This window comes from Ictidomys tridecemlineatus, chromosome 6 (genome assembly GCF_052094955.1).
Source record: "Ictidomys tridecemlineatus isolate mIctTri1 chromosome 6, mIctTri1.hap1, whole genome shotgun sequence".
Taxonomy (NCBI): Eukaryota; Metazoa; Chordata; class Mammalia; order Rodentia; family Sciuridae; genus Ictidomys; species Ictidomys tridecemlineatus.
The window spans coordinates 117,589,908-117,878,265 of NC_135482.1; the positions used below are offsets into that span (position 1 = coordinate 117,589,908).

General features: G+C 36.8%; 3 protein-coding genes and 2 long non-coding RNA genes across 59 annotated transcripts; 3 read left to right on the plus strand and 2 right to left on the minus strand.

Moving 5' to 3' along the window:
* Positions 1-7,528: 7,528 nt before the first annotated feature.
* LOC110597405 (uncharacterized) lies at positions 7,529-28,747 on the minus strand. 2 transcript variants are annotated; one of them, XR_013423254.1, is made up of 4 exons: positions 28,610-28,747; positions 28,366-28,438; positions 26,225-26,295; positions 7,529-7,864 (listed from the first exon to the last, which is right to left on the minus strand). It is a non-coding gene; the product is annotated as an uncharacterized LOC110597405 (long non-coding RNA). The 2 variants fall into 2 exon arrangements; XR_013423255.1 differs by lacking the exon at positions 7,529-7,864 and adding an exon at positions 22,834-23,223.
* On the plus strand, positions 14,602-18,580 carry LOC144365001 (uncharacterized). Its single transcript, XR_013423256.1, has 3 exons — positions 14,602-16,336; positions 17,723-17,790; positions 18,206-18,580. It is a non-coding gene; the product is annotated as an uncharacterized LOC144365001 (long non-coding RNA).
* Positions 28,748-51,190: 22,443 nt separating the features above from the next.
* LOC120888398 (phospholipid-transporting ATPase IB-like) lies at positions 51,191-202,542 on the plus strand. 50 transcript variants are annotated; one of them, XM_078015632.1, is made up of 24 exons: positions 51,826-52,280; positions 52,651-52,719; positions 53,312-53,381; positions 53,972-54,041; positions 54,412-54,481; positions 55,074-55,143; positions 76,954-77,019; positions 94,814-94,865; positions 98,397-98,487; positions 104,415-104,722; positions 141,281-141,380; positions 144,450-144,548; positions 145,663-145,708; positions 155,827-155,862; positions 158,750-158,823; positions 162,127-162,196; positions 173,320-173,447; positions 177,100-177,211; positions 177,561-177,726; positions 185,167-185,294; positions 186,385-186,462; positions 188,729-188,751; positions 189,051-189,111; positions 197,330-202,542. In XM_078015632.1, the coding sequence occupies exons 15-23, from the start codon at positions 158,804-158,806 to the stop codon at positions 189,079-189,081; spliced, it is 756 nt and encodes a 251-aa protein (XP_077871758.1). In that variant the 5' UTR covers positions 51,826-52,280; positions 52,651-52,719; positions 53,312-53,381; positions 53,972-54,041; positions 54,412-54,481; positions 55,074-55,143; positions 76,954-77,019; positions 94,814-94,865; positions 98,397-98,487; positions 104,415-104,722; positions 141,281-141,380; positions 144,450-144,548; positions 145,663-145,708; positions 155,827-155,862; positions 158,750-158,803; the 3' UTR covers positions 189,082-189,111; positions 197,330-202,542. The 50 variants fall into 50 exon arrangements, with proteins under 50 accessions (XP_077871720.1, XP_077871758.1, XP_077871760.1 ...); XM_078015634.1 differs by having other exon boundaries at positions 202,255-202,542; XM_078015635.1 differs by lacking the exon at positions 197,330-202,542 and adding an exon at positions 190,280-190,297.
* Positions 197,364-207,938, plus strand: LOC144365004 (phospholipid-transporting ATPase IB-like). Of its 2 annotated transcripts, XM_078015639.1 has the most exons (8): positions 197,364-197,442; positions 199,162-199,192; positions 199,904-200,000; positions 200,377-200,437; positions 201,442-201,547; positions 202,135-202,217; positions 203,759-203,808; positions 204,260-207,938. In XM_078015639.1, exons 1-8 carry the CDS (start codon positions 197,401-197,403, stop codon positions 204,330-204,332), a joined length of 543 nt encoding a protein of 180 aa, XP_077871765.1. In that variant the 5' UTR covers positions 197,364-197,400; the 3' UTR covers positions 204,333-207,938. The 2 variants fall into 2 exon arrangements, with proteins under 2 accessions (XP_077871765.1, XP_077871766.1); XM_078015640.1 differs by lacking the exons at positions 197,364-197,442; positions 199,904-200,000 and having other exon boundaries at positions 199,069-199,192.
* A 505-nt stretch (positions 207,939-208,443) lies between these two features.
* LOC110597375 (ankyrin repeat domain-containing protein 26) lies at positions 208,444-236,595 on the minus strand. 4 transcript variants are annotated; one of them, XM_078015585.1, is made up of 13 exons: positions 236,519-236,595; positions 233,816-233,985; positions 229,368-229,401; positions 228,945-229,068; positions 224,092-224,314; positions 221,807-221,990; positions 218,936-219,871; positions 217,243-217,395; positions 216,158-216,430; positions 215,317-215,441; positions 213,704-213,929; positions 211,268-211,314; positions 208,444-210,185 (listed from the first exon to the last, which is right to left on the minus strand). In XM_078015585.1, the coding sequence occupies exons 2-12, from the start codon at positions 233,947-233,949 to the stop codon at positions 211,282-211,284; spliced, it is 2,445 nt and encodes an 814-aa protein (XP_077871711.1). In that variant the 5' UTR covers positions 233,950-233,985; positions 236,519-236,595; the 3' UTR covers positions 208,444-210,185; positions 211,268-211,281. The 4 variants fall into 4 exon arrangements, with proteins under 4 accessions (XP_077871711.1, XP_077871712.1, XP_077871710.1 ...); XM_078015586.1 differs by lacking the exons at positions 208,444-210,185; positions 211,268-211,314 and having other exon boundaries at positions 213,218-213,929; positions 233,849-233,985; XM_078015584.1 differs by lacking the exons at positions 208,444-210,185; positions 211,268-211,314 and having other exon boundaries at positions 213,218-213,929.
* Positions 236,596-288,358: the final 51,763 nt, after the last annotated feature.

Consider the following 288,358-nt stretch of genomic DNA (forward strand, 5'->3'; position numbering starts at 1 on the left):
AACATTCTTCTTTACCCAACATTTTATTGTGCAAAAATTGAAACCTACTAGAAAGATGTTCAATAAACTTCCAGCTGTTCATATCTATTAATCTCATATTTTTTTAGGAGGGTGCTTGGGATTGAACTCAGGACCTTGTGCATGTGAGGCAAGCACTCTACCAACTGAGCTATATCCCCAGCCCCATTCATCTCATTTTTTATGCATTTCAAGGTAACTTACAGTTTGCTCCTGAACACTTCAGTGTACATATCATTATATTAGGGTTTAATGTTTTTATTTAATATGTTTTAGTAAAACATACTTCAGAGTAAAATGAACACATCTTCATATATACCATTCAGTGAATGTTAGCAGTGCATAGTTACATAATGCAAATTGAGATGCACAGTATTACTGTGGCCTCAGCAAACTCCTTCATACCCTTTTGAAGCTGATTCTCCATTTCCAGTGTCAGGACAACCGACTGAATTTTTTTACTATAGATTAATTTAGCCTGCTTTAGATTTTCATATAGAGGAAAAAGTGGCATGTACTCTTTTGCATTTGGATGCTTTGAATGATAATGTTTTTGATATTCATGTTTTACTTGTATAAATAGTTATAATTTTTATCACTTAGTCATGTTCTAGTGTAGGAACACAATGGGTTTATCTGTTCTCTTGGGTAAGATTTATATAAGTCTTTTCTGGACCTCCCCATCATATATCTTGGATAAATATATTATACCATGTAATTGTCACATTTTTTTTCAAAAAAGTGAAATGTGACCATTATGTGAAGCTTTCAAAAAAATTGTGCTAGAATTACTTTAAAATGATTTATTACTTCACAATTTTTGGCGCAAGATTAGGATACAAAGAATACTTATAAATACATGTTAATGCAGTGGTAATGATTATGATGTGAAATACAGTATTAACAGTGAAATTGCTTGTTGTGTTGGGTGTTATGTTGAATTTTATAACAACTAGATTTTTTTCCCCTATTGTATACTATCAGTGTTGCTCCACATCTATAAATGTGGTTTGTGTGTTTGGGGGGAGGGGGGAGGGTCTGCTTGAGGTTCACTGAACTGTAATCTGTAAATCAGTGTGTCTTACATAAAATTTAGGAAATATTTAGACTTTTTAAATTCAAATTTGTGTCCCATTCTTTCTGTCCTCTCCTTATATTCCTGTTTTATGTTTGTTAAACCTTTTGATATTGGCTCAAGTACTTGAGGCACTTTCAATTTAACTGTTTTCTCTCTTTTCTGCAGATTGGGTAATTTTTATTAATATTTCTTTAGGCTCACTGACTATTATCTACAATTTAGTCCTTTTTTTAATGGTGCTGGGGATTGAACCCAGGGCCTTGTGCATGCAGGGCAAGCTCTCCACCAACTGAACTATATCTCTAGCCCTACAATTTGATTTTAAGCACATCTAGTAAATTTGTTATTTCAAACATTGTTCTTTTTCTACTCTAGGATTTCTTATTGGTTCTTCTTTTTTTTAATAGTTCTCTGCTGAGATTTCCTACTTGTTCATTTATTATAAACTTATTTTCCTTTACATCTTTCAGCACAGGCTAGCTCTTTTAAAATTATTGCCTGATAATTCCAACATTTGGTCATTTTTAGGTTCAATATGTTTATTGGTTCTTCTCTTGAGTGCATACCTAGTAGTTTGGGGCTATATTTAGAATTTAGATGAATTTTACAGCCTCTTGATTCTGTTATATTCCTTTGAAACATGCTCATTTTACTTTAAGGAAGTCAGTTAACATGGCCAGAATTAAGCACTGACCACTTTGTCCTTATACACTCTGCTAGGGATAGCAGCAGAAAGTTTTCAACTACTTTTAGTTTTAAACTGCTAGGATTTGGCCTTGGAAGAGTGGTACACAGAACTTTTGGATCCCCCCTAATGGTTCTCTTTTCTGAGGTCCTCTATCACTTTATATCTGCTCTAGTCCCTCCAAACTTGGTCCTGTTTATTTTTGGATGTTTGTTTTGTTGTTAGTTTTTAAGCCAGCAAAATGTGGGTTAAGCCAGAAAGACTGAAGATTTTCTATTCAAGCTTAGCCATCTTGCTTGGCAGAATGAGATTTGCCTTCAGTCAAAAAGCAACCTAAATCTGGAAACACACCCAAAGATTTTCCTTCTTCCAAGCATCAACTCCCCTCCAGTGTCTATTTTTACTTCTATTTAATAATACCACTAATAGTTATGAAGTATATTTTGTTCAGTTTATAACTGTAGAGAGTTGGTTTGGAATAGATTAGACCTCAGTCCCAGAAAGCTCATTTCATATATAGTGTATGCAAAGTTTACTTTTAATTGTAAATTTTAAAATGCAGGCTGGTGTTGAATACAAATCATAAAAGATAACTAGCAGTTTAATTTTTCTACCAGGTGATCTTGTTTCTGCAAGGACCCCAAATAAAGCTTATAAGATCTTTATTAAGTGGTATCCAAGGGTAGCATGGTGAACTGTGAAACACTTGCTGTTTGTATCTCCTTATTTCTGTGAATCAGAATGTTTTCTGAGACATGCAAGTAAAACCATGTATGTTAATAATTAGAGAGTTGACACATTTTTTAAAAGTGTCAGCTTTAACTCCAGTCTCAATTTTTATGTTCACTGAATAATCATTAATATTTTCACTGAGTGCTATAAATTTAGATTCAGGAACATAAGTTATACAAATAAAATACTTCCCTTTTTTTCTTTTTCTTTTCTTTTGAAACTGTTAGGGCATGGAACTCAGAACCATGCATGTTAGGTAGGTGCTCTAACACTGAGCTACACTATCCTCACCCCTAAAATACTTAAATTTTCTTATTAGAGTTAATTTGCAAAAAGGGTTCCACTACCTAAAAGCTTGAAATGCACTATGTGATGTCCTTGCTACATGATTCTTTTAGCTTTAGAGTAGAAAAAATTCACATGGTTACAGAACCTCATACTATATAAATTTGTATTCTGAAAAGAGTGCTAACAGATGTGTCAAAGCTTGAGATGCTATGTTTAATTTGGAGTGTATGGGTAACTTGTAAAGGGATCCCAATAGGGAATTCAGGGCTAAAGAGATTTTCCTTCAAAGCATTCTCTTCCCCTCCTCCCCCTTCCTCACAGCTGACAACATATTTGCCAAACACAATAGGGCTGTCCTGTGAATATTTGCATACGTAGCCTTTTAAGTTCCCCACTGTATTTTCCTGGTGCACCTGGGATTTGAATAATTAGCTTCAAATACAGCACTATGATTAGCTAGGGATGGTAGGTTGATAGATGATTTACCATGAGGAAAAATGAAGAAACTATTCCAGTTGAGAGTGGTACTTACCACAAAGTGGACATTTAAAGTATTTAATATTCTAAGATGTGCTTCAGCTGTGCTGGCCTAAAACCAATTCAAATAGAAGCCAAATAGTTTAAGCATATGTTACATACATGTCCTAAAAGTGTGAATGCCTTTGTCATTACAAGAAGTGCCATTTGTGATGTATGTGACAGTGGCTCAGAATGCACCTTTAACCCTTTGAAAATCCAGATATGAGGATCTTGATCATTCACCCTCAGCTCATTTCAAAGACTTGGGCATTGATTTGGTGCAATTTAGTTTTAGTGAGATGTGTGCCGAGGTCTAGGTCAGAAAGTAGCACAGTGAATCACCCTAGACAATTTGCCATCAAGGGCTCCTGGATTGTTCCCCATCTGGGGGCACCCATGTTGTTGGCAACCATTCTGTATCAATGCAGTTCACTGTGTTGCATTTGAATGAGGTCACAGCTCTAGCAACCCTGTGTCCCTCTTTTCCCCATTTCTGAGTGGCTCACCATGTCACTCTATAAGCCCCCCTCCACCTGCACATCACTCATTATACAGGCTCCATCCTCACTCTGGCCAGTGGTCCTTATGGTCTCTGCACATCACCATGGCTCATGCCATCCTTCAACTCTCCTGAGTTATCAGTGTGTGGCACCATATTCTCTCCTCCCAAGCCTTCCATTTCTATTCTGGTGCAACTTTGGGGGTACAGAAACCCTAGAAAATAACTAAAGGACCAAACCTTCCCTGAAGTGATTATAATGTTGTGTTTGAGCTGAGATGCTGCTGAATACCAGGGAAGGAGCCAGGTCCTCTTTGATGCTAAGCTGAAACTTGAGTTTTCTCCAAGGCTGGTTTCCACAATCCCTACATTAAAATTACCTGGGATATGGGTTAAAATGCAGAATTCTGAGCCCCATCTCAAAATTATTAGTCAAAACCTTGCACATGGGACCTGGGCAGTCACAGTGTATCCACTACCCCAGAGTGATACTTATTAGGTGCTCTGAAGTTCAAGAGACTCTGCTGTTCAATAATAGGAGCCCAAGGGTGCCACCAGTGGTGACCTGAGATGTGGGTCAGATGACTGATGGTGGCACATGGACTTGGGGCTGGTCCAGCATCCCCACTCCCCCTGGGTCCATCAGACTGTCCAGAGCTCTGCTTCCTGCTTGGTGGAAGACAGGGCCTTCCCCACATGGTTGAGCTAATGACTTGTTCATTTTCACCTTCAGACCTCAGGTGCAGGGGTGCAGAACTGCCATTCTAATGCCACATCTGGTTTTCCAATTTAATACTTTTCAAAACAACTCATGCTTATCATGTGTTTTGGGGTTTTTTGTTTTGTTTTGTTTTGGGGTTTTTTTGTTGTTTGTTTTGTTTTTGATGAGTCTTGGCTTCACAAAACACATGGGAGAATTCATGGTCCTTTTCTTAATTAATTTTGTGCAGCTATTACGAGATACCCGAGATGGGGTATTTATCAAGAACAGAAAACGTACTGGCTTACAGTTTTAGGGGCCACAAAGTCCAAAATTAGAGTGCAGACATTTGGCGAACACCTACTTGCTGCATCATCCCATGGTGGAAGGCAGAAGGACAAAGGGATGATGAGAGATTTAAAAAGGGCCTGAACTTTTTGTTTATTATCTTTTGTAATAAACCAGCTCCTACAATAATGAGATCACTGCCATTATGGATAACATGGATAACAGCAATAATCCGTTCATTCTGCCCTCATAGCTTACTCACCTCTCAACACTATTCTATTGGAGATTACATTTCCAACACAAGCTCTTTGGGGAATACATTTCAAACCATAGCATAACTGTTGCTTAACCTTGCACCCCCAAAGGGAATAACAATGGATCTGATGGTACCTATGACTATTGTTTTCATGGCTGTGGGGTGAAGTGGGAGTGGAGGTGGAGAAGTGACCAGGACATCTCGCTCCATCCTTCACTTTAACTCCATATTTGAATGTTATATCCCCCATACTGATGTACTGGTCAGTACTTAGTGGTAAACAACAGAATCCACTCTCACTTCCTACCAGTCAGTGGTACCCTTCAGAGCTAAGATAAGGGCCCACTCTGGCAGGGATCCCAACACGTCCTCAGGCTGCATAACCACCTAAAGTCCATGTGTGTCCAGAGGGTCTTGCCTAGGGTGGGTCTAACACTAACATCTTGTTGATCCTTGACCAGGAGAGTATCTATGTGTCTTTCCCAGTCTCTCCACTCCTGAGGAACATTTTACACAAAGAGCTTTGATGCATCTTCTGAAATCTGTCATTGGCTACTCCCATCATGAGTATCAGATGGGTCTGTGAGTGTCAAGGTGCCAGCTGTAGATGAAGACTGAGACTGTGCTCCACCTACTACATCCAGTCAAACACATTCCACAATCCAGGGCTGTAGAGGAAAATGATGCAGGAAACAAATCACAGCAGGAATAAGGAGGCAACCCCATTAGTATCAGACTTAGTATCTAGAATGTTGTAATCACTAGACAATTGTATTGAAATTAGATAATACAAAAAATCTACAATGAAGAATTTCATTAGTTATATGGACCTGTTGTTCTAAATAACACAAAGTTTTTTTTTTTTTTTAGGCCAGACAAAAACACATCATGGCTATATGGATTTCAGAAGAGACACATTAAAATAGGTAAGAAACAGAAAATTTTATATAAAGAAATTCAAAAGATGTAGCATGAAAACACCAAAAGCAAACTAATGTTGCTGTATTAATATTAGAAATATTATTCTTTAAGATGAAATGCATAATCAATACTATCATCAAGAGCAACACTTTATAAAATAAAGGGTTTAACTTTCCAGGAAGACATAAGAATGCTTAAATTAGGTACAGAAAACAACATAGCTTAAAAATAGGTAAAGGAAAATTTTAGAGACTGAAATGACGAAAAGAACAAGATCACGGTTGTTCTGGGAGATTTTAACATTCTTTTCTCACATATTGGTAAAAGAAAGAGATTTTAAAATTAATAAGAATATAGAAAGTGTGAACAACAATTAGCCAAATTATCCTAAAAATCATGTAGAGCATTGCACACTCAATAACTGTGAAACATACCATCTTATTGAGGACTCAGTGACACATTGATGATATGCTGAAGTATCCAAAATTTCAAAGTATTAAAATCAAACAGGGGAAATTTTTCACCTCAATATAATTGTGCTAAAATTACCAATAAACAGATAAACAGAAACGTTCATTTATTTGAAAATTAAGTAGTATTTTTCAGGGCAACAGAGAAATCATAATGGAAATTAGTAAATACTTAAAAATTAATTATGATGAAATATTTTGTGCCAAACCTTTAGATCTCAGCTAGTCATGCTTGGAAAAAAATTTGATAACCTTGAAAGCTTAAATCAGAAAAGAATAAAGACTGTAAATCAATGAGCTGAGTCTCTCTAAAGAGATTTAAAAATGAACAGGAAAAGAAAGCCAAAGAAAGCAGAAGATGAAACCCAGAATAAAAGCTAAAACTAATGACTTAGAAAAGTAAACATACCAAAGAAGATCAAGAATCCAAAGACCAACTATCTGAGAAGACTAATAAAACACACAATTACCTGGAAAGACTGCTAAAGAAAAAAGAGAAAAAAAGGAAGGAAGGAACACAAATGTAAGGAATTATGGGGGAGAATTTTTGCTAAACATCTTACCATCATTAAAAAACTAATATTCAAACCATGCCAATGCATTTGAAAATTTAGGTGCAATGAATAAAGTGGGATTCACAGTGTGGGTTCTGCATTTTGTGTAGACTGAGATCATAACTTGTTATGTACCATATTGTTCATTTCATAGTATACTCTGGAACTGGATCTTGGCAATGCCAAAGTGATGGGTTTTACATAGAGAACGATCTTGGTGCAAACTTCAAATTATAAGATGGACATAGTCACTGACTGACAAAATTCTCAGGAAGTTTAGAGGAATCTTTTCTGCCATTTAAGGCCTTATTGGCAACATCTGCCTTTTCCTGACATGGGGCGCTGGGAAGGTGGACCTATCTAAACTCAGTTTATAGAAGGAGGGAAATTGCCTAGAATGAGGCAAATTCAACCTGGGCATTGAAATTGAAATTGAAATTGCCTAAAATGAGGCAAATTCAACATGAGGCACATATTCCTAGAGACAAGGGCTTTAGCTTTTTTTTTTTTTTTTTTTTTTTTTTTTTTTTAGAGAGAGAGAGAGAGAGAGAGAGAGAGAGAGAGAGAATTTTTAATATTTATTTTTTAGTTCTCGGCGGACACAACATCTTTGTTGGTATGTGGTGCTGAGGATCGAACCTGGGCCGCACGCAAGCGCGCTACTGCTTGAGCCACACAAGGGCTTTAGCTTTACCTTCAGACTATTTAGCAGCACAGTCCCCCTCATGGTGGTGGCTTCAGATTTTTCCAGAAGGTAGCCTCCTATGCAATGCCAGCTTGCAGAGTACTTGACTTAAAGACTGGGTAGTGTTTCTCCAAAGGGCAGGTCATGCTGGGGCAATGAACTCTTTCAGTTCTGCAAAAATCAAATATTCAAAACAGTCGCTGAGATTTCATCCTGACAGTCATGAGCATCCTTTTTGTCCTGGACTCATCTCCAACAGACCAGGTGCTTTGGTGGGAGTGGAGGAGGCACTTGCTTGGTAGGGCTGCTGGTTGGAGCCCCAGATAGTTTCAAATTGCTCTTTCCTTATCTGATGTTTTCAGAAATGCAGCAGACCATGTCCTAGCAGTCTTAGTCCATGTGGGCTGCCACTGGCAAGGCTGTAGGAACAGAGCTGCTGAAGCATTTTGAGGTGCATATATTATTACCACATGCCACAGATGCCTGACCTGAGCTACCATATGTAATGTTTGGCCTGCTGGGTTTCTGTTTTGCTTTGTTCCCATCCCTTCTTTTTATACCATAGTCCCCTCTTTTATTTCCCTCTAGTTATGCTCCACCTGACTATATTTAACAACTAGTCGGTCCATGCAGACCAGAATAGACTGATTAAGTTAGGGCTCTCACAATCAAATCATTTTAGCTCCAAATATTCGTACATCAACAGGAGTTTGTGTGGGGGGGGGGGGGGTGGGGGGGGTGGGTGGGTGTGCGTGTGCGTGTGTGGCGGGGAGGAATCCTCATATCCAAACCATAATAGATTGTTCTCTGATTGTCCAATTCCTGGTTCTGAATAGTTTATAAAAGGAAGGCAATATTCCAGACTGCAGAAATCTGATAAAAAGGGGCAGACAGGAATATTTATTTAGGACTGATTGGTTTTCATATCAAAGGCATGATCACAGGTAAATTATTTCTTTTTCTAGGAATTCATAAACCATGTGAAGGGCAATTTTGCTTCCTAAGAACACAATATTCCAATGTCAAAGTATCATCAAATATTGACGTAAAATATGACAACCACTATTAAGATGATATTTGTAAGACATTCTGATTTTATTCTTTATTCCTCAAATGACCAATGATTTGAACATTTCATGTATTTTTTGCATTTGTATATGTTATTAAGTGAAGTCTATTCAAACACTTCACCCTCTTTAAGTTTGCTTGCCTTGTTATTTCATTGAATGCATTCTTTATGTGCTATAGGCTAAAGTTCTTTATGAGCTATGGGTTTTTTAAAAATTATTTTTAGTTATAGTTGGGAATAATATCTTTATTTTATTTGTTTATTTGTATGTAGTGCTGAAGATCAAACCTAGCAATTCACACGTGCTAGGTGAGTGCTCTACCTCTGAGCCACAAACCCAGCCCAGAGCTCTATGTTTTAAAAATTCATATATAACATGCTTTTCTAATTTGAACAGCAGTTTACTTTTCTTTTTCGTTTTTATAAATTACAATTTATTATTTTTCTCTGATTAATGCTCTTTATGTTGTGTTTCAGAAATCATTGCCAACCCACACACTTTCTATCTTGTTCTAAAAGTTTATGTGGTTTTCCTTTGTGTCATGTTCTAAAAGTTATATAATTTATGACATTACATGAAGTCTCCCATTGAAATTGTCTAACATTTTTACATTGTGTACAATGTGGACGAGGTCCCCCTGCCCCATGTATATTCCTGTATTCTTTTCTCCGTAAAAGTACTTTAACTTTTTTTTTTTTTTTTTGGTAATCAATTGGCCATATAAATGTGGGTCTACTCTGTACTCTCAATGTTTTCCACTACATTGATTTATGTGTCTTTATGGAAATAGGGTTGTTTTGATCAGTATAAACTAACAACATATTGGGAAGCATAAGTCCTTTTTTCTTCATATTTTTTCACACTTGTCCCCCAAATTCCTTGCATTTGCACACAGACTTTAGAATTTGTAGATTTCTACATAAAATCCTCAGGATATTATGCAGAAAAAAGGGATATCTGAAGTCTATTGCAGAATGAGGAAGGTATGACTCACAGCAATAAAAGAAGTGTCTGCTAGTTCCAGCAGCCAAGTGGCAAAGACTGCAGTGCTGCCTGCTCCGTGGGCCACCTGGGGTGCTCCTCTCTGCTGGGAGGGAGAGTTGGGGGTGGGGATAGGTCTTGTGGACACCCATCATCTGGCAGCTTTTGCCCACTGGCCGCCAGGCGAGGCCCTCCCGCTGGAGGACCCCATGGCAGCGGCCTGTGGGGACCCAGACTCTGCGTGCGGCTTGGTCTCCAGACCCTATCTGTCCCCTCAGGAAGGACTTCGTGTGGTGAGGAAGGTGGCAGGGGCTGCCCAGGAGCCCTTGGAGCCCGTGGAGCCCGCACATCCGGGCCCTGCGCGACCTTGCTGGGCCCACAACCGCGAGTAAAGGCCTTCAGGGTCCCGGAAGGTGAGGAAGCCCTGGTCCAGGGCACTGGGTCTCGGTTCTACCCAAAGAGAAAAGGTGGAGGGACTCGCCATATGTGCCACCTGCAAGGGTCCCCTGCCCTGTGGAAGGCTTCCTGCCCACTTGTTGAAGGCCCTGCCTCTAAACATCAGCAAAACAAAAGAAAAGAAACCCACCTCTGCCCTCAACTCCCCGCCTTCTAGGAGAAGAGGACAAAGGGAACATGGAGCCTGAGAGGAAGGTCTTGTCCAGACCGCGGGTGGGTGAGTCCTCTGACAACGCTGGGCACGCAGGGGCACATTGGAGTCCTTACCGAGAATATCCAGTGTTCTAGACGCTCAGAAGTGTACAGAGTATGTTAATAGTAGAGCATTTTATAGATAAAAAAAGACATTTGATCATGAATATGGCATTTATTCAACATATTTAGGCATTTGTTTTATCTGAGGAACATTTTATGGTTTTTCTTACATAAATCATTCATGTTTTATAAATGCATTCCCCGTATATTATTATAAAAGGTGTTTCTTATTTTAGTTTGTGAATTTCATTGCTACTCAAGAAGAATAAAATTATTTTATGTATATGGATCACACATCTTTCGATATTATGAATTGCACGTAGATTTTATAACTTTTTGTAGGATGCTAAAAATTTTATACTGAGTCAATTATGTTTTGTCTGTTTTAAAACTTATTTGCCTTTATTATTGTGTTTTTGGCTAATCCCTACAGCAGAGATGTTGGATAGAAGTAGGGTAGATAGCTTTGCTTTGTTTCTGAGCTTAAGGGGAAATTGTCTATTCCTTCACCACAAAATGTTGTGTTATGTTCTCTTGAGGCACAATATGGTTCAAAAGTTTCCAAGTTTTGTATGCCAAGAGTTTTAAATATGACTTGACATGAGATTTTTGTCATTATATTGCCTTCATGGAGATTATTTCTTGGTTTCTTTTCATAAACATCTTAATATTGTGAAGTACTTTGACAGATTTTCAAATGTTAAATCAACTTTCCATTCCAGGCTAAATTCCCAGCTGTTCTGGTGCATTATTTGTACACATTGTTACGATAGGCTTTCCAAAATTATATGAAGAATTTTGCATTCATTTTCATTTGGGTGTTGATCTGCATATTTCTTACATTGTTTTATAGACATTATGATAAACATGATAATTATGATTTCAGATTTGAGAGTTTTTCAGATCTCTATAATTTTCTGGAAATGTTTGCATGGAATTCTGATATATTTTTCTTTAAGTGTGATTTTTACCAATGAAACTATCTCAGCTTCCTAAAAAAATGCCTTTGAAGTACCATTACATATTGCAATGTAATTCCAAACTTTTATGTTCCAGATCATAATCCTGTATCAGATTAATCCCTTGCCATGTTATTTCTGTTGCATCTTAATAGACTGTGATATTTATTTCACAAAATAACTCCATTTACTCTCACCTTGGTCATCAAATGCAACTTTGATATTTGTTTCCATTGTGCGTGTGTGTGTGTGTGTGTGTGTGTGTGTGTATTTTTCCCACATTTGTTATTGGTGCATTATAGTGATGGGATTTGTTATGTAATTGTGCATGCATACAGTATAATTTGAACATTAGCATTCCCCAGTATTTCTCTTTTCCCTCCTCACCTTCCTTCCCTGCTCCCTTTCTTTTGACTCTATTGATCTTCCTTTGATTCTCACCATATTCCTGCACAACACCCCACCCTTGCTTTTCTTTTTCTTTTGCTTCAATAGCTTCCACATTTGAAAGAAAACTTGAAGTACTGAGTTTGGCTTATTTCTTTTAACATAATAGTCTCAACCTACCCATTTTCTTGCAAATAACATACATTTTGTTTTTCTTTATGGCTGAATGAATCTCCATTTTGTGTGTGTGTGTGTGTATCACTTTTTTTTCTTAGTAGGATCATTGTTTTCTTTTTTCTTATTGATTTTATTTTTTTAAATACACGACAGCGGAATGTATTACAATTTTATTACACAGATAAAACACAATTTTTTCATATATTTGTATATAAATTATGTTCACGCTAACTCATGTTTTTATAATATACTTTTTTGCATTACAATTCTTATTACACATATATACCACAATTTTTGGTATTTCTGTATATAAAGTAGGTTGACACCCAATTTGTGTCTTTATACATGAACTTTGGATAATGATGTCCATCACATTCCACCATCCTTGCTAATTCCCTGCCTCCTCCCTTTCCCTCCCACCCCTTTTCCTCATCTAGAATTCATCTATTCCTCCCATGTTCCCTCTCCCTACCCCCACCATGAGTCAGCCTCCTTATATCAGAGAAAACATTCAACATTTGTTTTTTGGGGGGGTTGGCTAACTTCACTTAGCATTATCTTCTCCAATGCCATCCATTTACCTGCAAATGATTTTTTTATTGCTGAGTAATATTCCATTGTGTATATATGCAACATTTTTTTTATCCATTCATCTACTGAAGGGCATCTAGGTTGGATCCACATTTTAGCTATTGTGAATTGTGCTGCTATAAACATTGATGTGGTTGTGTCCCTGTAGTATGCTGTTTTTAAATCCTTTGGTAAAGTCAAAGGAGAGGGATAGTTGGGTCAAATGGTGGTTCCATTCCCATATTTCCAAGGAATATCCATACTACTTTCCAATTGGCTGCACCAATTTGCAGCAATGTATGAGTGTACTTTTCCCCCCACATCCTTGCCAACATTTACTGTTGTTTGTCTTCATAATAGCTGCCATTCTGACTGGAGTGAGATAATATCTTGGAGTGATTTTGATTTGCATTTCTCTGATTGCTAAAGATGGTGAGCCTTTTTCATATATTTGTTGATCGATTGTATATCCTTTTCTGTGAAGTGTCTGTTCAAGTCCTTGGCCTATTTGTTGATTGGGTTATTTATTTATTATTATTATTTTTGGTGCTTAGCTTTTTGTATTCAATATATACCCTAGAGATTTGTGCTCTATCTGATGTGTGAGGGGTAAAGATTTGCTCCCAGGAAGTTTCTTTTCCTGAGAAGAAACTTTTTAGTTTGATTCCATCCCATTTATTGATTCTTGGTTTTAATTCTTGCACTATAGGAGTCTTATTAAGGAAGTTGGGGCCTAATCTCACATGATGAAGATTAAGGCCTACTTTTTCTTATTTAGACGCAGAGTCTCTGGTTTAATTCCTATATCCTTGATCCATTTTGAGTTAAGTTTTGTGCATGGGGAGAGATATGGGTTTAATTTCATTTTGTTGCATATGGACTTCCAGTTTTCATAGCACCATTTGTTGAAGATGCTTTCTTTTTTCCAATGCATGTTTTTGGCATCTTTGTCTAATGTAAGATAATTGTAATTTTGTGGGTTAGTCTCTGTGTCCTCTATTCTGTACCTGGTCTACCAGTCTGTCTTGCTGCCAATACAATGCTGTTTTTGTTACTATTGCTCTGTAGTATAGTTTAAAGTCTACTATAGTGATCCCACTTAGAGCAGGATAAACAAGAGGGCAGAAAGGAAGTGAGGGTCAAAGATTTTCCCTGGTGTTCTTATTTGCGAAGCTGGAGAAGTAAAACTTAACAATTGTGGAAATGGAGAAAAGGAAAAAGAGATTGAGAATTTAGGGCCAAATAATTAGGAAGCCATATGGAAAGAAAGGAGCATGAAGTCTACGTTAAAAGTACATCAAGTGAAGTCAGCCAATCCCAAAGGAACAAATACCAAAGGAACAAATGACCAATGTGATTCTACAATATGCATACTGAGAAAAATGAGAAATTATATCCCATCTATGTATGATATAGTAAAGTATATAAGTGCATTCTATTGTCATGTATAACTAATTAAAACAAATTTTTTTTAAAAAAATGTACATCAAGAGGGTAGAGAGTTTAAGGAAGTCAGAATAGTTCCAAATTCTTTTATCTGTCAAGTAAGTTAAGAACCAAAATTACCCCTGTGATTTACTGACCAAGAAGACAGTCTCTGGGTGAAGGCAGTTTCAGTGGGGTGGTACAGATGGAAACCAGACTGCTGTGGGAGGAAGATGAAGAGCGGAATATAATATACACATACAAATATATGTGTATGACCTGTCATCCATCATCAAAACATATGCTAATCTCTATTTGCCTATAGGTTTAAATTGAATGATTCAATATATAATGTGAACTAATTTAAATTATACAATTAGAAGATGAATAGGATTATCATCATTTAATATTTTAGTGAACACTTTTAAATAAAGCTGGATCATGAAAATAATAATATTCAATGTCAAAGAATCATTGTATTACTGTTTTACATTTTAAAAATATTTTAGGTAAATATTATTTTGTCAATTAAAACATTATAGAATACAATACTGCTTAAAAGAGGAAGTCTTTCCCCACTGCTTACATTTTCCATGTTATGTATTTTTTATAAATAGGATAATTATTTCCAGGTTCCCATTTAACTCTCAAGGTGTCTGGAATGTGTCTTGTCTTGGCTTTTGTCTTATTGTTGTGGTGCTAAGTATTTTTTTAGAATAGGATTTGTATAATGAGGGTTAACATTAATGGAACAGCAGAGCTCTCTCATCATGTGCAATAACTTCTGGCCTTATAAAACAAAAAAGCTTTCACTATTTAAAAATATCATCTATGATAGAATGAATGATGTCCTTGTATGATTATGCTCTCAACCATCTTTCAGGTGATTTATTTATTCATTAATTCATTTATCACATAACACTTAGCATCATCTGAGTCTTTTAGGTGCCAGGCACTGTTTAGATGCTAGGAGAGGCATCAAAACAACATATAAAATCCCTTACTTTTGTAGTCTCCAGATTTCTAAATCACAAATAAGATCCCTAACTCTAGATTCTGCAAGGATGCCTTGAATATTCAACTTGAATATTCTGTATTACTCTGATTTCTCTCCTTTGTGTTGTTAAACTATGCCTGCTAACTTGGATTCAGCTGGGAAGGAATTCCGACATCTGAGCTCCAGTGAGGACACTACTCTGCTGTGGCGGGCCCCAGGCTCCTTGCTGGGGTGTCTTAATGGGGGGGTGTGACTGGACTAAGTCTGTTTGGTTTCAGTTCCCTGTCGCGGTAGGCGCGTGGTCTCCAGCCGCCCAGTATCACAGGCCGCTGGCGGGTGATCGGTCGCCTGTGGGCAGCGTTCTCCTACCGCCCAGTTATGCAGGCAGTGGGTGAACTGTCGCCAGCGGGCCTGCGGTTTCCAGCCGCCCACTCGCCAGGATGTTGCCTCTAGTCTCCTGGTTTCTCCTGCTAGTCTTGGTTTCTCCTGTTTTGTTGTTGCAATATGTCGGAGAGTGGTGGTGGATACTTCAGCTTTCCAAGATGGTGGCCGCTGATTGCCTTGGTGGAGTGTCAGCTGTTTTGATGTTGTAATCTGTTTTGATGTTGCAATCTGTCAGAGATTGGCGGTGTATACTTCAGCTTTCCCAGATGGTGGCCGCTGACTGCCTCCGTGGAGTGTCCTCTGTGGGGGATGGGACTGTACCGCTTCCTTCCCCTTCTGAAATCCCCTACTCAGTCCAAGGGTCAGTGTGGGCTTGGCTGGCAGGATTCCACCTAATGGCAGTCACTAATCTCCCTGCTTGCTAATTAATCGCTTCTCTGCGGCGCCACGCCTTCTGTAGCCGCTGGGCAGGCCGCGCGAATCAGTCGGCCTGGATCTCCGGGGTCCTGCTGTTGGCTGTTGGGATCCCCCGCACTCTATCACTTTGATTTTTTCTGCTTGCCCCTCCCCCAGCGCTGGCTAGCCAGGTTTCCTTTTGGCTGCTGCTGGGAGGAGGGGTTGGAAGTCAGGTGTCTCTAGTTTCCCCCTAGCCTTTATGCAGGCTCACTCTGATACTCCCTCCCCCGGAAAGCCTAGGAGAGATTTTATGCGAATTCCCCGACGTCTGGGGGGTGAGCTGAGTGACACACACCTGTTTTGATGTTGCAATCTGTCGGAGAGTGGCGGTGGTTACTTCAGCTTTCCCAGACGGTGGCTGCTGACTGCCTCCATAGAGTGTCCGCTGTGGGGGATGGGATTGTACTGCTTCCTTCCCCTTCTGAAATCCCCTACTCAGCCCAAGGGTCAATATGGGCTTGGCTGGCGGGATTCCACCTAATGGCTATAATGTAGATTTTTAAGAAAAATTCCATCACATCAGAAGGTAGCTTTATTTATATGTATTTTTTAACAATTTTTACCTTATTCCTTCCTGTGTGTGTGTGTGTGTGTGTGTGTATTGTGTGTGAGAGAGAGAGAGAGAGAGAGAGAGAGAGAGAGAGAGAGATATGCTGGCTGTTCTGATTATTTGTATAATAATCAAATTATTATATAATTTGATAATTATTTGTATAATAATCAAATTATTATATAATTTGATATATATTATACGTTATATAATAATTTGATACATATTGTATCATATATTATATATATATATATACACATTTGTCTTGTGTTCTCTCATATTTAGAACACACACACACATACATTTGTCTTGTGTTCTCTCATATTTAGCATTTTTAATGTAATTCTCTTTTGCTAGCATTGCCTTGTGAAGGTACAGATTTATTAGATTGTTTGATATTCTATTATTTTCATGTGTATATTTTACTTATTTCTCTCCCAATATTATCTTCTACTCTTGGCCAAATTCTAATATTCTCTCTCCCTCTCTCCAACACCATGATTTTTCTATTTTTCTCATTCCTCTGAATAAACATTGCCTGCTACTGCTCTTCTGCATTCTCTTTTTTCACTTTATAAAATTGTGGTCTATTCTAACTTCCCATCAAATTTACTTTTTCCCTAATTAATTGCATTTTTACCATTGTTCAAAACTAAATGGTTTAGATAGCATCTGCTCATACTACTATCTGCTTTTTTAACGAACTGAAAACAAGAGTTTATCATCAATATATTTCTTTTTTTATTTGTTCTTATTAGTTATACATGACAGTAGAATGTATTTTCATATATTATACATACATGGAGCATAACCTCTCATTCTTCTGGTTGTACATTATGTAGATTTACATTGGTCATGTAATCATATATGCACATAAGAATGTAATGAATGTCTGATTCATTCTACTATCTTTCTGTTCCCATCCCTCCTCCCTTTACTTCATTCCCATTTGTCTAATCCAAAGTACTTCAATTCTTCCCTACCCACCCACCCACCCTTATTGTGAGTTAGCATCTGCATATCAGAGAGAACATTTGGCCTTTGGTTTTGGGGGATTAGCTTATTTCCCTTAGAATGATAGTCTTCTGTTCCATCCATTATCAGCAGATGCCACAATTTTACTTCTCTTATTGCTGATTAGTATTCTATTATGTGTGTGTGTGTGTGTGTGTGTGTGTGTGTGTATTTTTCTTTATCCATTCATCTGTTGAATGGCACCTAGGCTGCTTCCATAGATTAGCTATTGTGAATTGAGCTGCAATAAATATTAATGTGTCTACATCACTGTAGTATGATGAGTTTAAATTTGGGGGTATCTACTGAGGAATGAGATAACTATAACAAATGATGATTCCATTTCAGGTTTGTTGAGGAATCTCCCTACTGCTTTCCAGAGGTTGTACCAATTTTCAGTCCCACCAGGAATGTATGTGAGTACTTTTCCCCTCACATTCTCACCAATCTTTATTGTTATTTGTATTCTTGACAATTGCCATTCTGACTGGAGTGAGATGAAATCTCAGTGTAGTTTTAATTTGAGTTTCATTAACTGATAGAAATATTGAATAGTTTTTATATATCTATTGATCAATCATATTTCTTCTTATTTAAGTGCCTGTTCAGTACATTTGGCCATTTATTAATTAGATTCTTTGTTTATTTTGTGTTAATATTATTTGAGAATTTAGTATATCTTGGAGATTAATGCTCTATCTGAGATTCAGGTGGCAAAGACTTTCTCCAATTCTGTAGGCTATCTCTTCAAATTCTTGTTTCCTTTGCTATGAAGAAGCATTTTAATTTGATTCTAATCAATTTGTTAATTCTTGATTTTAATTCTTGCAGTTTAGGAGTCTTGTTAAGGAAGTCAGTTCCTAAGCCGACATGATGTATATTTGGGCCTACATTTTCTTCTATTAGGCTCAGAGTTTCTGGTCTAATGCTCAAGTTCTTGATCCACTTACAGGTGAGTTTTATGCAGAGTGAGAGATAGAAATTTAATTTCATTTTGTTACACATGGATTTCCAGTTTTCCCAGCACCATTTGTTGAAAAGACTATTTTTTCTCCACTGCATGCCTTTCTCTAAAATAAGATAATTGTATTTATGTGGAATTGTCTATGTGTATTTTATTCTGTACCAGAGGTCTGCATGTCTATTTTGGTGCTAACACCATACCATTTTTATTACTATACACCTGTAGTATAATTCAAGGTCTGATATTGTGATGTCTCCTGTTTCACTTTTATTGCTAAAGATTGCTTTATCTATTCTGAGTTTATTATTTTTCTAAATAAATTTCATGACTTCTTTTTTTTCTATTTCTATGAAGAATGTCCTTAGGATTTAAATAAGAATTACATTAAATCCATATAGTCCTTTTGTTATTAGGACCATTTTACAATGTTAATTCTACCTATCCAAAAACAGCAGATCTTTCCATCATCTAAGGTCTTTTTAAATTTCTTTATTTAGTGTTCTTTAGTTTTCATTGTAGAAACCTTTCACTTCATTCGATTGATTCATAACAAAACTTTACAGAGAAGACAAAACTTTACAGAGAAGAAATATCAGTCTCAAGAAATTGAAAGAAAGGGGACACTCCCTTTATATTGGGGAGTTATACTAGCTTCAATTTTTATGAAGCTAGTATAACCTTGATACCAAAATCAGACAAAGATGATCAAGAGAAGAAAACTACAGAATATTATCCCTGATGAACATACGTGAAGAAGTTCTAAATAACATTGTCAAACTACATTCAAAAACACATCAAGAAGATACTACACCATGATCAACTGAGTTTCATTCCAGGGAAGCAAGGCTGGGTAAACATACATGAATCAATAAATGTGATGTATCACGTAAGCAAAATTGAGAACAAAAATCATGTGATTATCTCAACAGATGCAAAAAAGACCTTCAATAAAATTCAACACCCATTCATATTACAAAAAGTGGGAGAAGCTACAGATCAAAGGAAGTTACCTCATCACCATAAAGGCCATTATGACAAACCCAAAGCCAACATCATACCAAAAGGTGAAAAGCAAAAAAGACTTCCACTAAACTTAGGAACAAGAAAAAACTATCCACTCCCACCATTATTATTCATTATACTCCTTTAAAAATGAACCAAAGCAATCAGGCTGGAAAATGAAATCAAGGGATATGAATAGGAAAAGAAGTCAAATTATCTCTGTTTACTGACAATATGATCCTATTCTCTCATTATGATCCTATACCTAGAGGGTCCAAAATATTCCACCAAAAGACTTCTAGAGCTTAAAAATGAATTTAGCAAAGTAGCAGGATACAAGTTAAATATCCATGAATGAATAGCTTTCCTATACCTCAAAAATAATTCATTTCAGAGAAAAGAAATCAGAAAGACAATCCCATTTGCAATCCCAATATCAAATCAAATAAAAACATACTTGGAAATTAATCTAAATAAGTAGGATTATAGCTCTACAATAAAAATGATATAACACTGAAAAAAACTGAAGACCTTAAAGATGAAAATTCAGCCCATGTTTGTGGATAGGCAGAATTAATATTGCCAAAATGGCCATATTACCAAAACAATATACAGATTTAATGCAATCTCCATCAATGATAACAATGATATTCTTCAAAGAGTTAAAAAAATTATTAAATTTATTTGTAAGAATAGGAGACTCAGAATAACCAAAGCAATACTAAGCAACGAAAGTGAAGCAAGAGGTATCATTACACACAATATAAACTTATACTACAAAGTTGTAGTAATAAAAACAGCATGGTATTGGCACCAAAAGAGGCATGAAGAACAATGCAATAACAGGGTCACAGAAAAACCCAGAAACCTCCACCATGTGACATTTGACCAAGATGACGAAAATATATCTTGGAACAAAGACACCCTTTTAACAAATGATGCTAGAAAATGGGACAGTTGTATATAATAAAAGTAAAATTAGAACTCTGTATTTCACTCTGTACAAAACTCAAATTGAAATGTATCAAAGACCTAGTATTTAGACAAGAAACTATTGTAATGGCTAGATGAAAACAGGAGTATCACTCAATCACAGAGGAGCTGACACCAAAATCCTTTACATGAGCCATAGAGCACAAGAAATAAAACAAAAATCAATAAGTGGTATGGTATTAAACTAAAAAGTTTCTGCACTGCTTTGTAAACAATTAAGAGCATGAAGACAGAACTAAAAATGGGATTAAATCTTGGAAAACTACTTTTTCCAATAGGATATTAATATCTACAATATACAAATCTACAAATAATGAAAAATCAACAGCACACACACATACACACAAAAAATCAAAATTAATAAATGGGTAAAATAACTAAACAGTAACTTCTCAATAGAAAAAAAACACAAAAGACCAATATATTATGAAGAAATATTTGACATCTCTAGCAATCAAGAAAATGCAAATCAAAATTATGCTAAGATTTCATCTGACTCCAAACAGTCAAGAATAAAACATCTATAAATGCTGGTGAGGTTGTGCCAAGAAAGGAACATGTGGACATTTTTGGTATGGCTGCAGACTAATACACTCTCAAAAGCAGTTTGAAGATTCCTCAACAAACTAGGGATGAACACACCATAAGACACAGCTAAAAGATCTAAAATCTGCATATAACAGTGATACAGCCACATCTATGTTGATAGCAGCACAATTTACAATACCTGAATTATGCAATCAACCAAGATGCCCATCAATAGATAAATGGATTAAGAAACTGTGACACACACACACACACACACACACACACACACACACACACACTGGAGCTCTACTTAGCCATTTAAAAGGATGAAATTATGGTATTTATTGACAAATACATAGAAATGGAGACTATTATATGAAGTGAATTTAGCCAATATCAGAAACTCAAATGTTTTCATTCATATGGAAAGCTAGAGTAAATTAATGGAAAGAAATAGGTAAAGGAATGATCACACAAAGGACCAACCACATAAAAATTCATGGGCAAGTGCAAAAAAGTCTAGTAGAATAGAGGAAGGACAATGGGAGAGAGAAGGGAGATTGGGAAGAAAAAAAGGGCATCATGAACTGAAATCAATTTCCAGAAAAGGGGGAGCATATTGGAATGAACTCAACTACTATGTAAAAGTATAAACCTCTAATAAAAAAAATGACCAAATTGAATGCTCGGGCCATGAGAAAAGAGTGTAGCTAGAGATGAATAATATAAAACTCTTACTCAATATTATTATTCAATGAAATTTTAACAGAAAATCTCTTTTGCCATGAAAACATGGTGAACATCAAGACACAAGAGGCATTTAGAATCCCCAATGGACATAATCAAATAAGGAACTCTCCATTCTGTGTTTCAGATGAAATTCCAAAACTCAGAGCAAAGAGAGATTTTAAAATTCAAGGGAGAAGGACCAACTGGCTTATAAATGATAAGGCATCAGTGTAACTCTAAAGGATTGGAGCACCTGCAATGATATATTTCAAGCCCTAAAAGTGAAATATTGCCAGCCTACATGGCTATATGCATTGAAGTTATCCTTCAGATTCAAAGATCAAATAAAGGCCTTCCAAGACAAAAATGAACTAAAACATTTTGACAATCAAGCCAGTGTTCACAAGATGCTCAAAGGAAAATTCCATACATTAGATTAAAATCCACGAGAAGAGCAAGGGAAAGCATACAGTAGATAAGCAAATTTAAATTAAAAGCAAATCCTATATTAGAAATTAAATGAAAGAATTCAGTAAATTCTTCAATTATAAGACATATGAAATATAAGAAATGTTGAATTAATAAAAATAATCCAACTATTCTGCAAGAAGTATGCCTGATTGGTAAAGACATTCATAGAATAAAAGTGAAAGGATAGAAAATGAAATTACATCCAAGTGGAAGCCAAAGGAAATAAGAGTAGCTATTCTCATATTTCAAATTTTATTCTTTAAGAAGTAATTGTCTGGAGGTCAAAAAAATGAATATTGATAAAGGGAACAATCCAATAAGAAGATAAATGACAGTATATATTCATGCCTGAATGACAGTACACAAAATGTCATTTAAAAAAGAAAACAAAAAACTTATTCTACCTAATGTAACAGGTCCTAAGTGGGCTTGACTTCAATACAGGACTTTCACCTATGTCTACATCATATGGACAAATATCACCAAAGTTCCGCAAATTCTGTTTTTCCTCAAAATGAAGAGATTTAACAGATGTGTACAGAATATTTTATCTGACAATAGCAGATACACATTGTACTCAGCAGCACATAGAACCATCAGTTCAGTAAATCATATATCTAGGACACAAAACAAGTCATAGCAAATTCAAAAAATTAAGATAATGCCCTCCATCTCCTAATATCATAATGAAATGAAATTAGATATCAAAATAATAGAAAACTCCAGAAACATGTGGAGAATAAAAAATATACTTTTGCATGATGCCCAGAGATTTAAAAGCACAAGGAAACAATATGGCATCCCAGAATCATTGGAATAAAGGAAAAACAGCTCTTCTTATCTCATTTTTTCCTTTTAATTTCTTGGTTTTTCTCTCCATATCACTTTTTGTTCTCATTTTAATGCCATTATCTTATTTTTATTAATTTTCCCCTCATTTCTTCCTTTCTGCTCCATCTTACCACTTTTTTCACCTATTTTTCTGAGTTTAGTTAATTTAACTGTCACTGTTGCCTTATTTTTCATCCATGCAGTCTGTGGTTTCCCATTTCTTCTCTTTAGTTATTGGAGTCTTAGAGATGCTTTTAACTAAGCATGCAATTATTAGTTGAAGTTTATTTTCCTTCTAGTTTGTTGCTCTTGCTGGTTATTATTCTTTCCTCTGAAAGAGATGATGATGGGTAAACCTACCTCTTTGGTCATGCCCATTTAGGGTTTGACACTGAGATATAGCCTTTGCCCAGGGTCAGTGCACAGAGAAAGCAGTTCTCCAAAAAGACCCACATATAACAATGAAGAAGAAATACATCCAAATGCATGCATAAACCTTCGGATAGTAATACTGAGTATAAGGGAAAACAGGACAATAACACCCCTCCCAAATGTTATAATTCCCCAATAACTGCACCCACACTTTTACATTCTAATATCCACAAAAGAGGTTGGATAAAGCATGGTTCATAATTTTTAGTGATTTCTGATATAGTACAGAAATAAACTGGGAAGTTATCTTTAGTGCTCTAACAGCAAATGTCCCATCCTGGGAGGCAATCCCCTTAAAAGGGACTGGCTATTCTTCTTTCTTTCTTTTTGTCTTTCTTCCACATTTTTCTGGTGCATTATAGTCACATATACTGATGGAATATGTTCTTACATATTCATACAATGCACACAATGTACTAATATAATTTGCCCAATATCACTCCCTAGGAATTGCCCCATTCATCCCCACCCCTCCATTCCTTGGTCCTTTTCCTCTAGTAATCTCCCTTTGATTTTCATGACATCAGCCTTCACCTTTCTTTTCCTTTTTCTCTCTAGCTACTTCATGTAAATAAAAAAATGCCCCTCAGCCCTCTGAGATTGACTTATTTTGCTAATATAATGGTCTCCATTGCATCCATTTTACTGTAAATGAAATAATTTCAGTTTTCTTGATGACTGAATAAAACTACATTTTGTGTATATCCATCACATTTACTTTAACAATTCATCCATTGGCAGACACCTAGGCTGCTACTATGGTGTAACTATTGTGAACTGTGCTGATATAAATATGGGTATCCATGTATTATCATAATATGATAACTTTTTTAATTTAGAAGAAAAACCAAGGAGTGGTACAGCTGTATATTGGTGATTCTAAGCCTAATCTTTGGAAGAGCCTCCATACTGATTTCCATAATTGTTGTAGTGATTTATAATTTATAATTTATAATCCCATCAAAAGTGTGAAGTATTCCATTTCCTCAACATCCTCTGCAGCATTGTTTATTATTTTTTATTCATGATAGATGCCATTCTGACTGGTGTAAAATAAAATTTCAGTTCTTTGATTTGCATTTCCCTAATTGCTAATGATGTACATTTTTTTTCAAATGTTTGTTGGCCATTTTTATTTCTTCTCTTGAGAAGTGCCTGTTCATTTGCCAATATATGAATTGGGTTATTATATTTTTTGGTGTATCTATTCTAGATAATGCTCTGTCAGAAGTATACCTAGCCAAGATTTTCTCCCATTCTGTAGTTTCTCTCTTCACATTCCCTTGGTTTCCTTTTCTGTGCAGAAATTGGATGCCATCCCATTGATAAACTCTTGGATCATTTCCTGAGCTTTAGTGGTCTTAGTTGCCTGTGCCTTTATGTTGGAGTGTTGGCCCAATGTTTTCTTCTAGGAGTTGCATAGGTTCTGTTCTAATTCCTAAGTCTTTGATCAACTTTGAAATTATTTTTGTGCAAGGTAAGACAAGGATTTAATTTTACTCTTCTATATATGGATAACCAGTTGTCTCAGCACCATTTGTGAAAAAGGCTTTCTTTTCTCCAGTGTATGTTTTTGGCATCTTTGTCAAAGAACAGGTGACAAAGAATAGATGTCTTCTATTCTGTACCATAGATCTAGGTGTCTATTTCATGCCTGTATCATGCAGCTTTGTTACTATAGCTCTGTAGTATAATTTGAAATCAGGTTTTATAATCCCTCCAGCGTCACTGTTTTGTCTTTGAATTACTTTGGCTCTTCTGGGTTTATTATTCTTCCAAATCAATTTTAGAACTATTGTTTCCTAGTTCTGTGAAAAATATCACTGGCATTTTTGATGGAGATTGCATTGAATCTGTATATTTCTATTGGTAGTATGGGCCTTTTAATAATATTAATTCTACTTATCCATACAAATGGAAGGTCTTTCCACCTTTTGAGGTCTTCTTCAATTACTTGATTCAATGTGTTCCACAATTTTCATGTGGAAGTCATTCACTTCCTTGTTTAGAAATATCCCTAAGGGACTGGGGCTGTGGGTCAGTGGTAGGGCCCTTGCCTAGCATATGTGAGGCAGTGGGTTCAATTCTCAGTACCACATATAAATAAATAAATTAAATTAAATCCATCAACAACTAAAATAAAAATACTTTAAAAAAAGAAACAACCCTAGGTATCTTTTAAAGATATTGTGAAAAAATGTTTTTTCTAATTGCTTTCTCAGAAGATTCATTTTTGGTATATGGGAAAGCGGACTGATTTTTTTCATGTGCATTATGGAACCTGCTACTTTGCCAAATTTGTTCATTATCTCTAGAAGTTTTTCATGGAGTTTGTTGGATCTTCTAGGTCAAGTACCATATCTTCTACAAACAGTGATATTTTGATTTCTTCCTTTCCTATTTATTTGCTCTCTTACCTAATTGCTCAGGCAGCTATTTTCCTCTAATGAGTCAGTTTCCTACTTTGAAAAAAAATCACTGAAGACAAGGCACAATGAAATCTTTGACCACGATATTACAGGCTGGTAATACTAAAATTTTCAGCCAGAAAAAATGACCACCTTTTAACATGAATGCATTCAGTGGCCCTTGCTGTTAAATTTGTTCCTAATTTCAACCAGTTATTAGTTGATCATTTAAGGAGATTATCAAAATAGAAGCACAAACAATCAAAATATTTTTTGCCTCAATCCCAAGCATAAAATTGATCTATAGGCACCATGAATTCTTAAATTATTTGTAGATTCACAACCAGTTTGAATGCTTTTGGCTTATGAAATAATAAATGATCTTTCCATTCTAACATTCATTTGAAAGGTAATTTCATTTAGCCTATTCTTCATTATCAAAGCAAGGAAAAATACAGGAAGTCAGGTATGTAAACTTAAATGTTTACATACCTTTGGCTGCTGGATTTGGGTACCAAGAATTTTTCTCCCATCCTCTGGAGTCACTTGTAAATATGGTTTTCCTGACAAATATATAGATATACTTAAATGACTTAGAGAGTTATAAAGAGGGATCCTCTAGCAAAATAAAAATAAATATCTCTAACAATAATCTATTTATATTCTCCCAAATATGCATTTAAATTAATTTTGACTTTTAGGTGACTATCTTATAATTTTTGTTCTGATTGTGAGGGGTTGGGTGAGGCCCTGAAAATGAACCCAAAGCTTGGCAAATATTCTGCAATTGACTTTCATCCCTAGGTCTTTTATATTATTTGGAGACACCATCTCTGGAAAATGCTCAGGCTGGCTTGAAATATGCCATCCTCCTATAGATAGGATAGATTAAAGATATGCTTCAGTATGCCCAGCTAATATTGACTCCTCTAAAAAAATATCTATACTAACCCAAAATTTCAGAAACCTCTTGGGCTAGATGTTACCAGGTTCAATGCACACAAGTATCTCAAAGATTCACCACTCAAGATAAATGCAAAGTCCTCAGAAACAAAATTTATAGTTCCACAGAAACATGATAATTCATACTGTTCACTATGTTCTACCTTAGAATAAGTAGCTTTCAAACAACCCCTCTTTCACTACTGGTGATTTCCAAAATGACTGATATTATTACACCTTTGTTAATAATGCCCTGTCCCTTATCTATGAAATGTTTTTTCTTTTATTCTAACAAATTTCTTTTCTGCATTTGGGACTCACTGTCCTATATGAAGTCTTCCTTAACTCTCACTAATGACATAGGCTGGTGTTTTCTCTTTATTTTATATCTATTACACTTAATGAAGCTGTTCTAAAAAATAAAATATTTAAGATTTAAATATAAGATTTAATGGTTTCATTTCACTTTACTCAAAAGTACCATGACTAATATTATAGGATAGTGCTCTAACTTGGTGCCTATGAAGATACTTTGCCCAAGTCTGTAATCCTGAGTTGCTAGGAGATTCTTTTCTTATAAATAGATTGATATTTTTTACTTGTTCTTTTGAGTTATTCTTGTATTGACCTAAGCAGAATAAGCCAATCCCCAAAACCCAAAAGTCAAATGTTCTCTCTGATATGTGGATGTTAACACACAACAAGGGATTGAAGTAAACTAGAAGTTCAGTAGATTCGAAAAGAGGGAGCAGGAATAGTAGAATTAATCTACATTACTTTCCTATGTATGTAGGCTGATGTTTCCTTCCTCGGTCTTTTTTAGTACTTGACCAATTTTTCTACTGATTCTTTGCAACTCATACTGTAAATTCTTCATTTACAGGTATTACCCCATTGCTCCTAGATTGGAAGGAACAATTTTATCTCCAATCTTATTTACTTGACCAGATATTTGATTGAGATCCTGGTATATGCTAGTATGGACAAAAGGCTTCACATGTGATAGCTTTTCTGTAGGTAGGGCCTAAGCTCTGTATTAAGCCAGGACAGGAAATGGAGAGGGCAGGAAAGACAGTTGCAAGAGAGAAAGTAAAATATTCAATGGCATCTTTATTTGTCAAAAAAATATGGGGTTTGGGGACAGGGGTTGTGGCTCAGTTGTAAAGCACTTGCCTGGCATGTGGGAAACACTGGTTTTAATCCTCAGTACCACATAAAAATAAATAAATAAATAAATAAAGTATACAATTTGATTCTTTTTTAAAAAAAAAATTATGGGGATTGATGAGGAGTAATGACAGATGACTAAAAAGACAGAGGAAAGAGTTAAATATATGCAGGCAGAATTTATATCATGAAAAATTTCTAGTTAACTTTAAAATACTTGGACCCCATGTTGTATGAAGTGATTCTTGTTCATATTTGCACTGTAACTAGATGACCTACAAATGTCACCAGCGGGATGTATGTGAGGTGCACATGCATAAATGGTGATGAATAATTAGAAGGCAACAACACAAAATAAAGATGATGAAGACTTGAATTGAGGGAATATTTCCAGACACATAGAAGATACAAAATATTCAGCCAGTATACAATGAAGTTTTTAAATGAATTAAAATATACAGACTGCTGGCATGTCAAATGTTTTTGTATACATCTTTACAGAGAAATTGTATTGCAAAATTTACCTGATTTGAGTGTCTTTGCTTCTTTCATTGGTACTGATTGATTTGTAGGAGTATTAATTATTTTCTTGAAAGCCTAAATGAGTTTGGAAAAATATATTAAGTAAATACTTATTGTATTTCATGCATTATTTGGCAATATTTCAAGTTGAGTTTTAGTGTATAGAATATTCCACAGTCTCCATGTTTTGGGGGCAGCTCTTACACTATATCCAGGTTCACAAAGCCAATATTGAATGTGATTTACCTCTGCTTCTGAAAATGGTCCTGTAACACATCCTGGTAGGCATACAGGAGGGTACTTCACAGTAAAGACTCCAGGCTTTTCAGACTAGAATTGAGAAGAAATAAGTAGAACTGTAGTTGCTAGCCAGAAAACCCAAAAGACTGATCAATTCTAAAGACAGAAGTTGTGGAAACAAATTTCTACATTTTAATTATATCAGAATTCTACATTTAATTACATCAATATTTCCTGTGTAAGAAATGTTGTTGGTTTTGGATTTTTGTAGTTTTTTTAAAACTCAGTTGGTTAGAGCTTGGTGCTGATAATGCCAAGATCGCGGGTTCGTTCTTCATACGGGCCACCAAAATGCCAAGGTCTCGGCTTGGCACCAGAATCACGAGCCACCACACACCTTTGTAGGTTCAAACAGCAATTCTTTATTCCCGCTCTCACACCGCCTCCACACAGGTCCAGGGGCAATCGCTTTCTGCTGTCTGCCGGCACAATTCACCTACTCCACAAGGCTATCTCCAAATCCCATTTTTATCTCAGGAGAACTCAAGGGGAACAAGCAGCAGGAACACCCTAATCCCAGCAATAATCTTCAACCTCCAACTTCCCTAAAACCCATTATCTTAAACTGGCAATGCCTTAAACTCAAGGAGCCTGTTACTTCCTCAAACCTGATCAGCTCTAAACCCGGATCTGCCTTGGTCCTTGAGCAAGGTCACCTTATTAAAGCATGCATGCAATGTCCCATTGAATGTCCTCTAACCAGCATGGGGTACACTTGGCAAGGAAATTTTGATGCGTCATTCCTACTTGGTAATGGCCCTCAGCAACTGTAGTTGCTAGCCAGAAAACCCAAAAACCTGATCAATTCTAAAGACAGAAGTTGTGGAAACAAATTTCTACATTTTAATCACATCAGAATTCTACATTTAATTACATCAATATTTCCTGTGTAAGAAATGTTGTTGGTTTTGGATTTTTGTAGTTTTTTTAAAAAGTTTTTTCTCATATTTATGCTTTAATATGTATAATTTATATAATCTTTATATTGTTTTAATGGGGTTTTCTATGTACTTGTTTTTGTATCTCTCATTTTTATTTGCATCATTTCTCATTTTCACTTTTCACCCTCATTTTCCTTCTGTAGATTTTCCCTTCCACCACTTTTTGATTTATTTTTATATATTTTTTTGCTTTTTTTGTCTATTTCTGTATTAATTTTGGAATCACTAATACCTTTCTTTTGCATTTTACATTATTACTTCCCACTTCACGTTGCTTAGATAATTTAGAGACATCATCTCAAACATATTTTTGTTATAAATTTACATGTTCTTTGCTTCCAAGTTGTGGCTCTTACTGGTGTCAAACTTTCCTATGAAATTGTTTTGAATGAATGATCCTAGCACTTTTCTCTTGTTGAGTTGGAGCTTTGAAAATGAGACATATCCTCTGCTCAGAACATATCAACAAATGAAATCTCAATTAAATGACCCACATTGGATAGCAGAAGGGAAATCTAGCCAAATGCATGCATTATCCTCAACATACTAATATAAGTAATATGAGAGAGCCACATAATAAGTAACCATCAAAAGTTCCAAATTTCCCAATAACTCAATTCACATACCAAGATTGACAAGCATGCTGAAGAAATAATTTATTGTAAAAATATTTAAGTGAGAAAACTTAGAAATAAATTAATGAAGATGATAGAAATTTTGAAAGAACATTATAGTAATGAGATAACAGTTTCCTGGAAAAAAATTTTTGGAAATGATAAGTTCATTAAATCAAAGAAAAATCTGTGTAGACAGTACCACCAATGTACTACATCAGGAAGAAAAAAAGAATGTTAAGGCTTGAAGACATGATACATTAGTAAACTTTCAGATACTAATAAAAATAAGAAACTTGGCAATGTCAAAAGATCAACTTGAAATTACAAGATGTCAGAGTAGGAAAGTCTGCTTTCTACGCTACTCTGTTGCAATAAAACCAAAGCAGCTGATATACAGCTTCTCAGTGTGGTGGTTTAAAAGGGATTTCACTGGGATTTAATATCAGGCAACAGAGAAGCTTGGAGAATTGGAAGTTTGGATACAGGAAAAAAAAAAGAAGAAAGCTCACCACTGTTGATAGTAGCTTCTGATCACCTGAGCAGACCCACCACTTGTTTTGGTATAGAGAAATCAGAGATCAAAACATTGCCTGAACTTACTTAAACTAGGAGATTGCAAACCCTGCAGGTTTTTTTACAATTACAATTGGGTGTGAAATAAGTGAGTGCTCTATCCTGACTGGCCATGCAGTGCTCAGGCAGGAATCCTTTAGGGGCCAGCATGCATGCCATGACATCTGCAGAATTCCAGAGATCAGAAACACACACAAACACAGCCACAGTATTTGCAGGTGCCTAGGCAAAGTCTGACCTATGTGAGTGAAATGGGCATGGAGTGACTGTGCCTGGAGTTGGAAGGGTGAAGGGAAGCCTTGCTGTCCCGTGGCTCACATGAGCATCTGAAGTGGTCTGGAAGTGGCAGTTGGTGAAGGGAATATCCAAAGGAACTATACCTGGGATGGCTGAGTTCCTGGGCAAAAGTGAGTGCAGGAACAGCACCCTTTCCCCACAATTGGATGTCTTGGGAGGCACCTAAGAACCAAACCCACAGAAGCAATTGGATAAAGTCTAGTCCTAGGGGCAGGTCAACCTAGCCACTCCAAATAAGGTAACCCAATTAAAGCTGAGGGCTAAACACAACACAGCATCATAGGGCAGGTTTCCCCTTGCAGAATGTGCTGAAGAAGCAGTGCCCAGGGGGTGCATAGATTTTGTATGGAGGGTCAAAACACAAACCCATCGTACATAGTAACCCACCCCACCTTTTAGTGCTGAAAATGCAAACTGAGTCTCATATCAAAAAGATTCAATCTTTGACCACGGAACTCATAAATCAGAGAGCAACACAATAATAGGAAGGAATTAAAATCCCCCAATTCTTGTTCTCTTTATTAGTACTTTACTTAAAAATAATTGGTAATAAGAACTAATGAACACAGATATTGACTATCCATTCCAGGCAAGTATTTTAACTACTACTACTTCAGTGTCCCCTCCATCTAAAATAAGATATCGAGTTTTTTGAAATACCTATATATTTTCTAACATTTTTCTTATCCCTATTCTCTCTCTCTCTCTCTCTCTCTCTCTCTCTCTCTCTCTCTCTCTCTCTCTCTCTTTGTGTGTGTGTGTGTGTGTATGTGTGTGTGTGTGTGTGTGTGTGTGTGTGTGTGTGTGTGAGACAGAGAGAGAGAGAGAGAGAACAAGACAGAGAGAAAGAAAGAAATGTGGCTATCCTGATTATTTCAAGGTCATATATACATACACTATTTGTCTTGTTCTCTCTCATATTCAGCCTTTTTCAATGTAGTTATCTTTTTCAAACATTGTCTTGGGAAGGTTAAGGTTCATTGTATTTTATATTTTGGTTGGATTTTCCATTATTTTAATGTGCTTACTTTACTCATTTGTTTTTCAATATTATCTTCTCCTACCATTAGCTGAATTCAAACAATCTCCCCCTTTCTTAATACCATGCTTCTTCTAATTATTTCCCTCCCTCAATATAAGTATCACCTGCTACTGTTCTACATTCTCTTTGTTCACTTTGTGGATATTGTACTCTGTTCTAATTTCCCAACCACATTTCCTTCACTTCTAATTTACTGTATATTTACTATTGCTCAGAACTACATGGTTTATATAACTCTGCCTCCACTAATTGCTTTAAATCAAGTACTAATTCATGGTTAGTGTTTTTACTACTGCTCCCAATTGCTGAACACACCATTCCTGTTTATTAGTGACAGTTAGTGTTGGAAACATCATAGTAGGATCTATGTGTTTACTTCAATACTGTTTGTTGTTTCCAATAGTTGTTATTATAGTTTATTTTTTCCCATTCTATGAGGTATTGCAAACCTAGAACAAGACGAAACCCCACAGGTTAGAGATTCTGCTGCATTTAGAAATAAACATTTTATCCATTACTCCAATTCAAAGAAGAGAGGAAACAAAAAGCTCCAAATCACCAATAATGACCCAAGGAGGAAAAACTGGAGAGAAAACTCAGGTCACACCGCTTGGCATTTATTTACTCATACATCAAAAAATAGAGACAGGTCCTAGAATGGGTAGATAACTACACACAAATGGACATGCACAAAAAAAAATGGTATAAGAATCCACTTCAAAGGTGTTCAAGACCAAGAGCCCTGAAAACATGAGAAAGCAGGCAATCAAAGCCCACCCTAAAATCCACAATCCCCCAACTAAGGAAACCCACTTATATTGAGTTTGACAAAAACCCAGAGAGTGATTATAAAAACTGATTATCAAAATGTTCAATGAACTAGATATCTAAGTAAAAAAGTAAGAGAGTCATTATAGGAGATGAAAGACCATTGTAATAATGAAATAGAAGTACCAAAAAAAGGAGAAATCCTAGAAATAAAATACAATCCACAAATTACAAATTCACTTGAAGGTATTATTAACAAAACAGATGGTGTAGAAAATAGAACTTTAATTTGAAGTCAGAACTTCAGGCATTAAATACAGGCTATATAATCTTGAATACACAGAAGGTAGTAAAGGGAAAATAATTATACAGCATGACCAGAATATACAAGAAACATTAGGAAAGAATATAAGAACATGGAGATAGAAACTAAGGGCATAAAGAATATTTTGAATGAGATATTTACAAAAAATTTATCCCATACCAAGACTTAGATGGACAAACACATATAAGAGGTTTACAGGAACCCAAATAGGCTCAGCCACATGAGAAGCTCATTGAGACACATCATAATCAAAATGCCTAACCTAACATAAAGGAAAAAAAATACTAAAAGCCACAGGAGACAAACATTAGGTTACATTTAGAGGCAGACCAATAAGATTCACTTCTGTTTTCACTCTGAGGCACTAAAATTATGGAGGGCCTGAAGTGAGTCATTCCAAAGCCTAAAAGAAAACAACTGCCATACAAGGTTACTATACCAGGAAAGCTCAGTTTCAAATTTAAGGTGGAAATAAAAACATTACACAACAAAAATAAACTAAAAGAACTCATGTGTACCAAAACAACACTACAAAGAATACTCAAACATAAACTATATACACAGGAACTAAAGAAACACTTCCCGAAGCCTGCAAACCAAGGAAGTTCAACAGAAGAATAATTCACTAAGTGACAATCATGACAGCATAGAATAAAGAGGGAAAAAGGCAGGAAAACACAAACACATATTCATATTAACAATGAATCTTAAGGTTGTTTCAACTCCCCAATTAAAAGCACAGATTATTAGAATGGATCAAAAAACAAATCCAACTATATATGTTTATAAGAGACTCATAAGCAAACAGGCTGAAGGTAAAAGGAGAGCAAAAAAATTTCACTCACAAATATAATCTATTTAACAAAGTAGATTCGAAGCAAAAATTAATATAAGAGACAAAGAAGGCCATTATAGCCTGGTGAAGGAAACAATGTAACAGAAAAATATAACCACAGTAAACACTGATGCTCCAAATGTCAATTCACCCCATTATATGGAAAAAATACACCACAATGTTAAATTCCACATAGATCCCAACAGAAACATGTAGATTTCTATACATGTTTATAATAGACATGTCATCCAATTAAAAAAATCAACAAGGATATCTCCAACCTGACCAACACTATAAATCAAAAAGACTTACCAGACATCTAATAGTGCACCCCCAAACAGCTGAATTTAACGCCTTCTCAGCTGTGCATGAAACTTTCTATAAAATAGATCATATTCTATGCCACAAATAAAATTTTAGCAAATATTATTTTAAAATGACAATTCCAATGAATCCTATCAATTCCTAATGGAATGAAGCTACATATAAATATTAAGAACCATATAAACTCATCCCAAATGAACAATGCTCACTTAAATGAATAAGGGATAAAAGAAGAAATGACAACATAAATCAAGAAATTTTTAGAAACAAACAAATAGAGAGACACAACATATCAAAATCTCTGGAGAAGTATGGAAGCATTTCTAAGAGGCAAATTTATAGCACTGGAGCCTATATCCAAATTGGAGGGGATAGGGTTGTGGCTCAGTGGTAGAGTGCTTGCCTAGCATGTGAGGCACTGGGTTTGATTCTCAGCACTGCATACAAAAGTATAGGTTAATTGAAAACTAAATATATATTAAGACTATTAAAAATAGATTCTCAAATAAACAAAACAAAATCACCAAACCCATAGCAAAACTAATCAAAAGAAAGACTAAAAAGAAGCAAACTGACAAAAATCAGAGGTAAAGGGAAACATCACCACACAGAGTCTAAATCCAAAGGATATCAGAGATTATTTTGAAAATTTATACTCCAATCAAATAGTAAACCTGGAAAATATGCACAAGTTTCTAAACACATATAACTGGCCATATTGAACCAGATAAAGAAATCCTAAGCAGAACAATATCAAGTAATGAAATTGATACAGCAATTAAAAGCATTCCAAAAAAGAAAAGCCCTAGATGTGATGGATTCACAGCTGACCTCTATAAGAAGTTTACAGATGAAATAATATCAGTTTTTCTCAAGGTATTCCATGAAATCTTAAGAAAGGGGACAACCTAATACTTTTTATGAGGCTAGTATATGTAACTTTAAAGCAAAAACCAAAGATGATCAAGGGAAGAAAATTATAGACCAGTATCACTGATGAACATAGATGGAAAAATTCTAAATAATATATCAGCAAACCAAATTCAAAAACATATCAAGAACATACTACCACATGATCAACTGAGTTTCATTTCAGGAATGCAAGCCTGGTAAAACTACATGAACCAATAACTGATTCTTTACTTAAGCAGAACAACAAAAAAATCACATGATCATCTCAATAGCCACATAAGAGATCTTCAATAAAATCCAACACCCATAATATAAATGAGGGAGAAGCTGTAGATCGAAGAAACTTACCTCAACATCATAAAGGCCATTATGACAAACCCTAAACCAACATCATAGCAAATGATGTAAAACTAAAAGCACTTCCAATAAATTCAGGAACAAGACAAAGCTGTCCCCTCCCACCACTCCTATTCAATATACTCCTTGAAACATTATCAAAGCAATCAGGCAAGAAAAGGAACTCAAATGGTTATAAATAGGAAAAGAAGAAGTCAAACTATCTCTGTTACTGACAATATGATCCTATGCTCACATTATGATCCTATATCTATAGGTCCAAAATATTCCACCAGAAGAATTCTAGAGCATATATATGAATTTAGCAAAGTAGCCTGATACAAGATCAAATGAATAGCTTTCCTATACTCCTATGGGGATTCAATAAAGGAAGAAAATAGAAAAACTATCCCATTTGCAACAACCTCAAATAAAATTTAAAAAACCATACTTTTAAATTAACCTAAAGGAGTGTTATAGCTCTACAATGAAAATTATAGAACACTTAAGAAAAATTAAAGAGGACCTTAGAAGATGAAAAGACATCACATGTTCTTGGATAATCAGCATTAATATTGTCAATATGGTCATATTACCAAAAGCAATATATAGATTTAATACAATCTCCAACAAAACATCAATGACGTTCTTCACAGAATTAGAAGAAAAACAATTCTTGAATTCATTTGTAAGAAGAGTCCCAAAATAGCCAAAGTAATAATAAACAAGAATAGTGAAGCAGGAGGCATCACAATACCAAATATAAAATTATACTACAGAGTTGTAGTAGTAAAAGCAGCATGGTATTGGCACCGAAAGAGGTATGAAGACCAATGGAATAGAAGACACAAAGAAAAACTCACAAACCTATATGGTCTGATATATGGGAAAGATGACAAAAATATATCTTGATGCTGGGAAAATGGGATAGCTGTATGTAGAAAAAATGAAATTAGAACTCTATTATTCACCCTGCACAAAACTCAAATTGAAATGGATCAAAGATGTAGGAATTAGACTAGAAACCTTACAATGGCTGGAAGAAAACATAGGAGCATCACTCCATCATAGAGGTACTGACACCATCTTCATTTACAAGAGCCACAGAGCACAAAAAATGAAACCAAAATCAATAAGTGGCTTCAAATAAAAAGCTTCTGCACTGCTAAGTAAACAAAAGCATTAAGAGAGAACTACAAATGGGATTAAATCTTGGAAATCTGCTCCTCCAATAGGAGAATAACATCCACAATATAGAAATAATTCAAAAATCTTAACTCCACAAAAACAAATAGCAAAACCAATAAATAGGCAAAAGAACTAAACAGAAACTTCTCTATAGAAAAATATAAAAGGCCAATAAATTATGAATAGATGTTTAATATCTCTAGCAATCAAGGCAATGCAAACTACATTAAGATTTCATCTCACTCCACTCAGAATGGCAATAATCAAGAATCCAAAGAGCTATAAATTCTGGCAAGAATAGGGGGAGAAAGGAACACTTGTACTACAGACTAATAAACCACTCTGAAAAAAAAAAGATTGGAGATTCCTCAATAAAACTAGGGATGCATCCCATGATATGGCCCAGCTATCTCATTCCTGGGTATTTTCCCAAAAGATCTATAATCAGTATACTACAGAAACATAGCCACATCAATATTAATAGCAATACAATTCACAATACCTGAAATATGGAATCAACACAGATGCCCATCAATACATGAAGAGGTTAAGACATGGTAAGACACACACACACACACACACACACACACACACACACATATGTATGTATATATATATATATATATGTATATATATATATATATATATATACACACACACACACACACACACACTCACACAAAATGAAGTTCTATTCAGCCATTTTAAAGAATGAAATTATAGTATTTATTGAGAAATGGATGGAAATGGAGAATATAGTACTGAGTAAAATTAGCCAAACTCAAAAACTCAAATGTCAGATGTTGTCTTGCAAAATCAAGAGTAAATTAAAGGAAAGAGATGGGGAGGATAAGATTAAATAAAGGACCAATTAAATGCAAATTCGTAGGCCAGCACAAGGAAATCTAATAGAATAGAGGAAAGAGAATTGGAGAGAGAAGGGAGAATTAAAGGGAAAAGGGGACATTATGAATTGAAATTATTTTCCATACATATATGAGTTTATTGGGATGAACCTAACGACTATGTATAACCATAAAAGTCTAATAAAAAAATGATCAAGGGGCTTTGGTTGTGGCTCAGCAGTAGAGTGCTTGCCTAGCAGGTGCAAGGGCCTCTGTTTGATCCTCAACACTAAATAAAAATAAATACATAAAAAAACAAAGGTATGTGTACAACTAAAAGAAATAAATATTGAAAAAAATGACCAAAGTCAAGTCTCAGATTGTGCTTAAGTACTGCAGACAGAGATGAATAACAGAGAACACTTATTCAATGAACTTATATTATTATTCAGTGAACTTTTCAGAGAAAATTTCTTTCATCATGGAAACATGGTGAACATCAAAACACAGGAGACATTTAGAGTCTAAATAGATATAAACAAAAGAGGAATTCTGCATTTATATTTTACTTAAAATGCCAAAACTAAGAGCAAAGAGAGAAAAAACAAGACACCTATAAATGATAAGGCACCGGTATAAATCTAAAGGCTAGGAGCACCTGCAATGACATATTTTAAGTCCTGAAAGTGAAATATTGCCAGCCTAGATGGCGATATGCCTCAGAGTTATCCTTCAAATTCAAAGATGAAATAAAGACCTTCCAAGACAAAAATAAACTAAAACATCATGTCAATCAAGCCAGTTTTTCACAAGATGCTCAAAGAAAAATTCCACACATGAGATTAAAATCCACAAAGACAGCATAGGAAAGCATACAATAGTTAAGCAAATTTAAGTTAGAAGCAAAATCTATATTAGAAATAAAAAAAGAAAGCAGCACTCATCTGTATATTAACACTAATTCTCCAATTATAAGACCTATCCAAAATATAAGAAATGTTGAATTAATAAAAAAATGAATCCACTATTCTGTAGGAGTATGCTTGACTGGAAAATACATTCAGAGAATAAAAGTAAAAGGATAGAAAATGAAAACACATGGAAATGGAAGCCAAAAACAAAGAAGAGTACCTATTTCCAGATTTGAAATAAATGACTTTCAGCAGCAATTATCTGGACATCAAAAAGGATGAACAAAGTTAGCAGAGTAACAGTATACAAAGTCATTATACAAAAAAAAAAAAATAATAAGGTTTTCAATAGCAATAGCAAACCTGATGGGAATGTAATCAGTATAACAACTCATTTAAATAGCTTAATAAATACCTAGGAATAAATCTAACCAAGGAGGTGAAAGACCTCGTCAACAAAAATTTAAAAATATTGAAAAAAAATACTGAAGAAGAAACTAGAAGCTAACAAGTTATCACATATACATAGGAAGACAGAATTCATACTGTAAAAGTGATCACATTACCAAGAATAATCTACAGATTCCATGTAACTTATATAAAAACTTAAATAATAGCTTTGCACAACTGGAAAAAGTATTACTAATACACATGAAAGAAGAAAAGACCCATATTAGCTAAAGTGAATGAGGAATAAAACCAATGATTGAGACACCACAATGCCCAATTTCAAAACGTAATCCAGAGCCATAGTAAGGAAAACAGCATGGTACTGGCATAAAGACAGTCCTATACAAAATGAAATAGAATAAAAGACACAGAGACAAATCTACACAACTACAGTCATCTCATTTATGACAATAGTACCAAAAACATAAACTGAAGAATAGAAAGATTCTTTAGAAAATGGTTGTGGGTGAACAAGCAATAAGTATAAAACTAGATCCCTATCTCTAACATTGTACAAGAGACAATTTAAAAGGAATCAAAGACAGATATAAGACCAAAAGCTTTGCAACTAAAAAAGTACAGAAAAATAATAACAACATTTTAGGAAATAGGCATAGGCACTGACTTCTTGAATGGCTCAGGAAATAACAGCAACAATAGATGAGTGGGCCTGCATGAAATCAAAAAATCTTCTGCAAGGCTAGTCAAACAACTGCAGTATAAAGAGATGGTCTTCAGATGGGAGAAAGTCTTTGCCAGTTATTCTTCTAACAGAGGACTAATATCCTGAATAAAAAACTCAAAATTCTTAACACCTGACACACAAATTTCCCATTCAACAAGTGGGCAAATAAAAGGAAAAAATAGTTCTTAGAAAAAGAGGTACAAATCTCCAACACCATATGAAAAAAAAATGTTTAACATCTTTACCCATCAAAGAAAGGTAAATCAAAACAGCATTGAGATTTCATCTTACACCAGTCAGAAAGCAAATAATAAATACTGGGGAGGTTGTGGGGAGAAAAAACACTTATAAATTTTTGGTGGGAACGTAAAGTACTATATCCCCTAGGTAAATCATTATGGAGGTTACTCAAAAAACAAGTAAAACTAGAACTGCTGTATGAGGGTTGAGAGGTGGGAGGGAAAGGGAGAGAGAAGGGAAATAGCATGGAAATGGAACGAGACCCTCGGGTTTATACAAAATTACATACAAGAGGAAGTGAGGGGAAAGGGAAAAATAATACAAAGGGGAGGAATGAATTGCAGTAGTGGGGGTAGAGAGAGAAGAGGGGAGGGGAGGGGAGGGGAGGGGGGATAGTAGAGGATAGGAAAGGCAGCGGAAGGGCAAAATAATTTTTGTTTCTTGAACCGAAAAGGTCTCTAATAACCCAAGATAAAGTAGAAAAATACTTTCCTGTATCTTTTCTATCAAAGAGTAAGCTGGGTTCTTCAACATGGATTCTATCTACTAAAAAGAGCCCATTGCTTCCTTTTATCCACAAACAGCACAGGGAGTTCCCTGAAATATTTGAATTGTTTGAAAGTTGAATGTGCACAAGTCAAAGAATGTAAATATATTTGTTATTGGAAATACCTTTGCCATACAGAGTGAAATATAAAATATAATTCTTTTTCCTATATAGGTCTTGCCTCATTTAGATCCATGTAAACTATCAAGCACTTCAAAATCTTCATGGGCACTCAAATGATCAAGAGAAAAGATTGCCAGAAAAGTAGAGTACTCAAAGTCATACCTCTGTTCTCCTAAGTACAGCCTAAATATCTTCCTTCCTATGGGTATACACTCTCAGATCCCTCTTCTTTAGGACTTAGTGGTAGTATCCAACCTTTAAATCTACATCCTTTGAAGATGTAAATACCTGAGAGATGGCTGGGCACAATTGACACAATATTGGAGCTCATTTTCCATGTTCCTAAATGGTGTCTCAGTCACTGGTGTCAGCATAAGCATGTTAACAAGTACCCAACTGAAGCTCTATGATGGCTTTGCCAACCAGTCATTTCTGAGCCCTAACCTTCATGTGCATAGGAAGTCATCAATGAGTTGGGAAAAAAAGGTGAAAGGTGGACATCTGCTCTGTGCCATAGATCCATGTAGGTTAGCAACTTCAAGTCCCCTGGTGCTTGATTGTTTCTAAGCCACCCTCATATTCCAATGTGCTCTGGAGACTCTGCCCAGTGGCTCAAATTATTTTAACCTCTTTCATCAAAAACCTTGAAGTTTGTCAGTTCCTCCAATTAAACAAACAAGAAATTGATGACTTATTCAGGATGCTCTTTGATCTCCTATTTAATATGCCTTTTTAGATAGCTCCCAATATCCTGTGTCATTAATCTTTGTTTTGTCTTTATCAAATTGGTCATAAATTTCAATATTCTGATCACTTTTCCAAAATTCTCATTCCTACCCATCACAGTGCCATTGTTTTTCAAATTTGCCCTTCCTCTGTTAGTTCCATTATGATTCTCTACTACTTGATTCACTTCTTAATTCCATTTTTAACTTCTTCACTTAGGTTCCTAAATTTGCTCCCCCATTCAACTAAAGAATGATAATAGGGGCTTAGGATGTGGCTCAGGTGGTAGCTCGCTTGCGTGGCATGCATGAGGCACTTGGGTTGAATCCTCAGCACCAAATAAAAATACATTAAAGATTAAAAAATAATGATAATAAGGAAGAGGACTGGTTTAAAATTAGGGAACCTGAGTTCAAAGCTCATTGCTTCCATGTTCTGTATCAGAAAAGTCTTCTTAATATCTTTCAAGTTTCAGGTTCATCATCATAACCACCACTTGGCCAGTATTTTAAAAACATTTTGAAGGATTATAGAATACTTGGGTTAGTTGCTAGAATGTCTTAAATCTTTAACTTATTTCTGCTTTTTATTGGCTCTATAAGGGAAAAAATGAGTTTTTAGATGAAAAATGTTTTTGAAAAATATCAAACAACAAAAGAGTAGAAAAGAAAGGAAAAAATTCAAGAAAAGATTACAAGCATAGGAAAAAAAAGCTAAAAAAAGTCTTTATAGAACAAACAAATTGAAGAACCATCAAATTAGGAGAATTAAAAAAAACAATTAAAATAACCTCTAAATTGATACTCAAATTAATTTATATATACTATTCTACACATAGTTATTCTTCACATCTAGTAAAATAATTCCTCTCTGCCTTGCCTAATCTTTCTTATGAAAAACCCATTGTCTTATAACCACAACTATGTAAGATTTTCCCTAATATTTTTGATGTAAAAAAAAGGTACTGGTTAGCAGAAAAACTGTCTATCAGAAGAAACTCTTGGATAAGCAGGTTTCTCAGTTAAAATATAGTCAGAAATAACACATAAGTACCTATGACTTTCTGAATTGATCTGATACTGCATGGGCTCCCTTTTGTCCAGCAAGGAGGTCCAAAGAACATGGTAGAGGACAATGTGGCTATGGAGTAACTAATCAAGACCTCCAGATAAACCAGGAAACAGGTCTGATTTTATTGTGCAGTTACCATGTATATATACTCAGGTAGTAGCTTGGCAGATTATAGGCAGCCACCAATACAATTTCTTGCTAACTGTCCTTATAGCAACCAATTGAGGAGCAGTCCATGGAGCAAACGCTAGGACTGCAACACACAGCCTCACGCCCAGGGCTGTGCCTACAGGGTAAGTGGTTTTCCACTGGCACACCTAGCACCAGGTTTTCCACTCAGACACCCTTAATGTATACCATGTATGCAGTACTCCATGCACTTGTCCTTATATCATACATGTATCTTGAGTGTAGGCTGCATAGAAGCCTAGGCAGTGGGGCAGGAAAATGGCATTGTCAGCCAGACAGGCTGACTGTCAGTCTCAGACCAGCTATTGTTAATGAAAGGATCATGGGCTATTTAGGCAACAACTCTGAATGACAGTTGCTTAATTAGTAAATAATGTGTTATAATAACACAAATACTTTCAAATCTATTGTTATGACTATATTAAGTGATAAATATCTAATATGTTGTCTAGTCTAGACAAAAGCATTCAGAAATAGTAGTTTTTTTTTTAAAAATTTTTATTCCTGAATGTAGTTAACATATAAATTTTTAAAACCTATCTTACCCTGTTAGGGTGTCTTCTGTAGAACTTTCACTCCTATTAAATAAAGATAAAATACATATTTAATCAATTGTATAAAATATAAAATGTTAAAAGTATATGACTGATGCTTTGTGATGAAGTATTTCTTTGGGGCCATACATGGAGATGATTCTAGAATAAATATTCATGATACTGATGATAGATAATTAGTGCATTAAGAACTCTTATATCCCCTTCTCTGTATTTATCTAATGCAAGGACAAAGAATGAGATTCATCATAATTTGATATTAAAATGTAAAATACTATGTCCCATGATCATAATTCTAATGGGAAAGATGTAAAACTGACAGAAATTATCATTAGTTGAATTGGTAGTATTAAGCTGACAATATCAAACAAATCTCATGAGTTTTCTGGGCTAAAAGCAGTTAAGAACAATTATAAGAGAGTATGATTATTTTGTTATGACATGAAATTTATAATGAAATACTCTTTCATAAGGAAGCTAGATGTGTAGGAAGCATCCTTTGGGGCATGGCAAAAATTGGGCAACAGACCAGGGACTGGTATGCTTACAAAGATATTATAGCTTAAAGTTGAGAAGAGCTCAGTAGAAATCAATATACTTACCCTCACTAATGATGTTCTAATGAAGATACTAATCTCTTAGTTCCAGCTACTTTCTTGTGTGTAGTGCAAACAAGGCCTTACCACTAGAAAGATGATACCCTTGAGAGCTCAAACATGATTTGGACTAGACACCATGTCTGGGCTAGACACCATATCATATATTTATCACTTGATATAGTCATAACAACTATATCACTCTCATAGAGAAGTTTAAAAAGAAGCACCAGGGAGTTAGCAGCAAGTTGCCAAGGAGTAATAGCTGATATGAAAAAGTATTTAAATACAATTATTAAGTTACTTGAGCTTACAGAATGTGCCAACTCCTAGTAGGAGAAAAAAATCATTTTCCACTTCATGTAAGATAAGAAACAAAACAAAAGGCAATATGATTGTCTTCGTATTTACCATGGCAGAAAATCTACTGATAAAGAAGGTTGGGGATGGAGATCAGTGGTACTGTGCTTGCATAGCATGCATAAACCCTGGATTTAATTTTTTTTAAATTACTTCTTCACATCTTCATGAGTCTCTGATAAATGATTTCAAAGATACTGCAGTAGATGAAATGACAGAAAAATAATTTTTAAAAATGCCAAAAATAATGATTGAATTCAAAAAGAATACGAATAAATAATTGCATAAATTAAGAAATTTACTGCAGGATACAAAAGAGCAATTTAATGAACAGAGATTCTGTATAAATACAGAGAAGGGGATATAAGAGTTCTTAATGCACTAATTATCTATCATCAAGCAAAATATTGAAAATAAAAGCTAAATAGCTCAAATAAAAAATTCAGCTAATGTAACACCCATAGACTAGACCAAGTATAGGTTGATAAAATTTCAAGTTCAGGTAGTAGCAAACCTCAAGAAATAAAAAGGAGAATGAACAGAACATCCAAACCCCTCGGATATTTTTAAAGACTAAACTTTATGACTCATAAAGACCACGCAATGGAGGTACAGGCTATAGGCATTACAAAACTGTTCAGTGAAATAACACCAAAAATTTTTCCAAATTTGGGAAAAGGTATGAAAACCCAGGTACAGGAAGCATTTAGAACCCCAAGTGTACTTAACCAGAAAAGAATGACTGTTTTTTCTATAACATAAAATTGACAAATACAAATCAAGAATTAATATTGAAAGCTATGAGAGAGAAGAATCAAAGCACTTATAAAGTAAACCCATCAAATGAGCAGCAGGTTTCTCAACAGAAACATTGAAGGAAATCCCTGAAGAAATAAACAAAGAAAAAAATTTGTAAGTCGATGGAAATGGGAGTCATAATGTTAAGCAGGATATTAGGAATACAAAGCCAAGGATTTCATGTTCTCCCTCATATGTGGATTATGAAAAACAATAATATCCTGAAAAATAGAAAAGATATTACTAGAGAAGGGAAAGGGGAGTTGAGGAGGGGGAGTGAGGGAAAATAAAGTGGGAACTAGGGAGGATGGATAAGATTCAAGTAAGATGTGCATATATGGATGTCAGAGTGAAATCCAATAATTTGTGCAAATAAGCAGTCAATATCTGTAGTTAAAAAGAATATGTCTTTTTAGAACAAATCTAAAATGCTATAATGTTACTAAAGAAACACAACACACCAATTTAAAAATCTTTCTTTTATGTATAGGAAAAACTATAAATCCATAAAACATCTTATATAAAACATATATTATATTTACAGTCAAAACTACTAATGTAAATCCATAAAACATCTTACATAAAATATATATTTACAGAGTTAAAACTATTAATGTAAATTTTTGAGCTAACACTGTTTCAGATTATAAACTTCCAATAATTAATTTCTTAAATAAGGTATTCAAAAATATTTAAAACAAATTTTAAAAATATGAATGCAATTTACAATTTGACTTTTTCACTGCTCCTTTGTTACCCAAACATTTTTTATTCTTACTTATTTAGTAAGGTAGAAACAACAAGAGAGTTCACTATCAGAATTCTTACCTTCTTTGGTATTTTTCCTCATCTTATGTTTTCCTTATGTACAGTCAAACATTATTTTCCTGTTGCCATGTATAGAAAAGTAACACAATTAGTATTTTAATACTGAATGAAAAATGTTAAATAGATTAACTTGAGAGAATTTTAGACATCATAAGAACTAACAACAGAATTTTATCCCATGTATTTCAAATTTGTGAGCTCTGTAAACATCCAATAACCATACAATTATTTGTATGGTTTTATGTTTTCATTTTGTTTTGTATTGTTTTTGAGCTGAGGTTTCACCATGGTGGTGCGAAGGCTGGTCTTGAACTCCTGGGCTCAAGTGATCCTCCTGCCCCAGGCTCCCAAGTATCTGCAGTTAAGGTGCATGCCACTGCACTCAAAGGCTTGTAATGAAGAAGAAAAAAGAAAGGTGAAAAAATTATGCATTAAGGACAATACTGCTCAATACATTAACTAGAGTAGCTTGACATAAAGAAAAATGTCCTGAATTCAGATCCTCTCTGTGTAAACAATAGCTCTTTGATCTTGCACAAATCATTTCTCTTGGACTCAAGTCTCCTTCTAAAAAATAAGACCATACTTCATTAGTTTACCAGGTTGTTATGAAGATTTAAGGAGATAATATTAAAACATGCTAAGAAAAATAGTAATGAAGTAATTAGTTCTTTAATCCTGAATAATTCTGGAAAGCCAATTGAAACTCAAAGTATATGTTATCATAGGATTTAATATTAAGGTTATTGGAAAATACTATTAGGTTTTTATTTTGGATATTGACTGTATTCTTTTTTAGGCCTTATAATTCAGAGAAAATCAGCATTGGGATAATTTAAAAATCCAATTTATTTATGAATATTTTATATCCTTAAATTACATAATATAATTTTCCCTGTTACGAAACTAAGCAATTGCACCCAGGGCAGAAAATTAACAAATGCCAAAACTGACTTGGCCTGCTACTATTCCTTCTCTATCAAGTCAAATGGAACCAGCAGATCTCTGTGAGAATGATGCTTAGTCTCCATGTTCATCTTCAGCTGACTTGGATGACAAAATCCTATTTTATACACAGATATTGATGTGTCAGTATGGGGCTTAACTGTCAGATATCTCAATTCTCTTAGATCTTAGGATGCTGCTTTTAATGACTTCCCAGTGAGGCAGAACTTGAAAATATTCTGAAGCCTTCAGGAAAATGGGCAAGTAATTTGAGAAATTTTCATCAAAATTGAAGAAAAATCACTAGAGATGCCAATTAAAGTCATCACACTTCCCCCTCGGAAACAGTAATATGAGACCTCCCCCTGTCAAAGAAAGGTGCTTTTGGGTAATGAGGATAATGAGGCTTTTGGGTACTGATCTGTTAGCAAACATGAAAGGAAACTGATCCCTTCCTATGACATTATTTAAAGTATCTGATAGTTTTTAAATGATTCCAACTAATATTTGCAGAAAAGACAAAGAATGACTCACCCTGAAGGTTTTGGCTAACACATGTGCTCTATGTAAGAATTTAAGTGGAGGACATGGTGTGCTTGCTCACTATGTGTGTGACTAAAGCTAGATGGCTCACATGCCAAAGCAGAATGCAGCTGCTTTGAGAATCATAAGTGAGTGTAGCCGCACATGCATATGTGAACTTCAAAAACAACTGTAACTTTCAAAGCTACATTGTTCCATGAGGACTTAGAGACAGTGATCAGTCAGGACAACTGGGTAGTAAAAGTTAACCATTGCCACACTGCAAGACCATTTCTAATAGCAACACTGCAGCAATACAATTGACAGAAATGACAGAAATGAATAATGATTTTAAAGTCCCTTATTTTCCCTTTTAGCTGTGTAGTAAAAGAGAACTGTCTTCCTTGAACTTAAAGAATTCACAGACCCTGGGGATATTCAAGAAGGGTAGTGAAAAAGCTAGCTCCCAGAGGAAAGTAAGGAGTTTTTTTTTTTTTTTACTAAGCTGAGCATTTAAAAATGCAAATACCTAATAAGAAAAATCATAGTTGCCATAGTGGACATTATATTTGGAATGAAGTGGATAAGGCTGGGATCTATAAGGATAAACGTTTTAAAGTTCTAAGATATGGGCTGGAGGTGTATCTCAGTGGGAGAGGTCATGGTTGAGGACCTGGGTTCAATCCCCAACACCACAACACCAGCAGAAAAAGAAAAAGAAAGTCCTGTGAGATATCCTGCACTAATCACTACTGCTAATTAGCCTAGACTTCTAATGGCTGGTGAAGGGACTCAGTCACTGTCATTCCTAACATATTTGAACTATGAACACTCAAAGGATATATAAGATGATAGTTGTGCTTATTTTCAACCTCCACTTAATGTTGATTAGTACTTTAATTAAAACACATGTTGCAGCCACTAGCAACAGAATAACATAATGCAGTCCCTCCATCCACATCTTCCGCAAAGACATCAATACCTCCTTCAATAAGAAGCTTGATTATATCTGGTGATTCATACCTCACTGCAAGCGTGAGGGCTGTTCTAAAATAATGGAAAAATATTTGTTATTAGGTACTTTAAGAACTAATTTTATGTATCTAATCAATTTAATATCTTGCTTTACATATCTTAACAGACATGAGCATCTTGGGGGATCATCTGTGCAAATCATCTCTCAGTCTAAATAGAAAAAAAAGACAAAGAGGAAACTTCTTGTCCCAATAGGGAATTGCATGGTAGAAGTTATAAACATAAAATCACTTGATGGACAATAACTGTGATGAGGCTATTTATCTGAAGTACATAAAAGATTTCAAAAGAAGAATGCCCCATTTCTTCCTCAGTCTGATATAATATAACTCATAGTCAGCTTAAAAGTCAAGCAAACAAAGGCTGTGAGCAGGCTTAAAACAATTGCTATAATAATAATGGTGATAATCAGTCATTATTAATTCAGTTAATAACAATGAAAATAAGCATTTGGTAAGGACTAAAATCAATGTTTATGTTTCATCTTACAACCATTCTTCAAGCATGTTTTGAATGAAAAGAATTTTTTCATATCAGGAAATATATTTAGTGATAAGTAATGTTTCCAAACTGTCACACTTTGTAACTAGGAAAGCTGGAAATGCAACACAGTCATTTGTGAATTTAAAGCCTATCTCCTTTCTCATCACTACAAACCTATTTCTTCATTAAAGAAAATGTATATGCCATTAAAGTTGTTTTTCTTCCCTCAGCCCCAGCCAATTAGAATTAAAAGCATCAGGGCTGGGGTTGTAGCTCAATGGTAGAGAACTTGCCTAGCACACGTGAGACACTGAGTTCAATCCTCAGCACCACTGAAAAATAAATACATAAAATAAAGTTATTGTGTCCATCTACAACTAAACAATGTATTTTTAAAAGAAAGAAATCATGCAAATAAAAACTACTCTAAGATTTTATCTCACTCCAGTCAGAATGGCGGTTGTGAAGAAGACAAGCAACAATAAGTGTTGGCAAAAATGTGGGGAAAAATGTACACTCATACATTGATGGTGGGACTGAAAATTGGTGCAGCCAATCTGGAAAGCAGTATGGACACTCCTTAGAAAACTTGGAATGTGACCACATTTGGACCCAGCTATCCCATTCCTCAGTCTATACCCTAAAGACTTAAAATAGCAAACTATAGTGACACAGCCACTTCAATGTTTATAGCAGCACAATTCACAATTGCTAAACCGTGGAAGCAACTTAGATTCCCTTCAATAGATAAGTGGATGAAGAAACTGTGGTACATATATACAATGGAATATTACAATTGAAAGAGAATAAAATTATGGTATTTAGAGGTAAATGGATGGAGTTGGAGAATATCATGCTAAAGGAAATAAGCCAATCTCAAAAAAACAGGGACTAAATATTTTCCCTGATAAGTGGATGCTAATCCATATGGAGGGAGCAGGGGGTGAGTAGAGGAACCTTGGATTGGGAAAAGGGGGGAATGAGGAGATAAAGGCAGGAAATACAGTGGAATGAGGTGGGTATCATTACATGTACATTTGCACAAATGGTGTGACCCTACTTCATGAACAACCAGAGAAGTGAAAAATTCTGCTCCATTTGTATATAATGAATTGAAGAGATTTCTACTGCTATGCACAACTGTTTAGAACTAATATAAAGTCCTGAAAACGGGAAGAAAAACAACAAAATATATTAGAAAATGGACATCTAGCAACAGAAATTAATGCTGAATTAGGAATAAGTTAACATCAATATTCTTCAAAAAAAGCAATTTAGAGTCATCCAAAAGGAAAAAAAATCATCAAAGTGTATTTATGCTCAATACAACCTTTTAAAGGAAACGTATAAGAAATAGAAGTTAAAATTACAATAGAGAGGTTAAGAAATACATTATTCAATCAAAAAATGACAAAAATCCATATTTATTTAAAACTTTTGTTGTTTTAGTCAGCTTTTTAACAACTGTGACTAAAGGACAAATTGTGGATGTGTAACCGACGGGATTCTGCAATCTGCATTTGGGGTAAAATTGGGAGTTCATAACCCACTTCAATCTAATGTATGAAATATGGTATGTCAAGAGCTTTGTAATGTTGTGAACAACCAATAAAAAAAATTAAAAAAAATGGTAAAATAAAAAACAGCACAATTGTAGAAGAGAAAACATTTATTCAAGGGCTCATTGGAGTCAGAGGTCTTAGTCCATAGAATCCAGCTCCATATCCAGGGGCTCAAGGTGAGGCTGAATATCATGGTCTGAGAGTGTGGCAGAGGGAAGCAGCTCACATCCTGATCATGGTGATCAGGAAGCAGAGGGAGAGAGAGAGATCTGCACTTGCTAGACGCAAACATATATTCTAAAACCAAGGCCCCAATTCCCACCTCCTCCAGCCACACCCTTTGACACCTCAGACACTTCAGTTACCAGTCAGTTAATCAGTTAATCCCTGTCACGGGATTAATTCATTGATTGGGTTAAGACTCTCACAGCCCAATTATTTCTCCTCTGAACCTTCTTGCATTGTCACACAGGTAAGCTTTTGGGGGATACCTCATATCCAAACCATAACACATGTGAACAAAAAAATCAACTATCAACTAATCAACGTGCATGTGCATGCACCTGCACAGGAGTGCCACGGGATCTGTCTAACCATTAGCACTGACTTGCTCCTGCAAGACCCACCTCATGAGCTCCAGTCAGCGCGGGCTCTTTGGCCCACTTAGAAGGTGTAGGTGGAGTCCCAGAGTCAGCAATGCTGGAAGAGGAAGTACAGTCTGGCGCAACTGAGGGTTCCATAGATAACTAGAGAAGGAGAGCTGGCCAGGAGATCCCAAGCACAGCTTGCCGCTTGGCACAGAAGGGGGCGCTTGGCAGCCACAGCGCAGCGGGACGATGGAGCTAGGGGCAAAGCTCTGGTGGCAGCAGTGGGACAGTGGACCGGTGAGTGCGGGCTGCAGCCGGCTGGACTCCCTGGTCCGGGCTGCCCTTTGCTTCAAGGCTCCCGGCCAGGCAGCCTCTTGGGGAGGGGCGGGCGCGGGGTCGGGCCCGCATCGGCCCCAGAGCAGCGAAGTTGCAGTATCACGCCACGCGCGCTCCAGCGGGGCGGCGGGACGACCCAGCTAGGGGCACAGCTCTGGTGCCTGCAGTGGGACCCTGGACCGGTGAGTGTGGGCTGCAGCCGGCTGGACTCCCTGGTCCGGGATGCCCTTTGCTTCCAGGCTCCAGGCCAGGCAGCCTCTTGGGGAGGGGCGGGCGCGGGGTCGAGCCCCTAGCGGCCCTGGGTCCAGTGAAGTTGCTGCATCCTGCCGCCCGCACCAGCCAGGCAGCGGGACTTCGGAGCTAGGGGCACAGCTCAGGTGCCGGCGGTGGGACCCTGGACCGGTGAGTGAGGGCTGCGGCCGGCTGGACTCCCTGGTCCGGGCTGCCCTTTGCTTCCAGGCTCCGGGCCAGGCAGCCTCTTGGGGAGGGGCGGGCGCGGGGTCCGGCCCCAAGCGGCCCAGGGTGCAGTGAAGTTGCAGCATCCCGCTGCGCGCGCTCCAGCGGGGCGGAGGGACGACCTAGCTATGGGCGCAGCTCTGGTGCCTGCGGTGGGACCCTGGACCCCTGAGTGCGGGCTGCGGCCGGCTGGACTCCCTGGTCCGGGCTGCCCTTTGCTTCCAGGCTCCAGGCCAGGCAGCCTCTTGGGGAGGGGCTGGCGCGGGGTCAGACCCCAGCGGCCAGGGGTCTAGTGAAGTCGCTGCATCACGCCCCGCGCGCTTCAGCCGGGCGGCGGGACGACCTAGCTAGGGGCGCAGCTCTGGTGCCTGCGGTGGGACCCTGGACCCGTGAGTGCGGACTGCGGCCGGCTGGACTCCCTGGTCCGGGCTGCCCTTTGCTTCCAGGATCCAGGCCAGGCAGCCTCTTGGGGAGGGGCCGGCGCAGGGTCCGGCCCCAAGCTGCCTGCCTGCAGTGAAGTTGCAGCATTCCACCGCGCTTGCTCCAGCGGGGCAGCAGGACGACCCGAGATAGGGGCCCAGCTTTGGTGCCAGGGTGGGACCCTGGACCGGTGAGTGCGGGCTGCGGCCAGCTGGACTTCCTGGTCCAGGCTGCCCTTTGCTTACAGGCTCTGGGCCAGGCAGCCTATTGCGGAGGGGCGGGCGCGGGGTCGGGCCCCTGGCGGCCTGGGGTCCAGTTAAGTTGCTGCATCCCGCCACGTGCTCCAGCGGGTAGGCTGGACGACCCAGCTAGGGGCACAGCTCTGGTGCTGGCAGTGGGACTGTGGACCGGTGAGTGCGGGCTGTGGCCGGCTGGACTCCCTGGTCCGGCCTGCCCTTTGCTTCCAGGCTCCTGGCCAGGCAGCCTCTTGGGGAGGGGCGGGCGCGGCGTCAGGCCCATGGCCGCCCAGGGTCCAGTGAAGTTGCTGCATCCCATTGCAGGCTCCAGCCAGGAAGCGAGATGATGAGATAGGGGCGCAGCTCTGGTGCTGGCAGTGGGACCCTGGACCGGTGAGTGAGGGCTGCAGCCGGCTGGACTCCCTGGTCCGGGATGCCCTTTTCTTCCAGGCTTCAGACCAGGCAGCCTCTTGGGGAGGGGCGGGCGCGGGGTCGGGCCCCCAGCGGCCTGGGGTCCAGTAAAGTCGCTGTGTCCTGCCGCGCGCGCTCCAGCTGGGCGACGGGAAGTGGGAGCTAGGGGCCCAGCTCTGGTGCCGGCGGTGGGACCTTGGACCGGTGAGTGCGGGATGCGGCCGGCTGGACTCCCTGGTCCAGGCTGCCCTTTGCTTCCAGGGTCCAGGCCAGGCAGCCTGTTGGGGAGGGGCGGGCGCGGGGTCGGGCCCCTGGCGGCCTGGGGTCCAGTTAAGTTGCTGCATCATGCCACGTGCTGCAGCGGGTAGGCGGGACAACCCAGCTAGGGGCTCAGCTCTGGTGCTGGCGGTGGGACTGTGGACCGGTGAGTGTGGGCTGTGGCCGGCTGGACTCCCTGGTCCGGGCTGCCCTTTGCTTCCAGGCTCCTGGCCAGGCAGCCTCATGGGGAGGGGCGGGCGCGGTGTTGGGCTCATGGAGGGCCTGGGTCCAGTGAAGTTGCTGCATCCCTTTGCAGGCTCCAGCCAGGAAGAGGGATGACTGAGACAGGGGCGCAGCTCTGGTGCCGGTGGTGGGACCCTGGACCGGTGAGTGCGGGCTGTGGCTGGCTGGACTCCCTGGTCCAGGCTGCCCTTTTCTTCCAGGTTTCAGGCCAGGCAGCCTCTTGGGGAGGGGCGGACGCGGGGTCGGGCCCCCAGCGGCCCGGGGTCAGTAAAGTCGCTGTGTCCTGCCGTGCGCGCTCCAGCTGGGCGGCGGGAAGTGGGAGCTAGGGGCCCAGCTCTGGTGCCGGCGGTGGGACCCTGGACCGGTGAGTGCGGGATGCGGCCGGCTGGACTCCCTGGTCCAGGCTGCCCTTTGCTTCCAGGGTCCAGGCCAGGCAGCCTATTGGGGAGGGGCGGGCGCGGGGTCGGGCCCCTGGCTGCTTGGAGTCCAGTTAAGTTGCTGCATCATGCCACGTGCTGCAGCGGGTAGGCGGGACAACCCAGCTAGGGGCGCAGCTCTGGTGCTGGCAGTGGGACTGTGGACCGGTGAGTGTGGGCTGTGGCCGGCTGGACTCCCTGGTCCAGCCTGCCCTTTGCTTCCAGGCTCCTGGCCAGGCAGCCTCTTGGGGAGGGGCCGGCGCGGCGTCAGGCCCATGGCAACCCAGGTCCAGTGAAGTTGCTGCATCCCTTTGCAGGCTCCAGCCAGGAAGCGAGATGACTGAGATAGGGGCTCAGCTCTGGTGCTGGCAGTGGGACCCTGGACCGGTGAGTGAGGGCTGCAGCCGGCTGGACTCCCTGGTCCGGGATGCCCTTTTCTTCCAGGCTTCAGGCCAGGCAGCCTCTTGGGGAGGGGCGGGCGCGGGGTCAGGCCCCCGGCGGCCTGGGGTCCAGTTAAGTTGCTGCATCCCGCCACGTGCTCCAGCGGGTAGGCTGGACAACCCAGCTAGGGGCACAGCTCTGGTGCTGGCAGTGGGACTGTGGACCGGTGAGTGCGGGCTGTGGCCGGCTGGATTCCCTGGTCCGGCCTGCCCTTTGCTTCCAGGCTCCTGGCCAGGCAGCCTCTTGGGGAGGGGCCGGCGCGGCGTTGGGCCCATGGCCGCTGGGGGTCCAGTGAAGTTGCTGCATCCCATTGCAGGCTCCAGCCAGGAAGCGAGATGACTGAGATAGGGGCGCAGCTCTGGTGCTGGCAGTGGGACCCTGGACAGGTGAGTGAGGGCTGCAGCTGGCTGGACTCCCTGGTCCGGATGCCCTTTTCTTCCAGGCTTCAGACCAGGCAGCCTCTTGCGGAGGGGCGGGCGCGGGGTCGGGCCCCCAGCGGCCCAGGGTCCAGTGAAGTCTCAGCATCCTGCAGCTTGAGCTCCAGCCAGGCAGCAAGAAGTCGGAGCTAGGGGCCCAGCTCTGGTGCTGGTGCTGGGACCCTGGACCAGTAGTGCAGGCTGCGGCCAGCTGGACTCCCTGGTCTGGGATGCCCTTTGCTTCCAGGGTCCTGGCCAGGCAGCCTATTGTGGAGGGGGGGGGGGCGCAGGGTCGGGCCCCTGGCGGCCTGGGGTCCAGTTAAGTTGCTGCATCATGCCATGTGCTCCAGGGGGTAGGTGGGACGACCCAGCTAGGGGCTCAGCTCTGGTGCTGGCGGTGGGACTGTGGACCAGTGAGTATGGCTGTGGCCGGCTGGACTCCCTGGTCCGGGCTGCCCTTTGCTTCCAGGCTCCTGGCCAGGCAGCCTCTTGGGGAGGGGCGGGCGCGGTGTTGGGCTCATGGTGGACCTGGGTCCAGTGAAGTTGCTGCATCCCTTTGCAGGCTCCAGCCAGGAAGAGGGATGACTGAGTTAGGGGCGCAGCTCTGGTGCTGGTGGTGGGACCCTGGACTGGTGAGTGCGGGCTGTGGCTGGCTGGACTCCCTGGTCCAGGCTGCCCTTTGCTTCCAGGCTCTGGGCCAGGCATCCTATTGGGGAGGGGCGGGCGAGGGGTCTGGCCTGAGCGCCTGGGGTCCAGTTAAGTTGCTGAATCCCGCTGAGTGCCGCGTGCTCCATCTGGGGGGCAGGACATCAGAGCTAGGGGCAGAGCTGTGGTGCCAGCTGTGGGACCCTGGACCTGTGAGTGCGGGCTGTGGTTGGCTGGACTCCCTGGTCCGGTATGCCCTTTGCTTCCAGGCTCCAGGCCAGGCAGCCTATTGGGGAGGGGCGTGCGCGGGGTTGGGCCCCCAGCGGCCTGAGGTGCAGTGAAGTTGCCCCATCCTGCTGCATGTGCTCTAGCCAGGGGGCAGGAGGTTTGAGCTAGGGGCACAGCTCTGGTGCCAAGGGTGGGACCCTGGACCCATGAGTTTGGGCTGCAGCCTGCTGGACTCCCTGGTCGGGGCTGCCCTTTTCTTCCAGGCTCCAGGCCAGGCAGCCTCTTGGGGAGGGTTAATTTTTAATTTGGTTGTTTACTTTCAGCAATGAATCTGAGTTTTCAAATACTGAAAATTAGAAAGGCTTGTTTTTGCATTGGTGCTCTTAAAATCAAATACAGAATAGAAAGTGACAATTTTGACTGTCAAGGAGAGGCTAGCCATTTTATATATTTTGCTTTTAAACGTTAGGTTTATCTAAAACTGTTCAAAGGCCTGCGACTCTATCAAAAACTGAGTTCAAACTGTTAGAATTGACTTATTTTTCTGTCACTTCTAGGATAAATTCTATTGAATTCCTGTTGTTTCTTTTTGTATACCCTTTACCAAACTTTCCTTTTCTAGCACTTGAACAAAGCTGTGATTGTTAGAGGACAAAGCTGGTTTGACCTTTCCCAAAGGCACTTTTCTGTGTGTTGTCTTTGTTTTTTCTTCTCCCAGGATTCTAATGACTTCCTTATAGTATTCATTTGTCTTTACTTTTAAAGGATCATTGGAATTTATATTTTTGAAAGTTGTGTCTTTTCAAATGTTTAAAGCTCACTAGGTTGGAAAGTTTGGCTGACTTTTTTTTTTTTTTAATTTACGGCCTGAACCTGTATTTTGTGTTCACTTAAACAGTGAGAAGTTTGTTCTAGATCTCTATGTAAAAATTACTCTTAAGTTTCCAGTTGATTATGTGAAGTTGCTTGATAGCATTGTTTTATCTGTTTGCTTAAAATGTCTGACCTAATTGTTGATGTGCTACACTAACTGCAAAAATTCTGAAAATAAAGGTAGACACAGTTTGCTAAGTGGTCATGGGAACATAGTAGCCCCAGTTCATCATCAGTGTGTCTCTGTACACATTTTCCATAGAAACTTTCATGTGGCAAGTAATCTTTTGGCTCTTGGGATCCATATTTAAACTACTAAAAGAATTATTTGTACTCATGGGCCAGAATTTAGGGTTTACTTTATATTTCAGGAACTTTTATAACTTATGTTTTACCCCTGGGAGTAGCTCAGTATTGCTATATAGAACTTAAATTGGTCATCCTCTCTTCTCAGTTCCTTTTCTTTTTAATTCTTAAACTTTTTATTTATTTATTTATTTATTTTTGCTTTGTTTGGATGTTTGGAATCAAATGCTGCTTAGTCTGCATTTTTCAGGACTCGTCCTTTACCTATGACTTAATTTAATCTGGCAATTGAAACATATTTTACACAGTAATACATAAATAATGCAAATAAACTTAACATTGATAAAGAGAGATGTGGGGTGAACACATCAGTTTTCTTTCCCCTTCTTATTGTCACCCTAATCCTGTATGTTTTTTCAGCAGTAATTCTACTATGAGGTGTACCCTTCCAGATATTTTTCAAAAACTTTTTTTCTTTAAAAACCATGTAGTGAATGCCTAACTAAATACTGGGCACTATTTTAATCACTGATGTTCTACAAATAAGAGATGAGAGCATTCAAGATATTCATAACCTACCTCAGTTACTGAACAGTGTGATATGTACCACGATAGAGTCCATAATGAGTGAGGGACTGGTGAGCCTCATGTGAATGACCTAATCCATCCATTCACTTGTTTTAAGCCTTTGGTACACCTTAATAGTTTGTCATATGTGCTAGGGATACAGTGATGAATAGGACAAACATCTCTGTTGGTCCCTGATGGGCTTGCTGTTCCAGCTCTCAGACAGTCTAACCATTGTTAGCAGTGCTGGCTCTGAAATGGTCCAGCTATGTAAACTGTGAGGAGAACCACAGATCTGAGCTTAGGAATTGCTCAGAGATACAAGAAAGACCTCCCAGAGGAAGTGTATGAAAAGAAATTAGTGAAAGTCTGGATTCAGGAAAAAGTGTACAATGGACTGGTCAGGGAGGTGGCACCTTGGAGCAACTGAAAACAGCACAGATTTAGTGTGGTGGTTCAAGGGCCAAAAAGTGGCAAGAAGTGAGACAGGAGAAAACACTAGAATCAAACCATGGAGGTGATTCCTGTTATATAGAGTTTGGACTCATCTATGGGGAGTAGGGGATAGTTGAGGAATTCTGAGCCAAAAAAGGACAAGGTAGATTTGCCCTTTGGGCAATGAATTAGAAGGGGGAAGGCTAGAAGGAGGGATTTGAGAGGGTAGGGTGGTTGGGACTTGGTGCTTGTTTGAGTGTGTGTGTTGGGGGGCGGCAGGGGAGCTGGGAGAGGAAGGCTTTTAGGGCAATGCCTGGTTGTCATTGGGTATTTGGGTACTGAGATGGAGACAGCAGTATTTGAGGGGAGAAGGTAATTAAGTTGCAGGCCTATGGTACATAGAGTGCTGAGTTAACTACATTAGGGAATCTAGATATTTGCAGATCTTTGTGCAAGAGAATTCTGCAGAATCTAGATATCTGCAGATCTTAGTACAGAATTGAGAATTATTAGCACCATAGTTCCCAGACTGACTGAAGTGCTGTATTGAGCTCACAGGGGACAGAGATATATTTTAAATTGTTGAGAAAAATGCAGTGATACTTATATCCATCCAATTCTGTGAAAACTACTATCTGAAGTTAATTTCTCTCAACTAGATCATACTCCATTCCTTTTAATGGCCTTATTTCTGTAAAGAGGGGTTTGTGGTTTTTGAACCATGTACAAATCAGCAGGGAACAGGAAATGTAGGAGGGAGTATCCAACCTGACTCCAAAATTTTAAAAATTGGGATGGGATTGTGGCTCAGCTGTTGAGTGCTAGCCTGGCATGTGTGCGGCCCTGGGTTAGACCCTCAGCGCCACATTAAAAAAAATAAATAAAATAAAGGTATTGTGTCCAACTACAACTAAAATAAGTAAATGAATGAATGAATGAATGAATAAATATTTAAAAAAAGATTTGAGAAATTGTGCAGTGCTCAAGAGATGCACCTGTACCATTAATAAATACTTACCATTATTTAAGAATGAAATAAAAATTCATTTGTTCTCTCAGTTTAAGTGTACTTTTTCCAAATGGTCACTAAATTTTTATGACATAAATATTTTAAGTTGTTAATGCTTTTGTGATTCAATAGACATTCCTTTTGACTCCAAGACACCCAGGATGCAGTGCACAGAGAAAAAGTAGATAGGTTATTCAAGGAATATGTATAGAGTAAAAAAAGGAATGGGACAGAATGTTGTTTGAGGAACTCTTGTGTTTGAAAGACAGGCACACTGAGGAGGAGGAGGTACTCTAGGGAACCTAACCCAGGAGGGAGTGGTTGGCAGCCAGGAGGTCCTTGCTAATGTTGGAATGCCAAGGGCAACTTGGTAATGGGAACTGTAGCCAGAGGACTAGTTTGGTTTAATAGTGAGTGGGTTTGGGTCAGTAGTGAGTGCGAGTCAGTCAGGGTGTGGAGACAGCTTTGCTCAAGAAATTTGGTGGTGGTAGTTAATGGTGGTTACCGGAAGGGTGGGTAAAGGGGGAGCCTACTTTTTTGTTTTTACATGAAAGGCTTTGAGCATGTTTGAATGTCAGTAGTAAGGAACCAAGAGGTAAAAGGTGTTGGAAAGGGATTCCTCTAGACAGCAACTTAAAGGTTTCCATTGGATTTAGCCCTGAGATATAATTAGTGATCTTGGTGAGAGGTGTTGAGGAGCTTGTTCTATGAATTGAGAGAAGGAGGTTAAAGGAAGGAAGTCTGTCAGGGCAGGCAGTTTATTCTAAAACTTGATGATGAAGAAGAAGGGCATTAACTAGAGCGGGCATCTGGTGCAGGGTTATTTTTTTAAAAAAGCAGTGCCTTTATTAAAAACATTTTAAGAACAGTTTTTTATTTCTTTCTCAAGAAAGAAGAACTGTTGTCTTAGAACTGTTTGGTCCTTCTCAGGGTTCCTCTGGCCTGGCCTGACCTTTCCCTGAATGTGCATGCTCCTTTAGGTCATGTTGTCCTTGTGTGTTCCAGTTTCTTTTTGCTATTCTCTTCTTCTGAAGAATACTATTTGACATCAGCGTCAACACCTTTTCAATGCTGCCTTTATTTGTTTTGTATCAGGACCAGTCCTCCTGTGTTGGTAGATGGTTCTAGATGAGCATATTTTCCATACTCATATTTCACTTTTCCACTTTGAAGGTAGCCTTACTCTTCCTTCTCTTTCCATGGACTTTTGCAGGTTAGCGTTTTCTTTCTTTGGTGTGTCTGTCTCTCTCTCTCTCTCTGAAAATTTAGACATACCAAACATCCCAAAATGTTTTCTCCTCCTTTGGGTTGAACTTCTAGGCCTTGGCTTTGATCTAAGTATTTGGGATAATTTCTCAACTTAGTGCTTTTGGGAATTTCTCCTGGTGCCTGTTTTTAGGGTACCCCCCAGCCTCCTGGAGTGGTGGTCTTGAAATTGATCAAAAGATCTCTTGTGTTATGTATTCTTGATTTCATCTTTTATTTTACTTTATTTATTTTAGTTTTAAAAAAATCTTTATTTTTTTTGGTGTGTTATAATTATATATAATAGTGGGATTGGTTGTGCCTTTTATGTACATGCACAAAAGTTAATCAGTCTTATTCCCCAATAACTCCACATTCCCTCCTTTCTTTTCCTTATCGCCTAACTCTATTAATTTCCCTCATTATTTTTTAAAATTAGTTCCTTGTAATTATATATAAAAGCAGGATTAATTGTGGTCTATTTGTGGACATAGTATAATTTGGTAGATTTTGTTCCCCAATATTTCATCATGTCCTCTCTTCCCTCCTTCTCTTTTCTCTGTCTCCCTTCTATTTTCATAAGATCTCCCCAACCCTACCCTTTCCATCTTGCTTTCACATATGAGAGGAAACATTAGATCCTTGACAGATTTCTTTGTCTGCTTTATTTTTCTTAGTGCGATGTTCTCCATTTCCATCCATTTACCAGCAGATGACATAATTAACATTCTTCTTTATGGCTGTTCATGTACCACGTTTTCATTGTTCATTCATCTGTTGGTGGATACCTAGTTTGGTTGCACTCCTTGGCTATTGTGAATGTTTTCATTTAGTTTGTTAGTCATCTTTCTTTCCATTGCTGTGACAAATATCTCAGGTAATTAATTTATAAAGAGAAAAAGGTTATTTGGGCTGACAATGTTTGAGGTTTCAGTCCATGATCAATTGGGCCCATTGCTTTTGTGTCTCTGACAAGACAACACATCATAGCAGGAACACATGGTGGAGCAAAAGTGGTCCCCTCATGGCTGGGATGCAAAGGGGAGAAATAAAAAGAGATTAAGGACCCTTTGAAGGCATATCCTTAACGACCTAAAACCTTCCATTATGCTTTATTGCTCAGAAGGTTCCACTGTTTTCCAGTAGCAGCATTCTGGAAATGCATGGATTTTTTTGGGGGGGTGGTGGTACCCAGGATTGAATCCAGGTGCGCTTAACCACTGAGCCACATTGCTAGCTCCTTTTTTTGTATTTTATTTAGAGGGTCTCACTGAGTTGCTTAGGACCTCACTAAGTTGCTGGGCTGGCTTTGAACTTGTGATTCTCCCTGCTTCAGCTTCCCAAGCCACTGGGATTACAGGGGTGCACCATCGCACCTGGCTTCATGTGTAATTTTTGGGGAACATTCCAGAACTAAACTATATCAGTCAGTCCATAAATATATGAATGCCTACTGTGTCTCAGACACTGTTCTAGTTTCTGGTAATAAGAATGTTTCACACAATCAAGCTTCTGCTCTCAGAAAGCTTGACAGGTTGACTATCCCTTATCCAAAATGCTTGGGACCAGAAGTGTTTTGGATTTTGAAATATATATACATAAAGAGTTCTCTTGGGGATAAGACCCAAGTCTACACAGAAAATTCATTTGTTTTATATATATCTTATGTACATAGCCTTAAGGTAACATTATACAATATTTTAAATAAATTTGTGTGCAAATTTAGAATCCATATGGCCGTGTTTTATCAGCTAAGTTTCATGATGGAGAATTTTCTACTTGTGGCCTCATGTTGATGAGGGATGCTGGACCTGTATTCTGATGAACCAAAAAACGGGATAGGTGGTCTTGCTAATTAGTTTAGCCTCCTGGGGGCAGGAACCAGATAGCAGGATGCCTCCTACTTATCAGTGCTTTGTGTTTTTTTTTTTTTTTCCCTGTTTGTCTGATAACCTCTTCTACATTGTAATCGTGTAAAGAAAGACCTTTATTTAGGTCTTCACCTTGGTTCACAGTGATAATACTCAGTGCCTTTCCTTGGCCATCTTTCCACAATCTTTGCTATCTTTGGATCTTGAATACCTCAGTTTTCTAGCAGTTGAAACCCTGCTGGATTTATGCTGAAGATTTTATTGCCTTGCTGCAGCAGTTCCATTTTGGTTCATCTCACAGCGTCTTCATTGAGGGCTGTAATCCATTTTGTGTACACAAACAGCTCAGTGAAATTATGTTGCAGTGTGAAAGCATGGATGCCATTAACTGTGAACTAGAATCCAGGTGGCCATGTATTATCAGCCAAGGGGATGAAATGATCTTCTTTGCACACAGTAGACACCCAACAATTTTTTTATTGATTGAAAATATCATCTATTTTACTTATGATTATATATCAGGACATTATTATGACTGTTTAATTTACAAAATCTTGTCTTTGTTCCCTACTAATAATCACAGTTATCTTTCAGCCCCATCAAAAATATACACATGACAAGGTTTTTTTTTTTTTTTTTTTCCTGTTTTGTTATGTAATCCTGTGTTAGAATAATTCCTAAACAGGGTTTAGCTCTGAACTGGCCTTGTAACCCTTTGCTGGGCCACATTCTATCTGGAGTTTAAAGTTCATGTTCATGGAGAAGCTCATGGATTTAAGTTGATTCTTTTGATGTATGACATTAACATTGAGGGATGATGATACTCAGCAGAAAGGGGGTAAAGAGATGGCAGTTTATGCTTTATGTTTGTATCCTTCAAGATAGGCCGTTAAACAGCTTAGAATGAGGGGGAAGAGCCTGATTTCCTATCTCTTCAAAAGCAAGAGCTTACTTTTTGGAGGGAAGATTGTAATTTTTCAATATAGAATTCACATCCATTTTCAGTATAAATAGACAAATGCATTGTATGTTATTAAGAACCCAGTAGAAATTAACATCATATCTCCATTCTTGGTTTTCCATAGAATTTGTCTCCATTTTTGTACATCTTTTAGATTTAAGTACTTTGGTTTTTGATTTAAAAATCAGAAATACACAGAAATCCCCTAGTTCCCTAGTTACCTGTTCTCAGATTTTAATTACACAGTGCAAACAATGTTTTTTCACAAAGCTTCAATACAGTTGAATTGTTCTTTGAGATATCCCAGAGAGAAAGATTATTAAAATGTTACTCCTTTTTAAAAGTTGGCAGTGCAATTTATAGTAGTTGCAAGATTTATCAATGATAATGATGTTCATACCTGAGCTGTAATTAAAATTTTCATAGCTTTTCTGCTGTTTGCCCCTTATGTTACGTAAGCCTAATTAGTTGACATGTCCAGTTCCCTCTGTGCACCCGCCCGCTCCCAGCCAAAAATAAAAATGTGGAAACCACAGAACTTCAAGACCTTCAGGACATCATCTGAAACAATTGTATAGGGATTAGGTACTGAAGGGTTTAGGAAAGCTGTGTTACAGGAAGCTACAATTATGGTTACTTTCTCTTAAGACCGGAGTTTAAAAGTTTGTGGTTTTATTTCTTAGGCTGTATGTTTTCTAATGATTGTCAAACTTAAGTTTGACAAAATATATTGTCCTGCATTTTGATATTTACTCAGCATTCTTTCCCTGTTTTGGAAAGTGTAATGACTTAGGTCAGCATATGATAATTGAAAGTTACAAATAAAGTTTTGTTTAAATGTAATATATATGTATTTATCCAGATGTTTATTGTCTGAGATGATTATGATTTTATTGACCATAATCAGTGAAGCCTTGGCTCTCTTGTCTTTGATTAAGTGAAGACCTGATTTTGCTTATAGGAAGTACTCATGGTAATAAAAAGGCTAAATACAAATAGTGAGACTCAGAAGTATGTGAGGCAAGCATGTGGCCCCGGGTTCCATCCACAGTAGAACAAAACATTAAACAAAGTATATGAAAACCAGGAATAAAAACAGACCTCTAGTTCTAACAAGATTCAAGTCTTCATGCCATTGTCTAGATTCAAGGACTGTTTCTGCAACTGCAAGATTACAGTGACTTGGCAGAAGAAATCTTAGTTGCTCACTTCTGTGAGGTACACATCAGGATCCTCCTGGGATGGGCCTCTCTCTATATGGCTTCTGTAGTCAGCCTTTTTCCACCTTGTGACTCAGCCTTCTATAAGGACTGGGAACCTGCTGGTGGTTGGGGAAAGAGTAGAGTCTTGTGGGAGGTTTTTATAGGTTGGCACACATCATCTCTTTTCCCATCAGCTGTGCTAAGGTATTTCCTCATTTAATCTACTTTATACTAGAAATGTAGTATAGCTGTGAATCTCCTGAGAAGAGAGGTCATAAGTATGGTGGCAGTCTCTTCCCCAGGCTGACATGGAACTTGACTGAGTATCCTAGTGGACATAGTGAAAGGGAATCATCCTCAGCTTTATCCTACAGCTTTCACCATCCATAAAAAACACATTAGTTTCCTTTCCTAAATGTTCCCTGATTTTGCACTGTAGTTTGGTATCAGTTAAATTCAGAGATGTAGCATAGTAGATGATGTACTCAGTGACATTCTTAATAGCACATAGAGCAGTGGGTTTTTTTAAATTGATTTAAAAAAAATGACAGCGAAATGCATTATAATTCTTATCACATGTATATAGCACAATTTTTCATATCTCTGGTTGGATATAAAGTATGTTGACACCAATTCATGTCTTTATACATGTACTTTGAATGATGATATCTATCACATTCCACCATCCTTGCTAATCCCCTGCTCCATCCCTTCCCCTCGCACCCCTCTTCCCTATCTAGAATTCATCTATTCCTTCCATGTTCCCCCTCCCTACCCCACTATGAGTCAGCCTCCTTCTATCAGAGAAAACATTCGACATTTGTTTTTGGGGGATTGGCTAACTCCACTTAGCATTCTCTTATCCAACGCCATTCATTTATCTGCAAAAGCCATGATTTTATTCTGTTTTATTCCTGAGTAAAATTCCATTGTGTATATATGCCATCTTTTTTATCCATTCATCCACTGAAGGGCATCTAGGTTGGCTCCACAGTTTAGCTATTGTGAATTGTGCTGCTATAATCATTGATGTGGCTGTGTCCGTGCAGTATGTATGCTGTTTTTAAGTCTTTTGGGTAAAAAACCGATAGCTGGGTTAAATGGTGGTTCTATTCCCAGTTTTCCAAGTAATCTTCATACTAAGGCAGTGGTTTTTGTAAGGCTTATTATTGTAATGTTCTTAAATGAAGTAAAAAATGCAACTTAATTAAAGATGGTTATGCAGAGGGTTAAACAAACCTGGCTTATATACCTAATAGTGGAAAGAATGAATACATTGCATATCCTTCAGTCTTTCAGCAATTGACCTCAAATTGATTTTTGGTGGAAGATGTATGCAAGGGTGATGTTATTATTTCTGATGAGCTCAGAGTACTGGTGTTTTGTGTTGTTAATTAAAGGTAGCTTTAGAGACCAAAGAGGAGTGGTTGATTAACTTGAAGTCAGTATGCTGTGTATCAGGCCTGTTCTAGAGCAGAGGTTGGCAAACTAAAGCCTATGGGCCATACCTAATTTTTTGCTTGATTTTTGTACGAAAACTGTTCAAATACAGATATTCCTGTTTGTTTATGTACTGTGTGTGGCTGTTTCAAGGCTCCAGGGAAGAGGTGAGTAGTGGAGATGGAGACCTAATTCATCAAATATAAACTATTTACTATCGATTCCTTACAGTGAAAATTTCTGGCTGTTGATTTGGAGGCAGATTTGTTTTGTTTTGTTTTTTCCTTTTCTTATAGGACTCACATTCTCTAGTGGGGCATAAAGGTAGTAAACAACATCTAAGTATGTATAGTAGTAATAACTATAAGGAACTTAAAGCAAGTGAGGGCAGAGAATGTCATAGACTGCTAGTTTTGACAGAATGGTCAGTAAAGGCCTCTGTGAGATGAACTTTAAGCAAAGACATGAATGAAGGTGAAGGAATGAGCTACCAAACATTTTGGGAAAGAGCCTTGTGGGGGAGTATACCTTTCAGGTGCTTGAGTAGCAGCAGGGAGGGCAGTGTGAATATGAGGGTTGAATAATGTCAGGTAGTACTAGGGGCCAGATCATGTAGGGCCAGATAGACTATGATGACAATTTGGATTTTACTCAGAATCAGATGAAGGCCATTGCAGGGTTTTGATCAAGGAAAGGATATCATTTGATTTTGATTATAAAGCATCACCAGGACTGTTGTATAGAGGATGGATTGCAGGGGGGCAAGACTAGAAGGAGGATGTGTACCTGTGAGGCATGGCTAGATGCTGTGGCCATCTGGATGAATCACACATTCCTGTCTTCCAGGGGCTTGTTGGTGTAATAGCATAGTAAAGAGATTATTGTAATGTTCTGCCCTTTGTGGAGAAGCAAAAGTTATCTTGAAAGTGTGACTGATCTAAATTGGGAGACAATGCCTCATTGAGAACTTGGAGGGTGCCACTTAAGGCTGATTCTGTACCTGAGTTTTGAGATTCTTATTTGCATATAAGCATTTGCCCCAACTATTTGACTGTGAGAATAGGTACTCAGCCAGATCCTGGAAGATTCTGCTAGAGCAGAGATGGTAGTCTTTTAGGTCAGGTGTCAGTGCCTGTGGTGGCTCTGCGGAGCATGAGGAGAGTGATTCTGAAGCAGTGTCTCAGCTCAGTAGGATATAATTGCACAGATACTAATGGAAAGGATGAAATTTACACTACTTGCCAGAGAGCAGGACCAAGGTACCTTTTGATTTGGAAAAATCGGTATCACAGGGCTATAGAAAAGTCATGGTAATTTGTCTGTGGAATGTAGAACATTGCTGCTTTCCCCATGTACCCAGGTGGTAGGAATTAGTTGCAAAATGTACCTCAGTAATTAAACAAATTGATGTGGTATCTGGAGTTATGGATATGGCCCAATTAAACTCTGGAGAATGTTTATAAAAGTGATTTTATTTTTGAGATAGATGTTATTTAACCATTTTTGATAATAATAATTTGAAACAATTGCTGGCATTTTTATAAGTGTAGAGGAAGGAGGTCTATTACCTTTCTCATCTCTAATAGGAAGTCCAAACCACCTAGAAAGACTTTTCGAGATTATAATCTAGGTTTCAAAAAGAAGTGGGGAGAGAAAATAAAATCACAATTACTCAGGGAGATTTTTATTTTATTTTGTTTTACACTGTCTCTGATAGAACAAAATTTAGTAAAGACTTGAATGCCACAATTAAAAAGCTTGCCTGCACTGTCTAGATGCTTCACTTAACAACTGTGACTATACATTAACATGGACATTAACCTAAGCTATCAGCTTCTTGGGGCAAGCAAGTTTCAGTATATTAGAAACTATTGAAATAAAATAGTGTTCTCTAAATTAAACTAATTAAGCTAAAATCAATAGCAAAAGGTACCTAGAAAATATTTTCTAAATAACCCATGGTGCAAGAAGATATTACAGTGGGAATTAGAAAATTTGTTTGGTTAGAATTCATATGAAAACATTCTGTATCAGTGTTTGTGGGGTGGAGGTGAAGTCATGCTAGGAGGTAAGTTCATATCATTAAATGCAAATGTTAAGAAGGAGAAAATCATAAACATTTTTAGTGATCTAAGCATTAGTCATAAGAAGTTAGAAAAGAGCAGCAAATTAAATCCAGGGGAAGGAGATGGACATTAACAAAAGGAGAAATTAGTAAACTAGAAAACAGATGTGTAATAGAGAACAACTATGGGGCTATTCATTCTTTTGAAAAGACTGATGACTTTAATACATTTGGTGAGATTAAGGAATTTCAAAAAGACAGAAGGGCCAAATAACTAATACCAGTGGTGAAAAAAGGGAAAGTCACAAAAGATCTTTTAGGTAGTAAAAGGTTTTTAAGAAGGTGTATGAACATTTATACTGATAGATTTTAATTTTAGATTAAATGGATAATTCTTCCAAACTTAATTTTAAGTTAAATGTATAAATTCCTCCCTTGAATGTGTTTTAGTTATCTACTTACAATAAACCGGTTGTATTTAAGGGTCCCCTTCCAGTCCTTTGAGTTTTTAACATAATCAAATTTTAACATAATTTGAAGTAAAAAATGCACAACAATGTTATAGTTTCAGAGTAACTCTTTCTTTGGCTTTCCCCTTTCTCCCCCTTGTATGTAACCAACCATATTGTTTGCTGGTGTCTTTTGTAGGAAGTATTACATGTATGTTATTTCCTTTTCTTTCAATACCAGAAGATAACATAATAGTCACACTGAGCCACATCCCCAGCCCTTTTATATATGTATTCTGCTGCATTTTGCATTTTGCACTTCACAATAAACCCATAAAATTCCTTTGTACAGATCTTAAAGCTTTTCAGTTTACAATTGCCTAGTATATTTCCACATAATGGGACATGATGAAGTTTGTTCACTCATTTTTCTATGTTTGGGCATTTAGGTAGTTTCCAATATTGTGCAATTAAAAATTGTATTTTACTGAATAAACTTGTACATGTATATTTTTGTATTGCGGGTTTAAACTTGAGGGTAAAGTCCTCAAAGTTATATTTCTGTATTGAAGGATAAAAGCATAGGTAATTTTGTTAGAACTGACAAATTCGTCTTCCTAGAGACTGTCCTGTTTTGTCCCCCAGGTTCATTCATGTTGTCACAGATGATAGGTTAGTCTCTTTTGTCATTGTGACCAAAATACCTGACTGATAAGAACAACTTAGAGAAGGAAAAATTTATTTTGGCTTATGATTCCAGAGATTCATTCCGTGGTCTGCCAACTCCAGCTCTGGGCCTGAGGTGAACATCAAGGCTGAAGCGGGCGGAGGAGTGCTTCATCTATGGAAGCAGAGAGAGAGAGAAAAGGGAAGGAACAGCAGGGAAGATGAATCACCTCTTCTAGCCACACCCCATTTGCCTCTAGTTACTAAACAGTGCATTTAACTAGGTTACAACTCTGAGTCTAATCATTTCATCTTTAATATTCATGTATTAATAGGAGTCTTTTGGGACACATCATATCCAAACAGCACCAATAGGATTCCCTCACCTCCTTTTTTTTTTTTTTTTTGTACCAGGAATTAAACCCAGGGCACTTAACCACTGAGCCACATCCCCAGCCCTTTTATATTGTATTTGAGACCTGGTCTTGCTAAGTTGCCTAGAGCCTCACTAAGTTGCTGAGACTGGCTTTGAATTTGTGATCTTCCTGTCTCAGCCTCCCAAGTTACAGGCTTGTAACTTGCTAGGGTTACAGGCTTGCACCAATGTGCCCAGCCAGGATTTTCCCCTTTTTATGGGAATAGCATTCCATTGTGTATATCATGTTTTCTTTATCTATTCTTTTAATGATGTTTGCCTAGGCTGCTTCCATATCTTAGCTGTTGTGAATAATGTCATAATGAACATGGAACTCAGATCTCTCTTCTGTATACTACTTTCATTTTCCTTGGATATATAACCAGAAGTGAGGCTGCTGGATCCATATGTAATTCTCCTTTTAGTTTTCTGAGGATGCCCTTACAAACTACATTTTCATGATGTTGTATTAAGTTTTCATCAGTGCATATACGTTCTCTGTTATTCATACCTTTGCTAGTGTTTGTTATCCTTGTTTTTTTTTATTGATAATAGCCCTTTTAACACATGGGCTGTTAGTCTTAATATGATTTGAATATGCATTTCCCTGGTGGTTAGTGATGATGAGCATTTTTTACAATCTTTTGACTATTTGTATTCTTTTTGCTATGTAATACTCCATTGTGTCTTTTTTACCATAGTTTAGCCACTCTCCTTTTAATGAATTATTTGTATCATTTTTAGTATTTAATATTTGTGATTCCTTTTTTTCTTTTCTAATTTATATTGTGGTGGAAGGATACTGCTAGTGATACTTTTATTTTAAGACGATATTAATGATTTTGTGCACTATAGTGATAATTTTTGTGCAAATTTTCAAAATACTGAGTTTATATTTTTATCAGAGTGTAGTGATGCGTATATACCCCCCCCCAACTACCTTATTGGTTATATTGTTTAGATTATTTACATTTTTGTTTTATCCCTATGAGTCTTTTACGTAGATCATTTAATTTTTAATTACTTTTTTCTCTTGATCTGTTTTATACTGAGTAATGCATAGGTCTTTCATTTCTAATATTTTTCTGTTTATTTCCCTTGAATCCACTGTAGTTATATCATTTGGTTCATAGATATTAATAATTTATTTTTCATTATGAAATATAGTTTTTAATGCTTAAAAGTTTATTCATTATGTGTTTGCCTTGAGTTGCAAGTGGTAAGATTAGATATTCTTGATTTTAGGGGGAAGACATTCATCCTTTCACCATTAGGTGTGATACTAGTAGTAGGATATTTTTTTTTATGCCCTTTATCAGGTTAATAAGTTTTCCTCTATTCTTGCTCTATAAGCTTTTAAAATATATATTTTCGGTTTATAATTGACACATATCAATTGTTTGACACATAGTAATTGTACGTATTTATGGGGTTTAGTGTGACATTTCAGTAGATATGTACAATGAGTAATGATCAGGCAATTGCCATATCCATCACCCCAGACTCTAGCATTTTACACTACTGTCATAAGGTTAATATGGTTGCTGCTTCAGCATCCATTTTAGGCTTTATGTGAGGCTGTGTTTGTTGCTCACTCAAGTCCTGTCACATTTCTTCTACTTTAAACTTCCTTTCATTTAAACTTCCCCTCTTAGTATGTTGCTTGTAATACATAATACAGCTTTCTTGTGCTCAATGAGGATGAGCCCAAACCTAACACACCCTAAGGCCTGACTGTGATAAAACCTAACAGGCAAACCAGAGTCAGGGCATAAGTTCCCCTTTGTGCATGTGTTTTTTAAACTACCCAATGTAGAACTCCCGAGGAATGTGTAAAGGGTGCTGCTACATATGCTCCACCTGTTGGTTCAGCATCCACTGTCCCTGGACCTATTGGGAGCACCCCTAAGCTCTCTTGTACCTAGGAGTAACAATCTAAGGATAACCTTTTTCATTTCATGCATTTTGCCTTTATTATTTCCTCAATGTGTCTTACCTGATATTATGTACTGTAGTGTTCTCAACATTATTTAACTTCTTCAATGAACAATAATAATCATAAATGAATATTGAATTTTAAGAAATGTTTTTTCTGCATTTATTGAGATGGTCATGTGGTTTCATTCTTTATTGATATTATATGTTGTATTAATTGACTTTTTGGAGGTTAAACCAACCTTGTATTCCTAAAATGAATTCTACTTCTTTTATGGTGTATATTTTTTCTATATGTTGCTAGATTTTGTTGGTTAATATTTTGTTGAGTATTTTTACATTAGTATTCATGAGGGAAACTAAATTGTAGTTTTCTTGTGCTGCTTATAACTTTGGCATTGGTAAAACTGGCTTCCTGGAATGAATTAGGAAGTGTTTTATCTTTTATTTTCTGGAAAGTTTGTGAAGGATGTTTATTTTTTAAATACTCATCTGTGAAGCCATTTGAACCTAAACTTTTCTTTGTAGGAAGGTTTTTAATTACTTTCATTACTATAATCCAATCTCTTGTTACAGATTTATTCACCCTTTTCTTTCTTTTCTAGTCAGTTTTAAAAATTTATAATTTCCAGAAATTTTTCTTTTTAGTTTCCTAGTTTGGTGGCATAATTTAATTCATTATATTTTCTTACAACCCTTGTGAATATTTTTATTCTTGGTAGTGTAGGGATCAGTGTCTCCACCCCGGACCCCCATACCACCCCATTTTTGCCAATTTGTGTCTTTCTTCTCTCTTTGTCTAGCCAAAGGTTGGTTTGTCAGTTTATCTCAAACCATCTAAGTAGGATTTGACCTTAAAATTATGGAAAAAAATTATAATTTCTGTAAAAACAGCAAAAAGAGAGAAACTAGATTGAATAAAAAAGTAAAATATTCCAGCAAGAAAAGGGAAAAGAGGGCTTTGAGCAAATTAATTAATTATGGTAATTATATTTTTGTCTACCATTAATTAATTTTGGGATAGTAGACAAATACATTTAAACATTTTAATATTTCATGGCCTGTATAGGTGGGTAATCTTATTCCAGACAAATGTTCAACTGAAGTGCCAGTATAGGAAATAAGATTGAAAGTAATAGCATTCTTCTACTAAGAAGACCTTTTCTTTTTTCCCTCTCCTTTTTGGTGTTTTGCAAAATCTAACTTTGCCTAGTTTATTTATTTTTTTGTTGAACTTCATTTTTTGGTGTTGAGGGGAAGAACATGAGTTCAGCATTATGTAGACATGGTATAGACCCTTGCTATTACCCTTTTTCACCAGAAGGTAACATTCTTGGTAGTTAGTGTGAGCATGGATTATGCAAGGGAAACAAATGAATGAGCCCTTGGAGGCCAACAAAGCATGTGACCAGCTTTTGCTTCCCCTCTTGATCCATGTGGCACTATAGGTCACCCAGTGATCTGGTTGCTTAAGTAACTGAAGATGGTAGCCCAGGTCATTAGGTTAGAGAAAATGCAAATGTGTCTTCTTGTATGGGCATGCCTTCCTACATCCCCAGGGATCCAGTTACCTCACCTGTCTTTGTGTCCCTGCCCCCCTTGACTTTCATTGGATGGAAATTTCTAAAGAATCTAGAGTCCCCCCCAATAAAAGTCCACTCTGAAAGTGCTCACTCTATCTCACCAGCCTTTCATGAGATTCTTTACTCTCCCATTTGGGGAGCTTGAGGCCAAGGGCAGAGGAGCCATCCTGGGGCTTGATTTCAAGGTAAGTGTGTCTTCTGTGTTTTATTTTGATGCCTTAGGAATTTCACACCAGCCACCTATAGTTGAGCTGTCTGCGCGGGTTGTAGATGGCAGAGCCCAGAAAAAAAATGAAACTGAAACATAATAAAAAATAGATGATTTGCAGGTTGTGACTGTTTATGAGATTTTATGTTGAAAACTGGAAGCACCTGTATTTCTAGTAATTAGGCAGTTCTTACTGTGCAGTTTTGGCTTTCTAGTATATATTTTTAAAAATTAAAACACAAGTATGTTGGGCTGGGGATGTGGCTCAAGTGGTAGCGTGCTCGCCTGGTATGCATGCGGCCCAGGTTCCATCCTCAGTACCACATACAAACAAAGATGTTGTGTCCATCGAAAACTAGAAAATAAATACTAAAAAGTTCCCCCCCCCCCCGCCGCCTGCTCTCTCTCTCTCTCTCTCTCTCTCTCTTTAAAAAGAAAAAAAAAATACAAGTATGTCCAATGGTTGGTTTGTAGTTTTCTTTTCTCAGAAATGCTTTTTCTTTTCTCAGAAATGCTGTAGTATAACACAACTTAAAAACACATGTAGTTTTCTGTTTCTCTTAAGATATTTATTTAAAAAAAAACTTGAAATAAACATCTGATTCTAATTGATGATACTTTCCACGGGCTTTGTAGAAAACTAACCAAGCATTAAGTTCATATTTTCTTTCAGGCTTGATTAGCATTCAGTTATTACTTCTGAAGTGTTAGATTTCATGTTTTCTGTTTTGTTGCTTGTTGATTGATTTTGGTAAGTGCCTAATTCCAGTATTAACCTCAATTTATTTCTAGTGATTTTGGAATTTCTGTTTTTATTTATATTTTGGAGTATCATGGATTGAATCTAGGGGCATTCTACCACTGAGCCAAACCCCCAACCCTTTTTATTTTTTATTTTGAGGCAAGGTCTCACTAAGTTGCTGAGGATGGCCTCAAACTGTGATCCTCCTGGCTCACTCTCCATGTTGCTGGGATCATAGCTGTGTACCACTGCACCTAGCTCTGGGATTTCTAGTTTTAAAGATGGCTTGCTGTTATTGATTATTGATAAATTGAGGAATCTCAGTGGATAGAATATCTGAATAGATGGAATGGAATTTCTTTTCCTAAACTGAGTAGAATTTGATTAATATGAACAATCTCACGAAAGTACTCAAATAAATCAAAAGATTTACCAAATTTCATTTAAATTTATATTCACAGAATTTCTGAGTTAAAAGTTTAGTCATTTAAAATATTTAAAGAGATTGAAATCCAGCAATATTTGAGTTGACCAAAGCATTTTGATCTGTTGCCTTTTCCTCCTCCTTAAAGAAATTTATGGGAAAACATACCCATGTTCGATCCAGAACCACTCCCTTTTAGCTGGTGAGCATTTTCTTTAAAATTTTATTTTTAAAAAGAATTAGCTATTGATCCTTTTAAAAAATAAACCACTTCTTTTCCAGGGAAGGATTTCCAAGTATAAATATTATCAGTGAAGATAATCAGAATTTCTTTTCTTTTTTTAGTTTATTGATTTTATTTTTTTAAATACATGACAGCAGAATGCATAACAGTTCTTATTACACATATAGAGTACAGTTTTTCATATCTTTGTATATAGAGTATGTTCATGCCAATTCATGCCTTTATACACGTGTTTTGTTTTTCGTTACAATTCTTATTATACTTATATCAAAATTTTTCATATCTGTTTATATATAAAATATGTTGACACCCAATTCAGAATTTCTTGACTTAAAAAAATAGCATCTAATAAAGATTCTTTCCTTGACAGTTATTTGCTATAAATTGTTTTGGTATCATCAGAAGAGAAGATATCATTTTAAATATTGAGTACAGAGGAAAATATAGTGAGCCAATATGGACTTACCTCTGTTTGCTAAGATTACTTTCTGATCTTAGATTCAGGAATACAGGCCCTCACTCTGAGCAGTTGATACATTTGTGGTTTGTAGACACTGAATTCTGTATTAGCTTCCTGTGTAGAAGTTCTGGAACCAAATTTATGGTATATCTGAAGCCATGTGTAGACTAAAAGGGATTTTTTTTTTTTTTGCATGAATCTCATTTTGAGATTGTTTGATGCTTCTGTTTTCTCTTTTCTTTTTCACTTATTTCCAATAAATGTTTTCTTGCTTTCTCAACATAGCAAGTTGTATGTAAATGCAATCATATGTATATGGTTCCTGACTAGACCTATATCCTTGTCTAGGTTTAGACTCTAGATCTGATGGGACAGCCTCATCAGGAGCAGGGGTTTTGGTGCCAGACTGATTGGGGTTCTCACTTGGCTTTGCTGTTTATTAGCTGTGTGATTTAGGGGATCCTTCTTAACTTTTGTGAGCCTTGATTTCCTCATCTAAAAAAGAATGCCTACCCCACAGGCTTATTTTAAGAGTACAATTAAGAGAATGAAAATAATAAATAAAGGACCAACTACTGTATGGAAAAAATTGCCCAGCAATTGACAAAGTACAATAGCAATAGCAAGAAAATCCCTAAGAAATCTTCAGTCTGTGTGTGTGTGTGTGTGTGTGTGTGTGTGTGTGTGTGTGAGAGAGAGAGAGAGAGAGAGAGAGAGAGAGTGTGTGTGTGTGTGTGTGTGTGTGTGTGTGTTGAGGCCACACCTTAGAAAAGAAGGGACAACTAGAAACCTTTTTGTTTTTTTTTTTTCAGTTACTATGTATCTTCTGGTATGATTGATACCTTGAAAACATTATTAGTAACAAAAAAGATGACAGGTGCTCTGTTAATGCTAAAAATGGGGGTACAAGGAAATTAATACTAAGGTAGTAATTTGAAGCCTGGGTCTTTGTTAGTGAAAAGAGAATAATAGCTATGGCAAAGTGGCTTGGACAGAGTTAGCATGGATAATGTACATTGGTTCCATAGGAATGTGTTTTTGTAGAATGTTTATGGTGTTAAGTGTCTTTAATTATGTGATCACATTGATGATATTTACAGCATGCTGTAAGGTAACTTTGTCAGAGTTCACCTGGGAGCAAATTCCAAAGGGAGTTAGTAAAGATGAGAAAGAATGTTTTTATATTCCTTAATGGGTGAGAAATGGAAAGGTTTTCATGGTCACACGACAAGTGAACAGTACAACTAGTCTGAGAATTGCCAATTCTAGTGTAGGACTCTTTCTCTTTCAGTGTGCATGTTGTTATTTTGCTTTTGCTCAAAATAGCAGTACTTGCAGATGCAGAGTAGTTTTAGAGTTGGCAGGATGGGTGTGAAACTAGAGCCAGTACTTTTTTACTGCTACAGGTGGTGCTCTTCCATTGAAAATCCCTTATTTAATTGAAAGTTGGTTTGAAATTATCAATGTGTTAGTCAAAATAACAAAATACTGAGATAATTAACTTATAAGTAGCTTAGTATGATTTGCACTACAGAAGTAAAGGGTTCCCTGAGGACATTGATCCACTCTGAAAAGTGCTGCAGGCTAACTGTGGGAGTGTTTGGGTTCAGTGCACTGGATCTTAACAAAAACATTCCTTCCTGATGCCTCTTTTCTCATCATGGATTAGTCATTTAGTAGCATGGGACTAGTAAATTAACAGAATGGTGGCCCCTTTCCTCTTGCTTTTTCTTGGTGGCTAGTGGTTTCTGCTAAAACATCAATGAAAAATCACAGGGTTTTAAGATTTTGATAACTCTGGCAAATGAGGCTTTCTAAAATTCCTGGGAAACATTTAACAAGAAGACTTCTCTATAATGCCCGATTATAAAGTGAAAAGTGTGACTCTAATTTCTAGTACAATATAAGGAGCACAATGTAGTGAACACAGACCATAGGATTTGAATTAAAGAGCATATTGGTTAAAAAGTCATGTGAGTGGGGTGCTGTTAAGAATGGTGCTGAGTGAAATTTAATTCATAACCTAAGGCAAGAAAGGCTAAAAGTTGTTATCATTCGATTACATTGCTTGATTTTTGTGTTTTTTAAAAGCTTCTCTCCAAGTGATTTGAGATTGCTGAATTTGAATACTATAGAACCTGGATAGAATTATGAGGCCCTGATGGGGCCTCATTCAATACATAGTCTTGATTTTGTTTATGAACTTTTTATAATGAAGTGATAGTCATTTTTTTCAAATAGTTAATGTTGGCCTCTAATGTTTTTCAATCTTATTTTTTAAACTATTTTTACTAGTTGTTGATGGACCTTTATTTTATTTACTCATTCATATGCCATGCTGACATTCGAACCCAGTGCCTCATGCACGCTAGGCAAGCTTTCTACCACTGAGCCACAACCCCAGCCCTGGATCTTATTTTGAAAGACCTTTTCCATTACGCGATTGTTTTAAATTTTTATTCTTTGTAGGTCTTTAGTGGTTTCATTTCATGGATTCTTGGTGTATATGGAACTTCTTTTGGCTTAAAGGATGAGGTAAGAACTTATTTTTTTTCTCTCCTAATTGTTATTCAGTTGCAGTTATTTAAAATGCTACATGCATTTTTATCCTGAATTCTTATGTGTGTACAAATTGATTTCTACATTTTCTCATGTGTTCCAATATAGATTTATTTATACAGATCATGTTAACACACATGGTATTTTAGTTGTGATAGATTTATAATGTTTTAATATCTGATAGGGGATGCTCTTTACTCTTTATTCTTCTTTTTCAGATTTGTCTTTGTTTTTCTTTAAGAATTTTAAAGTCAGATTTTCTGGTTCGTAAGAAAAGTGTCAGAGATACTTATGAAGTCTTTCCTCTGGTGATGATTTCTTAGAGCCCCGTGTGTATTACAAATCTGGAGACCTAGTTTTAGATTTTGTTCTGACATTGGCTCTGAAATAAAACATAAGACTCATGTTTTATTTATTATTTGTACAGGTGTTTGCAGGTTCTTTAAAAAGAAGTACTGTATATTTGCAACTTTTTTTGTCTGTATTTTTATTAGTCAGTAGGTAGAGCTATTATAAAAATCCTCACAATTTTTTAGCACTGTAGAGGGGTACTTATACTTGCAAAAATTGGAAAGAGTTCCCTGAACTCATTTTTGTTTTAAAATTCAGTTGTGAATAAATAAAAGGTGATATATCATCAGTCCGATTTAAATTCAAGGATTGAATTTAAATCTTTGTAGTCACTGAAAGGGCTACTCTACCAAGAGAGACTACAGTAATGGTTCTTGGCAAGATCATTTGTCTGTTTCTTTGTTTTACTCTGAGACCAGTTGGTATTTTGAAAGGAAGCGTATTGTCTAGATTTTCAGAGTTCTCCAAAAACAGGATGAGAGAGTATTTTATTTTTGAAGCATGTAACATGATTGCATCTTTTTTAAAGAGAGGAGAGAGAGAGAGAGAGAGAGAGAGAGAGAGAGAGAGAGAGAGAGAGAGAGAGAGAGAGAAATTTTTAATATTTATTTTTTCAGTTTTCAGTGCATGCCAGGCGAGCACGTTACCACTTGATCCACATCCCCAGCCCATGATTGCATCTTCAGCAGAATAAAGTGGTTTGAAAGCTTGAATTCTTTGTGTTGTCATAGTTGGCTATTTTGATTGAAATAAGTATCTATGTATCTTCTTCCCTTTCTGAGTGTTCATTGTTAGGCAAGAGCCGCTTTACAGAATGGTTGATTTATAGAAGACAATCAAGGCTGTGATAATTCTCAAAAGACAAACTCTACATTTTGAAGGGAAAGTCAAATCTATAGTTTATATAATTCTGTAGCAGACTGGGAAATGATGGAACAAATGATGAGAGAAAATTGGCCTTCAGCTGTTGGTGAATGACAGTCATCATTAAATTGAGTTTTTAAAATGAAGAGACCAGAAGTTTTTTTGTACTTTAGGAAAATTGCTTTGGGGATTCACTGATTGCCACAGGAACTAAAAACAAAACAGAAAACTTCTAAGAAAAGCCTAATAGCAGTCATATAATTTCATCAGAATAATATCCTTAGGTAGAGGGTAAGATGTTAAAATGGTTGAGTCTGGTTACAATAGTCAGTCTGTTAAGGAACTGAGGAACTGTTAGTAATGTTCTTACGTGAAAATAAATATGATAATCAGATAAGTTGATATAAATTGTCATTATTGAAATTAGAAAGAGGAAAGAAGGGAGTTTAGGGAAAACGAGTATATAAATAGAAAACAGTTCTGGAGAATAAATTTTAAAAAATTGAAATGGAAATCAGTTTACTGAATCCTCAAGTTCTGTTTATTTTGTACAAAGTAGAAATGGACTATGCCAGGTTGTGGGGCTCCTTAAAGCATACCTCTTAGTGTACATTTTCACTGCCCCAGAGCATGTATGACCAGAGAAAATCAAAACCACAGGGTGGGATTAAACAGTCCTGGGTTTCTAAAGTTACATAGTAGTCCCAAATAGACTTCCTGTATTCCGTTGTCAACACTGATTATCTTTTGGGAAATGTTCTTTCCTCTAGAGCCTCATTTGGTCTTGTGGCCCCTTTGCATATTTAAAATGCTTAATTGACAGTCTGTGCTACTGAAGAAGGAGGCATCATTGAAGAGAGTCAGGAAGTTTGGGGTTACAATTTTATTGGAGTAGGGTCAGAGGTTGTAATGTTTGAGCAGAGATTTAAAGGAGGTGTGTCGCACAATCCATTTTGAGGTGGGGTGGGTGAAGAAGAACATTACAGGACAGATGGTAGGAGAAGCAAAGGACTTCTGGTGGTTTCTTACCTTGTAAAGAACAGAGAGGAGGGCTAAAATAGAATAAAGGAGGTGGGAGGGAGAGAGAGAGAGAGAGAGAGAGAGAGAGAGAGAGAGAGAGAGAGAGAGAGAGAGAGAATAAGAGGTAGAGGAGGGAAGAAGGTAGATCTGGTGGCTCTCCTAGGTCATTAGAAGGGTTTTGGCTTCCATGTAGAGTAGGAAAACATGATGTTGGAGAGTAAACAGTTGTTGACCAGTTGGAGAACAGGTGATGGGCTTGGATTAGGATGGAAGAAATAGAAGGGAATGATTTAATTTGGATCTCTTTAGAAAGTAGACTGCCAGTAGAATTTACTGGTGGATCTGATGTAAGCAGAATGAGGGAGAGAATATATAAATATTCCAGGTTTTTGACATGAGCAGTTGAGATATGTAGTTGCCATGAACTGAGATGGAAAAGCCTTTGAACACCAGATTGCAAGTCAGGAGTTGCAAGCTGGGCATGTGAAATTAGGGTGTATGTCAGATATCTGCATGAAGCTGTTGAGTTGGCTGTCGGTGTATAACTTCAGAATTCAAGGTAGTATTCTGGGCTAAATATTTGAATTTGAGGGTTGTCATTGAAAATATGGCATTTGAAAACTTGAGGCTGGATGAAATCAGGAAGAAAAGAGTGGAGAGAGAAGAGAAAGGTCCAGGGCCCAAATTGTGAGAATGTTAGGAACAACTGGTGTTGGTGGCTTAAATTCTTGAGGTGCTTCCTTGCATCTCAGTTGGCTTACTGTTGTGTGTTAATCTTAGTACACTCAGCTGTCACTTCAGAATGGACATCTTATTTACTGGAGAACATATTAGGTAGTAATTCAAAAGGACATCAGAGGAAAGGGGGAATTCTTTTTCTTATGCTTTCTATGTCAGAATAAGTCTAATTTTTCTGGGCTTTGTTTATTCTTTGTACCAATAAGGTTGCTGTATTGTAGGGGTTTTTTGTTTGTTTGTTTGTTTTGTTGTTTGTTTGTTTGTTTTTGGTACCAGTAATAGAATTCAGGGGCACTTTATTGCTGAGTCATATTCCCAGCCCTTTTTAATTTTATGTTTTAAATTTTGAGACGGAGTCTTGTTAAGTTGCTTAGGACCTCACCAAGTTGCTGAGGCTGGCTTTGAACTTGTAATCCTTCTGCCTCAGCCTCCGGAGCTACTGGAATTATAGTCATGTGCCACTGTACCTGGCTGCAGTTTTAATGAAGTTTATGATATTATCAACCTCTGTAAACTATTTTATTTAACTGATTAATTGCTAACAATAACATTATTCTGACAGTTGACTTTTTAAAATATATTTTTAGTTGTCAATGGATCTCTCTTTATTTTTTCAATTTTTAAAAAAATTTATTTATATGTGGTTCTGAGAATCAAACTTACTGCCTCACACATGCTAGGCAAGCAGAACTCTGCCTCTGAGCCCCAACTCCAGCCCCACAGTTGACTTTTTAAGAAGATAATTTACATTAATTTGAAACATTTTATTTTCAGGAAAGATTCCAGAATATTATATTAAAGGTGTGTGTGTGTGTGTGTGTGTGTGTGTGTGTGTGTGTGTGTGTGTATGTGTTTGAGTGAATTCCAGTAGGTTTTTTTTCCTTCTTGTAACTGGTATGAAAAAATACCAGAGACTATATGGCTTAAATAGTAGACATTGCTATGACAAAATACTGTAGGCTATGTGACCTAAATAACAGTTGTTTATTTTTGCATTTTCAAAGAGTGGGAGAAGTCTAAAGTCAAGGCTCTGGCAGGGTTTAGTTCCTGGCAAGGAATCTTCTCCTCACTTGCATATGAATATTTTGGCCTCATATGGCCCTTCCTCTGAGAAAGTGCAGAGAGTGAACTCTGATATCTCTTCTTCTTCTTATAAGGGCACCAATCCTCTTGGTTTTGACCATTTTAGCCTTAATAAAGACCCTTTCTCTAACCACAATTATATTATAGGTTGGAGCTTCAATATATGAATTGGTTTTAGGAGTGAGAGACATAATTCAGTATGTAATACAATAATTTCTTAATTTTTATACCTCTAACAGGATATTCTTATCAGTTTCTTGAGAATTGTATGTTCAGGATTTTATTTATTTATTTATTTATCCAGTTAGTTAGTTAGTTGTAGTTGGACATAATACCTTTATTTTGTGGTGCTGAGGATCGAACCCAGAGCTTTGCATGTGCTAGGCAAGCACGCTACCACTGAGCCACAACTCCAGCCCTCAGGAAATTTTTTCTAAAAGATAATTTTTTTTGTTTTGCCTTTGTGTATTAACTATCATTGGGTTATTTTTCAAGGGAGTTTCTGTAGTGTTACACAACTCGGTACAGCAGTTTTTTTGGTGCTTTCCTTCAGTATAGTCTTTTCACAAACATTTAAACAGTCTAACATTTTGCATTTTAGGAATTGATCTTTAAATTTCTGTCGCATATTGAGTACCATTTCTAGGTGATATTGTGATTTGTGGTTTGAAGGGAGTCCCTACCATGCAGTATATTGGTAGGTTCAACAAATGAATGAACAAATTTAAGAGAGAGAGAGAGAGAGAGAGGGGGGGGGGGGGGAGGGAGGGAGAGAGAATATATATATGTGTGTGTATGTGTACTGTAACAAAAATGGAAATGCAACAAACCCCCCAACTTCTCTAAAAAACAATCAATGAATCAATCAGCTTGTTATGGAAGGATCATTTATCTTGTGAATTTTTAACCTGTATGTAGTGTTACCGAGGAGTTGATTTTGGTCCATACCAGCTCTGTGGAAGCATGGGTCTCCCTAAGCATGTTGCTTTGCCTATTGAATGGTAATGGTTGGTTGGGAATGAGAAAGACTAGAGGTTATGAAAGTTCTGCCTCGTGACCATACTGAGGAAAAATTATAAAGGGCCCAAATACTTTTTGTTTCACAACTTTTCCTTTATTTTCTAGACTATTTACTAAGCCACCTGAAGTTTGCTTTGTTTTTAGTTTTTATTTATTTTTTACTACTAATCATATATTTTATTTCTTTGAAGCCAATTTTAGGTATTTTTATATAATTGATAATGTTCTCCTATTATATCCTGTTATGTGTGCCTTAGCATTTTCTTCATATAAGATTGTCTTACGGATTTATGTGTTTACTATTTTTTAGTCACTTTTCAGTAGAATCCTATCCTCCATAAAAACTAGTATTTGGTTTTGACTGTATTTTATCACCAATACCTAGGTACTAATACATAGTAGGTATTTGTTAAATATTCTTGCATAAGTAAGTATTGTAAACACTGCTTTGTATGCTTTTCCATTTAATATCGTAAGAATTTTTTCACATAAATGAAAAGTCATTTAAAATACTAGATAAGTGGTTACGTAACAACTTACTTTATAAAGCTAGCGTAATTTGCTTTAAGTGATTTTTTTGTTTGTCATATTTAATTCTGTGTTTTATTATAATAACACTGAAGGGAACATCTTTATATATAAATCTTTATTTCTTTAGAATATGTTATTAGAATTATTAGTTGTAATTATTTAAATAATGTATAGTCTTAACATATATTGAAAACAAAAGTGTAACAATTTGTATTTTTTAAAGTATAAATTTTAAAAGAGCCTGTTCTCCTAGAATTGGATCCCTAATGATATTTTCCTTTCATTTTGTATTCTCTGCCTTTGGCAATCCGTCTGTCGCTAGTCTCTTCTAGACCTTTGATTACAGCCTGATTTGTGATTTGTGCTTAAGGCTCTAACTCTGCATTTGTTAGATATCTGGGGGTTATTTCTGCATGTCAAGTTCATCATCTCCAAAAAATGTAGTTGTGATCTCTCCATCAAAACCTGCTTCCTACTGCTTTATTTCCTTTTGAGATAAATGAAGGTAAAATCTTTTCTGCACCCAAGTGGAATTTTGGGAATAGTTCTCATATCTTCGTCTTTTACCTTATGCCAAAGCCAATGTCTCGAGTTGGCACCAGAATCACGAGCCACCACACAGCTTCATAGGTTCAAACAGCAATTCTTTATTCCCGCTCTCACACCGCCTCCACACAGGTCCAGGGGCAATCGCCTTCTACCATCTCCCGCACAATTCACCTACTCCATGAGGCTATATCCAAATCCCATTTTAATCTCACGAGAACTCAACGGGAACAAGCAGCAGGAACACCCTAATCCCAGCAATAATCTTCAACTTCCAACTTCCCTAAAACCTATTATCTTAAACTAGCAACGCCTTAAACTCAAAGAGCTGGTTACTTCCTCAAACCTGATCAGCTCTAAACCCGGATCCGCCTTGGTCCTTGAGCAAGGTCACCTTATTAAAGCATGCATGCAATGTCCCATCGAATGTCCTCTAAGCAGCATGGGGTACGGTTGGCAAGGAAATTTCGATGCGTCATTCCTACTTGGTAATGGCCCTCAGCAACCTTAACTAGTTTTTAGTTCTCAGATCTTCCTCTTTTCCCTTAAATTTTTTCCTTAACTAGTTTTATGTCCTTTTATTTGTATGTTCCTTGATGCTGCCTTGGTTTAACTTTCTGACCATCTTTTTCCTGGACTATTTAATTATTGCTTTGTCATGCTTTCTGTGTCACTTTTCTCCAGTGCATCATTCATACTGCGAATTATCTCCCTAAAATTTCATAGTACTCCTTTTACTTTACTAAGTGAATTGTTTCTTCAAATCTTCCCACTTTCTTGTGGTGTGACATCTGAAATTCTTACTTAACAGAGGCTTTGTGTCTTGCCTTTTTACTCCCTACTCCTATTTGCTTTTGTCGTTTCCTATGGATTTTTTCCTCCACAGTCCTGGGTATCTTGAATCTTTGGCATTTTATTTATTTGTTATCTTTCTTTATACTTTGTGACTAAGCTCTGGTCACCCTTTGCATTGAATACTATCCATAATGCTTGACTTAACATTCATTTTCAGAAACACAATGACAATTTTCATTCTTGTACAACCACCAGTATAAGTATTTTGATGACAGTGTCTTTATTATTATTTTTTGGTAATAATTACATAGATTTATGTTAGATTGTATGATTTAGTGTTATTTATCTTTGATTCCATGGTGCTTACAATACTAGTTATTGTAGAATATATATATACACACACACACAATATGTATCTCTCACAAATATTAATTGAACTAATGAATATCTCAGTAGAAACATGTTGCACTTTGAGTCTGATATTCTTCCTTACTTCTTGCTTCTCTCAGGTACTGTTTCCATTCAGTTTGAAGAACTCCAGCATCTTTTGTCATATGGATCTGTTCAGCTTTGGCTTATTATAAAATGTCTTTATTATTCCTTTAAAAAGTAAAAATTTAAAAAAATTTAAAAAGTAAACATTGTATTTTAGAATAGTTATTGTCTCATAGGATGTTGAAAAACAAAACATAAAAAAAAAACCCTAGAATTTTAGGAACCTTTTGTCAGCTTCCCCAGTGGTGGCATCTTTTATGGCTTATAGTACAGTAAAAACTAGGAAGTTGATATCTATCAGTACATTATTGTTAACATCTTAAGGATCTTATTTAGTATTTCCTATATTTTAAGCTACATCCATGTATGTATGTTTGTATGAAGCTCTGTGCGATTGTATCATGTGTATATTTGAATGATTGCCTCAAGTGCTGTTTCATTACCACAAAGATCTCCTTCATGTCATTTCTTTGTATTCTTCTCCATCTTGTTCTCTATCCCTGTTCCCTGTTCTCCATTTGTTAGTCATGTCATTTTTCATATAGTATGTAACCTTTTCAGATTACTTATGTTAAGCAAATGCTGGTAGAATTCTTTCCAGGTTGGTGTATGTATCAGTAGTTCATTCCTTTTTATTGCTGAGACATGTATATCATTGTGTGGATATAGCAGTTTATCCACCCAAACAATATTTGCATTGTTTCCAGTATTCTGGTATTATAAATAGAGCTGCTATGAACATTGTGTACAGGTTTTTAGATGAATATGTTTTCAATTCTCTAGGATAAATACCTGGTTGAATGGCAAGTGTATTCTTAATTCTATAAGAAACTGATGAGCCATTTTCCACAATAGCCATACCATTTTTTATTTCTAAGCAGCAGTGTTGGGAGTGATTTCTTTTTATCCTTACCAGAATTGGGTATTGTCTTAATTTTTATTTTAATTGTTCTAACAGAGTAATCATATTTCATCATGGATTTTATTTGCATTTTCCTAATGGCTCTGATGATACTGACTACCTTTTTATCTGCTTATTTTACCATTCATCTCTCTCGTTTGGTGAAATGTATCTTGTCTTTTGTATGTTTCATAATTCGATTGTTTGTTTTCATTTTTGTGCTTAGTTAGTTGTGGGAATTCTTCGTATATACATTTTGCTGGATAAAGAGTCCTATGAAACAATTGTTTTTCTTTTCCCTCAAAATTTAACCGTACCAGACTGTATTCTGACTTTACTTTTGACAAAAGGTAGGCTTCTTTAATGTTGTTGTTCTTACATACTATAAGTAGTATAAGTAGTATGTCTTTTTTTTTCTTCAGACTGCTTTGAAATTTTTCTTTGTCTTTAGTTGTTAGAAGGTTGACTGTGATATGTCTAGATATGGTTTTCTTTGTGTTTTTCTTCCTTGGGGTTGACTGATTTTCTTGGATCTGTGAGTTAATGTCTTTTAGCACATTTGGAAAATTTATAGGCATTACTTCTTTGAGTAACACTTCTGCCACACTCTTTTTCTTGTTGGCTTTTGGATTTTTCCCCCATTTTTTTTTTTAATCATAGAACCTCTGTATCTAGGTTTCTGGTAAGCTCTTTGAATGTGTTGTTTTATTTTCCTTTTTTTTTTTTTTTTTAAAGAGAGAGAGAGAGAGAGAATTTTTAATATTTATTTTTTTAGTTTTCGGCAGACACAACATCTTTGTTTGCATGTGGTGCTGAGGATTGAACCCGGGCCGCACGCATGCCAAGCGAGCGCACTACCACTTGAGCCACATCCCCAGCCCTGTTCTTTTATTTTCAATGTTAAAATATTTCATTTATAGTTTTTCTATATGCCTTTTAGTTCCTATTTAATTCTCTTATAATCCTTTACTTGTTCTTTTTATCTGCTCATCTTTTCACTAGATTCTTTGGTACACTTATCGTAGTTTCATCTATTTTCTAATTGCAATATCAAGGTCAGGTATGAGTCTACCTCTGTTGATTGTTTTCTTATGGATCATGTTCTTATTGTGATTTATTATATTTTATGATGTGTTGGATGTTGTATACTAAAGAATAATAAAGTCTGAGGAATATCTACTTTCCAAAAAGGGCCTGTCTTTTCTTTGTCACCCTGTTAATGTGGAGTTCTGAGCTAGGGCAGAGCTTTGTAGTAATATTAGGTACTGGTCACCACTGGCATTCTACTGCCTTAAGATTGGGATTGGGACTATGATTTTAATGGAGCTTTGAATTGAGCCCCAATAGGACATTGGTGATCTCCTATGCTTAAGAGCCTAGCTGCCATCTTTCTGAAGAGTGGGAGATCTCTTTGTTTTATAGCTTGACTACTTGTGTTTTTTGACACTGTTGAGTTCTTTACTTTCTAGGCTGTGGCTTTCTCCTGCTCAGGAGATCTCTTTTTGGAGAGGAATTTCTCTCAGTTGTCCTGACTTCCTCCAGATTTCAGCCTCCTACTCTGCAGCCAGAGGTGTTCACCAGTGCCAGAGAGACATGATCTCTCAGTTCTCCTGCCCCAAATCCTTACGCACTATCCATATGTACTGCCAGGAAAGACTTGGCAGATGGATGCAGACTTGGCTGTGTGTTAGCGGCTCTTGGTGATTCTAATCCATCATTTTAGCTCACATATGAAGGTTAAAAGTTTGTTATCAGATAAGCTTCTATCTTTTTATCCCTGCCATTGACAGATTCCTTGTTACTCTGCCAGTATTGAAACAGCTGTGGATTACTCTTTTCCTCGGAAGATATTGTTGATGTCTGATCTTTACTTCATTTAAGTTTCTTTGTGTTCTGAGCTTTAAACCATTCCTGTGTAATCTTATATAAAATGGAGGTTATAGGCACTCCATGAAATTTGATTCATTTGGAGAAAGAGGACAGAATATTTCCAAAAGTGTCATTTATGAATGAACTGAGCCTTTGCTACTTAGAAGCTTTGTGGTGGTATTCATTTACTGACTCTGGAAGATACTAATTTGTTAGTTGAATGTTTTAATACCCACCTGTGCCATCCTCTTTGGGATCTGAAGATTATGTGATATAATGTATACAGAAATACACAGTACACTCCCCACGGCTCTAGTGGCTTGGGTAGAATTTCTGTAGAGAGATTTTGAGATTAACCTTTTAATAGTGTAATAGAATGGGTATCTGATAATCCCTTTACATTTTAAGAGTTGTTTTAACAGTGAGATTATTTCATTTCAAATAAAAGAAGGACTGGCTAGTGGTTGAAAGTATATTATCTGGAAACATATTTTTATTTTGTTTTGAATGTCAACTTCATTTTTTCCTCCTGTCCTTGGGCAAGACTCTTGACTCTTCCCTAGTTTCTTCATCTATAAAATGGGAATACTCATAGGGTTGTTATGAGGATTTAGAGACATATGTACGTAGAGCATGGAAACAGAGTGCCAGGAGCAGTACCATAGGCTCAGCCAGTGGTAGTGACCATGTTCCTTATTTGTTCCCTTTCAAGTGCCCTATGTTGGGGCAGATACAGTCCTGCTTAGCTTTTCATCTTAGCAAATCCATGCTACAAATTCCAGCTAAAAAGATGTTTTAAATAAGAAGCCTTACAGTGCTCATAGGAGCTGGGTTCTCTTCCTTTGTCAGTTGGTAGATATCGGAGATCAGATGTTTCGGTTCCTGTTTTCTCCTTGTGCTGGGTCATCAGCAAAGAGGGACAGGAGTTTCTGCTCTGTATCACTTATTACCTTTAGGAAGAAGTAATGCCACAGAGAATCAGTGGTGACTCCTGCCCAGGTCTTCTGCCCACCTCCCTACTTCTTTCTCTCCTCCTTCCCTTCCTTGTTGGAAGGCTGGTATATATAGTGGAGAGATTGCCTTCTTTGTGACAGGGTAGAGATGACCAGCATATAGTTCTCTTAGGTTGAGAATGCTCAAGTTTAAAAGTTATGCAGGAGAGAGGGCTGTGATATGTTGAAATCTCACAATTTTGTTGGCTTCTATAATGACGCTTTAGTATTTTTATGTGCAGTAACTCATTCAGATGCTGTCAAATGTATCTTTAAAATTGCTAATCACTTTTATATTATAAAAGATTTGAGGTCATTAAATTTAAACATTGAGATTAATAAAAATGGTACTAACATCTGTATTTGTAATACACAATGACATAATTATATATCTTTGGTATCTGAATTATACAGTATTTATTTTAGGAAATTTTCATGGAATTTATTCATCCAGTAATTGTGGAAGGAGATGGTGAAATAGTGTATGTGACTTGCTGGGGTGCTTTTTGAGTTCAAGCCTGTTATCTGTCTCTGTGTAGATTTGTTGCCATTGTAATTTCTTCAGTGCACTATATAAGTGGAGTGCTATAGTCATTTATCATTGCTGGAAGGTTCTACAGAGATGAGGTCTTCCTTTGGGAGAGACGGCTCCTCAAGATTTTGTAAGAAAAATGCTGTTAAGTAAGGGGAATGATGGTGGGTGACAGAATCAGAATCTTGGTGTCTTTGTCCTTCAGGGTTGACAGATTTGGCTGGTATCTTATAGAGAATTCAAGCTATTCACAGACTACTTTGCAAAAGTAAATTAAACTTTTAAGAAATAAACCTGAGGACCTCAAACATCAAAAATCTACTATCTGTAATATTCACTTTTCTTTGTCCTTTTGGTAGGTAAACTGGCCATTGTTATCTTTATTATAAAAATAAAAAAAGGAGCTGGGATATCTACTACATCAATCTCTTGTCTAAGCATCCATTACTATTATTTGGAGATAGACCATTCCTACCTGTGTAACCTCAGAGAGGGAGAAGGGGCATGCCATCTGTGCACATAGGGGATGGTATGAGTACTTGGTCCTGGTAATGCTGCTAGGTATGGTAGTTGTGCTTTTTGACCTCCCTCCCTGTCTCTTCACAGGATTCATGTTTTGCTGTGTTCCTTACCATGATAGCTCATCATTCCCCATCTTCTCACTCTGGGGGAGATGTTATTGGCTTTATTTTTATAGGTGGGGAGACTACGGATCAGACAGTAATAACTGTCCCAAGGCCCAGAGATTTTGGTGGGGATCCAGGAATGGAACTCAGATCTCTAAGTCTTGTACCTCTGATCTTTCCACTTTTTCCTGCAGTCTCTGGTTCACAGAAAATGTTTCCTCCAAGATTATATTGAATGCCACTAATTAAATGATTACTGCCACTCAGCTAATCAGAGATGAGATTTAATGCTAGAGATATTTTCGAGTTACTTTCTAGGCAACTAAAGTTTAATGTTCCTTTCTAGGAGGTGATTTTTTTCCTTGTTTTTATCTTGTTTTTTGAACTGTAGCATTCTTGTACATGGTGGTAAGTCATTTAGCTTTCATTACTTTAGATATTGTGTGAGTTAGAGTTTGACTAGAGGCTCAGGAGAATTGAATGTAGACATGTTGTCAGATGTTATTGCTATGTTTGTCAGTCTATTTGAACACAAGAGAGTCCCCTCTGGGTGGAAGTTTATGGACCCATTTGTTATAGTAGCTGTTACTATACTTGATCCTCAGGGAATAAGAAAAAAACACCTGAAGTTACTTGTTGGATTGCACATGAAATCTTTATGTCAGGTTTAGTGTTATAGCTTGCTGTGAAATATAGATTGATTCTGGGATATGTAAAAATTGTTATGGTAATAATGAAAAAAGCCACCTCTGCAGTGCAGCATTTATGTCTTACTATTTCCTTCTGGTATTGTACATATTTCCTAAGTATTTTTATGAGTTTATATAGTCCTTTTCTTTATTTTCTTTTGTCCAAATTTCAGAGTCATCATATTTAATGAAATTAAATACAAATCCTGTTTGGGTTGTGCATGGGTATCCAAAAGTTAGCTCACTGCTCCGTGATAGTCTAGTAGGCCAGGGCATCTGCCACCATTTCAGAGTATGAGCTTGAAGAAAATAAGGGTTAAAGAGAGGTGAGAGTAACTATCGTTGGAACTGTTGTTACATTTATCCTTCTCCTAAAACAGCAGTGGAAGTTTTGCATGCAATTAACAGCATGCTTCCTCTTTTGACCAGTTGTGGAAGGCTCCCCTGAGTAGGTGGTGAACTGTTGTACATGTGAGGACAGGTTAGAAAGTCAGGTTTGAGAGTCAAGGTTGGTCTGGCAGATAAAGGTGAGGTTCTGGCACCAGAATAGAAGCCAGGAGATTATTTAGGAATCAAGGTAGTCAAAATAAGTGAATAAAAACATGAGCGGGTACTCCTGAAGCAACATGCAGTCAGAATCCAGGGATGGTATGTCGTAGGTGTGGAAGAGGGGCAGAAACCCAGCCAGTAAGATGTAAGGCAATTTTGACCCAGTTAAGAAATTCTCTTTTTGTAAAAAGCAGAAAGAAAACAACAACAAATCAGAATAAGAAATCCTCTTTTTGGCTTATTTATAAGGGTACATGAATGAGATTTTCTGGATGGAGCCAAAGCTAAGAAAGCCATGGCTTGGGTTCTTCATTTTCTTTTTATTGAGGATTGCACCCAGGGATGCTTAACCACTGAGCCACATCCCCAGCCCTGTTTGTATTTTGTTTAGAGACGAGGCCTCACTGCCTTGCTTAGGGCCTCACTAAATTGCTGAGACGGACATTGAACTCAAGATCCTCCTTCCTCAGACTCCTAAGGCGCTGGGATTGCAGGTGTGTACCACCATGCCCAGCTGACGGCTTGGTTTCTGCAGTTAGGGAATGAGACCTTGTCTACTGGACTGCTCATTGACATGTGGCATCATAAACAGAAATTTAGTGTGTGCCTATTACATACACTGAATTGGCTCTGGATATTACAAAAACACACAATCCCTGCCCTCTCAGGGCTCCTGATTGAGTTGAGGAGGCAAAGCATAGGTCTCCAAAGGTTAGCCACAGTATACAGCAGCATAAGTTGGCTGGCACATGGGTGATATTCCTTCTATAAAAAGATAGAGGGAGTGTTTGGGTCCACTTTTCTGCTGCTGCAACTAAAAGATCTGCCCAGAACCATTTTAGGGAAGGAAAAGTTTATTTAGGAGTGCCTGTTTCAGAGGTCTCAATCCCCAGACAGCAGACCCTGTTCCTCAAGGCTCAAGGTGAGGAAGAGTGTGGAAGAGGGATGCAGCTGACATGATGATCAGGAAGCAGAGAGAGCTCCAGCTCCACTTGCCAGATGCAAATATATACTCCAAAGGCACCCCCCATGCCCCACCCCTGTCACACACACCCCTGCCATCCCCCCACCCCCTCACCCCCTCTTCAATTACCACTCTATCCCATCAAGTGATTAATTTACTGATTGGGTTAAGGCTCCCATAACTCAATCATTTCTTCTCTGAACATTCTTGCATTCTCTCACATGTGACCTTTTGGGGGACATCTTACATCCAAACCCCCATAATTGGGAGTCAGAGATGGAGTTAACTTTGATAGGTGAATGTCTCCCACCTTTACTTGGGTGTATGATTTTTCTTTCTATGAGCCTGTTTCCTAATTTTTTAGATGGGTAAAGTGATTTCTGGCTTGTTGGAGTCGGGTTGTTGTGGATTACATGAGATGATTTATGTGAAAGCTTTTTGTAAATGGCACTGTGGATTCAAATGTAAGTTGTTGTTATTAATTTGTCATTTGCAATGGAAAGCCTGTTGTATAACAGCTTTAATTCATTCATCATATGCAAATTAGGTGGTACTCTTGCAATCAAAGGTATTTAATGAAGGTCATGATTAGAAATAGAGGGAACAAGTCAGGAGACTCTTTTAAGTCAGGTTAGTATATGCCTCAAATTTCACTTATAAACTAATAAATATAATTCGTATTGACAGTTAATGTTTAATGTGTCTTTGAAGTGTTTTACAGTTTTGATTAATAAAAAAGAGGAAATGTATTTGAAGAGTACGTTACTGAACAGTGAAACACTAGGAGTCCATTTAGTAACAAAATTACATGATGTGTCTCATTCTATATTCTAAAACACACTATTTTTAGCATCTCTTTGAATCAGGGATGAATTCCAGTTATAGGGTTCAGTAATTAAAGCAGGGAAAAATAGTTTGGGCAAGGAAATCTTTTCACTTGGGTTGGATCTGTTTCAAGATTTAATCTGTTACCTTTAAAGGCGTCCCTGATAGCCTCTGGTTTGTAGTCTTTGTGGGGTCAAGAGCAACAGAAGATCAGCCAAGGACAGTGTGTCTCACTTTTAAAAATGGGGAGTTTTTAAAAAAAAAAATTGAAATTTTGGAATCTCCTAGCTGGTAAGCTTGTTGTATATGTTTTCTACACAATTCTGGACCCTCTAGCCTCACCTTGCTTTTCCTGTTCATGAGCCCTGTTCATCACTTTCTGTTCACCTTGTAAAACGTCCAGTTCTCTGTCTCCTCCTACTACCCTGCCTGCCCCTTTCTTTTCTGCAGTGTTCAGGCTGTCTCTGAGTATTCCAAAGAAAATGGCTTATTGATGCCAAGTGGTACTAGTCCACATTTGTATTTAATGATTGTGGATGTTCCAGAATGTTGCTTAAAAGCTTTTTTGGTTTTTTTCTTGATTCTAGTCAGCAGTCTTTCCTCAAGCTAGAAACCTTATTTTATCATAAATAAGTTGTTATTATTTTATCTTTTTATATCTATTGCAAAGAAGCCCATTAACTGTGTGGTTGAATGGAAACAACTGTTCTGTTGACTCAAATTCTCATGCATATTATGCATATTGCCTGTGCTGCATTTAAAAGTGGTGGTCAGACAGCAAGCATGAAATCATTGTGAACAAGGCATGTCTAGCTTTCTATGGTTGAAGTAGGCAAGGAACACACATCATGATTTATTTTATTACCTAGGCATTTGGGAAAATTCATTAATTTGATAAAGGTTTTTTTTCTTTAATATTAGCTATGTACCAAGGAAGAAGGAGAATAAGAGAGAAATACTAAGAACTGTTATAGTGACAAGTTGCATTTTCAGCAGTTTGGTTCATTTTGTTGTAGTAATCAATAAGTGAGCAAATTTAAGACTAGAACAAAACCTGAACTTGTGAAATCATCTTGGTTCTACATTTTTCCTGTGCTTATTTGTTTTGTTCTGGGCCACACTGATCAGGAAATTGCTGTGAACTCCTGTCTGTTTAAAGGCCTGGGAGGACATGGTAGTTTTCCACTCTGGCATATTGCATGATCTGGTGGGCTGAGTCCCAGGGGCAGGTGGGGTAGTGACATCATATTGCCAAGATCAACTCTTCCAGTACATTATTAGCTCATAATAATACTTCTCCCAGTCTCATCTTTGTAGTTAGGGAAACATGGGTTTAAATCAGCTGCCTTGAGTCTCCTGCTGTGTAAGCAGAGAAGCCAGCATAACTTGGAATCTGGCTCAAGAGTCCGTAGCATTCTGTTGTGGGCACAGAGAACTGGGGAAGTGGTTGCTGCCAGGCTAGCTTGAGCAGTATCTTGCAGCAGCAGTTACCATTGAGTTTCACTAGTAGGAAAGAGGCTAAGGCCTAGCAGTGGATACAGAAAATGCCAGCATTGGGCAGGCTGAGGGTAGGGTGTTCTGATGAAAAGTAGGGGGAACCTATCTTAGAAAGGTAACTGGCAAGTGGAAGTAATGCCCCTATATCTCGTTCCCAGGAATTGAGTATTGTTGCCCCATAGTGCTACAGGACAGGGTGTGTCACATGTGGTGGCATTGTGAAGAGATGAAAATAAAACTGGTCAGACATTCACTGAGAGAGAGATGGGTCAGGACAGAGAGAGACTGAGAAGGGTGAGGGCTTTTCCTGCAGGCCTGGGTGGTAAGTGTGGCTCTGAGCAGCATCTTATGGGACCAGCTGGAGAGCACTGGGCATCTTCAGTCCTGCCTCAGATCCCAGGAAACTGGTAAAGTTATAGGGCTCCACAGAATCTGGGAGACCAGGAAGTGTTGGTTTGAAGTTATAAGGATGTAGGCTTTCACTGAGTACAAAGGAAGCCTTATTTTAGATAGTGACATTTAATGACTGTGGCTACAGATCATGAACTTCCTCTGCCTCCACAGTGTTCAAGCAGAAGTAGGTGGGCCGTTGTGGAGGGGAGCCTCAGTACATGGGGTGTATGGTTCTCAGTCTCTTTCACTGTGTGACATTGCTTCAGTCAAATATATGCGCCTGTGCATTTCCTTGGGGATGGATGGACAATACAATCACTATTTTAAGAGCAAGCTCTGCATCTGTCACTTGATAGCACTGTATTTACATGGTGATGAGCATTTATCTTTACATTAACTTTGTATAATCTGTGCATCTGAAAAGACAGAAATCAGTTTCTTGGTGTCACTGTTCCACATGCAAATTTTAGATTTTTATTGTTTATTGCAGATGGAATCAGTCTCTGCATGCTTGTCCCTGACCTCGCACTTCACACTCTCAGGTCTGTGTAGTATCTTCCTGTACATAGCTTCATCTTTGAGAGAATCCTGGCTACATTCTGCAGCATAGTAGGAGGCTGGTTTCAAAGGGCAGAATTATAACATATTAAAAGATCTAACTGGATTTTATTTGTGATTCTAGAATCAGGCAACATTTCATTGTTTAGGCAGTCTTATGGACAAAAGAGGGATGAAGACTATAGAAATAAGAATGGAGGAAGAATGGGTTGATTGTTCAGTTACTTTCCCTATAGAGTTAAAAGAGAAGGAACTTTATTTTATCATGCCAGCCCAATTAAACTGGGCCTTTTTTGATTGGTGAATCTAAGATAATCAAAGAGTGGTGGGGTGGGGGAATTGCTGTTATTTGTGCTACTAATATGCTTTATACCAAAATTTTGTATTTAACATTTTAATGAAATATGTTTCTCTGAAGCTCATAGTGGCTACATGTTCTATACAGTTTGAGAGTCTTGTAAGTGAATAGAATTTAATGTGTGAATAGTTAGGGTTTGAAGAGAATGTAGAATTTGAGCCTGGTTAAAGAGGTGGTGCTAGGGAATGAAGTACGGAACAGTCTTTCTGTAGAGAGCCTGTGTAAACACTGTATGTGCTAGCTTCTGATTTCTGGAAAATTTAGAGGCTTAAGAGAGATCGCAAGGACCAAAATCGTAAACAAATCCAAATACAATTAGATTAGAAGAATATCAGCAGATTAACAGTCATTTTGACACAACCTATTCTCAGGTTAAACGTTTTCACAAAAAAGATTCTTTATTTCATATTGACTCTAAAATAGTGAATAAGTAAGACTATGGGCTTATTACTAGGGAAAACCTTATTATCCTTGACCTTGTAAAATGCCTTCTAGAACAAAATTAAATATTTTATGAGAAAAATTCAGTTGTCTTTTGTGTCACTGTGCAGTGACACATAACCAGAAAGTAATTTGTATGCTTTGGAGGTGAATTGTCTGTAATGCAATTGAAATTTCCTGAACTCATGTTATTACTACAAACTATCTGGTCCTCCTTCCACCTTATTTTTAGAAAAAAAAAATTTAAGCAGGTAGTTAATTATCCTGGCTTGGCTTTGGTCTATGTTTGTTCCCTAAATTATGATTTAATGTTAGGGTTAGTTGATAGCATTGTGCAGAAAATATAAGTGCATCTTTGGTGGGATTTTTGAGGGAGGGTTTCCATAAAGATAAGTTTGTTCCTTCATTCATTCTTCTAATCAACAAATAGCTAGAAGGGAGGTGGGCCTTATTGTCTGCTAGAGCATCACAAACACAAGACCAATTTAGAAATTACAGGGCAGGTGTGTTCTTGCTTCATAGGGGGGCACTGCCAGCACAATATAGAGATTAAACCACAGATATGACCAGAATTGGAATGATGGTGTTTCATCCAAACATGCACCTCTGAGCTGGCAGTATTGCACCTCTTAGTAGAGATGTTGTGTTTCATACTTTATTGCCTTGACCTATAACTTCAAAGGACTGATGCTTGTCACTTGGCAATGAGGCTACACACTTAAAAAGGGAAGTTATATTCTTCAAGACCTTTGTGGTGCCTGACTTAGGTATTTTAGCAGCTGGATAAGAAAGGGGAGGGGAACATCTTTATTTATCCAAAAGGAGACAGCCCAGTAGAGTTAAAAACAGTGACTCCAGTTGGACAAACTTGTCCTAACACTTCTTTTTCCCCCTGGCTATGTGATCCTGGGCAAATCACCTTCTGTTCCTCAAGTTCTTCATTTTTAATGGAAGAACTTGCCTCTCAAGATTTAAGTAAATGTATGTGAAATATTAGTATTATGATTGATCCTGACTACAGCATTTACCGAATAATAGCTAATAACAAAAGTAATAATTTTGTAGACTTTCACACAAATGGAAGAATTCCTAAACATCCAGAAAACAGACCCGGTGTTGGACAGTTTCCTCACTCTTAGGCAGCATTAGCTAATTGCAACCACATTAGCTAGATAAAACCATCTCTAAAATAGGTTTTAATAGGGCTTATAGTGCTGGTTACTTTCAGAATCTTCAAATCAGATCATCTGATTGATGGAAGACAAATGAGGCCTGAATAATCTAATAATCTAATCTGTATTTATAAATAAGGTGATGATTTAATGCAGATTACTTAGGGGAAAGCTCACTTTTTTCTTTTACTCTGTGTAATCAAGAGCATGCTGTACAGCTGCTCCTAAGGATGAGAAAGAAAGCTGTGTGATGCTTTTGATTTTAAATAAGCAAAATAGGATACGTGTAAAACAGAATAAAACTGAATAAATGGTCATTCTGAATTATCAAGATACTTTTGAAAGGATAGTGGCAGTCTGAACTATGTTCTCAAAATCTGTTGAACTATAAATAATTCATACATGTTCTTATAATTATTTCTAGTAGACTCAGGAGTGTATTAGGCTCTTTTCCCGCCCCCATGGAAATGGCAGTTTCTTCTTTTTCTTGCCTGGCCTGCCTTTCCCAGACTTCAATCCTCCCTATCCTTAGATTCCCTGAAGTTATTTGACATATTACAATACATTATTATTAGGCTGTCATGTTATCACTTTTTTCCATTTACCTTATAACATTAAAATTGCTTGCATGTATCTGTCAGTTTTTTTCTTTTTTAAAAAAATATTTTTATTTTATTTATTTTTATGTGGTGCTGAGGATCGAAGCCCATGCCTTGCACATGCTAGGCAAGCACTCTACCACTGAGCCACAACCTCAGCCCCCTTTCAGTTATTTTCTTACTCACTTTTGTGTGTTCAGTGTATAAAAGGGCTAATACAAGATGCTTGATAAAGTTTTGCTGAATGTATTAATGCCTATTCAGTAAATTTTTCTTATTTGTATTCATTCCAAGTAAACTATAACTCTTAAGTAGAAAACCGCATTTTACTGTTCATTACCTAATACTATAGCACATAGTTAAACACTATTTGCCAGATTGCTGCATAGCCTGGTTGCTAATATCCAGTATCTTGGAAATATTTTTTTGGGGTTCATTCAGCAGGTATAAAATCTTTACTACTACTTTATCCTTAGGTGTACTATTAAATATTTATGATATGATCCCCAAGATGTTCATTAAGTTTAAATCTTATTGTGGGAAAAATTACTACAAAGGCTCTCATCAGGTACAGGTCTTCCATCAGTGATCAATATTTGATGGATTCTGTAGGCAGTAACAAACCTTAAAATGCATGTTTTAGTTGAATAAACAAATTGAGTGGTTCAGTTGAACGTACCGTACTATAATATACCTTTAGCTCTTATTAACTATGAGTCCCTGAAGTTAATTTCAGAGTTTATTCCAGGATAGGGAGTTGAAATTGTATGGGAATTCATATACCATATCAGCTTCTTGCTTAAACCAATTAGAAAAGAACGGGTTCTGGGATTAAGACTCTCATTAAAATTACTGAAATATGAAATTTTAATTTAAGACTTTTTTGAAGACTTGAAAGCTTTTGCCTATTGGCATTTAATTTTGTTTTTATTTTTTTTCCTTTAGTTTTAATTTTGGTTGCTGTTACTACTGATATCTGAGCCAAAGTGGTGCTAACTGAGGGAATCTCTGCAACTTGTAAGTCAACAATTACACGGTAAGAATACGTGTCTTTACCTTTAAAGCCATTTCATTTCTATAACATTATAGTTTAGAAATTTAATTGGAAATAGGATAGCATAAAATAATATTTTTGAATATTTACTATTCAATTTTAACATATTTTAATATAATAACAGATTATATTTTAGAGCTTTTTATCCTAATCGATAATTAGGACATTAAAAGAGAAAACATATAACTTGATATATTTATTTCATGTTAATTTTTTATGGCCTAGTAAACAGATCTTATTTACTTCCCTATGTTCTTTGTTAGTTTGCTTTTTATTTTTTGCAGTTTAGCCAATTCTTTGTTGTCTGAATCTTGCTAATAATGAATCTGTTTAAGAAGTCAAGATTTAAAAACAAACTAGTCAATTTTACTATAATTCATTCTGAACTGAGGTTGTGGTAATTCCAACTATAGGCTAAAATGAGGTATTTTAATTATTTGTGGATTTCATTGATATATTTTGCTGTATTTATTTATTTTATTTATTTAGTGTACCAGGAATTGAACCCGGGGCCCTTAACCACTGAGCAACATCCCAAGCCTTTTCTTATTTTTTATTTTGAGATGAGGTCTCATCAAGTTGATTAGGGCTTGATAAATTTCTGAGGCTGGCTTTGGACTTGGGATTCTTCACCCTTACCTCCCAAGTCACTGGATTACAGGTGTGCACATCCACACCCAGCTATATTGCTCCATCTTTGAGAATTGAGGAGTAATGAGACATTTGAGAATAGTAGGGCAAGTCATTCCCTTCAGCTCCAACTTCTCCATGTGCAAAATAATATCATTTGTCTTGCTACATATAGAATTGTAGAAATCAAATGAGATGCTACATGTGGAATACTTTTAATTTTTTTTCTTTTCTTTTTGAAGTGAAGGGAGCGAATAACAAGTCTTGTTTTGAGACAGTATTGAGAAAAAACATGATAGTAGAAAGGATGCCATACAAGAAGCTGAATGACTCTAATTTGGTCATGTCATTATAGTTCTTTAACATAGGAAAATCGAGTTTGATTTCTATTCTTTCTTTTTAGAGGTAATTTTTTTAAGGAATATATCTGTGTTCTCTAACTATAGTAGAATTAAGCTAGAAATCAGATTCAGATAATTGGGAAATCCCCAGGCATTTCAAAATAATCATCATATTCTGAAAACTCATAGGCCAAAGAATAAGTCATAAAGGAATAAAAAAAATAAAAATGAAAACATAGTATATCAATCTGAGAGTTACACCTAAAGGACTACTCTTAGGTGAAATTTGTAGTGTTAAATGCTCATATTAGAAAAGAAAAGGTTTGAAGCAGTTATCTAAGCTTTTACCTTAAGAAACTAGAAACTAAAGAACAAGTTACACCCAGAAAAAGAAGAGGAAGGAACGGACAGAGAGTAAAGTCAATGAAATGGAAAACAGCAACAAAAAATGTATATTTAAAAAAATTCATTGAGGGGCTGGAGTTATAGTTCAGTGGTAGGGCACTTTCCAGTGTGAGGCGCTGGATTCGATCCTCAGCACCACATGAAAATAAATAAATAAGGGGAGGGGATTTTGGCTTAGTGGTAGAGCGCTCACCTAGCACATGCAAGTCCCTGCTTTTGATCCTTAGCACCACATAAAAACAAATTTGGGGCTGGGGTTGTGGCTCACCGGTAAGTGCTTGCCTAGCACATGTGAGACGCTGGGTTTGATCCTCAGCACCACATAAAAATAAATAAAATAAGGATATTGTGTTCATCTATAACTAAATATTATATTTTTAAAAGGAGGAGTTTTTTAAAAAAAGGTATGAAACCAAACTGGTTAATTGATACAGAGTAAAATTGATAAGCCTCTAATCAGACTAATAAGGAACAAAGAAACAGAAATTCCTATTACCAGAAAAGAAAGTGACACAGCACTACAGATTCTATAGATATTAAAAGGACAGTAAAGGGATATTATCTTGTAATGCATTTGATAACTTAGATAAATGGGCAGATTCCATCAAAGACACAAACTTTGGGGACTGATGTGGTGCCTCAGTGGTAGAGCTCTTGCCTAGCATGTGTGAGGCACTGAGTTTGATTCTCAGCCCCACATATAAATAAATAAAATAAAGATCCATTTTCAACTAAAAATTATTGGGAGAAAAAAAAATACAAACTTCCAAATTATTGTCAAGAAATCATGGATAAGTCTCCATTAAGGAAGTTGAACTTGTACTTCAAAACTCTCCTACAAAGAAAGTTTTAGTTATAGATGAACACAATATCTTTATTTTATTTATTTTTATGTGGTGCTGAGGATCGAACCCAGCGTCTCGCATGTGCTAGGCAAGCACCTACCGCCTAAGCTTACATGGCTTAACTGGTGAATTCTGCCCACCTCTGATACTAATTAAGCACAAACTCTTCAAAAAATGAAAGGGAGAGACATGATGTTATTTTACAAGTATTTCCCTGATACAAAAAGATGTTATTGAATAAAATATTAGTAAATTGAATACAATTAATGTTACTAAACTAAGTCTAGCTGCTCATCTAACAGCAGGGTAGTTAAGTCAAGAGACAAAGTGTTAAGGCAAGGAAGGTGAATTTATTTTGAAAGTCAGCTAAAGGAGAAGATAGAAGACTTGTCACAAAGCCCATCTCTATAGAAGCTGATGTAGGGTGCTTTTTGCAGGTGCTTTATAGGTATCTTCCCATAGAGGGTGGGCCAGATACTTGCTATCTGATCCTTCTTGCCTAGTCATGAAATGTTTTTAAGTTCTTCAGATCTCAAAAACAGAGATCATTTTTTCCTCAGGCTATTTCTGTCACCAGTTATTTACATGTTACACATTGTATAAGCTAGAGGCTGGGTAGTTTCCTAAAGGCCATCTTGTTCATTGCCAAATTCCCAATAATGAAAGAAAACATCCTTAGTGCTTGGTCTCATTAGTTATGTACTACAAACTTCTGGAAATGAATGAAAACATTCTGAATGCTCAATTCATTAATATGAAAAGGATAATCCATCCTGGGTAAGTGCCATTTATTTTATAAGTGAAAGATTGGTTCAGTATTTGAAAATTATAGTTGAAAATATTAACAGAATGATCAACAGAATTGTAAAAAACCATATGGTCATCTTCATAAATGCATAGGAAAAGGCGTATAACAATACTCATTATCAATTCATGATAAAAGCTTAGAAAGATAGGATTAGAAGGCAAACTCTCACAAACTTAGAAATACAAGCTTTCTCAACTTGATATATCAAGAGATCTATGTAAAACTGTAGCTAATATTGTAATTATTGGTAAAAGACTAATGCTTTCACCTAACATGAGGTGCAAAGCAAGGGTGGTCACTGTCATTACTGTTCAATATAGTACTATTAATATAATAAAGCAAGAGAAAGAAATGGCATTCTGTTAAGGAAAGACAAATAACAAATCAAATTCACAATTCACTTAGCAAGGAAGTCTAGGAAATGATGATTTAGACTTTAAGTCTCATGTAAGGAGGCGCACAGAAGGAGTTGGGAATTGATGCTGAATGCTACAGTTACCAATCAGTCAGGGGTTCTTTTGCTTGGTTTGGATAGAAATCATGAAAAGGTAAAGTGCATCTTAGTGTTACCAGCTCTGAGTGCCAGCATCCCTTTACCCTTAGTGTAATCTTATCCTCAAGGTGTTAATAGCTGTCCCAGCCACTCCTGGCAGTGCCTTTGCAGCCAGGGTAGTATCCCCTGGCAGCTTTCAGGAGCATATCTAGTGATCAGAGCTAGCGGCTTCTAGCTGCTTTTTCTCACCTTCTTCACAGCTCTCCATTGCTCTCCAGAGCTTTAAGCAGCTCTCTGGCTTTTACGCATTCTATAGGGCTAGTAGATCTTGTTATCAGCTTTTAATGCAAGCAGCTCATCTATTCTTTTTTTTTTACCCCAAATAGAGATCATGCACCGTAGTGGAACCATCCCAACAAGTCTTTATTGGAAACTATATTCCAGCATAGGGGGTCTATAAACAGGACGCAGGTCTCAGACTGGCCTGATGAGGAAGTTTGCTTCTTAGCCAAACAGGGATAGGTTAATACACGTGCACAGTCTCCTGTGGACTAAACTCAGGCTTTCTGCTTAGTCAGGCCAGCCTGCACAGGTATATTAGGCTCACCTGTTTTGGCTGTTGTGGGCTGGGGAGGTGCTCCTTTTCTGCCAGAATGGGGTCAGCTGAAGGTGGGTGGAGGCATCCAAAGTGGCTACAGGTTGGAGACCTCCTGGGTGACTGACTGTAGGTTGTCTGAAGCTACTATAGCTGAAGCCACATCTCCTGGAACCACTTCAGGACAGCTGAGCCTGCAGCTATCGGTTGTCTGAAGCTACTATAGCTGAAGCCACATCTCCTGGAACCACTTCAGGACAGCTGAGCCTGCAGCTATCCTGATGACAGCTGGGTTGGACCACTGTAGAAGTAGCTGCTTGATTGACAGCCCTGAGGCTTATGTGGTAGTGGCAGGGCTGAAAGTCTGATGGGACCTCAGGAGCAGTGGCAGCATTCATTATAACCCAGTTAGATGAAGCAGCAGCCCCCAATGTCTACCTTACCAAGCCAACCATCTGTCCTTCTTCCAGGGTAGTGAGAGTCCAGAGGCTGGGCTACTGTAGCTGTTATTGGAACAGACCCAGTGGGGCATGATGGTTTCCCTAGTAACCAGGAGAGTTGTGACAGCTTCTTTGGCAATTGCATAATTGGTGTTTTGATTGTGCTTCCATGGATAGTCATGCCTCCAAGGTAGCAGTCATTTGATGGATAGGCCCTATTGCATTTGCAGAAGCTTTGGTGCTAAGTCCCAGTCACTCCCTCTGATGAGAATCCAGGAGTGGGGCCATTGATACTAGTTCACCTGGGCTTCGGGGACCCATCTGTACCCCAGTATGGCCCCATCTGAACCCAATCTAGGGCTGCTGCCTGTTTGTGTACCAGGGTAGCATCAGCTGCAGTTGTGCATAGGACAAGGACTTGACAGTGGTCAGTCAAATACCTGGGTAGTTGTTCACTTCCACCAGCTCAGGGCTTGTCTGTCATTAACAAAAAGTCAAGTCAGAAAGCAGGTTCCTTTGGGGAGGGTCAGTTGCACTTATTTTTGCTCTCCAGCAGACCCTTCCCACTTTTTTTTAAAGATGGACACAATATCTATCTTTATTTTATTTATTTTTATGTGATCATGAGGATTGAACCCAGTGCCTCACTTGTGGGAGGCAAGACCTCTACCACTGCGTTGTAACCCCAGCTCCCTCCTGACTTTTGATCTGAATCTGAAAGTCCTAAAAGCACTGCAAGATTTTTATCACTGTGGTTTTAAATTGGTATTTCCTTTAAAGTTAAAAATGGGCATCATCTGGAGGAAAAGTTTCACTTAGCATTTTCTTCTTTATGGTAATATAACTGAGAAAATTGTGTATAGCCCTTCAAAGGTATGCATTGGTTTAAATTCCATTAAATAGCGTTTGCTTTTAACTTAAAGAGGATTACTAAAACAATGTTAAAATGTTCTCTTAAATTGTAAGATGGCAAACAAATTGTTAAATATATTACAGTCATCATTTAGTTTCAGATGAGTTAAAATTGTTTTGGATGCTTGCTGTCCATGCCTTAGATATTGCCATGTTTTGTATTACTTTATATGCCCCTTATAATGCCTATTGAGTTCTGCTTAGTATTTCCTAAGTATTTGTATATATTTATCATGGGTAGCAATAGAGTTGAGGGACTCTTGAATTCCAGTCCCAACTGTCTGGGATAGTTAGACAAAAACACATCTATTGTCTCTGGTTGGTTTTCCTGAAATTTTATTATTCAACGAAGGTTTTGTAGCTGAGGTAGAATGCTTAGAAATTTAAACAAATACATGTTTTAGTAACTGTGTGACTTACTTTCTTTTTTTCTTTTTTAGGTATTGGGAATTGAACCCAGAGGCATGTAATCATTGAACCACATCCCCAGTCCTTTTTTATATATTATTTAGAATAAGTTGATGAGGCTGGCTTTGAATTCATGATGGTCCTGCCTCAGCTTCCTGAGCCATTAGGATTACAGGTGTATGCCACCACACCTGGCTGTGACTTACTTTCTTAATGACATATTATATAGCTTACCCTTATTCCAAGAAGATCTTGGCTGCAGAAGCAGCATAAGACTTTGATGTTTGATGGAGCTGATTTTGAATATAAGTTCTTTGACTTACTAGTTACATTAATTTGGGTAAGCTACGTAACCTATTTGAGTCTTGTTTCTTTACCTGTTAAATGGGGGCAATAGCAGACTAAAGTTGTAGTGAGATTTAAATGATACAACGTATATACAATGTTTATGTGAAATGTTCTCCTATTTCATTATTTAACTAATTCATTACCATTAGCTGTATGATTAGGATATTGTAACTGATTTTCTATGGTTAGCCCCTTTGACTACTGTTTTTTTAATGGTGATCTCACTGTTATTCAGTGGAATTTGTTCAGAAGAACATAAAGTTGGATGTTTGAGAAGAAGTACATAGTTTGTACACTTGAGATATTTTATGGTTTGGTATTTGTCTTCCTCCTTAGGATGGCTTAGAGAATTAGGAATATTTAGTTAAAAAAACATTTAATTATTTCAAAACTTTATTTCATGAGTGCAGTTTTAGTTGCCAGAAATAATGCTATCATAAAGCCTTTTGTTTATACAAAACAGAAACTCAAGGTTGGTAGCATTCACACTGGGAACTGCCAAGTGAATTACACAAATTTATACTTTTTTAACCTTATCCTGCTTTATTTTGTTCATGCGTATAAAAATTGCAAATTTTTGGCCAGCATTAATGAACAACAGTGGTGATTTGGGGGCTGGGGTGTAGTTCAGTGGTAGAGCTTGTACTTAGCATGCCTCAGGCCCTTATTTCAATCCTACCATTGAAAGAAAAGTCATCTCCTATGATTCACTTTTATAATTGGGGGATGGTGACAATGTTTTCTTTACCTACTTGGCAAACCATCCAATTTTGTATTTTATAATTCTTTGTTTTCCTTTGCAATTCAGATTTATTTTGGGATTGGGGTTTTTGGCATTTTGGGTTTTCTTTTGTGATTTACATAGTCAATGTCATTTTCAAATAATTGATACCTAAAAGTTAGAGAAAAATATGTGATAAATATATCATTCTTAACCAAAAGAGTTAATGCTAATGACAAGACTTGAAATTTTATGATTAACTACCTAATTAGAAACAAAAATTAGATGTTTTTGAGAATTAATTGGATTGGAAGAGGTCATAGGGCTTTATAAGTCTGAATATCTAAAAATTATTTGGGAATTTTTCAAATTCTTTGAAGTAAGTATTTTTCAGAAAGTCAGATCTCTCTAGCAAGTGTTAAAATACTTTCAATGGTTTTAGCATTAGAATATTTATTGATGTATTTTAATTATAAAAATAATGCAGCTCTAGCTAAATTTTGTGTTTGTAAAATGCTTGTAAGTCGTGTTTTTATTATATCTTGAATAAGGAGCTAATTATTTTATTTAAAAGCATTAATCTGACAAATATTTAGTGTGCATTGTAAATAATACTGTAGTGAATCACTTATGAGCTTTTCATATACTTCACAGTATGATTTCAGACTGATTATAATGTTGATAATTAGCTTCTTCCTTTTCCTATGCAATTAATAAGAAAAGGAAGGTAGTTAAATTTTTTTAATTTGTAAGGCAACCATTTATTTTTTAATATGAATACCATCTAGTATTTATATTCCACTTATAACTTTTAGGGGGATTGTTGATATTCTATCTCATTGCAGCCCTTTCAGCTTCTATATTTTATTTTTAAAATATTTATTTATTTATTTATTATTTATTTATTTATTTATTTATTTGGTGTAGATGGACACAACACAATGCCTTTATTTTTATGTGGTGCTGAGGATCGAACCCAGGGCCCGCCTGTGCTAAGCGAGCGCTCTACTGCTGAGCCACAATCCCAGCCCATCTATATTTTAAATAAGGACTTGAGGTTCATCAGAGTCTTAAATGGCTTACCCCAGGCAGTTATAGCTCCTGAAGAATCTTGAGGCTTCTTCCTGTATTACCATCTGCTTATTTGACCACTGGGCTGGATTTCCAGGCCTCTTACAGAGGAGCTGTTTAGGGATCAGGCTGTTTTAAGACATATATTCTGTAAATTGTTAGAACAAATTCTTTTCAGATGAGGGAATTCTGTATAAAGAGGAAGACTTTTGTTAGGAATTTGGTTAGCATTTCTTTTTATTGTTCTTATCATATCCTTTAATTGTGGCCCCATGTATGTACTCTTGGAGATGTGCCTAATTGCTAAATTTATCTTTCAGGTTTGTTTTTTGTATCATAATATCCAGTGTGGTGTCTGGCGAATAGTAACCTTTTTACTTGGCCTTCATGTTAGCATGGGAAAAATTAAATAAATGTACATTTATCTTCTAATTTTCACTCAGGAATACCTCCACTGATTGAATTTTAAGTCTTTTTATTGAGGCACAATTGATTTACATAAGCTATGCTTATTTAAAATGTACCATTTGATAAGCTTTGAAATGTATATACATTGCCAGTCTGACTAGGAGTCTTTGCTCATTTAAAGACAGAAGTCAAGAAAAGGCAAAGAACACAGCTCTTTAGTATTGCCATCTCTGAATTCTTAGAGTTACCAGCTGAGCTTTGGGGGCCTTTTGCTCACTTTGAGATAGAAATGAAGAAAAGGCAAAGCAGTACCACCAAAAAGAGGCTTTTCTGAGGCTTATGCTTTTTGAGCACAAGGAAAACAGTACATGGCATAGGGCTCTGGGACTGGCTTCCTGAGGATGTAGTGAGTGAAGCTTATATAGCCAAAAAAGATGGTCTCACAGAGGCACACAGTCTGTTACACATTTCTACACTTGTTTAGTTGGTTCTTTGCTGTGGGTACCAGGAGTTGTACTTTCTTCATGGCTTTCTTCATGATAGATCAAAAGCCCCAGCCTTTTTATTTTATGTCTACAAGACCCAACTGTGAAATGAATTCAGTACATCAGAAGACACTCACCAACAAGAGTCAAGCTGAGTCTAGGAAAGAAACAAATCTTGTGAGAGCTCTGAGCAGCAAAAAAATTGCACATATCTTAATTTGGAAATACTTTATTGTTTCAAACCCAGGCCGCACTTATGCCAGGCGAGCGCGCCACCACTTGAGCCACATCCCCAGCCCTGGATGTTGATGATTTTTGATCAGGGTGGTGAATGCTGAAGGTTGGGATGCCTACAGTAATTTATTAAAATAAGACAACAATGATATTTTTGACTTTTCCTCTCATAAAATACTTCTTTGAAGCACACAATGCTGTTTTTTTTAGTAGTTTTTCCACAGACCTTCTTTCAAAATTGGAGTTAGTTCTCTCAAACCCTGCCACTGATTTGTCAACTCAATTTTTGAAATATTCTTTGTCCTCTAACATAATTTCAACAAAATTCATAGCATCTTCACTAGGAGTAGATTCCATCTCAAGAATCAAGTTCCTATTCTCAGCTATTAGTGGACACTTCTCAACCAATGTTTTATCATAATAGAAATTCAATCACATCTTCAGGCTTTATATTTAACTCTGTCTTTTACTATTTCCACCAGGTACTTTCTCCATGGAAGTCTTGAACCCCTCATAGTCATCCATGGAGGTTGGAATCAAGTTCTTCCAAACCTCTGTTAATGTCGATATTTTGACCTCCACCCATGAATCATGGATTTTCTTAATGGCATAGAATGATGAATCTTTTCCAGAGTATTTTCAATTTATTTCTCTTAGAGTCATCAGCAGAATCACTATCTAGGGTATCTGAAGCCTTGCAAAATTTATTTCTTAAATCTTGAAATTTGAAATTACTCCCTGACCCATGGGCTACAGAATGAATGTCATGTTACCAGGCCTAAAAACATTAACCTCAATGTAGGTCTTCAGCAGGTCTTGGGCATTTTCAATGAGCAGTAACATTTTGAAATGAATCATTTTTTCTAAGCACTAGGTCTCTACAGTGGGCTTATGACATTCAGCAAACTATGTTGTAAATAGATGCGCTTTCATTCCAAGCTTTGTTGTTTCATTTACAGAGCACACACTGAGGAAATTTAGTATAATTCTTAAGGGTTCTAGGATTTTCAGAATGGAAAAGGAGCATTGTCTTCAATGTAAAGTCACCAGTTGCATTAGCTTTGAAGCTAAGCACTGACTTCTCTCTAGTTATGAAAGTCTTAGACGGCATCTTCTGCTTCACCTTATACTTTTATGTTGTAGAGTTGGCTTCTATCCTTAACCCTCATGATTCAACCTCTGCAATATTCAAGGTATTGCAGCTTTCTCACCTCTCTTGGCCTTTATAAAATTAAAGAGAGTTAGGGTTTTTCTCTGGATTAGGCTTTGGCTTAAGGAAATGTTGTAGCTAATTTGATTTTCTATCCAGACTACTGAAACTTTGTCCATAAGTGAGCACTAAGGGTGTCTCATTTTTTCTTTTTTAATCATTCATGTGTTCACTGGAGTAGCACTTTCAATTTTCTGTTAAGAACTTTTCTCTTTTATTCACAACTGGCTAATTGGTGTAAGAAAGAGGCCTAGTTTTTTTTTTTTTTTTTTTGTCTGTCTTGGCCTTTGACATCCCTTCCTCACTAAGCTTAATCATTTCTAGTTTGGGATGTAAAGTGAAAGATAAGTCATTGTAGGATTATTAATTGGCCTAATTTCAATTTCATTGTATCTCAGGGAATAGAGATGGCTGAGGGATAGAGAAAATATGGGTAAACAGCCTGTTGGTGAAGCAGATAGAACTCATACAACATTTATTAAGTTCACCATCTTATATAGGCGAGATTTGTGGTACTCCAAATCAATTACAATAGTAGTATCAAAGATAACTCACTGATCACAGGTTTAATAATAATTTAAACATTTTAAATATTGCGAGAATTACTAAGATATCACACAGAGACACAAAGTGAGTGCATGCTTTTGGAAAAATGACTCAGAGAGACTTTCTCTATGTGAGGTTGCCACAAACCTTCAATGTGTTAAAAAAATGCAGTGTCTTCAATGTGGAATACAGTGAAGCACATTAAAATGAGCTATGCCTGCACTTTTCATTTCTCTGGTTGTACATGATGCTGAGTCACACCATTCATACACTCATACATGGAAACAGGGTAATAATTTCAATTTCATTCCACCATCTTTCCCACCCTCAGACCTCCTACTGTCCTCTCCCTCCCCTCTTCCCAATCCAAAGTTTCTCTATCATACTTTTATAAAAATAATTTGGTAGAATGATAAGAGATTTGAATTTTTCTAAGGGGACTCTGAGTTGTGGATTCATTTAATTTTAATTATATAGTTTTCAGTCACTTTCATGTATTGTTAAGTTATTTCTGACTGCTCAGGTTTAGCAATGGATTCCAGAATGTTTCTATCACTGACCATGGCAATTCTCTCAAAATTGTGACAAGAGAACTCACACCCATAGGACATACACTGGTATTAACATTGCACTTGGTACTGTGAACACACAGGTAGCAAAAATGAAGATATGAAATCTTTTGAACCAAATTCTGGTCTTTGGAAAATTCCTTCAAATCTTAGATATCATGTATGAAAAAAATACAACTGAGGTTTCCCCAAATTTAACAAAAATATTTACAATGCATATGACCATCCCTAAAATGAACTGTGAAACTGAAAGAAACAGTTTAAAACATTATCAATAATGAAAACAATATGTATTGGCCACACTAGAAGACAGAACTGTTTGTATATTATTTCTTCTTTGTAATTTTCTTGACTCACCTTTTCCTGCTGCATTTATACTGTATTTTCTCTGCTCCCTTAATTAAGCAAATTGAAACAAAGAAGGTGCCTTGCTCAAACTGAGTTTCCTTTCTTTGAATTTCAGAATGAAGGTACAAGAGTCTAAGTCAGTTCATATGAGGAAAGAAGAGACATAAACCAAAACAAATGTAACCAAGGCCTATTGAAGGAAGCACTATGATGGGGATGGAAAACTCCAAACTAGGAATACCCTCAGAACTGACACTCTCTTCTTAAAAAGATTAGCTCCTACAGGATTGGAATCCCCAGAACACCGCCCAGTTTACTTAAGATAGAGTATAAAGGTTTTATGAAAAAAGCCAGCAACCTGTCAGCACTCCACTTTCCTAGTTATTGGCCTTGAATCTTTGAGTCTAACATTGGGAGAGAGCATCCGTTCTATAAATTACTTCTTATTCCTACATGAAGGGGGGGAAAGGGAGAAAAAGGAAGGAAAAATGGAAAGGAGAAAGAAAGAAGTAAAAGTACTAAAAAGAAAAGAAGAGAGAGTCAAGGGGAGGTACAGAATAACAAAAGTGATGTCAAATATACCAATAAAAATAAAAAGGATAACTGGAATGAGTACCAATAATAAATTAATTTTTTTTTTTTTGGTAAAAACTGAACTAATTCCAAAATGCCTCTCTATCCTCTTCCTTTGACCTCCTTCACTTATCAAATTGGAAGTGATCTTTGAATTTCAATTTCAATACAATAACTTGCAGGGTTCAACATAATAGCTTACATCTTTCACCAGAAACTGAACTCTGAGCTTATATTCAGAGGTTTGTCAATATTTTTCTGAAAAACAATGAAAGGAAAAAAATTACTGCTTCTCAATGCTTGTGAAGTTAAAATATAATGGCACTCCTTTTTTGGGGTTGAGGGGTCAGGAAAAAGGCTAAATGGTCAATCAACACCTCCAGTTGATTTCTGTCAAATAAGTCTCAAAATTTCAAATCAAGTGAGTGGACATTGGGCAACGACCTGAAAGTTGTGGGCAAATTCCCTATTTAGACAATATAGCAGTGACCAGAGCAATATTATTATGCTAAAGAAAGTTTGAAGTCATCAAATAAAATCTATAGAAAAGATCCCATTCTACACTAAGATCATGCCTACTGCTTCCTCCAAACAGCTCAACAATTTACGTTTTCATTATTCATTAGGCAAAATTTCCTGTTCTTATATTTGTACTAACAAACTGTGAAATTTCATTGCTGTATAAATATGTACATAAGTTGCATGTGGCACTGAGATTTGAGGTACAAATTTCCAACTCTGCTGACTAAGATACCCAGAGCACACCCAAACACAGATTGGGGTTACCTAGGATAAGTTTGGAAGAGACACTGATTAGTATTCTAGCTCCTAGATAATTATCTCTCTCTTAATAATTTCCATATCATATCACATTTTTTTATTGGTTGTTCAAAACCTTACAAAGCTCTTGACATATCATATTTCAAACATTAGTTTCAAGTGAGTTATGAACTCCCATTTTTACCCCAAATACAGATTGCAGAATCAAATCGGTTACACATTCACATTTTTACATAATGACATACTAGTAACTGTTGTATTCTGCTACCTTTCCTATCCTCTACTATCTCCCTTCCCTCCCTTCTCTTTCTATCCCATCTACTGTAATTCATTTCTCTCCTTGTTTTTTCTTCCAATTCCCCTCACAACCTCTTTTATGTAGTTTTTTATAACAATGAGGGTCTCTTTCCATTTCCATGCAATTCCCCTTTTCTCTCTCTTTCCCTCCCATCTCGTGTCTCTGTTTAATGTCAATCTTTTCTTCCTGCTCTTCCTCCCTGCTCTATTCTTAGTTGCTCTCATTATATCAAAGAAGACATTTGGTATTTGTTTTTTAGGGATTGGCTGGCTTCACTAAGCATAATCTGCTCTAGTGCCATCCATTTCCCTGCAAATTCCATGATTTTGTCATTTTTAAGTGCTGCGTAATACTCCATGGTGTATAACTGCCACATTTTTTTAATTCATTCATCCATTGAAGGGCATCTGGGTTGGTTCCACAGTCTAGCTATTGTGAATTGTGCTGCTGTGAACATCGATGTGGCAGTATCCCTGTAGTACGCTCTTTTAAGGTCTTCAGGGAATAGACCAAGAAGGGCAATAACTGGGTCAAATGGTGGTTCCATTCCCAGCTTTCCCAGGAATCTCCATACTGCTTTCCAAATTGGCTGAACCAATTTGCAGTCCCACCAGCAATGTACAAGAGTACCCTTTTCCCCACGTCCTCTCCCCTCTCCAGCACTTGTTATTGTTTGACTTCATAATGGCTGCCAATCTTACTGGAGTGAGATAGTATCTTAGGGTACTTTTCTCTGTGTCTCTTTTATAGCAGTCACTTGGTAATGTTCCTACAATACCTACTTTCTTACAAAACACTGTAGCTGCAGAAGATTAAGCAACAATTGTTCATAATTTTCATTGTATAAAATGGGATTTGTGTCTTTTGATTTCTTCATAGAAATAAGGAGTCTCAAAATGAATGAAGCTTTTGTAATGTTCCAAGTTCATGTCTACACAGTGTGTTTTGGTGAGATGCTTATGAGGACTCTCCACATATCTATGAGGATGATTATATGTTCATGGGAGTAGCTTCCCTTTAGAGTGGAGAGATTTGGGACTTTCAGACTGTTCCCAGGGTCATACAGTGTTGTGAGAAGAATAGGTGTTTATTCTAGAAGAAGAAATTGTGAAATTCTCAGGCAGACCCTAGTGTTAACTTCTCCAAAGAAAATTTATTACAGAGTCCCCAAAAGAAGCATAGGGACCATAAGGAGCAATGGTAGATATATTGATCTCTGTAAGATTTTTATGGACTTAGGTCCAGTTATACTTTGTGACTTATGTCCAAGTATATAACACTGATGGGAGTGGATATTTTTGCCCACTCTAATAAAAGTACCTTTCATATTAAGTTGAAACACAAAGCTAAGGACCACAGATTGGAAATATCATATGCTATAGCACTAATTGACCTAGAGAGTCAGGCTACTTGGTACCTAGCACCACTGGATCAGAAATGTGTTCCCTGAACTTCTAATAGCTTATACCTGCTGTCCCTAGGATGTCCTCCACATGGCCCTAGGGCATAATTGGTCATTTTTAGGAGAAACAAAACAAAGAGGCTCCAGAACTTATATCCCACTGATAAAAACAAGGAGAAATTCCTGAATTCCCATGGGCATTTTCTGGGCAATTTCTAACTTAGTCAACAGGCATTTATTTGGTGGAAGTTGGAATGCTTTGGGGTTCATCTGGATTTAGCCACTCTTGATTTTACTAATTGACTCCTTTGTGGACTGGATGTGGACTAGGAGAACATGAGTTAGACTTGGATGTTCTGAGTTAATTCCACTCTGTTGTCCATGAGAACAAAAACAAACAGTACAAAAACCTTCTGATAGAACTTGAGAGTCCTAAGTTTATTGTGTAACTTGGGGTCATCAATTGATCCTTCATCAGAGATTGAATCATAAATGGAGTAAGAAATATGGAGCAATGGAAACGACTCCTGAAAGACCCAGAAATATCATATTAGGAGATAAAATAATTTCAAGTATCCTTTGTAGGTAATTGATAAAAAGCCAGATGTGAAATAGAGTGGAATGACCTTTGTGAAGCATGGGAGAAGCACTATTAAGTTTCAAAAAAGAAACAATTTCTAAAATCCTAAATACAGTCTCTGTATTTTCTTAGAAATTAGTGACATTTGATAAAGATTTTTATATATTTTTAAAGTTGTGACAATTAAAATTCCAACAAGATGATGATGATGATGATGATGATGATGATGATGATGATGATGATTTTGGTTAAATCATTTTACCAAATGGAAAAACATTGCAAAATTTAAAGTCTATTCTAGAGGATCACAAATGAGAGAAGAAGGAAGCTATGATACATCAATGTGAATTTAGTTCACAATGTTTTATTCCACAAAGGATTTAGGAAAACTACAAAAAGAAGATACCCCAGTGAAATAATGATGATGTAGAAGAGAAAAATCAAAAAGAAGGAAAATAAAAAAATGAAAGATGCAGAGACCTATATAGTTAAACTCCTAATTTGTCTCAGAGATTCCTGTCAGTTAAAATGGATTGTTATTAGTTGAAGAATGTTCATTTAAGAGAGAGAGAAAGAGAGAGAGAGAGGGAGGGAGGGAGGGAGAGAGATGGGGGGACTGGCATTCTTCAGGTAAGGGACTATCATCTTTGGACTAATTTCTAAAGGCAGTAACTCATATTGGTAGATATTCCATACCCGGGAATAATGAGAAATACTGCAGGCTGTATCCTTCATAATATTCCAACAACAGATTTTTCTGAAGGATCTATTTCTATAAAGCACAAAGATATACCGTCAAATCACAGGTCTGTGTGCTCAGTTTTGACAGGGACTAAGATATATAGTACTCTCATCTCTCTCCTTGACATACAGTACCATTTGACTCTTCATTCCCAAAACTTCAGTCTTTTGGAACAATTATTCCAATTGTATGTTTTTAATCTTTAGTTTACCCATTTGTTACAGACAAATGCTTCCAGCAGTATGTTGTGCATCTCTTCCTAGGTACTTTTTCTTATAGTGTCTTTAGTTGGGATGTAAATATATTTTCTTTTAAGGAGTTTAAATTTTGTTTTTCAGTCTCTCAATTTCCTTATAGGCATTAATGTTCAGCTCCAAGAATGAACTTAATAGTGTTACATCATTCTAAAATTTAAGCTTGTATTAAATGGAATGTGACTGAAGATAGTAATCAAAACTTCTTTAAAAAACTGAAATAATGAAAGAAGAACTGAAATAAGGAAGGGTGAATAGAGTTCTCTACCTTAAACAATTGAAATGTTAAAGCTTTTTTTGTAGAACACAAAACAATATAATTTAAGGGTTGTTAACTATCACACTTTTAGGCATTCTTAGCTCTTGCTTGTCCTGCTGATATACTTTCCCAGTTCTGGTATATGTTGACCTGTTTTATCTCTTATTTGTCAGCTGTGTGTGCACGCACGCATTTGCGTGCACGCTCTACCAGTGTCTACCAGAGTGTGCGTACATGAGAGAGGCCAAATTCATGGATGTTGGATGAATGAGTCAGTTCTTACTGGGCACATTTATATCTCCACAGTGGGTTCTCTAAAATAGTAGCTGGAATAAAGTCCTTTACTTTTATAAAAATAGCTTTTCATTTCTCTGAGGCAATGACCAGAATCCTAAGCATGGCCTTCCAAGTTGTGCAACATATGGCTCTTCTCCTTCCTCTCCTCCTCTTGCTCTACAATACACTGGTATCCCTTCATTTCCTTCCTTTTGCCCCAGGTCCCTCATAGGAGTCTTTATCTTTCTCTTTGCCCATGGGAGGAACAGGCTGTTGAGCTTTCTTCTCTGATCCTCCAACTATGAACCCTCATATCTCAATTCAAATGTGACTTTCTCATGGAACTGTTTCCTAATTGAACTGTATCTGTGCTGAGGGTTTTAACAACACCTCAGTATTCTCCAAAAGTTCCTAATTTTGTTGCTAGCTTGATTCTAGAAAACTGTAAATTCCCTGTGGTAGTTATGTTCTTGGTAAGTTTGAACACAACACCTAGCATAGTATTTTCTGCATGTTAGGAATTAAATAAATATTTATTTAAAATGAGAAGTCTAAATGAAAACAATAGTGGAAAAAAAGATCAAGACAGACTGCAGTTTTGCAAAATAAAGTTGAGTCAAAGTTAATAATAGTGTGAAACTTAAAAACTAAAAACAGAAGTTTAGATGGGGAAGCATAGTATTGACATAAGCTTGAAATATCAAAAGTTTATGAGATTTAAAATATAAAATATTGGTAATTACAATACAGAATTAATGTAGAAGGATGGTTAGTGATTAGAGAAGAAGTAAGGAAGTTCAAAGAAGGGTTGTTTTCCCCAGAGAATCATCTTCTCCTTAACCAGGGGCCTGTGGTCTCCCATTCCTCAGGGGCACTCATACTTTTTCTTGTTCTGAATCTTATGTTCCACTCTAAAGGATTCCCTTTGGAGATTGCCTGCAAAATGGGCAGTCTTTTTTTTTTTTTTAAGTTTTACAATTTTATTTTCCCCACAAAAGTAAATCTCTATAGCAGTCACTAAAGAGTCGGAGTTCAAAGACCTTGTCCTTTAAGCCTCCCAGGTAAAAATAATAATAAGGGCTCAAAGCAGATTTTTTACTTTTGTTTAACAAAAGTAGACTTTACTTTGGGTGAATTACCCAATGTTCCCATGTCTGTTAATATAGAATAATACTATGAATGCCTTATGAAGGTTTATGAAAAATGTATATTAATTTATTTGATGTATATAGTCACCTGGTGGTACAAGTACTGTCATTGTTACCTTTGGAAGTAATCTTAAACATAATAATGTTAAACTTCTATTTTAGAGTTGAGCAATGTGTGTTTATTAATCAAACTGAGATTCAAACCTGGATTTTTTGATTCCCAGCATCTTAGTTTGGGATACTATTATAAATTACCACAGAGTAGAAAGTTTTAAAACAACAAAAATGTATTTCTCATGGTTCTGGAGGCTGGACATCTGAGGTCAGGGTTCCAGCATGGTTGAGTCTGGTGAGGGCTCTTTTCTGGGTTTCACACTGGCATCTTGTACTTGCACATGATGCAGAGTAGAGCAAAGGTGTTTTCTCTCTCATGACTCTTCTAAGGGCACTTGTCCCATTCACTCTTCTAACCTTATCTAATCCTAATTACCTCCTAAATAGAATTTCCACATATGAGTTTAGAGAGGATACATCCAGCCCTTATTATATATTTTAATTTACTTTTTTGTTGGTTTGTACAGTGATCGAACATTTTGTAAGATTTATGATCAAGAATGTCCAAAAAGCATATGAAATTCTCATAGAAAGTGCTCTTATTCCAGATTATAAATGAACTAATAGAGAATTCATATTGGTCATACTGTCCTTATGTGTGATTTTTTATTCTGTGTGAAATTTGTCATCATTAAAGCATGGTTTTCAAAATGGGAAATGTTAATAATTTTCAAAATTACTGAATATGAAGTATGTGATAAAGCTGAGAATAGATATGATGATCAAAATAAAGATTTAGTGAAATTAAATAAAAAAGCTAAGAATAGATAGGCATGAAAAATGACTGGTTATATGTGAAAATAGACTTTTTTGACTACCCCTTTCTTAACCTAGTCAGAATTAAGCTCCGAGAAGACCATGACAGGCTAGAGTAGATAAAGAATGTACAGGAATAAATTTAAAAGAGATAAGCATTTTAGAGTGGATCATGTGATAGTTCAGTTTTAATTGACTTTAGGCTTTATTTTGACTAACAGAGTGATAAACCCTAATTTAAATTTTAAGTCTCAATTATGTGCCATTTAAGTTTTTTTTTTTTTTTTAAGCCAGGTGCTAAAAAAACCTCTGAAACCTGCATGTCACCTGATCCTCATAGTGTTCAAAATGCATGTGAACAGATTACTCATCCACACAACAAGTAAATTATAAAAGTTTTCACAGGATGCTAGAGGAAGGAGGAGGAAGAATTAGCACTTCAAAATGGGGGCCAGAGAGAGAAGAGAAGTTTTCCATAGGAGAACCCTTAATTGCTACCAGCAGTTTGACTCACATACAAAGGCTGTTAAGTGAAGATTTTTTGGCTCTTTAGAGCAGTGATTCCCAAAGTGGTTGGCTACCTTTTGGGCAAACGTTATATATTGATTTAAATTAATCCTCAAATACAAATCCATTCTTTAATTGCCATGATTGAAAAATATGCATAGGTTTCTATTTTCTTGAACAATTAAGGACTGTATCTTACTAATAGCCCATATTTTTTTTCATTAAGAGTTATTAAAAACAGTAGCTATTTGCAAAATTAAGCTCATTACTGGAGGCTACCAAATATTCTAATATTCTGTCAGAAGTCAGAGTATGAAAAAATCTGGATATGTTGTAGATCTCTAGCTGCTCAGGCCCATGAAACAGCTGGCCAGAATTACTGTCTATGGCAGAGTATTTTGTTATTGGTGTATCTGCTAGGCACACTTCTGGTAGTCAGCTTTCAATAATGATGACAAATACCTGAGTAATCAACTTATAGAAGAAAAGATTCTTCTTAGCTCACAGTTTTAGATGTCTTAGTTCACAATTTTGGGGGACTCTGGTAGTACCTCATAGGGAGAATGTATAGCAGAGCACAATGGTTCAACTCAAAGCCTGGAAGCAAAAAGAGAAGAAGAAGGGACCAGAGTTTTACAACCCCCTGCCAGGACATGTTCCAGTGACCTAAAGCCCTCTCACTAGGCCCCACCAATTAAAGTTTCCAACATATCCAAATAGCACCAATGTGGGAGACAATGGCCCAGGTATTATTTTGCTTATGAATTATAAATGGTTTAGATTTACCATCATCATTTTTTCAGGATTGCCTTATTTGTCTAATGTGGTTAGTAATTAATATTTGCATTAATATAATTTTTGACTCTAGCATGTCTTCAAATATAGTTGGTAAAATCATCATTAGAACATGATTTTACATACTCTAATGGCACGCCAAAGCATCACCCAGACAGGTTGTCCCAAAACAGAGTCCTGGGCCACTGGTGGAAATTTGAGTTCTCTGGGTCTCTGTGGGGCCTGATAATTAACATTTCTAACAAAATCCTGGATGACAGTGATGCTACTGATCTTTTAACTACACTTTGGAATTGCAGTGATCAGTGTGTTTATTGCTAAAACAGACACATAGAAAATTCCATGGAAACATTCCTGTATGAAAGAATTAATACTTTTTAGTTCTTTTCTTTGTGAAAGTGGGAATACTTAAGATAGGATGAGTGGGCAGCAAAGTTTCAGTGTTTTGGCCAATTTGAGAACCTGCTTTAAAAAAGAGAACATTTGGTTTTGAGCTAATTCAAAGTTAATCAATGGCATGCAAAGAGAAAAGACAGGATAAATTAATGTGACTCAAACATTCATGTCAGGAGACTAGAGGGGATAAAGGTGGCTAGGGAAATTTACTGGATTATCTAGGGTCTAGTATGCTATGCTCAACAATCTGCATTTTTTCCAAGGATAGTAGCAAAGTATTTTAAATTAGGAGATGATATCATCAAGTTATAAAAACAAGAATATGGCAAGAAGGGAGGCAGAGACATCAATTTGGAAGCTATCACAGTAATTTAGGTGAGAATAATGAAGGGCTTGAACATAATGGGCAGTGATAATAATGATGAAAACAGAGTTCTGTTAGATGTTATGGAGTTGACAATAATGACAATACCAGCTGATGTTTATTCTATACTCACTATGGGATATGGGCTGATCATTTTTTTTAAGTTATTCATACGAACTAACTTAATCCTGCTAGCAGCATTCTGAGTGAAGTGTTATTTTTATTTTCATTTTACAAATTAGGAAACTTGAGTGCACGGGGTGGGGGGAGGGATAGGCTACTTGTGAAACGCCACCTGCCTGGTAGGGGCATCCCAGAATTTAAATTCCAGCAGTTCAGATGAAAATGTGGACTGTTAAATTGCATAGTAATTTTAATGGTCAAGTGGATGCTATAGAGAGGGAATGTATAATAGTAGCAAATAACTAGGCATTACTAGTCTAGGTACTGACATAGGAAAATTAGGAGGAGAAATGTAGTTGGAGTATAATGAAGTATAGAAATAAATGTATGAATTGAATATTTGTGCTCCTCCAAAATTCATATGTTGAAATCCTAACCCCAATATGATAGTGTTATTACATTGGGCTTTTGGTAGTAATTAGGTCATGAGGCTGGAGTCCTCATGAATGGAATTAAGGCCCTTATACAAAAGACCTCAGAGACTTCTCTCACTTCTTTAGCATATGAGGATATAAGGAGAGACAGTCATCTGCAACCTGGAAGAGGGCCCTCACCAGAACTGGACCACGATAGCAATTCAATGTCAGGCTTTGGTACTATAAGAAATAAATTTATTATTTATCCAGTTTTTTGGTCATATAGGCCAAAATTGATGAAGATAATGGAGAAAGGAAAAGATAAGTTTAGTTTTGGCTATTTTGAGCTTGAGAAATCTGCAGGATTTCTGACTTGACTGTTAAAATATAATGATTAACAAGGAAATGTGTTGTTGTCAAATGGATAAACCTCTATAGTATTGTATTCATATCTGAATTTCATATGTTAATTTAAACTAAAGTTTATTTGGAGCAACCATGCTGTTGAAGAACTGGGAAAATATGCCATGGGAAGAAAGGAATAAAAATTTGGTTGGTTAATGCAGCGTCGAAGGAACCTGGATAGGCTTGGTACTACACAGTGTTTTATTAAAGGATAGTTAATGTCAAATAGAGAATTTGTCTTATATTATTTTAGTAGTCAGAATGGGACCAAATAAATACAAGTTATTCAGAGATATATGCTAAGAATTAAAATCATATCTAATATGGGAAATGATTGCCTTATGAGGTAGTTAGTGCCTATAAGAACATATTGATATACTGACAAGTGTCCTTTAGTAGGAGTATAATAGTGATAATTCCTATTTTAATAAATTATTGAGTCCATAGAACTAATAATAATATAAACACATGTATTTTTTTGCTCTGCTGAGAGGGCTTAAAACCTACAAATATACCTAATGCCTATAAATTGGTTTCAAATACCATTCTCTATTTTTTTAAAAGAGATATTTTTTAAAATTGTATTGATTATAGCATCAGTGCAGAAAATATGCACTGTAGAATACTGTGGTGCCAGAAAATAAGGTCATGTTTAGAAAAAAAAACCTGTAAAATAAATTTCTATGGGTCCATATAAAAAATAAGTAAAAATAGAAACAATGGTAGATCGATGATTGGGTAGTGGGACATACCCACTGATTTTTAAGCCTTGAAGACTTTAGAGCAAAATTTCTATAAAATAGCATGCATTTTTGACTTGAATAGTTTAGTGTTTGAACAGTTTGAATACATTTTGAAGTGTCTTTATGCAGGGAATGAAGTGGAGAGACTGATCTTAATATAGTTCCAGGAATATATTATAGATAGATCCATGTGTGAGTTTCCAGCAAACCAGCTACACCTGCTGTGAGAAGTAGGAATGAAAAGTGTAGCACAACATATAGTCAATTATTGAATTGTTTAGTAAGCTGTTACTTTTGCAGGTAAAAAATCAATAATTGCTATTATTTATTAGTCCAAACATTTCTTACTACATGACCAACTATTTAACTTTAATCTTCTCAGTTCTACTTCTGCAAAACATAATAGGTTTTAGATTCTAAGTTAGCCTTATCTTCAAGTTGCTCATAGTCTGTTATGGATACAGTCAGGGAGACAAATGATCGTAAGTAAATAAGAGTCTCTCTCCTTCATCCTTTCTCATAACACATTCACTAGCAAATATACACAAATACTTCAAAATACCTAGGCAGGGTGGGAAAAGGAAGAAAGACAAAGTAGAATTGCTTTAAATTCTCCTCACATTGAATAAAAACACCTTCACAATTCATTGTATTTCTCTACTTTGGTTGTATAACAAATGTCAGGCAAGAAAATTGTGCAGACAAGACACAATTCAAAACTCATGGGTACAAAGAGTTGCATTCCTTTTCCTATTCAAGGTCTTTTTTTAGATATGTTCATGGGTTCTATGGGATACTAAGTTGTGTGTGATAGTCCAACTTTCCAAAAATAGCAGCTTACTTATTAACTACAAATGGAAAAAGGTACCATTACAATGGAGAATTTGGAGGACACTGTTTTAAATAGATGAATAATTTACCATCATCAATAATAGAATGCTCTGATATTTATGCCCCTAATGTGATGCATTGAGGAGGACACAAACTGTTCTATATGGTGTTTTGCCAAAAATGTTAATCTGAATCGAATTTGAGAAAGCAAATTAAACAAACCCAAATTAAAATAAATAAATGCCCAAATTAAAGAGCATTCCTTAAAACAATGTCCAAAACTCTTCAAAAATGTCAATGTCCTGAAGATTTTTTTAAAAAATGGTAAAACTGTGTTTTAGATTAAAGAAGACTTAAATATAGTGTTTGATCTTTGATTAGATAATGGGTCAAGAAACAAAACATCTCAAAATTACTGAGAATCAAAGAGGAGTGACATCATCAAGATGGCTAAATAGGAGGTACCAGCTCTTTTCCCCACAAAACAATAATTTAACAACTACCTGCAAGTGAAAGTAGCTCTGAGAGTTCCAGAGTATATTTAAGAAGTTGCAGCAACCCAGTGGGGTCACTGTTGTAGTCACTTTTTTTGCTGCTATGATTAAAAGATTGGAGAAATTGATTTGGGAGCTCATGGGTTCAGAGGTCTCAGTTCGTAGATAGCCAGCTCCATTCCTTGGGGCTCAAGGTGAGGCAGAACATCGTGGCAGAAGAGTGTGGCAGAGGGAACAGCTCATACTGAATTGGAGAAGAACAAAAGTAATGCCATTTTATTTTGACCTGACTCCATTTTATGCTTGCTTAAAATCTTTTCAGTCTCCCGACACCTGTGTCTATGTTGACAGTAAGTAGGACCTTCCTGTGTCCCTGACTATGGCCCTGACGTATAACAAAAATGACTCTGAAATATATAATCAAAACGATTCTCTCATATAATCAAAATATCTGTCTCAACAAGGTCTTTTATGATCTCCATCCTTGGGGTTTTTAGTTTTGGCCTTTCTAACTCTGTACTTCCAAAATTAAGTGCTGGGAGATCTTTGAGGCACTAGCCTGCTCCCAATTGCTTGCCTGGCTTGCTCATTAAAGGACTTTTTTTCCCTTTCAATCTGGCTCAGTTAGCGTGGTGGTCTATAATTCTTGTGCCTTCCATAACAACATGATGATCAGGAAGCAGAGTGAGAGAGAGACTCCACTTGCCAGGTACAAAATATATATACCAAAGCCACACCCACTTCCAGGGACCCACTTCCTCCAGCCACACCTTACCATCCTTAAATTACCACTCAGTTAATCCCCATTAGGGGATTAATTTACTGATTAGGTTAAGGGTCTCACAACCCAATAATACATCTAAACCATAACAGGTCCCCAAACTGAAGATGGCCACGCAGAAAAGTATAGGAAGCACTTTATCTGCATCACCTAATGAAGTTTGGTACTAAGAGGGGTCCCCTTTGTTCGAGATCTCTCCCTATAGGCAAGAGCCCCCAAAATTCAAAGAATTGTGGCTATCTGGAACCAAAGATTCAGAATCATGCCTACCATGGCATGGTTTATTGACAGCTTTGTCTGTGAAACTAAACACAGATGGGGTCCACTAAGCTGCATATACCATCTGGTCAATGGTTGGTCATGTTTTGACTAAGACTGATCATGGACATTTGGCCCAATGGACCAAACTATTTACAGTGGCCCCCACTTCAATTTCACTGAGTCATGAGTTGTTGACAATAGCACAGCCATCTAGTCAAGAGAATGGCAACTGAGTGAACTATTGAAGGATAAATAGCAGTACCAGGCAGCAACCTGATAAGGCTGTGTCTGTCAAATCCCAAGCTCAGTGACTCCCAACATTTTTTTTTTTCATTTTTCCCCTTAGAGTGTATGTTTTGGAAGTGGTCCATGGCTCAGACCATTATGGTACCCTAGGTAGGGCTCTCTGACTCAAATCTGGAGATGATGCTTCACCAGAATGCTCTCTTCTATGAGATTCTACAGGGGTGAGGGGTGGGAACAAGGAGTATCATAATGCTAGTGTTTCACTAGTGGTGGTAGGGCATCTGATCCTTCCAGTAGGTGAACAATGTTATCACATGTCAAGTTTGTACAGGACATGACTTATTTTCCTGGACTGGATGACTGAAGCAGAAAGAACAAGGGCAAGATGTGAGAGCTTTAGAACTGGGACAGATATCTTGGGTTATAATACCTGGATAGCCAGAAACCCAAGTGATAGAATACTGACCCAAGAAAGTATGGGAAGTGGGTATGGAGTGGGAAAACTAATCTCCCCCTTGTTTCTTCAGAATACCCAGTGGTATGAACCCACTGATGAAGATCAGTACAGCAATAACAGCAGGTAGTGATTTGAAATATTGCTGGATCTGGCATCTGAATATTTGGAGCCCTTACCCACAAATATAAATAGTTCATGTCTGGTCTATCACCAATTCAATGGGGGTGCCAATGATTCTAATCAGTGGGAGACTGATTAGAGACTTTTTATGGGTTACCTAGAACAAAGACAAAATTAGAGACAGACTTTAAATATTTTGATGTTTTCAGATGGTCCATACTCATGCAGCCTTACCCTGCCACCTAACACGTGGCTAAACCAGACCCAGGCTTTGTATAATTGGATTAGGTGGTGATGGATCACTGCTCCCTGGCTGGCCTGACTTGCTCCCTAGGTTATATGTTCCTGTGTGGGGCATACTGGGCTATGGAGTGCCTGTCACCTTTAAATGAAGCATGATGTTTGGGAATCTGGGGTTCTCAGGAATTTGTACAAAAGTGTCATTCCAAACTGGAAGAGTCACATACTTGTGACACATTGCAGAGTTGCCTGAGACACACTGCCAGGAAGACAAAATGATAGCCAATTTCATTCTTCTGCCTGTGTTCTCATATCCAGCATGGGAATACATGACTTGTCACTAACTGGAAGAGCTACCTAACATTGCCACCAGAACTATTTAGGATCCAAGTAGGATTCACTGAACTCACTAGCCAAGGTGGTGATGGATCACTGAATAGCTCTTGATTATCTACTGGCAGAACAGGGTAATATTTTGTTATTGCCAATACTACCTGCCAGACTTGGATAAATATCCCAGGTTATTGTAGCAATATAAATGGAAGAGATCTGGAAACAGCTCACTGGGTGCAGATAGTAAGGCTATGTGCAGGATCTTTCTTTGGCCTCTTTTGTAACTTCTTACCTGGATTGATGGATCTTGGGTCAGATCATAGCTTCAGGCAGGCCTGGCTGTCCTACTTGTGACAATGGTCCTCCTGAGCCTAGGAAGTGTATTCTGGCTGTGGATCAATAATGCATGGAGATTGTCAATCAAAGGGATGCATCACTCTGAAGAGACAAATTGCCTCCAGATCCAGGGAGATTGGTGGGCATGTGATATGGCTGGCTTTGCCATATCACATGTGTGTGATGATTTGGATGTGAGGTGTCCCCCAAAAGCTCATGTGTGAGATAATGCAAGAAGGTTCAGAGGAGAAATGATTGGATTGTGAGAGTCTTAACCCAATCAGTGAATTAATTCCCTGATAGGGACTAATTCAGGGTAAATGAAGTCATAGGGTGTGGCTGGAGGAGGTGGGAATTGGGGGTGTGGCTTTAGGGTCTATATTTGTATCTGGCAAGTGGAAACTTCTCTTTGCTTTCTGATTATTATCTGAGCTACTTCCCTTTTCTACATTATTCTGCCAGGATGTCCTGTCTCACCTGTCTCACCTGGAGCCCCAAGGAATGGAGCCTGCTATCTAGGATTGGGACCTCTGAAACCATGAGCCTCTTAATAAACCTTTTCTCCTCTACAGTTGTCCTGGTTGGGCCTTTCAGTCACAGCAGTGAAAAAGCTGACTAAAACAGGGGATGGAAAACAAGAAGACTAATCCCCGAAAGGCCTTGACCCATGCAGACATTCCTACTCACACTTGTAGCTCTCAGGATAACTGTAGAAGGTGCTGAGAATGCAGTGTCTTGAGATAAGGAAGAACTGTCTGGAATAGCCCAGACTTGGTCCTCATCCTTCCTAAACAGGATTTCTTGCAATTCTTGTTCTCAGTGACCCTATGTTCCCCTGGTGTATAAACCTCAGAGCTTAATGTTTTAGGGTACCTCAGCTGTGGCATGAAGTGTCACACACATAGATGAGATGCCATCCATCCCATAAGGCCAGCTCACTAAGATCCTGGGCTTCTGTAAGTCTGAAAGTAATAAATTTGCATTTCTTGGCTTTTGCAAATATTCTGGTTTACTGGATTAGACCTAAGAATGTCAGTGGTGAAGGTATGACTATTGCAGCAGCTGGGTCTCCTTTGAGGCTCTGCAGAACTCTGGAAGCTGGGTTTTTGAAAAGTTTCCAGCCAGAGCTGGGAATATGTGCAGACATTAGTAATATGTTTAGAGACCTTCTCTGGGACAAATAACTGGTGTAATGTTCTCCTCCTGGGGATTAATACTAGCATGTGGTTTTTCTGTGTAACAACATATACAATGGAATACTGTAGGTATTCTGACAGTGGAAATAGACAGGGAATGTTCCCCTGGTGAGCAAACTCCCCAGGGGTAACTGGTGCCCTGATGCCCATGATTGGAATGCCCAGCTATTCCCTGCTGAGGTTATTAAGATAACTATGTGGATACACTACCTGGTTTACATAGTGACATCCTTTGAAGGAGAGAGGCTCTGTGTTTGCATTAACCTGGACCTTATCTCAGTTAGCTATCACTCAGGGTTAAAGAAATACTGGTCAAAGTGTAGTCACTGGTGGTGGGTAATATGTAACTTTTTGGGTTACTAAAGACAACAGTAGAGAGGGGTAGGCATTCCTTTTGCCTGCCATCCTTCTGTCTGTCTTGCACCTGCCCTTTGTATGCCTCCCCCACAATTCTCCCCACACAGGTGTTCCTTTACAGAAAACTAATCAGTATTTTTTAAAAAAGAAATTCTGTCATTTGTGACAATATGGATGAAAGCAGAGGACATTATGCTAAGTGAAATATGCCAAATATAGAAAGACAAATACTGTAAGGTCTTGCTTCAATATGAGATCTAAAAATTACCATCTAAATTATGCTGCCTGGAAAACAGACACTTTATGATAACACTCTCAAGTGTTTTACTGTCTTTATTCTGAACCTGTGAACTGTTTATTATAAAATTTCTGTACGTGGACCTTGGTTATGAAGTAAAGAATTCTAAACCACCAATGTTGTAATGGTTAAGGAATGATGTCAAATTTTCTATAACCCTCCCCACAGCCCAGCTCAGGGCCTAGAACTTCAGAGCACTAGCTCATCTGGGTCCACCAGCTTAAATAAACCTGTGTTCTCCATCCCTCCCAAGGGGTGCTTGGTCTCTTGCTGAGCGCGATTTCCATAACATTTCCTTTATAGAAGGTTAGCAATGTGTTGTGAAGAGGGCTGACTAGAGGAAAATGGATGACTAAAGGGAAATGGCATTTCTTGTGACCCAGGATTCAAACAGTGGGAATACTGCTTCTCTGTGAGGTGGGTGAAAGAGGGATTTTATTAAAACTCCGTACTGGACAGCCAGACTTAGAGACTTAAAAATGTTGGATACCTTAAACAAGGAAAAGGAACAAAATTAGAGCTAAGCTGCTTGCAGGTCCAGGGGTATTAGCACACAAGGACAGAAAATGTCCAAAAAACACTACAGACAGTCTTAGCATGGAAAATCCTGAGATCGGAGGGCCAGCCTGACCTAGGCTGATCTAGAAGCTGTTTAGCACAATAAACCGGGGAATGAAAGATGTTCCACATTTACCAATTGTCCATGGAGAGCAGAGGGAGGAGCCATCTTGAGCAGATTGCTGCAGTGGCCAGTGGATATAAGAAACAAGGACTTTGATGTAAGAGTACTGGGTTGGCTCTGATGTAGGTCCAGGCAGACACCAACCATGTGACCGACATGATGCCTAACAAAACTGGAGAAAATTAGGTATGGAAGGTATTTTGCCTGTGGGAGTACAAGTTGGGGAGGTTGGGGAGGACCTGGGTCCTGTTGGCCATTAGTGCAATAGCTCCCAGGACCAGCTGCAGCTGGTAGGAATCTGAATGGGTGGGTGTGTCTGTGCTCAGAGACTCACCTGGGAGGCTGGGAAGGGCAGTATCTGTGAGCAACAGAATCAGCAAAGGACTGGCTTTCCAGTTCCAGGAGTGGAACCCTGGGGAGACTCCTGTGGTACAGTCTCTCAGAGTAGATTGGCATCTGCCAAGCTCTAAAAGTGCATTGATTTAATATCTTCATATAACTAGCCACACATAAAGTACCTGGGGCCTCACTAGACCTAAGCCCTGTCCTAGACCCACCTACAGGAATGCATCTCACAGAATCCAGGTGTGTGTGTGTGTGTGTGTGTGTGTGTGTGTGTGTGTGTGAGAGAGAGAGAGAGAGAGAGAGAGAGAGAGAGAGAGAGAGAGTATGTAAACATGTTTACATACTCTCATTTATAGCATTTTTTTGAAGGTAGTTATTTTCTCTTGCTCTGCCTTTTGAGGCTTAAGGATTTTTATTAGTATATTTTGTATTGTTTTCTTCATTACTCTGTTTCCCTTGTTTCTTTTTCTTTTTTTCCTTACTAACACAAATTCTACTGTTCTATCTTTTATGCTTCCTTTAATTTTCTACTTCTATTTTCTCCTCCCCCCATAACTATCACATCCTAGATAAAATATCTAATCTTGAAAATAAACTTAATCATGGAGAAAAGATGTTAAGAGACCATGAACAGTATTTTCAAGAAATATGGAGAGAGATCCAAGGCGGTAGAATAGAGGATGTCACGTTCCTGGCTGCTCTGTGGCATGAAACCTCTGCAAGGTGGGTGAACAAAAAATTTACAAAGGGAGGGAGGGCTTTACTGGAATTTAAAACTAGACATTCAAAGCAGACTGTGGACCAAGGAGTTTGGATGATAAAATAAGGAAAAAAATCCCCAGGGCACAGCCATTGCCTTGGCTGGGTTGGAAATACCAGCCAGAGCAGTACCTCTGTGAGTATAGTAGAGGGATAAAGGAATAAAGGAGACCCACAGTTTTGGGAGGCCTGAGGTCTGTCTGTGTATGGAGCATTTAGAGACCAAGGATATTGCCCCCCAAACCTGAAAGACATGCTGCACAATATCCATGTGTGGGGAAAGAAGCTGCCATATCTCCAAGTGGCATGCAGAGGACAAAGGAAGGAAACATTTTGCAGCCACAGTGTGGGTGCTGGCAGCTGATTTCTGGCAAACCTAAGTTTGGTCCAAAATACTGGCCCAGTAGACATACACTGTACAACATAGAGTGTGCTTAAGTGATCAGGAGAAAATCAAACATGGAGAGAGGTTTACACAGGGGACAACCAGTGGCAGAAACCCATCTGGCTCTACACTCCCCCTCCAAACTGACTGCTTGCAGGACCTGCTGGGAGTGATGCATCTGACTGGCAACTAGGAAGGGCAGGGGTAGGACAGATTGTTTGGAGACTGAACCCAAGACCAGTAAATGTGGGGTCCATAGGTGATGGAGGGGACTAAGAATTTGCGTTCCCCACTACACGAGTGGAACCCCGGGGAGATCCAGTGTGGATCAGCAGGTACTGGGTGCTGGGGGTGCACTGATTTAAAATCTCCAGACCAATTGGCATTCAAAATATAGCCTGAAGCCAACCTAAACCTAAACTCTGCCTCCAGGATTTCCACCTATGGGATTACCTTTCTTACTCCAGCAATCCAGAGGGTGGAGCACCAATGTTCCAACTGCTATGTAGTTGAGAAATGGTGCTGGGGTGGTGACTCAGAGGTAGAGTGCTTGCCTGGCACGTGTGAGGCCCTGGGTTCAATTCTCAGCACCACATATAAATAAATAAAGGTCCATCAATGACTAAAAACTATTTTAAAAAAAGAAGTTGAGAATACTTTAAACTCCAATGGAAAGAATTCTTTAACTTTACATCAAGATTTTTTCCTGTTTTTTTTTTTTTTAACACAGATAATTCTTTAAAAAAAAAAATCATGGAATTTGCAGGGAAATGGATGGCACTAGAGCAGATTATGCTTGGTGAAGCTAGCCAATCCCTAAAAAACAAATACCAAATGTCTTCTTTGATATAATGAGAACAACTAAGAACAGAGCAGGGAGGAAGAGCAGGAAGAAAAGATCAACATTAAACAGATACACTAGGTGGGAGGGAAAGGGAGAGAAAAGGGAAATTGCATGGTAATGGAGGGAGACCCTCAATGTTATACAAAATTTCACATAAGAGGTTGTGAGGGGAACGGGAAAATAAACAAGGAGAGAAATGAAATACAGTAGATGGGGTAGAGAGAGAAGATGGGAGGGGAGGGGAGAGGGGATAGTAGAGGATAGGAAAGGTAGCAGAATACAACAGTTACTAATAGGGCATTATGTAAAAATGTGGACGTGTAACAGATGTGATTCTGCAGTCTGTATTTGGGGTAAAAATGGGAGTTCATAACCAACTTGAATCTAATGTATGAAACATGATATGTCAAGAGCTTTGTAATGTTTTGAACAACCATTAAAAAAGATTTAAAAAAATGTTTATTTATTTATATGTGGTGCTGAGGATTGAACCCAAGGTTGCACATGTGCTAGGTGAGCACTCTACTGCTGAGCCACAACCCCAGCCCCCTGTTCTTTTCTTTTTAAATTTTTTTTCTTTGTTTAATTGTTACCCTGATGGTACATGGACATTTAAACATTTTCATGTTTGTTTTTTTCCCTAATTTCTAGCATTTTGAAGCCAGTTATTTTTCAGGAATTAGTTTTTTTCGGGATCTTGGATGTTTGATTAGTATATTTTACTTTTGTTTTGTATTCTTTTATTTTATTTTTAATTTTTTTAAATTTTTATTTTAGATGTATATATTTCTTCTCCCACCTGTTTTCCTTGATTCTCTCTTCCACTAACAGCCAGTCTCAATTGTTTTTTCTTTCATTCTTCCTTTAATCTTTTATTCTGTCTTCTCTCCTCCTCCTTCATAATCATCACATTCAATATCACTTCTGTTCTCTTGCTGTCCAACATTTGAAATTGTAAACCCTTTTGCAAACTTTGTTTTTATTATAGGCATAACTGATCATATCATTTCTGTTTATTATGATAATTAAAATCATAGATGTCATAGTAGGAACTATTTGATTTAGTACTATATATTGCTTGCATTGATTGTTGTACATATTTGTCTCCCCCTAAACAGTGAGGTACTGGTAACCTTCAGGGACACTGTAAGTCCACAGGGTAGAAACTCTACTGCCTCAGATCCATACAGTTAGATGGGTAAGTACACAAACACCATGAAAAATCAAGGGAACAAATCACCCCAAGAAAACCAAGATACTCCAATAATAGAATCCATAGACACCACAATGGAAGAAATGTCAGAGAAGGATTTTCAAATGAACATAGTTAAACTGATCAGTAAAGGAAAGTATAAGTAATGAAATCAGAAAGAAAATATAGAAAGTGAAAGATCACTTCAATAAAGAGGCAGTGATTCTGAAAAAAAAAAAACAAGCAGAAATCCTTGAAATGAAAGAAACAATAAACCAAATTAAAAATTCAATAGAGGCCTCACTTTTGCTGAGACTGGCTTTGAACTTATGATCCTCCTGCCTCAGACTCATGAGCTACTGGGATTAGAGGTGGAATCCCACCAGCCAAGCCCGCACTGACCCCCGGGCTGAGTACGGGAGTTTAGACGGGGAAGGAAGCGGTACAGTCCCATCCCCCACAGCGGACACTCCACCAAGGGAATCAGCAGTCAGCATCTTGAACAGCTGATATATCCACCGCCATTCTCCGACAGATCTCAACAACAAAACAGGTGTGTGGCACTCAGCCCATCCCCCATACATCGGGAACCCGCATAAATTCTCTCCTAGGCTTGCCGGGGGAGGGAGAATCAGAGTGAGCCTGCATAAAGACTAGGGGGGAACTAGAGGCACCTGACCTGCAACCCCCCCTACCCATCTGCAGCCAAAACGAAACCTGTCTAGCTAGAGCTGGGGGAGGGGCAAGCAGGAAAAATCCAAAGGACAGAGTGCCTGGGATCCCAATTGCCAACTGTGGGACCCCGGAGATCCAGGCCCACTGATTCGTGCGGCCTGCCCTGCGGCTACAGAAGGCTAGCAGGAGAAACCAAGAGGCTAGAGGCAAGGCCCTCGAGACTGGGCAGCTGGAAATTGCAGGCCCGCCGGCAACAGTTCACCCACTGCCCGCATAGCTGGGCGGTAGGAAAACACCCGGCCGCAGGTGACCGATCACCCGCCCTCGGCCTGTGATACTGGGCGGCTAGAGACCGCCTGCCTGCCGCGACTGGGAGCTGAAATCAAACAGAGACAGTCCAGTCACACCACCTCATCAGGATACCCAGGCAAGGAACTGGGGCCGGTCATAGCAAAGTAGTGTCGTCACTGGAGCTCGGACGTCGGATCTTCCTTCACAGTGGAATCCACGTCAGTAGGCATAGTTTAACAACACTAAGGAGAGGCATCAGAGTAATACAGAACCAAAACAAATCTATAGAAGAGAGTAGAAACACGACAATCAAATAGAGCTGGAAAGCAACGGGGACAACATGAGAAAACAAGGGAAAAAAGGAGTACAAACAATGCAAGACAACTTAATTCTACAAGAGGACATAGAAACATCAGAAGCAGGGATAGGGAAAGAACTCAAGGCATACCTAACTCAAATGGAAAGGAATATTAGAGAAGACATGAGACAGCAAGTCCAAGCAATAAAAATATATTTTGAAAATGAATTAAACAAACAAATTCAAATGGCAAAGAACGAGCTCTACCAGGAGATAGAGATCTTAAAAAAGAATCAAACTATAATCCTAGAATTGCAGGAGACTATAAACCAAATTAAAAACTCAAACGAGAATATTACAAATAGACTTGATCAAGTAGAAGTCAGAACATCAGATAATGAAGACAAGGTTTATCAACTTGAAAAGAGTATAGTCAACACAGAAAAGATGCTTAAATCCCATGAGCAATCTATTCAAGAGATATGGGATGTCATTAAAAAACCAAATTTGAGAGTCATCGGGATAGAAGAAGGCACAGAGATTCAAACCAAAGGAATGGATAGCATATTAAATGAAATAATTATAGAAAACTTCCCAGAGATGAAAGATGGAATGGATTGCCAAATCCTGGAAGCCTACAGGACCCCAAACATTCAAAACTATAATAGACCAACTCCAAGACACATAATTATGAAGATAGCCAACATACAGGACAAGGAGAGAATATTAAAAGCTACCAGAGAAAAGAGACAGATTACATTCAGGGGTAAACCAATTAGGTTAACGACTGATTTCTCAGCACAGACTTTGAAAGCGAGAAGATCCTGGAACAATGTATTTCAAACGCTGAAAAATAATGGATTTCAACCAAGAATACTGTATCCAGCAAAATTGAGCTTCAGATTTGACAACGAAATTAAAATCTTTCACGATAAACAAAAGCTAAAAGAATTTGCAGCAAGAAAACCAGCACTGCAAAGCATTCTGAGCAATATACTACAAGAAGAGGAATTGAAAAATAGTGCCCAAAACTAACAACAAGAGGTATCTCAGTAAAGGAGGAGGAAAATAACCAAAAAAGTAAAACTAGCCAAACTAAAATAAATAAATAAAGAAGCATGACTGGAAGTACAAATCATATCTCAATTGTAACTTTAAATGTTAATGGCCTAAACTCACCAATCAAGAGACATAGGCTAGCAACCTGGATCAAAAAAACAAATCCAACAATATGCTGCCTTCAGGAGACTCATATGATAGGAAAAGACATACACAGGCTGAAGGTAAAAGGTTGGGAAAAATCATACCACTCACATGGCCCTCGGAAGCAAGCAGGAGTGGCCATACTCATATCAAATAAAATCAACTTCAAACCTAAGTTAATTAAGAAGGATAAAGAAGGACACTATATACTGTTAAAAGAGACCATCCACCAACAAGACATAACAATTATCAATTTGTATGCACCAAACAATGGAGCTGCAATCTACATAAAACAAACGCTCCTCAAGTTCAAGAGTCAAATAGACCATAACACAATAATTACGGGTGACTTCAACACACCGCTCTCACCATTAGACAGATCCTCTAGACAAAAGCTGAATAAAGAAACTATAGAACTCAACAGCACAATCAATAACCTAGACCTAACTGACATATATAGAATATACCAACCATCATCAAGTGGATACACGTTCTTCTCAGCAGCACATGGATCCTACTCAAAAATAGACCATATATTATGCCATAAGGCAAATCTTAGTAAATATAAAAGTGTGGAGATAATACCATGCACCATATCTGACCATAATGGAATGAAATTAGAAATCAATGATAAAAAAAGGAAGGAAAAATCCTACACCACATGGAAAATGAACAATATGTTATTGAATGATCAATGGGTTACAGAAGACATAAAGGAAGAGATAAAAAAATTCTTAGAGTCAAATGATAATACAGACACAACATACCGGAATCTATGGGACACAATGAAAGCAGTTTTAAGAGGGAAATTCATATCCTGGAGTTCTTTCATCAAAAAAAGAAAAAACCAACAAATAAATGAACTCACACTACACCTCAAAAACCTAGAAAAGGAAGAACAAAACAACAGCAATTGTAGTAGAAGACAAGAAATAATTAAAATTAGAGCAGAAATAAACGAAATTGAAACAAAAAAACCATTGAAAAAATTGATAAAACTAAAAGTTGGTTCTTTGAAAAAATAAATAAGATAGACAAGCCCTTAGCTATGCTAACAAAAAGAAGAAGAGAGAGAACTCAAATTACTAATATATGGGATGAAAAAGGCAATATCACAACAGACACTACAGAAATACAGAAGATAATTAGAAAGTATTTTGAAACCCTATATTCTAATAAAATAGAAGATAGCGAGGATATCGATAAATTTCTTAAGGCATATGATTTGCCCAGATTGAGACAGGAAGACACACACAATTTAAACAGACCAATAACAAAGGAAGAAATAGAAGAAGCCATCCAAAGTCTACCAACCAAGAAAAGCCCTGGACCTGATGGGTATACAGCAGAGTTCTACAAAACCTTCAAAGAAGAACTAATACCAATACTTTTCAAACTATTTCAAGAAATAGAAAAAGAAGGAGCTCTTCCAAATTCATTCTATGAGGCCAACATCACCCTGATCCCAAAACCAGACAAAGACACTTCAAAGAAAGAAAACTACAGACCAATATCTCTAATGAACTTGGATGCAAAAATTCTCAATAAAATTCTGGCGAATCGAATACAAAAACATATCAGAAAACTTGTGCACCATGATCAAGTAGGATTCATCCCTGGGATGCAAGGCTGGTTCAATATACGGAAATCAATACATGCTATTCACCACATCAATAGGCTTAAAGACAAGAACCATATGATCATCTCGATAGATGCAGAAAAAGCATTTGACAAAATACAACATCCCTTTATGTTCAAAACATTAGAAAAACTAGGGATATCAGGAACTTACCTCAACATTGTAAAAGCTATATATGCTAAACCTCAGGCTAGCATCATCCTAAACGGAGAAAAACTGAAGGCATTCCCTCTAAAATCTGGAACAAGACAGGGATGTCCTCTATCACCACTTCTATTCAATTTAGTTCTCGAAGTACTAGCCAGAGCAATTAGACAGACAAAAGAAATTAAAGGCATAAAAATAGGAAAAGAAGAAATTAAATTATCGCTATTTGCAGATGACATGATAATTTACTTAACAGACCCAAAAGGATCTACAAAGAAGCTGCTAGAGTTAATAAATGAATTCAGCAAAGTGGCAGGATATAAAATCAACACGCACAAATCAAAGGCATTCCTGTATATCAGCAACAAAACCTCTGAAATGGAAATAAGGAAAACCACTCCATTCACAATATCCTCAAAGAAAATAAGATACTTGGGAATCAACCTAACAAAATAGGTGAATGATTTATACAATGAAAACTACAGAACCTTAAAGAGAGAGATAGAAGAAGATCTCAGAAGATGGAAAAATGTACCCTGTTCATGGATAGGCAGAACTAACATCATCAAAATGGCGATATTACCCAAAGTTCTCTACAGGTTTAATGCGATGCCAATCAGAATCCCAAAGACATTTCTTGTAGAAATAGATAAAGCAATCATGAAATTCATATGGAAAAACAAAAGACCCAGAATAGCAAAAGCAATTCTAAGCAGGAAGTGTGAATCTGGAGGTATAGCGATACCAGAGCTCAAACTGTACTACAAAGCAATAGTAACAAAAACAGCATGGTACTTGTACCAAAACAGGCAGGTGGACCAATGGTACAGAATAGAGGACACAGAGACTAATCCACAAAGTTACAACTATCTTATATTTGATAAAGGGGCTAAAAACATGCAATGGAGGAAGGATAGCATCTTCAACAAATGGTGCTGGGAAAATTGGAAATCCATATGCAACAAAATGAAATTGAATCCCTTTCTCTCGCCAGCCACAAAAGTTAACTCAAAATGGATCAAGGAGCTAGATATAAAAACAGAGACACTGCGTCTGATAGAAGGAAAAGTTGGCTACGATCTACATATTGTGGGGTCGGGCTCCAAATTCCTTAATAGAACGCCCGTAGCCCAAGAGTTAATGACAAGAATAAACAAATGGGACCTACTTAAACTAAAAAGTTTTTTCTCAGCAAGAGAAACAGTAAAAGAGGTAAATAGAGAGCCTACATCCTGGGAACAAATTTTTACCCCTCACACCTCAGACAGAGCCCTAATATCCAGAATGTACAAAGAACTCAAAAAATTAAACAATAAGATAACAAATAATCCAATCAACAAATGGGCCAAGGACCTGAACAGACACTTCTCAGAGGAGGACATACAATCAATCCACAAGCACATGAGAAAATGCTCAACATCTCTAGCAATCAGAGAAATGCAAATCAAAACCACCCTAAGATACCATTTCACTCCTGTAAGATTGGCAGCCATTATGAAGTCAAACAACAATAAGGTTGGCGAGGATGTGGGGAAAAGGGCACACTTGTTCACTGCTGGTGGGACTGCAAAATGGTGAGGCCAATTTGGAAAGCAGTATGGAGATTCCTGGGAAAGCTGGGAATGGATCCACCATTTGACCCAGCTATTGCCCTTCTTGGACTATTCCCTGAGGACCTTAAAAGAGCACACTATACGGATACGGCCACATCAATGATTATAGCAGCACAATTCACAATAGCTAGACTGTGGAACCAACCTAGATGCCCTTCAATAGATGAGTGGATAAAAAAATTGTGGCAGCTATACACAATGGAGTATTATGCAGCACTAAGAAACGACAAAATCATAGAATTTGCAGGGAAATGGATGGCATTAGAGCAGATTATGCTAAGTGAAGCTAGCCAAGCCCTAAAATACAAATGTCAAATGTCTTCTTTGATATAAAGAGAGCCACTAAGAATAGAACAGGAAGGAAGAGCATGAGGAAAAGACTAACAGTAAACTAAGACGAATGGGGGGAGAGAAAGGAAGAGAGAAGGGAAAACATGGAAATGGTAGGAGACCTTCAGTGATACACAAAATAATAAGAGGTTATGAGGGGCAAGGGGGTGGGGGGAAAAAAGGGGAGAGAATTGAACAACAGCAGAGGAGGTAGAGAGGGATGTTGGGAGGGGAGGGGAGGGGAGGGGGGATAGTAGGGGATAGGAAAGGTAGCAGAATACAACAGTCACTAATATGCCATTATGTAAAAATGTGAGTATGTAACAGAAGTGAGTCTGTATTATGTATTTGGGGAGTTCAAAACCCAATTGAGTCGAATGTATGAAAGATGATATGTCTTGAGCTCTGTAATGTTTTGAACAACCAATAAAAAAAAAAATTCAATAGAAAACATCAGCAAAAGACTAGACCACTTGAAAGACAGAACCTCAAGCAATGAAAACAAAATATATAATCTTAAAAATAGAGTTGACTACAGAGAGAAGATGTTAAGAAACCATGAACAGAATTTCTAGGAGTTATGGAATAATGTGAAAAGACCACATTTAAGATATATTTGGATAGATGAAGGTGTAGAGATACAAACCAATGGAACACACGATCTTTTCAATGAAATAATATCAGAAAATTTTCCAAAGCTAAAAAATGAAGTGGAAAATCAAATACAAGAGGCTTATAGGACCCTAAATATGCAACATTACAATAGACCCACAATAAGTCACATTATAATGAAAATGCCTAGCATACAGATTAAGGTAAAAAATTTAAAGGCTGCCAGAAAAAATATATCAGAATACATATAGGGGAAACCAATTAAAATCTCAGCTGATTTTTCAACCTAGACCCTCAAAGCTTGGAGAGATCCTGGAATAACATATACCAAGCTCTGAAAAAAAAAATGGATGCCAACCAAGAACCTTGTATCTAGCGAAATTAAGCTTCAGATTTGAAGATGAAATAAAACTTTCCATGATAAACAAAAGTTTAAAGAATTTGCAATTAGAAAGCCTATACTACAGAACATTCTCAACAAAACATTTCCATGAGGAGTAAATGAAAAACAAAAAAGTGAAAACCGGTGAAGGGAGGAGCTACACTAAAGGAATTGTCAATCAAAGGAGAAAGTAATTCAAATTAAAAGTTAGAAATAAACCATAATGACCATGAATACAAATCATATCTCAATCATAACCTTGAACATTAATGGCCTAAACTCATCAGTCAAAGGACATAGACTGGCAGATTGGATTAAAAAACAAGACCCAACAAAATGCTGTCTCCAAGGGACTGGTCTCATAGACAAAGACTTCCCAGACTGAAGATGAAAGAATGGGAAAAAAAAAAAAAAACATCACTCACTTGGATCACATAAACAAGCAGGGGTTTCTATCCTCATTTCAGATAAAGTGAATTTCAAGCCAAAGTTAAAAGGGATAAAGAAGTGCATTTTGTACTACTTAAGGGAATCATATATCAATAAGTCATAATCATAAGTATTTATGCCCCCCCAAAATGGAGTATCTATGTACATCAAACAAACCCTTCTCAATTTCAAGAATGAAATAGACCACAACACAATAATACTGGGAGACTTTAATACACCTCTCTCACTACTGCCTAGATTCTCCAAACAAAAACTGAACAAAGAAACTATAGAACTAAATAATACAATCAATAATTTAGACTGGGTGGACATATATAGACTATTTCATCCATCAATGAGAGAATTTGCTTTCTTCTCAGCAGCACATGGATCCTTCTCTAAAAGAGACCACATCTTATGTCACAAACCAACTCTTAGAAAATACAAAAAAAACATAATAGAGATAATATCCTGCATTTTATCAGATCATAATGGAATGAAATTAGAAATCAGTGATAGAATTAAAAGTAGAAGCTTCTCTAACACCTGGGGACTAAATAATAGGCTCTTGAATTATGAATGTATAGTAGAAGAAATCAGAGATAAAATTAGCTCTTCATTTCCAAAAAATGTTTTTGTTGGTTTGTATTACAACTTTTATGGGCTTTAATCTTATTTTGTTTAATTTTGTCTCAAATTAATATTTGGTTTTACCAAAATAGTGGATTTATTTTTTAAGTTAATCATAGTGTGAGCTGTTGGACTTTGGAGAGGAGTAGGATTCTTCCTAGGAAGAGGTATTCTCTTTTCTGAGGAAAAATATGCCTCAATGGATAGGTCTTATTTTGACAGTAGTTCTGTCCTGATGCAATCAATGTTCTGCATTGTTTCATGAGATGATCAATCAAATGCAGCCATAAGAGGAGGCATAAAAGAGACTCAGGATACAGTTTATTGTACGCACATGTCTTAGGAGGTCTCCACATGCCATGCAGGGTCACAAGAGAAGTAATAGGTTTTGGCCTGGATGCAGAACATAGGCCACTTCCCATTTCCCCAAGTATTCCCCCTCCTACTCTCATCAGCCCTAGGTAATTCTTTTTATGTTAGCTTTAAATCTTTAATCTGGATGGACTTTCTTTTGGAGTAAGGAATGAGGTAGAGACCCATCCTAATTTTCCATTTGGCTGACCAGTCATTTTATCCCCAACTAATTTGTGATGCTTTTCTTTTGTTATACACAATCTTCTCTATGACATTTCCATTGGTGCAAATGGATTTAGATATATTTTAAGGATGAAATATTAGGGAAGGAAGGGAGGAAAAACTGATGGCTCTCCTTACTCCTACAAGATAGAGGTTGATTAGGAGTTTTGTCATAGTATTATAGGCCATTAGAAAATATAGAGCATCTTCTGCCCAAGACACATTAAAGGTTTTATTGAACTCAGACACACACACACACACACACACACACACACACACACACGCATACACACATACACACCTATACACACATCCATACACACACATACACACCTATACACACACATACATACACAATACCTGGAGTAAGTTTTGCATATCATTTTAGCATGTATTTATTTCTAACTTATTTAGCATGTTTATTTGTTACTGTTTGTCTTGCTCCATCAGAAGGTAAGCAGGGATATTTATGTTTTTCATGATGTATCTCAAACAGAAGAGCGTCTGACACACAATAATTACTCAATAAATATTTTACAGTTAATAAATGAATCATTGATATAAATCGGTGAAATCAACATGGTGCTGTTCATCTTTTCCTTTTAATGTATTTAGACATCATGATACTCCCTGGTTTTTGATCCTTGGTTTACCATATTTCTTATATTAATGGCACTTAGTTCCTAAAATGGGGGAAATCATTCTTCCTTTATTCGGAGATTATTTTCAGGGAACCGTGAAAACTCTCAAAAAAGGCAAAATAGGGACTGTGGTTACAGCTCAGTGGTAGAGTGCTTGCCTGGTATGTATGTGGCACTCTGTTCAATCCTCTGTTCAATCCACATAAACATAAATAAATAAATGTATAAAAATTACAATAGCATTAAATGAAAGGCAAAATACCTTTAGAAAAAGGCCAGTGTTTTATACACATATTTTGGGTTTAACCCACTTTTGATTTATAAGCAGTTTTTCAGTTTTCTATTAATGTTTTCGGAGTTTAGAATATCTGCTGATAATGACATTTTTTTCTTTTCACCTACAGCACAACTAAGTACAGCAAGTGGTCATTTCTCCCTCGATATTTGTATCTGCAGTTTAGCAAAGCTGCTAATGCATTTTTTTTGTTCATTACCATATTGCAGGTAATATTTTTGTACATGTTATTAAACTAAGATTCTTAAGACATCTAAGAAAACTCTTGTAAAAGTTCATTTAGCTGAAATAAAGGTTTCCATAGACAATAAATTGAAATACTGTAAGAAGAGAATTTGTATTACAATGTTTAAGTCATTCAGTGAGACACTGAAACTCAATTTTTGGGCTGAAAAACACATGGATGCAACTTTCATCGTGTATGCCTCCTTTATAATGGAATAATTTATTCATATTTTGAAAGGAACAATTGAAAGGAAACCAAACAATAATTTTAAATAGCATCTGTTCAAAAGAGTTAAATTCAAAGTTTTCCACAATCTGGTTCATTCCTGTTTACTTATGAAGCCCACAATCAAAATAATCTCTTCATAATTTTCTGGTTTTTTTTCTATTTCCAGACTTTGACCCTTAGTGTTAGAGGAGGAGAAATCTGATATTAAGTCTGTAGCCTTTGGGCACAGGACATAGCAAAACATAAAAAACCTGGAAGCTTTGGTTGCATTTCAGGAGGAAAATCACTGTATTAGTCAACTTTGCATTAATACAGTGAAGTATCTGAAGCAACTGACTTTAGAAAATAGGCATTATTATTGCTGTGGGTATATACATGACTGCATGACCAATGTAATTCTGCAACCTATACACTCAGAAAAATGAGAAATTATATTCCATCTGATTCAAACGTATGATATGTCAAGATCATTGTACTGTCATGTGTAACTAATAAAAACGAATTTAAAAAAAGAAAGAGAAACTGTTTACTTAGCTCACAGTTTGGAGGTTCAAAGTTCAAGGTGAGCCCTGTTGGTTTGGCTTCTGCTGAGGGTAATGGATAGCAATGGAGGGAGTGAACATCAGAGAGAGTGGCAACATATCAAACTGGAGGAGAGAGAGAGGGTGGGGGGAGAGGATGAAGGCGGTCCCATAATTCCCATAATACCTTTTAAGGCAAGCTTTAATGATTTAAGGACCTCCCACTTGACATCACCTTTTCAAGCATCTCCCAATTCTGCCATTCTGAGGACAAAGCCTTCACCTAGGAACATTTAGGTGACACACATTCAAACCACAGTGATTAGGAACCAAAGAGACAAGGAGAAGAGTAGAATTTTCACTGTGAAGAATTTTGTTTTGAATTGTAAAACATGTAAATGCGTTGCCTGTTAAAAATAAATAAAATACAAATTGAAAGTGTTAATTTTTTTTTCTGAGTGTATAGAATATTCCAGAAAGAATAAAAATTTGATTTTTGGCATACAGGATTGATGAAGTAGAAAAGACACTAAAGACATTATCCAAGGCCAAGTTATCAAAAGGTTAAGGGAACAAGACAGGGTGGAGTCTTAGGCAAAATGCCCCACTTGGAGCTGAACCTCAGAAGAGGGAGAGATTAGAGAAATATTGCAAAGGCAAAATCAACTCAGACCTCAAGCAATCCAAAGTTTCTTCCTTTTCTTCCTCTATTGCTCAAACTTTACTAGTCAATTTTTCATCTCTGTGACCAAATTACCTGACAAGAACAACTTAGACGAGGAGAAGTTTATTTTGAGTTCATGGTATCAGAGGTTTTAGTCCATGGTCAGCTGACTCTCTTGCTCTGGGTCTGAGGTGAGGTGGAAAATCATGGTGCAAAGACATGGCAGAGGAAAGCTGCTCAGCTCCTGTCAGCCTGGAAGGAAGGAGGGAGAGAGAGAGAGAGAGAAGGAGGGATGGAGAGAGAAAGAGAGACACATACATGGCAGGAACAGACATAGTCCAAGGCCAAACCCTAAGTGACCTACTTCCTCCAGTTATGTTCTCCCTGCCTATAGTTATCACTCAGTAGTCCACTCAGCTACCACTGGATTAATCCAGAAAGCGGATTAGTGCACTGATAAGATCAGAACCCTAATCATTGCCTAAAATCCCTGCTTCTGAACTTGGCTGTATTGGGGATCACATGCATTTTCTGGGGAACACCCCAGATCCAAACCAAAACAAATTCCTTTTAAAGTTGTTATAAGAACTTTCAGGAGTTCAAAATAGATTCTGTATTGCTAAGTGTCAAAGAAATGATAAGCAAGAAAGAAATAATAAGGCATAAGAGGGAGTACACATAGACCCAAACCTGGATATACAGGCCTAAGAACTTGTCTAAATCTAGAATGCTAAGGGGTCATACCCAGTACTTTACCTGCATCCTTTGGAAAACCACCACACCCTCAGTTTTCATTGCATCATTTATCATTGTTTAAATAATGGGGGTATCCCTGGAGCACAGACAGCAATTGATTTGTATGTAGGTAGTGTCACTCTCCCACTCCAAAATTTTTCTCCTCTGCCTCAGAAATAATGTTCAGTTAAAGTAGCCAAACCATCTGATTCTCTTTTGAAAAAAATGCTATTTTAAGATAACATTTAGGTTTTGAATTATTTCTTTGGAAACATAGGAGTATCCTATGAAGAAAGTGACATACTGACTGAGATGTTGATCAGTTGCTCTGAAGACTCCATAGGGTAACAGTGTCACACTCAAGGGATGGTTTGGATATGCTATGAATTTTCTTCCTTCCCCTTTTATTTAACATGATGCGTTAGTTTTCTGCCATGGTGACAAAAAATACCTGAGAAAATCAACTTAAAGGAAGAAAGATTTATTTTGTATCATGATTTCAGAGGTTTCTGTATAAGTTTGGCTGGCTCCCTTGCTTTTGACCTGAGATAAAGCAGAACATCATTGTAGTGGGAGCATGTGGTTGAGAAGGCTGGTCACCTTATGGATGCCAAGAAGGAAGGAGGGAGGGAGAGACAGGAGAGAGGAAAGAGCAGAGAGGGAGGAGAGAAGATGGAAGAGAGAGGAGGAGAGAAAGAAGAGAAAAGAAAAAAGACAAGGGGAGAGTAGAAGAGAAGAGAGGAGAGGAGAGGAGGAGGAGGAGGAGGGAGGAGAATAAGAAAAGGGAAGGGGAAGAAGGATCCAAACTATAAAATTTGTCTACTGTATTTATGTCCTGGGTCATATGACTGGTCAAGAAACAGAAAGCATTTATCAAATTAATGTTATTCTGATTGTTTTGCAGCAAATTCCAGGTGTTTCTCCAATAGGACAATATACCACTCTTTTGCCTTTGCTGGTTATTCTTGCAATTTCAGGCATCAAAGAGGTTGTAGAAGATTATGTAAGTTTTCTGTTAGATAATGAAATACTCTCAAAACTCTGCCCTGACTCTTAAGGTATTCTTTGCTGCTCCAAGTCTTTTTTCCTCCTCCTCCTCTTCCCCTCCCCCTCCTCTTCTTCCTCCTCTCCTCTTCCCCTTTATTTCTTCTTTCTCCTTTTCCTTCTTTCTCCTCTTTCTCTTCTTTCCAGACAGTTGGGTGGAACTGGTGGGATTCTTTGAAATCTACCGTTGGTGTGAAGAATAAAGTAAGATTTTGAGGGTTTAAATTTAAGATAATAAACTTTTTGGTTGTGTCTTTGAGGAACTAATAGCACCTAGGAGTTGTCATGAGAAGAATTATGACAGTATCTTTGGAGATATAATCCCATTGAAGGCAAAAGTCTTAAACAGCTAAAAGAGATGTGTCCTTTGTCACAGCAGATTGTTTAATATTGTTTTTTTCTGCTTGCTCTTTTACTCTGACTGGTCTCCTTCTTTTACTCTTACAATCCTAATGTTTGTTTCCCCAAATTACTGGCCATTATTATTCACAGGCCTCTGCCTGATTCCTATTCTCCTATGAAGATATGCCATCAGCAAAATCTGTCCTTTGGTTCTTTTGCTTGGTGTTTCATATAGAGAATTGTTCGTGCTTAATCAGAAGGCCTATGTTAAGTTGAGGAGAGAGAGAGAGAGAGAGAGAAACAATCCAGCATTGTAAATTATATATTTAACCCAATATAGTCATTATAAGCTATATATTAATGTGCTAGCATTCCTAGCAGTACTTACTTTGTACAAGGTACATAGAGGAGTAAGTCTGTGTGTTTGTGTTGTGTGAGTATGTGTGTGTGGGGGTACTCACTTGAGGCACATACAGGTTCTGCTGCATCAGCGAGAGGCAGATATGGGTTGTCCACGTACTTAACCACTTTGCTATACTCCCTTCCATTAGCCACATCACAGCTTAGGGAATCATGAAAGGGCAAAATGAAATTGAAATCAATTACAGCCAAAGAAGATTTTACAATTAGGTTAGCTGCCTTTATTCTTTCTTAAAACTACTATGTCTTCTACTATGAGTTGCATTTTTCATTTTGAACTTTACATGTAACAATTTTTTCCCCCATAACAGAAACGGTATATGGCAGACAAAGTAGTTAACTCAAAGACCACTTCAGGTAAGTGTGATTGTTAATTTCATTTGTTAACTTGATTGGATTACAGAATGCTGATGAGGTTAATATTTAATAAGGTAGAATGAATAAAGAATACTGCTCTCCATAATAAGATGGGCTGAAGACCTGAATAAAACCAAAAGGTTGACCATCTCCTGAGTAAGAGGGAATTCTTTCTATCTGATTGACTTTAAAACAGAACATCAGCTTTTTCCTGCTTTTACATTGAAACTGAAAAGTTGGTTCTTCCTGGTCTCAAGTCTGCTGGTTTTTAGACTGGAATTACACCAGATACTCTCCTGAATCTCTGGAGACCTTGTTAAGTCACCCTGCTGATCTTGGATCTGTGAATTCTGCTTGTTTCTCTCTCTCTCTCTCTCTCTCTCTCTCTCTCTCTCTCTCTCTCTCTCTCTCTCACACACACACACACACACACACATGTCTTCGTACATGTACTTTGGATAATGATGTCCATCACATTCCACCATCATTGCTAAATCCCTGCCCCCTCCTTTTCCCTCTCTCCCTTCTGCCCTATCTAGAATTCATCTATTCCTCCCATAGTCCCTCTCCCTACCCCACTATGAGATAGCCTCCTTATATCAGAGAAAACATTCACCATTTGTTTTTTTGGGGGGAGGGGGATTGGCTAACTTCCCTTAGAATTATCTTCTCCAACTCCATCCATTTACCTGAAAATGCCATGATTTTATTATCTTTTATTGCTGAGTAATATTCCATTGTGTATACATGCAACAATTTTTAATCCTTTCATCTACTCAAGGGTATCTAGCTTGGTTCTACAGTTTAGCTGTTGTGAATTGTGCTGCTATAAACATTGATGTGGCTGTGCCCCTGAAGTATGCTGTTTTTTAAGTCCTTTGTGTATAGACCAAGGAGAGGGATAGCTGGGTCAAACGATTGTTCCATTCCCAGTTTCCCAAGGAATCTCCATACTGCTTTCCATATTGGCTGCACCAATTTGCAGTCCCACCAGCAATGTATGAGTGTGCCTTTTCGTCCACATGCTCGCCAACACTATTGTTGTTTTCATAATAGCTGTCATTCTGACTGTAGTGAGATGATATCTTAGAGTAGTTTTGATTTGTCTTTCTTTGATTGCTAGAGACGATGAGCAGTTTTTCATATATTTGTTGATTGATTGTATATCCTCTTCTGAGAAGTATTTGTTCAGGTCCTTGGCCCATTTATTGATTGGGTTATTGTTTTTTTTGGTGCTTAGCTTTTTGAGTTCTTTATATACCCTAGAGATTGGTGCTCTAATCTGATCTATCTGATGTGTGAGGGGTATAAATTTGCTCCCAGGATATGGGCTCTCTGTTCACCTCACAGATTGTTTCTTTTGCTGAGAAAAAACTTCTTAGTTTGAGTCCATACCATTTATTGATTCTTGGTTTTAGTTCTTGTGCTATAGGAGTCTTATTAAGGAAGTTGGGGCCCAAACCCACATGATGAAGATTAGGGCCTACTTTTTCTTCTATTAGACTGAGAGTCTCTGGTTTAATTCCTACATCCTTGATACACTTTGAGTTGAGTTTTGTGCATGGTGAGAGATAGGGTTTTAATTTCATTTTGTTGCATATGGATTTCCAGTTTTCCCAGCATCATTTTTGAAGAGGCTATCTTTTCTCCAGTGCATGTTTTTGGCACCTTTGTCTAATATAAGATAATTGTAATTTTGTGGGTTAGTCTCTGTGTCCTTTATTCTGTACCATTGGTCTGTTTTGGTGCCAATACAGTGCTGTTTTTGTTACTATTGCTCTGTAGTATAGTTTGACATCTGGTATAGTGATGCCACCTGCTTCACTCTTCCTGCTAAGGATTGTTTTAGCTATTCTGGGTCTCTTATTTTTTCAGATGAATTTCATAACTGCTTTTTTTTTTATTTATGTGAGGAATGCCTTAGGGTTTTGATTGAAAATGCATTAAATCTGTACAGTGCTTTTGGTAGTATGGTCCTTTTGATAATATTAATTTGTCCTATCCAAGAGCAAGGTAGATCTTTCCATCTTTTAAGGTCTTTTTTAATTTCTTTTTTTTAGGGTTCTGTAGTTTTCATTGTATAGATCTTTCAACCATTAAGTTGATTCCCAAGTATTTTATTTCTTTTAAGGCTATTGTAAATGGAAGAGTTTTCCTCATTTCCCTTCTGAGAATTTGTCACTGGTATACAGAAATGCCTTTGACTTATGGTGTTGATTTTATATCCTGCTACTTTGCTGAATTCATTGAGTTCATTTACTAGTTCTAGAAGTTTGCTGGTGGAATTTTTGGGGGTCTTCTAGGTATAGAATCATATCATCAGCAAATAGTGCTAATTTCAGTTCTTCTTTTTCTATGTGTATACTTTAATCTCTTTCATCTGTCTAATTGCTCTGGCCAATGTTTCAAAAACTATGTTAAATAGAAATGGTGAAAGAGGGCATTCCTGTCTTGTTCTAGTTTTTATAGGGAATGCTTTCAATTTTTCTCCGTTATGAATGATGTTGGCCTGGGGCTTCGCATAAATAGCGTTTACAGTGTTGAGATATGTTCCTGCTATCCCTAGTTTTTCTAGTGTTTTGAACATGAAGGGGTACTGTATTTTGTCAAATGCTCTTTCTGCATCTATTGGAATGATCATATGATTCTTATCTTTAAGTCTATTGATGTGATGAATTAAGTTTATTGATTTCCTTATGTTGAACCAACCTTGCATCCCTGGGATGAATCCCGCTTGATCGTGATGCACTATCTTTTTGATATGTTTTTGTATTTGATTTGCCAGAATTTTATTAAGAATTTTTGCATCTATTAATTAGAAATATTGTTCTAAAGTTTTCTTTCTTTGATGCATCTGCCTTGTTTTGGAATCATGGTGATATTGGAAGCACTGCCTCTTTTTCTATTTCCTGAAATAAATTGAAGAGTATTGGTATTAGTTTTTCTTTAAAGGTCTTGTAAAACTCTGCTGTGTATCCATTCGTTCCTGGGCTTTTCTTTGCTGGTAGGCTTCTGATGGCGTCTTCTATTTCATCAGATGATGTTTTTCTGTTTAAATTGTATATATCACCCTAATTCAATCTGGGCAAGATGCATGACTTAAGAAATTTATCGATGCCTTCAATATCTTCTATTTTATTGGCGCATAAGTTTTCAAAATAATTTCTAATTACCCTCTGTATTTCTGTAGTGTCTATTATGATATTACCTTTTCATCACATATGCTGGTAATTTGAGTTCTCTCTATCCTTCTCTTTGTTAGCATAGCTGAGGGTCTGTCAATTTTATTTATTTTTTCAAAGAAGCAACTTTTTGTTTTGTCAATTTTTTTCAATTGTTTCTTTTGTTAACCATGTACGTCCTAAACTCCTTCTCTGTCATTTATTCTGCTGTGGCTGCCAATGATTCTAATGATGTGATGTCTTCATTTGTTTGGGGCACTTTCTTCCTTTGTCTTTTCATGTTGCTTGTGTTTCTTCCTTTCTAGCTCTGTGGGTATAGATTGTTTTTATTTTTACCCTATAGATTTATAGTGCTCTTGTAGCATTTCAAGACTTCTCCTTCCTGGGGAAGGACAACGCTAACAGATCCCAATATTAACAATATACCCTCTATGAACAATTTGTTGTTTACAGTTTACATTTATGTTTACAGTTTAGTCTCAATGTATAGAAATGTTGGATTCAATTATTATCTAAACTATAATCAGTAGTTTTATAAAAAGGTTTACAATTTCTGTCGGTGGACAATAAACTGGGGGTGGGGTGTAGGATGATGTGCTAAGGAGGTAGGATGTGAGGATATAGAGTTAATATATCTTAGGAAATGTGAAGGAGAAATCTAATAAAGAGGGTTAGTAGCAAGAGAATAGACAGGAAGTAATTTAGGGTAGGCAAGTACGTGGGATGACAGTAGAGTACATAAAACAAACACATATAAGTATTTAGAAAAATAGAGATATTAAAACATTAAAATTTGGAGGGGGAAGAAAAATGAAAGAAGAAAAAGGAAAAGAAAAAAAGGGAATATACAACATCTCTATATTATATTATTCAGATGACTCAGTCCTCAAAGTCCTATTTCATGCAAAGTTCTTGGTTTCACATATGTTGGGATGTGAGGGCCGGAGGATACAGGGGTTGAAGAGAAACAAACAAATAAACAAAAAAGCTCAAAGGAAGAAACCAGGGTTGTAGCTAGTTTTAGAAATCTGTATCTTTCTGCTTTTCTTCTCATCCAATAGGTGGGGTCATCTGTTGTAATCCGGTGTCTCTGCCCTCCAGATGGTGGAAGTAACCAGGGTGGTCCTGGCACAGGGTGCCTGGATGGGGGGAGTGGAACCCCCGAGTCTCTTCAGGGAGGCTGCACCTCACGGGTCTCTTTTTAGAACCATTTGTATGACTTGAGCACCTGGTACTATCTCCCTCTCTTGCCCAGAGATTTCCCAGCTCCTGGTCTCTCTGCTAGGCTCCAAACTTTAGCCCCATCTTCCTGTGTCCTAGCAGTTCCTGGAGGAAACTCTCACCTTGGGGCCCCCAGGGGTGGCTGTCTGGTTGCACTGCACACATTTGTTGGGTAGCTACTGTGTTGGGTTACCGAGGCTGGGGAGGGGGGATGGTTGGAAACCTGGTACCTGTCTGCTGGAGATCCAATCTGGGAACTGCCCCCACCTAATATGGTGAGAATGTTGAGCCAAGATGGCGGCAGTCTGCTCTCAGAGCTGGGGTGTTTGGTGAGGTGGGGGTAACTGGGCGATGGCGTTATGCTGTGGGTAGGTAGCAGCTGAGTGACCTGCATGGGAGCTGAGTGAAGTCTTGGCATTCTGCAGATGTGTTGATAGGTGATTCTGCTAAGATGCTCACTGAGCCTTGGGTGGGCTAGAACTTTGGGCTTTGGGTCCTGCTTGAACACCGGCATCCTACTCCAACACTGAGGCCCAGAGCTCTGCATGTGGTCATACTGCTGGTGATTTCTGTGGAGAGCAGCTGTATATGGGTCGTCTAATATTCTCAGAGATGGAGTAATCCAACTAGACGAGATCTGGATCAAAGAGCAACACAGAATGCTTTCTCCCTCTGGCCCGCCATCTTGAGAAATCCCCCATCTTTGCTTCTGTCATAACTAGACTGAAGTCACAGTAGGCTCCTACAGGTGAAGTTCAATGTGTGACTGAAGAGGAAGGTGCTGCACTCCAAAAGGACTACTTAGATTTTCTAACTTGTACTTTCCTAGACAGAAATCTGGGGAAAATATATGCAAATGGATATTAAGGGCATGGGATCATCATGGGAAGTATATAAAGTTGTATCAGGTTGAATTTAGTGGTATGGGTGCAGTAAGCAGAGATTAGCATGTAATGTTGCAGAATCTCAAGGAATTAGAAAGGATTTGGTCCTTGCTCATTGTCTGAAACATGGGCCAAACTGTGATCCAGTGAGTTAGAAATGTCAGAAGTGCCTTGGTTTAATGTAGAAGAAGGAATTTAGAGACTTTCAGTGATTGGAATGTTACAATGGATTTGTCATTTAAGACCTACTCACTCACCCTGGGATAGCCCAGAAGACATACCTTTTACCAAAATTGTGAGAAAAGTCTTAGCATCTCTGAAGTGCTCTGTGGTCACTCTTCTCTGAAGGCCACACCTTACAGCAGAAACTACAGCCATTAAATTAGGAAACTTAAATTCAACGTGTGCTAATCAGGTTTTTGTCACTGTGACAACCCTGAGATAAAAAACTTAAAAAGAGGAAAAATTTATTTGGCACATGGTTTTATAAGTTTAAGTCTATGGCTACTTGGCCCCATTATTTTGGACTTGTAGTGAAACTGCACCATGGTCTGGAGACCAACCTTTAGCACATGGGCCTTTGAGAAGGGAACATTTAACCATAACACAATGGGAATCACTGGGTTACAGGGTAGCCAGAGTACAGTGGCAGTGATCAGCCACTAAGGCAAGGTAGGTATGGTTATCATAATGGACAGCAGAATCAAAGCGGCAATCAAAATAGATTTACTTACAGAAACTTATGGCATTGGCTTTGGGTGTTCCTAGAAGTGAAAACTGATAGGAGGCCTATTAATTTCTTACTTGATTTGTATAAGCAAAAAGGTTCTAAGCCAAATGAACAAAAGTCTAACTTGAATGATAAGAACAGAGAATCAGGGCCCCTCAGTCAATCTCCAGACTTCAGCCAGTTTATATGCCAGAAACACATGAATAGGAGGAGGCTGTATCCCCTCGAGGGTACATAGATCTTTCCCGGAAGAGATCTATGGTCTTTTCCAGGGAACTGTGCATTGGAGGAAAAGAATAAAAATACCTTTTGGGTATTATTAGACATTTTTTTTGAATTGACCCTGATTCTAGGAGACCCCAAATGTCTCTGCATTCCACCAGTTAGAGCAAGGGATTAGTGGAGGTCACTTATCAAAGGAGTTTTTGCTCAGGTTTACCTCATAATTGGCCCAATGGGTCCCCAACTCACCCTGTGGTTATTTCTCCAGTTCTGAAATGCACATTGGGGGCTGGGGATATGGCTCAAGCGGTAGCGTGCTCGCCTGGCATGCGTGCGGCCCGGGTTCGATCCTCAGCACCACATACCAACAAAGATGTTGTGTCCGCCGAGAATTAAAAAATAAAATATTAAAAATTCTCTCTCTCTCCTCTCTCACTCTCTCTTTAAAAAAAAAAATGAAATGCACATTGGGATGGGTATACTCAAGCAGCTGGTAGAATCCTCAAATTGGTTCCCTGACCTCTAGAGTGAGGCTGTTGTGATGGGAAAGGCTAAGTGAAGGTCACTAGAATTGTCTCTCTCTAGGAAAATAGTAAACACAGAGCAAATTGTGTTCCTAAGGAATAGCAGATATTACTGTAACCACTAGGATATGAAAGATGCAAGGGCTGTTATTTCTACCATATCCTCATGCAACTCTCTGATTTGGTCTGTAAAGAAGACAGATGGAGAATGACATCTTAGGAAAGCTTAATTAGGAGGTGGTTCCTATTGCATTGGTCTTACCATGTTCCCTACTATCCTGAAATACAACTAGTTTTATTGAAGTGGTCTTTTGAAAACTCAGTTATAACAGCAGTTGGGTGGGAATGCCTTGTGGGGTAGGGCAAATTTCTTAGTATATACTTTGAATCAGTGTCCAATATATGGAATTGTTTTTTTCATGGCAGGGTTCAAGTGATGAAAATGGGAGTAGTACCACTCGTTATTAGTAGGGACCTTTTAGAAAAAATTCTGCTTCTTGTTCCTGCAAGCTTATACTCTCTTGACCTAAAAAACATAGTTTTAAAGGGAGGACTGCTTACCATATGACCAAGCCCCATCCTGTTTCATATCATCTGTCTCACCATCTATTTCCCTTTTTTTCCCTCAAGCACCCCTGTGTGATCAGCACATGTACTGATGCCTGATCTACGTCAGATATGTGAGGTATCTGGATTCTACAGAAAAGCAAGATATAAAACCAAGGGGTCTACAAATAGGATGCTGGGCTCAGTAAAACTGAACAGGTTTGAGCTGGTTTGGATGCCACCTTGACCTGTGTTTGCCCTCCAAGCTTCATTTTAATGCATTTCCATAGTAACTCTCCCACCTGTTAGTGGCATGACTGTTTACTAGTTCAGCAATCCCAAGAACTGGCAAAATGTGGTCAGTTATGTGGAGGAGGGGTGTGGGGAGACAGAGTTCCTGGAGGCAAAAGTGGTCTTTCCTGGAAATGATGAATGTTCCCCCATTCATCTGTCCCCTGGTCCCTTCCCACCTTCCAAATCTATATAATTTCATTCTTTTTCTTGCTTGGATTGAGTTGGAAAATTCTGTGGCAGAAAAGACTCCTGTTCCCCTGCTTGACTGGCCATTGAACAAAGACTTGCATTCTGTTTAATTGTTCTCCAGTGTCATTACTGGCTCTGCTCTGGGGAAAAAGAACCCAAGAGTTGGAGAAATCATGAGTGACACCCAGAGGCACAAAGATAAGTCTATTGAATTGGAAGTTAAGAGAGCCACCTGTCCACTTTGGGCTCCTCATGGCCTTGAATCAACAGGCAAAAGAGGAAGTTACTTTGGGGTGACATATCCTGACAACCAAGGGAGAATTGGACTATTCTTCCACAATGGAGGGAACTAAGAGTGTCTGGAATAGAGTAGATACCTTAGGGCTTCTCCTAATATTTATGTCCTATGATTAAGGTCAATGGGAAACTACCATAACTTGACTCAGGCAGCACTACTAATGACCCAGATAGATACATTAGGAATGAAGGTTTGAGTCACCCCACCAGAAAATGAACCACAACTAGCTGAGATGTTTCCCAAAGACAAACAAATACAGAATGTGTAGTGAACAACAGTCGTTATAAGTACCAGTTATGGACACATGGCCAGTAACAGAAATGAGGACTGTAATTGTAATTGTCCTGAATATTTCCTCCTTACTTTGTTATGACTATGTGGATGTATGTGTATATAATCTTTGTTTTTTTTCCCCTCTCTTATTTCCTTATCATGTAGCATAAGCTGTGCTGACTCTATATCAGTATTTAAGGATTGTTAACTTTCCATCAAAGCATTTAAGTTGTATAATTACAGGGAGAAGAGTAAACATTCAAGGAACTGAACTGCTAGAGAAGCAGTTAGTGTCTTTTTAGTTGTATGTAAGATATTGTATCATATAAGGTAGAATTTTGACTTTGTTATGTTTGAGTTTCAGTGTGATTTAAGGAGATGCATATGAGTGCCAGGTTGGCATAGAATGGACTTCTGGTGGTTAATTTTATGGGACAATTTGACTGGTCTGTGGGGTTCCCAGGCATCTGATAAAAAATTATTCTGGGTGTTTTTTGTGAGGATTTTTTTGATGGGGGGGTATCAGCGATTGAACTCAGGGGCACTCAACTACTGAGTCACATCCTCAGCCCTATTTTGTATTTTATTTAGAGACAGGATTTCATTAAGTTGCTTAGCACCTTGCTTTTACTGAAACTGGCTTTGAACTCTTGATCCTCCTGCCTCAGGCTCCTGAGCCACTGGGATTAGAGGTATGCAACTTGGCACCTGGCATAAGGATTTTTTGTATGAGGTTAATATTTGAATCACTAACTGAGCAAAGCTGGTAGCCTTCAATACCTTCAATAAAGTTGTCAATCTTCATCCAACCCAAATGAAGACCCAAATAGAACAAAAAGGCTGATCCTCTTTTAAGTAAGGGAGTTCTTCTTGCCAGATAGCCTCTAAATTGGAACATTGGCTTTTATTTTTTTCTGCCTACAAACTGAAACTGAAATATTGACTCTTTTTGGGTCTCAAATATACAATCTTCAGAGTGGAACTTCCTGTGTCTCCACCTTGCCAACTCACTCTGCCGATCTTGACATGTGCAAATCTATAACCATGTGAGCTGATTACTTTATGCACATAAACTATTGGTTCTGTTTCTCCAGACAACCCTGGGTATGACAGTAAGACATTGAATGGATACTTTACTCATTCTCCTACTGTGATGAAAAATATCCAATTTGCCAAGAAGATACCCGAAATACTTTATAATAATCAAGATAAATGTTTTATAAGATATTTAAAGAAAAGAAAAAAGAACAAGGATCAGAAGGAAGCACAATTTCCATATATTAGAATAAATAGTTACATTAATTTATAAAAAAAAGTAAGAAAAATATGAGGCAGATGTAGTAGTCAGGATATAATGATTTGGATGTGGATATATTCTCTCCTAGTTTCAGTTTTTATATGTGCTGTCTTTATAATGGATTAGAGATATATTATGTTGCTTTTCAGGATATAAACCAGTATGTTAGCATGTAATGACAAAGTTTTTTTTCCCCTTTAGGAATGAAAGTGACCTAATATAACCTCTATTTGTCCCTCTATCACTATATCAATATGTAATATATATTATTGCATTTTAGTATTACACATTTCAGTACAACTTACATATTCTTGCAGTACATGTAAGGTTAAAATAACAAAGATAAAACTTTATAGAGAATACCTTTTAGTTTTTGGGAAAAGGCATCTTAAATCAATTTTGGGTGGACTTGTCCTAGTGCAATAATTATAATTAATAAATATCTATTTCTTTTTCAGTGTTCAGACAGAATTCATGGCATGTGATTAAGTGAGGTAAGAATGTGTTTAACTTGAAACTTAGCAATAAAGTACTACCTTGTATTTAAAATCACAAGATCTTGAATTTAAAATTCACAGATCTTTATCTGTGAAGCACATCTTCAAGAACTATATATTATCCCCACTTTATAGGTGAGAAAATAGATGACCATAGAGAATAAGTATCTCGCTCAGGTCTCATAGCTAATAAGTGGAGAAAATGGAACTTGAACTCAAGTCTGTCTAGTTGGAAGTCAAACACTTTCTAATGTATCTTGGCATTATCTGTGTCATTGCATGGAATATTTAAAGCTAATACTTTAAAACTATTGTGTGTGGGCACAAGTCAGATTTTATATGGAAAGTATCTCAGGGAATGCTATGCTATGAATATTTATCTTGCCATAATAAAAATACCTAGATTTGGTGGACTGTAAATAATAAAAAAAAATTTCTCACAGTTCTGGAGTCTGGAAGTCTAAGATCAAGGTACTGGCAGTGACTGGTAAGGGCCTGCTTCCCACATGTGTCCAGCCACCTCCTTATGTGGTGGAGGGGGTGAGGCAGCTCGTGGGCCCCCTTCATAGAGCACTGATTCCAATCATGAAGGATTTGCCTTGGTGGTGTAATCCCCTCCCAAAGGCTCTACCTTTTAATGCATTCACATTGCGGATTAGAATCTCCGTATAATAAATTATGGCAGACACAGACATTCGAATCATAGCCAGATCCAAGTTAAAGGGATACTGACTGTTTTGGAGGCCAGATATTGATTTTGTCCTCATTGGTAATTTGTTGATGACCCATGTAAAAGTCTTTGGATAGCTAACTTTAAGAATGTTTTAGTTTTTAAAGTCTCTTCAATATTTCTTTCCTTGAGTGAGGTAAAACACGTAACCCAATAATGACTGGATTTCGTTCCTCTCATTGGGACTCAGAGAAGTAAGCCACTGTGAGATCACCCTCCATTCCTAGGGACAGTCTTAGCAGAGCTGGATAGTGAATGGCACGAACAGGAAGCTAAGGGAGAGGAACAGAAGTGAGGCTGCAGGGTGGGCTTCCTGCTGAGCCAAAGGTGACTTCCAGGGTCTGGCTGTGGTTGTCCCCTAAAGAATCATTTTCTGGAAGCTGGTTTCCTAGAGCACTAGTGTTAAGGAAAAGAGGAGGCTGGGCCGAACAGAAAAGGGTTGGGTCATTGGGGACTTGGAAGGGATGAATGCAGTTCTTGTGAGATCCTGGTTATTTCATGTGAGAGTGACTTGTTACAAAAGAGTCAGCCTGGCTCCTCAAGCCCCCTGCCTGACTGTCTTCACATGGGATCTCTTCCACATACTCTTGCCATGATGCTATCTTTCGTATTTTGATGTAGCCAGTAGGCCCTCATCAGAACTGAGCAGATACTGCCACCATGCTCTTGAATCTCTCTAGGACTGTGACTAAATAAATACTTTTTAATAAAGTATCCAGCCTCAGGTATTTTGTCATAGCAATATAAAATGGACTAAATAACAATGAGAATACAGTTGAGATCTTATTTATCCCCAATGTCTTGCACTGGCACGTCAAGTCAAGCAGCCAAAGCCAGGGACTCAGAATTCTTGTTCCTCTGAATACTTTCTATACCATCTGCATGGTGCCATAATCGATCAGAGCACTTTAAACAGGAGGTGTTTAAAAAAGGAAGAGGTGATTAACCTGGTTACTGTGGACAAAGAAGAAAAAAGTTTGTAAGAGTCGTGATGTTAATGACTTTCAACAGGTCTGCTGTCATGTCCCAGAGTACATATTTTTCCACATAGATATTGTTTTTGTGGGAAAATCTAGTTTTAATTGCAACTTGTCTCATTTAAGTATTTTTTAGACCTTGTAAGCTGTTTATGTTATAAATACTATATTATTCACTGCCATGTGAAATTTATATATGATACGGATGTTTTATTGTTTTTTTATATAAATATATTTTATTTAGAACCCATTTTAAGATCAATAGATGTTTTATTGTTGATCTTTATTTTTCCTATAAGGTTGAACTTGTCCCCTAAATTTTAAAGACACAATGTAGCTTTTAAGGCTTTCCTCACTTGAACCTCCACATCTGCAGGTTTCACTTCCAAAGATTCAACCAGCCATAGATGGAAAATATTCTAAAAGAAAATTTCATCTATACTGAATAGGTACAGATGTTTTCCCTTGTCACTTTCCTAAACAATGTCATGTAACAACTATTTCCATAACATTACATTGTATAAGATATTATAAATCATCTAATGATGATATAAAGTCTATGGGAGGATGTGCATAGGTTCTTTGCAAATACCCTACAATTGATATAAGGGATTTTCTCTGCTGTCATAGAACAGCTGAAGAAAGCAGGCCATGAGCAAGGCATTACAGTGTGATTTGGTATGAACACCACATCATGTAGATAGAGACAGTATCTCTTTCCTTTTGTATCTCCTTTAACATTTCATTGTAGAGCAAGAGTGGTCAACTGTAGCACTACTCACAATTGACACTGGATCATTCTTTGTGGTAGGGCTTCCTGGGCATTGTGGAATGTTTAATAGCATCCCTGGCCTCTATTCACTAGATGCTAGTAGCTTCATCTCCCTTCCTCCCACAGTTGTGACAATAAAAATAGTCTCCAGCCATTGCCAACTGTCTCCAGTTTGACGGGGATAGGGGTGATGGTGGTGCAGGGGGCAGACTCATCCTTGGTTAAGAACCACTGTTTTAGATGAATGGATTCATTAGTAAATAAAATTGTTCTAATGTAGCCAAAAGTTATTAGGATGACTAAATGAGTCAATATTATATTGTACTTTTTCTTGAGGACATTTAACACATTCTATGTATGCTTTTAAATTTCACCCTTCCCTCTTCTCTCTTCTGGCTTAAAAAGGTAAATGTGGGTGACATTGTGAAGACTTTGAATGAGGAGTTCCTTCCTGCAGACATGATCCTGATTTCTTCCAGGTTAGTTCTGTTAAAGGCATTTAAGGAACTGATATTCTGAATTGTAAATTTTAAGAAAACAAGGGCAGAGTATACTTTCTCCTACTTTATTCTTTTCACCTTATGATAAACCAGTGGCATCCAACTTTTTCTCGAAAGGATCAGATAATAAACATGTTCAGCTTTGTGGGCCACACAGTCTCTTGAACCTCCCTTTGTAACATCAGGCGATGTAGACCACCAGGTTTACAATAGAACCTATTTATAAAAATAGGCAGGGGCTGGCTACATATAGCTTGTGCATCATATTTTCTTCACCCATGATTGATAATTTATTTGCCTTTAATTTCCCTGAATATATTTTCTTCTATTCTGCTGCTTAGATTAATTTCATCCCTTCTATAATTTCTATGGATATTTGACTAAACTAAAAAAAAAAAAAAGTCATGTTGACTTATTTCAGTATCATGGCAATTGTGAGGTATTCTCTTTCTACAAGCATGCTGCCTCACAGAGAAATTAAGTTATTTACTCAGGATCACTGTGTGGGTTTGTGTTAAGCCCAAGTTTTAAAACAGTGTCTACTCCTTTTATAGAACTACTGCTTTATTTGGCAGCTGTTTGGGAGGAAACTTTAGAAAGACACTCCTTTCCATTAGGTCCTATTTTACTAGCTCCATGTTTTCTCCTGTGGTGGATCCCTCATGTACATAGTAAGACTATGTGGTGGACTGGGTGACTGTGGGTGAGAGTAACCACAGTAACGAACACGGCCGTATTTAACATGTTTGGCAGGCTGGATCCTCAGAAGAAGTCACAATCATCTCAAAGGGGTCCAAAAAATGTTTCCAACCTTCTGAATACACATTATCTTGAAGCATGAAATTCTTGAGAAGAGAGATTAATTCTGGATCCATTCTCTAAACTTCTAGAAAACCAGTTAATTCCTACACAAGCTCTTCTTTCTGTCAGTTGCACTTTGTTCTTTTGCAAACAATGCATTAACACAGTTGAGAAAGTAATTTAACTGTTACTGATGTCTGTTTCCCACTTGGATTTGTGTCGGAGAATGGGGTTGATCCAGGAGGCCACAAGAGGGTTTGTTTTTTTATTTCATCTATGTCAGTTTTTCTTTTCTTTTTTTTTTTTTTTTTTGGTGTGATTTCCTTTGCTTCTTTGCTCTGGATAAAGTACTGATTAATAATGAATCAATCTTTTGGGGGGAGCAGGGAAAGGCAAGACCAAAATCATTACTCCTCAAATTTTTCCTCCCTCCCTGGTACTTTTGTATGTCACATTTCCTAAATGATTCTTCTGATCCTATTAAAACAACAAAGACACACAATTGCCTAAATGTTATTTGAGGTGGCAGAAAAGCAAGAAAAATAGAGACCCAGAAAGAACTGAAATACTAAAACCCCTCAAGAGCAATCCTGTGTCAATATCGGCTTTTCCCTTAAGGATTCTGCCAGACCCTAAATACCCTGAACTACAATTTTGTGGAGCCTAGGGAGTAAGAGAGTAAGAAACAGAATCCAGGGACTCCTCCATGAGGAGATTCTGACAGGTGATTTTTTAACTAGGAAGAGGATTTTAACACTGGTGAGCTCTAGTGAGGTCAAGTTAACTCAAGCCTTTCTGGTGGGTCTTTCTGACAGCCATCAGACTGAACAAATAATGGCTTTTTGGAAATGAGACTCTGAAAGAGCTCCAGTCTGTTTTACTCTGTCAGTACCAGGAATGTGAGTTATTATTCTTCAAGGTACCATTGAGCTAGAAATCAGGTGATGGGACTAGGGCAAGTCAAAACATCACAAAGCTCCTTTTTACTTATTTATTTTTTAGCCAAGATTTAGCAATCTTTCTTGTATAAAATATTTCTGTCTTGCTTTAAGCCTTTGGCTGCTTTTCAGAGTTCTGAAAAGGTTAATTCTGAAAAATTTTTGCCAGTTTTTAAACTGTTTGTGCAGAGGACAGGGACTTTAGAGGTTTTTACTCTGTCATATCTCTGGTATCCTTAAGGAAGCTACATTTTTAATGTTAGACTGTATTAGTAATTATTTTGGGGGTCATCAGTCACCCTTATTCATATCCAGAGGTTACATTCCAAGACATGCAATGGGTGCCTGAAACTTCAGATAGTACTGAACCCTATTTGTACTGTTATTTTTCTAACATATCTACCTAAGGCAAAATTTAATTCTATAAGTTAGGCCCAGCAGAATATTAACAAATATAACTAATAATAAAATAGGGCAATAATAAAAATAAACCATAATAAAAATTATGTGAATGTGGTCTCTCTTCCATAAGATCTTGTACATCACCTCTCATGATGATGTGGTAAGATGCAGTGCCTGCATGATGAGATGAAGTTAGGTGAGTGATGTAGGCGTTGTGATATAGCATTAGGTTTTGTAAGGATTAATTGACCACAGACACAGCAATACTGTGACAGTTGATCTCATAAGCCAAATAGCTACTAATGGTTGACTAGTGTATACAGTGTGGATGTGCTGGACCAAGGGCTGATTCACATCCCACACAAGACTGAGCAGGATGGAGAAGGTGGGGCAGTGGTTTTATCATGCTTCTCAGAACAGTGACAGTTTACTTTTTGAATTGTTTATTTCTGAAATTTTTCATTTCATATCTTGGGATTCCAGGAAACTGAAACCACAGAGAGCAAACCACAGATAAGGGAGAAGCTACTGTAATGTCTTGGCTAGTTAAATCAGCACAGTTTATTTTAAACCTGATATTTGAATGAGATACAACAATAGATGATATATTCAGATTCTAAGACTTAATATTAACTTAAGTGGAACATTTTTGTTATTCTTTGTGGCTTTTCCTTCAAAATTATTAGTTTTCAAAAGTGAGTTGGCATGTGACATGGGATAAAATATGGCAAGGCAAATGTCTGTTAAAAATCTGTACATATCTGACTGGAAAATGTAACTTCATTCTAAAGGTCATCAAGCTTGAGTCTTTGGGAATTGTAATGGACTCATTTTAGAAAATGACAGAATTTTAGATTTGACCTCAGATATGACTGTTCTGAACTATAGAACATTTGTTCATCCTCATCAATTTCTCTTTTTAAGATTAAAGAGCAGTCATGCAAGACTGTAAGGATAAGATCTTTTATATTGAGCCATTCTACAAGATGAATTGCAGGCTGGTGGGAGCAGTCTGCTAATATTTTCTGGAAATAGCTACTGGTAGTTCTTTCAGTGGGTAAAATTTCATAACTTTCAATTACTAGGAAAACAATTTAATGAAGAGACATTAATTCAGTAACATTTGTTTTACTTTTCTTAGTGAACCTCAGTCAATGTGTTATGTTTCAACAGCTAATTTGGATGGAGAAACAAATCTAAAGATATGGCAGGTAAAGACACTTTTTCTTAACTAATTTTATATCTGAGCCCACAATGTCAAGTTTTGCCAGTAGACGTTGTCTTTTCCACAAAGAAAACACTCTCATCACTATTGAGTGGATGTAATTTATCCACATCAGGTTATCCAAAGGATTTTTCATTATTATTAGCATTATTACTAACTATAGTATATTAGTATTAGTCATACTATTGTTATCAGGAATCTACATGGATGTGTATTGTTTTAGGAAAAAAGTATGTGCTATGAAATTCATATGCATATTGCTTTGAACTATTTCTATTAGTACTTTGGTGATAAAACTAATGTGTGGCTAACTATGGTAAGTAGATTAAAGTAGGTTTTAAGAGCTTATATTCTTGCATACCACTCTTTTAAAAAGCATCTTCATAGAAACATGATTATGAATGTAAGGAGATGGTTTTACAATTAATTTGTTAGTCATGGGAAAAAGACATTAAATTTTAAGCCAACTCCTTCTCTGGTCTATTTGTTTAGTAAGGAAGCTGTTGGTCTTACATTTGTCTATTCACATGTTTGTGTGCTAATTTTTTGGGAAAATTTAATTAAAAATGGGAAAAATAGAAATTAAAATAATACATCATTTTTGTAAAAATAATAAAAACAATACAGAAATGTATGTAGTCTATTCAATCCTCTTCCCTGTTTAAATTTCACTTTTATTTCCAATGGTAATCATTGATAATAGTTTAGTGATACTTTCTAGATTTTAAAAGTTTCAATTATGAGCTTTTGTTTCTGGGAAGGTGGAGTAGACATACTTTTCCTGTTAAGTACAAATAATAATATTGGGCTTTATATTGAAAACAAACCTAGAACGACTCTGAAAGGCTGGGGGAAGGTGGCGACAGAGAACAACATGGTGATGGGGTTCTTGAGTTTTTCTTTTACTTTATATATCTCAGGCTTGTAAAGAAGAAGAACAATGAACCCAGACAACAAACAAACAAACAAACAAATCCTTAGCAAAAGCCTGCTATTTCTAGTCAAAAGACCAGGAAAGGGATAGCCTACCAAGATAGAATCTTGATATCTGGACTGTAGTGAAGCAGCCCAATTCTCCCATGAGAGTGGTGTCAAAGAAGCTAAGTAGGAAGCCATGACTTTCATTCCCCTTTGTGGTAATGGGGGCCTTCCTGATTTTTGTGGAAGTGGAGAGAGAGACCAAGTGGACAGCAGTAACAAGGCACTCCAACCCCTTCAAGTCAGGGAGGTGACAGAGAAGGCATGGATGAGCCTTGACTGGCTATAATGGAAAGGCCCTATCAACAGAGGCCAGTACTTTCTCTTCCACTTTGCAATATTGAGGCTGTACCTGTTTCATGTGCTGGAGTAGTGTCAGGCAAAGATAACCAAAACAGGTTTAAGTAAGTTCCAGAGTTCTATTATATCATATCCTAAATTTCCAGGTTATTATTTTTAAAAATCACCATTATACCTCAAACGAGAAAGTTCTGAAACTGAATAGGAAAAAAAGATGCCAATATCAAGACAGTGGATGTATTAAAATTATCTTATAGAGAGTTTAAATCATCCATCAAAAAAAGTTTTAATGAGTGATTACAAACATGCTTGAAACAAATAAAAACATAAAAACTCTCCAGCTAAGAAACAAATTCTCAGCAAAGAAATAGAAGGTTTAAAGAACCAAATGGAAATCTTAGAAATTAGAAATACAATAACTAAAATTAAAAACAAACCGTAAGAGATGGGCTTAACAGCAGAATGGAAGGAATAGAAGAAAGAATCAGTAAACTGAAAGATAAAACAATAGAAATTACCTAATTTGAACATCAGAGAAAAAATACACTGTATAAAGTAAGCATGGCTTCAGGGACTTCTGGGAATTTAATTAAATAGCTAACTCTTATGTCACCAGAGCCTTGGAAGGAGGAGGAAAAAAATAATGGGCAGAAAATTTTGCCAAAAATTTTGCCCAAAGATACAAACTACAGATTAAATAAGCTTATTGAACCAAAAAAGGCCCAAATGAATCTATATCAAAACACATTATAGTCAAACTTCTGAAAACAAAGAAAAATCTTGAAAGTAGTGAAGAAAAAATGATACTTTACCTCTACAGGAAAGACAGCTTGATTAACAGCAGGTTTCTCACTAGAAAACCATCGAGACTGGAAGACAGTGGCACACATTTTTCAAGGCTTAAAGAGAAATGTCATCCCAGAATTATAGCCAGCAGAAGTATCTTTAAAGAATGGAGGAGAGACTGGAGGGAAGCTAAAACCTTTTCAAATGAAGAGAAACTAAGATCTCTTTAAAAATAATGGTTGAAGAAAGGTTTCAATTTAAAAACAATTTAAAGGAAGGTAAACAATTTAAAAAGTAACATAAATATGGAATAAGGAAGAAAATGGCAAGTAAAAATAAGGTTAAATGTAATAGGCTTTATTTTTCTTGACTTTTCTAAATTGTTTGATAAATGAATGAAAAATTATAAAACTGATGTTCTAAATATATTTATGACATGTACCATACTGGAATAAAGTAAAAGGTTGTAAAAGGAAGCAAAACTTCTGTTTTATTCATACTTGTAAAATTATGATACAAATAGACTTTGAGAAGTTATATGTAAATTATGTAATATTTAAAAAATCACTAAAAGAGTTGTATGAAAAGATACACTAAAAATGCTATTTAAAAATCAAAATGGAATTCTAAAAACATTCAAGTAACACATAGGAAGTAAAGAAAAACAGAAAAGTAAAAAATGGAGGAAACAAATCAATAAGTATATTAAATGTAAATCATCTAATTAACCAATTAATCAACTAATTAATCTAATTAAAAGACACAGGCTGGCATAGTGGACAATGAATGGTATGTTGTCTATGAGAAATCACTTTAAATATAATGGAATAGGTAGTTTAAGAGCAAAATAATGGAAAAAATATATAAAGCAAAATTTGATAGAAGTCAGGAATGACTATATTCATATCAGATAAGGTAGTTTTTCTGATAAAAGAAAATTACCAGAGAAGCTCATTATATAACGATAAATGGATCACCCCACAAAGAATACATAGGATTCTAGTTTTTATACATCAAAAATACAAAGTTGTGGGGCTAGGGATGTGGCTCAAGCGGTTGCACACTTGCCTGGCAGGTGTGCGGCCCGGGTTCGATCCTCAGCACCACATACAAACAGAGATGTTTTGTCCACTGAAAACTAAAAAAATAAATATTAATAAAACTCTCTCTCTCTCTCTCTCTCTCTCTCTCTCTCTCTCTCTCTCTCAAAGAAAATACAAAGTTGTGGGCTGGGGTTGTGGCTCAGCAATAGAGCACTCGCCTAGCATATATGAGGCACATAAAAATAAATAAATAAAATAAAGGTTTGTGTCCAATTACAACTAAAAAATTTTTTAAAAATATAAAGTTGCAAAATGTGTGAGGGTAAACATTAACAAGAATTAAGATAATTATATAAGTCCACAATTGTAGATTTCAATAACTCTCTTTCTCATCAACTGACAGAAAAAAGAATCCTTGATTATATACAAGAATTCAACACCACAAAGTAAAAAGATCTACTGATAATTATGAAACAGTCACTAACAGAGTGTTATAGAAATATACCCAACAACAGAAGGATATAGATTATTTTCAGGTGGCCAAGAAACACCAAAATAGACAATATTTGAGTCATAAATATCATAAGACAAAAATAATTAAAATCATACAGACTGCGTTTTCCAAACACAATGAGTAAAATTAAAAATCAGTAACAGAACAATAACAGGAAAATCTACAAATGCTTGAAATATAAAGATCTCATTTCAATAAATACCTAAATCAATAAATGTAATTCATTGCATAAATATAATCAAGGACAAAAAAATCACGTGATCATCTCAATAGATGTAGAAGATCTTTGGTAACATTCAAGACCCATTCATGTTATTAAAAAAACCACTGAAGAAACTAGGGAGGGAAGGAATGTATCTCAACGTCATAAAGGCTATACATGACAAACCCAAAGTCAACATCATACTGAAATTATTTCCTTTAAAATCAGGAATAAAAAAAGGATGTCCACTCTCAGTACTTCTATTCAATGTAGTTCTTGAAATTCTAGCTAGAGAAGAGAAGGAAATTAAAAAGACACAAACAGAAAAAAAGAAGTCAAACTATTTCTTTTTGTTAATGACATGATTCTATAACATAAGGACTAAAAAAAAAGGACTTCAAGATCTGAGAAACAAGTCAACAAAGTAGCACAATACAAGATCAATATACAAAATTTAATAGCTTTCTTCTATTCCAATAATAAATCTTCCAAACTATCTCATTCACAATAACCTAAAAAAAAGAAAGAAAAGCAAAAAAGTTTAGGAATAAGTCTAACCGAGGTAAAAGTCCTCTACAATGAAAACTATAGAACACTGAAGAAAAATAGATCTTAGAAGATGGAAAGATCTGTCGTGTTCACACGTTCATGAATAGGTATTAACAAAAGCAATCCACAGATTTAATGCAGTCTCCATCAAAATACCAATGATATTCTTCGCAGAACTAGAAAAAAATCTAAAATTTATATGTAAAAAATAAAAGACCCAGAATAATCAAAACAATCCTGTGTAACAAAAGTGAGACTGAAGGCATCAGAATACCTGATCTCACATTATACTAAGAGCCATGGTAACCAAAACAGCATGGTATTGGTATCAAAACAGACATGAAGTCCAATGGAATAGAATAGAAGACACAGAGACAAATCCACTTAGAAACTGTCATCTAATACTTGACAAAGGTGCTGAAAGCATATGTTAGAAAAAAGATAATCTTTCTAAGAAATGGTGCCAGGAAAACTGGATGGATATCCACATGTAGGAGAATGAAACTAGATTCTCACCTCTCACCCTGTTCAAAAATCAATTCAAAGTGGATCCAAGACCTAGGAATTAGGCCAGAAACAGTGAAATTCCTAGAAGAAAACACTGGCACAGGAACCAACTTCTTATTTATTTTATTTTTTATTTGTTCTTTTTAGATATTCACGAGAGTAGAGTGTATTTTGACAAACTATACATATATGGAGTATAACTTCTCATTCTGTGGTTGTAAGGGGCTGACTTCTTTAATAAAATGCCTAAAATCAAGAAACAAACAAAAAATCAATAAGTGGGATGGCATGAAGTTAAAAAGCTCCTGAATAGTCAAGAAAACAGAAGTGTGAAGAGAGATCCTACAGAATGGGACCACAATCTTTGCCAGCTACTCCTTTGACAGGGGACTAATAACTGGGATATATATAGATATAAGTAGATCTATATCTGTCTATTTATTTATATCTCGAAGTTGGACATAATGGCACATGCTGTAATCCCAGTGACTCAGGAGACTGAAGCAGGAAAAATCACAAGTTCAAGGCCAGCTTCAGTAAATTAGCAGGACTCTTAAGAACTTAGTGAGAATCTGTCTCAAAATAACAAAATAAATAAATAAATAAATAGAACTTCAATCCTATGGAATGGGGATGGATACTTAAAAAACTTAGCTCCAAAAAACAAAACAAAACAAAGCCACCACACCACCAATAAATGAGCAAAAAATTTTAAAGAGGTATTTTTTCAAAAGAAGAAACACAAATGACCAACATTTCCTGCCCACATCCTGCATAGGTGATGGGAATGGAGTTCCTCTTGGTGGAATGGGCTGCCTGCGGAATAAAAGCTAAGAAAGGTAGGGCAGTGGAAAAAAACCAATGGACACAGAAAGTAATTTTAAAAGCAGGACGGGCCAGCTGATCTTACAGATTGCTCTTGCACACTAAAAAGAGCAAAATGGAGCTTGCGTTTGCTTTATTTATATCTGGGGAACATCAAAGGTTTTCCATGAAGTGTTCTTTGCCAAATAAGGTAGGAGGTGGGCTTTGAATATGTACTCTCGTGAATATCTAGAAAGAACAAATAAAAAATAAAATAAATAAGAAGTTGTTTCCTGTGCCAGTATGGGGAGTGTTGACTATGTGTTTTCTTCTAGGAATTTCACTGTTTCTGGTCTAATTCCTAGGTCTTGGATCCACTTTGAATTGATTTTTGAACAGGGTGAGAGGTGGGAATCTAGTTATGCCCAACTCTGGAGCTATGAGATTGGTCTTCCTAGTAGAATGGAGATAGAGGTCATGTGCCTTGGGCAACAATCCATTGCACACGGGTGAGAAGCCCGGATAGTTCCCAAGGAAGAACCCAAATCTCCATGGCTCCATAAGAAGTGAAGACCCTCAAGTAATTCACAGATGCCTAGGCAAATTCAGTTTCCTTAGCCATCAGGAGAATGCAAATCAAAACTATACTAAGATTTCATTTTACCCCAGTTAGAATAGCAATCATCAAAAATATGAAAGATGATAATTGCTGGTGAAATGTGGGGGGCAAAATATACTCTTATACATTGTTGGTGGATCTGCAAATTAGTACAACCACTTTGGAAAGCAGATTCCTAAAACAAAACAAAACAAAACAAAAAGCCATATGACCTAGCTATCTCACTCTTTAGTATTTATCTGAAAGAATTAAAATCAGCATACTATAGTGATACAATCACTTCTACATTTATGGCAGCATAATCCACAATAATGAAGTTATGAAACCAGCCCAGATGCCCATTGATAGATGAATGGATAAAGAAAATGTAGTAATATACACAATAGAGTTTTACTCATTAAAAAAGAAAAATGAAATTGTGGCATTTGCTGGTAAATAGATAGAAGTGGAAAATATTATGCGAAGTGGAAAATATTATGCTAAGTGAAATATCAGTCCCAGAAAGTCAAGGGTTGAATGTTTTCTCTTAGATGTGGAAGCTAGAGAGGAAAAAGGAATAAAAGGAGTTTTCATGAAAATAGAAAGAAGATCAGTAGAGTAGGAGTGAAGACCAAGGCAAAGGACAGAAGGGAAGGAAAACAGGAAGGACTGGGGAATGAAGCTGACCAAATTATCCTATGTGCTTGTATGAATATATCCCAGTGCATTCCAATTTTTTATAAAATTACAATGCACCAATTTTAAAAATAAATAGAAGGAAAAAAATTTGTAATAAAGTAGAAGGAGATCAGGGGAAATGAAGCGGGGGGGAGAGAAAGAAGGTTTACTGGGGATTGACAGAGCAAACGATGCCATATGCATTTATAAATATATCAGATATGAACTCTATTGTTTTTATAACTATAATACCATAATGAATTTTTAAAAATTGTTTAAAAATCCAAGCATGTATATTTTAAAGAAATTAAGAGAATGATATGTGTTAAGAGAAATTAAATATATATGTGTTAAGAGATAAGAATCTATGTGTTTGGTGCTGGAAAAACTGGATATCCATATATATATATATATATATATATATATATATATATATAGGAATGACCTATCAACCTACACAAAAGTCCAATCAAAGTGAATCAAAGACTTAGGAATTAGATAGGAAAGTTTGCAAATGCTAGAAGAAAATATAGGGCCAACACTCCATCATATAGGTTCAGGCACTGACCTAAATTCAAGAAATAAAATCAAGATAGATAAGTGAGATGGCATCAAGTTTAAAAGTTTCTGTGCAGCAAAGGAAAAAATTAAGAGCATGAAGGGAGAGCTTACAGAATGGAAGAAAATCTCTGCCAGCTTCTCCTCTGACAAGGTATTAATATGCAGACTATATAAATAATTCAAAAAACTTAATACCCCGAAAACAAAACAAACAGTCCAATTAATAAGTAGGCAAAAGAACTAAAATTACATTCCTCAAAAGAAGAAATTCAAATGTCCAACAAATATACAAAAAATTGGACATTTTTAGCAAAGAGAAATGAAAATTAAAACTACACAAAGATTTCATCCCACTTTATTCAGAATGGCAATTATCAAGAATACAAATAAAAATAAGTACTAGAGAGGATGAGAGAGGAAAGATACACTCATACACTCTTGGTGAGGCTGCAAAAATTAGTACAACCACTCTGGAAAGTTGTATGGTGATTCCTTAAAAGACTAAGAATGGAACTATCATATGACGCAGCTATCCCACTCCTTGGCTTTTATCCAAAAGAACTGAAATCAGCAGATAATAGTGACAAGTCACTTCAGTGTTTACAGCAGCACAATCACAACAGCCAAGTTATGAAAACAGCCCAGATGCCTATTAATATATGGATGAATAAAGAAAATGGGTATATATACACAATGAGTTTTACTTATCCACAAAGAATGTAGAAAGCACCAATAATAAATAAATAAATAAATAAATAAGTAAGTAAGTAAAAGGCAGATCCATAGAGTAGAGAGGAAGGAGAATAGGGAAAGTGATGAGGGGAGGAATAGGGGAAGGGAATCAGTCCTGAAATGGAGTAAATCAAACTCCATGTATATATGATTTTGTCAAAATGAACCCCAATACTATGTGTAACTATAATGCTCTAATAAAAAGACTATATATATGTTAAGAGAAATCAAGAGAATACATACATATACACTTTTTCTTTAAAACAAAAACAAGCTACGGACTTGGAAAAAATATTTGCAAACCACATATCTGACAAATTATTGTTATCTATAATATGTAAATAATCTCAATTGAACAAAAATCAAAGCATATAGAAACTAGGTGAAAGACATGAGGAGACATTTAACTAAACAGGATATACAAATGGCAAATAAGTCCATGAAAATATTTTCTATAACATTAGCTAGTCTTTAAGAAAATACAATTAAAACAACAGTGAAACAGTGAAATACCCATCAGAACAACCAAAATAAAAAAAATTGTTGTGACGTTAAACACTGGTGAGGATGCATAAAACTATACCATTCATTCATTGCTGGTGGGGAATATATAATGGTACAGCTACTTTGAGAAACAATTTCTAAGTTTGATATGGAGTTAGAAATGTACCTAGCATATGACTCAGCAATTGTACTCCTAGGGATTTATCCCAGGGAAATGAAAGCTCACATCCACAAAAAAAGCTATGTACAAATATTTATAGCAGTTTTATCTGCAATAGCCACATGTTCACTTATATGTGAACGGTTAAACTAATGGTGACACATTGATACTTATTTTTGCATATTGATCTTACCATCAACTTATTAAACTCTCATATTTTTATGATCTTAAAATATAATGTGTAGGCTTTTCTAATAGTCAATTATTTTTCTAAAAGTAGGGTGATCATTTTTTTCATCAGTTTTACATATTTACACAGTAGAAAGGAGAGTATTAGAATAGAGTTTGAGGTTTTAATGCTTTCTAGAAATTTAACATAAAATTTACCACCTTGTAAATTCTATTACTACTTCCTTTTTTTAAAAAAAAAATGTGGAGTCATTTTTGACATTTCCTTTCCAATAAAAATTCCTCATCACTTTCCTCCCCATTTCATTTCATTGCCTAAAAGTCCAGACAATTAAAAATAAATTTCATGTTAATACTGGTGACTTCTTATTTCTTCTGACTAATAAAATTCTATCATTTCATAGTCATGCATGATAGTTGCTTTCATGCTTTGGTAGATATCCTCTACCATCATGGGGAAGATGCCTTCACTCGAAGTTTACTAAGAAACTTTTTCTACAATCCATGTTAAAGTTTTTACTAATTTTTTAGCATCTATCAATGGGATGATATCCTTTCTTATATAATCCATTAATTGTATGCTTGAGAATCCATTTTTGAATTTTCAGGAAGTACATGTTTTTCTCTTCTGGGAACTGTTTGTTAATGTTTTTGTTCCTTTTTCTATTGGGATATTTATAGAATTTCTTTATTTTTCATATTTATTCTTTGTCAATTATACATATTACATATGTCTTCTTCCAGTTGTTAACTTGTTCTGAAACATTCTTTAAGGTGTCTCTTGATGAACAGAAATTCATGTGGGTTTATATCATGTGTATATGCCTCAAAATATTTGTATTACATTTTACATTTGTTTGACATTTGGAAAATTATAACATTTTAGAATTAAAAGTCTTTCATTTTAAATAGTTAAATTTATCAGCTGTCTTCTTGTATCTTTCAATTCTGTTGACAAGATGGATGACAATTTGATTCTATCTCTTGATGTTGATTTTATTCTTTTCTCTATGGAAGGTTGAGATCTTTTTGGGATAAAGTTCAATGATGCTCCAAGTCCTAACTTGGGACCAGAAGTATCATCATCCTCTAGGATCTGTTAGAAATTCAAATTGTGCCACTCAACCTTGGACCCACTAAATAAAAATACTCTGGGGATGAATTCAGCAAACTTTATTTTCACCAGATGTCATAGGATGAATCTGATGCATACAAAAGTTTTGAACCTCTGTTCTAGATTCTTGTTACTCAAAATCTGATCCATAATTTAGCATTGTTTTAGTTAGCTTTTTGTTATCAAAAGACCTAACAAAGAACCATTTAGAAGAGGAATAGTTTATATTGGCTCAAGGTTTCAAGAGTTTCAGTTTATGGTCAACCAACACCATAGTTTCAGGCCCAAGGTAAGGCAAAACATCATGGAGGAAGGGTGGGGCAGAGAAAAAACAGCTCAGGACAGGCAAACAGGAAGCATAAAGAAGTCTTCTCACAAAGGACAAAACATAAACCCCAAGGCACACACTCCCAGTGACCTACTTCCTTAGCCACACCCTACCTATTATTATTGCCCTGTTAATTAACATCAGTGGATTAATTCACTGATTAGGTTATAACTCTCATAATCTGATCATTTCACCTCTGAAAATTCTTGTGTTTGGGGAGACAACTCATATTTAAACCATAACAAGCATCATCAGCTACATACATAAATGTATCAAACGTTATACGGTGTTAGATTATGATGGTTGAAGTTTAAAAAGTGAAGTTTTCAGTAGAGAATAAAATTTGACTTTCCACCTATTTCAATTTTATTAAAATTATTTGTAAAATTTCACTTTGTCAAAAGTCTTTTAGAAAAGTCTATATTAAAATTTGGTTGGGTATTTTAACATTCTTAGTTACTTGACTTTCATCATCATCTTTTACTAACTATTGGAGACTTGAAGCTTTGCCAGTATATCAAACTTTTATTTTTATTTTTCTCATTCTGTTTTTTAAAAATAGGCATCATTAGAAGTTGCTGGAATAATAAAGGAAGGACAATTGGTAAACCTAGATGGAAAAATTGAATGTGAAGAACCTGATCGTCAGTTTAATAACTTTGTTGGAACCTTGTATTTAAGGGGTAAAAGGTATCATTTTTCTCTTCTCAAGTATATTTTTTCCCTCTTCTGGAGCACAGTTAGTTGCAGTTTCTGTTCTGTCCACTAATAACATTTGAAAGCATTATAATTATTTACATTTTCCTTGACTTTGAAATACCCTGAAGCTCCTGTGAAAACATTGAAAATAAGGAAACGATTCAGCATTTTCTTAATCAGGATACCTGTGTTAGTCAACTTCATGTTACTGTAATAAAATACCTGAAACAATTAACTTGTAAAAATGAAAAAGTTTATTATGGCTCATAGTTCTAGCCCAAGATTGGGTAGACTTTTGGTCTCTGGCAAGGGTGGCATATCATGGAGGGAGTGAATGGCAGAGAAAATTGCTTATGTCATGAGCCAGGAAACAGAGAACAAAGTTAGGAAGAGTTAAGTTTCCACTATTGCTTCCATAAACCTCCAGTGACTTAAAGACTTTCCACCAACCCCCACTTTCTATAGGTTCCAACATCTCCCAATAGCACCACCCTGAGGATCAAGGCTTTAACACGTGGTCATTTGGGGAACATTATTCATATTTAAACAATAGCAACCAATAAATGCTATGGATAAAGAAATCAACTCCAAGTTACCTTTGACTATAAGCACTGAGCATTATCACATGGAGTAAATCAGTGAGAAGAACATGGTTTTGAAAGTGACCAAGGATAAGCCAAATGGACTTGGTTTGATCATAACAGAGAGGTCTTCTTTACAGTTGCTCCAGTCCTATGCACTTTGTAGACTTTTTAGGAACATATTTTATATGGTGGGTCAATCTAGTGCTGGAGGTAAGGAGGACAAGTAAATATAGCAGGATGAACCTGTTTTCTGTGCTCTGAATTACCCCATGCAATCCCTTCTATAGGTTACTAAATTGATACACAGGCATTGGTCTACAAAACGTTCTCGGACAATTTTTTTTAAAGCTGTGATTTTTTTTATTATTTCTTACATGACAATAGTGGAGTACATTACATTCATTTTTTTTTTGCATTACAATTCTTAATACACCTTTATACCGCAATTTATCAAATCTCTGTTTGTATATATGATATGTTGACATCAAATTCACATCTTCATACATGAATTTTGTATAAAGATGATGGTCTCTTTCCACTATCCCCTTCTCCCTCCCTTTCCTTCCCACCCCTATTCCCTATCTAGAGGTAATTTTCACCCATGCTTTCCCTCCCTACCCCACTTTGAGTCGCCCCCCCCATTATATCAGAGAAAACATTCAGCATTTTTTAGGGATTGGCTAACTTCACTTAGCATAATCTTCTCTAATGCCACTCATTTCCCTGCAAATGCCATGGTCTTATTCATTTTTAGTGCAGAGTAATATTCCATTGTGTATACATGCCACATTTTTTTTTTTTTTATCCATTCATCCACTGAAGGACATCTAGGTTGGTTCCACAGTTTAGCTATTGTGAATTGTGCTGCTATAAACATTGATGTGGCTGTGTCCCTGTAGTATGCTGTTTTTAGGTCCCTTTGGCATAGTGCAAGAAGAGGAACAGCTGGGTCAAATAGTGGTTCCATTCCCAGCTTATCAAGGAATCTCCATACTGCTTTCCAAATTGGCTGCACTAATTTGCAGTCCCACCAGCAATGTATGAGTGTACCTTTTTTCCCCACATCCTTGCCAATACCTGTTGTTGTTTGTCTTCATAATGGCTGCCATTCTTACTTGAGTGAGACGATATATTAGAGTAGTTTTGATTTGCATTTCTCTGATTGCTAGAGATGATGAGTATTTTTTCGTGTATTTGTTGACTGATTGTATATCCTCCTCTGAGAAGTGTCTGTTCAGGTCTCAGTGTCATTTATTGATTGGATTATTTGCTTTTTTTTTTTTTTTGGTGCTTATCTTGTTGAGCTCTTTATATACCCTAGATATTAGAGCTCTATCTGATGTGTGAGGGATAAAAAATTGTTCCCAGGATGTAGGCTCTCTGTTCACCTCACAGATTATTTCTTTTGCTGAGAAGAAACTTGTTAGTTTGCATCCATCCCATTAGTTGATGCTTGGTTTTAATTCTTGCGCTATAGGAGTCTTATTAAGGAAGTTGGGGCCTAACCCCACATGATGAAGATTAGGGCCTACTTTTTCTTCTATTAGATGCAGAGTCTCTGGGTTAATTCCTAGGTCCTTGACCCATTTTGAGTTAACTTTTGTGCATGGTGAGAGATGGGGATTCAGTTTTATTTTGTTGCATATGGATTTCCAGGTTTCCCCAGTACCATTTGTTGAAGATACTATCCTTCCTCCATTGCATGCTTTCAGCACCTTTGTCTAATATAAGAAAGTTGTAATTTTGTTGGTTAGTCTCTGTGTCCTCTATTCTGTACCATTGGTATACCAGCCTGTTCTGGTGCCAGTACCTTGCTGTTTTTGTTACTATTTCTCTGTAGTATAGTTTAAGGTCTAGTATAGTGATACCACCTGTTTCATTCTTCCTGCTTAGAATTGCTTTAGCTGTTCTGGATCTGTTATTTTTCCAAATTTTATAAGCACTCTAGGCATAAGAGATAGTTTCTATCTAAAATTTATAATCATCATGACTTTGGAATGGTGAGCAGTAGACACCAAAGAAAAAATTTTTTTCATGCTCTTTTAGAAATAGGTGACTATATAAAGAAACATCTATTTTATTGTCGTCTGCTTCCAGAGTTGAAGTTGCCAAAAAGAAATATATGTAAGGTGAAGGCTAGTTTTAAATTCTGTGTCACTGAAGGCCAGATATCAGTCAAGAACAATTTAGAGGAAGGAAAGTTTGTTGGGGGTTTATGGTTTCAAAGGCCTCAGTTCAAATATGGCCAACTCCATGGCCTGGGGCCTGAGGTGAAGCTATGCATCACAGGGTGAGGTCCCAGGGCAGGAAAGCATCTCAGTTCATGGCATGGTCAGGAAGGAGAGAGAGAGAGAGAGAGAGAGAGAGACCACAGGGAAGACGAGCCCTTTTGGGGTATACCTTCAGTGATCCACTTTCTCCAACTGTAAAGGATCACCTGTGGAGACAACCTGTGAGGAGGAGCACAAAAGAACAGACAGACACAGCAGACAGACAGGAGGAGCAGAGAGGAGTGAAGTGGTGAAGAAGAAGTGCAGAAGTGAACTCAAAGAACACATACCCCCTGTGACCATGACCATATTCTAATTAGCGTTTCTTTCACCCGAGTGCCAGCTAACTGAGATAAAGTCCAGGTTAATACAGACACAGAGCCCCTTCTCTCCAAGGACAGGTTTAAGGAAACTAGGTAGTGCCTGCACGATTGTCTTATTACCTCACAGGGAGGAGGCTGGGCCTTCCAATCCTGGGAATTAGGGCTCCAGTTACCCCCTGGGAGTTTGCTCACTTGGGGAATGCTCCCCTGTCTATTTCCATGATCAGAATACCTACATCCAACCATACCCCACCCGACAACAGTTACTACCCAGTCTATTAAAACTCAGGTGGATTAGGCTACAATTCTCACAATCCAATAATTTCACCTCTGGACATTCCTGCATTAACACAGGAGCTTTGGGGGAACACCGTCTATCCAAACCATAACAAGGCCTATGCTTTGTTATCACACTGTGAGAAAAGGACTTCTTTGGTACTTTATAAATGCTCTTTCTTATTTTTAGTCCTATTTCAGTTGGTCCTGACCAGATGTTGCTGAGAGGTACACAGCTGAAAAATACACAGTGGATCATTGGTGTAGTCATTTACACTGGATTTGAAACCAAATTGATGCAGGTAAAATAGTCTGTGATGACGAATTTTCTGATTCTGGATGTTTCCTTCTGATTATATGAAGTGAGGGAGTTTAGTATATATCTTTTGAATTCAGGAGGCTCATTCCTCTTTATTACTCTGAAATTTAAAGGCAGGTTCATATTATACCTCTCATTTTAGATATTTCTTCAGCTTTTCAAAATTATTTCTTACCAGATATTTATTACCAAATTGCAATTATCTTGTTTTTACAGTATAATTCTGTATGTGTGTGTATGTTTGTGTTTGTGTATGTGTGTGTATTTTGTTCTTTGGATATATGTGCATGTGTGCCTGCTGTGTGAACATGAATAAATGTGCTATTGTGCAGAATTCCGTCAAATCACCTCTCAAGAGATCACAGGTTGAGAAAGTAACCAACATGCAGATCCTCATTTTGTTGCTACTACTCTTTGTGATATCTGCAGTGAGCTGTGTGGGAGCCACAATCTGGAACAAAATGTACCTGGAAAACATTTGGTACATGGGAATTAGTGGTAAGTGTTTAAGAGTTCAAGAAGCTGCCACTTTGGGAAGTTATGCTTTTAAAATAGGGACTTTAAAGACTTGTTTCCCTGCTTTTGTTTAAAAGGGTCCTCCCTTATTCTAACAATTTTGGCTGGTGTCTTTTTTTTTTTTTGAGAAAGTGATTGTAAAGTAGTACTAGAAACAATGTTCCCTTCTTAAAAATTTTAAATCTTTATTTATTTTTTAAAGCTTTATTTTTAATTGAGAAATAATTGCCTTTATATATGCAGTGCAATATGATTTTTGACATGTATACATTGTAGAACAATGTAATTAAGCTAACTTTTATATCCTTAACCTCACATACTATTTTCTTGTTCTGAAAACATTTAAAAGCTTCTCTTTTGGCAATTTTCAAATACACAGTGGATTAGTATTAATGATGGTCAGCACTGTACAATCAATCTCCTGTTTAACTGAAACTTTAAACTCTTTAACACAGACCTCCATTATGTCCTTCTCCCTATCTCCCAGACCCTGGAAACCACCATTCTACTCTCTATGTCAATGACTGACATTTTAGATTCTAAACATAAGAGTGCTGCAGTATTTGCCCTTTTGTGATTGACTTATTTCACTTAACACAATAGCCTTCAACTTCATCAATGTTTTTACAAATGACAATATTGCTTTATATTTTAAGGCCAAATAGTATTTCTCCTGTGCGTGTGTGTGTGTGTGTGTGTGTGTGTGTGTGTGTGTGTGTCTCATATTTTCTTTATCAATTCTTTGCTTGAAGGACACTTAGGTTGATGCTGAACCCTGGCTTTTGTAACTCTACTGCAAAAAACACAAGAGGGCCTTATCTCTTTCACACACTAATTCCTTTCCTTTGAGTATCTACCCAGCGGAGGAACTGTTTGATCATATGATAGCTCTAGTTTTAATATTTTGAGGAAACACCATAGCATTTTCCAAAATGGTTGTGCTAATTTACATACCCCCTAATGGTGTACAAGGGTTCCCTTTTCTATCATTCCTTGATACGACTTGCTATTCTTTTATAAAAGCCATTCTACCAGATGTAGTATGCAAACCCATTGTGGTTTTAATTTACATTTTTCTGATCATTAGTGATATTGAGCATTTTTTTCACATACCTATTTGCCATTATATGTCTTCTTTAGAGAAATGTCTGTTTATGGCCTTTGCCCATTTTTTAATTGGGTTGCTTTCTAGCTGTTGGGTTTTTTAATTCTCTCTATATTGTCAATATTAGTCAATTATGAGACCGATAATTTAAGATTGTTTAAAAATTATTAGGACAATTACAGATAGTTATGGCATTCCAAAATACAGGAGAGAGATAGGACTCAGGGAAGAAGCACAAGAATGTGAGCCAGACACACAAGGGTCCAAGTCTTTAGCTCTAACACTTAGTGACTATAAGAATTTTGATGAGGCTTTTCCTTCACTAGGCCTTGCTTCCCTCATTTGAAAATGGAAATAATACCTGCCTCATCAGGTCAATACAGTTTTGTGTGTGATGTACATTGATGAGAAAATGAGGACAGTGGGCATGGAATGGGGGGGGGATTCGTTTATTAAATCAATTTGCTGTAAGTAAAGTATTTTTAAAATTTTTAAATTTGTTCTTTTTAGTTATACATGACAGTAGAATGTATTTTGACATATCATACATACATGGAGCACTCATTCTTGTGGTTGTACATGATGTGGAGTTACACTGGTCATGTATTGATATGTGAACACAGGAAAATCGTGTCTGATTCGTTCTACAGTCTTAAAGTGAACTAGTATATGACATGAAAAGTTCAGCATTTTTTTAATTAATGTATTTCTATGTTTCAGAGTAAAGCATTATATACTTTCTGGCTTTTATAGTCTGTCTTTGAGGATCTTGAACTATTTTAACCTCCCTTATGTAGACCTGTTTGGGAACATTTTAGGAATAAAGAAACCAAGTTATAAACTCTGTAGATAGCATCAAAACCTGAGGCAGGTTTATTCTTAAGCCATGGGGATTTCCAGATGTTCCCTGTCCAATTCTGATTTTCAATGTTATAGATTTTAGATTACTTTCAAAAGGCAATCTGGATTTAAATTTCCTTCTTCAATTTGCTCTAACAGAAGAGAGTTAATATTATCTGTATTAGTCAGCTTTCCATTACTGTAATAAAATTCCCCAAATAATTAACATGTAGAGAAAAGGTTTATTTTGGCTCACTGTTTTAGTGGTTCCAGTTGGCTTTGTTGTTTTAAGGTAGCATTTCATGGTAGAGCAAAGCTGCTTACATTTAGAGACAGGGAGCAAAGAGATGATGGAGGGGACTAGGGGTCCCACAGTTCCCCTTGGAGGTATGTATCCAATGACCTAAGAACTTCCCATCAGTAACCCCCACCTTTAATGTTTCCACCATTAACCAAAAAGTTCACCCTTAGGCCTTTAACGTATGGGCTTTTGGTGGACATGCTACGTCCAAACTATGACATCATCTTATTTTGGACATAAAAAAATAAGTTTATGTCCAAACTGAACAAAAGTTACTGATATTTTGGTTTCTATAAAATTTGTCAAGGTTGTATGCCATATAAATTACCTCCTCTTCCCTTTTCTGTCAGACTTCTTTTTTTGTTTGTTTTCATAATACATTTTTTTAGTTGTAGGTGGACATGATATCTTTATTTATTTTTATGTGGTTCTGAGGATCGAACCCAGTGCCTCATATGTGCAAGGCAGGAACTCTACCACTGAGCTACAGCCCCAGCTCTCTGCAGACTTCCTGAAAGAGGAAGTGACTCTTATTGTTTCTATTCCCTGGTCACTATAGTGCCCATATAAAAAGTAGTTATGTACACATGACACTGACTTCAGTGGTATTCTATTGCCTACACTGGATTGGCAAATCACTGCTTGTACCTGTGAGTGGTTTTATTGACATAGCCATGCCTACTTGTTTTTGCGTTGTCTGAGGCTATTTTAATGTCACAATGGCAGAGCTGGGTAGTTGCAAAGGAGATCCTCTATCTGTTACTAAAAATATTTCCTGCCTCCTGGTATACAGGGTCAAGTTAAGCCTTCTCCAGTATGCCAATACCAGGACCTTTATTACCTTATCCATTCCTATGGTATGATATACTCCTACTTCCTCCTCAGGGCCTAATCTCCATCAACAAAGCACTGCCTGCTTTTTGGTATCTTGCAGGAACCTTACATTAACTGGCTGTTGATACCTCTAGGCCTTTTGTCCCATGCTCCTTTGGGCCTCAAATTCACCTCTGGTCCCTTTCACCTGAACACCTAACACTGCTCAATGAGGCCAAGATGAGGCAGTATCTTCTCTTGTGGCATTTCATGACTTACTTCTCCCAGACTTTATACTTAGGAGTTCTATTTGGTTCTATTATAATATACATAATAGAATTCATTCCATTTCCATGTTTCATGATTATTGTTTATTTGCCCCTCAACCCTAGATTGTGAATTTTTTATGTAGGTCTTTTAAAAAATGTTTTTATTAGTACATTATAGTTGTGCACAATAGTGAGGTTCATTTTGACATAGCCAAACATGCATGGAATATAATTTGCTTTATTTTAGTCCCTAGTACGTCTCTCTTCACCGCCCTCTTTACTCTTCCTGTTTCCCTTCCTCTATGCTCCTGATCTTTCTCCTCGTTATTTATTTTTTAAAATATATTTTTAGTTGTTGATATACCTTTATTTTATGTATGTATTTATATGTGGTGCTGAGAATCAAACTCAGAGCCTCACACATGCTAGGCAAGTGCTCCACCACTGAGCACTCTACCACTGAGTGCTCCAGCCCAATTTATTGTTTTTTAATTACTGCTTTATAGATATACACAATGATGAAATTCACTGTGTTATATTCAATGTACATAGCAAAATTTGGTCAATTTCATTCCACTGTGCCACCTTTCCGCATTCCTTCTCCCTTCTCCTCAATCTTTTTTTACTCCATAGTTTGCTCTTTTTTTTTCATAGAAATCCCCACACTTTTTGTTCCATTTATTTATTTCATTGGTTCTTTTTATTTATACAAGACAGTAGAATACATTTTGACATAAATAATTATACAAGCATGGAATGTATCTTGTTCTAATTCACACCCAAGTGCCTCTCCTGAACAGACACTTCACAGAAGAGGAGATACAAATGCTCAACAAATATATGAAAGAATGTTCAATTTGAAAATGCAAATTAAGTGAGATTCCATCTGAATCCAGTCTGAATGACAACCATCAAGAATACAACAATAAATATTGATGAGGATGTGGGGAGAAAAGGCACACTCATACATTGCTGGTGGGACTGAAATTGGTGACACCACTCTGGAAAGCAGTATGGAGATTCCTCAAAAAATTAAATATGAAACCACCATTTGACCTTGGTTATATCACTCCTTGGTATAAATCTGAAGGTATAAATGTAGACTACAGTGATGCAGCCACATCAATGTTTATAGCAGCTCAAGTAACAAGAGCTAAGCTATGGAACTTAAACTAGGTGTCTTTCAACAGATGAGTGGGTAAAGAAAACTGGGTATATATGCTCTAGAGAATATTACTCAGCCATAAAGAAGAATGACTTTATGTCATTTTGCCAGTCAATGGTTGGTTCTGGAGCCTATCATGCTAAGTGAAATAAGCCAGTCTCACAAAAGTAAAGGTCAAATGTTCTCTCTGATACATGGATGCTAACACACAACGGGGGGGTGGGGTTCTGACTACAATTGTAGGGCCTGTGAATGAAGGTTCTCTGTAGGTGGCCTGTGGGATAGAAACCTCCACTTGGATGATGAACATCACTGGGATACCTTTCTTGTGACTTGGGGAGATTGACAGTTGATGGTCATTTTTCTGAACTCCTACACGGCTGGCAGTTTTGGATTTGCTGAGTGCCCACTCCCCTCTGCTTGGAGTTTTTGGTAGTGGCTCTAGCTAGACACTTGGCCGTTGTCTGCAGTGTGGAGCCTTTGGGTGCGGACTTTCTGTGGACATACTGGCGTGGAAGCTTCCACCACGGCTGAGGCAGATGACTGGCATTTTACCTATCAGTGTGATGGAGTTAGGGTGTCAGCCCGTCGTTGCCTCAACTCCTGCGGAGGCTGTGGGGGAGCACTGGGTTGGGTTTAGCACTCCCTGGGCGTGACTTGTTGTCAGGTCAGCTCCACTCCACTTCCCTTGTCCACAGTGAAGGGGAGGGGTTTGGGCAGCATTCAACTAATAAAGATCTCTCTGCACTTCCGGATGGATTACTCAGACAAGACCATTCAGAAACTTTCCCTGTGGTTTTATTTGTAGGTGAGGAGAAGCTGTATGGGTTTACTTTCCTCTAGGGAGACTGGCTAGCTGTGGACTTTACAGAACGATTGCCCTGCCCCAGCACAGCTTTTAGCTCACACTCGGTGATCCCCTTCACTCTTTGCTGCTTCTGTCCCATTTTGACTTGGTTTCATTTTCTTTCCAACTTTGTTAAGGAAGTAAATTTATGGGCTTTTCCTTTTCTTCTTTGTCTCTTTGTTAAACCTCCCTTCTGAGTTTGGGTCAAGAACCTCTGTCCTTATTTTCTGCTCTGGTAACCAAATTCCAAGTCCCTCCAAATCTCAAGATGTCCAATATTGAGTTTTAGAGTGTTTACTCTGTTGCTCATCATTCATTGGTCTTTCACTACATGTTTTTCTGGGCTATGGCTGATCAAGAGTTGCTGCCTAGATTTGCTCTGCCTTCTTCTCTCTAGATTATGCATTTTTAAAATATATATATATTTTTAGTTGTCAATGAACCTTTTTTTTTTTTTTTTTTTAAATTTACTTATATGTGGTGCTGAGGATTGAACCCAGTGCCTCACAAATTCCAGGCAAGTGTGCTACTGGTGAGCCACAGCCTCAGCCCTAGATTATGTAGTTTTGAGGACAGGAATCATTGTACCCTTAACTTCAAGAACATTTTTTTAATAACAAACTCAGTAATTAATTGACTATAAGAAATAATTTTTGAGTTGACATAGAACTTTATAATGTTCTAGTCCAATTTCTTGACTTACTGCTGCGAAACTCAGATGCCATATGGCAACCAAAAAGTACAGATGTAGTGAGTGGCATATTTGGAAAACGAACCTAGAATTGGTTCCAGACTATATCAATATTCCCAGGATACTCTAGTTCAAAAGAAGAGGACACTTGTTGGATTAAAATTATAACTGCACTTTCAATAATTAATAAACTTGGCAAAACACTGAAAGTTTTGTCTTGGTTTCTCTGTCCATAAAATGGTCATAGTAAAAAATCTACCTCTCCTTTTCTTAAAAGATTGATTTATAAATCTAAGGTAAATATAACAATATAATCATGGCAAATAAGGAAATGTTAGTCAACTTGAGGTCATAGAGTTTGAAAAGATGTGACTTACTTTCAAGTTGATGTAATTTAGAAATCTAGATTTTGCTCCAATTGTCCTACATTACCAGTTATGTTTCTCTAAAAGAAAAAAAAAGGAATACAAGATTTTTAACTTACAAGTTAAAATAATTCTTTAATTTTATTCAATTATATGAACTTGTGTTCAGCAAAATGTAACACTTCTACAAAATAATTTGGCTATCTTTTTTCAGTTATACCCCATACCCCATGTAACACAGATATATAAACAAAATATAAGATTGAGATGCAAGTTTTCAGAAAAATATATACATAATTCAGTGTGTACATATCCCCTGAACACCTTCAAAATATTTTAAAGTCACTTTCTCTGAAATTAGGTTGAATTTCTTATTGGAAAATTACTGTCTCAAACACACAAATATCTCTTGAAAATATGAGTATATGTATAGATTTTACAAAGCCTCCCATTTACCTCTTTTTTGGCCTTCACTACTTTTGTTAAATTTTAAAAAGTCTAATATAAGTACCTATTTATATGCTCATGTTTTAGTTTCCTTAACTAAAGTGAAGTCTGTCTCTGACTTCACACCCACTGTTACATCCAGCTACAATGTCCTCCTCATTCTCTTCCTCTTATCTCCTGCATTTAGCAAACTTCCTTCTCCTTCAAACTCCGCTCATCTCCTTTTCTGAGATGTTCCTGTCTGAGATGCTGGCCCTTTTCTTTATGTCATTGTCACCATGCTCAATGTTCTGTGCCACCATGGAATTCCTCACACCATCTTCACTGTCCTGGCTTTCTTCCTCAGTCCGAATCCTGACCTCCCTGAGAGCAGGGTGATCTCGAATCTCCGTGCTTCCCATACTGGTCATGCATGGCTGCTATTTGATTAATTTTCATAAAAATATTCATTTTGGGGTCCACTTTTAATCATGATTTTCATGGAAAAATTCCACAATTCTAATAAAGTGGTAATTCAAATGAGGATAAATGAAACCATTGTCTGAAGCTGTGACATAGTTCTGCTGATTTTCTCCACAGGTATCACCCCCCACAACCATGTGTTTGATATACTGGTATTCATTATCTTGTACCATAACCTTGTTCCCATCAGTCTGCTGTTAACTCTGGAAACTGTGAAATTCATTCAGGCCCAGTTTATAAACTGGGTGAGTATTAAAATCAGAAATTTAAACAAAAATTCTCTCTTGAGCCATGGCTTTTATTTGATATCAAAGAACTAATAATGTCATTGAGTCCTTGTGACAGGGCTAGTATAGCCACTGGGCCAGGGACGCTTTCAACAGAAAGACAAGCACTGGTGTCAACCTGGCTCAGCAATGGTGGGACCCTTGTGTTAATCTTGAGGACATCATTTTTTCATACCTTTTTTTTTTTTTTTTCTAACTGTTGAAACAGGTTTAAGAGATAGTGGCTTGGTAGTGAGTATGGAAAGATAGTTAATCTAATAAAATTCAAAATACTCAACAGTGAAGGAGGCTTACAGATCATAGCCAGAATGATAGATTCTTGGCAATCATTCCAGAATCACTTCAAATTAATTAAAAATTTTTTAGGTTGTCAGTCATGTATTGACACTAATATTTAATGAATTGGGGACTAAACTAATTTAACAGTTTGAATGGGGCTATAATTTTTAATTATTATCTTTGAGTATTTGTCTTTGAAATAAAATTATTTCTAAATGTTGCATATTTAAAAAATCTTCTTACTGTGCCATTGGATGGCCATAATTTGAAGAACATTTTTTTGTTGTTGTTGATGTTATCTTTTGGTGGTGCTGGCATCAAACCCAGGATCTCATCGTGCTAGGTAAGGTTTCCACTACTGAGCTACACACCTCCAGCCAGAGAGTAATATTTTAACAGCCAAGAAGTGAGACAAAGTGCTTTCAAGTGTATTCTCATTTAATTTTGTAGAGTGCTGTGAGATGAGACACAGAGATGCTAACTAACTTAGGCAAGTTCACAGGTTGGCTGAGGCAGAGCAAAGAATTTGAAAGCCAAGTCTTTTGATCCCTGTTCACCAATACAGGTGCCTCTGCTTCTCCTAAATTGATTCTCCTGTTGTATGAGAGAAGTTAACCTATTGGGTTAATCTAAGTATTCTACACTGTCCATTGTGGGTTATTTTTAAATGTTGATCACATAGAAATACCAATGCCAGGGTCAGCCTTCTACAAGAGATTTTGAGCCTCATTCTAATTATGGTTTGGACTGTATTTTTCATTTGTTGCAGGATGAAGATATGCATTATGAACAAAATGATCTTTATGCCATGGCCAGAACATCCAACCTCAATGAAGAGCTTGGGCAGGTGAGAGACTTTTCAGGGAATGAGCAATGTGATAGGAGCTTCATAGAAGACTCTAGGGAGAGCTTTTGCAAATCTCAATGCCACCGTGAGAACAGGGTACAGTTCAAATTGACATGTGGAGTGGGAATAGGAGTAGGCATGTTTCGTTCAAAATATTGATAATTCTGCATCATGTTTAAATATACTGCATCATGTTGAAGGAGAACAAACTCAGTACAGGTTATTATGTGTTTATGAAAGAGTGAAAAGCTAGAAGGGAAGAAAGGGAAGGCTGATGTTAGCTCTCAGGTGGGCTAACAGTAGTTAGCTTTCAAAGTTAGGAACTGGCTGAGGAGAGCTCTTGCCTTCTTCTTCCCCTCCCTTCATGAGGCTGATGACCCACAAAAAGCAGCCAAAAGCTGCTATAAAATTTTAGAGATTGCTACAAAATTCTTCACTTCCACACCCATACATCGGTTCATAGCTTCTTTGTCTATATGTATCTGTAAATTAAAAAATAATCTCCCATTGTTGTAGCTAAAAGAAATAAGACTTATAATTCTGATTTTTCTAAATATCTTTTTTTTCTTAATATGTTTTTACTAGATTGAAATTTTCCATATTTCAATTAATTGGGGATGTTAAGCTTCAAGGGTGTGAATTCTGGCTCTACCATCTATCAAATTACCAGCTGAGTAATTTGGGCTCCTTGTGTGACTTTCCTGGCCTTGATTCCTAATATGTAAAATGGGTAATAAGAGCATCTTTGTCACAAGATTGCAATAACTGAATAGGATAATGTGCATATAAGGCACTCAGCATAGTCCCTGGAGTGTGGTAGAAACTTAATTCATGCTATTCATATTAAACAGTACTTGGTAAATATAATTTTTAATTCATAATCACATTGTGTGGTATCATTTGAATAATGGGTTGTCAGTAAATATTTATTTAAAAAGCATTTTGGCTTTTGGAAATGCCTGTTCAGAGAACTACACCAATATTCTTTTATTTATTTTTTTTATATTTAAGAATTAAAAATGAAGGAGTCTGCAATAATTAACTCCTCTAGCATCTTTTCTCCTCATAAAAATCAGATTATTTATTTTAGAGTGTGTTTTCTAATTGGCAGTTGGAAAAGTACCATTTCATCAACCTTGCCTAGTCTTTTAGAGTAATAATTAAATATAACATTAATAAAAATTGATGTCAATCTTTTAGAGTAATTAAATATAACATTAATAAAAGTAAGCTTTAGGACTCAAGCTTTGAAAATAGTTATATTGCTTATGTAGGTAAAACATAATGAAAAGAGCAAAAATGATGAAATTGAAAACAGAAGGGCAATAGAGAACTTAATATTCAGGATACACAAAAACTTCTACAACTCGACAGTAAAAAGACAAATAAACTAATTCAAAAAAGCACAAAGGATTTGAATAGATCTTTCTCCAAAGAAGATATATAAATGGCCAATAGACTCTTGAAAAGATACTCATTATCATTAATCTTTAGGTAAATGCAAATCAAAATCACAATGAGATATTATTTATAACCATTATTATGGCTATTATTTTATTACAATGAAAAACAATAAAGAACAGACACTGATGAGGGTGTGGAAATTTTGCAAACGTTGTGCCTTGCTGGAAAAACTGTAAAATGGTACAACTGCTAAGATGGAAAACATTTTGATTGATCCTCAAAATACTAAGCATGGAATTATCATATGATCCAGAAATTCCACTTTTGGGTATGTACACAAAATGTTGGAAGCAGGGGCTTGAAAATATATTGTATAACAATGTTCATAAAATCATTATTTATAGTAGCAAAAAGGTGAAAACATCAATGGATGAAAGGATAAACAAAGTGGTATACCCATACAATGGGTTATTATTCATCTCCTGAAAAGAATAAAATGTTGACACAAAGCTGATTGTGTGTCTGTGTGTTTGGTGCTGGGGATCAAACCTATAGCTTGGCACATGCTAGGCAAGTGTTCTACCATTGAAATATATCCTTAGCCTCTCATGGATGAATCTTGAGGACGTTATGCTAAGTAAAATATGCCATAAAAAGGAGATTAAATGATTCTATTTATAAGTCTGAGGTCAAATTCATAGAGACAGACAACTGAATAGTGGTCTCTAGGGACTGGACAGAGAGGAGAATATAGAGTTTGACAGAATTTTCATTTCTTCTTAGAAATGAGCATTGTAGTTGTGACCATAATTAAAATTGCATAGAGTTTGTATTTCATTTTCATCTATTTAATGTTTTCTAGATACTTTTGATGAAATTTCTGCGGTAAGAAAATGAACTTGGCTTCTGATTTTCTTTTGGTTTGATGCTTAAAGTTTGTTTTGCATATAACTACTCAATTTTACCTCAAGTGTAAAACAAAGAACATAACTTTCAAAATAAATATAAATATTAAGGTAGAATTCTAATGGACTGCATTTCTTGCTTTCTAAAAAATTTACATGTTTTAAGAATTTAGAAAGTACTTAATCTTGTTGTCTTTGATATGTAAGTACATTTTAAACATGTGATTTTTTCATGTTCACTTTTTGTTTAGGTAAAATATTTATTTTCTGATAAAACAGGAACCCTCACTTGCAATACAATGGCATTTAAGAAGTGTACCATTGCAGGCATAATTTATGGGTAAGTGTTTTTATTGTCATACTCTGTTGTAAATTGGTGCATTGAAGTTATATATAAAAGCAAAAAAATCATTGTGGTATGTTCATACATGCATATGACCTAATTAATGATTAATTTCATTCTGCTGTTCTTCCTGTTTCCCATACGTCCCTCTCCACTTTGTTCCTCTTCCTCTACTCCACCGTTCTCCCTTCTATTTTCATGAGAACCCCCCCTACACACACACATTTAAAAATTTTATTTCTCTGTAGTTTCCATATATAAGAGAAAATATTTGACCCTCGACTTTCTGTGTCTGGCTTATTTCACTCAGTATGATATTCTCTAGGTCCATTCTACCAGCAAGTGACATGATTTCATTCTTCTTTATGGATGACTAAAACTCCATTGTGCATATAGACATTTTCGTTATCCATTTGTCTATTGATGGGCTCTGGGTTGGTTCCAAAAATTTGGCTATTGTGAACTGTGCTACTATAAAATTTGTTGTATATATTGTACTGATTTTGTTTCTTTTGGAATAATAACAAGGAGTGGGATAGATGGGTCATATGGTGGTTCCATTCATAGTTTTTTTGAGGAATCTCCATATTGCTTTCCAAAGTGGTTATATAATTTGTGGTTCCACCAAAAATGTATGAGTGTATTTTTTCCCTACATCCTTACTAGCATTTATTATTTATATTTTTGATGACTACCATTTTAACTGAGGTAAAATAAAATCTCAGTATGGTTTTGATATGGTATTTCCCTGATTGATAGACATGTTCAACATTTTGAAATATATTTGTATATTTATGTTATACATATTACATTGTATATATTATATATTTGTATATTATAAAATATATTTATTTCTTCTTTGAAGAAATGTCTTTTTAGTTCGCCTATTGTTTTTGAATGGGCTACTTGGTGCTTTTTTGTGCTAAGTTTTTTTGAGTTCTGTATATATTTTATATATATTCTGTATATATTCTATATATATATTCTGAATATTAATCTTCTGTTGGGGGAAAATTTATTCCATTCTGTAGGCTGTTTCTTCACACTCATGTTATTCCATTCTGTAGGCTGTTTCTTCACACTCATGTTTCGTTCACTATTCAAAAACTTTTTAATTTGAAGCTATTCCACTTGTTGATTCTTGGTTTTATTTCTTGTGCTTTAGGAGTCTTATTAAGAAAGTTCCTGTATGTGGAGTGCCTACCTTATATTTTCTTCTAGCAGTTTCATTATTTCTAGTCTAATTGTTAGGTCTTGGATCCTCTTTGAACTGATTTTTGTGCAAGGTAAGAAACAAGAGATCTACAGTTCCATTCTTCTACACATGGATATCCAGTTTTCCTGGCATCATTTGTTTAAAAGGTCATTTTCTTTCTCCAGCATGTTTTTTTTTTTTTTTGCACTCTTGTCTTTCCTGTGTCTATGTGGATATGTCTCTATGTCTTCAATTCTATTCCATTGGTCTTCATGCCTGTTTTGATGCCAATACAATGCTATTTTTGTAACCACAGCTCTAGTCACAAAAGAGATCTGGTATTTTGATGTCTTCAGCATTGCTGTTCTTACTCAGCATTGCTTTGGCTAATCTGAGATATATATAATTTGTTATTCATCCATATGAATTTTGGGATTATTTTTTCTGGTTATTTGAAGAATGTCATTGGTGTTTTGTTTGTTTGTTTGTTTGGTACCAGAGATTGAACTCAGGGGCACTGAACCACTGAGCCACGCCCCCAGTCCTATTTTGTATTTTATTTAGAGATAGGATTTCACTGAGTTGCTTAGTGCCTTGCTTTTGCTGAGGCTACCTTTGAACTTGTGATCCTCCTGTCTCAGCCCACCCCCTCCCCAGCCACCGGGATTACAGGCATGAGCCACCACGTCTGACTGTCACTGATGTTTTGATGAGGATTGTGTTAAATCTGTGTAACATTTTGGTAGTATGATCATTCTGATATTATTAATTCTGAATACCCAAGAATATAGGAGGTATTTCCATCTTCAAAGGTCTTAAACAATTTCTTTCTTTGGTTTTCTATAGTTTTCATTGTAGAGGTCTTTCACCTCTTTAGTTAGATTTATTCTCAAGTATTACTTTTTGAGAATATTGTGAATGCAGAAGTTTTCTTGATTTGTTTTTCAACAGATTCACTGGAGTATAAGAAAGCTATCATTTTTGTATACTGATCTTGTATCCTGCTACTTTGGTGAATTTGTTTGTCAGCAACAGAAGTCTTCTGGTGGGTTTTTTTTCGGGGGGGGGTGGTTCTAGGAATAGGATCATGTCATCAGCAAACAGATAATTTAGCTTCTTCTTTTCATATTTACATCCCTTTAATTTTCTTTTCTTACCTGATTGCTCTGGCTAGAGCTTTAAAAATATCGAATAGAAGTGGTGAGAATGAACATTCTTGTCTTTTTCTTGAATTTAGAGGAAATATTTTCATTTATTTCTCCATTCAGTATGATGTTGGCCTTGGTTTTTTCATATAGCCTTTATAAGGTTGAGAAAGTTTCTTCTATCTCTGGTTTCTCCAGCATTTTAAACATAAATGGGTGCTGGATTTTGTCAAAGTCTTTTTCTGCATTATTGAGATGATCTTGTGTTTTTGTTCTTAATTCTGTTTATGTGATTAATTACATTTATTTATTTCTGTATATTAAAACAATCTTGCATCCTCGTGATAAAACTCAGTTGGTCATGGTGTACTTTGTGCTTAATGTGTTTTTGAATGCAGTTTGCCAATATTTTATGAAGGAATTTTGTGTCTATGTTCATCAGAGATGTTGATCTTTAGCTTTCTTTCTTATGTGTCTGTCTGGTTTTGGTATCAGGGTGATGCTGGCTTCATAGAATAAATTTGGGAATGTCCCCTCCCTTCCTATTTCATGAAATAATTTGAGGAGGATTGTTGTTAGTTCTTCTTTGAAGGTTTGGTAGAACTCAGTTGAGAATCCATCTGGTCCTGGGCTTTTATTTGTTGCTGTTTTCTATGGTTTAGATATGATGTGTCTCCCCAAAGATCATGTGTAAGATAATGCAAGAAAGCTTAAGAGGTGAGGGCTGGGGTTGTAGCTTAGTGGTACAGTGCTCGCTTTGCATGTGGAAGGTACTGATTTGATCCTTAGCACCATATAAAAATAAAACAAAGGTATTGTGTCCATCTACAAATAAAAAAAAATTAAAAAAAGAAAGTTTAGAGGTGAAATGATTGGGTTATGAGAGCTTTAACCTAACCAGTGCATTAATCCATTGCTATGGATTAATAGGGAAATAACTATAGGCATGTAGGGTGTGGCTGGAAGAGACAAGGTGTGGCTTTGGGGTTTACATTTTGTCCTTAGAGAGCAGAGGTCTTTCTTTGCTTCTGTATTGCCATGTTTTCAGCTGCTTTCTTCTCACATGTTCTTCTGCTTTGAAGTTCTGCCTCACCTTGGAACAAGAACTGAGACCTCTGAAACTGTGAGCCCTAAATAAGCTTTCCTCCTCTATGTTGTTCTTGTCAGGTCTGTTGTTCACAGTGATGAAAATCTGGCTAAAACATTGTTTCAATATCATTGCTTGATATGAGTCTGTTTATGTTTTCTATACCTGCATGTTTTAATTTGGGTCAGTCATATGTTTCTAAACATTTGTCAATATCATATAGATTTTCCAGTTTATTGGAGTATGAATTCTCAAAACAGTTTGTAATGATGCTCTGGATATCAAAAGTGTCAGTAACTTTGATTTGGATCTTCTCTTTCTTTTGGATTTATCAATCTTGCTTTCAAAGAACCAACTCTGTTGCATTGTTCCTTTATATTGTTTTTTATTTTCAATTTTATTTATTTCAGCTTTGAGTCTAATTATTTCTTGTTTACTACTGATTTTGGAATTAGTGTTTTCTTCCTTTCCTGGGGCTTGGAGGTGTAATGACAGATTATTATTGTAAGATTTTTTTTTTTTTTTTTTTTTAGTGTAGTGATTCAACTTTCCTTTTAGAACTGCCTTCATATTGTCCCAGAGATTTTGCTATGTTGTATATCTGTTCTTGTTTGTTTCCAAGAACTTTGTTTCTGCCCTGATTTTTTTCTCCAATCCATTCCTCATTCATATGTGTATCACTCAATCTCCATGTGTTAAAATTGTTTCTGTTTTTTATTTTGATATCAATTTCTAATTTAATTCCATTATGATCTGATAAAGTGCAAGAATTATCTCTATTTTTTCTATTTGCTAAATGTTGTTTTGTGTCCTAAGACATGGGCCCCATTTGATGCAGATTCCATTTGATGCTGAGATGAAGTAAATTCATTTCAGTGAAATATTTTATAGATGTTTGTTAGGTCCAGTTGATTGATAGTAATTTTGTGTGCGTGCTTGTGTGTGTGTGTGTGTGTGTGTGTGTGTGTGTGTGTGTGTGTATGTAGATGCACCAGCATTTGGGACATGAATATTTACAATCCTTATATTCTTTTGTTGGATGGAACAAACTTCCTTGTCTCTTCTGATTAATTTTAACTTTAAGTCTACTTTGTCAGATATGAGAGTCTCACTTGTTTTTAGTCTCTATTTGCATGGTATATCTTTCTTTAACCTTTCACCTTCATCCTGTGGGTGTCTTTGCCTGGCAGGTGAGTCTCTCAAAATATGGTTTAGTCCTGTTTTTTAATCTCTTCTGTCAATCTATGTCTTTAATTAAAGACTTGAGGTCATTTACATTCAGTTGTTATAGAGAGGTGATTATTACCTCTTGTCATCTTTATTTAAATGTTTTATTCAAGCTTCCCTTTACTAAGCTCTTCTTCTACTAAGATTCACTTATTTGCTTTCTTTGAGTTAGTTTTGCATTTCCTTTGCATGAAATGTATATTTGCTGTAAAGTTGATTTAGTAGTCATGAATTCTTTTATTTTCTGCTTTCATGAAAGGTCGTTATTTCATCAAATCCAAAGGATAGCTTTACTGAATAAAGCAGTCTTGGTTGGCAATCATTATCTTTCAAAAACTTGTGATATGTTATTCAAACTCTCCTGGCTTTTAAAATCTGGGCCAAGAAATCAGTGCTAATTCCCATTGTTTGCCTCTAAATGCAACCTACTGTGTTATGGTTTACATATGAGGTGTCCCCCCAAAAGTTCATGTGTGTGACAATGCAAGAGTGTTTAGAGATGAAATGATTGAGTCATGAAGGTTAATCAAATCAGTGAATTAATCCCCTGCTAGGGATTAACTGATTAGTAACTGAAAACAGGTAGGGTGTGAGTGGAGGAGGTAGGTCACTGGGGGCATGACATTAGCATATATATTTTGTTCTTGGCAAGTGGAGTCTTCCTGGTGTGATATCCTGAGCCACTTTCCTCTACCACACTCTTCCACCATGATGTTTTGCCTTGCCTTGAGTCCAGAGCAATGGAATTAGTCATTTATGCACTGAGACCTCTGAAACTGTGAGCTCCCAAATAAACTTTTGCTCCTTTAATTGTTCTTGTCAGGCTTTTTGCTTAAAACAGTGAAAAAGCTGACTAAAACATGCTGTTTTCTTTTTGAAGCTTTTAAAATTCTCTTCTTGTTTTTTATATTAGACATTTTAATTATAATGTGTCTTAGGATTATTTTTGATTTTGTCTATTTGGGGTTTCCAAAGCCATGTCATTTCCAAGATTTGGAATCTTTCCAGAAATTATTCCACCGAAAAGGCTTTGCACACCCTTAGTTAGATCTTGCTTCCTTCCTCAGTGCTAGTGATTCTCATATTTGATCTGTTCATGCTGTCTAATCCTGAATATCCTCCTCATGATCTCTTATCACTTTTATTGCCAAATTTTAAAGATTATATACCTTTCCTTTGAGGCCCGAAAATCTGTCCCCTGTATGATCTAATCTAATTTGATTTATTATTTTATTTTTAGCATACCTATTTGTCTTATTTCAGACTATCTATGTCTTTATTGAAATGATTTTCCATATGATAAACTATATTATCCCTTAGTTCATTTCTTGAATCTTCTTTTTCCTTATCATTCTATTCACCAAATTTTAAAATTCTTTGGCATTTCATTCATTTCAATGATGATTCAGTTGTTTGGGGGTTATAGACTTTTGGAGGCATTTTATTTCCTTGCTTTCCCATGTTTTCTGTATTTCTGTGTTGAGATTTGCCACTCTCCTTGAATGGAATATTCTCCAGTAGACTGCTTTCACTTTACTGGGTGTTCTAAGAATCCAGTCAATATGTTTTCAGTATTTTGATCCATCACTTTCCACACATATGGGGAGCTTACTATTGCCTGTAATTGCAAATACAAAAGAGCAAATCATCTACTACTAAGTCTTTAAACTTGTTAAAGAGTTTTCTATAACTCCACTACATCTAAAGTGGGAGGATGGGGGATAGTATGTTAATAGGTTGAAAGAATTTTATTAAATAAATGGAATTGTTATTACACTACATAGGGCATGAAAATGAAAGAGGAAAAAAAGGGACTGGATAAAAGGAAAAAGAAAGGAGAAACAGAGAAAAATAATAGGAAGGGGGAAGGAAGAAAGGCAGAACATTAAAATGTGAGTAGATGAAGAAAGAGAGGCCGTCAGTGTAGAAAACAGATGTAAAATGTATTATATAAATTTAATTAATACATTACCCAGAAAAAATAATGACAAGCAACCTCCCATTAAAAAGTAAACACCCCAAATCACTGATGTTAACCTGACAAAAAAGGAAAACTAGAATATAGAGAACAAAGCAGTATACAAAATAAGTAAATTCAAAAATATAAAGAATAAAAAAACTAAAACAAGACAAAAACAGAAAAACTAAAGAACTAAACCAACTGAAGAAAAACCTGACCCAAAAGCAGAACCCATCCCAACACACCCTCAAAAAATAAAAATAACATACATTCATATACATGAACAAAAAAATACAAAATTTGAAAATAAGTCAGGTATGGAAAGTACAAGGATAGAGGCAAAAAATGGAGAAGTAATGAGAGAGAAAAGAAAGGGTGACAGTATAAGATAAATGTTGAAGTGAGTAAGAAGAGAAACAAAATGAATAGGTCCAATTAGTACAAAATTTTACATAAATTAAAAAAAAAAAAAAAGCCATGGGTCAAGACACCCCTCTGGAACCCTAGCTGTCCAGAGGGCCAAGGCAGTTTGATTACAAGGCAAAGGACCATTCCAGCTACCTAGGAAAACTCTCCTTGAATGGAATATTTCTCAACACTAAAAGCAAAGAAATTTGGGGATGCAGCTCAGAGGCCTTGTGCCAAAATTAAGCAAAATACAATCAATTATCATGTAACAACAGCAGAATAAATTTTAAAAAAAGAAAAAGAAGTGGGGAAAGAGGGTAGGCAAGAGAGGTAATAGAAAGGAGAGAAAAAGAAAAAATGAGTAGAGTATAATTAAAAATAAAAAACAACCAGGCGCTGTTGCTCACACCTGTAATCCCAGTGACCCCAGAAGCTAAGGCAGGAGGATGGTGAGTTCAATGCCAGCCTCAGCAACTTAGTGAGGCCCTAAGCAACTTAGTAAGATCCTGGCTCAAAAATTAAAAAGGGCTGGGGATGTAGCACAGTGGTTAAGTGCCCCTGGGTTCAAACCCTGGTACAAAAAATAAACAAACCAACAAAAAAAATCCTGGTAGTATGGATCTGTCCAATTAACACATTATTACATTATCAATAAAAATGCATAAGATTATGGATTAAGTAATACAATTTCCAATAGAGTCAGGGAATCCATTAAATTAATACATAAAATGATACCAGTCTAATAAAGACTAACAGCAAGGAATCAAAATTTATTCCTTGCTGATGTTTCTGAGATAAAGATAGTTCTTAGTGAGACCTCCTGGTTTGGACTGTCTGTAGACATAGAAGGTTATAGTGGAACCTCAGAGTGACTCACCTGTATGTTTATTATTAGATCTTAGATTATTAGATCTTTCTACATCAGACTTTTGATTCAAAGGCTTCCCTGCACTCAAGTTCTTGCATTTTTCTCTGCTGGTGTCCATTTGTCTGCCTTTGGTATGAGCTTATGTGGTTACAGAGCTTTAATGGATCATCTAAAAGCCGGTAGGATTGTTGGATGGAAACTTTTGAGTGTCTTCAACCTTGTTGCCTGCTCTTTCCCAGAGTGGAAGAGAAGTTTGTGTTCTGAGTAAACACCTTGTCCCAGGGACTAACTGAAATATAACTATTCCTTCTCTTTTTGGTGCTAGTGGTTCTGCTGGTCTGAAAGATCCACCTGCCCAGTTTAAATGAGAGCCCCCTGCCATCAACTGGAGAAAAGATGGGACCTTGGGTGACCCAGAGAGTCTGTGAATCCCAGCAGGTGTGCTCACTTGCTGATAAGACCTTGTTAACCCCTACAATTGGAGCTTGCTTTTCTTTATTGCTACAGGGCATTAGAATGGGTCTGAGAGTCTCCAAGGGTCAGTCCTAGGAGATTGGCTGCAGTGTATTGCCTGGGCTGGACTATTAAACTCCATAGCTGTAGTAGATATCCCATGGAAGGCAGTTCTAAAAATCCCACACTATGAATGGTTTCAGGTGCATGCCTGCAGCCCTGGCTTGACAGCAGCTCTTGCTGTCTGCCTGAGAGGCCCGAGTAGCAAATGTGGCTCCGATAGGAATTGTCTGGCACCAGGCCATCCAATGATTCAGCCTCTTAGTCAGAACTCCCAGTAGGGCTGTTCCACAGACCTGTTCCTGGACTGATTTTTGGGCTGGGAACCTACCTTTCTAGTGAGAAAGAAGAAAAAAAGAAAGAAAAAAAAAAAGATGGAGACTCATGGAGTCTACGTTGGATCTTGCAGATGTTGAAAACAGCGTAGAAAAAGTTATAACACAAAAGAGTGTGGTGATCCCTGCTCTTCTTCTGTGTAGAATTTTGCCCTTTTAAGATGGATCCTGGTCCCAGCTCTCTCATTTTTCTCCAGCAGCTCTGATCCTGAGTCACCCCAGTTTGTTGCACTGCATTTAAATCTCCTTTGTGTTCAAACAGCGTATCTATATGACGGTGATGTAAAAAATTCTTGTGATCTGTATGGTCCCCTCCCTCCCTCTGCCATTTTGCCTTCCGCACCCTGAAAAGGGGTTTCCCCTCCCCCACTAAGCAGCCAGGCATGCCCTGAATTGTTGTAGAATACTCCACTTAAAAAAACCAAAAAACTGTGATTTTTCTAAAACAAACAGGAAAATGACAAAAAAACCCAAAACAGAAACAAATAACAAAACAAACAAAAACTCACAATATTCCTCCACTTCTGCTGACCATTTTTTCTTTTTCGGGATCCAATTCATCTTCCAGCAGCTCAACAACTATTTTTTTAATTTTTTAATTTATTTGTTCTAATTTGTTATACATGACAGCAGAATGCATTTGGATTCATAGTACACAAGTGGAGCACAGTTTTTCATATCTCTGGTTATAAAAAAGTAGAGTCACACCATTCGTATCTTCATACATGTTACCTAGGGTAATGATGTCCATCTCATTCCACCATCTTTCCTACGCCATATCCTCCCCCTTCCCCTCCCTCCCCTTTGCCCTAATCAAAGCTCCTCCTTTTCTCCCATGCTCCCTCCCTACCCCCATTAATGGATCAGCATACACTTATTGGAGAAAACATTTGGCCTTTGGTTTTTTGGGATTGGCTTACTTCACTTAGCATGATCTTCTCCAGCTCCATCCATTTATTTGCAAATGCCATGCTTTTATTCTCTTTTAATGCTGAGTAATATTCCATTGTGTATATCCAAGCAGGGGGCATGAATTATGCAGGAGGCTGTTACCCACTATTTTCTTCCTATCATTTATTTCTTAAAATGAGTTAGCTTTTATTTATTCTAAGACTTATCTGAATTTCTAATTGTATAGTTGTATCTGAATGATATTGAAACTTAATAGAGCCTGAATGAAAGCTTGTGGTTGTTTAAAAATATGGTTTATATTTGCTTTTATACATGATTGGAAGTTTTGAAGAGTTTTATATTGATAATCTTGTAACATGTGTATTTCTTCCTTCATTTTCTCTTAAAAATCATTCAGACAGTACTGATGATGGTAACGAAAACCTCAGGTATGAACATTTTTCTTTCCTACTTTGCCTTTGTTCCTTTTCCCTGAAGTCAACTTTTATGAATACTAGAGTATTGATTTGTATCACCTTCCTCTTGTCCAGACCTCAAATGGCAGCTTCCAGAAAGCTCCCTGGGTAGATCTCTCCCATATCATATTCAGAAAACTTAGAATTTATCCTTTAATTTACTGCTTTTGAAGTTACTTTGATTCAAATTATTTTTAACTAACAGATTGAGTATCCCTTTCCTGAAATGCTTGGGACCAGGAATGTTTGGGATTTTGAATGTTTTTCAGTATTTGAGTATATGTAATGAGATATCTATATACAACTTAATACACATAGCCTGAAGGTGATTTTGTACAGATTTTTAGATTTCAATTGACACATAATAATTATACATGTTTATGGGGTATAGTGTGATATTTTCATACCTGTGTACAATGTACATTGATCAAATCAAAGTAATTTATATAACCATCATTTCATTTATTTTGTGGATGTGTGCTCAGAATGTTCAAAATATTCTTTTAGCTATTTTGAAATATACAATAAATGATTGTTAGCTATTGTCATCCTACTATGGAAATAAAACACTAGAAATTAATCCTCTTAACTATATATATTTTTTCCAGTACTGGGGATTTAACCCAGGGGCACTTAAACACTGAGCTACATCACAAGCCCTTTTTATTTTTTATTTTGAGACAGGTTCTTGCATAATTGCTTCAGGCCTCACTAAATTGTTGAAGCTGGCCTCAAAGTTGCAATCCTCCTGCCTCAGCCACCTAAATTGCTGGCATTACAGGTGTGTGCCACCATGACAGGCTTAATTGTAATTTTTGTGCAATATTTTTGATAATTTTGTTCATGAAGAAAGGTTTCATGGTTTGGAATTTTCCATTTGTTTTATCACATTGGTTGTCAAAAAATTTTGGATTTTATAGAATTTCAGATTATAGATTTTTTAATTAGGGATGCTCAACTTGCATACAGTTTTCAGTACAAGTGTAGGTATTTCTAATGCCATTTTGCACTTGATGTCTGGGAAGATGTATCATTTTACTGAATTAGATATTTACTACAGCTCTATAGACTCTGTGTGGATCCTTCTCCTTTTGAGTATTGGCTGGTGCCATTAGGGACTCCTGGTCAGAAGTAATCTTCTGTATTCTTCCTCATAGTCGAGCATCTTTCTGTGAATTTAATGACCCTAAATTATTGGAGAACTTTGAGGATGGTCATGTAAGTCTGCTATTTTCCCTTCAAAATGGACATGATAATGCTGTATAACTTTAAAACTTACATGTAATTTCCTAAAAGAAATATAATTTTCTGAACCCAGTAGAAGAAAGTCTTGGAAAAAAATGATCCACCAACCAAGAATTTCTGGTGCAAAGGAATTTTTTGCACCAATATAATGAGCTAAACACTGACTTTATTGTGTGTGCATTTAAACATCATACAAAACCTTTTACTATGTAGTTATCTATTTTTCAACTATCTTCATTGTATTGCATTCCATCAATATCTTCATTATTCCAACATACTGATATACTAGATTTGAAATCTTGATCTTCTATAAACAAAGTGATCTTTTAAAGCATACATCCATACCTGTTTGTTCTTTGCTTAAATACCCTCTGAGTACTGGCACTGCACTAAGGATAAAATCCAAACTCATAACCGTGGTCTTCTCTCCAACCTCATTTTTTGGCACCGTCTTTTGCTCAAGGTGCTAAAGGTCACACTTGTCTAGAGGCACCACAATCACACAAAGCTGCTTTCTGCTTCAGGTCCTCTGAACTTGCTGTGTCCTATGTCAGGTACAGGCCACCACAAGTGACAACTCTACAAACAGTGAATAAACCTTTTTTGTTTGGATATTAATTTAACTGTCTCCTTAGATTCCCTGGCCACCTATCTGAAATAGACTCCTCTTTTTCTGTCACAAGCCCTGTTTTTTTCCCTCCAGCTTGGAGAAATTCTATCTCCCCCAGGAGGACAGAAGGTCTAAGAGGGCAGGGCCGTTCTGATGTCTCCCTAGCCTCCTCTACTGTCCCTGACTTGGTAGCCACCCACAAACACTTTTTGAATCCATGATAAGTTTCTTGGCTGGAGCCTGGCTTGTGTGTTCCTGAGGTTTAAACCTCAGGCACCATACCTCAGTGGGTACAAAATTGCAGATTCTGTATAATTCCCACATTGCTGGCATTTAGGAGACTCATTATCTCTGCATCTTTTTCTAGCCCTCATCAGAATACATTAAGGAATTCCTTACCCTCTTATGTATGTGCCATACAGTTATTCCTGAGAGATGTGGAAATGATATACTCTACCAGGCTTCCTCCCCAGGTAGGTGTCATGTGCAAAGAAAGTGTGCACCTCATTGTGCCTAGTGGGTAATGAGGCTTCAGGAGAAGTTGCTGCTGCTGCTGATATCCATTATTCCTACCTCTTTCTTTCCCTGAGATTCTCACTAGTGGGGATACACAGAGCAGAGCAGCTCAGAGCCATTCTACAACCCTGGGGCTCCTTGTCTCTCATTTCAAAGATTGTTGTAAAGAGGCCAAGATGGGCTCTTGGGCCTGGAGAGCTGAGCAGTGTTTTGGTCACAACCAGGAATAAAACAGAGGTGAATTTAAGGCCCTGCAATATTTTATGAGGGTACTGTGAATGTCATTGAGAACAAGCAAAATCATTATGTGTAGTAGTGCTGTTAGCTGGGTAAATTCATCTTAATCCAGAAAAAGGCCCTATTTAACCAGATTTCTTCTTCATGAGCACTAGTACGTAGAAGGACAGATAAATACACTTGGATCAAAAAAGTCAACTTTAAAATATGTCAAAGTATTTTAGTATTGCAGAATGCAAATCTGTATTAAATTAAATTTGGTATGAATATTGCTTGATGCCTATTAATATGGACTATTTATTGACAGATGAAGCTGCTTTAGTGAAAGGAGCAAAAAAACTTGGCTTTGTTTTCACCACAAGAACACCTTATTCTGTCACCATAGAAGTTGTGAGTAGGACACTGAATACTTTTGAATGTTTTACAGACTCCTGATTTTCAATAGAAGTACAGGTGTGTGGTGAGCCATTCCTGCGGACTGTGGTCACCATTACATGATGGCGCTGGCTCCGCTGTGGTCTGTGAAGGACAACTCCTTATCAGAGAGAGTTGGCGTGTCGTTCTCTAGCACCTTGTGAGAAGGGTCCACGTGGCAGCTTCGCATTGGGGTTCGCGGTGCTTTATTAAGGCTGGGAGGGGCATCCGAGTATTATTCCGGGGATTAGAAGAATTATTAGAAAAATGTCAAGGGCCTGAATAAACTGCTGAAAGAAGATTCCTGAGTCGCGTCTTCCTTGCGGGCAAGGGGGTCGTGACACAGGTGTACCATGGTTCAGAGTAGGAACCCTGAAGGTTCTGGGATTCCCTCTTTATCTCACCCCTTTCCAAACATTGTCCTCAGGGACCTTCTTTCACTTCTCTAAGTTTATCTTGTTTTATTATTGTGCATTTACGCAGAGTTTGTGAAGATTAGATGAGTTAATACATAGAGAGTAATTGGGATTAGTGTCTGGCACATAGAAAGTACACAATTTAAGTGCGTTATTCCAAAGAGTTAAAATCTTCATAACTTTGAGACATGTACTATGATTTTCTATGTGAAATTCACATTGTTTAAATATTTTTGTGAATTCTGTTAGTATATTGATTTTTCATTTTTTTGTGTATATATATACATTTATATACTTTTTCTGTATATATATATATATATATATATATATATATATATATAATTTTTCTGTTTGATAATTATTCACCAAAAGTCTTTGATATTGTGGGAGAAAATTGAAATAATGCAAACATGGTAGCCGACATGCTGATTTTTCCCCTAGTGATAATGGGATGGTTAGGGGTGTTTGCAACTTTGGTAAAAAATTAATTAATCATTATATCTAGAGTACCTGGCACACGGACAACTCTGAAATTATTTGAAATTCTGCCACACATCACTGCCTTATTGATGATGCTGGGAATTGGTAGATTCAAAGATAAATTGATCTTAGCTATTAGAACTCAAGAGACTGTAACTGAAAAACTTAGAAAAGAAAGCATCATTGCTATAGACCTTTATATATATCCTATCACCTCTTACTGTTGTCCATCTCTTCAAATTAATTTGCTCTTTGCAATTTATTGAAAAGATTTATTTTTCCATTATTGTCTGATGATTGTCTCTTATACTACGTGTGTATGTGTGTCCCTGCACTCTAGAAAGTATTAAAATGTTTATACTAGTGCTAATTTTAGATTGAAAAATGAGGTGCTTTTGTCCTAATTTGGTGTCCTTAGAAACATTCATGGTAATACTTTCCATGTTGCAAACAATGCTCTTACCAGAGGAGGACATTGTCATCTCATTAGAATTGCAAGAAAATTTATATTTTGAAAAAGATGTGTATTTGGAGAGTAAAACATTTGTGACTGGGGCTGTGGATTATTTTATAAAATGAATGCGTTTTTCCTCTAAGAATTTTTTTTTAATCTTCCTGTAGATGACAGAAACACACACTTTTGAAATCCTTAACATTCTGGAGTTCTCTAGGTAAGCTCTCTTCTCATACAGTTTATGTATTTTCAAAGTCAGTTTCCACAACTTTTCCAATTGAGATTTGGTAATGTGAATCAAAATTTCAAAACAGAATCATGAAAGTCTTGTTAGCCTCTATGTGGAAATCTTAGCTCAGTTCTTGGTTTTTGCAAAGAACTCATTAGGCCAAATTCCCCTTAGTAAGTTGTGTACAGAGTCAAATACCTCCCTTTGATAGCACTGCCAAGGTCAGAATTGCGATTTTGGATCTGTTATAATTTTACCATCTCACTGACTAGACAATAGCTCCCAAGGGCAATGATCACCTTCTGTAGGGTCTGCTGTCCAGGAAATACTCAGTGAATAATTAGTGTAAGGATGGATGTTGGAAATTATTTTCAAAAACCCAACATGTTTCTTTAAATGTAGTCAGTAAATTAATTCTTTTTTTTTTTTCTTTTTAAAGGGCAGTGATGTGCATTCAAGTCCTTCCTGCTTCTTACACTTCAGTGGGTTGTTGTTCTAGCACCAACAGCTAATTCCCCAGAGTACATTGTGAGGATGGTGATGCTAATACTAATTTTATTGAACTTTTCTGCAAGACTTATGAAATCATATCTCTTGAACTCTTTGAGCATTCTAATGTAGAAACTGAAAATTTAGGAAAGGAAATGATGAAGTTACTCATTAACTCTTCTCAAAGTTGGATGATTCTGTTTATATCATATTTTTAAAGACTTGTTTCCTAATGACATTTTTAAAAAACCAAAAGAAATTTAACAAGTTTTTAAGACCTGGCAAAGTTGTCATCAACTTCCCCTCACACACACCTTGAGAGCTTTTTCCAAAATCTTTTTTTATTTTTATTTTGACTTTCCATAACTTTGATTAATTATAGTATATTAACTCCATGGCTTAAATATTTGTACTTCTTTTAACATTTTTTTTGAAATGTGACATTTTTGAAATTTGCTTTATATATCCTTTTTTAATTAGTATTGGAGCTTTATAGTTATAAATAGTAGTCAGGTTCATCCCGACAAACTCATACATACACGGAAATCGATTTTACTTCATGATCCCCCTCTTTTTCCTTCCCATTTTCCCTCCCCTCCCCCATTGTCTTTCCTCTACTAGACTTCCTTTCATTGACCTATTAATTTATAGTTGGTTATTTATGCTCTTTTATCCTTCTCTCATCCTTTCACTTCTTTTACTCTAGCTTCTGCATATGAGAGAAAATATTTCTGAGTTTGGCTAATTTCTCCTAGCATGATATTCTCCATTTCCATCCATACACTGGCTAATGCCACAATTTCATTCTTTTTAATGGTTGAGTAGAACTCTCTTGTGTATTTATACACAATTTCTTAATCCATTCATCTGTTAGTGGGCATTCATAATTTAGCTATTATGAATTTTTCTGCTGTAAACATGGATGTGGCTGTGTCAGTGTAGTACACTGATTTTTAGATGTTTTGAGAAAATACCCAGGAGTGGGGTAGTAGGGTCGTATATTCGATGCATTCCTATTTTTTTATGAGGAATCTCCATATTGCTTTCTAGAGTGGTTGGGCTAGTTCACAGTCCCATCAAAAATATCTGAGTGTTCCTTTCTTCCCACAACCTCACCAGCATTTGTTGTTGTTTGTGGTCTTGATCATTGCCATTCTGACTACTGTTAAGTTTTTTGAATTCTTTGTATATTCTAGATATTATTTCTCTGTCAGAAGAGTAGCTAGCAAAGATTTTCTCCCATTTATTGCTAGTTGTTGGTTTCTTTAGGTTTTCTCTGTCTTTTTGGTTCAGTTTTCATAGATTGTATTTGTCCAGAAATGTATCTGTTTATTCTAGGTTTTCCAGCTTATTGGAGTTTAAGTTTTCAAAATATTTCCTAATGATCCACTGGATTCTGTAACTGGTAATCCCTCCTTTTTCATCTCTAATTTTATTAATTTGTGTTTTCTCTCTCCTTCTTTTGGTTAGTATGGTTATGGGCTTATCAATATTGTTTATCTTTTCAAAGAACCAACTCTTGTTTCATTGGTCTTCTGTATTTTTTTATTCTCAATTTGATTGATCTCTGCTCTGATACTATTTCCTTCTTCCTACTGGTTTTGGAATTGGTTTATTATCCTTTTTCATGGAGATGCATCTTTAGGTTTTTCATTTGGGATCTTTCTGATTTTCTTATGTAGGAACATACACATATAAACTGTCCTCTTAGAACTGCCTTTATAGTGTCCCAGAGGTTCTAATATGTTGTATCACTATCATCATTTGAATCTAAGAATTTTTAAATTTCTCCCTTAATTTCTTTTATCACCTATTCATCATTCAAAAGTGTATTTAATATTTAAAAGCTGGATCATGAAAATAATAATATTCAATGTCAAAGAATCATTGTATTATTGTTTTACATTTTAAAAATATTTTAGGTAAATATTATTTTGTCCATTAAAACATTAAAGAATACAATACTGCTTAAAAGAGGAAGTCTTTCCCCACTGCTTACATTTTCCATGTTATGTATTTTTTATAAATAGGATAATTATTACCAGGTTCCCATTTAACTCTCAAGGTGTCTGGAATGTGTCTTGTCTTGGCTTTTGTCTTATTGTTGTGGTGCTAAGTATTTTTTTAGAATAAGATTTGTATAATGAGGGTTAACATTCATGGAACAACAGAGCTCTCTCATCATGTGCAATAACTTCTGGCCTTATAAAACAAAAAGCTTTCACTATTTAAAAATATCATCTATGATAGAATGAATGATGTCCTTGTATGATTATGCTCTCAACCATCTTTCAGGTGATTTATTTATTCATCAATTCATTTATCACATAACACTTAGCATCATCTGAGTCTTTTAGGTGCCAGGCACTGTTTAGATGCTAGGAGAGGCATCAAAACAACATATAAAATCCCTTACTTTTGTAGTCTCCAGATTTCTAAATCACAAATAAGATCCCTAACTCTAGATTCTGCAAGGATGCCTTGTATACTCAACTCAAGCTCTGATGCCCCACAACATGCTGCCCCCACCACTGTCTGGCACCTCACACTGAATTATGATGTCCTTTTCCATATGCATACTGTCAAGGAAAGGCAGTGCAGTCAAATGAAAGTTAAAATCTTACTTTGGGGCTGGGGATGTGGCTCAAGCAGTAGTGCACTCGCCTGGCATGCATGTGGCCCAGGTTCGATCCTCAGCACCACATACAAACAAAGATGTTGTGTCCGCCGAAAACTAAAAATAAATATTAAAAATTCTCTCTCTTTTTTTTTAAATCTTATTAACGGGTGTATATCAGAAAAAACTTGAAGATCAAGTAACTCCTCTCACAAAGCAGGATAGGAGTTTTAGGGTGCAAGGGAAGGAGAGGTGTATTGTACTTGAGTCTAGCCCAGCTTGAGGTAATCTTCATCTTTAACTTCTGCGTAACTTCCAGGCAAGTTGATTGGAGATTGTCCTCACTTTCATGCTTCTTGCTTGGGATGGACCTTAAAAAAATTCTATCCCTCCTGACAACTGTCAGAACACTGCTTTCAAGAGCTTTTTAATTTTTTTTTTAATCTTTGCTGTTTTTCAAAGTTGGTTGGGCAGCAAGGAGATAGCTAAACAGTGGAGGAAGGAAAAAGGAAAAGAGGAAGATAAAACAGCAGATGAGGTTGAAGCAAGCAAAGCAGGGGTCTGTTTTGATTCTCTCACCAGCTCTCTTCACCCTGGTGAAGATACAGTTTGGAATATTACTCAACAATAAAAGAGAAAAAATCCATAGCATTTGCAGGTAAATGGATGGAGTTAGAGAAGTTAATGTAAGTGAAGTTAGCCACTTAGCCAATCTCAAAAAATCAAGTGCTGAATGAATGTTTTCCCTGATATAAGAAGGCTGATTCATAGTAGGATATGGAGAGGTAGCATGGGAGGAATAGACGAACTCTAGATAGGGCAGAGGGGTAGGAAAGGAAGCAAGGAGGCATAGGGTTAGAAATGATGGTGGAATGTGATGGACATTATTACCCAAAGTACATGTATAAAGACATGAATTGGTGAGAGATATGAAAAGTTGTGCTGTATGTGTGTAATAAGAATTGTAATGCATTCTACTGAAAAAGTTAATTAAAATGTGATTGTAACAAAACACATGTATGAAACCTTTTTAAATATGAAACCCAATTTTTATATTTAAATAACAACTTCTTTCTTAAAAAAAAAAAAAAGGTCATATCTGTGTGCCTGAGGTCCCCAGTTTTGCTCACTCTTGGCTGGAGGTTAACTCTAGGTCTTAGGGAAAGCCTGCCCTTCCTAGAGGCTGTTTACCCAGTTCTTAGTCTGTGGACTTCCTCCATGTCAAGCCAGGAGTGTCTGTCAGGGCAGCTGAAATCTACTGCATTGGAAGAACTCAGTATCATAAAAATGACTTTCCTGCCAATGGCACATCCTGCACCCAGTCATGAGGCAATATCACCTGATCCCAAACTGAAGACAAAGCTACAAAACTGACATGTACCATTCAACAACTTAAAAGTCAGCAACAAGTTAGAAGCACAGCAAGACTCAGGAACTGTCCCAGACTAGAGGAGACTAAAGAAACAGGACCACTGGACACAATGAATCATGGATTTTAAAAACAGCCCCAAGCTAGGTTTTATTTTGGTTATAAAGGGCATTGTTGAAATAATTAGCAAATTATGAATAAGTTTTGTAGATTACATATTAGCATTTAACACAATTTGATTTTGGTATTTATGCTATAGTTACATAAGGTAATTTTGTTTTTAGGAAATACAAGCATTTTGTCATAAAGAGGTATCATGTATCCAACTCACAAATGGTTGAGAGAAAATTATCTTTGTTATATACTTATATTTATCTAGAAAGACAAGAGGACACGGGTTAAAGCAAAGCTAGTAAAATGTTAACATTTTGGGAATGTTTTCTAAGAATTCTTTGTACTAACATTACAAAACATCTAAGAAGTTTGAAATTATCAAAATAGAATATTTCTAAGAGAAACATAAAATTTTAAAATCAATAAGTAACATTACACTCAATAAAATAAGCCATAGATCTATATAGATACTATTAATTGAATAAAGGGAAAGTTGGATGAGGCATAGGGATATATGTAACAGTCTCAAATTATCTTCATATAAAATGCTAAATAACTACAAAGAGTAAAGGCAACATTACAGAACAGAAACCCCAAAGGCACCACCTTTAGTGATCAATGCTAACATCGTCAGTAATGGGCTTCAAAGAGAAAGTCACAGAAGCATTTCTGCAGTACTCTTGCCAAATAACATGTAATCTGGTTCCAGACATAAAAATACAGAAGAGTATATCTGAGGCACATTATATGAGCATTCTTCCTTATCAGATTCACAATCATGAAGGTCAAGGAAGAGACTGAGGAATGTTTGACCTGAAGGAGTCAACAAAATGCGACAATTGGGTACATTTCATGAATCTGAATGGTATACTGTTGTTATGAAGCACATTATTAGGAAAGTAGCAAAACTGGAAAGAATCTGATGATGGTAGAATATATTATAATAGAATGTATTAGTATTAATGTATCATTTACGAAAGCTGTATTGTGTTTTTGTAGCATATTCTGGATTGTAGGAAATACTAAAGTAATCATGAATGGTGGTGTATGTCAGCAATTTAATTCCAAATGGTTCAGGGTGGAAATGTTTCTTATACTAGAGCCTGGAACTTTTCTTGAATATTAAGAGTATTTACAAAACATCAAAATTGTATAAATGAACAAAGAGAAAATGTGAAAAGCCTTAGCGCATTTTGTTTCTCACTAGGAAAGGGATATAAGTTAATGCATAAACCATTAAAAGTATGTACGTTTGATGACAGTATAATAATTGTAATACTTTAAAGTAGTACTGGCCCACCAAAATGCTGTCTGTCTAAATCTCTAGGTCCATATGTGGTGATACAATTTGTATCATACAAATAATTCATCATTAATATTATATTTGGATACATGGAGGTAATATTGATCCCTTGATTGTTTAGGTGCCTTTTAAATATCTGGCATTTAGACAGTTTGATGACATTAATATCTGAGATACTAGTTCACACTTGTACTTTGAATTTAGTGATACATGCAAAGAAATTTCAAATATTGTATGAATTCCCTCACATATCTATGTGACAAACATATTTTCCTTCAATAAATTTTGCACATCACACATTTAGTGGGAAACAATTAAAATGCAAATGGTCTGACAGATATGATGCTATCATTAATATCAAATATTTTCCCTTTAAAACTTCTGTGTATTCTTGTGATGCTTCCCAAAGTAGATCTTTTCTTGGCTTATCAGTAGATCTTAAGGCAGAAGTTCTAGTGGGTCAAGAACAAATTCTGTAGCAATTAGAAAGAAAAATAATTATATTCTTCATCTCAAACACTTCATAGTTAACTAAACAAAAACTTAATAACTTTTCCATGTTAATATAGTGAAAACCATGTGTGCATGACTACAAGGTAACTCTGAAATATAATTTGCCCAGAGTTGCACACTGAATTATCAATGTGGCTGAGGATCAGAACTTCAGGTTTTCCACCCTGCATTCAGGAATTCAACAGCCTTATGTTAAAGTATTTGGCAAGCTCTGAGTGACAAGATGAAGATGATGAAAGCCATCATCATCTTCATCTTGTCACCAATCAGACCCTCACCAATCAGGCCCCCAAGTTTAAAAACACAAGGACAGGATACTTCCTTAGAGTGGTGGGTGCTATGAGAAGTATAAAACAAGGGTATACTATTGGAACACAGAAGTGACTTCTGTCCCCATTTTAGGTCAATAGTATAGGTTTTGGGTTGAGGTGACACCTTAAGGATAAAAAGGAAGTATGACAGAGAGAGAGAAGAGGTGCCTGCAAAGAGTGAGAGGTGAGGAATACAAGTATCACAGCATGACTTGAAGCTAGAGCAGAGGGGCAGAGTAGGGTGTGTGCAAGAGATAAGCTGAAGGACCTGATGAGCATTCAATTGGTTTGGATATCTGAATTCCTTTCTAGGGAAGCTGGAACTTTTCTTGAGAGCAAAACAAATGACAAAGTCAATGTCAGGGCATTTGAAATGCTTGACCAAAGTGTTCCTAGATGAGTCTGGGTTTTGGCCACAACCAGATAGAAGTGTGTGATGTCTTTGTTTTCATAGTGGTGGCAGAAGTGAAAAAGAAAGTCAATCCAGAAAAAGGTATGTACAGAGAGTCTGAGCCTTACAGGCCATGAATGTGAGTAAATGATAAATGAGTTTATTCTTTATTGGTATTTTTCTTCCAAAATTTTCATTTGATGTTTGTTTTTAAGAAAAACAATTGAATTCACATAGAAATTTATTCACCAATCCAAGGAAAGCCATGCCATCTGCTGTGTATTTTGTTTTTCAGAAATCCACTAATAAATCCAAATTCAACCATAGTTTGGCAACATACCTGCATTAGCTTTTCTAGATAAGGCCTCTGGCCAACTTCTCATTCATCTGAAATAAGGCAATTATTATTTACATTGCTTAGTTTAAACAGAGATTATCATGAATGTGATACATTACTTAGAAAATGTAGCTTTTTCAAAAGAACTTTAAGGGACTAGAACTAAGTTGTAGATGGCTTAAAATAATCACACAAACAAAATAAAAGTCCACTTATTTTAAGTTTATATAGAGAATATGTATGTACAATGCTGTTAAACTTCCGAGTCCACACTGGTCTATTAAATGTAAGTCATTTCAGATGGTGCTGCTTTAGCTAACTAAAGGGCAACAATTCGACTCCTATTTTTAGATGGCAATAGAGTGTGATTCTTAGCAAATCTCTGCTCTTTAGAAACTTCTTATCAAATTTTTCACTTCAATGTCATTTTTCTTAAAATAAATTTTCCATTATATACTTTCAGAAAATTAAACTTTTAACATCTTCTCAATGCTATCAAATTTTCAGCCCATTAAATTAAATACATATGTGAAGAAAGAAGTATTATCATAGCCTCATGTGAAAATCTGGTCAAAGTTTCAAAATATTGTTATGTGGAATATGACTAAACATCTTTTATTAACATGGTACACAAAGATTCCAGAAAATTCTATTGAGAGACAGAATAATGCCACGTGCTATATGGCACATGCCTGTAATTCCCAGTGACCCAGGAGGCTGAAGCAGGAGGATGGCAAGTTTGAGGCCAGCCACAAAACAAAAATTATAAAGGAGTAGGGATGTTGCTGGGGGTGGGGTAGAGCATCCCTGAGTTCAATCACTATAAACACACACACACACACACACACACACACACACACACTCACACACACACACGCACAAGCAGTATAAATATTACTTAGAGCCAGTTTAAACTTATGTTTCTTTGATTTGTGACTTTCCAGATTTGTAAACAATATGTAGCTGTTTAACTGTAACTGATTTCTTCCCTGGATTTGGGACCAAAGTTTTTGAAACATTTTGCTAATTACACTTATGTGTTTACAAACATGTGGAAAAGCTTCAAACTGTACCCCATCTAGACTGTTCTTCATAAAAACATTCTATTCTCTTACTGATTCCTCAAACAAGGTTCAAAAAGTAAGAGAATACTGAACATACTAAGTACTTTGAAGTGGTAAAAATACTGTGATGTCCAAAGCCTTATATAGTTTAAATGTGAAGGTAAGTAATTGGACTGACATGGTTCTCAGGCTTGTCTTCTCATTTTCAAAATGAAATGACTTGAATAGTAACTTTGGGTGAATTATAGTCATAGATATTAGTGGAATGTATAATGACATAGTAAACCATGCAGATAAAATAATTTGATCAACCTTCTTCCTCAGTATCTTTCCTTTTCCTCTCCTCCCTTCCCCATTGAAGGCATTCTGCAGGGATGACAGAGACCTGACTTTGCATCTTGATAGAACAGTGCTTTTTTACTCCTGTTAAAGTCTGCCGGCATTGGCAAACTAATGCTCTGCAAGGATATCTAGAGGAAGTACTAGAGTAACTTTCAAGTATTCTTCAACCTATTTATAAGCACTAAAAAATCAACATGTCTTTCTCCCAGAAAAATTAATGGAAAATATTCCCCTCCCCCAAAAATATTCCTTTGCATTGTGTCTCCATTTAAACATTCATTCATCAATGTCTTATTAAATGATACACTGCCTGATATTTTCTGGTATGAACGAATGAGACATCTTGTATTTATATCATCTTTAACAATTTACAGAAATATTTCACAATTTTTTTTGGTGCATAATGTTCCAATTTCATGGTTGAGAGAGACTTCAATCCTGGGCCTTTCAGGTTTTTTTTTTTTTTCAGAAAAATATTCATGTAAGCCAACAAGCTGATGGACAAAAAAATATCAGCTATCTAGGATCTTAAAATTACGTACTAAAAGTTAAGTAATTTGTTCCCCATTTCAGTACCTTTTACTACATGGATTTTTATAAATCTTAGATTTGCTCTTCTCTTGATTTCACTAGAATGCAAAGGCAAAAGAAAACATCAAATTGAGGCTTGATTTAACATAGACCTTCATGCACTATTTTTCTGTGAGTTAAGAAGATCATGAAAACTCCTTCAGAGCTCTAAACCAAGGTTTATTCATTTCAAATATTCAATTTAATCAAAAAATCTACTTTAAGTTAAAGGACAGTTAAAAATATCATTTAACTTGAATAAAGTTAACAAGTGTCTTTTAAAAATATGACCTCCAGATACTTTACAAAAATTGAAAATCTGTTTGTAATTCATTATAGTTATAGATTATCATGACCTTCAGTTAATATTCATAAGTCAACTAAACAACTCAGTATTTCAACAAAGTCAAAACAAGACAAATCAGAAATCTGAAACCCAAAAGATAAACAAAGCATAACTCACCTCAGCCAGATAGTCCTCAAGGGTTTGACATGAAGGCTGTGGGTTGGAAGTAGCACCTGCTATGTTTCCTCCCAGGTTAAAACTTCTGTTGTGTACCCAGTTGTCCCTTTTAAGTCTGACACAAGGACACCCTGGGACTGGCCTCCCACAGTGAACACAGGGTATACAACCTCTCCGTGTTCTCACTGGGAATCTGGTACTAAACTCTGGAAGCCTCCTACTGATTCTGTGAGGATTTCAAAAGGCAAATTCTTGGTATTTCTTTTTTTTTTTCCCCTCTAAAACCACTTGCATTAAAAAAATGCCATAGGAATAAATAGAATTTCTCAGTGAAAAGAATCTTAACATTGAAAATCCATCAAAATAAAGTAGGACATATAATTATAGGTTTTAAAGAGTTCTGAAGATATATCCATATTTCTTGGGGCCTCCTAACAAGAAATTCAAACAATACATGTGGAGAGTAATGGCAGGCAGAGATGTGTGACTTAAAGGGTAACACTTCTGCCTTCTTGAAAGGCTCTCCTTCAGGGTTTCTTGAGGACACCATTAGAAATACTGGTATTTAAACAGTAACCGTGTGAGATGATGGATACCTTAGTTTATTTGACTACAAAGACATTTCACTCTGCTAAATTGTATTAAAGCATCATGTACTCCTTAAACATATACAACTCGAAAATAAGAGTGAAGCTAAACTAGAAATACTTGTATTATTAGACCAACTGAAGAATTTAAAAACCATCCCTTAAAGAGATTTTCAAGCATTTGCTCTCACCATCTACATATTCTAACTATCACCTGGAGAAATCAAGCATTGAGCACTGAGAAATATTTCACAGCAACAACCACAGGGGCAAAACAAGATAGCTGAGTTGATGATTAAGAATTCAAGGCAATCAGCTCATAATTTTGTTACTGAGATATCAGAGGTGGGACCTGTCAATTCTCATGTTAATTGCCCCCCAACACTGACCATGGAATTATTTTTAACCACATTGCAAAGTAAACTTCCTTTGAGCCCTGTGGTATTCTCTCCCTGTATCAAAAGTAGACTTTATGTAGAGAGGAAACACTGCAAAGGTCATTTTGTCTCTAGGTAACATCTGGGGTAAAATCAAGTGTCACAATAAAAAATGGTTAATTTACCGAGTATCAGAATGTGCTAAGACAGTAGAACTAGCAATCCAGTATACTTAGGGTTTAAGTTGAACACTTTCAATCAATAATTAAATTTTTTACTATTCTATGTAAAGAAAGGCCTGTAAGTAACTTGGTCACAATGTAACTGTCGGAATTATAAAGCTTCAAAAGTGCTGAGGTGAAAGTCTGGTAGAAATAGAAAATAGGAGAGAAAGCCATACAGACACAAAAAAGTGTGAGGGATATAAACTTCCTTGACCAATATTTCAAAAGTAAGTTCATTTAATAAAATTGCTTCTGAAAATTGTATTGTCTGATTAGATTTTGCATCCTACTAATCTCATTTTCCTTTCTCACTAAAGTTATGCATTGGAGACAAATTAAGGAGATTAAGCTATTTTCTGTTGGTGTACATGTGGACATACTTCTGGATTTTGTGTTCTTCTACACAGAGTTCATTATATTCTTACCTTGGTGTTTTATCAGAAATTTCATTTTTAATTTCAGACACTTGAGATTCTAGCGTTTCAATTCTGAATTGCATCAACTTCATTAATGAAACCTTATTATTTTCATTTGAAGCTCTATCAAATGTCTAAAGAAAATTGAAAGAACATATTTAAGAAATATTTTTATAGTAGATGAACACAATATCTTTATTGTAATTTTATATGGTGCTGAGGATTGAACCCTGTGCCTCACATGTGCTAGGTACTCCAGGTGTAAATGACATGTTTTTAAAAATAATTATTATCAAAATAATTATTTGTATATTTTGTTACTTTAATTTAGAATCAATAACTCAGAGAGCAATTTTAAACATATGGACAAAAGATGGTGGAGTTTTATCATCAATGTCAATTGCTTTTTTTTTCTATTCTTTGGGTTTGGAACCCAGGGCCTTGCAAAGGCTACACAAATTGCCACTGAAGTAGAACCTCAGCCACGAATTATTCTCATGTTAGCATCAGTAATGTGAAAAATAAAAAAGTATAAATCATTTAATAATTGAAAAAAATCAGGAGAATGGTACACTCTGACTTCACATTTTTTTTGTTTCCTGCTAATTTTCTTATTAATACAACTACCCTTAAATATTCAATGGTTCTCTGATAAAGTCATTTTTTCTGAAAGATGAAGTCAGTTTTTACAATGATGGGAAAATTAGATATTTAAAAATGCCATCTTACTCTGAAAAATGTATAAAAGAAGTTTTCTCAAGGAATGTAGATGACCCACATAAAATGGAAATTTCCAAAATAAAATTTTCAGTGAAATTAATTAAAACACATTACAGATAAATAAAATAACCTCTGAAAATGGAGATGCTTGTTTTTGGTTTTCCTCTAAAATTTCTCTTGTTCTTTGTTCCATCTCCCATCTATGAGGCTCTCCTTGACTATTTTTTATTTTATTGTCCTGCACATAAATTTTGAGGTTCGCTACATCTTCTTCCAACTTCTTTTGATTCTTTTGTATTTTTTCACATTTATATTGTAGGCTTTCCAAAGAAACTTCAAATTTTTCATCCAAATGTGAATATTTTGAAGCTGTATCTTCTAGTTTTTTATTGATATTATCGACCTGCATGAATAAAACCATAGTGTTTCATAATAAAAGAAGCATCTTGAGAATATTTGAGCACAAATTTGTCCAACAAATCCCAGTAAGTTTGCCTTTTCAAAGATCTACACTCTCTGTTTTGGATAGAGGTACCAGACATGATGGAAACATTTGTATGCCTTTATAATCTGTTTGAATTAAAAAAAAAACACTGAGTTTTCCCATTATTTAAAAATTAACCTGAAATTTGAGAAAAGCATAATAGCCTTTCTGTGCAAGTTTTCTAGAAATTCATTTAATAATTACACATAGATTCTGTATCCAATCATAGAAATGATTTAATCTGCATGGTACACCATGGCAATGGAGGTAGCACTAAAAAAATCCTAGTCAACAGAAAAAAAAATCAACACATGTGAGGATTGATGTATAATTCTCAGCATTTTGAGGGTAGTTGAGTAGTTTTTTTTTTTAATAAACCACTGATTGAACCCAGGAGTGCTTAACCACTAAGCTATGTCTTCACTTTTTTTTGAGACAGGGACTTGCTAAGTTGCTTAGGGCCTTACTAAGTTTCTGAGACTGGTCTTAAACTTGTGATCTTCCTGCCTTATTCTTCCAAGTCACTGTTTTGCAAGTGAGAAAACATGCATGATATTACAAAAAATATAAAAATAAAACTCAGAATTTATAAAAAATGCACTATAAAGTGTAATAAAATTAATTATAATAAAAATACAAATAACACTGTCCACTGACGTTTTTATCCTTAAACATTTAACATAATTGAAACAGGTGCAGATCAATGGTTGACAAATACAATCAATACATACTTTACAATTGATTTGATCTAGTTTCTTCTTCAAAACCTGTGCCTTATATTCTACTTCAAGGTGTTTACTTGATGAATGTTCTAGTGAAGCCTCTGACATAGGTTGCTCTGTCAGGTTACCAGCCAGTTCTTGTGGAAGTTGTCTCACAACTACCTAAGGAGATATGTCTGTTAAAGATTTTGTAAATAACTTCACTTTTTGTTAATAATGTTTAAAGCTGAAATATTATCATTAATTCATCTTCTTTTCCTCATGTGTTAATTCTGTTTATTTCTGAATTCTAACAAGGACATGGAAAGTGCTTTCTTCCTGCCTAGTTACTATCATATCCCTTAGACAATAGATTCAGCCTGTATCCACTTCACATTTGATGAAATGCATTACAACCTGCCGAATTCTCAAACAGAAATGGTTATGCACGTCTGCTAGGAGTAGTGAAAACTGTACAGAAAATCATCCCTTTTTAAACAGAGACTCTACTAAAAAACTGAGCTCTAACCATATTCAATCCTCTGTGTGAATCCAATAGATTCCCACCTCCTAAAAAAGTGGGGTCCCACTCAACCTGACCTTTACCTTCTTCACTCCTTCAACTCCTTCAACTCTCTCCCCTCCTCACCCCATTCTTACTGTACAAAAATCTACTTGTTTAAATGGGAATTTAAATTAGTTTGTTGAAAATGGGAATTCAATGCCAAATTAATGAATCAGGGAGCTGCAATTATCTTTGTACTAGAATAGTTCCTATCTGTTACATGATAGCAATTGAACCTTGAAATGAAAAGTATTAGCAAGTTATCTGTGAAGATAGGCAATAAATTTCAGAGTCAGCAGGAAAATTAAATCCACATCAGTTTAGCTGCAATGCATTGCATTTGTCCCAAATTATATTAATGATAGTAGATTTTTTTATAGTGTTGGAAGGAGATGAGAACAAAAAAATGAGCCAGTTATTTTCAGAATTAAGTCAAACTTATGTGAATAAAATCAAATTATCAGTTAGAAATGTATAAAATGCAGTGAAGGAAGTCTATTAAAAACTACATCATCTACATTTCACTTCAGCTTGGAAACTTGGAATGGATTATTAAAGTAACCCAGTTAATTTAATCTAGATATGAGCATTCCCATTTATCTGTTTCATCATGGTCTTAGAAAGTATGGCAACATGAAGACTTTCTAGTTAGTATTGAGGGCTGGAGTGTAGTCCTGGTGTTAGAATATGGGCATAGATTGCACAAGACCATGGATTCCATCCCCAACAGCAAAAACAGATATTGTTTCAGCGATGGTTATTCTGTATTATTAATATCAGCATATCTCTACTAAAAATCTATGACTTAACCTCTTGAAATTTTATCTCTATGTAAAGAAATAATTCCTGGTAAATACACAATGTCTTTACTCAAAATAAAGCATCTGCAGTTCTAAAGCTTTAAATGTTTTTTCCATTTTTAAATGTTAAAATCAGTTTCACATAAGGTGAAACTTTTTGCTTTTAATTGGCCCACATTTTACTATTCATCAGATAGGGTGTGTTACTTTAAAACATGTATACAATGTGTAACCATCATTGGCAGATTTATTACTTCAAACATGAATCATTTCATTGTGTTGGAAGTCAGGTTTGCCATCATCAAATTTCACTGAATTCTCCTTCAAACACAATCCATATATTTTTCTTAATACTTACTTTTCTCTCAGAGTTCTTTTTATATTCATCTGATTTTTCTTTTAAGTGACAATTTCTAATCATTAACTCCATACGTCTGTTTTGTGACTTGTGACTGGAGTTTTCATCCTCATCCTGAATTAGTTTTGTGGTATCCGGTTGCTCTTGGGTAGAAAGGAGCAAGCCTTCTTTATCACCAACTTTGTTGCAAATGTCATGGAACTCCTGTCTTAGAAATATAATTTCACTTTCCATTTGAGATAATCTCTCATCTATAGGTTCCAGTTCTTTGTAGTTTTGACTCTGTTCATTTTGATACGTGTGCTTCATTTCATTCATTTGGCACTGATTTTGTTTTAGGTCTCTTTGTACCCGGTTCAATACCACAGTCACTTTTCTAAGATCACGCCTTGTTTGAATATAGAAGCCTTTTTCTTGGACTCTGAATTTTATTCCAGGCTTGGAAAACTTTGGGGACTGAATCAGCCTCCTAACATTTCTTTTTGATATTTTTAAATTCCCCTTGTCCTCTAAATCAGGGCACCCATCTCTTGCTCTCTGGGAAAGAAGTTCTTGTTCTCTTTGTGATGTCTGACTTTCATCACAAGGGTGTGGAGCAACAGCCTGACTGGCAGGGTATGATTTGGCTTCTGTTTCCTGTCTTTCAGTGTTTTGTTCTTTATTTTTCAGGTTAATATTTAGCTTTGTAATCTCAGTTTTCAGAGAATTAATCTGTTTATTATATTGCAATGTTGTTTTCCTAAACGTTTCCTCCATTAATTTGATTCTCCTATGAAGGTCATGACACTCTGCTCTTGTAACATCAAGATATTTCTTTTTGTCTTCCTCATGCTGACATTTCATTTGGTTCATTTCCAGACTCAGCATATCACATTTATCCTTCAACATGTGGAATTCATGCAAGGGTACTTTCTCTGTTTCATTCCTGGTAGAAACCTAAGGAAAATCAAGGAGACCTTTAGCTAGCACTCAATGAAATTAGATGTCACTATTACCTCTGAAACTAAAGTTTTAACATTTACATTTATGCAATGAAAGGGTTGCAATACATGGATATCCAACTGGAGAAAAATTAGATGTGAATTTCAGAGCTTAGAGAAGAAAAACTTTCTAAGAGTTCACAAGGTGTATTGAAGAAAATTGAGTGTAAAAAATGATAATTTTGTAGAATTTCAAAACTGAAGAAACCTTTTTCTAAATTACAACAGATTGAAGACATCAGGTAAATGATTAGGAACTTTGACCATGTTAAAGCATTAAGTTTGTGGGCTGGGTTTGTGGATCAATAGTAGAGTGCTTGCCTTGCATGGGTGAGCCACTGGGCTCAATCCTAGGCACCACACATAAATAAATGAATAAAATAAAGGTCCTTCAACAACTAAAATAAATAAATTAATAAATAAAGTTTGCACTCTGATACTGATACCTCATGTATACAGCCACCCAATCCATAATAAGGGCCTTAGCTCTACACACATTTGGACAGATGAAATTTCCCAAAGTTCTTTAAGTTCCCTATTTCTGAAAATATTCTATATGTATTCTATTTTTTCAACATTTTTGCAATCAATTCTTATAATTGTAGCTATTGGTAAATGATAAATCCAGGCATTGTACTTAATTAAGCATTTTACATACACCAATTAACTTTTTATCACAATCTTAAACAAGGAATAATATAAATGTAAGCAAGCTGCTTCTAGTGCTCTTCCATCAAACTAGTCATTTCTCTGCTGTAAAAATAAAAACACAAAAGAAGGTTTGTGTTTTGTAATATTAATCATAAATAAGATCCTATTAGGTGTGTTCTCAGAAAATCATGAGATTATTTGCTGCTCATTAAGATTTGTTTCTTTTTTTGTAAAGTCTGGAACAAGAGTAAATGTGAAATAGACATATATGGCTTTAAAATTATCTATGCTTTTCCACGATGGATCTAGATAGTGTTCTATGTATGTTCACAGATGCATGCAACACATTCACACAAAGAGACAAGCACTTGAAAACAACACAAAATAGTTCAAGAAAAAAAATTCTTTTTATTTTTTGCCATGCCTCTCTCCTTTTATTTGCAAAGATGATTTGACAGAATTCTATCTTATAAATTCTGACATTATATTCTTAAGAATATATTGCCTCTGGGAGTCCTTAAGTTTGGCTAACACCTAAAGATTCATTTCAGTAAGGTATTGGTATTAGCAGTGGGGAGAAAGTCTAAAATCTTAATCAAAAGCAGTATCTGCAAATTAAAAAAAACTATTAAAAACAAGGAATCTCTTAAACTATGCAGACCTTTATCTCAAATAAATTACTCAAATTTTAACTGTAAAAATGACAGGTAAATTTGTCACATAGAAAAAATTATCTTTAAAACATAAAACAGAATTATAAAAAACAATTTTTTAAAAACTAAGTTAACTTGTCCCATGATATTTTCAAAGTCTTTATCCTGTATCTGAACATAAAATTCCCTAAGTTAACATTTATGCTACTGATTGAACTCAACTCACCTTTTCAAAACATATGCTGAGCATCTATCTATATGATGCCAAGGTAAGCAATAAATGAATTTAGCTATAAATGTTATGATTTCATCTTAGGGAGAGACGACAATTTGGTTTAAACCCAAATAATAGAGAGTCACATACTGTGTAACAACAGACTACATATTTCAATAGTGGTCCCAGAAGTTTGTGGAAGATATAGGCATTTTGTATAAGCACATGCCTACAATGATTGCATAATGAATGCCAACAACACATTTCTCAGATCATGTCCCCATAATTAAGTGAAACATGATCACACATATTATGTTAAAGGGATATTATGAATAGAGTAAGAGATATGAAGCTATAATGAAGACTCATTTACCTGATTTGAGTTACTTCTTACAGTCTTTAATTCTGTTTTTAATGTCCCAGAAGACAGTTGAAATTCTTTGTTCAATTCAATTTTTTTATTATGTTCCTCATCTTTTTCTCTTAACTGGTTATTCATTTTTTCAAAAAGCTGATCAAAATCTCTTAACTTCTTCTCTTTTCCTTTTAAATCATGCCTGCAGTTCAATATGGTTATCTTAAAATTCATTTTATAGAAAACAAATGTGCATTTTGTATTCTGGTTCTTCATAGGTTGATTCATTAGGCTAATAAAAATTCTATGTTCTAAGATTCTTTTCCTTTCTAGCTCACCTTTTTAAATTTCTCCTTCAAACTTTTAAAAAACATATAAATTAATAATGAAAAATCTTTCTGTCAGTTGGGAAACGGCTGTTACTAGTAACTCCAGTAGATACTATGGAAAGGGACTTTTGATATGGATCCATAAATTGAGTATTTGAAATGATTTGGGGTGGGGAATCTGGGATGTGGATCAATGGCAGAGTGCTTGCCTGCTGGGGGCCTGTGTTTCATCCCCAGCATTGTCAAAACAAACAAACAAACAAACAAAACAAAGATCATTTTTGTACTGTTATAATTCTTCCTTAGGTAAAAGAGTTTTAAAGACTAATTCACTAGTATTTAGCCTTTATATTCTTGAAATAAAACAGCAAGCACTGCAATTGATTGCCATTATAACATGCAGCTTTCAGAAGTTGTTCACATAGCATATGTCTGCATATTAGCAAGACCAATTTAAAGAGTCCAGTTCCTGTTGTTACAACTTTTAGATAACACTTTCAATTTAGCTTGTTTATCATTATGTATTTTATAAACAATTCAAAATCCCCTTTGGAACAAGGCACAACCTAATATTTAGTCCAATGATAACAAATATATGTCCTTTCAACATAGAAATTTGACCAAATTTTGTTTACATATGAGGGAGAAATTTAAAAAAATAATAATTATTTTTCATTTCACATTTGGTTTAATGGATGTTAGGATTCAAACCATAACCCAGGGTGTAATTCCACAGGAGCATACTTACTTAGTTGCACTAACCTTTGGGTTTGATCCCAAGCACCAGAAAAAAGGAAAAAAAAACCCTGCATAAATATTTAAAAACACATTTTGGGGTGCACAAAAATGGCTATTTCATAGGACAAACCCCCAAGACAAAAGGCCAAATGTTTTCTCTGTTAAGTGGATGTTATTCCATAAGGGGGATGGATGTGTGGGGAAGAATGAAGGGACTTTAGATTGTATGGAAGGAAGTGAAAAAAGGAGAGGGTTTGTGGGGTTGGGAATAATGGTGGAATCAGATGGACTTTCTTACTCTATATACATGTATGATTACATTACTGGCATGACTCTACACCATGTTCAGCCATAGGTAGAACTTGTGTTCCATTTGTGTATAATGTGTCAAAATGCATTCTTTTGTCATGTATAACTTAGAACAAATTTTTTAAAAATGGCCATTTTATCCTCTTTGTTGGAATTATAAATCAATATAAACTGTCTTGAGAACAATTTAGAAATATTGATGAAATGTCTTTTCATGAAGTTACTCCTCTTTAAACAAATAATTCTATATTGAAAAAATTATTCAAACTAAACAGAAATATAAATTAATTTCATGAAATTATGTCATTTGCAGGAAATGGATGGAAACTGAGCAATTTTTTATTCAAAATAAGTCACATTTGTAAGGTTAAGTTTCATATGTTTTCTCTCATGTGGAAACTAGAAAGGCAAAGGAAAAGAAAGGTGTGGGGCGGTCTCAGGGAGATCAAAAGAACTCTTTGGAGTAGAGGGAGAAGGGGAGGGAAAGAAAAAAAGGGAATAATACAGACCAAATTATATTATTATATAGTGTGTACACATGAATATGTAATAAATCCCACCATTTAAACAAGTATAATGCATCAATAGAAATGTGGAATAATTTCTGTAAATGAGGTTCTGTGAAGTATTGATTGTAATACCAAAAAAAATGAATGAACAATAATCCCAAATTCCACTTGTTAAATCAATAGTGTGATCCTTCTATATAGCCATTGAAATTATGATTGAAAATAACGTGAATTTAGTTATTAGAAAGAATCATAGTTTGCATATGTTTCCTTTTTGTAAGGATTTCAGATTCTACAAGTATAAGTAGTTTTCTCCTTTGCAAAATACCAACAGGTAAGTCAGCAATTAAAAAATTCCCTATGTATCTTCAGTGTGAAGAAAAGAGTTCAAACCTTCTTTCAATCTAGGGTATCATACCTCAAGTGACAGAGTTCTTGTTTCCATTTTATTTCTCTCTGCTCTAACTTAGATTTTGCATTTTCCATTTCTGATAACTCCTTTTTCATTCCACAAAGTTTATTTTCCAGTTTTGCTACTTCTTGTGTATGTAATAAACACTTTGAACAGTTACTTTTTTCAGGTTCTATTATTCTTTGACATGAATCAACTGCATTTTGGATTTTTGGTAGGCTATGAGAATCTGCATCATGGAGAAAACAAGATAGAAATAAAATATTTGAGTTTTTTCATCTGTGAAGGATTCTACATTTTTCCATGTACTCCCTTACACACTGAACAAATGTGTAAAGAGTACCTATGACATGGAAGCCATTATACTAAGTTCTACAGATAAAACACATGAGAACTCTGCTCTCCTTTAGTTTAAAGTCTAGCATAGACGACTTATAGTGGAAAATTCAGCCTAGACAGATGACCTAACAAAGCATTAAAACAAGATCAAGGGTCAAACTGTTTATATGTAGCCTAACTGAATTCCAAAACATGATGAAAAAGCAGAAGAGGCCTGAAAGATATTTTTCAAAACAAATTACACTTTTAGGAGGCAAACTGAAAGTAACCAAAGAGCATGGTGACCCGTTCATACACAGGTTTGAACTCTGTGGGTTGTCACCTAGAAGAGCAATCAACTACTGGAAGTCAAGACAAAATAAAATATAGCAAAGAAAAAGGCAGAAAGTAGCAAACCTCTAACCATAACTCCAGATGTAAATATTCTCAACTCCCCAATTAAAAGACACTTATTGGTAGAATGGATTCAAAAACAAGATCCAATTGATGTTGTTTGTGAGAAACTCATCTCATATGCAAAGCTACTGTATTAGTCTGCTTTTCTGCTGCTCTGACTAAATGACCTGACCAGCACAAGAGGAAGAGTTTATTGAAGGACTTACAGTTTTGGAAATTTTAGACCATAGAAGGCCAGATCCATTCCTTGGGGTTTGGGGCAAGGCTGAATATCATGGTGGGAGAATGTGTTGAAGAGATCAGCTCAAGTTATGATCAGGAAGCAGAAAGAGTCCACTTGTTGATTGCCAATATATACCCAAAGCCACTCCCCAATTCTCATGTCCTCCACCCTACCAGTTTTCAGTTACCACACAGTTAATCCCAATCAGGGGATTAAATCATGGATTGTGTTAAGACTCTTAAACTCAATCTTGTCTTCTGAACCTTCTTGCACTGTATCACACATGAGCTTGTGGGAGACACCTCATATCCAAACCATGACAGACACTCATAGACTGAATGTAAACTACTGGAAAAATTTTTTCATTCTTAAATTCCTAAAAGAAGCAGGAGTAGCTATTCTCATCTGACAAAGCAGATTTGGAGCAAAATTCATAAAAGACAAGGAATGCTTTACATACTAGTAAAATTTCAATTCAACAAGAAAATATAACAATAGAAAGTATGTATACCCCAAATGATAGTGAACCTAATTACATAAAACAATGCTTCTTTAAATCAGCAGAATATAGTAAAGCAGCCACATCAATATTTATAGCAACTCAATTCACAATAGCTTAACTATGGCACCAACCTAGATAGACGACGAATGTATAAAGAAATTGTGGTATACATACACAATAGAATATTACTCCTCATTAAAAGAGAATAAAATTATGGCATTTGCAGGTAAATGGATGGAGTTGGAGAATACCATGCTAAGCAAAGTAAGCCAATCTTAAAAAACCAAAGGCTGAATGTTCTAATAGGTGAATGCTGATCCTTAATGGGGGGTGGGGAGGTGTATGGGAAAAATGGAGGAATTTTGGGCAAATGGGAGGGAGGGAAGGTGAGAGGGCATGGTATAATAAAATGGACATCCTCACCCTAGGTACATGTATGACTGCACCTATGTTTCAATGCTACATCACGTACAACCAGAGAAATGAAAAGTCATACTGCGACTGTGTACAATGAATTAAAATACATTCTGTTGTTATATATACCTAAATAAATAAATACTGCTTCTTGACATTAAATATCAGATAGACCCCAATAACACTAGGGAATTTCAAAACATCCTTGTCACCAATAGATAGGACATACAAGGGTAAAAATAGACATTTTGACATAAATAATAGCATAATTGAAATATACCTAATAACTACAGAATGTTTCACCACAAAATAGCTGAATTCACTACCTTCCCAGAAGTGCATGGAATCTTTCAATTAATCTTTGTAATTCATTGCAAATATGTAAAAACCTCATATAATTCTATGCATTCTATGAGATCACAATGAAATGAAACAATAGCAAGAAAAATAAGAGAAATCACATAAATAGAGCAAATACTCTTTTAAAAGAGGAGTAGATCATAAAAGAAAAGAAAGAATAAACAAAGAAATATTTGGAAACAAATCAGAATAGAAATACAACATATCAATATCTCTGGGACATCATGAAGTTGGTTTTGAAAAAATTCATAGTACTGAGTGCCTTCACTAACAAAATAGAAAGTTTCCAAATAAATAATCTAATATTCCAACTTTCAAGGTCTTAGAAAAGGAAGAATAAATTAATTCCCAAATAAGTAGCATATAGGAAATAATCAAGATTAGACTAAAATTAATTGAGAATAAAAAAGACATAGGACCAATGAAATAAAGTCAGCTTTTTCAAAAGATAAATAAGGTCAATAAACCATTAGCCAAACTGACAAAAAAAGGAGACAAATCAACAAAATTGTAGATGAAAAATGAGATACCATTAGCAATATTTCTGAAATCCAGAGGATCATTAGGAACTATTTTTAAAGTTTGTACTGTAATAAACTGAAAGATCTAGAAATCCTTGACAAATTTCTAGACATATATGAGCTGCCAAAATTACACCAGGAAGACATCAGAACCCAAAACAGATCAATATAAAGTAATGAAATTGAAACAGCAATGAATAGCCTTTCAACAAAGAAATATCTAGGACCAGATAGAATCCTGGCTGAGTTCTAACAGACCTTTAGTGAAGAACTAACACCAATCTTTGTCAGCCTCTTCTACAAAACTTAAAGGAAAGTGAATACTCCCATATATCTATGGAGCCAGTATAATCCTGACATATTCAGGAAAGAAAATTACAGAACAATATCCCTGATGAAAATACATGTAAAAATTCTTAATGAAATATTAACAAACAATATTCAAAAACGCATCAAGAAGTTAACATACCATGAAAAAGTTGCTTTTATCCCAGGAATGTAAGGTTGGTTTAACATAGGCAAATCAATAAATGTAATTCATCACACAAATAGAATGAAGGATAAGAATCATATGAATATCTCAACAGATGCAGAAAAGGCTTTGATAAAATTTAGCACCTATTCATTTTAAAAATGTTAGAGAAACTAGGCATAGAGAAAACTTACTACAACATTATAAAGATCATAAATCTCAAAACCAAAGCTAACATTATACTGTAGAAAAAAATGGAAAGCATTTTCTCTAAAATCAGTATCAAAGAAAATATGTATAATTTTATCAATCCTATTCTATATACTTTTTGAAACTAAGGCAGAAAATCAGGCAAGAGAAGGACATTACAGGGCTATTAATAGGAAAAGAAGAATTCAAATTATCTTTTCGCTATTGACATCATCCTATATCTAGAAAACCCAAAAAAACTCCACCAGAAGACTTCTAGAGCTGGTAACAAGATCAACAATCATTAATCAACAGCTTTCCTGTACACGAAACATAATTCTGCTAAGAAAGAAATCATGAAAACTATCCCATTAAAATTTAAAAAATTAAAATGCCTGGGAATTGTTTTACTTAGCTTTTCTCACTGTGACACAAATTGACCTGAACAATGTAGAGAAGGGAAAATGTATTTGGGGCTCAGGGTTTCAGAAGTCACAGTCCATACCCAGCTGACTCCACAGCTCTGGGCCCAAGGTGAGGCAGAACATCATGGCAGAAAGATTTGGTAAAGGAAAGCAGTTCAGAACATGGCCACCCACCAGGAAGCGTTGCGAGTGCCACTCAACAGGGAGTCCCCAAGTGACCTACCTTCTCCAAGCACACCCTACTTGACTATGATTACCACCCCACTAATCCATGTTGATGAGCATGGAAATGGTACAAATATGTTGAAAAATAATTTGGCAGTATCTTATTAAATGCCTATAAAGGAACATGAGAAGACTTTTACAGGATTTCTTAACTATCTAGATTATGGTGATTCAACATGTGTTTAACATATAGGTCAAAACTTGTCAAGCTGCACATTTTTATATGTGCAGTTTACCTTATATCAATAATGCCTCATTAAATCTTTTGAAAACAAAAATCTGTATTGTAAGAAGAAACACTTTAGTGATTGTGATCCAGACATAGGAGAAAGCTAGAGGCTTGAGGTCTTTAATCTTATAGCAAAGAGAAGTAGTACTTGGGTTTTAATAAAGGGGTAAGCAATATCAGAACTGAATTTTTTAAAAAAGTATGATTTGGTTGCAGAGAAGAACACAGTTTTAGGAAGTGTGTAGCAGGGAAAGGAGATCTAAGGTTACTACAGAATTCAGGGAGAGATAATGGTAAGCTGATCTGATCATCCTTCAGGCCCAAGGGAGCAACAGAGCCAACCAAAGGAGTGGGTGCCATTCACAAAGAAAAGTGCAGTGGGGATGATCCAGGGGTGTACTTGAGAGTGTATAACACTTCTCATTATATTTTAATGCAAAGCACCTTTTTGAAATGAACAATACTGGAACACATCAGTGTTCTATGGTTCAGAACTAAGTAATGTGTGCATCTATTACTATAGTATACATCATTTTGCAAAGGTTCTACCTTCATATGACCTACTTGGTTTTTCAACATATGCCCAAATATCCCTATAATTAGGGCACGTCACTTGAAAAGCTGTTGAGGCTATTACAGTTGGCTGTGGTTCATCAAGGTCTTCCATAGCATTTATTTCTTTTTTGACCTATAAAACAATAATCTAATATCAAAATTTACACCAAATACATATAACATATACTCAATACATACAGGTGACAATTATCTACCACATGTAGTTTTTCAAAGAACTGATTTCTGACAAAAAAAACCTTTATCAAAGTTTATTTTGTCTCACTCATTTTCAAAGTCTGTTCATAACAAAAAAATGTTCTATTCTTTCACTTTACCTTTTACAATATATTTTAAATTTATATTTTCGTATTGTTATCACTTAATAATGCACTTTATCAATAAAATATTATCTCGTGTTATTTGTAACAATACCTTGCTCTTTTCATTAGATGTTTTCTCTGTGTGCCTAAATGAGAAAAAGAAAGAATGAAACACATAATATTCTTTCAAACACCAAATATATAAAATGAAATAAGACTATTATTTTTTTAATACACAAAATCTCTATATTTTTAATTTACTTCATGTACCCATGAATTTTATGATCAATTTCCACAATGGGTATTCAAGTGTAAACAAAAAGAACAGCATTAATAAATCAAGAACACTACTACTAATAAATAGTCTCAAAACAAATAATTAAATTTAGATTACACCTTCTGACAGTAAAAGCAAAATGAATAATAGCACTTGCCTTATTTGATAGAAATGTGATAGTGTTTTGTTATTGTCATTTTCAAAAAAATAAAACTCATATAACTTACTAAACCTCATTTGTAAAAGATGGCTTAAATCCTTGTAGGAGAGGAACCCTGTTGCAATAATTATAGGTTCTTATTTCAGGACATACAGTGATATGATTGTACATAATTCTAAGCAATGTTCATAAGCCAAACTTGGTATAATTCTCATTTTCCCAACAATTCTTTGAGGTAGATAACATTAGATATTTTATAAAAAAATAAACTAGTCAAAGAAAGGCCAAATAACTTCCCAAAATCCATGTATCTGGTTAGTGGCAAATTATGAAAGTAATATTCCTCATCAAGTGTTTGAAAGAAATAATAAAAGACAATCTATATTATCACTCTGTATCTGGATATAATTGTAAATAATAATTTCTGCATTTTGCCATTATTTAAAAAATATTTAAAATGACTATATACCTTGGCAATTTTGGAAATCTAGTTTCAATAAATTAAAGGTTTATTTTTTCTTCATCAAATTCATCATCATGCATCATTCATCTATTCAATTATTTACTCAAGCATGCAACCAAGAGAGCACATAATGCATATTCAATTGTGTTGTTGGAACAGGGAATCAAGGTTCTGATACTTTAAAACTTCATAATCCAAAAGGAATAATCTGAACTCTTTGGTCAATATTTTACTTTTGTATTGTACACAAACACAGCACACAGATTCTAAGTACTTACTATTTTGATACCCATGATATTTTAGAGTACTATAAAAATCATAGCAATGCCTTATGATACTGTCAAGGCAGAAGGCATGATTACACTCTCTTGACTATGACCTATATTTCCTATATATCTGTATTTGGATGTTTTCTACTACATAAGTTTTTAAATCTCTATCTATGATAGTTGAAATTTTGGGTCATCATTTGCATGTTCAATTACATTAGGATATCCAATATTGAACCAAAACTCAATGAATAACCACCCTTATTATAGAAAATGTACAAGTAAATAGAAATTCTAAGGACCATTAGAATTTACAATGTTATAACTGAATTGTATAGATAATTCATAGATATTTGTAAGACAATTTACTATAAATCTTCAATGGAACCCTATGAAGCTTTCTAAAATTGGATATGCAAACTCAGTTAACTGAATAAGCCTGTCCTCTAATGAATCATTTCTAAGGGCATATGAAATATATTGAAATCTTGTAATTTTTTTTTAACTCTCTAATTCGACTTCTTCTTTAGTCATTGTTCACTTTTCCATTTTTTCTAGAAAAATTCTCTAAGGAGTTTCCTACAATTATCATTTGAAGTCCGGGTTTCATGGTGACAATGTATTGAAACTATTCCATGTTAAAGTCACTTGTTTTCATCTTTGTCAAACTGTTAGCAGCACTGATATTCAGAGCATTCTCTTTCTTTGTCCTAAACTACATTATTCTCTCTTCTTTACACAAGAAGTGTTGACTGACTGAGAGCATGATGAGAAGTGGAGCCCAGGAAGATCCTGAGCCCTCTGGGCTCCTCAGGCACCAAGCCAGAGGATGCTGAGGGCCCTGTTGGAACAAGCCTCGGTCTTTACCTGGCAGACACCTGGAGCTCCCACATCAACTTCCCACTGGCTCACCCAGGATGTGAGGGACCAAGCACCTGCCTCTCACCACACCTGGATGACCTGATGGTGGCGGCACCCGTCCTGGCTCAATCCTATCTGTCCTAGTCAAAGATACTGCAGAAGATGGCAGTGGGCTTGGTGTGGTGAGAAGAATGGCATATCTGGTACATATTAGGAAGACTTTTTACATGGATTCCAAGTGAAATGGGGGCCACTAAAATGCTGTGAGCAGAGAAATCACAATCTAACTTGGTCTAACTGGTCCACTGTGATAAGAATCAATGGAAAGAGGATTTACAAATAGACAAGCAGACCCATTAGCTGAGTATTTAGAGAAACAAATAAACAGACTAGGCTGGAGGGTCACAAAAGGTGGGAGAAAACCCAGGGGGATGAGGAACATCCTGAAAGATAGTTGAAAAAAGTGTGCTAGAGGAGGTTTCCATGGGGTCCAATATTGCTAATAGGGTAAGTAAGATTGTATGGAAGAAATTGTTTCTAGATACATGCAAGTGAAAATTGGAGGGAAAATTGGGAAAAACAATTTTGGAGGAAAGGCTGGGTGAAAATATTGGAGTTCAAACACAAATGGAGGTCTGGGGATGTAGCACAATGTTAGCGTGCTCACCTAGTATGCTTAAAGTCCTGGGCTCTATTCCTAGAATTACAGAGAACAAATAATATACAAAAAAATAAACAAAGGGGAAAGGAATGTAGCTCAGTGAGTACAGATACTTCTTCCTATAACCTCCTAGCTAAGTGGCATAGTTGGCTATGAACTATTTAATTTAACTGCATTTTTCAATCCTCACATAATGATTTCATAGTATGTTTGTGACGCATTAATTTTTTTCATTTACGTATGTGCCATCAAAACACAGTAAGTTATTAAATCATTAGTTCATAAAACTATAAACTAAACTAAAATAACCCTTAATATATTTTAGAAATATATTATATAAGCTGATTACCATTTGCTCGTACAGATAGATAATCACCACAGAAAAAGACAAAATATTTCAAGGGCACTAATTCTTGCTTAAAGCAAATCTTCTATTTCTAGGATATTTTGTAGTATGCGAGTACAAAGTTATTATGTATATTAATATACATATTTAATATAAAGTAATAAAATATAAATAATAAAAAGATAGCAAAATTTAATGTATAAACTCAAACATTTTAAGTTGTATGTTAAGTCTCTGTTGAAAAATGTGGTGGGATGCATGCTCCAATATATTATCTTTAAAAAAGATGATGGCATAGATGCAATTGACCTTTACAAGGAAGATTTACTTCATTAGCTAATTTTGAATTTAGCACAAAAGTCAACAAATTAGTGCCTGTGGGCCCAATCCATCATTTTGCATATTTTTCTAAAGAAAATTCTATTGTTTTGTTTTCATTTTTGTGGTCCTGGGAATAAAACCCAGAGTCAAGGGCATGCTGAACAAATACTTCCCAAAGACATATTTCCATTCTCTTATTAAAGTTTTAGTGACATGCACTCCATACCCATCCAGATGTGACTATAATGTGTTTCAGACTATAGTCACAAAGACGCTCTTGTCCACAAAGACTAAAATATTTACTGTCTCTTTGCAGAAAAAGTTTGCCAACTCCTACTTCAGTATATTGAAGATTTGATAGAAGTTTTAATAGATTTTACCCAATATAATAAAGTATTGATGAAACATTGACCCCCATGTGCAATGCATTCACAATATTCAGATTAATCTGATGTTTCATTATTTGAGCACTTGGGCATTGGAAACAGGTACCCCAAATCTACTGGTGAGTAGCACTACTGTAATAAGGCAGAGTGCCAGTGCAGCAGGCAGCTTGTTTTTGTAACTCAAAGTGAGTACAAAAACAAAATTGGGATTAAGAAGTGTCATTAAAATAACTGCCTTAAATATACTTTACTTGTGAAATAAACAGTACACTAGAGAGCTAGTCTCATTTTAAGTGCTTGTGTGGTTGATTATTTTATAGATATGACAATTTAACTGTTTCATTATTGAAGACAATTTAAACTAACCCCTATTTAATATGACAATGCCACACTGAATGCTCTTAATACACATTTAATATATACTGTTTCCATAAATGTTCTCAGCATATGCACTGCATGTCTTCAATGGACACGTTGCATATATCAGATACATTCACCTTTGTACATTTTGTATTATATAGAATTCATATCTTCAACAAATGTGTTCATGTACATTTGTAAATCATGTTTTCTTGTTCCAGAAAGATAAGTAACAGAAGTGAAGCTGGTAGATTTATGGAATAATATTTGAAATTTTGGTGCATGTAAATAAATCACCCTTGCAAAAGTACTGACAAATTTCATTTATCAACAGGACAGTATTTACCCTCATAATTGCCAAACTTGATTATCATTTTAAAATAAATGTGTCAATATATATATGAAAAATGGCATCTAATGGCTTAATTACTACTAGGAGTATTGGCTTTGCCTTACCCATCATGTTCTTCATTTTTCTTAAGAAAATACCTTTGGTGATCAGCATTTCTGTTCTTTCTTTGTTCAATGAATTCATCACCATTGTTATCAGTGTCCTCTTCACTATGATGCAGGATTTGTGACACTTCCATCTAATTAATTTTATACTTCTTCCTTGTTATTTCCACCTTTAATGAAAGACCAAGGATAATAGTTACTTTTTAGTAAGAAGAATTAAGATTTTGTTCTCATCACTGATTTCATTAATCAATTTAGTTTGGTCGTCATGACATTAGTTTCTTAATAATCTTTTTGGTTTTTAATTTTATACAATATCATTGAATTTTTGTCTTTTCTGTTTGATTTGAACAAACAACTTTTTCAAAATTGCAAAAAGAACAATTCTTCATTCTGTGCTTTTATTTTTGTCCACTCTTTGCTACCTAATATTTGCATACCCTATGTGACTGGAAGAAATTAATAAAAGTTGACACAAGATGTGCTCTGTTCAATATTTACTCCTTGGATTTTATATTAAACAGCCAGGATTAGGGATGTGGCATTCTGGGCCTCAGTAACAGTAGGAAGATTTCCCCTTGTTGCATTGAGCACTTTCTCTCTCATTGTGATTGGATGTTCTTTTCTCATTTGGATCCTGGGATATCAAGAGTGAAGGAGCTCACTCAAATACAGATTTCACTTTCCATAGCTATAGCAGGATATATTAGCAATTAGCCCCATTATCTACGTGGGAGTAAAACTAATGTATACATGGGAAATTGGAAAGTCTCTTCAACTTTGATTTTTCCCCCACACTTTTTATTGGTGTACTATAGTTGTATATAATAATGGGATTTGTTACACAATCATACATATGTCAAATATAACAATATAATTTGATCAGTATTGCTCCCCAGCACTTCTTCTCTCCCTCCTCACCTAACTTTTTCCTCTAAGGATCTTTCTTTAATTTCCATGAGATTTTCCCTTCACTTTTCTTTTCCTTTTTTTCTCTAGCTTTCATACATGAGAGCAAAAATATACCCCTTGATTTTCTGAGAGTAACTTATTTCACTTAACATAATGGTCACTAGTTTGTTAATTTTCCTGCAACTGACATGATTTTATTTGTCTTTATGGCTGAATCAAATGCCATTGTGTATGTGCACCACATTCTCTTCACCCATTCATCTGCTGATGAAAACCTAAGCTGGATCCATAGTTTGATTATTATGAATTGTGTTGCTATAAACATGGCATGTATGTATCACTGTAGTATGGTGATTTTAATTCTTTAGAAAAATACTGAAAAGTAGTATAGCAGTGTCACATGGTGGTTCCAGGCCTAGTCTTTTGAAGAACCTCCATATTAATTTTTGTAGTATGTGTGTGTGGCAGATAGCTATGCTGTTTCCAAAGTGTGAACCATTGCGACTTGTGCTCATCAGTACAGTATGATATTTTGGTTCCTTTAGGACATAAACCTAGGAATGGTATAGCTTTGTTATGTGGTGATTATATTCCTATTCTTTGGAGAAGCTTCCATACTGATTTTATAAAAGTTGTAGTAATTTACAAATTCCCCCCAAAAATAAAGTGTTCTTTTCTCCACATCCTCTCCAGCATTTATTATTATTTATATTATTGAAAGCTGCCATTCTGACTGGTATGAAATAAAATCTCAGTGTAGTTTTGATTTGCATTTCCCTTATTACTATGTTGGACATTTGTTCATATATTTGTCAGCCATTTTATTTCTTCTTTTGAGAAGTGTCTGTTTAATTCATTGGCCATTTACTAATTGGGCTCTTCTAATTTTGTGGAGTAAATTCTTTTTGAGTTTTTTTTCTATATTCTAGGTATTAATCCTCTCAGAAGAGTAGCTAGCAAAGACTTTCTCCCATTCTGTAGATTTTCTTTTACATTCCTCATTGCTTTCTTTGCTGTGCAGAATCTTTTTAATTTGAGGCCATCCCCTTGATTAATTCTGGGCATTATTTTATGAGCTTTAGTGAGAAAGCAGTTGCCTGTGCCTAAATCTTGGAGTGTTGACCTGATGTTTTCTTTCAGAAGTTACATAGGTTTTGTTCTAATTCCTAGGTCTTTGATCCACTATTGAGTTGATCTGGGGGAGAGGCTGTGAGACAAGTTTCTAGTCACATTCTTCTATGCTTGGAAAACCAATTTTCCCAGCACCTTTTGTTTAAAAGGCTGTCTTTTCTCAGAGGTTGTAGTAATTTACAACCTCTGAGATGCAGGATCAGATGCCTGCACGGGTGTGGGTTTATCTGTGTCTTCTCCTCTGTACCATTCATCTATGTGTCTTTTTTATGCCAATATGATTATTTTTTGTTAACTATAGCTCTGTAGTATAATTTGAAGTCAGGAGGTATTGCCATGCCTCCAGCATTGCTTTTTTAACTTGGAATTTCTTTGGCCATTTTGAGTCCTTTTTTCTTCCAAATGAATTTTAGAACTGTTTTTTCTAATTCTGTGAAAAACATGATTGGTGTTTTGATTGATATCACATTGAATTGTATTGAATTTTTGACAGTATGGCTACGTAAAGAATCAATTTCTTTTCTTAATATTGTAGAGTTTTAATTCACCTTAGGATACTAAAAGACTATTCTGAAAGAAAATTTCATTTGGATTCATCTAAATTGTTGAAGCAAGGAAAATAGCATGAAAAATGGGTTTCAAGTTTACATTATCGCATACCTTTGACTGCTTATTTTCCGAGTCATCAAGCACGCTTTTCTTTTCTTCTGTTTTCACTATTACAGATGGTTCTGCCAACAAATGTATTAGTCTATTTACACTACTTTAAATAGTTAGAAGAATCAGAGTAAAATGAAAATGCCTAGTACTAATAATAACAATAACATTTATTTTATCAATTAGAAGTTGAATTTAAACATTACCTGCATAATTATTATTTATAATGTGGTACTTTGTACTAAAATCAATGACTTGTGCATACTTTTTTTTGACAGGCAAATTGATTTTAGTATTATTATATAATTATATGGGCTATATCTTATTCTAATAAGGATGCCATTTTTGTGGATGTACACAATGGTGAGATTCACCATGGTGTTTTCACATATATATATGTTTTCACACATATATCACAGGAAAACTATGTCACATTTATTCCACTGCATTCTTAGCACACTCTCAACTGCTGAGAGTACTTTTGATTTTCTTTTGAGATGGCGTCTAATTAAGGTGCCCAGAATAGCCTGACACCAATTGTCCACCTGGCCTCAGCCACCTGAACACCTAGGCTATACAGATGTGTTCTGCTGACTTCTTTAGAAAATACTTCTACTGACCCAAACAAACCACTTGGGGAGAACTGGATGTTGTTAGCTTCAGTGCAAACAAATACCCCAAAAATTCATCTACAAATTCACCCACTGAACATAAAATGACAAATCCTCAGAAAAAAAGAAAACAACTTTTCAATACCATAGAAACATAAAAATCCACACACTACATTATTCTTTACTTCCTAATAGTAAGTTTCAATCAGGCCCTGTGCATCTTTAATGGTTTCCAAAGTGCCTGGTACTTTACTCCTTTACAATGAACACTCTGCCCCTTTTGTTTGTCCACACTTCTGACAAATTTCTTTTCTACTCTAAAGATGTGGTGTTCTCTGAGTTGTTCCTTGATTTGGGCTGTTTTTCTCTAAATAAAAATAAATAAATAAAAGTTTCTTTCCTTAGGGCACACTTCAGCGTGTTTCTACACCTTTATGGCTTAAATTGTAAATTATTTCTCAACATGTAAATTTCTTTTACTTGTGAACAGGAGAAAATCTTTTTAGTCATCTTTGTGTACCCAGCCTTTATTTCATTGACCCCATAATTATATTTTGAGTCCCTGGTAAGTGCTAATGTAGTTAAATGGTGTGGGGGATGATTTTGCTTGAATTAGTCCTAAGCTGAGAGTTAAAGCATACTAAGCTGAGAGTTAAAGCATACTAGCCAGAGAGAAATAAAGGAAGAGAACATGAAAGCCATTACAAGAGAGGGTGGCATCTGTTAAGTAGAGTCTGTGTTTGTCAAAAATATTGGAATGGTGAGGAGGAATGGCAGAGGACAGGGAAAAATGAAGAAAAGGATAAAAATAGTTGAACAGAACTCATTCTATCAACATTTTCTAGGTGAGTTTAAGGTGATTGATATGAGTATTCTCAAGAGTGGTGGTTCATAGGTATACATGCATCAAAATAAAATCACTCTAGTGTTGTGGGCAGGATGGAAATGAGGGGTATAAGCATAAATGGAGGGAGATAAATAAGTATAAGACAATAGAGAAAAATAAAGATGACAGGGGCCTAAATGGAGGGAACATCCTCAGGATCACATGGGATCCTACATTTTCAGCCCCCAGGAAGATTATTTTTCACTAAATTATTAAAAGTACAAATCAAAGTCTGTGGACAATGAGACTCTACTCATGACTATTAATATAGAGCTGGGAATGAAATGCCCTTTGACCTGGCCCAGGGTTCCCTTATTATGGTGATATTGTGTTGTGTGCATACCCCGCAAGCCCAGGGAGCAGGCTACATTTGTGTTGTGATCCCCTGGCTCTGAGTGGCTTCTCAGGATGAACCCCATCAGTGGCCAGGCCTAGAAGCCCTTTCATGATGGTGACTCATGGAGTCAGCTCATCCCCAAAGAGGGAGGGACACATGCTCCACTCCAGCAGTCTTCGGCTCCTGGTGGATGAAGGTTTGTGAACACAGGAAGCCAGCCCAGTGCTCCCCAGTTGTGTATATATATCACATTTCCTTAACATTCATCTCTTGAAGGTTACCTTGGTTTATTCCCCATAGCTTGGCTATTACAAACTGTGCTTGGCTATTACAAACTTGGCTATTATACTGTGAGCCTATTTCCCTAAGGTGTGGTGAATTTAGATATTTTGGATATATTCCAAAGAGTGGGAAGCTGGATCATATGCCATTCATAGTGTTTTTTGAGAAACCTTCATAGTTTCATGAGAGGCTGTGCTAATTTGCAATTCCAACAACAGTGTTTGAGTGTACCTCCCCCCCCATATTCTTCCCCAAACTTATTATTATTTGTATGCTTGATGATGTTAATTTTAACAGAAGTGAAATGAAATCTCAGTGTAATTTTGACTTGCATCTCCCTTATTGCTAGAGATGTTGACCTTGGGTTCATATATTTGTTGGCCACTTAAATGTCTTCATTTGAGAAGTATATGTTTAGCTCTTTTGCCCATTAGCTGATTGGGTTATTCCTAAAGAAAATGTAGTAACTAAACATAACAGAGTATTAGTAAGCCATAAAGAACAACAAAATTATGGCATTTTCTGGTAAGTGGACGGAACTGGAGACTATCATGCTAGGTGAAATAAACTAGGTTTGAAAAGTCAAAGGTCAAAAGTTTTCTCTGACATGTGAAAGGTAGTCCAAAATAATAGGGGAAAAAAGAGAAAGTGAGAAAGAAAGGAAAAAGGTGTTGGTGGGGGGAGGAGGAGGATTCCATTAAAGTAGAAGAAAGACCCATGGATTAGATGAAGGGGGCTAGAGGTAAAGGAGAAGAGATAGGATAAGGGAAGAAAAGCAGAATGAATCTGACATAAGTTTCTCACGTCCATATATGAATATACCACAGGGAATCTCTCCATTATGTATATTCGCAAGACTCTAATACAAACAAACAAACAAACAAACAAACAAACATAATCAGGTGTGTTAGTGCTTGCCTGTCATCCCAATGGCCCAGGAATAGAAAGTGGAAGAATGGCACTTTTGAAACCAGCCTGAGCAACTTGGTGAGAAGTATAAGCAACCTAGTGAGATCCTGTCTCAAAATAAAAAATAAAAAATGCTGGGAATGTGGCAATCCCTAGTACCACAAATAAATAAATAGACAAGATAAACACAAATACACAAAATAATAGAATAGAGGGGAAAAAGAAGACCAAGTAACAGGGGAAGAAAGTCAAGAAGGAAAAGTCAAATACTGGGATCCACACTAGAGCAACAAATATTCCATAATTTCATAATTGTGTCTAAATGAATCCTAATTTATGAAAAAATAAAAACAGCCAGTTAAAAAAAAGATAAAATACTGGTGGTGAATCTTAGTGGCAAAGAGCTGTTTAGTTTGAAAAATAAATGGGATTCAATCCCCACCATAGAAACAAAACAAAACAAAACAAAACAAAGGAATAGTGACAAAAATGAGAGGAAAAACATCAGTAGTACACATAAGTAACTTTGAATATATCACTTCTGGTCATATTCAATGATGTGAATGATTGTTCTCTATACAATACAATACAATTCTAAAGGTCTGAGAAAATTAATTAGATATATACAATATATTGTTTGCTTTTCTAAGTGCAGTCCTGATCACATGAGTCTTGTGGGCATCACATAAAGTGTGACACAATATACAACATTTTCAGTGCAATTTCTCAATAGGCTGGATGTCATAATGGAAATAAAATGAATTATTTGAAGAGATGAGTTTTCCTATTTCCCAGACAGGCATTGAAATCCTGCCTCAATCTCATAAGAAGCTGGAATTATACTAGGTCTCACTGCCTACCTCACTGCAGTTAAAATATTTCAATATTGGGGAAAAATTATGGCCCAATAATCCACATCTGTGAAACCCTAAAAAGTGTAGTGACTCCAATAGCAGAGCTTAAAACATAGAAATATTTGAGATAATGTTACAACTTAAAAATCTTTCTTATTAATATATACTTTTAATCATGGGTGCCAAGATTGACACTGGCCATGATTGTGCAAAATCATCATTTCAAATGAAGGGAAAAAAGAATTAGGAATAGGAAGAGCATACTAATTCACAAGTTTTACTATAATATAATTCATTTAAGAGAATTTGTACTGTGAAATTTACCAGGTTTGAGTGTCCTTATGGCCTTGATCCCTCCTACTTCACTTGGAAAAGAATCTTTCATGGTAGTGGTAGGCTGGATGCATTTGGATAAGAAAATAAATATTACATTCTTCATACCATGTGCAATCACTAATCCAAGATACAAATAAAAATCAAATTACTTTTACCTTAGGAAATTTCTCTTGAGACACTGAAAAGCAAAAGGGACATATATCATTAACCATTAAAATAGGACAAAAACCACTCATCCATTTCTTCTGAATAAGTATGGAGCTGAATCACTGTGCTTAGCTTTGATAATGATTATTATACTTTTGGGTGTGTCTCCTTTTTATGGTTGGTAAAGTCACATGACCAAAATGTACTGAAGAACATCAGGAATATGTATTTATGTTTCCAAAAATGAGATTATGTTTCCAATGACCAAAATAAATTAGGAATGTGTATTTACAATCCTAAACATGCAGACTGATGGAGAAAAATGTGACCTCTAATCAGAGGACAAAAGCAGGACCTTGACAGGCTAAATGTGAAAGTTGATTTCAGAATGTAACAGTGTGTATCTTTAATATAATTAAAAAATATTTAATCCATCACATTATATTTGTGTGTCATATCCCTCCATTTCTTCTACAAGTTTAATAGTACAAAGCTGTCATAAGGGCCCAGATAATTGTACAATTTGTTGCTCATTAAAAGAAGTTCTCTGCACTGGTCAGCTCAGATATACTTTTAGAATGACAGCTAATGAAAATATTCTTGTTTTTCCATACCTATGGGAGAAATAGGTACACTGATAATTCTTATTTCCTCTGGTTTAGCCATGTTATCATTTCTTGATCCACTCATGAGAGAAGACATAGGAAGCTAAGGAGAGCAACTAAGAACAGAATAAGGAGGAAGAGCATGAGAAGAAGTTCACCATTAAAGGGGGGAGGGAAAGAGAGAAAGAAGGGAAATTGCATGGTAAAGGAAAAAGACCCTCATTGTTATACAAAATTACATATAAGAGGAAGTGAGGGGAAAGGGGAAAAAAACAAGAGAGAGAAATGAACTACAGTAGATGGGGTAGAGAGAGAAAATGGGAGGAGAGTGGAGGGGAGGGGAGGCGGGATAGTAGAGGATAGGAAAGGCAGCAGAATACAACAGACACTAGTATGGCAGTATGTAAAAAAGTGGATGTGGAACCGATGTGAATCTGCAATATGTATATGGGGTAAAAATGGGAGTTCATAATCTGCTTGAATCAAATGTATAAAATATGATATGTCAAGAGCTTTGTAATGTTTTGAACAATAATAAAAAAATAAAAGTAAAAAAAATTACTAAAATGTGGTAATCACAAAGAAGAAAGCATGTGTCAGAGTTATCACATATCAAGAACAATTATAATTCAAAATAATTAGATTTAAAATAAAAATTATTGGGCTGGGGATGTGGCTCAAGCGATAGCGCGCTCTCCTGGCACGCCTGCGGCCCGGGTTCGATCCTCAGCACCACATACCAACAAAGATGTTGTGTCCGCCGAGAACTAAAAAATAAATATTAAAATTCTCTCTCTCTCTCTCTATCTCTCTCACTCTCTCTTTAAAAATAAATAAATAAAAATTATTGTGTTTAAGGAATTAACTCTACAAAGTCTTCTGCTTAAAAAACTAAACTCTTTTGATATATCATGTTAGTCTTTAAAGGATCTTATCAGAAAATTAGCTATCTAAGAATGAGACTGTCACTCACAAAAGAGTATAACCATAGCAGGCCCAAGACCATGGGGTCAATTCATAGTACCATCACTCCCCTAAATAAAAAAATTTTAGAAACTTTAATAAGATAACCAAAGTTTCTAAAATGATATATATCTCAGGTGAACAAATACATGATGCAACACCCATTCCCAATGCCTGGTTGTTGTTAAGGAGAGGAGAAATGAGTAGCTGTAGATTACACAATATTAGCAGCCCTACATCTTCCAATATACTCAGGACCAATAAAATCTCATTTTTTTTACTAATTCAAATATACTGAAGCCAAATGAAATTCATCCTCTCAATTTCTTAATTTCTGCTTCCTTCTTACCTGTCAAGAGACATACTCAAATTATAGACAAGATTGATGTTTCCCTATGATCTAGTTATAGCCTGAACTATGATCCAATGGTCTTCACTGACATTTCTCTCAATACTTTTTCTATAGAGAGGTTTGTTCCCTTGCTACCCAGTATGTGGTCTAGGGAGCAGGAACATTGGAATCACCTTTGATTTTATTAGAAAGGTAGAATCAAAGAACTGCTGAATTTGAATGTGCATTCTGGACATTAGAATGATGATGACTCATTAAATGTTGAGATTCTTGGGCTATACTGATTCATTTCTAAGTTCTCTACCTCAACTTCCTATTTGGAGTTAGCCCCAGACTCCTCCTGTTCACATCCCTGATGTAAGCTGTATACAAATTACACTTTTCAGTAGACATTTGAACAAATGACGACTTTGCATTCACCCAAAAAGCAATCTGTTTTTTCTCTTTCGCATTTTTTTTCTCTCTGCTATTTTCTGTCCTAGGAAGTAGTAACATTTTAGATGATGATGTTAAATCATATACATACATAGTGGACTTATATGGGTTTATATGTAGTTATGGTAAACAAAACATTGCTCTGTGTGATCAGAATCAATTCAATGGGTTTGCAACAATAAGAGACAGTGAAAGTATTGAAAATCCTCCTACCTGCCAGACAAATTGATGCTATAAAACTTAACTTCTGTTTTTTTCCTCAATACAATTTCAAGAGTACATTTATTCAACTACTAGAATATACTGGTGGTCAGGTTGAAAATAGACATCTCATATCATGAATTATTTTCATATATAATTCTTACCTTCTATATGTTCTTTTACTTTGTGTTTTTCTCGTTGATTTGCATCATCATCATTTTCAGATGAATGAATATGAAACGTCTTCAGAAGCCTCCCAAAACAACCCTGGTAAAGTGATAATTAATAATGAGTGGCATAAAGATTTCTAATCACAATCTAATAAGACATCAAAATTTATAGTTTTGAGATCAATGAGTAAAAATTAGACAAGTGTCTAATGAAAATCGAAATATTTCAAACCAGAACCTCATATTCACTCTCCAGATTAAGCTGCACTTCTATCTCCATATGGAAACTGACAACTGTAAAACCAAAATGAAGCACAAAGAGACATATTTACTGACAACACAATAGATGAGGTGCATATTCCCACAAGGAATAAACTTCAGTGTACCTGATCCAACACTTCATTTCCCACCAAAAGAGGATATTTAATAAAAACTGATTTTAAAAAATTCTTACAAATACACATGCTGTTATTCAGCATTGAATATTGAATTCATTCCAGTGACTGACTTATTTTAGTGTATGAATAAGATACTGGTTTTGATAAAAGAGTCTAGATTATGTCATATTAAAAAGAAATAATATAGTATTGATTTTGCTTCTTTTAGATCAGCAAGAGTTTACAAAGTCTAATTATCTTTTGTTAAAATTTTTCCTGATAAAATATTATTTGAAAAAATGGCATGGTACTAAGAAATAGGTTTCTATCTATTCCCTTTAACCAACAGTACATAACCATCAGGTTGAGCATGAAATGATTTCCAGTTAAGGAAGAACAACAAAACATTTACCAAGGAGGGCTGAGGTTGTGGCTCAGTGATAGAGCACTTGCCTGACACATGTGAGGTACTGGGTTAGATTCTCAGTACCATGTAAAAATAAATAAATAAATAAAATAAAGGTATTGTGTTCATCTAAAACTAAAAAATATTTTTTAAAAAAGTTCCCCAAGGAAGTAAAGAGGTACACAGACAGACACAAAACTGACTGATACCTGAGTGGTGTGCAGCTATGCCAAGATATAGTGTGGCTATGGGATAACCAGAGTGCAATTAGAGGTAACCAGTGAATAACAAAGGCATTCCTAAGACAAATGGACTGCAGCAGAGCCAGGCAAAACCTGGCTGAGTTGAAGAGGAAAGCTGCACCCTGGTGAGCTCAATGGGAGAATCCCAGCAATCCTAACAAAAGCCAAGTCCAGTACAGTCAACCAATCATTTTCAGCAAAGGAGAGACTTGGATTCTGCTTGATGTGTCAAGGGAAGATAAGTGTACTGGGATTCTTTCCTGCAGCTTCTCAGAGTGCCTGCCTGGGAGACTTCATTCACCAGGGCTCCTATTCTCAGATTTCTTCATGAGAGATCAGAAATCACAAACTTTTTATTTTGACTTCAAGGCTCAACTCTGACATGAATTCACTGTATCATGAGGTATTCACAAGAGTCATGCTGGGTTATAGGAGAGAAACCTAAGGTGCACATGTGCTGGGAGCTCTGAGCAGCTGAAGAAATGCACCTATAGTCTACCCAAGGAAAAAAAAGACAGGGACTTTCATTTCAATGTGATGTTTGTAGCTATGGATAGACCATCATCTGGTAAGAATCACTGTTCACACAGGTGAGCAGATATCCCAATTATGGACATACTTAAATTTCAGAGGCACCTGGGGGGATTGCCCTCATTTCCACCATTGACATTGGTTCAGGGATGTCCTTGGGGTCTCTGATGGATCCCAGAGGGGGAAACCTAGCTAGAAATGCTCTTTAGCTGAGTCTGTCTGTGTCAGAGGTCAAGAACACTTGCATCTCCAACACAAACAGGCCATCTCCATGACATTAGAAGAGAGAATGACTGGGATGTAAGGACAGTAAGAGTTTTGGTAAGCTATTAGGCCAGTCTATGGAGTGCAGAGCAGTGGGGCCACAGCCCATTGCAAATTGGTGCTTTCAGTTTAGTGACAGGGAAAACAGCTTTCTGTGCTTTCAAGAAGGAGAAGATTCCAAGAGTGCTGAGACAGGTTCTGGTGGAAAGCTTCATTCCTGCAGTACACTACCCAAGCATAGATATGCAAGGAAGCCAACTTTGTCCTAATCAGAGAGAGGGAGGGAGGAAATCCTACAGGGACTTGAGAATTGCATACTCCTGAGCACATTTGCTAAAAGGATTCCAGAAGTGGGGATTGCAATACAGATCAGTCCCCAGGCTCCGTGTTGTGGCAGGGTTTTTCAGGCAGTTCCAGTTTTTCCCAGACTCACATCCCTGGGTATAAAACAAGTATGACTATTCCTCTGCAAATGAAAACTTTCCCTCAGCACCCCTTGAGAGTGGGAGAGATCTGTCTTCATACTTCACCACCAGGATTGTTCTATCTGGACTTGAGCTCAGGAGAACAAGCAGAACTACATTTCCTTACAAGAATCCCCTAAAGTTATTGCATTCTAAAATTATAATTCCTAGGTAGAGACACATTTATGTGAATTGCATCAGCACATTGAAATCTAAAATAGTTTTTCTCTTCTGTTACTTGAGGCATGGAGATCATTTTGTAAAGTATTCCATTGGTAGTTGATTTTTTTTCTAAGTTGTAGTTGTTGCTGGTAATTATTCTCTACTTTGAACAGATGTTGATGGGTAAACCTAGCACTTTGGTCAATCTCAGTGGGGCTCTGACACTGAGATGATATAATCCCTGCCAAGGTCAATTTCTCCACAGAGAAATTGCTTCAGTAAAATGACCCAACATATATCTTGGAAGACAAATCAATCCAAATTCATACACAAACCTCATCATAGCAATACAGCTTATGAGAGAAAACAGGGCAATAACATACCTAAAAAATTTCAGAGTTGCCCTCAAACTACACGGTATACTTCCATTCACTAAGAGGTTGAAGTAAACTCCTTCATAATTATTACTGATTTTCTACATGGAAAGGAAATGAGCTGGGAAGTTATTATAAGTTCCCTAACAGCAAAGTCCAATCTGGAATGTAATATCCAAGATGGAAGTTGTGTTTGTATAAGGAGCCTCTGTCCTACCTTGACACTGACACTAAAGTTTCAATGAAATCTTTGAGTCACTGGGAATTAAAAGCCTTTCACATGGTAGTGCTCAGTGACCATGGCTGTTATATTTGTTCAAAATTTCAACCGTTGTTAATAAGTTTTATATTTAATGTTATTTCATTGATAATATAAGGAGATTATCCAAAAGGAAGCACAGTAACCATCAGAAATAAAACTTTCTAATATCATGGTTTCTTATAGTATTTGTAAATTCATAACCAATTAAATGCTTAAGTTCAGACTTCAGTATCAGATTCTAAGGCTCTTCTGAAAACTAATTTCATTTAGCCAACTCTTCATTATCAAAGCAAGGAACACTATAGGAAACAAGGAATTTAAAGTCACAGGTTTACATACCTTGGCCTTTTTCTTCTCTTTACCATCAAGAGTTTTTTGACCTTTCTCTGGTGGCATATCTAAGTGTGGTTCTGCTGACAAATGTATAGATTTATGTAAACTGCTAGACCACTTTTTTTTAAAGAGAGTATTCTATCAAAATTAAATAAATACCTCTAATAATAACTTACATTTTCCCAAATATGCATTTAAATTAAGCTTAAATTTTAGCTGCATGTTTAGATTGTAATTTATATTGCCATTATTTAGGTAGGGAATTGAACTCAAGGCTTATGCATATCTGGCAAATATTCTGGCACTGAATTTAATCTCTAGACCTTTTATATTATTTTGACATCCTGCCACTCTGAAGTACTCAGGCTGGCTGGAAACTGCAGTCATCCCCCAAGCAACTGTGATTACAGAAGTTCTCAATGTCTCCAGCAAATGCTGACTTCTGAAGGAAGTATTTTTACTCATCCAAAACTTCAAAAAATCTTTTGGGGAGACACTAAATGTCATCATATCAGTGCACACAAGCATTTCAAAGATTCACCACTGAAGACAAGTGGAAAGTTCTCAGAAACAAAATTTTAAAATACCATAGAAACATGAAGATCCACACTGTTTACTACTACTGTTTATTGCTACTTCAGAATAGCAATTCACAATAACTAAACAATGGAACACACCTAGGTGCCATGCAATATATGAATGGATAAAGAAAATGTGGTATGTATCTTCAATGGAATATCACTAAGCTTTAAAGAAGAATGAAATTATAGCATTTGCCAGACAATGGTGGAGTTGGAGAATATCATGTTAAGCAAAATAAACTAAATTGCAAAAAAAGAAAAGGAAGGTCAAATGTTTTCTCTAATATGCAGATGTTAATTCACAATAAGGGGTATGTGGCACTGGAAAAGAATAGATATACCTTAGATTAGATAGAGGGAAGTAAAGAGAGGGGAGGGGATGTGAGGATAGAAAGGATAGTAGAACAAAACAGAGATTATTAATTTATGTATATAAATATAATATATATACATATATATAAATATACATATAATTTATATATATATATATTACTACAAGACCAATGTGATTTTACAACTTCTACACTCAGAAAAATGAGAAATTATATCCCATCTTTGTATGATATATGAAACTATATAAATGCATTCTAGTGTTATATATAACTAACTAAAACAAATTAAAATTTTTACCATTTTTTTCATCTTTTATTTTTTGAGTGTGTCATATATATGTATATATATATATACATACATACATATACATATACCTGTCTTCCCATTTCTGGCCTTTTTAAATGAAACTAGTCATTTTTTCTTGCTCAGCTTTTTGAGTGTTAAGGGTTTTGAAGTAGTAAATTTTTGTTTTGTTTGGTATTGTTTATTTCACTACTCTATATCACACCTTTTCTCTTTTCATTGCTAACAGACAAATTCTACTATACTCTTTCATTCTTCCTTGAAATTTTTACTTCTGTATACACTCTTCCATCCTCATAACCAACACATCCTACATCACCACCTCATTTGCCCTAATAAAAATATGAAATTACAAACACTTTTCTACTTTCCTATCTCTACTGCTTTCCTCTTCATAAAATTATACTTCAGGGATATTCACACTAAAACATGCAAAGAGTCCAGTGGTGCATTTTGGATTTGACATGTATCTGAGACAATGGTTGCCTTTAAAAATATTTTTCTTATGCTCATAAAGGCAATTTTGTACAAAGATGAATGTACGCATTGACATTGGTCTTTTTGTACCCAATCTTCACTTCAAATTGGGGATACAAAAGAACTATGAATGAAAAACTTTCAGAGTTTTTCACATAGGGCCACAATTTCAAGTGTTTTTATAGATGCTTTTACAGAGTTGTTAAATGAATTCAAGGAAAAATCTATGTCTCTGGAAAATGACATTATTTCATAACTGTACCTAGCTACATTCTTTCTTGGCTTGCTTCTTTTCTCCACCCTTCTGATTTTCAAAAAGAACCACTACCACAGGGATCTACATTTGTCCATGACCAATCCTATGATCCCTAATCCCCAATAGTGCTAAAAAGTGAGCATTTCATAGGATGTTCAATTCTATATGTGGATGTTGAAACATATAAGTTTATGGGTATTGAATCAAGGTATATCTGTATGACCTGGAACTTCATTCCTGAATGCCTTTCTCACTGGAAAGAAGACAAGAAGAGTGAAAAAACTTGGCACTACATCTGAAAGAAGACAAGAAGAGTGAAACAACTTGGCACTACATCTCATGCCATATTTGGTCCCTGAAACTCACAAGGCTTTCGGGTATCTCCAATATGTTTCTCTCCCTCTCTCTCTCTCTATTTCTGAAAATTCACATGATTTTCCCCCATTCACAGTGTACACCTGCTCCTTTTGTCTCCATTGACTCTCTGCAAGCTGCCTTCCTCCTTCAATCCACATTCTACTCTCCCCTCCAGTGTTTCCCAACAATTAACCTACTCAGGTTTTGAATCAGTTACTCCAATCATCTGATGACACTGTGAAGTTTACCTGTTCCACAAATGGTACAAGATATACCTCTTGTTACCTTCCACATTGTGAAAGCACTACTAATAAGATTCATGTGTAAAACTATTCAAATATACTTCAAATTAGGTTTTAAGTAAATATTTTGGCCACTGAAAAAATTTGAAAGTTTGGCACTTACCATCCAGACTATGCTTTTCCTTTTCAAATGCATCCAGAGAGAAACCATCAAAGCGCTCTCCTGTGCAAATCTTAGAGATTCTCTGGTAAAATTCATAACAAATTGATATCATTTAAAATTAATACCAATAACCGATTCTGAATCAGCATTTTAAAGCAGATATGTCACTTGGGATGTGCACATCAGTAAGAATTAAAAACCTAGACAAGTCTAATCTTCCAAAATTGAACGATTGAAAAGAGAACTTCATGTATCCTCCCCCATGAAGACCAACTTTCATCTTCACATGGCTACTGACTCTGAAAGGAGAACCCCACCACAAAAGAAACACATCCTCTCAAAACATCCTATCTGATGCGCAAAACTGCGCAGACATACTACTCCTGGAACACCTAACCCGACTCAACGTTTTCTAGTATAAAGAGAGAATGATATTTAAAATACACTCAAACACATTCTGACAAATTCGGATATCAGCCAGCATTACACACTGGCAACATTCTGATGACAGGACATTTGTGATAGAATCACGTTGGTTTCTATAATTTGAATTATGCTATGCTGAAGGGAAACAAAACAGTGTTACCTGGGCCTCGTTAGCTGAACAAAAACTTTTGCAATCTAAATAACCTTTGGGGAAATTTTTACTGAGAGGAAGACTCATCCTTCGCATATGATGCCAAATTAGGGAGAGAAAGGTTTCTCCATTTTGCATTTACCTAACTTGGGCTTAATGATGTGGTTGTGTAGGCAGCACTTTCTAGTCAAAAAGAAAACAGTGACAGAAAAGGGTACATTTTCAGACCCCCTGGTACTTGAAAATTGAATAGGCCAGGAGACAGGCACAAAAAGAGTGCAGAGGAATCTAGCAGGGCAACTCAGAATATCACAGGATTGAAAATGTCTTTCCTGATTGCAAAATCCGAACATTCAATGTGGGTCTATGGGAAAGCACAGGTGTCTTTCTTTTCTTTCTTTCTTTCCCTTTCTTTCTTTCTTTCTTTCTTTCTTTCTTTCTTTCTTTCTTTCATTCCTTTTAAATATTCATTTTCTATCCTGCTTTTTTGGTCAATTTGTTTATTACTTCTGCAAGCCTTTGGGGGAGTTTCTTGGATCTTGGATCCTGAAAAGGAAAAGGGACACAGAGTCAATTAGCCATGCATGTGACAAAACCAGCCATAGCTTGGTCTCATATTAAGAAGGAGCTGGACACTCATGCTTCACTTTGGGAATAACTTTGGTAGCCTTGGGCCCTTTAGGGTTTGTGTGCATATTTCCTGGTTTTGGGTCCTCAAAACCACAAGGCTGCATGGTACCACCTTAAACCGGGGCAGAAACGTAGGTTGAATCAACACAAGCAGTGAAGTTTCCAACCCTGAGACTCTTTGCAATAGCCATAAATCAAAGAGGAAAGCGAATGGATGCCACCGGAAAGAGGCACAGTGAGGAAAGTTGTGATGGCACATATGTTCCTTGACACCTATGGGAGTTCTTCAGTGCGCTGCACTCCCAACACCTGAGCTGTTCCTCCAGTTGTGCTAGAAGTCAGTGAGCACCAATTGTGTAGAGTCCAGTGAAAGGGGTCATCCATTTCTGATCCAAGAACTTTGCCTCCACCCATTGCCTGACATACACACTTTCGGCAGAAGGGCTCATTCAAAACATTCTTGATTTCCATACCCACGGGGGACACTGGTGTGCCCTCCTTTCTTGCATCCTCTGCTTTAGGCAACTTGGGCTTGCTTGATGCAATCACAGGAGAAGACAGAGGGCTCAGTTCTGTGAAACAATGGATGGTAAGATTAAAGGCTCAAAGTACGGTAAAGCAAAGGGAAAGAGTCGACTGTGTTATCGCACAAGTATTTCCTACCCATAACTTTCCATACTTAAAACCTGTGGCAAGGCCCATGAAAAATAAGTCTTTGGATACTCAAAGTATGAGCTCTACAAAGTCTTCTGTTCCCACCGAGTCTGCTTTCCCATATCTTGGTCATCTTTCAAGGATTTCCATGAAATGACTGTCTCACAAAATGAGCTCTGAATAGGGTCAGGACTCACTCAGGACTAGAGCACATTTGTAGCTTGCTAAAAGCTCTGGATTCCATCGCACTATGTCCCCCTGCCCAGAATAGGGAAGGAGATGAGAGCTGTCTTTTTGAACAAAGCTAGTGCTTCTACAATTATAGAGATCCCCTCTGAACCATTGACATCACTGCAAAATGCAGCCTCCAGGCCTGCAAGTGCGGCACAGGGAAATGACTCGCTCAAGTTTGACTCCATGTACCATTCTCCTCTACTTTGAGTAATCTACGGACAGACAGTACTCCCAGTTTTCATGTGAAGGCAGACCTACTGAAGACAGCTGAGATGCATTCCCTGATTCCTCATCACAGTCTCCAAATGTACCTAGCTAACTTCTTGCTTGCCTTCCTCCTTTCCCTTACCCTTCTGCTTTTCAGAAAGAACCTCGACCACGGTGGTCTCCATCTTGATTGTCCACTTGATTGTCTTTGTAGGGATTTCTCCCACTCACACTTTTTCTCAAATAACCTTACAAGGACCTTCCCCCTTGTCAAGAGCCATGCTCAGGGATGAAAGCAAAACCTTGGCCTTCCATCTGTCTCCTTTGGTCCTCAGCTATCTCCCCATGGCTCTTCACTGAGGCTTCATTAAGGAGAAGCCCATTGCCTGACTCCTCAGAATGTGCTCTGAGGGCCAGGAGCATTGGAATCACCTTAGAACCCATTACAGATGCAGAATTCAAGACCTGCCGAATTGCAATGCTTATCTTGAGCCTGGTCCCCAACCGATGACCCACGGGAGTGGAGAGATGCAGTCTGTGGGAGTCCAACCCTAAATTCTTCAACTTCAACTGCCTATTTGGAATCCAGCCACAGTCTCCTCTCTACCAGGTCCCCCAAATCAAAGATGTATAAGGAGTCAATTTTTCCAGGGGACCTTCGGTCAGGCTGGGGCCTTGGTGATCAATCCATAACCGACCCTACACTTGCCAAGTCCACGAGGGTGCTCCAAAAAATACCAGCGTTTCTTAGGATGTTCAATTCTGTTTGTGGCTGTGGGAACATGTCAGTTTACGGGTGGTGCATCAAGGTAGCTCTGCATGACCTGGGACTGAGTTCCTGAACACCTTTCTCACCAGGAGGAAGATAGGAAGATTGGAACAACTGGCACTACATCTCATGCCAAGTTTGGTCCCTGAAGCTCACAAGGCTTTCTGGCATTCTCTAATATGCTTCTCTCCCTGTCTCTCTCTTTCTCTCTCTGTAGCCAGTCATCTGAGATTCCCCCCTTCACGGTGCACACCTGCTTGCTTCTTTTCTCTCCATTGACTCCCTGTACTCTGTTTTGCTCCTTCTTCAATCCACCTTCTACTGTCCCCTCCAGTGTTTCCCAACCTTAGTCTGCTCAGGTTTTGAATCATTGGTTCCAATCACCTCATGACACTCTGGATGTTACCTGTCCCTCAAAAGGCAGGAGATGTACCCATTGTTACCTTCCACTACTCAGTAGATTCCCGTCTTCCACTATTCAAATAGGCTGCTGCTTAGGATTGAAATAAATATGCTGTCCACTGTAATTTTTTATATGAAAAATATAAAGGCTCTTACCTTCCAGAGTATGGGCTTCCTTTTCAATCATATCCTCAGAGGAAGCATCCAAGCTCTCTCCTGAGCAAATCTCAGAGACTCTCTGGTAAAATTAATATCAAAATTGATATCATTTAAAATTAATATCAATAACCGATTCTGAATCAGCATTTTAAAGCAGACATGTCACTTGGGCTGTGCACATCGGTAAGGATTAAAAAACTAGACAAGTCTAATCTTCCACAATTGAACGATTGAAAAGAGAACTTCATATATCTTCCCCCATGAAGACCAACTTTCATCTTCACATGGCTACTGACTCTGAAAGGAGAACGCCACCACAGAAGAAACACATCCTCCCGAAACATACTATCTGATGCGCAAAACTGCGCAGACATACTACTCCTGGAACACCTAACCCGACTCAACGTTTTCTAGCATAAAGAGAGAATGATATTTGAAATATACTCCAGCACATTCTGACAAATTCGGATATCAGCCAGCATTACACACTGGCAACATTCTGATGACAGGACATTTGTGAGAGAATCACCTTGGTTTCTAAGAATTTGAATTATGCTATGCTGAAGGGAAACGGAACAGCGTTACCTGGGCCTCCTTAGCTGAACAAAAACTTTTGCAATCTAAATAACCTTTGGGGAAATTTTCACTGAGAGGAAGACTCATCCTTCGCATATGATGCCAAATTAGGGAGAGAAAGGTTTCTCCATTTTGCATTTACCTAACTTGGGCTTAATGTTGTGGTTGTGTAGGAAACACTTTCTAGTCAAAAAGAAAACAGTGACAGAAAAGGGCACCAAGGCATAAAAGTGATTTTGAGTACACATTTTCAGACCCCCTGGTACATGAAAATTGAATAGGCCAGCAGACAGGCACAAAGAGAGTGTGGAAGAATCTAGCAGGGCAACTCAGAATATCATGGGATTGAAAATGTCTTTCCTGATTGCATAGTCCGAACATTCAATGTGGATCTATGGGAAAGCAAAGGTGTCTTTCTTTTCTTTCTTTCTTTTCCTTTCTTCCTTTTTTTCTTTTTTCCTTTCTTTTTTCTTTCTTTCTTTTTTTCTCTGTCCTTCCCTCTCTCTCTCTTTCTTTCTTTCCTTTTAAAAATTCATTTTCTATCCTGCTCCTTTTGTCAATTTGTTTATTACTTCTGCAAGCCTTTGGGGGAGTTTCTTGGATCTTGGAGATACAAGATCCTATTCTTGTGTCAACAGTAATGTTTTAACATCTTCCTTTCCTATTCTTGCCCCCTCCCCCATTTTCTCATGGCTCTCTTGCCTGAATGCTCAGGAAGCTGTGTTCCAGAATTGACCCAGTTCTCTCATGGGGAATAGACACTGAAGACAAGGCCTATTGAAATCCATGGCCCTTGGTTAGAGGTTATAGTATAATCCTAACCTTTTGGGCCATAAGTAGGGACCACGCCATTGGTGTTTTTCATTAGTTCATCATAATAACCATCTGTTAAATCAGTCTAATATTTGATAAATAAGTCATTGATCATTTCAGGAGGTTATCCAAATGGAAGGAGAAAACCCCAAGCAATTTTAGGCCTCAGACCTAAGGAGCAACTAGTTCAATAAGGTACCATGAATTCTGAAATGGTTTGCACATTCTTAAACTTTCCAAGTGTTTTTAGACCTAAGGACTCAGTGATGATCTCGGCTTGATGAGAATAGTCAGAGAGGTCATTTCATGGGGCCTACTGTCCATGAGTAGAGCAAGGCAAATGTTGGGAAGCCAGGAAGGGAAATGGACATGTTTACATACCTTTGGCTTCCGAGGCGTCTTGGAACCACCAAGGGTTGTGCCCGCTTCCTCTGACTTCACATGGAAATGTGGTTCTGCTGACAAATATGCAGATTGACATAAATGAATTAGAACATCCTGAACAGGGATGCTGTGTCCTAATGCAAATACATAGGTCTAACAGTAATTCACTTCTCTTTTCCCACACATGCATTTACCTGCAGCTTCACTTTCAGCTGAATGCTGATTTTATTACTTACATTGCTACTGTGTGTGAGTGAGTGATCCTAGAATGGAACCCATGGACTTTGGCATGCTTGGCAAACACTCTGCCACTGGATTTCCTCCCTTGGGATCTTATGCTAGGTATTAGGAAAACCATTAGATGAAGCTGACATAAATTTCCTAGGTACACAGACTGGTGTTTCTGGCATTGCTCCTTGGCTAGCTCTTTACTTGTTTTTCCACTGGATGATTCCCTTAGTTCTGGATCATCATGATTTCTGGGTTGAGGGAACAACATTATGGGTCCCATCCTCAGTCAATGGTATCAGTCACCATTGCCAAGAGTCTTGATTTACTTGACCTGATAGTTGACTGAGCTCCTGGTAAGTGCTAGTGTGGATAAAAGACTTCAGATGTGGTGGTGTTCCTGTAGGTAGGGCCAGAGCAGTGTCTCAATGAGTGAGCACAAAGGGTGGGGGGCAGTCAGGGGTCGGAAATGGTGACAGCAAGGAAGGGATTTGCAGGGAGAGAAACAGACCATGATTCAATGGCATCTGCATGGCTCAAAACAAATACAGTTGGAGTCCTGTCAAGTGACCAAAAGGAGAGGGGACAGGGATGCATACACTGAGAGAGGCCCAATTTACACTCTGAAAGGTTTCTAGTTGACTTGACAACACTGGGACCATCACGTGCATAAAACATCAGTGCATAAAGGCAACGTGGGTACACTGAGGTTCATGCCTCACATGTGCAGTGTAGCGAGAACAACATGACACATCCCCTGAGTACATGGAATGCGGGGGGCCTGTGCGAAATTGGAGGCGAATGTGTAGAAGGCAACCGCCCAATAGAATATCCATGCACACCTGGACTGGGGGGAGGTATGCAGACACGTAGAGGACACCAAGTCGTCAGTGCGAGGGAACAATGAGCTTTTTAAATGAATTGTGTCTCTAGAACAGGAGATCATTTCACAAGTCTATAGAACATATGCAATCAGATGGGACATGAACTAGAGGACAGGATTCAGGTTTTTGTGTTCACCATCTGGTTTCTGTGCTGCTCAGCTGCCTACACTGAGGAAAGTGTTCTTCATGTTTGGCGAGTGATGTCCTGAGCTGGCATTCAGGCTCAGTGGTAGAGAAACTGCTTCGCATGTCAAGGTCCTGGGTTCCATTCCCTCCCTTGAAAATGAGTATTACAGGCATGAATAGGAATAGGATTGATGGCATCAGTGTCTTGAAGGAGGAACTTTGGATGGGCAGCCTCAGAGACCATGCGAGGAAGTGATTGCCTATGACCCAATAATACAATACTTTTTCTATAGGAAAGAGGAGAGAGGAAACATATAGTGATGTAACATATTAAGTGAGTGCAGAATAAAGCACACAGAAGGAGGAGGTCACTGACAGAGTAAATCCGTGCATAGAGCACAATATGGGTGTGAGCCATCAGAGAGTACGCTGGGTGTCGTGGTAGCAAGCAATCTGATTGTTTTTATGTGTCTTCTTCATATGTCTCACTGGCTCACCATCTATTTTTGTGTCCAAGTCCAATATGGACCTCAGTCTCTCAGGAGCCTGACACTCCTGCTTAGCTGTCCACTGCACATCTGGAAACTCTGCAGCACGTTAGCCTAAGCTTCCTCATTCATGATTATAAATCCCTAAATACAGTGGTGGATCTTGGGGTTTACACACAACTGAGTTAATGGTTGCCTCGAATGGTATTTTTCTCACGTTGATAAAGGCAATTTTGTACCAACGTGAATGCCCACGTTGACATTGGCCTTTTCTGTATCCAATCTCCCCTTCCAATGGGGGATACCAAAGAATGAGGAATGGGAGCCTTTCAGAGGTTTTCACATAATGCCACCATTTCAGGTGTGTCCATAGATGCCTTTCCAAAGAACTCCTAGTGCAAAATGTACCTGGTGTAATAGTCTTGACATCCTTCTTCCTAGCACCCTTCATCTCTATGTCTGTAGTTTCACGAGAATGTCTCAATCCAGTGGGAGGCTGGATGGGTTTGGGAAAATGATATCAAATAAATGCTGTGTATTTACTGCAATGTGTAGGTCATAGGAAGAGAAGCGCAAGGTGCAATTACCTTCAAGGAAGGAGCCCTCTGAGATCCTGAAAAGGAAAAGGGACACAGAGTCAATTAGCCATGCATGTGACAAAACCAGCCATAGCTTGGTCTCATATTAAGAAGGAGCTGGACACTCATGCTTCACTTTGGGAATAACTTTGGTAGCCTTGGGCCCTTTAGGGTTTGTGTGCATATTTCCTAGTTTTGGGTTCTCAAAACCACAAGGCTGCATGGTACCACCTTAAACCGGGGCAGAAACGTAGGTTGAATCAACACAAGCAGTGAAGTTTCCAACCCTGAGACTCTTTGCAATAGCCATAAATCAAAGAGGAAAGCGAATGGATGCCACCGGAAAGAGGCACAGTGAGGAAAGATGTGATGGCACATATGTTCCTTGACACCTATGGGAGTTCTTCAGTGCGCTGCACTCCCAACACCTGAGCTGTTCCTGCAGTTGTGCTAGAAGTCAGTGAGCACCAATTGTGTAGAGTCCAGTGAAAGGGGTCATTCATTTCTGATCCAAGAACTTTGCCTCCACCGATTGCCTGACATATACACTTTCGGCAGAAGGGCTCATTCAAAACATTCTTGATTTCCATACCCACGGGGGACACTGGTGTGCCCTCCTTTCTTGCATCCTCTGCTTTAGGCAACTTGGGCTTGCTTGATGCAATCACAGGAGAAGACAGAGGGCTCAGTTCTATGAAACAATGGATGGTAAGATTAAAGGCTCAAAGTACGGTAAAGCAAAGGGAAAGAGTCGACTGTGTTATCGCACAAGTATTTCCTACCCATAACTTTCCATACTTAAAACTTGTGGGAAGGCCCATGAAAAATAAGTCTTTGGACACTCAAAATATAAATTCTATAAAGACTTCTTTTCCCAATGAATCTGCTTTCCTATATCTTGGTCATTTCTCAAGAATTTCCATGAAATGACTCTCACAGACTGAGCTCTGAATGATGTCCTGTGTCACTGAGGAGTAGAGCACCTTTGTAGCTTGCTGAAAGCCCTGGATTCCATGGAACTATTTCCCCGTTCCCAGAATTGGGAACGAGATGAGTGCTGTCTTTTGAAAAAAATCCAATGCTTCTACAATCATTGTTATCCCATGTGAACCATTAACTTCTCTGCAAAATGCAGGCTACTCTCCTGAACGTGTGTCAGAGTGAAATGATTTTCTCACATTTGACCCCATTCTCCCATTTTCATCTTTATTAAAGCATCTATGAACAAATAGTAGTCATAGTTTTTTTGGAAGGAACTCAGATTAAATGCATTTTGTCCTTGCTCATCCTTATCTCCTTATGTACCTAAATATCTTTCTTCTTTCCTCCATCATTGCACCTACTCTTCAGGTTTTCAAAAAGAACTTCTTACACTGTGTTCTTGATCATCGTATTTGAGATTCTGTTTATGAATCCTTTCTAATTCGTTCTTTCCCAATTCAGAACAGTATCAAATAATATTTCTTTGTTCTTATTCTTTATTTTTACACCTTGTCAAGAAGCATGTTCTGAAATGAAATCAAAATATTTGCCTTCCATTCATCTGGTTTTTGTCCTTAGCTATCATCACATTGCTCTTCCCTGAGCATTCTTGAAATAGAAATCCATTACCTTAGTTCTCTTAATGTGGTTTAATGACCATGAACATTCTAATCACCTTAGAATGCATTGGAAATGCAGAATCAAAGACCTTCTGAATTGCAATGTGTATTTTGAACCTCATCTCCAACAAATAACTCATAGAACTGGAGAAATCTGGCCTATAGGAGTCCAACACTGAATCCTCTACCTTAATTTCATATTTTCAATCGAGCCTTAATCTCCTCTGTACCCTGTCCCCCAAATCGAATCTGTATAAAGATTCAATATGTCCACTGGACATTTCATGAGGTTGTGGTTTTGGTGATCACTCCATAACCAAGTCTGCTCTAATCCCCATTCTCACATCCTGTGGAGTATCTACTGTCATTGGAAATAGCAGCATTGTATATGTTGTCAAATTATGTATATGGCTGTGGGAACATATAGGTTTATGTTTATTTGTGGTAAACTCAAGGTAGCTCTGGATGACCTAGTATTTCATTTTTTAATGCCATTCTCACCAATAGGAAGAAAAGAAAAGTGGGACAAAATAGCACTGTATTTCAGACCAGGTTTGGTACTGGAAACTCATATATTCTCCTCACAATTTTCATATACTGCTCTCCCTCTTTCTAATGTAAGACCTGAGTTTCCCCCTTCAGAGTGCACATCTGGTTCTTTTTTTTATCCATTTACTCCCTGCACTCTGCTTTGCTCATTCTTCATTCCACTTTCTACTTTTCTCTTCAGTATTTCCCAACATTGCTCTTATCAGGTTTTGAAATAGAATTAATAGTTTGGATCATCTGATCACACTCTGAATTTTACCTGTCACTAACACATGAGAAGATATATGCCTATTACCTTTCCCTCTTGGTCCAAGTATTTAGTACGTTCATATCCTCAATTACACAAATATATTTACTGCTTAGAATTTTTTTTAAAAAATATTTTGTCCAACAAACATTTTAAAAATATGTGGCTCTTACCTTCCACAATATGCTTTTCCATTTGAAGTGCATCCCGAGAAAAATGATCAAAGCACTTTGGTGAACAAATCTCACAGATGCGCTGTTAAAATTAATGTCATTATTGAGTTGCAGAGTCTTAATTACTATTTAAATGCAGACAGCTAAATTTCCACTTTAAAATCAATAAGAATAAATACTAGACAAGTACATGCTTAAAACTTAAACATTTGAAAGAATTTTGTATATCCTCTCCAGTTAAGCTTAACTTTCAATGTTATGGCTACTGACTCTAAAACAAGAATGCAAAGACAGAAGAAAACATTCACTGACAACATACTAAATGATGTGTATAACTTCACAAAGATATAACATCTCTACACCTAACCATACTCAATATTTTCTACCAAAAATAAGAGAATATTTAAAAATATTCTTAGAAATACACCTGCTGTTAGACAGCTTTAAACATGTGAAACATTTTAAAGACAAAGTATTTTGTGTTAACACTAATATTTGATAAGACAATTTGAATTATTGTATGCCGAGCAGAAATGGAGCATTCTCACATTTGCTTCATTTTAGTTAATCAAAGACTTCAGAAATGTTAATATCTTTTAGGAAAATTTTTACTGAGAGGAAAAATCATTTAACAAAGTACCAAAATAGTAAGAAAAACGTTCCTTTATTTTAGCTGTATATAACAGCGAACATTATGGGGGAGAGAATGCAGCAATTTCCAGTTAGGAAAGAGCTAAGGAAAAGTGTACCAAGGGAGAAAAATGGGAGTGCATAAGCACACTGTGCTTGTCAGCTGCTCCCTGGATTTGACACAGTTCAACTGGTGTGTGGCTGTATGTTGAGGTGATGCTATAAAACACTGCTGTATAACTATAGAGAGCCAGACACCAGATGAAAGGAGGTAGCATAAACCTTCTAAAGACAAAGCAGATGAGCTAATGAACCAGATGCCTGACAAGAGTATAAACTTGGTCACAGTCTGCTTATAGCACTGGTTTATGAGACTGGCCCAGGTGTTCTTTATCCTCTAAACAATTTTTCAAAAAGGGTTCATGAGAGTTTGGCGTACAATTTTCTCCTCCTCCACATTTATTCTGCCTTTATTCAGGATTAATGTCTGCTGCCTCCTCCTATTTTTAAACCTCTGCACTGACCCAAATGTATCAGTACAGCTTCTCCCCAATTACCACTCCTATTTTTTCTACCTATAACTATTTGGAGATTTACACATTAATCACACTGATGTCCTACTGACATGTCTAGAACATAACCCCAACAAGATAAATACTCTCCTCCATTTTCTCCTGAGCTGAGTAGCTCCCCAATATCAAATATGCCAGTCATTTTGGCTTACTTGGGACCTACCTCAGGCTAATTCCCAAGTAGGGAATGTCTGTTCCTGTCATTCATGTCTACAAGTCCAGGTCCTGTGATACTCACCTCACCACTTCCAAAGGCTTTTGTTTCTGCCTGTAAGACATGCCTTTCTCTATTCCACTGGACTGCTCACTAAACAATATGGCAGTACTGGCAGGTTCACAGTATGCTTAGTAGAGCTGCAATGAGTGCTGACCTAAACACTTGCTCAAGATATTATTGGGGCACAAATGATAAAGTTCAGTCCCTTAATAGTTGTAGAAAACATGTCTTTTATCTTATTTTTTCTCTGATACTTTCATATCTCAGTCTTGCTGACACTGAAGAGAGAGCCTGCCCCTCCCAGAGTTACCAACTCCTAGAAACAGTAAATAACTGGCCCAACAGTAGACATTGGTACAGGAGTACCCATGAGCACATACACATATATATTTCTTTTTGGCCTTCCCTTGGGGCACTCTTCCTATTGTTGTTCAGTATTTCAGCCTTGCATAACCCCAGCTTCCATTTCTTACTATATCTATATTTGGAGATCCCATACATGGCCAAACACAAACAATAACAGTGAGGGGACATGCCACCTGTCTATAATTTTAGAAAATGGGTTTTGCAGATCCTTTTTAAAGTTCCAATCACCTAGCAATGCTTTTTATGTTTTTCCCATTCAGTGTGAAAAATACTCTTGGAGTATTTTACATACACAGATGTATTTTTCCCCCAGACAGCTTTGATTTAATCTGACACTAATTCAGTTTTAGACAAACACAAACATGCAATAAACTATTCTAGTTTTAACCAATAAACACTTGAGCATGCCTCTCCATTCCTTTATTAGAACTATGACCCATCAAAATCATTATTCCAAGTCAGTCTATAAAAATAAAACAAAGTTTGCTAAAAAAATGTTTAAGGATTATTATGTCTGCATAAGGTATTAGTATTAGGTCTGAAGTTTGTCCCACTTTTCTGGGAAATGTTTCAATTTAGTGAGAAACAATCTGGTTCACAAAACTGTGAACTAGATTCCAGACACATCTGAAACTGGGCCAGGGTCTTTCCCTGGGAATTTAGAAGTGGAACCACAATGTCCAGCATGGTCTGGCTGCTTTCTTTAAAAGTGAAGATACACATCTCTAAGACCACATGAAATAGATTGATAAAGTTAGTCTGCTGTGACAAATTAGAGTGAAATAACTGAGCAAATGGCAAAGACAAAAACAAGGACTCCCATGGCTTTATGGAGTCTCCTTTTAGATCTCATGGCAAACTAGCAGAGAATGCTCCCACTCAGTGTTCCCCCCTCTTCCTTCAAGGGACAGGCTTGCATTGTGTTTCTTTTCAATTAAGCTTCCTCATCCCCCACTCTATATTCTTTCTTTTGATTAAGAAGAACCCAATCCTTTCACCTGTGATTCCATCTTGGCATTTGTTTCTCTGACCCAGACAAACACAAATGACCCAAGAAATGATCTGAGGAAGTAGGTGGTACTTAAGACTTGCCCACATATTACTGTAGGTAAGAAGATGCTATCCTGACTGAGGGATGGGGGCCAAAAAGTCCATGGCACACTTCATGGTTCAATTGCTGTCAATTGCTGAAGAGTGCACTGTTGGTGACCTGGAAGGAGTATGTACCATTAGCAGGTACAACAGTGCAGACACTTGTTTGCAGAAGTTTCAGAGTTTTGACCTAAAATACAGCAAGGTTGAGTAGTAACTGCAAAACTGTACTGATACCCAGCATAAGTATAATGAGAGACTGTAAGCTAAGTGTAATAACCATAGGGCATTCCTAGTGGATACAAAGTGGTCCTATTAGGGACCTGTACTGGAAGGGTAGATACAATGGGGAACTGTGGGTTGAAGAAAGAGATGAACTGTGAGAGTAAGATGCAAATTTTGCATGCTAAGCCAAAGCAGGTGTATGCTGGCTGAGCCCTGGTAGAGAAAAACTGGCAGCCTGGAGACTAATATGAGGACGTCCAGAAGGATGCCCATGACACTACTAAATCCAAACACCTGCCTACAACCCCCTCCAAGACTTTCTTGGCTTGCTCTTGAATGAGCTACAAGATGCAGCAGAAGCTTCTCCCCTATAAGGCAACAGGTGCCCCTTGCAGGCACTACTCACATTTCTTCTTCCTGTATGTCATGTTCATAACCAACGGAGAAATGTCAGCTTAACTCAGCTTGGGAAATGATGGGATATGTAAGAAAGAAAGAGATTTATTAATATAATGTTGATGAGACAAGCCCATGGTGGCTGGTATGCTGAAGCCTTGGTGGTACATGGCTCCAGAGGTGTGCAAATAACACTATGAAGATTCAGGATCTGGCAACTATAGTAACCTTTTGAGGGACTAAGTACTCAGAAGCATGTTGGTATATCTCCTATTAAACAAAAAGCAAATTGCTGCATCATGTACACTATTCTACCAAGAAGAAAGCCCATTATCTGTTCTGGGGACAACACATCTGGCATTACTGCCCTGGCCCACACATTGGACAAAATAACAACTGTCAGATTTGAGTGGGACCTGGAGAGTGGCCCCTATAGCAGGTTCAGGCAGACAGGTGGGGGCTATATGATCCAGCAGATTCTGTATGATTCAAAGGAGAGAAAAGACACAGTATGGAACTTGTGGTGAACTCCACCAGGAGAATCATGATGCCACTGGGATTCTGCCACCCTCCCAGAGATTTACAGGCCATTGGGAAAACAACAACAACAACAACAACAACAACAACAACAACAACAACAAAAACAGTTGTATTACTGGGACCCCAGAGATCACAGAATACAAAGGACACAGGCATCCAAGGATCCTCATAATTAACTGAGTTCTGTCAAGTTATTAATTTAAACCAACAGAAATCTATAATGACATGAAAATGGAACATCTGTGATCAAAACAGAATAGAAATGGAGACCACAGGTAAGTCACATGAGTACTGCTACTGTGCCCCTCTACTACCTAGAGGCCCCACACATCTAGACAGAAAAGCAAGAAAAGTCCAAGCTTGGTTTTCAGATGAGTGAGACTGCCATGTCGGTGCCTATCAAAAACAACTGGGTACTAGTAAGGCAGCATTCAGAAAGATTCTTGGAGACAATAAGGGAAAATCTTTACAATAGGTAGGGTGCTGTAGAGAGTAACTAATGTATCCAGTTTGGTCCTACAGAGAAGTATCTGGAGCTGAAGACATGTATAGATGCCTGAGCAGTGACCAATAGCCTAGTTATGTGGCCAGGGGACTATGAGGTAGGAAATAGGAAACTTTATAAAAGGCAGGTGGGTCAAAATTTGAGAGTCTGACTAGTGTAAAGACTTCTATAGGACAAATTAATCCCCACTAAACAAAAATGGCCCATATGCTAAAGACCTATTGGGTAGTGGTGAAACCTTTAGGAAGTAGGGCTTAGTGGAAGAAGTCTGGTAACCAAGGGCATGCCTTTGAAGAGAACATTGGGACCTAACCCCTTCTTTTTGTTTCCTGGCTGTCATGAAGTGAGCAATTTCTTCCAATACATGCTCTTGCCATGATGTGCAGCCTCACAACAGGCCCAAAAACAATGGATCAGCCAACCATGAACTGAAAGTAAAAAACCATAAGCCAAAATAAACTTTTTCTCCTTTTTAAGTTGATTATCTCAGGTATTTGTTACAGTGATGGAAAGCTGACAGAAACCATCACGGTATGAGCCAATGTTCATATAAGGCCTAAGACCATCCAGAAGCAAACTGGATCAATAAAAGCTGGGGGCTGCCTCAAGACACACTAAACATGAGCTAAAAGGCACCCTGAAAGGATGGATGCAGTAATATGGCACTGTGTCCCCAAGAAGTGTAGATGGGTTTAGGAGCTGAGGGGTGGAAACAGGAATGATTCCACTTGCCATTACTGCCCACCAGGGTACTCTGTGGTTCCCAGTCCAGCATTACTGGATTTTGAAGACTGGCAGTTCTCAAACATGGCTCATTCTTGTCAGGGAAAAAAGCAAAAGGGTCCCACTGAACTGTGAATTCTGGATGACATCATGACACTTGGACTCATTTTACCAAGGGACAGAAAATGAAAATGAGTCCGATAATAGCAGAGGAAACTGACTCTGACCAGCAAGAAGAGGCAGGGCTGCAATCACACAAAGGGGTAAGAAGCAGCAGGGAGGAACACAGATGTTTGGCTACCCTTACACACCTTGGAGTCTGCTCCTGAGAGGACTCAGATAACTTACTCCAGTACTTGCTGTGCTGTGTGTGTGTGTGTCTGAGTGTGTGTATTGCACATGTGGGCATATGAGATAGGGACTGCATTTGCTGATATTTCCGAAAGTACCTAATAAATAATAAGTACCTTATAAATAATAAACCCTTTCTCATGCTCTCTGTACCTTTTTAATGAAAGCTTTCTCACAGAACAATTTTGTTTTCTTCTTCAGAGACTCTGGCACAGGGCTGAGTTTCTCATTCCTCCTTTAAAAATTCTTTTTTTTTTTTTTAATTTTCAGGGGGTGGAGGGGTTTGTTTGTTTCTTACTCTTTGGAGTCCCAGGCAGCAAATGGCCAAGTTATTTCTCTAGGTTGCTGAGCACATTTTTTTCCTATTCAGCTTTCCCTTTAAAAATTCCAGCATTTATTCTAAGGACTCAATACTAGCTCACTGCCTTAGGTTGCTCCAACACCCATTTCTGTATGACCCTGCTTTCCAGTCCCAGTTCAGTATGCATCCCTTCTACTCCTTTAGCTCCTAACACCTATGGACAGATTGTTGTTTTTTTTCTTAATTAATTAATTTTAAATTTTGATTTGTTGTATATGACAACAGAATGCATTACAACTTATACTACCCATATAGAGCACACTTTTTCATATCTCTGTACCCAAAGTAGAGTCACATCCTTTGTGTCTTACATGTACTTAAGGTAATGATAAGCATCACATTCCACCATCTTTCCAACCCCTAATCCCCCTCTTTTCTCCTCCCTCCCCTTTTCCCCTTTGCCTTATCTAGACTTCATTTAATCCTCCTATCCCCATCCCCCAGCATATTATGGATTAATATCCTGTTTTTTTAAGAATGACAATGTTTTAAAATATACTCATATACACACATATATTTTGATATACTTTATCCAATATTTATGTATTTATAGTAACTTGAATAGCTAATTTTTATTGTCACTTGGGAGCAATCTGAAGAATTTCTAGCTTTGGTTCTTGCCATCTCTTCCTTACTGGAACAACAACCACAAGTTACAGTCTCATGAAATGTATTCTGAATGAAGAAATAGTGACACATATAATTAGTTAACTCAGTATAGGCAAAAAATAAAAAACCTAAAAGAAGAAAAGGTAACGAACAGAGAATGAGAAAAATATTGAGGATATTAGTCACAGAAAATGTGGTAGACAGTGTTGATTACAAATCAGAAAATGTCTACTCAAAATACCCCCAATAAATCCCTCTGAGTAATATCACTTACACATCTATCTTCTTTATAGGTTATGGAGACACTCATATGAAAATGTGTGCTAGGCTCGGAATCATAGTGCATGCTTGTAATGCCAGCTACTCAGGAAGCTGAAGCAGAAAGATCTCAAGTTTGAAGCCACGATATTCAGTCTCAAAATAATAAAAAAAAAGAAGTGATAATGTAGCCCAATGGTAGACTGCCTATGTGTTTAATCTCCAGTATTTTCCCTGCTCTCACAAAAAAAATGTGTGCTGGGTCAAGAAAATGTTCAGTATAAGACATTGATATTGGCCTGGGGTTGTGGCTCAGTGGTAGAGCACGCATGAGGCACTGGGTTCAATCCCAGCACCACATAAAAAATACAAAATAAAGGTATTGTGTCCATCTACAACTAAAAAGACAACAAAAAAATTTAAAAGACACAGATGTTACTAATTTGATTAATATTATTCATTACTAAAACAAAATACTAATATTTTCCCTCTAATTCTTATTGCACAATTAAACCCAAATTTTTCCTCTAATGTTATGTGTTATGCAACTAATTGCCTAAAGACTGCCATTTCACTTTTCCAAGTGATACTCTTATAATTAAAGTCAAATGATTACAGAATATGAAAATAATATCAATGTGCTTTCTATTTTTAAGTCAACTATCCTATTTCCCAATAATTTATTTATCCATTTTTTTTCTTTTGGTACCAGGTATTGAATTCAGGGCACTTAACCACTGAGCCACATCCCCAGTCCTTTTTTGTATTTTATTTAGAAATAGGGTCTTACTGAGTTGCTCAGGGCCTGAATAATTTCCTGAGGCTAGCTTTGAATTCACTATCTTCCTGCCTCAGTCTTTCGAGCCACTGGGATTACAGGCATGTGACACCGTGCCTGGCTATTTATCCTTTTTTTCAAAATCCCAGTAGTGAAACTTTTCAATTCTATTGTAGCGTGATTTAATTGCAAATGTTTTTCCCTGAAAAAAAAATCCAACATGTATCCAACATGTTTATAACAGTATGAATTTCTCTAAATGTCCTTTTCCATGTCTACTCTTGTCCACAATGAATCATCCAGAAGATCCTCTGATATGCTGTTCATCTTGGTAACCCAAATAACCAGTGATTTTTTTACAATATATTACTCTTGCTGGCTATCATTTTAATTTCATTGTGTTTAAAGGACATGCTTTGTATGAATTAAATTCTTTTAAATCTGCTTAGATTTGCTTTATGGCCCAGAAAATCTTGATGAATTCCACATACCCTTCAAGAGAATATGCATTCCGTTGTGCTGACAGTGTCATTGATATCTTCTAGGTCCTTAATTCATCTTCAGTGTGCATATCCTATGAATTATTAAGAGAATAGATGAAGATGTCAATAATAATTGTGTATTCATCAACTTCTCAGAGTTCTAGCAGTTTCTGTTTATGTATTCCAAGCTTCTGTCTTTGAAGTATCCACACACTTAAGATTATATGAAAAATCCCCACTATAATGAGATGATGTCCCATTTACTCTGGTAGTAACTCCTATCCTGAAGTCTACTTTGATGTTAATATAGTATAACCCTAACCCGTAACTTACCGTAACCCTAAACCTAACTCTAAATTAACACTAACGCTAACCCAAATGTTAACACTAACACTTACCCCAACATTAAGCCTATCAGAAAACCTAAACCTAAACCTAACTCTAAACATAATAGTAACGTTAACCCTAACTATTACTCTAATTCTACCGAAACCCTAAAAATAACCCTAACCCTAAACCTAAGCTTCACTATAACCCTAATCCTAACTGTAACCCTAACACTAACCCTAAGGGTAAAACTAAACCCACAACTAACCCTAACCCTAACCCTAGGCCTAACCCTAATCCTAACAGTACCCCTACCCTGAACCTAAACCTTACCTAAACATAACCCAACCCTAATTGTAACTGTAACAATAAATCTAACCCAAACCCTAACCCTAACCCTCACCCTAATCCTGACCCTAACACTATACCTAACACTAACCCTAACCCAAACTGTAACATTAAACCAAAACCTAACTATACCCCTAACCAAAACTATAATGCTAAACCTCATGCTAACCTTAACCCTAACCCTAAACCTTTAAACCTAACTATAACCCTAACCCTTACATTAGCACGAACCCTCACCCTAACCCTAACCTTAACCTAACCCTTACCAAATCCTAACCCTAACTCTAACCCTAACACTAAAACTAATCCAAATCCTAACTCTAACCATAACACTATCCCTAACCCTAACCATAAAACTAACCTAACACTAAGAGTAACCATAAATCTAACTCTAACCCTCACCCTAAACCTAAACCTAACACTTACCCTAATCCTATCCCTAACACAAACCCAACCCTAAACCCTAACCAAAATTTATCCCAAACACTAACCTTCACAGTAACACTACTCTAACCCTAACACTAACACAAAACCTAAACCAAACCCTAACCTTAAACTAAACCTAAACATAACCCTAACCCCAAGCCTAACCCTAACCCTAACACTAACCCTAAACCTTACACTAACCTTAACCATTTACATAACACTAACCCTAAAATTAACATTACCCTAACCCTAACCTTAATCCTAACCCTAAAACTAACCCTAACCCTAACCCTAAACCTAAAGTAACCCTAACCCTAAACCTAACCATAACCCTAAAACAAACCCTAACCCAAAACATAGCACTAACACTAACATAAAACTATCCCTAACCATTTCCTTACTTTAACCAAAAACCTAACACTAAACCTAACTCTAACCATAACCCTAATCCTAACACTAACCCTAATCCCAACACTAAACTATCACTAACTCTAACCCTAAACCTAATTCTAAACCTAACACTAACCCAAACCCTAACCTTAACCGTAACCCTAACACTAACACTAATCCTAACTCTAACCCTAAATCTAACCCTAGGCCTCACATTAACCCTCTTAGTAACCATAACCCAAATTCTAAATCTAAATTTAACCCTAACACAAACCCTAAACATAACATTTACCCTAACACAAACCATAACTCTAACCCTAACACTAACCCTAATCCTAATTCTAACCAACTTTAAAACTAACCCTAAACATAACCCGAACCTTAAATCTAACCCTAATTCTAAACCAAAAACTAACCCTAATCATAACCCTAACCATAATCCTAAAACTAACCCTAAACTTAACCCTAACCCTAACGGTAACACATAACCCTAACCCTAAACCTAACCCAAAATATAACCCTAACCTATCCAGAATCTTAACCCTAACCCTAATCCGAACCCTAACACTAACACTAACCCAAAACCTAGACCTAACCATAAAAATAACACTTACCCTAACCGTAACACTAACCCTAAACCTAAACATAACCCTAACATTAAACCTAAACCTAAAACTAACACTAACCCTAACACAAATCTTAACCCCAAACCTAACCCTAACCCTAACCCTAACCCTAATGTAACTTTAATCTTAACCTTAAACCTAACCCTATAAAACTGTAACCCAAACCATAACTCTAATCCTAAACTAACCCTAACACTAACCCTTACATAACCCTAACCCTACCCCTAACTCTAATCCTAACACTAATTCAAACTGAAATCTAAACACTAACACTTATCTCAACCCTAACACTTTACTAACCCTAACCCTAAACCTAAACCTAATACTAACCCTAACCCTAACTGTAACCCTAAAAGTAACCCTAAGTCTCACTCTAACCCTAATACTAACCATAAAACTATTTCTAACTCTAACCATAAAACAATCCTAAACTTAATAATAACCCTATCACAAATGATAACCTAATGCTGACACTAATACTAACACTAACTCTAATGCTAAATTTAACCGTAAGACTTACCCTAATTCTAACCTTAAACCTAAACGTGATCCTAACCATAACCCTAACCCTAAACCTAACACTTACCTAAACATAACCCTAAGCCTAATCCTAAGCCTAACACTACCAATAACCCTAAACCTAAGCTTAGACTGAATCCTAACCCTAACCTCACCATTAGCCTAACACTAATGTAAACTTAATCCTAAACCAAACCCTAAATCTAACACAAACACTTACCCAAATAATTATCCTAAGCCTAACCTAAGCCTATCCCTGTCCTAATCCTAAGCCTAACCCTTCCCCGATCCATAACTCTAACCCTCACCCTTATCCAAATTCTAAACCTAAAAATGACCCTAATTCAAACCCCAACAATAACACTAAAACTAAATATAACCCAAACCAAAACGCTAACCCTAACCCTAACCTTAACACTAAAACTAACCATAACCCTAACCCTAACATGAACCCTAACCCAAAAACTAATCCTAACCCTAACCCTAACCTTAAACTTAACACTAACCCTAAATCTAACCCTAACCCTAACCATAACCCTAACACTCACCCTAACCCTAACCATAACCCTAACACTCACCCTAACCCTAACCCTAACACTAACCCTAACTCTAATTATAACCCTAAACCTAAACATTACCCTAACGCTGACCCTAACCCTAACACTTACCCTAACACTATTCCTAACACTAAACCTAACCCTAATCCTAATCCTAACCCTAAAATTAACCATAACATAAGCCCTAACCTTAACACTAACCCTAACCTAACCTTAATAGTAACACTAAATTTTGCCTAAACCTTACCCTAAACCTAACCCTAAACTTAACTCAAACACTAACACTAACCCTAACACTAACCCAAACTCTAATCCTAAACCTAACCCTAACCCTAACCCTAATCCTAACCCTAACTCTAACCCTAACACTATCACAAACCCTAATTCTAACCCTAAAACTAACACTAATCCTAACAATAAACTTAACCCTTACACAACCCTAACCATAACCCTGGTACTAACTGTAATCCTAACCCTAATATTAACACTAAAGCAAACTGCAACCCTAACAATAACTCTTACTGTAACCCTAACACTAACACTAACCCTAAACCTAACTCTAACTTAAACACTAACCCTAACCCTAACAATAACCCTAATCCTAACCCTAAAACTAACCCTAACCCTGACACTAACCCTAACACTAACCTTAAGCCTCACTCTAAACTTAAGCCTCAACCTAACACTAACTCTAACCATAACCCTAACACAAACCCTAAACTTAACTCTAACCCTAAGTGAAACACTAATCCTAAGCCTAACCCTAAACCAAAGCCTAACCCTAACCCTAACACTAACCCTAACCCTAATCCTAATCCTATCCCTAACACTCACCTAATCCAAATGCTAAACCTAACATTAACCACAACCTTAAACCTAATACTAATCCTAAACCTTACTATAACCCTAAACCAAACACTAACACTAACCCTAACCTTAACCCTAATTCTAACACTAACCCAACCTGAAACCCTAATGCTAAAACTAATTCTAACAGTAAACCTAACCCTAACCTTAAACCTAATCCTAAGCCTAACCATAACCCTAACACTAAACCTACACAAACCCTAATCCTAACCCTAACCCCAACTTTAACACTAACTCAGATCCTAACCCTAACACTAACACTTACCCTAACACTAAACCTAAGCCTAATGTTAACACTAACACTAAACCTCACTGTAAAACTAACCCTAACCCTAACGCTAACTCTAACCCTATCCCTACCACTTATCGTAAATTTAACTCTAATCCTAACACAAACACTAATCCTAACCCTAACCAGAACACTAAACCTAACTCTAACCATAAACCTACAGCTAACCCTAACAATAACCCTAACCCTAGACTTTACACTAACCCTAACAATAACCCTAACACTACTCCTTACACGAACCCTAACCCTAATACTAACCCACTCCCTAAATCTAACACTAACCCAAACACTAACTTCAAACTTGAAGCTAATATTGACCCTAACCACAACCATAACTCTATAAGTAACACTAACCCTAACCCTAACCCTAACCTAACACCAAACCTCACCAAATATATAACCCTAACCCTAACACTTACTCTAACCTTATCCCTAACACTAAACCTAAACCTACCTCTAACACTAACCCAAACACTAATCCCAACCCTTACCCTATCTCTAACAGTAACACTAACTTTAACCGTAAACCTTTAGCTTACCCTAACATTAACCCTAACCCTAATCCTTCCCTAACACTAACCCTAATGCCAGCCCTAACCTTATAACTAACCCTAATTCTAACCCTAAAACTCAACATAACATTAACCCTAAACCTAACCCTAATTTTAACACTAAACTTAACTGTTACCTAATGATAACTTTAACCCTAACCCTAACACAAATCCTATGCCTAACCCTAACCCTAACCCTAACTCTAGCACTAACCCTAAAGCCAACCCTCACAGTACCTCTAACACTAACCCTAACTTAAAACCTAACCCAAAACCTAATTCTATCACAAACACTCACCCTAACCATAATAGTAACCCTAACAGTAACCCTAAACCTAATACTAACTCTAACACTAACCATAACCCTAATCTTAACTGTAACCCTAACCCTAACCCAAACTCTAACCCTAATACAAACTCTAACACTAAAACTAACACTAACTCTAACACAAACTCTATCACTAATCCTAACCCTAATCCTAACCCTAAACCTAATCCTAACCTTAATATAACCCTAATACAAACTCTAACACTAAAACTAACACTAACCCTAACACAAACCCTATCACTAATCCTAACCCTAAACCTAATCCTAACCTTAATACTACCACTAACCTTATAATAATCCTAAATCTAACATTAAAACTAACCCTAATCCTAACAGTAACAATAATGCTAACCCTAAACCTTACCCTAACCCTAACCTTAACTCGAACACTAACACTAACACTAAACCTAACCCTAACCCGAACATTGACACTAACCATAACCGTAATCCTAACCCTAACACTACTTCTAACATTAAACCTAACCCTAATCATAACACTAAACCTAAATTTAACCCTCTAACCCTAACCCTAAGGCTAACCCTAACCCTAACCCTAACTCTAATCCTAATGCTTACCATAACACTAAACCTAAACCTAAACCTAATACTAACCATAACACTAACTCTAACCCTAACCCTAACCCTAAAAATAACCCTAACTATAATTTTAACACTAATACCAGCCGTAACCCTAACCCTAACTTTAACACTAATCCTATCCCTAACCTTAACCCTAACACTAACCCTAACCTTAACCCTAATGCTAATGCTAACCGTAAACCTAACCCTAAACCTAAATGTAATCCTAACCCTAACACAAACCCTTACCCTAACCATAACACTAATCCTAACCCTAACACTAACAGTAACACTAACCCTATCCCTAACCCTAACCCTAAACCTAACACAAACCCTAACCTAACCCTAACCCTTACCCTGTCCCTAACCCTAACACTTACCCTAACCCTAACCCTTACCTAATCCTAACACTTACCTAATCCTAACCCTAAACCTTACACTAAACCTAAACCTAACTATATCCCTAACCCAAACACCAACACTAACCCTAACTTTAACCCTAACACTAACACTAATCCAAACCACAACCCTAATGCTAAACCTAATCCTAACAGTAACCCTAACCCTAACCCTAATCTTACCCCTAACACTACCCTATCACAAACCCTAAACCTAACCCTAACCCTAACCCTTACTATAACACTAAACCTAATTATAACACTTAAACCAACAGTTACACTAAACCTCACCATAAACCTAACCCTAACCCTAACACATACACTAAACCTAACTCTAACCCTAATCCAGACACTAATCCTAACCGTAACCTTAAGCTTAACCGTAACACTAAGACTAATTCTAACCATGAACCTACACCTAACCCTAACACTAACCGTAACCCTACCCATAACACACCCTAACCCTAACCTTATCCATAACCCTATCATTAATCCACACCCTAACCATATCCATAACATAAACCCTCACTTAAACCTAACCTTCACCCTAACACTAACCCTAACACTAACTTTAACACTAAACCTAATATTAACCCTAACCCCAACAATAACTCTATACATAACACTAACCATAACCCTAATATTTAATGCAATACAAACCCTAACCCTAATCCTTAACCTAACACTAACCCTAACTCTAAACCTAACCCTAACAGTAACACTAACATCAACCCTAAACATAGCCTAACCCTAACACTAACTCTAACCCTAACCCTAACCGTAATGCTAACCCCAACGCTAACCCTAACACAAAACTTAACCCTAACCCAAATTCTTTTTTTAAATGAGATTTTATTTTCCCACTCAGACTCAGTTTTATGTGTCTTTTATTTTTTTTATTTTTTAATGTTTTTTTTTAATTTTTTTATTATTAGTTGTTCAAAACATTACAAAGTTCTTGACATATCATATATCATACATTTGATTCAAGCGGATTATGAACTCCCATTTTTACCCTATATAAATATTGCAGATTCACATTGGTTACACATCCACTTTTTTACCTACTGCCATACTAGTGTCTGTTGTATTCTGCTGCCTTTCCTATCCTCTACTATCCCCCGTCCCCTCCCCTTCCCTCCCCTCCCCTCCCATCTTCTCTCCCTACCCCATGTACTGTAATTCATTTCTCCCTCTAACCCTAACACTAACTTTAACCCTAAACCTAACATTAGCCCTAACCTGAGCCATAACTTTATAAGTAACACTAACCCTAACCGTAATCCTTAACCTAACACTAACCCTAACCCTAACCCTAACCGTAACACTAACATCGACCCTAACCCGAACCTAATTTAAACACTAACCCTAATATTAACACTAACACTAACCGTAACGCTAACCCTAAAGCTAACCCTAACACAAAACCTAACCCTATCCCTAAAACTAACCCTAACACTAAACCTAATCCTAACCCTAAACCTAAATGTAAATCTAACGCTTACACTAATCTGAATCCTAACTTAAACCCTAACCCCATCAAAAACACTAACACTAAACCTAACACTAACCCTAACCCTAACCCTTACCCTAAGCCTAAACTAAACATTAATCCTGACCCTCACCATAACCCTAATCCTAATTGTAACCCTAACACTAACCTTAAACCTAACCCTAAACCTAAATGTAAATCTAACACTAGCCCTAATCTGAATCTTAACTTAAACCCTAACCCTATCAAAAACACACTAAACCTAACACTAACCATAACCCTAATCCTAACCCTAACCCTAAACCTAACACTAATCCTGACCCTTACCATAACCCTAATCCTAACTGTAACCCTAATCATTACCCAAATAATAAACCTAACACTAACTCTAACACTAACCCTAACACTAAGCCTAATTCTAAGCCAAATCATAACCCTAACAATAACTCTAACCCTAACCCTAATTCTAACAATAAAATTAACCCTAATCCTAACAATAACACTAACCCTAACCTAAACATTACCCTAACCCTAACACTAACCTGATCACTAATCCTAACTATAAACCAAACCATATCCCTAATCCTAACCATAACTCTAATCCTAACCCTAACCCTATCCAAAACACAATCCCTAACCTAACCCTAAACCTAACCATGTAACTAAACCTAACCCTAACCCTAAACCTAACACAAACCCTAATCCTTACCCTAATCCTAAACCTCTCGCTCACCTAATCCTAACCCTAAACCTAAAACTAACCATAACCCTATCCCTAACACTAAATCTAAACCTAACTATAAACCTAACCCAAACACTAACACTAACCCTAACCCTAACTCTAACACTAACCCTAACCTAACCAAAATACTAAGCATAACACATACCCTAACACTAACCATAACCCTAACCATAGTTTAAACCCTAACCTTAAACCGAATGCTAACTCTATTGCTAAACCTAACTCTAAACCTATACCAAACACTATTCTTATGCCTAACCCTAACATGAACAGTAACCCTAACCCTAATCCTATTTCTAAAGTTAACCCTAACCCTAACCCTAATCCTAACCCTAACCCTATGTCTAAAGCTAACCATAACACTAACCTTAAACACCACCCTAATTTCAACACTAACACTAACCCTAACAGTAAACCTATCCCTAAAACTAACCCTAACTCTAACTCTAATATTAACTCTAATTCATTTCTCCGTCTAACCCTAAAACTAACTCTAACCCTAAACCTAACATTAACCCTAACCCGAACCATAACTCTATAAGTAACACTAACCCTAACCATAATCATTAACCTAACACTAACCCTAACCCTAACTGTAACACTAAACTAATCCTAACCCTAACACTAACCATAACCCTAACATTTACCCTAACCCTAACACTAACCCTTACTTTAACACTAACACAACCCTAACACTAAAAATAACCATAACACTAACCTAACCCAAACCCTAATGCTAACCTAATGTTAATTCTAACTCTAACCTCAACCTTAACCCTAATACTAACCCTAACCCTAAACCTAACCCTAACCCTAATCCTAATAGTAACCCTAAGCTTAACATTAACCCTAAACAAACCCTAACCATAAACCTAACACTAACCCAAACAGTAACCTTAATTCTAACACTAACCCTATCCGTAACCATAAATTTATCACCAATACTAACCATGAACCTAAACCTAACTCTAAGCCTAACACTAACACTAACCCTAACCCTAATCCTAAAACTAAACCTAATCCTAACCCTAAACCTCACTCAAACTCTAAAATATAACCCTAAACCTAAATCTAACACTCACCCTGACCCTAACACTAAACATAACACTAGCCCAATACCCTAACACAAAACCTAATCCTAATCCTAAGTGAAACCCTAACACTAAACCTAACCGTAAACTGAATCCTAACCCAAACCCTAACACTGACCCTAACTCTAACCCTAAACCTAACCCTAACACTAACCATAACCCTAACCCTAAACCTAACAAAAATTTTAATCTTAACCCAAAGACTAACACTAACCCTATCCCTAACCCTAACCCTACCTTAACACTAGCCCTAACACTATCCCAACACTAACACTAACCCTAATCTTAACACTAACCCTAAACCTAACACTTACCCTAAACATAATAGTGACTCTGTGACTTTAACCCTAACTCTGTCCCTAACTCTATCGCTAACACTAAACCTAACCTTAAACCTAACCCTATAATTAACCCTAAGCCTAATCCTAACCCTAACACTATCCCTAACTTTAACCCTAACACTAACCCTAACCTTAAGTCTCACCCTAACTGTAAACATAGCCCTAAACCCAACACTAAACCAAATTCTAAATCTAACCTTAACAGTAAACCTAACACTAAATCTAAAACTAAAACTAACCCTAATCCTAACCCTAACCCTAAACCTTACCCTAACCCTAACCCTAACCTCAACCATAACACTAGCCCTAACATGAAACCTAACCCTACCCTTAACCATATAACTGACCTTAATCCTATCCCTAACATTAACATTATCCCTAATATTAAATCTAACCCTAATTCTAACCCTAATATTAACCCAAGCCCTAACCCTAACCCTTACCCTAAACCTAATTCTACCCCTAACACAAACCCTACTCCTAACCTTAAAGTAACCCTAAACTTAACCCTAACCCTAATACTAACCCTAACCCTAAATATAATGCTAACCAGAACCCTATCCTAACCCTAACCCTAACCCTAAACCCAACACAAACCCTAACCCTAACACAAAGCCTAAACCTTACCATACTCCTAACCCTAAACCTAACTGTAAACCTAAAACTAACTTTATGCCTAACACTAACCCTAACCCTAACACTAACCCTAATGCTTACCCTATCCTTAACCCTAACACTAACCCTAACCTCACCCTAACCCTAACCCTTGCCCTAAATATAATGCTAACATTAACCCTAACCTTAAGCCTAACCCTAGCCCTAAATCTAAACCTAACCGTAACCCTATCTCAAACCCTATCACTTTCCCTAAGTCAAACCCTCACCCTAATGCTACCCTAGTCCTAATCTTAATTCTTAGCCTACCCCACACCCTAAATTTCTTACTAGTCCTATCCTAGCCCTCATTCTACCTCTAATCCTAACCATAAACTTGACCCTTATTCTGACCCTAACACTAACCCTGTCTTAACCTGACACTAACACTAAACTGAACCCTAACACTACCCCTACCAGTTAACCTATACCTAAACCTAACAGTAACACTAGGACTAGACCAAACCTAATCCTAAATATAGTCATAAATCTAGCCCTAACCTTAAACAAAAACCTAGCACTATCCCTAAAAATAACCATAAACCTAACATAAAGACCCATCTTATCCCTAAACCAAATGCCAGTCCTAATTCTGGCAGTCACCCTAAAACTAAACTTATCCTGAACAATGACCCTTAACCTAACACAAACCCTAGCTCCAAATCTTATCCTAACCAAAATCCTAATGCTAACAATAGACTTCTTCATAACCCTGACCCTAAAACTTTCCATAAAATTTTCTGTAGCTCTTACATTTCCCATAGCCCTAACACTAGCTCTAAACATCACACAAAACCTAGGCCTTATTCTAGCCCTAAACCTAGCCCTAATTGTAACCATAACCATAACCCTAGACCTAAACCTAACCCTACCCTTGCCCTAGCCCTAATCATAGCTCAAGCTCTAACCTGTACCTTAAACATAACCCTGAAACTATTTCTGATACTAACCCTAGGCCTAACCCTAAACCTAGCCCTAATCTTAACCTTATCCCTAGCCCTTACATAATTTTAAACCTTATCCATTAACCTAAAGTTAACCCTAACTCAAATGCTAACCCTAGGCCCAACACTAACTCTATCACTAACACTAACAATATCCATTACTCTAAATCTAACCTGAACCCTAAACCTAACCCTATCCATTTCCCTAACTCTAACACTAATCCTAATGCTAATTCAATTCTTAAACCTAAACCTTAACCTAAACCAAACTCTACCTGGACCCTGACCCTAATAATACACCTAGCTTTAAACCTGACCCTTATCCTAAACCTAACCCTTATACTAGACCTAGCCATATCCTAATTCTAAAACTAACACTAACAATAATAAATCTAGACCTGACATTAGTGATAGTCCTAATTCTAGCCCTAGCCCTAACACAAATCCTGATCCTAGCCCTAAACATAGCCTTAATACTAACCCTAGCCCAAACACTAATTCTAACCCTTGCCCTAGCCCTAAACCTAGCTATAACCCCATCCCTTACCCTAACCCTTACTCTAACCCTAAATCTAACACTAACCCTAACCCTAGCCCTAACTCTAGGCCTAACCCTAACACTCACCCTAGCCCTAAATCTAGACCTAATTTAGCCCTAGACCTAAACGTAACTCTCACCCTAGCCCCAAGACTAACTCTAACTCTTGCCCTAGCCTTCTTTCTATTTCTAACTCCATCCGTTACATAACCTTACACTAGCCCTAACCTTAGACCTAAACCTAGCCATATCCCTAAACCTAGATATAACCATAACAATAAATCTAAGCCTAAACCTCACCATACGACTAGCCTTAACACTATCACTAATCCTAAAAGTAGCTAATCCTAGCTGTAGCTGTAAAACAAAACTGACCAAAAATCCAAGCCCTAACCCTAAGCAAACCATAATCCTAGACATGCCATTAGCCCTATGCCAAATTCTTACCCTAACCCTTACACAAACTCTAACCCTACACCTAGCCTTAACACTAGCCCTAATCGAGTCTATCCTTAACTCATATCAGTAACACTGATCCTGACTCTGATGGTAACACTAACTCTATCTCTAATTATCACCCTAAACCAAAACCTAATGGAAACACTAGACAGACATAATGCTAAACTTAACACTAGCCCTAATCATAACCCTAGTTCTAACATTAGCCGTAGTCCTACATAGCCCTTACCTAACCTAAAACCTAGCACTAATCAGAGCCCTAACCCTAGATTTAACCCTAGCCCTAACCCTAACTCTACCCCTAACACTTGAGCAAAACCTAACCATAAACCTAATCCTTGTCCTATCCCAAAATCTAACACAAACCATCGCCCTAATCCTAACCATAATCCTAGCCCTATCCCTACCTCTAATCTTATCCATTACCCTAACCATAACGCTAACCGAATTCTAACCCTAGGCCTAACCATAACCATAGCCTTAACCTAACCATAACTCTAGCCTTAACTGTAGATCTAATACAATCTATTACCCTAACGATTACCCTAACTGAATTCTATCCCTAGTCCTAAACCTAACCCTAGCCATAACCCTAAATCTGTCCATTACTCTAAATCTAATGTTAACCCTAAACCTAATCATATACATTGTTCTAACCCTAACACTAACCCTGATGCTAATTTGAGCCATAAGCCTAAACCTCAACCTAACCCATACCCTAACCTTGACTTTGACCCTAATAATAGCCCTAGCTGTAAACCAGACCCTAAACCTCCACATAACACAATAGAACTGGCCATAATCCTTACCCTAAAACTATCCCTAAACATAATGCTAGACCTGACATTAGTCCTATCCCTAATCCTAGTCCTAACCCAAACAAACTCGTAGCCCTAATCCTACCTCTAAGCCTAGCTTTAATCCTAACCCTAAAAATAACATGAGCCCTAACTCTAATTTTATGACTTGCCCTAGCCTTAAATGTAGCTGTAATATCATACCTTACCCTAACTCTAATGCTAAACCTAACCCTATCCCTAAACCTAGGCCTAAACCTACCACTAACCATTGTTGAGAGCCACAGCCAAAGGGGCCCCAGCAAACTTCCAGCTGCCAGAAAGCTTCAGACTGCCCCAGCAACATCTAGCTGATTGGCTCCTCTGCGGTGATGTTCATTGGGCTGTTTCCCTGCCCTTCAGACTGCCAGCTGATGATTGGCTCACAGCTGCCCCAGCAACATCTAGCTGATTGGCTCCTCCACGGAGCTGCTCATTGGGTGACTTCTTTGGCTCTGCCCACGCAACCCAGCCAATCGGCCTCAAGAGGAGGAGGATTGTGGGAGGTTGAGAGGCTGGTGTGGGGGGGAGAGGCTTGTGGAAGCCGGTGGTGGCAGTTGGGCTCTGAGGGTTTTTCCCTGGAGCTGTTTTGTTTGGCGTTTGTAGTTCTAAAAATAAAGTTAGTTTCTTTTTGACAAGTGGCTCCTGATTTGTGCCAAGCCAGACTTCGGCATTTGGTGGCTCGCACGGGGAGCAACTGAGGGTAAGTAAACTGCTCGCCCCTGAGGGCAGGGCGAGAGGATGGGGAGCCATTCTAAGTCTCCTCTTTTGTTTTGCTTCGTTTTTGTTTTAACTTTCCTGTCCCTGGAGATGAGTAAGAGGGAAGAAAAACCACTCACATCTGAGGAAAAACTATTTGCGTTTGAGGAACAGATAGGGAGAAAGGACGGATGCATATGTCAGGAGGATAGAAAGGCTGTTATAATGATTTTGTGTGGTTCCCTTTTTATTGGATTCTGTCTCGGTTTTGTTTGGCGTCATCTTGTTGGGTTGTATTATAGTAGAAATACGGGATCAGCAATTAGTAAAAAACAAACCGAAAGAGTGTTAAGTAAATTGTTAGAGGAAGGAAGCTTCCCAGTAAAATCAAGAGCAGTCAGGGCATACGTTGATGTAATACAAGAATATAGCCCATGGCTTTTTAAGGAGGAGCTGTTAGATATATCACAATGGAACCATCATGGTGAAGATTTAAAAAGAATAGAAAAGAACAACCCAGGGACTCTGCCAGTTGGCACATTGTCATTGTGGACGTTGGTATCTAGTTTGCTTAGTCCAAAGCCTTCAGTTCAGACAGAGGTAGAGGAAGAAGAAGACATATTGATTCAAGTAGAAGAGGAAGTCTCTCAAGTTAGTCAGAAAGAGGAAAAGATTCAAGTGAAAGAGAAGGTCTTTCGAGATAGTGAGACAGAGGAAGAAAGTTTAGAGCAGAAAAATCTATCAGGGGAAAATTTAAAACAGGAGACTGCTAATAAGACCCTTTTATTAGAGAGCGTAAGTGTCCAACCAACAGCACCGCCTCTACAGGAGACTGCTACTAATAGCATTCTATCACCAGAGGGCATAAGTGTTCAACCAACAGCGCCACCTCTACAGGAGACTGCTACTAACAGCACTCTATCACCAGAGGGCATAAGTGTCCAATCAACAGCACCACCTCCATATGCTAAGAGACTCCCAACCCCCGCAGTTGATAGTTTGGATCCTGAGACAGGATCTCAAGTATGCCCTGTATTTGAGGTAGGAGGGCAGCGAACTTACCAGGGTTTAAATTTCAAATCAGTGAAGGAGCTAAAAGAGGCTGTAGCAACCTATGGTCCTCAAGCACCCTTCACTGTAAGCTTGGTCGAATCCATTACCAACTTAAGCATGACGCCAGCAGATTGGGCTAGTTTGTGTAAAGCTGTGCTAAATGGAGGACAATACCTGTTATGGAAGGTTGCCAATGAGGAATTTTGCAAGGAGACGGCTAGTCGAAATGCAGCAGCTGGTTATCCTCAGAGAAATCTAGATATGTTGTTAGGAAAGGGACCTTATGAGGATCGGCAGCAACAACTTGCATATGATCCTGGTGTATATTTACAAATTGCTGTAGATGCAGTTAGGGCATGGAAGTCTTTACAAGAACCTGGAGGTTTACAAGGTCAATTATCTAAGATAATACAAGGAGCTAATGAACCTTACGCTGAATTTGTAGATAGGCTTATTCAAACAGCTACCAGAGTTTTTGGGAATACAGAACAAGCAATGCCATTTATAAAACAACTGGCTTATGACCAAGCGAATCGTTGGTGTAGAGATATCATTAGACCATGGAAACAGGAAGATTTAAACACATATATTAAATTATGTAGAGACATTAATGAACAAGGGCAAATTGTGGCAGCTGCAGTAAAACAAGCTTTAGATGCCAGAGACATTAATGAACAAGGGCAAATTGTGGCAGCTGCAGTAAAACAGGCTTTAGATGCCAGAGACATTAATGAACAAGGGCAAATTGTGGCAGCTGCAGTAAAACAGGTTTTGGATGCCAGAGACATTAATGAACAAGGGCAAATTGTGGCAGCTGCAGTAAAACAGGCTTTAGATGCCAGGCCAAGAACATGCTACAATTGTCAACAAACAGGACATTTTAAAAGGAATTGCCCCATAGGAGGAGGGTTTAACAAAACTAGGTATCAAACAAGTAGAATACCGGGTATTTGCCCACGATGCCGTAGAGGGAGACATTGGGCTAATGAATGCCGTTCTCAAACCACCATAGAGGGTACTCCATTATATTGGGCTAATGAATACCGTCCTCAAACCACCATAGAGGGTACTCCATTATCAAAAAACGAACAAGGACAAGGTGTTTATCCACAATATCGTGGACAAAGGCATCAGGCTCCATTGCCAAAAAATGGACAGGGGGCCCCAATGCTCCGGGGCCCCAAACCACAAATATACGGAGCACTGGAGGAACCCAGCAACCCCAGCAACCCCATCAGGGTAGTGCCCAGCACATCAGATCCCTCATCAGACAAACCAGAGGGAGCGCAGGGTTGGACATCTGCGCCTCCACCAAATCAGTACTAACTCCAGAGATGGGAGTTCAAATCATTCCCACAGGGGTAAAAGGACCTCTTCCCAAAGGAACAGTAGGCTTATTATTGGGACGCAGCTCTTCTACTCTAAAAGGACTTTTGATAAGTCCTGGGGTAATTGATTCCAATTATGAAGGTGAAATAAAAATTATAGCCAGTTCTCCAAAGGGTATATCAGTAATTTCACCAGGAGATAGAATAGCACAGTTACTAATAATACCAAGCCTACATGATAAATTTTCCAGTCATGTTGTAGAAAGAGGTTCCAAGGGATTAGGCTCCACAGGTGTAGATTGGGCTATGCTTTCTTTAAATTTAGATTCTCGACCCATGCTAAAACTAAATATTCAAGGACATGAATTTAATGGGCTACTGGATACAGGTGCAGATCTTAGCATCATCTCTCGTCAAGAATGGCCAAAACATTGGCCATTACAACAAGCCACTCAATCGCTTCGAGGCCTAGGAGTGGCGACTAATCCCGATAGAAGTGCAATGCTATTAGATTGGAAGGATCCTGAAGGATGTGAAGGAACTATACAGCCATATGTATTGGATTATCTTCCCGTAAATTTATGGGGACGAGATGTCTTAGATCAATTAGGTTTGACATTAACAAATAATATCAATCAAAATGCACCCACTATTATGGCTAGACAAGGTTTTAGGAAAGGAAAAAGATTAGAAAGACAAGAACAATGTATAGCAGCACCAATACAAATAGATCAAGGAACAGACAGACATGGGTTGGATTTTCACAAAGGGCCACTGAGACAATAAAAATTACATGGAAATCAGAAAGACCAGTATGGGTTCCTCAGTGGCCCTTGACTAAAGAAAAGACACAAGTAGCCCATGATCTGGTCAAACAACAATTAGCGGAAGGACATATACAACCTTCTGTATCTCCCCATAATACTCCCATTTTTGTCATCAAAAAGAAATCTGGTAAATGGAGATTACTGCAAGATTTAAGAGCCATTAACAATGAAATGGTCATTATGGGACCTGCTCAATCGGGGATTCCTCAATTGTCTGCTTTGCCAAAAACTTGGTATGTTTTAGTTATAGATATTAAAGATTGTTTTTTTTCAATTCCAATTCATCCTGAGGATAGTCCACGTTTTGCATTTACTATCCCTGCACTAAATCATGAAGGTCCTGATCAGAGATATGAATGGAAAGTACTCCCTCAAGGGATGGCTAACAGCCCAACTATGTGTCAAATTTATGTTAACAAAGTAATCCAGCCACTTAGAAATCAAAATCCTGAACTACAAATATTTCACTATATGGATGATGTGTTATTGGCACACAAAGCTAAAAACACATTGCTAGAATGTTATGCCACACTTACAAACTTATTAAAAAATTATAATCTAGAGATAGCAATAGATAAAGTACAATTAAATTTTCCAATTAATTATTTAGGAGTTCTATTATCCTCAACCATGGTCCGTCCACCAAAAATTCAAATACGAGTTGATCAACTCAAATCACTTAATGACTTTCAAAAGTTATTAGGAGACATAAATTGGATAAGGCCTTATCTAGGTATTCCAACAGGAGAATTGGGACCTTTATTTGATATCCTAAAAGGTCCATCAGATCCAAATTCACCCCGAATGTTAACGCCTGAAGCAAGAAAGGCATTAAAAATCATTGAAACATATATGGAAAATATGCATTTGGATAGAATTGATATAAGTTTGCCTTTATTATTTATTGTACTACCAACAAAATATATTCCTACAGGAGTATTTTGGCAAGAAGGTCCATTATTATGGATACATTTATCTTATTCTCCTAACACTATTCTTACTAGGTATCCTGAGGCTGTAGGACAATTAATACTCAAAGGAATAAAAACAGCAAAGGCAGTGTTTGGAATTTCTCCCCATAAAATTATTACTCCATATACTATGAATCAAATTGATGAATTAGCTAATGAGTTAAATACTTGGGCAATAATAATGTGCAAATCTAATGTTTCATTTGATAACCACTTACCATCTAATCCTTTATTGTCTTTTTGGTCATTGCATCCTGTAATTTTTCCAAAAATGACAAGAAAAACACCTATCATGAATGCTCCAAATATATTCACTGATGGGTCAAATAATGGTACAGCAGCAATAATTACACCTAATCAAACTTTTACATTTTTAGTACCCAAACAATCAGCTCAAAAGGTAGAGCTTAATGCAGTATTACAAACTTTTGTGATGTTTAAAGATTCTGTATTTAATTTATTTTCTGATAGCCAGTATATAGTTAATGCTATAGTATCCCTTGAAGATGCTGGTAGAATTTCCCCTTCTTCTACTGTTTTCTCTTTGTTTTCCACTATACAAAGTTTAATCTGGGACAGAAAAGATCCATTCTTTATAGGACATATCAGGGCACATACAGGATTGCCTGGAGCCCTTAGTTTGGGCAATGATTTAGCAGATAAAACTACACGTGACATACATATTTTCTCTATACTAGAAGAAGCTATAAATTTTCATGAAAGATTCCATGTCAATGCTAATACTTTACAAAAGCGTTTTAAAATAACTAAGGAACAAGCTAGACAAATAATAAAACAATGTCAAAATTGTGTGACCTTTTTACCACAAGTTAATCTTGGAGTCAATCCTAGAGGATTGATGCCTAACCATATTTGGCAGATGGACGTCACACACTTGCCAGAATTTGGAAAATTAAAATATTTGCATGTTACAGTTGATACTTCTTCTGGATTTTTGATGGGCTCCCTTCATGCCGGTGAAAAAACTAAAGATGTTATAGCTCATTGCTTACAAAATTTTGCCACTGTGGGCATTCCAAAACAGTTAAAAACAGATAATGCCCCTGGTTATACGTCTACTTCTTTTAAACAATTTTGCTCATCATTTGGCATTACTCATATAACAGGAATCCCATACAATCCACAGGGTCAAGGCATAGTTGAAAGAGCTCATCAAACTATTAAAATGTACTTATTAAAGCAAAAAGATGGAATTGGGAAGGGGTATATATTCCCCAAAGATAAACTTAAAATAACGCTTTTTACTCTAAACTTTTTAAATTTGGATTCATCAGGACTTAGTGCTGCAGAAAGGCATATGTGTCCAAAAAATGTACATAAGCCCAAGGTACTTTGGAAAGATATTCTAACAGGACAATGGAAAGGTCCTGACCCAGTAATTGTCTGGAATCGGGGGTCTGTTTGTGTGTTTCCACAGGAAGAACAGCAGCCGATTTGGATTCCAGAGAGATTAACCAAGGTTCTGACCCAGAACAGCAGCCGATTTGGATTCCAGAGAGATTAACCAAGGTTCTGACCCAGTGATTGTCTGGAGTCGGGGGCCTGTTTGTGTGTTTCCACAGGGAGAACAGCAGCTGATTTGGATTCCGGAGAGATTAACTAAAATCCTGACCCAGTGATTGTCTGGAGTCGGGGGTCTGTTTTTGTGTTTCCACAGAGAGAACAGCAGCCGATTTGGATTCCAGAGAGATTAACTAAAGCGATTTCTACAGACCAAAAAGAAGATGATTTAGCTCAAATCCATAATAGCTGATATCCAAAACTCCAATTTGGCTATCCTTACATCTGCGACAGAACCAGGATGCTTTTTTCAATATCTATTTTATTATTGCCCTTTCCCATATCATGAAGTTCTATTTTATTTTTTTGAGCTCATACAGACCTAGGTTAATGTTTTGCTGATCAGTTCTATTTTTTTTTGACTATAGAGTTTTTAAACATTGCAATAGAGATTTTACCTGTAAAAAGTTATAAGGCCTTTACTATTATGTTATGTGTTGTATGTATTATATTATGTGTGCACACTTGTGTTTTGTGTTATAT

Coding starts and splice junctions, on each gene's coding strand:
- LOC120888398 (XM_078015594.1), top strand. CDS start 158,804: ATGATCCTGATTTCTTCCAG. Junction 177,212..177,560: donor TTGAAACCAAATTGATGCAG/GTAAAATAGTCT, acceptor GCTATTGTGCAG/AATTCCGTCAAATCACCTCT. Junction 177,727..185,166: donor TTGGTACATGGGAATTAGTG/GTAAGTGTTTAA, acceptor TTTTCTCCACAG/GTATCACCCCCCACAACCAT.
- LOC144365004 (XM_078015639.1), top strand. CDS start 197,401: ATGGGACCTTGGGTGACCCAGAGAGTCTGTGAATCCCAGCAG. Junction 199,193..199,903: donor GATGGTAACGAAAACCTCAG/GTATGAACATTT, acceptor ATTTTGAGACAG/GTTCTTGCATAATTGCTTCA. Junction 201,548..202,134: donor CTACCAGGCTTCCTCCCCAG/GTAGGTGTCATG, acceptor ATTTATTGACAG/ATGAAGCTGCTTTAGTGAAA.
- LOC110597375 (XM_078015584.1), bottom strand. CDS start 233,949: ATGGAAGTGTCACAAATCCTGCATCATAGTGAAGAGGACACTGATAAC. Junction 221,991..224,091: donor CAAGAACTCTGTCACTTGAG/GTATGATACCCT, acceptor ATTGAACTGCAG/GCATGATTTAAAAGGAAAAG. Junction 213,930..215,316: donor ATTTCTGATAAAACACCAAG/GTAAGAATATAA, acceptor AAATCCTCACAG/AATCAGTAGGAGGCTTCCAG.